At 41.1% G+C, this 205,864-nt stretch overlaps 15 protein-coding genes, 1 long non-coding RNA gene and 1 pseudogene across 38 annotated transcripts; 8 read left to right on the top strand and 9 right to left on the bottom strand.

Annotated features, from left to right (window-relative positions):
• Window positions 1-914: 914 nt before the first annotated feature.
• C901 (notch receptor 4 protein C901) lies at window positions 915-3,749 on the top strand. The gene is made up of 7 exons (XM_020949438.2): window positions 915-1,482; window positions 1,551-1,689; window positions 1,744-1,902; window positions 1,954-2,145; window positions 2,207-2,267; window positions 2,338-2,468; window positions 2,533-3,749. The coding sequence occupies exons 1-7, from the start codon at window positions 1,342-1,344 to the stop codon at window positions 3,378-3,380; spliced, it is 1,671 nt and encodes a 556-aa protein (XP_020805097.2). The 5' UTR covers window positions 915-1,341; the 3' UTR covers window positions 3,381-3,749.
• A 263-nt stretch (window positions 3,750-4,012) lies between these two features.
• Myo10A (unconventional myosin 10A) lies at window positions 4,013-34,979 on the bottom strand. 3 transcript variants are annotated; one of them, XM_086835845.1, is made up of 8 exons: window positions 34,196-34,979; window positions 25,638-25,969; window positions 22,449-22,739; window positions 15,223-22,332; window positions 6,332-6,870; window positions 6,026-6,260; window positions 4,381-5,523; window positions 4,013-4,315 (listed from the first exon to the last, which is right to left on the bottom strand). In XM_086835845.1, exons 2-8 carry the CDS (start codon window positions 25,761-25,763, stop codon window positions 4,148-4,150), a joined length of 9,612 nt encoding a protein of 3,203 aa, XP_086691971.1. In that variant the 5' UTR covers window positions 25,764-25,969; window positions 34,196-34,979; the 3' UTR covers window positions 4,013-4,147. The 3 variants fall into 3 exon arrangements, with proteins under 3 accessions (XP_086691971.1, XP_020804952.2, XP_020804953.2); XM_020949293.2 differs by lacking the exon at window positions 22,449-22,739; XM_020949294.2 differs by lacking the exons at window positions 15,223-22,332; window positions 22,449-22,739; window positions 25,638-25,969; window positions 34,196-34,979 and adding an exon at window positions 10,511-13,129.
• A 756-nt stretch (window positions 34,980-35,735) lies between these two features.
• On the bottom strand, window positions 35,736-39,144 carry LOC110181523 (endoribonuclease Arlr). Its single transcript, XM_020949301.2, has 4 exons — window positions 37,826-39,144; window positions 36,633-37,746; window positions 36,127-36,556; window positions 35,736-36,059 (listed from the first exon to the last, which is right to left on the bottom strand). Exons 1-4 carry the CDS (start codon window positions 37,884-37,886, stop codon window positions 35,826-35,828), a joined length of 1,839 nt encoding a protein of 612 aa, XP_020804960.2. The 5' UTR covers window positions 37,887-39,144; the 3' UTR covers window positions 35,736-35,825.
• Window positions 39,145-40,202: 1,058 nt separating this feature from the next.
• Window positions 40,203-41,933, bottom strand: v (Tryptophan 2,3-dioxygenase vermilion). Its single transcript, XM_020949323.2, has 6 exons — window positions 41,724-41,933; window positions 41,502-41,662; window positions 41,309-41,442; window positions 40,640-41,246; window positions 40,477-40,570; window positions 40,203-40,386 (listed from the first exon to the last, which is right to left on the bottom strand). Exons 1-6 carry the CDS (start codon window positions 41,747-41,749, stop codon window positions 40,269-40,271), a joined length of 1,140 nt encoding a protein of 379 aa, XP_020804982.2. The 5' UTR covers window positions 41,750-41,933; the 3' UTR covers window positions 40,203-40,268.
• Window positions 41,934-42,188: 255 nt separating this feature from the next.
• On the bottom strand, window positions 42,189-66,632 carry LOC110181632 (uncharacterized). Of its 3 annotated transcripts, XM_086835847.1 has the most exons (12): window positions 66,011-66,632; window positions 64,330-64,479; window positions 64,173-64,267; window positions 63,221-63,294; window positions 62,822-63,058; window positions 55,963-59,671; window positions 51,674-52,127; window positions 49,888-50,064; window positions 48,578-49,155; window positions 48,115-48,518; window positions 46,257-48,045; window positions 42,189-45,724 (listed from the first exon to the last, which is right to left on the bottom strand). In XM_086835847.1, the coding sequence occupies exons 6-12, from the start codon at window positions 58,969-58,971 to the stop codon at window positions 45,299-45,301; spliced, it is 6,837 nt and encodes a 2,278-aa protein (XP_086691973.1). In that variant the 5' UTR covers window positions 58,972-59,671; window positions 62,822-63,058; window positions 63,221-63,294; window positions 64,173-64,267; window positions 64,330-64,479; window positions 66,011-66,632; the 3' UTR covers window positions 42,189-45,298. The 3 variants fall into 3 exon arrangements, with proteins under 3 accessions (XP_086691973.1, XP_086691974.1, XP_086691972.1); XM_086835848.1 differs by lacking the exons at window positions 62,822-63,058; window positions 63,221-63,294; window positions 64,173-64,267; window positions 64,330-64,479; window positions 66,011-66,632 and adding an exon at window positions 62,146-62,217 and having other exon boundaries at window positions 48,578-48,924; XM_086835846.1 differs by lacking the exons at window positions 62,822-63,058; window positions 63,221-63,294; window positions 64,173-64,267; window positions 64,330-64,479; window positions 66,011-66,632 and adding an exon at window positions 62,146-62,217.
• Window positions 64,840-66,633, top strand: LOC110181554 (uncharacterized). Its single transcript, XM_086835849.1, has 4 exons — window positions 64,840-65,089; window positions 65,156-65,675; window positions 65,744-65,803; window positions 65,871-66,633. The coding sequence occupies exons 1-2, from the start codon at window positions 64,997-64,999 to the stop codon at window positions 65,522-65,524; spliced, it is 462 nt and encodes a 153-aa protein (XP_086691975.1). The 5' UTR covers window positions 64,840-64,996; the 3' UTR covers window positions 65,525-65,675; window positions 65,744-65,803; window positions 65,871-66,633.
• Window positions 66,634-67,659: 1,026 nt separating this feature from the next.
• LOC110181603 (putative ATP-dependent RNA helicase DHX57) lies at window positions 67,660-71,981 on the top strand. Its single transcript, XM_020949398.2, has 4 exons — window positions 67,660-67,840; window positions 67,910-69,972; window positions 70,045-71,006; window positions 71,062-71,981. The coding sequence occupies exons 1-4, from the start codon at window positions 67,773-67,775 to the stop codon at window positions 71,827-71,829; spliced, it is 3,861 nt and encodes a 1,286-aa protein (XP_020805057.2). The 5' UTR covers window positions 67,660-67,772; the 3' UTR covers window positions 71,830-71,981.
• A 281-nt stretch (window positions 71,982-72,262) lies between these two features.
• LOC110181606 (uncharacterized) lies at window positions 72,263-79,902 on the bottom strand. The gene is made up of 5 exons (XR_015272378.1): window positions 76,619-79,902; window positions 76,001-76,322; window positions 74,088-74,571; window positions 73,746-74,027; window positions 72,263-73,668 (listed from the first exon to the last, which is right to left on the bottom strand). It is a non-coding gene; the product is annotated as an uncharacterized LOC110181606 (long non-coding RNA).
• On the top strand, window positions 76,210-89,482 carry Ork1 (open rectifier K[+] channel 1). 12 transcript variants are annotated; one of them, XM_086835860.1, is made up of 8 exons: window positions 77,125-77,262; window positions 81,704-81,852; window positions 85,059-85,360; window positions 85,430-85,681; window positions 85,747-85,850; window positions 86,003-86,150; window positions 86,630-86,705; window positions 86,935-89,482. In XM_086835860.1, exon 8 carries the CDS (start codon window positions 87,001-87,003, stop codon window positions 89,041-89,043), a length of 2,043 nt encoding a protein of 680 aa, XP_086691986.1. In that variant the 5' UTR covers window positions 77,125-77,262; window positions 81,704-81,852; window positions 85,059-85,360; window positions 85,430-85,681; window positions 85,747-85,850; window positions 86,003-86,150; window positions 86,630-86,705; window positions 86,935-87,000; the 3' UTR covers window positions 89,044-89,482. The 12 variants fall into 12 exon arrangements, with proteins under 12 accessions (XP_086691984.1, XP_086691979.1, XP_086691980.1 ...); XM_086835858.1 differs by lacking the exons at window positions 77,125-77,262; window positions 86,003-86,150 and adding an exon at window positions 76,210-76,460; XM_086835853.1 differs by lacking the exons at window positions 77,125-77,262; window positions 86,630-86,705 and adding an exon at window positions 76,231-76,355.
• A 222-nt stretch (window positions 89,483-89,704) lies between these two features.
• On the top strand, window positions 89,705-96,670 carry LOC110181478 (acid phosphatase type 7). 3 transcript variants are annotated; one of them, XM_020949227.2, is made up of 6 exons: window positions 89,705-90,825; window positions 92,361-92,557; window positions 92,749-93,095; window positions 93,161-94,792; window positions 95,145-95,488; window positions 95,558-96,670. In XM_020949227.2, the coding sequence occupies exons 1-4, from the start codon at window positions 90,660-90,662 to the stop codon at window positions 93,852-93,854; spliced, it is 1,404 nt and encodes a 467-aa protein (XP_020804886.2). In that variant the 5' UTR covers window positions 89,705-90,659; the 3' UTR covers window positions 93,855-94,792; window positions 95,145-95,488; window positions 95,558-96,670. The 3 variants fall into 3 exon arrangements, with proteins under 3 accessions (XP_020804886.2, XP_020804889.2, XP_086691987.1); XM_086835861.1 differs by lacking the exon at window positions 89,705-90,825 and adding an exon at window positions 91,886-92,053; XM_020949230.2 differs by lacking the exons at window positions 92,361-92,557; window positions 92,749-93,095 and having other exon boundaries at window positions 94,629-94,792.
• A 220-nt stretch (window positions 96,671-96,890) lies between these two features.
• Window positions 96,891-98,417, top strand: LOC147643275 (acid phosphatase type 7-like). Its single transcript, XM_086835862.1, has 3 exons — window positions 96,891-97,401; window positions 97,467-98,028; window positions 98,102-98,417. The coding sequence occupies exons 1-3, from the start codon at window positions 96,908-96,910 to the stop codon at window positions 98,240-98,242; spliced, it is 1,197 nt and encodes a 398-aa protein (XP_086691988.1). The 5' UTR covers window positions 96,891-96,907; the 3' UTR covers window positions 98,243-98,417.
• Window positions 98,302-99,536, bottom strand: LOC110181479 (uncharacterized). 2 transcript variants are annotated; one of them, XM_086835863.1, is made up of 3 exons: window positions 99,418-99,536; window positions 98,933-99,284; window positions 98,302-98,844 (listed from the first exon to the last, which is right to left on the bottom strand). In XM_086835863.1, exons 1-3 carry the CDS (start codon window positions 99,427-99,429, stop codon window positions 98,450-98,452), a joined length of 759 nt encoding a protein of 252 aa, XP_086691989.1. In that variant the 5' UTR covers window positions 99,430-99,536; the 3' UTR covers window positions 98,302-98,449. The 2 variants fall into 2 exon arrangements, with proteins under 2 accessions (XP_086691989.1, XP_020804891.1); XM_020949232.2 differs by having other exon boundaries at window positions 98,939-99,284; window positions 99,418-99,526.
• Window positions 99,537-103,189: 3,653 nt separating this feature from the next.
• On the bottom strand, window positions 103,190-111,836 carry LOC110181513 (uncharacterized). Of its 3 annotated transcripts, XM_020949287.2 has the most exons (7): window positions 111,569-111,836; window positions 111,076-111,167; window positions 110,228-111,007; window positions 109,948-110,157; window positions 108,329-109,734; window positions 108,137-108,265; window positions 103,190-107,551 (listed from the first exon to the last, which is right to left on the bottom strand). In XM_020949287.2, the coding sequence occupies exons 1-7, from the start codon at window positions 111,580-111,582 to the stop codon at window positions 106,523-106,525; spliced, it is 3,660 nt and encodes a 1,219-aa protein (XP_020804946.2). In that variant the 5' UTR covers window positions 111,583-111,836; the 3' UTR covers window positions 103,190-106,522. The 3 variants fall into 3 exon arrangements, with proteins under 3 accessions (XP_020804946.2, XP_086691977.1, XP_086691976.1); XM_086835851.1 differs by having other exon boundaries at window positions 103,190-103,533; window positions 108,329-110,157; XM_086835850.1 differs by having other exon boundaries at window positions 108,329-110,157.
• A 1,563-nt stretch (window positions 111,837-113,399) lies between these two features.
• Window positions 113,400-114,262, top strand: LOC110181575 (protein SET pseudogene; annotated as a pseudogene). The gene has a single exon (XR_015272222.1). The product of XR_015272222.1 is annotated as a protein SET pseudogene (transcript).
• A 494-nt stretch (window positions 114,263-114,756) lies between these two features.
• Gga (ADP-ribosylation factor-binding protein Gga) lies at window positions 114,757-117,959 on the top strand. The gene is made up of 5 exons (XM_020949371.2): window positions 114,757-114,936; window positions 115,034-115,194; window positions 115,762-116,356; window positions 116,419-117,440; window positions 117,507-117,959. The coding sequence occupies exons 1-5, from the start codon at window positions 114,900-114,902 to the stop codon at window positions 117,717-117,719; spliced, it is 2,028 nt and encodes a 675-aa protein (XP_020805030.2). The 5' UTR covers window positions 114,757-114,899; the 3' UTR covers window positions 117,720-117,959.
• Window positions 117,801-119,370, bottom strand: Lst8 (MTOR associated protein, LST8). Its single transcript, XM_020949372.2, has 2 exons — window positions 119,168-119,370; window positions 117,801-119,078 (listed from the first exon to the last, which is right to left on the bottom strand). Exons 1-2 carry the CDS (start codon window positions 119,285-119,287, stop codon window positions 118,248-118,250), a joined length of 951 nt encoding a protein of 316 aa, XP_020805031.1. The 5' UTR covers window positions 119,288-119,370; the 3' UTR covers window positions 117,801-118,247.
• Window positions 119,371-151,487: 32,117 nt separating this feature from the next.
• oc (homeobox protein OTX2) lies at window positions 151,488-175,007 on the bottom strand. 2 transcript variants are annotated; one of them, XM_020949339.2, is made up of 4 exons: window positions 173,957-175,007; window positions 164,805-165,156; window positions 162,656-162,810; window positions 151,488-154,876 (listed from the first exon to the last, which is right to left on the bottom strand). In XM_020949339.2, the coding sequence occupies exons 2-4, from the start codon at window positions 164,974-164,976 to the stop codon at window positions 153,533-153,535; spliced, it is 1,671 nt and encodes a 556-aa protein (XP_020804998.1). In that variant the 5' UTR covers window positions 164,977-165,156; window positions 173,957-175,007; the 3' UTR covers window positions 151,488-153,532. The 2 variants fall into 2 exon arrangements, with proteins under 2 accessions (XP_020804998.1, XP_020804997.1); XM_020949338.2 differs by having other exon boundaries at window positions 164,796-165,156.
• Window positions 175,008-205,864: the final 30,857 nt, after the last annotated feature.

Below are 205,864 nucleotides of genomic sequence, written 5' to 3' on the forward strand. Positions count from 1 at the left end.
TTCACTATCACTAGTAATCACGATCACTATCGATGTTAACAGGTGGGGGGTCGCGCACATACTGAGGGCGCGCGCCTTTAGCGCCTCTATTTATAGTCCCAGAGGAAAGAGCACAGAAACTGTGAGAGCAAGAGGCACTGAGCTATGTGTAGAGCGAGGCAGAGCGGGAGCGAGAGGGAAAGAGCAGCCTCTACAAATAGGCAGAGGGAGGTAGCTACAGCGAGAAAGAGAGGGAGGCACACATTTAACGATCGTTTCAAAAGCATATATATGATATAGTCGGCCGATCCTAATAAAATTTATACTGAAATTATAAATTAATACAAAATGGCTTTATATTAAATAAGATGCAAATATCTATGTTGAAAACTGGAAAATGTATAATTTGTTTCCTATACAAATCGTTCCTATGGTAGCTATATGATATAGTCTTTTGATCCGGTCCGTTGTAACTTATATACTGGAGAGTATATAGAATACTAACTTCAAAGTTTTATTCACACATCTAGATATATTAAGTTATGAAAAATATATTAATAAATATTTATTTAAAGTCACATTCTTCTTTGTGGCCATCTTCCTAAAGTACTGCTAGCTTTGAGTTTAATATACCATAAATAAGAAATATGTTTTTAAGAATTAATGGTGAATATATTGCACCCACTGTTTCGTGGCTTAAGCCAAGTGAGTGCGACTTGGCCGAGCCGAGTGGAGCGCTCTCAGCTGGTTGACCCAATTTTCCAGTTGCCAAGCTTCTCTCCCTCTCTCTCTCTCTCTTTCTCTTCCACTCACTCTCCCAGAAGAAAGGTGTAGAAAGAGCAAGGCTCTGGCAGCAGAAGAAAGGCGTAGAAAGAGTGTGGCTCTGGCAGCAGAAGAAAGAGCCAGAGCTGGCGGCTGGCTAATTGATTAGTCCCAAAGCGAAGGCAGACAGAGGAGCACCTGTCCGAGGAGCCACCTGCAGCTAAGCCAGAAGAGTGATTCCCGTTCTCGATTTGCATTCCTACCATCGATCTGCAAGGCAACTTGTCTCTCAGCTCGTTGGTAGTGCAGGTGATTCATCAGAAGTCGCTGGTGTGGTTCCCATTCTTCAGGCCGCGAGGAAAGTTGTCTTTCTTCGAACATGTTAATTGTGACGGGCCGTCGTTGCGTCGATTTCTTTTAACGGTCTACGATCTACGGTCTACGGTTTCTAGTCTTGGTCGAAAGCATTTTCGTTTTCTAACCAATAATACAACTCTTAAAGAAGCTTCTGTGTCCCCTCAAAGTGAAGAGATTACCAGAGTGGAATTTGAATCTACAAAACATAAGGCATAGCTCCAATATCGGCTTACCCTTTTAGCCATGTTGTTTGGGCAGCAGGTGACCACTGTGCTGGTGGCCATCACCATTGCCGCCATTAACCTGGAGATTACCGCTGCCTTCCGTCGCAATTTCGAGGCCCGCCAAAGCACCAACTCAAATGTGCCCCTCTGGAAGCAAAGGGTGAGTTTTATAGCCCAAAAAAATCAAATAATATATAGAAAACAGATCAGACTTTGACTTAACTTTAGGCTTGTGAGAAATCCCAGAAGCAGAAGCAAAATGCGCACTACATTTGCGATGACAAAGGTGACTTCAAATGCCTGCCCGGCTGGCAAGGTGACCTCTGCCAGGTGCCCATGTGTCGCCGTGGCTGCGATCCCATGAATGGTAAGTTAGGGACTCCTTTTCCAGATCAGACTAAACCTTAAGCTCTACCCTTAGGCTACTGCCAGCGCCCGGGGGAGTGTCGTTGCCGCATTGGTTACAGTGGCGAAATGTGCGAGAAGTGCATCCCACTGCCGGGCTGTCAGCATGGTGGCTGCACCAAGCCCTTCGAGTGCATCTGCAAGCCTGGCTGGGCAGGACTCTTCTGCACGGAACGTAAGCTATATATTATATCTCTTTACTCCCCATAACTCCCCCTGATTTTAGCTAGCTGCCGTAGTGGCTGCCACAGCACCCGAGGCTATTGTGAGGCACCTGGAGAGTGCCGCTGCCGTATTGGTTATGCGGGACGCACTTGCTCCGAATGCGCCACCATGCCAGGCTGCCAGCATGGAACCTGCAACAAGCCGCTAGAGTGCCTCTGCCTGCCCGGTTACACGGGTCTGCTCTGCCAGACGCGTAAGTATCAAGGAGATAGCTCCAGATCCAAGCTATATCCGCTGATCTTCCTCTCCTGCAGCTCTCTGTGACCCGGACTGTAGCAAGCAGCATGGCTACTGCCGCAAGCCTGGCGAGTGCCGGTAAGTAAGAACAGTAACAAGTGTTCCAGCAATATCGGTTACCCATTTCCTCCTGCTACTCCTCCACCAGCTGCAAGGTGGGCTGGACAGGCAGTCAGTGCGACAAGTGTTTCCCCTATCCCGGCTGCGCAAATGGAGACTGCGAGGCACCGTGGGAATGCAACTGCCATCCCGGCTGGGGCGGAATGCTCTGCGATGAGAGTGAGTATAACCAGACTAAACAAACCTCATCCTAGGAGTGCTAGTAACCCAAGCAAACCCACAGAACTCACCTACTGCCTGGAGCATCCGGACACGTGCGAGAACGAGGGCAAATGCATATCGCTGAGCCGCGAGGATGGCAGCTACCGTTGCCACTGCCGGCAGGGATTTCTGGGCAAGAACTGTGAGATACGCGATGACTTTCTGCTGACCTCGGTGGCGCCGCCGCGCATCACGCCCCCCACGCCCACCGAACTGGAGCTGGACATCGACTTGGATGGGGATGTGGACGCAGGTGTGCCCGATGACAGCACGGCGGAAAAGTTGCCGACGGCTAACGAGCCGGAGCGCCGGACAAATGACACCGCAGCTGTGCCAACCGCAGGAGTAGGAGCAGGAGCAGGAGCAGGAGCGGGAGCAGGACCCATGGCCCTCGGCATGATGGCCACAACACCGACAGTGGCGGCAACTGGAGCTGGCAGCCACAATGCGACTAATGAAGCGTTAAGCGCCGTTACAACGAGGCGTGCTACCACGCCAGCACCAGCCTCAGCCTCGGCTCCACCTCCATCCTCCGCCACGGCAGCAACATCCGGAGAAAAAGCCGTAAAGGGTAATGCAACAAGTGTGGCAACGGGGACAGAGGCACTTCCACTTCCACTACCATCACCAGCCTTGCCACCACCCACACAGCTCACTGGCCATGAGCAGACAAAGGCAACTTTGGCGCCAGCTGCAACATCCGTGACCGGCCACAAGGACAAGCCCAGCGGTGGCGAGGAGGAGGACGATGAGGACGATGAGGATGATGAGGACGAGGAGGATGAGGGCGAGTATGATGAGGATGATGATGACGAGGACGAGGATGATGAGGAGGATGACAGCGATCAACTCATACCAAATATAATATAGTTAAGCATCTGACTAATGGGGAAGACCATTATCAGTCTGACAGGCTATTTGGAGCTTCGGGGGGATGGGAAATCTATATATAAGATATAGATTCAACTGGAGATTGATTGGAAATATCAAGAAATATTTGGCATTTATTAATAACCATACATTTTTCATTTGATTTATAATCCCCCGAAGCTCTTCTCCTTAACATACACTTCGTTTTTTTTTTTATATATATAGATATACATATATAAATTGTATTTATTTATGATAATTTTAGGGATTAAGCTAAGCAATTTTCAATTTAACAAATGTCAAAAAAAAAGATGATAATAATTATCATAATAATAATAATAATAATAATAAAGTTTGCGCTACTCTTAAGTGCTAAAAGAATCGTTGATCGAATGGGGTAAATGGAACAGAACAGACTCCAAAAAGAGGGGATTGCACTTGGTTTGCTTAAAATTAAGACAGAATCGAGGGACAAGTAGACAAAAGGGGGGTATCTATATATGGCCAACGTAGCGCCACCAGGAGGGAGTACGGGATACGGAAGCCAGCACTTGGTTATGGGCGTGAATCAAATATAAATATATACGTAGAGGGACAACTTACAAAACGACGAAATAAAAAAAACATGCATGTGTGTGGAGAATAACTCGAATACGAAATATCGATAAGAATAAACATAATAATAATTATGGGTATATGTTAAGCATAGAGCTAATGTTCGTTGCTCAAGGGCTGAGCTCATCCTGCTCCTGCTCCAAGTCCTGTTCCTAGTTGAGCTCCCGCTTGTCGCGCTGACTGATCTGGGCCATGGTGATGTACTGACGCACCAGGCGCGAAATCTCATGCGCCTGCTCCGTTTGGACGCGGATGACACGCTGCTGCATCAGGTTGCCCACCTTCATGTCCAGGAAGAGAGCACCATCCTCGGAGCGAACCTGCAGGAAGCATGCATTTATTTAGATTTATATAACATAATATAACTAATGCAGTCTCGTCTTACCTTGCGCGTGGATATCACCTCCATGAAGCTCCAGTGCTGCAGAGTCTCGTGCGTGTTGGGATCCAGGAAGAGTACTCCCCGCCGGTTGAGCGCCAGGATGAGGTCTCGCCACATCGGACTGTGATTATCCTCCACATGTGGCCCATCCTCGGCCCAGATGCGCTTCACCGCAAAGAAGCTACTGCCGAAGAGCGGCCAGGCGGCCAGCACGTTCAAAAACTGGGCCTTCACCTGGCCGGGACTCAGATTGGCCACCTGCGGCCAGGCGGACTGCACCAGGCCCACCCACTGGGCCGGTCGGATCTCGCGAATGCCCAGCGCCGGCTTGGGCAACAAGAATTTGATCTCCTTCATGGCGGGCACGTGACTCAGATCGGCGGCACGATGCAGCAAGGCTGCTATCCGGGCCATGTCGCGTACCATCTCTGGCACAGGGACACCATTGCCCGGCAGCTCCAGCAGCAATCCCTCCAGATAATCGGGAGCCACCTGATTGAAGAGCACCTCCACGTACAGCGGCATGGGGGCCGGTTCGCGCTTCAATGCAAAGTGCCACACCGAGCGGCAGAAGATCAGGTAGAAGGGTTGCCCGGACTTGAGCAGCTCCGTGGTCACGTCCAGGATATACTCATCGGCGGCCAGGGGCATGGTGAAGGCATCTCCCTGAACGATGCAGTACAGCGAGAACTCTTGCTGCTCCGCCTCCGATTCCACGCCAAGCAGGGCACACAGCTCGGCAATGACATCCGCCACCACGGTGGAGCACCTGGTATTAACCACTCTCTCGGCTCCACCAGGCAGCCGATAGATCTGTCTTCTGGCCGATCTTCCAGCGGATACAGCTGTCACCTCTTCCACGCTGGGCACATTCTTACGGCCACCGCAGCGGGCGGTCTTCCGGAGATTCGTCAGGCAAACGGCGGCAGTGCCATGGCAGGAGCGTCGCCTGTCCGAGGCCGCCGATGTCAGATGCTCCATCAGGTAGGGACGCAGTGCATCCGAGCAGCCAAAGTATGCCGCCAGGATGCTGAGCAGGCGCCAAGCCCGCTGTGAGCTGTCGGGACAAGGTGACCGGTTTGCCGTCGTCTGCTTCATCAGCTGGCAATAGACCTCGTCGCGTAGCGCAAGATACTTGTGACAGTGCTGGAAGAGATGGAGGATGGAAGATGAAGAAGGTAAGGTAATCTCTGGAGGATCTTGTTTACTTCATGAATATTTTTATATAATTTAATAGCTCTCAAAATAAACACATTGACAACACTTCCTCTGACCAAATTGCTTGTCACTTATCCACTTCCGGTTGGGTTAAGCGAGAGTCTGTCAACAAAAACTGGAATTGATTGATCGTCATGTTTTATCCGGAAGACCATTTACATAGTTTTGTCCAAAAACGTTTAATAAAATTGATATTGAACAAGATAAATCGAATGTAGAAACGGCAGAGATATCACTCTTTGGATGAAAATATTATATTATATCCCAAGCCCCAACCTTTTCTGTGTTAATCTAGTTCCAAGAATCTCTTTTAAACAAAGACCCCGCTTTGGGTTCCCACTATGTTAAACTAGAAAGTGGAGCATCTAGTTCAAGGTCTCCCATTGACTGACCCCATTTCCGGTTTCAAAAAACCCGATTCCCTACTCACCATTAGCACGGTGTAAACACACTTGACCTCGGTGAGGTCAGGATCCAGTGGTATGTCGCCACAATAGCGCAGGATGCAATCGAAGCACTCCAAGGCCAGCGGTGCCAGGTCATTGGGCAGACGGAGTAGCGGCAGGCGTATGGCATGGCCCTGCCACTTGACCAGCTCCGCATAGGAGCGATTGGCAGCGGAGGACTGGTGCCGCTCATGATGACGATCAGCGTCCCTCAGTTGGCTGTGGAAGACATCAGAGAGAGTCCTTAGGGACTTCTTCTTGGGAAGAAACTAAGCTCAGGAAATACTCACTCATTGCGGAAGTGCTGCATGGCAAACTGGAGCAACGAGTACTTGGTCACCGAGGGCGGTGTCCCACCATTGCTCTCCTCCTGCAGATAGTTGGCATCCAGATCGTGATGCGGCAGTGACTGAGACTGCTGCTGTTGCTGTTGGAGCTGCAGCTGGAGTTGCTCCTGCTGATGGGCCTGGCCATTGGTCAGGGAGGCAGGCTGCTGCTGTCCGGCATTTGATTTGCGGGCGGAGTGCAAATAGCTTTGCTGCTTCATGTAACGCTGTCCCGATGGCTGCTGCTGCTGCTGATGATGATCGGCGGACAGATGCTGCTGCTGCTGCTGCTCCTCCAGGGCATCCTCCAGCTGCTGCTGCTGCTGGTGCTGGTGCTGCAGATGATGATGCAGCTCCGACTGCTGCTGCTGCTGGGATTCGTTCTGAGTGTGCTCGGTACGCTGGGCGTGCGCCTGGCGCGATTCCAGGCGCTCCAGCGGCACATTCAGGGTCTGGGCGGCGGCCCGAGCGCCCGAGGAAAGCGTCGAGGCCTTTGATTGTGACTGCAAAGGTGAGAGAGAGAGAGGGCGACTTGAGTATAGAATATATATCAACTAATACCAGGTAAATGGAGATTTCCTTTCCTGAAACTCAAATATCAATGATTATGACTCGAAAGTCATCATCCTGGGTGGCAATTATTAACCATATTCATTTTCTGCAGTGCATTGTTGCAGCTGGGAGAGCCTGCAATTTGTTAATTGACTTGCAAAGGCGCAACTCGCAGCTCGATGGCCATGTCAATGGCATGTGAAAGTTGCTGGGCGCCTTTTTTGGCCAGAGCTTGGAGCGCAGCCAGCAACCAACCAGTTGCCAGCTTGGAACATGGATGGGTTCGGACCAGACCGGACCGGGCATTGATGATTTATGCTCACATATTGACCGGGTGACAGCTGGCGGGGATCGGATCGGGAGATTGGGGATCGGCTTGCCATGACATGGACTTGGCCGGCGTTTTCGGCAACGAAAGTGTTTCGTTTGCCATTGTCGATTTTTCACTTTTATTGCTTGCATTCAATTATTATTTGGCGCAATTTGTTGCATTGGCTTTCTATTTTTTTTTTTACTGTTTTTACTGTTTTTACTGTCGGTCTCTGCAACGCCCCCACAAAAACACGCAGCTCCACACACATGACTCCAGAGATACATCTGTATCTATGAGATATGCACTGCAATCGCATGCGAGAAAAGCCCAGTCTCAGTAAAAGTTGTTGTTTGTTGTTTATGAAAGCGGAAATCTTTCACCAATCAATCAACTGCTGCTGGCCATATTTGTGAAAAATTATGCGCATTGTTGAAATTTTGGTTAGCCGCTAGGAAAATGGGAAAATATCGAGGCAAAACCAATACTTAACATCACAGGAAACTGGTTTGTAAATGAAGATTATTTGCAAAGCAATAAATCCAAAAGATTTTTGCTTAATTTATGCGAGAGATCGTCAAGAATCTTTGGCATATTTATTTTCAAATTGATTCTCCTTTGTTTATCTGAGCTTTGTCCAAGTCTTGGGTTTATTTTTAGCATTACTATTTTACTAAAGACAAAACGGGAAATGATATAAAACAAAGATATCTTGGTTAAAAGATATGCATACATGATTTTTAGACATTTTCCTGTCGTTTTTTTGTATATTTCTTAGCTGCGGTTGCAAAAACCGCAAGTCAAAGTACACGAAAAGTGAAATAAATTGCACAAAGTAAGCCTCAAAATGATGTAATTAAAGATTTCCATATTGCTAAGAAGTTTTGAGGTTTAATTTGTAAATTGTTAAATCAAAATATCTATAAAATGGAAGATATCATTAGCAAATAATTAGAAATGAGTACCCAATTTTCCAAAAATTGCAGGGTATCTTGAATTCAGTCAGAAGCTTGAAACAAAGTGAAGGAGATATTTCCGACCCCACAAGTCATATATATTCTTGATCAGCATCAAGAGGCGAAACCATTTAGCTATCTCAGAGAGAAAAAAAAAATTTACAAATTTTCACAAAAATTTAAGGGTTGCCATCGTCAAATTTTTCGAAAATTGATAAAAATTTAAATTTTTAAATAAAGTATGCAGATTTATTAACCTAATGAAAACTAACATAGGACAGCTTTCCGAATTTAAATTAATGCGTTTTTGACTTAGTTATGAGTTTTCTAAAACTGTGATTTGTCGAAAATGTTGCCATGTAAAATATCAATAAATATTGATTTATAGAAACCCAATTTTTAAATATTTAGATAGTCGTTTTGATCCTATAACTGCAAGGGTATATATATTTCGTCATCATGGCAGTTGAGCATTTTAGGCATGTTAACAAATCATATTGGTCTTTTCCTTTTCTTGATATTTAAAACTATATATATTATTCTTATAGATAGAGCATTTTTTGCAGTCTAAAAATAAGCCCAATGTGGTGAGTAGACATGGAACTAAGATCTGTGTAATCTTCGATCTTCGATCTCCGATGCAAGCCTGGGGGACAAGGATCACCTAGTTTCCAAGGCCTAATCCCGGAGCCTGGCTGTCTGGATCAGATTGTGGCTGTCAAGAGAACAACGGCTTAACCTGACTTTTATGGGCATGGAACTAAAATAAACTGGACTGGAGTGGAACTGGACTGGAGCAGAGTGGAACTGGGCTGGCTGGCTGGCTGGCAAGTGGGTCAGATGGCCTGAATTGTACACCAGATGCTCCAGTTTGGGGCCCCGCTTGCAGCGAGAATTCACATCGAGGAAAAACAAGAGTTAAATTTGGAGTGTAATTTCCAAGTGACCGCTAAAAACAAAAAACTTTCTTTTCGGCTGGCTGAGTGCCTCCCATCCCGTACCCGCTATCCGTTACCCCTTTGGTATTATTTCATACATATGTGCGCTTTTCTTTGTTTGGCCAGCAAAACGTGCGCAAGTTAATTAAAAATTCGAATTAATGCCTGTCCGGCTTGTCCGCTTGTCCGTCTGTCCGGTTGGATTTACGGACTGACTCTACGCGGGACCAAAGACCAACAGAAAAAAATATAAGCTGCAGCCAGAGAGTATCTTCCAGTGATTTACCTCGGGCGAATCTCCAAAGCAAAAGCAGAGGCTGGCCATAAAAAACGCACAACGCAAAAAAAGTGTAATTAAATTATTGAAATCAAATTACAGTTAAATTATAATGTTTTTTCTTCTGTTTTGTTACTTTTTTGTGTGTTGTTTTTTAGCTCACGCGTATAATAAACCATAATGTACTATCGCCGACTTGCATCTTTGTGGGTCATTCCAACTCATATATGTATATAACCCATCCCCATCAGTTCTTATTGTCTTTCCCTCATCTTGGTCATCGAACTCTCTCGGAGAACGTGATGGCATCTTTGCTGATCCAGCACGATCTTTATTTATTTCTTTTATTCTAGAGGGAATCCGGATCAGGTTGAGACCTCAACTAAGCCTCATTTTCCGGTCAACTTCAAGTAACCTCAAGAATATTTGTTGAGGGTACTTCATACAGTTTGGAACATATAGTTTTATATGTGATATTCCAGGTTTTTTACTACAAAGGGTTTAAGGTTTCAAGTCTTGAAACTCATTTGTTTAATACAATTTCCCAAGACTTTAAAGTACTTTCAACTATAAAAAAATATCCCCAAAAACTATTTCAAAACTTGTGATTTAAAGTAAACATCATCTGCAATTGTGAGTCGGTTCAGGGTTTAATTTCATCTAACAATGTTTATTTGGGGGCTGGGTGTCCCGACTAATGTATCACTTGCAGTTGCATAATCGACACCCGAGAGATGGCCAGTTTTACCGCTAATTAGCCCACCAACCAGGCCAGGCCAGGTCCGAGCTCCAAACTCCAGCCAGGTGATGTAAGTTGGGGAGATGGAGAAAAGAGAGACGACATTGAGTAGGCCGAAGGGGTACTGGGTTGGCTGCTGGTTGCCTTTTGTGCCCGCCCCTCTGTCCACGCTAATAATGCGATTATGTGTCGACTTAATAATAACACCGTTAGGCCTCCCGGGGCATCTCGGCCCCTGTCCCTAACACACCGTCTCGTATTTGTTTACACTTCCCAAAAATTGGTTCAGAGAAAATTGAAAAGGGGGGAAGGAAGGAAGCTTAAGCGGGGAAATCATAGGAAAATATATCACAGCTCCCTCTTCGCTTTACCTCATTGGAGTTCATGGTCTCGAATCGTGCCAGTATCTCCTTCACGGATATCTTGGACTCTGTGGGCTCCTCGAGGATCGTTTCCATGCGACTAACCGAACCACTGCTGGCATTGCTCACCCGCCGGGTCTTATTGCCGCCCAACAGCAGGCCAGTCGTTGGGGGAGTCAGGAGGCCAGGAGCTGAGGCTATTGCAGTGGGTGCAGTGGGTGGCTCGTGCTCCACCTGCTCCTCCTCTTCCTCCTCGTGGTTATTATTATTATTGTCATCCCTTTGACCTAGCTGCATCTTAAAGCTGAGCTGCTCCTCCAGGCAACACTGTTCGCACAGACTTCCAGCGGATGAGTTGGACGTGAGAGTGGCTGTGGTGCAGCACTTGTACACCATGTCCTCCTCCACGCTCCAGGCATTATCAGCACCAAGTCCAGGTGGATCACCGCAGCCGGATCCAGAACCTGATACAAGGGCATCGCCCAGGGAGGCACAGCACTGTTCGTTCAGATCCCTGATGCTCTCGTTGGTCAGCTGGTCGAGATCACTGCGTCGGAGCTGCATCTGCTGCTGGTGATGGTGCTGGTGATGCTGCATCTGCATCTGGGCATGATGCACCTGGGCCGCTGTGGTGCCCGTAATGTGTGCTATTTCCGCATCATCCGAGTCCGTGTAGAGCATCTCGGGCTCCTCGTCCTCCTCTGTGAGGTTATTCAGCGAGTCTAGAGAGGCGCACTTGCACTCTTCCTGTTCCTGATCCTGTTCATGCTCCTGATCCTGCTCCTCATCTTCCGCCTGCTCCTGCTGGTGATTCCCAGCTCGATCCTGATCCTGCTGCTGCTGACCCTGCTGCTGCAGCAACTTAAAGTTGTTGACCTTGTCGTGATGCATCTTGCTGATCAGCGACTCCACCTTGTTGACAATACTGCTGAACTTGTGGGGGACGCTGCCCCCGCCGGTGGCCAACTGGCAGGTGGAGGAGGCAACGCCGGCGGAGGACTTGGTGGCCCGCACGCTCTGCGACATCCTCGGTTACCCCTCTCGGGTCGCGACCATGGGCCATAGGCAGTGAAAGTTACTGCATTGTGGTGATGGTCAGCCAGCACAGGGGCTCCTTTCCACCTGCTGCTGCTGCCTGGCTATAGCCACACGACGACCATAATGAATGTTTGCTCAGCGGAAAAACGTGAAAAACACACACGAAAAGCACACACAGAAACCGAGGAAAATCGGATGGCGAACGAACCGCAGCGGCAGAGTGTACGGAATGGAATGGTTCGGATGGGATTGAGTTTGGATTGGATTGGGTTTTTGGATTGGATTGAATTGGATTGGATTGGATCGGACGCTCAGCACTCTGCACACATCCAAGGCAGCGGCATTGTTTATATATATATTTCTTTGTTGTAATTTTTGCAACTTTTGTGTTGTTTGTCCGATGTGCAATGCAGTTGTTAAATGCGTGCCGTATTTATTTTTTCGCTTCTCGTCTATTATTTCTTTTTTTACGCCTTTCTGCCTCAATTTATTTTAATTTGCCATTTGCCATGCCATTGCAGTTTGTCTTTCCACTTGAGTTGATGGTTTTCCACGGCGGCAGATCTCTTTGTCTCTCCCCTCCTCTGTGTGTCATGGAGCAGTTTTTGAAAATATCAATTATAAAAACTCATAATTGGATGCGAATGTAGCGGGGATTCCCCTTTGAAGGAGTGAGGTAACTGACTAATAAGTTAGTGGACAGTATGTGAGTGGTTTCCTGATCAAATATCCATCTATATAATCCCTTATTATACTCTGTACTCTTGCATTGTATGCTGTAATAACTTAACCCTTTAAGGCCTAGTGGGAATATACCTTAAGATACATAACACTGTTGGTAAAATTTAGGAGAATTATAAGAGGCACTTTTGGGCCTTAAAGGGTTACCGTCCTTCCTTAATTATTATTTTATAATAAGTATTTTTCAAATTCAAGGCCTTTCTACTTAAAATTTTCAATAAAATTATCTGTCTACTTGTTTAAAGATTTATCATATAAAATAAAGCCATAAAAAACCCTCAACAAATTTGAAATCATAAAAGTTCAATAACTAATATATAGAAATATGTTCTTATATTTATTAAACCTTAATTAATAAGTAACTCTTTTCTAATCTTCACAGAAAATTTATAATGATCTCAGGTCAGCAAACTTATAAACAATATACAGTCAAATTAACAGGGAATTTCTTTTCCAATATTTACAGAAAATGAAACTAAAATAATCTCTATTAAGTAAACTCAAGTTATAGACAACAAATAGCTACTGTAAATCACAAACACCTTTTAAAGACTACACAATTTCACAGAGTTTCTTCTTAGCAATTCTTCGCTAATTAGCTGAGTAACCAAATAACCAAACACACACTGTCCCTGGAAAGTGATTTTCCCTGAATATTTTCACAGAGATGACGGAGGAGGAGAAGGAGTGGGAGATGCCCTATCTGGAGGGGAACACACCGCTAATCTGTTACTTTACATTCCGATTTGTCATACGATTTGTTTACGATTTACTGGGTCACACGGGTCCGGTCCAATGCTGGGGGACTTCAGATAAAAAACAGGCACAGAGCACACAAAAAAAACAAGAAAAAAGCCCACAGAATGGCCAACAGTGGCTTAAGTTGGTCTAAAAGAATTCGAATTCGAATTCCAAGACGGAGTTGGAGTCGCGCTGCGTGATGCCGTTACCGCACAATCGTAACAACTGAACTGACTGAGCCACTGAAGACTGGGAAACCGACAAAACTGAGAAATCGAGAAACCAAAAGCTGGCTAACAACAACAGCAACAAAAAACCTGGCCGAAACGGTGGCCAGACCGGACTGGGCCGCCAAAGAGCCACCAAAGACTGGCCATTTCACTCGCAGCGGAGCAGAACACTGAGAGAAAGAGCGAGGGAAATGTGGCAATGTGAGTGAAAACCTGCTGGCTCTCTCTCTCTCTTGGGGAGAGTCTTTCTCCAGTAGCCACTGACTGCTCCAAGTCCAAGTCCAAGTCCATTCCGATTCCCATTCCCTGCTGAGATAACTGTTTCGGCGCATCTCTCTTTCTCCACTCGGAGATCGGTCAGACAGTCGGAGTGGCTTTTGGTCGGGCGTTTAACGAGTTTTCACGCATAAAATGAATCAAATTAAAAAAAAGTAAGAAAAACAACTTGAACAACAAAAAATAGTTGGGGGAAATGGAAAACATTTTGTTAAACACTGACAGAAAAAATATAAAGCCCAATTATAAAACGAAGAGGAGATATCCTATAAAAGGGGTTTCCTCAAGCTCTAGAAACAGAATATGATATTAAAGCTGTCTTTTATTTATAAAGAAAGCTTCAATTAGAGATATATATATAGCATTTGAGTTAATGATCAGTATATTATTAATACATTGATATATTCTACCATTTCTTGTAGAAAGCAAACCATCTTTCGATTGCCTTGTTTAAGAAGTGGAATTATTGCAGCAGGTTCTTTGCATACTTTAAACTTCACTTAAAATTTTAATTATAACTAAATTTAAAGGGTAACCTGCCAGAGTGCATACCCCATTCGAAAAGTATCAACAAAAAAAAGAGAAAAGAAAAGTAAACACTAGAGTGGAGTGCGAGTGATGGACGTGCGCCAACTATGAATCGCATCCATGCACAGAGGATGCCTATATGGCGCTGGAAACTGGCTGGAGCCACTGAAGCCACCAGACCCACCAGAGCCACCGGAGCCACTGAAGCCACTGAAGCTCACTGAGCTTCAAGGCGTGCAAAAAAGAAAATCAAACCAGATTCAGACAGATTAACAAATTTACGCAGCCAAGCATTCGATACTTGGAGACAAATTAATTTCTGCAAAACTGCAAAACACTGATCGCAAAGATGTGATTAAAGCCTCTTCTGGTTAATAAAAAAAATTTACCTATGTATGAACAGAGGTAACACCTCACAAATTTACCTTAAAATCAGCTCGAAATCGCCTAATTAGCTGCCACAAATCATTAGCCATTATCTTGAGGCCGTGAAAACGATTTGTTTGTTTGGCTTAAAGGCCGCACTATTTATGGCCACATAATAAGTGCAATTATTCATGCAATTAATGCCAATTATTTTGGAGTTAAGAGGTGTTAAATTGATTTAAAAAAAATATATATATATAATATATATAATGATATATGAAATATATAAATATATCTAAAAGGAATGTAAACATAGGTATAAATTTCAAGTAATTAAAATCACTTTTACCAGAAGACTATTTTTATTTTTAAGATATTTAAGGCTTATTCTAATAAATTGAAGTCATGTTTAATATTAATTTAATTATTGTCAAATTTAAGTTTAATCTCTTTTTAATCTTGACTATTCACTTTTCAGAGCTTCATAGACCTTAAGCTATTTGGAAAAATCTTGCATACTTTTAGACTTCCATAGAGGCTTTTCAAAAGTTAAAAAAATATGTTAAGATATTTTTTAAGCTCAAAAAATATATAATTTATGATTTCCAATGCCTGAACCCTAAGTAAGGACAAAATCAGGCTAATAAAAATTATAAAAACTTTGTTGTTTACTTTCAAGTTCAAAACCCCAAACTCTTAGCGAGAAATCACGTAAACAATATTAATATTCGACTTAAATAAAATAAAATAAAATATGTAATATATAAAAGAATAAATTATAACCAAAAACAAAACACTTACCTTGCGGAACTCCTGAACAAAACTGGTGACCATCGACTGTATGGCGGCTGCCCGGGCGGCATGGAGCGCCAGATGCTTGCCATTCCGTAGATTCAGCTGCAGGGCAGCCGGACGTGGCAGGGTGACGGCACTCTGGATCTCCCCGAATGATATAGCCTGGACCACGATCAGGTAGTCCGCATCACGGCGGGCCAGGTACAGGCCACTGTGGGAGACGCCCATGATGCTCACATCGGGATACAGGGGTGCTCCCTGCACGGCGAACAGGCGGGCAAAGTACAGTGGCCAGTCGCGGGCCATGTCCACCAGATGACGCTTGACCAGGGCACGCACCTGCTGTCCAGCTCCAGCTCCTCCTCCTCCTGCTCCGGCGCCAGAGCTACTGCGAGCGGAGAGCGTGTCCACGCTTACTCCATGACCATGCAGCATATTTAAAGCGGAGCTCTTCTCCTGCGGCGTAATCCTCAGGCATGGTGTGACACCAAAAACATCCCCCAGGACCTGGGCAAAGAGCAGATCCAGAGCCACCGGTGGACCGATGGGTTCATGTGGCTGAAAGACCTCCTTGCGTACGCGCAGCTTCCACGGCACTCGGTTATAGGTGAGGCAGGCACTGCTCGCTCCTGCTCCTAGTCCCAGTGCCAGTCCCGTTCCCATGCCGGAGGAGGAGGTGGTCACTCCCGGTCCTGGGCTGGTGGAGACTGGAGGCGGTGGCACTGGCGCTGGCACCACTATGGGTGGCGGTGTGGTCATCGCATGCATCGAATCCAGCTCCTCACGCATCCCGGAGCTGGCCGAGCTCTTGCGCTTGCGCTCGTGCTCGTACTTCTGGGCCATGTGCGTCCGGAAGGTGGCCAGACCACTGCCTCCTCCTCCACCGCCACGCTCCTCTCTCCTTCCCGTGGTATCCAAACTGGCTTGGATCACTCGTGGCGGAGCCGGCTGGTACACTTTGTGGCTCTCCCGCTCGCGCTCCACTTGGCGCAGCTCGTAGAGACGCTCTCGTTCTCTTTCCCGCTTCTCGCGCTCCTTCTCGCTGCCACTGGCCGAGGCAGGGCCCTCCACTTCGGCCCGATCCCACACAGACTCGGAGTAATCCTCGCGGTCACGACTTCGGCTTCGGCTGCGTGATCTCTCCCGCTCCGATTGCTCCCAGGCGGCGGCCGCCGGTGAAGAGGAGGCCGAATGGTCACCATCCATATGCAGGTGCAAGTGGTGGCTGCTCATCATCATCATCTGCTGCTGCTGCTGGTGCTGATGCTGCTGCTGACGCACTGCACCGAAGGTGTCCCGCTCCTGACGCTGAATGAAAGCCGGCACATGCTCCTTGGCCGCCTGCTGCAGGCTGCTCGAGGTGCGGTAGTCAGGCTCTGGCTCGGGGCTCCTGGTCGTGGGGGGACTCTGTGGTGCCGGGGGCGGAGCTGGTGGTGCCATGCTTGGCGGCCGGATGGGCGGCGGCGGTGCTGGCACACTGGGCGCTGGTGGTAACATTCCTGGCCAGCCGCCCGAGGGAGGAGCCGGCGGTGGCGACAGCTTACCCTCCATTCGCTCGATCTGAGTGCGCACTGTGGCATGAGAGTCGGTCCCATTGCCACTGATACCTCCTCCTGGGCCTGAGGTTCCTCCGGGACCGGAGTTTCCACCGGAAGTGACGCTGGCAAAGAGCCCGCCCAGCTGTTGCTGCAGCATGAGCTTGCGGGTATCCTCCAGCTTGGCCGGCGCCCGCTGCTCCGACTTGGTGGACACCGTCGAGCGCACTGAGTGTCCAGCGGTGACCTGCTCCAAGCGCTGGCGCATCTCAGAGCTTAGCTTCAGCTTGCCCACGCTGCCCGGTGGCGGACGGTCGGCTCCAATCTCGAAGCTCTTCTTGGCCAGCTTGGTGGTGACCACGCTCTGCATGGGTGCATCCTGGGTGTCTCTGTTGTGGTCCCTATGATCCCTGCTGTCCCTGCTGCTATTGATGGCGGCCATGGATGTCGTGGTGGTGGTGGTCTCCAGACGCAGGCTACTCCGCATCATCTGGCCACTCATGGGCGGCGGCGTGGGACTGTCGATCTCGAACTCCTCCCACTCGATGGCCGTGGCAGTGGCTCCCGGACCGCCGGATCCATTGCTGCCACTTCCACTTCCGGTCAGGAGCAGCTGTTGCTGCTGGTGATGGTGGAGATGCTGCTGGGCCTGCGGCGTCGTCTTGCGCTGCTGCTGGCGCATCTTGAAGGCAAAGAAGTCCTCCTCCGTTTGGAACTGTGGCTCATCCTGCGGCGGCGGCCAGCGCCACTTGCCAATCCTCACGGTCTTGGCCCGCCCGTAGGGATCAAGGAAGTGACGCGTCTCCGATGGATCTTTACACTCCAGCGGTGGTGGCATGGGTGGTGGTGGTGGCGGTGCCGGTGGCTGCAGTGACTCCATTACCACCAGACTGCTCCGGGTGGTTTTCATGCGCAGCGGCGACAGCGGTGACTGTGGCGGTGGTGGTGATATGGACAGACTGCTTAATCCTCCAGGTGGAGCTGGTGGCGGTGATCCCGAGCTGTTGTTGTTGGTCGTGGCAGCTGCTGCTGCCGCCGCCTGCTGGCTGAGCAGCGTCTGGAGGGCCTGGTTCTGGGCCAGCAGCTGCTGTTGAATCTGCAGATTCTGGGCCATGGCCGATTGCAGGAAGGCACGCTGCACCTGCTGCTGGTATAATCCCGGAGCGGACTCTGTCTCGGATCCGGGCAGTTGCATCAGCTGATGGATGAGGGGATCGGCACCATTAGTCTCCGTGCTGCCGCCTCCGCGAATGCTCACTGCGAGGTGATCCTTGTTGACCAGTTTGTCCAGTCCCTGGGCCACGGGCAGGGGCTGCAATAGGTCGCTGATGTAGTCATCCAGATCCTCTATCTCCGACTCGGACTCTGTCTCGGATTGTGAGGAAAGGCCTCCTCCTTTAATGGCCACTGCCAGCTGCTCCTTGCTGGCCAGCTTTTCCAAACCCTCAATGGGCTGGAATATATCATTGATGTAGTCATCCAGGTCATCAATATCAGATTCGTAATGTTCTTCCAATTGATAGGTTCCTCCCCCTCCGCCGCGAATGCTGGCCGCCAGGGAGCGGGCATCTGAGAGCTCATCCAGGGAACCATCCAACACGGGACTGAAGAGGTCATCCAGGAACTGGTCCACATCCGAGGCCTGCGACGGTACCCTCACGCGGCGCACATGCGACGCCAGCGAAGGAGCCTCGCTCGTATCGGACATGGCCGAGGATCGGGTGGCATACTCCGCCTTGTCGGCATACTTGCTGGAGTGGGAGCCATGGGAGGCGGCATGGGAGCGACGACCGGCATGCTGGGACTTCTGATACCGCGGCGCCGTCTCTTTGCCCATGGGGGCCAGGCGCTCCGCCGAATGGTAACGATCGTTGAGCCGGCTCTCCGAGAGGCCGAGCGTGTGCAGCGGCTCCTGGGAGTCGCAATCTGGCGGCACCGGAGCAATGTCTCCGGCCAGCAGATCATCCAGAGACTTGGAGCGCGACTTGGCCTGGTTTTGACTCGATCCTGGGCCCGCTCCGGGGCTGGGCTCTCTCTCAAAGTAGCGCTCGTTCAGAGCCGAGCTCCGGGAGAGCAGCTCTCGGCTGCTTCGACGCTCTCGCGGCACATCCTCCTTGCCAGCTCCGGAAGTGGGCGGAGCTGGTGGTGGTACTGCCGGTCGCTTCACCGACTCCGGCAGCGTTGTCCTGGCAAACTTGGCCCCGGAACGTAGTAGGTCACTCCTCGGAGCCGGGAAGGCCGGACACAGCTCCTTCTCCGCTATCAGATCCATCACGTAATCCAATCCACAGCTGTCCGTCAGCTGCTGACCGTCGTCCAGTACCAGGGTCCAACCTCTGCTGGCCACACCCAGAGAGGAGACGGCCAGGGCGGCAGCCTCCTCGCAGCTGGTCCACGAATCCACGGCCACTGTTTGGCTGGCCTCGTCGGGCAAAGTCAAGGGCAGGGCCATGTCACACCCCCTGGTCCAGGCACGCCACTCCAGCCAGGCGGGCACAAAACTGCGACTAGCGCCGCCGGGCGAGGAGCCACCGCTGCCGCCGCCCTGCTGCCGGAGCAGCTGGCGCAGGAGCAGCGGACGCAGTGAAGCAGGAGCCTCGTCGTCGACGAAGCGCATCAGATACTTGCTGAAGGCGGCGCTGGGCTGGAAGCAGCACAGGCACTGGCCCATCAGCTGCCACAGCCGGGTGGCCTCCACGGAGGTGGGCGGCAGGCCATGGACCTGGTTACACAGCTGCACCAGGATCTCATCGCGCAATCCTCGCGAGCTCAGGGCCTTGTGGACAATGTAGTCGGCCAGCAGCTTCTCCTTGGCACCTTCCAGTGACTTGTCGTTGCTCCAGCGTAGGATGAGCTTGAAGACGGCCAAGGCATCCTGGAAGTCCTGATCCCGCGATGCGGCCCTTGACAGAAAGGGTGCCGTGATGGGCTCCCTCCGTGGCTGCAGCCTCAGACCGTTGCAATAGACGCTGCTGAACTTGCCGAAGGAGAACTGGCCCAGATCCTCCGGCAGCTGAACCGCCGAGGCCGGTGGCCCTGGCACTGTGCCCAGCACCTTGACCAGATGCCGGTCGCCATGCGGCGGTGACCAGCCCTGCAGCTTCGAGTAGATGAAGGCCAGCTCGGCGGGTATGTCCAGGTAGCTGAGCTGACTCCTCTCCAGCACCGCCTGTTTGGCCTCCCTTGCCTCGCGTGCTCGCTGTGCAGCCTCCCGTGCCTCCTGTCTCCTCCGATGATCCGATCGCAACTGTTGGACTCTCCTTCGCGCCTGTCGTCCTCGCCAGATTCGTTGCGCCGTTAGGGCACCTTTGCGCAGCCGCTCGAAACGCTGCTGCTCCCGCTGACCCCGCCAGCGGGCCTGGAGTCGGGTGGCCGCAGCCTGACGACGTGCCAGCTGCCGGCGAACCAGCATACCGCGCACATGCCGCTGGACACTGACCGCCGCTCGACGTAACCGCTCCGTACGACCGCTCTCCAGGGCTCGGTGAAGGGCTTCGCGCAGGAAGACTCGCGTTGCGCCCAGCTGATAGTCTGGACCCTCCACTCCTGTTCGTGGCATGGCCTCCAGGAGGGCGCGGCAGAGCTCACGATAGGGCGTTCCCCGGGCCAGAGGAGCCGCCAGGAGATGTCTGTAGCGCTCCACAAAGTGTTGGAAGCGCAGGCGAACCGGATAGCCACGCTGCCGGATCTGGATGGTGTCCAGCATTCCCAGGTAGCGTAACTGCTGGAGCACACACGGCATATCCATGCGTAGGGCATGCTTCTCCTGGTTGGGTTTGATGCAGCGAACGAACCACGGATGACAGCGTCCCATCGATTGCAGCAGCTGCTGCAGTGAGTCCGCAAATCTGGCGGCCACCGTTGGCGTTCGTGGTTTCATGGTGACAAATCGGCCGTTGCTTCCTTTGGGCAAAGTCTTGCCAGCATCTCGCTGTGCCCGCAGCTGTTTGGTCAGCTCACCCACCAGGGGCAGGCGACTGGAGGCGAGAAGTTCCAGAACATCGCCACGCAACGCATCACGGTTCTTGTCCAGGAAACCGTCCACACAGTACCACACCTGGCCGGCATAGTGGGTGACCCCGAACTCCTGGGCACCGATCCGTGGGCGGGCATAGAGCTCGCTCAGCGCATGATTGTAGTGGCACTTCTCAAGGAAACTCAGGTCGGTGGCACGCGGGAAGTTGGACTCATCATCGAGCAGGTGGCAAATGCCCACAGGTTTCTTGGCCAGCAGATGGATCACCGGCAGGTTATCGTCCCAGGCCAGTGGTGTCCACTCCAGCCGCTCGCGGGCATATTCCGCCTGCTCCAGCTTGAAGACATGCTTGTTGAAGTACAACTGCAGGTTCTCGTTGGCATAGTTGATGCACAGCTGCTCGAAGCTGTTCTCGGCCAGATCCTCGAAGCCAAAGATGTCTAGGATGCTGATGCGGTGGGCATCATGGGTGCCGCCCTTCTGCACAATCGAATTGATTCTGGACACCAGCCAGTTGAAGAGTCCGGCGTAGAGGGCCTTGGCGAAGGCATCACGGGCATCCAGGGCCTGGTCAATGCCCAGCGGTGTGTGCAGCCGCTCCGCTCGCGCCTCCGTGGTGCGACTGGTCAAAGCCCGATGCAGTCCCTCGGCATTGATGTGGAGTAGGTGGGCAGCCCACTTGATCTCTGCGTCGGAGCCCACCTCTACGCCCTCCTGGCCATGTCGCAGCTGCCGGCGATGGAAGTAGACATTGCCCAGATGCAGAACGGCAGCCAGTACACGGACGATGCCCTCGCGTTCTCCCTCGGAGACGCCCAGGACCTGCATGGCACCCTGCAGTGACTCCCAGTCAACGCGACCGCTGGCACAGTCCGTGGCTCCTTGGTTCAGGTAAAAATACTTGTCCGCCTCCAGCAGGCCGTACTTGGAGCGCTCCGCCTCCGAAAGGCCGCCGAGGAGCTCGTAGAACACATGATAGTTGCGCTCTCCCGGCGCCTGGGTCACGATGCGTGACTTCTCCAGCAGGTACTGCGTGATCTTGGCTCCCACGATGGCGCCGCTCTTGAAGTACACTTCCAGATATTTGCCAAACCGGGAGCTATTGTCATTCCGGGCGGTGCGTGCATTGCCAAAGGCCTCCAGCAACGGTGCGGCCTCCAAGATCTGTTCGGTAATGACCGCTGAGGCGGATCCGCCGCCGGGCACCACTGCTGCCAGATATTGCATCACCAGCTTCGTGGACTCTGTCTTGCCGGAGCCACTCTCGCCGGAGATGACCACCACCTGGGGCGAGGGCAGAGCCGCATGGGCGGCTGCTCCGATGGCAAACAGATGCGGTGGCAGGGATCCCAAGGGTCGGCCAGCGTACTGCTTGGCCACCTCCAGGCCGTAGGCATCGGGGAACATCTTGTAAGGATTGACAGCGATGAGGATGCTGCCGGCGAACGTGTAGATCAGACCCTTGTCGTAGCGCAGACGCAGATTCCATAGCAGTGACGCTTCGTGCAGGTCATCCAGGAGGGTCATGTCCTCGACGCCGCTGCTGCCCAGATCCTGACGAGCCCGCAGGCTACCCTCGCCCGGCTGCAGGGCGAACGTCTGTGGCTGTAATAGAAGCGAAATTTGGAATTTAGAAGAAGTTTAAATACTTTTTTGTGATAAATATAAATATATATTATTTAACTAATATGTTAAACCCTGAATAACTATTGGATTCTCACATGGCGCGCTATCACATCGCTGCAGAGAGTGGACAGCCGCTTGACCACCTGCGGGTAGCGGCACTTGAGGCGTCGCAGTCGACTCTTGGGCACAGCCGGATGCGGATGTGGATGCGGCCACAGATGCTGGGGCAGGTCCTCCGTCTCCTCGAGGCTGGCGGGACGCTGACGTCGCAGCACATGGGGCGAGAGCAGCGCCAGCGAAGGCGACTGGGCGGGACTGGGTGTCACCGAACCACCGCCACCGGCACCACGCTGCCAAGGCTCCAAATGGAAGCGAACGATGCGCATCTATAGGGCTATGGCACCGAGATCCGGATCTAAATCGAGATCGCGTAGAGGTCTCGCTCTTTGTTGGCTCGTTCGTGGCCAGTGGCTGGCGTGCAACTGAAAGGAATCGGAGGCTGCCACAGTTTTCCCATACGTTTCTAAAACGGTTTCCAAAGCGGCAGCAGCAGCAGCATCCCAAGCCAAACCGCCAAACACGTTCTATCAAAAACGGGGAGAAAAGCCAGGAGTGGGGGTCTTGATAGCGAACCGAACCGGACCAGAGATCTGGCCAGACCAGATGACACTCCGCCTCCTTCTCCTTCTCTGATGGCTACTACTTAGTGTGGGCCACCAGAACACGCACACTCTCTTGGCGGCCAAAGAAAAACAGAGAAAGAGAAGGAAACCCGATCACTCGATCGCCATTCAATTAGGCGCTCAAGTGTGGGACTTTCTCCACGACCAAGATCGATTCCAAATCCAAGCCCAACCAGTTCAAGTTCAGCCTGGGTTCTGGGTTCGGTTGCGGAGAGTGTCATCTGATACACAGAGCCAAACAAAGGTGTCAACAATCTGCACGCGGAGCGTCGAGAATGCATTCGACTTGGCGACTTGCCCATTGATATGGATACGGTATCTTCGCATCAAAGGCCAACGATTGGACAGGTGGGATGAGTCAAGGCCTAGGGATATACCATACACATATATATATCGAAAGGAAAAGTTATATAAAATATATAAGTATTATATTGATCACTTTGGAAAGTCAAAGTTCGTTAGCTATTGTATTAAGGAACGAAATTCTTCATAACTTAGCCAAAAATGCATTAATTTCAATTCGGAAAGCTTTCCTATATAAGTTTTTCTAATGGTAATAAGTCTGCATACTCACAAAAAAAATAAAATATTTTATCAATTTTTGAAAATTTTAACAATGTAACCCCTTATAAAATTTTGGAAATTTTGGTAAAATTTTGATTCCGTCCCAGAGATGGCTAGATCGATTCGCCAGTTGATGCTGATCAAGAATATATATACTATTTAGAGTCGAAAATGATTCCTTCACAACATTTCACAACTGAAATTATAATACCCTGTAATCTTAACAAAATAATTCTAAAGACATCTCAAATCTCCATTAAAATAAATCAAAGAACTTAATTAACAGATGCTTAACTTTGTTACTCGTTCCAATATTGCTGGGAATACAAAAATATATATAATTAAAATCGGAATTAAAAAAGACATGATACAGGCTTTAATTTATTTTGTATTAAACTCGTTTAGCGATCAATGAAGCCACAGAGAGAAGGAACCTCAGAGAGGTTCCCAGAGGAACATGGTCCGGGAGCTAAGGATGAAGTGCGCGGCATTAGCCGATAATTGATCGGTTTGAGCGATTACGCCTTTCAGCGCCACGAGAAGAGGTTACTCTCCAAGAACACATGTGCCTCCTAAAACAGGTTCTTGGACAGCAAACAGGATACGGGTCTGGGGATACCGCTACGACTAACGTTACTACTCGCCACTTAACACAGCGAAAAAATTATATACCAAAAACTAACCAGATTATTATTAAATATTAACAAAACAAATAAGACAAAAGTGATTTCTATTTCTAAGACTTAAACAAATCAAAGTTTTCACTTTGTCACCTAAAGGTTGTAAATGAAAACAGAAAACGCCAGGGTGAAATCGTTCGTGTAAAAATGTTAATTTGCAAATAAAGACCGTCTGCACCCTATAAACGTAGTTCATAATTTATTTTTTAAACTACGCCCGGTTTGTTTTCACTTTAGCAAATATTTGTTTCGCGTTTCCACAAAGTCTGCAAATAATTTCTTAGTGTATCAGATATTAAGATCCTCTATTCATGACATGACAAATCCTAAGATTACAAGATATCTGGCTCCCATTTCTTGTTGTGTGTGTTCAGTCTCATCTCCTCCAGCTTCTTCCATAATTGCAAAGAGGAAAAAGGAAACGCTGGCCAGGTGCAATTAGCTGAAGTTTGCAGTGGCACATTACAGTACAGGTAAAGAAATCTAGCTTGGATAATATTTCAGACATTCCATAAATTCCATTAGGGCTGCGTAGCTCCCAAATAAATATAAATATATAAACAAAGACAAACAAACACTGTCTCAGGTGGGGTGAAAATAGTGAAAAGCATTCAGGTGCCTCGACGAAACCGAAAACAAATTGAAAATTCAAACAGTAAGCTAAAAAAAAACGAAACCGAACGGAAAAAAAGGTGTGAACTCGCATTGTGTGCACTGGGAGAAAATGTTCTATGCCTTACGGAAAAAATAATTATACAACAACACAGGGAAGCTAAAGTTTATGTACCCTTATTAAATCAATTCAGAAATCTATCATAAATAAGCTTAAAAATATGCATTCTTTATCGATTTTTTATATGACAATTTTTGGGATAAATCAAAGTATAAAATGATCATAACTTAGCCAAAAGGGCATTAATTTTAGTTCGGAAAACTGTTCTATGTTAGTTTTTTGCAGGTTAATAAATCTGTATACTCGAATTAATATTTTTAAAGATTTCAATTTTTATCATTTTTTTACAATTTTAACGATGTAACCCCTTATAAAATTTTGAAATTTTTTTCGAAAAATTATTTTTCTTCTAAAAGTATCTAGATCGATTCGGCTGTTGATACTGATTAAAAATAAATATGATTTATGGGGTCGGAAATGAGTCCTTTACTGAGTTACAAGCTTTTGATTGAAATTATAATACCCTGGATGGATATAAATATATTAAACATAAATAAAGTAACCCATGGGACTTTTCCATGTTTTTTTTAAAGAGAGAACTACTCTAAATTGTTAAAATAATAATTTGCAAAATAAAAAGGAATATAAAATGTATACATATAATTTAACACATGTCGCACATACCTTGCCTTTGATGAGCGCCTGGACAACAATCACCTGGGCAGCGCGGTGCACCTCCTGGATCTCACCGGGTATGGGGTGTCCCATGCCCGGATCGAACCAGACCAGATCACCTTCGGCCCAGTCCATGGCTCCGCTTTTCCGTTGACTCTGTCCTCACCTCACCTCACCTCTCTCTTCACTCTCTCTCCGTTGGACCAAAGGGATGTGTGTGTATCGCCTGGAGGCGAACTCTGGCTGAGATTGAATCGATCAGAGGAACTGCTGGGTTATGGTTTGATTATGTTTGGCTGTGGGGCGTGGTGGTGGTGCTCTTCAAACCGGTTGATTCATTGCTGCAAAGACACAAAATTGGTATTTGTTAAGTACATTTCAATTTTCTCAAGGCGACGCTTAAATAAACAAAAAATCATAAAAGTATGCACGTAATTATTGCGCCTTTCTATAAAAATAATAATAGTAAAAAATACCTCACTCTTTTCGAGCATTAAAAAATTGTTGGCTTATCACCTGGATTGCAATTGTGATTGGCTTTGGGATCGTGGTGAGCTCGGATTCGAAGTCAATGACGCGAAGGCCGCTCCATGAATGAAAGTACAGATTTTTTCCGTTTCTTCGCCCATTTATTTTTGTTAGTTTTCTGTCTCTGTGGAAATGTTTGCCAACCGAGACCGAGGTGCAATGAAATGCAACGGCAGAGACACAAGACAAAAAGCACAACAAAAATTAAAAAACAAAAAAACTGAAACTAAAACTAAAACGTGAAGCGACAACAATGACAGCCATCGTTCGCAGCGTTTGCTGAAGAAGATTCGCGGGAACCAAACTGATTAAATAAGACAGCTCCGAGCTACACGATTGACTTTAAAATACCAAAAGGTGAGGGGATATACATATATCTAATATATTTATACTTTTGCAGTGTAATATATTTTAAGTCAGAAGTTTGCAACGCAGCGAAAGAGTCATCTCCGACCATAACTATGATCAGTAAGTAACTATGATCAATAATTAACTTTGAACATTAAGTATCTATGACCAGTAAGTATCTATGATCAGTAAATAACTATGACCAGTAAGTATCTATGATCAGTAAGTAACTCTGACCAGTAAGTAACTAAAACCAGTAAGTAATTATGATCACTAAATATCTATGACAAGTAAGTAACTATGATCAGTAAGTATCTAGTGACTAGTAAGTATATATGTATGATCAGTTACTAACTTTGAACACTAATAAACAATGACTTGCAACTTTTGTAACACAACACATGTCTGAGACTTGGCCGGTAGAAGTCACTTCGTTCCGGGGATGTTAGAACCAGTTGGGAATCATAGGCACAGATGTGTGAGATTTGTTTTGGAACGAATTTAAGCTATTTGAAAGATTTTATGAAGTTATTCTTCTATATAATTTTACTATTATAAAAGTCGGAGCATGACGAATCGGTGGACTATATATATAGATATATATAGCTATCATAGGAACAATCGGAAAATTTTACGAAACAAAATTATAACCTAACAAGGAGAAAGGAAAGCATTTTGTTATATTAAATTAGATTTATTTTATTTATTATAATTTTAGAAACCTTTGCATGCAAAGAACTTTGTGCTTTCTTACAGCACAGAAATCTACAAATTTATAAAACCAAAACCCAAGCCCATCCGGAATAATATTACAAAAATCTTCAATATATATGTTAAAATCCAATTAATATGCTCAGAATGATTGGCCCAAAAAGCACAAAAGGCGAAAAGGAGTCCAAAAATTCAAGTTCATTAAGAAATTTCCAAAAAAGCCACATATCATGCATATGAAATGCCACCAGCGAACGCCAAAAAAAATTAAAAAACCCCAAACTTTTATATAGGTTGGCCTAAAGAATATATTCATATCGAGATATATATACACACAGGTATATATATGTATATGTATTAAACAGATGCCGCAAAATAAAAAGACACAACCGAGACAAAGATATGCCGCTTTTGTTGTTGTTTTGTCTTGGCCTTTTCTCAGGCAGAAAAAAACTTTCACCTGTTTTGCGGCAAACATACATAAATATTTATGCCCAAAACAACAGAAATGTTCAAATCGAAATAAAGCCGCAGCGACAGAGAGTCTGAAGTTGTCGCGATTTGATTGGATTTGATTCATGCAGTTTTGGCTTAAAGTGAGTCAATCTCGTTGGATATGGAAGTTGGAGTTGGAGTTGGGCTTTTGCATTTCGATTTGGATTTGGATGTTTTGGGCCTGGCCCAGTAAGCAGGCGGCCAGTGCTCACGAATTAGCCAAGTCAATAGAGGAACTTGTTTGTTGGTCTGAGATCTCTGGTCCAAAGCGGGGGGCAAAGGCAGGTGGGCTGACACTTTGTCAGACAATTTCATTCAGTTACACAGGTACGCACCAGCCTTGTCTCTCGCTATCTCTCTCTCTCTCTCACTCTTGGCTGTCTCTGTCTCTGTCGCTCTTCTGGGGCAACGACTGTAGCGCACAAAAATCTTGGCTTAGCTACGGGTTCGACCGCATTCCGATGCTAAGACGTCGCTGCCTGCAGTCCATGTTTAATGCTAAGGCAGGCAGTCAGGCCAAAACGGCAAGCAGCGAAAACCACAATAACCCCACACCACACCACACCACACACCACACCGCACCGCACACCACACACCACTATTATGTGTGTTCGTAATCATCAATGAGCAAATATCCAACGATGTGGAATAACAATCATAAGAATTTCATTTGCGGCTGATCATCGATGAGGTTTGATCATTGCATTTTTTGTGAGTAAACGGAAATTACACAATTGTGTACATAGCTGAGCCTTAAAAATGTCTCAAAATGGCACAAATAACTATATAATTATGTATAATTATATGTTTATGACTCGCTGGCATAAATAAAATGTATTTTATTGAGTTCAAAGAGAATTAAAGCAGAACAAAGCTTGCCTACAATTGTATTTATATTTAAAATTTATATTTAAGACATATCATTAAATTTTTAATTTAATTATATATTCTAAATTCTAAACTGTCTTAAAAACCTGCACCCAAATACATTTTTACATCAATAAACCTTCAACTCAAACTCAAAAAGGGTATTTCCCTGAAAGCAAGTTCGTTGCCTAAGTCTTTCGTTTTTCGATGACAAATCCAAATGGAATTAATAGAATCGAAATGAATCTTTCAATGACAATACACACACACAGAATGAAGCTGTGGGAAATGGGAAATATTTGTATACACACAAGCAGCTTGTTTTTGTTTTTTTTCTTTTATTTCCAAAACTGATTTGTTATCATCTGTGAGAGAGCCACAGACCGCACCTGCCTAAAGACTTCAAATCAAAAAATGTATAAATGTATAAACGAATAAACGCTTAAATGTTAAGTTATGCAAAGTCAAAGTCAGGTGTTGGCGCGACTTGAAGAATGTGAGGTGTTGTGAGAGCCAAGCTAGTTTCTTTTGGAATGGATACATTCTTGGCATAGCTACATAGATAGAGCTCTCATTGGCCCTAGAGGGGAGTGCCAGCAGGGAGTGTAAGTGTGGTGTGTGTGTAGGGTGTGTGTTGTGTGTTGTGTGAGGCAAAGTGAAACTCAATAGGCACGCACGCACACACGCACGCATGCTATCTTTAATTATTATTTATTTCTCTCTGTAATTTAAGTTTTCATTTTCGATTTTATGTCGGTTTGACGAACTGCAATTTGCAATTCGAGCAGCAATTAATTTCGGTTTGCCTCGCTTTACTTTCATGTTGCGTTTTTATTTATTTTTGTATTTTTTTTAGTTACCCACTTAACACATTCGCTCTCTTGAATTATTTATTGTTTACCGCCAATAAGTAATTGCATTATTTTTGGCTTGGCCTTTCGTTTTTTTAAGATGATGCTGCTGCTGCTGCTGCGTGTGAGATTGAGGCAGATAATGATAACAAAATGCATTCAGCAATTAATATGTTAATTCAATATGTAATTCATTTATAAAATCATTTAATAAAGTAATAAAAATGGTAATAATGGGGTTTTTTTATAGGAGAATAAATCCTAAACCATCTCCGTTAATCTGCATAAATCTTTCTTCAACTCGGAGTGTGCCCTGTGGCTTCCCGGCTAATTCAATTTAAAATTGCAGCTCAGGTCCAGCTCTCCGCTTGCCTGGCATTTCAATTAAACCCAACGGCAACGTCAACAATGTCCGTCTGACTGACAGTTTGACTTATTGGCTAAAAGCTTTGGCCAAAGACACACACGCACAACGCACTCACCACTCTTGGCTCTAGCTCTGGCTCTGGCTCTTGGCTCAGACTCGACTTGTCTAGGGAGTGACTAGTCATATATATTATTTTAAGTGTTGTTGCAGTAAGCGGCTTAATTGCCCTCCAAGTTTTCGAATTTTTTCGCCTTTTTTTTGGGGTTGGACAAATAGAAAATTTCAAAGTGAAAAAAAAGAAATATTTAGCAAGAAGTCCAAGTCGAAGTCGGCGCACGATTTCACTAGCACCACGGCCAGCCTCAGAGTCAGAGTCAGAGCCAAATGGTATAAGCCAAGTTCGAGCTAAAATGGCGACACACACACACACACACACAGACACGCGTGCAGAGGAGAGTAAGCCAAAAGGCCAATAAACCTTTGGGGGGGGGACGAAATATAAAAAAGCGCGCCATGTTGCCAGCGCTTGCTTCTCTGCTCATCGATCACAAACACAGAGACGTGGCTCCATATCAGATATATATATACAATATATATATGTTATGTTGTGTTTTAACTTTATGCATGCAGAGGCGAAAAGGGAAATCTCTGAAAGAGCTCTCCATGCCGTCGGAGACAATTGAAAGTGGCAGCAGTGCATAAAGTATTCTAACAATCAAATCAACGTCGATGTCAACTTTGGCCGAGGAGTGCCGCTCGATTTGTTTTTTGCAATCGCTATGCGTTTTCCCTGCGTTTTCCACGGTGAGAAAATAATGGGTTACAAGGATTTAAGTTAAGTTTAAATATAGATTCAACTGAACCTAGCTTCGTAGGGATATGTTTTTTAATACAGAAAAGACTTTATTGACACAGCCATATTTGAAATTGAGTTCTTTAATTAGATTTCAATCTCTTTTTGATGGTAATATTTTCCTCTCTCTGTAATCAACGGCGCACCCGCAACATTTGGCGGCAAAGCAACAAGGGAGACACCAATACCAACATCCATAAGCAACTTGCAACTCGAACTGCGTTGGAAACGGACGCCCACCAGTTCTCGTTGGGATTGGGTTTGGAACTATGGATTGGAGCCACGAAACCAGGCATCATTGGGTGGGTTGTTGGACGGAAAACAGCTGCCTCTCGGGGGCGTAACAGAATGTGGGCCAAAAACAGTTGGCGGCCAAAAAGGCAAATTGCAAACCGGCAGAGAGGTGCCGCCACCGCCAAAGATGGGACTCCACCAAACGGCAAAATATAATGTGGGCGGCATATCAATTAAATATTCAATTAAAATAACTTCTTCCTCAGAAGACTTTAAGTTTAAAAATCCCTTGAGGGCTCATCACTTTCTCGGAATAATTTCAATGGTTAAACCATTAATTAAAGCTGGCTTTATCGTTTCGATTTAATCAAATACCGAAAGTTCGCAGACAAAATTGATTTTGGATGCCACCAATTATCGCATCATCCAAATCGATTAAAGACTTAATAACAATGCGTTGTTTAGGCTTTCGATCAGAAAACGAAATCGATGACGACAGTCAAAAGAACTTGGAAGATCAAATAAATAAATAAAAAAACAAACAAAAAAATTAATAAGAAAAAAACGTAAATGAAAAATTTCACTCAATGGAGGAGATCGTGGTGGCTCGGTCGTTCGCTGTGACTATTTTGTTTAAATAAAGTAAAAGTCAATTAACATCTTTGTCGCATTAGCATCGTGAGTGTGAGTATGAGTGTGAGTGTGAGTGTGAGTATGAGTATGAGTGTGAGTGCTCCCTGGTATTGGTGTTTGCTGTGGCCTTTGTTATGCATTTTTAGCATTTGTGGCTCGGCTTTTTCTTCGCCAGCATGAAAATAAGCACGAAAGCGAATAGCAAATAAGAAGAAATAATAGATATATATACATATATATTTATGCTATGGTTAGCAAGTTGGGGGGAAAATAGGTTTTCGAATGAGAAATACCCTTGAAGTTCAATTGATTGACATGAGAACAGGGTTAGGCTAGGTCCTAATAGGCTGCAGCATTCTGTAAGGTAGAGCTTCAGTGGCTTTTTTAAGCCTACGATCCAATTTTAATTTAAGTTTTAATATATTTTTAATATTTTTCCTACAATTTATAGATATAAGCAGATTAGTTTTAAAAGATATTTAATCTTTATATACTTGCAAATGATATTTACAAAGCCTTGCTTAAATGGAAAATCATTAAACTGGTTAAAGTTCATATATTTTCAAGCCCGGCAAAATCATTCTCCCATAAAATCAGCTAAATATACATATATATATATTTCATTCTCCTTTTTTTTATGACCATCTTGATAGCTTCGTCACGGTGACCTCTGTGCGCTGCAAGTGGAAACACCCTGGATGCCAGGGTATTGAGTTGTGGCAGCGATAAGAAAACACGGCAAAGAGCAAGGAAAACAAAAGACTCAGGCAACGAACGCGAACGCCAGCCCAAGAATGCCAGGGGAAAGAGAGATGCAGAGAGAGAGATGGAGAGAGGGAGAAACGGGAACGGGAGAGCATAGGGGATCTGGGAGGGGAATGGCAGCCAGGGCGTTGTTGTACGGAAGTGGCACGCACACACGGTTACACACACACACACACCAATACAGTGGCATTCGGACCTGGCCAAGTGGCCGCCGTGGCCGCCGTCGGCGACGAAACGGCGCTGCGGCATTCTTCGATGGCCGGAACCAGTTTTCTTTTGCGCCACCACCAATTTTTTGTTTTATAGCTTTTGCGCTGCTTTTTCGTCGATTTTGTTGTATTTTTTTCTGGCTTTTTGCACGCCTAACTGTTTGCCATCGTATACCGTTTGCTGGCAGCACAGAGCGCAGCGTTCTTGGCTTTATGCCTTGCCATGATTTGGCCAAAAACGTTGGCGATTTGATCGTAGGGATCTCTCTGTCTCGAAATCGAAATACAACAAAATAAAAACGAAATACCAAGAAGCCAGGCCAAGAAGCTGGCCGCCATTCCGAGCGAGCACCGTTAGGACGAGCTTATGCAACTGCATTTGATGGAAGATGGGGACCAAATGCTCGGATGCCGTTACACAAATTGAAATCGATCGCATTCGGTGAACGGAACAGGTCTCAAAGCCAACAACAACAACAACAGCATCGCTTCATCGCTGCATCGTTGCATCGCTGCATCTCTTGGCCAGCGTGGAACCCAAAGAATCCAAAAGGTTTCTTTCGATTCGAACACGTGCATATTGCATCGCTGATGAGCTCACTCTGGGAGGAGCATCCAATCAGCAATACCTAATCACAGTGAGCACTCTGAAGAGTGAACGCGGCATAGCAACATTTATATATGTATATTTATGTAAAAATAAAGATTTCTTCTCATTAAAAGAAAGTAGATACAATAACTCCAAGAGTTATAAACAAATTCCTTTGTATTTCAAAAAATGTATGGCCAAGTGGTAAGGCTTATGCCCAATCTTTAGATATAATTATACAAATAGAAGGCTGTACATAAATTAATGTGACATTTAACTTCAAAAGATTGGGAGTTATTTGCAATATTTATGCTATTATTCTATTTCTATTGTTTTATTACTTTTTTAATAATAAAAATAATAATTCCCCTTATCGATCATGCACTGTAATGTACTGTCTATAATTAGCCATGATGATCATGGGGGTGGCTCAGAAAACCAATTGCGGGAATTGGCAATGGCATTGGTCAATCTGATTGATTGTCTTCTGACTGATTGACGGATTGGTAAAGCTATTTTTATTTTTTTGGGTGGAAACAAATTCCAAAACCTGATGACTTCATGGAAGTAAGAGTTAAAAAACTCCACTAGTTATAAATAATTTATTTGAAGCTTGTAAAAGTAAACATTAATATCAAACATTAATGTCTAAAAGCATGGACAGCAGAAGAATGTGATCTAAGCCAGGCTTTAACTTGAATCAATTCAATAAAAAGAATCTAACAATATAAGTAAAATACTAAATGTCTTTCTATATATATTTTTTTAAAAAGTCAAATTATATTCAAGGAAAACCCATTCAAAATACGTTTTCTTATAAAATCTCTCCTGATAAACAATTTGAAGAAAATTAAGGAAATATTTTTAATAATTTTCCAGAACGTAACAGATCTATCTACCTCCTCTTCTTCCCCTCTTACCAAACTTGTTTAGAAGAAAAAAAACATATCTTTTAATGGCGCCTGCTTCATCCTATTTGAATCTATTGTCACTCGCTGCTGTTCTTATTGTTGTAGTTTGTCCAAGATTCAGATTGAGATACAAATTCTGATTTGAATTCCGAGAGAGCCAGCAAATTCTCTCCGCTCTTAACTCTCTTAACGTTCTCGCTACTTACTTGCTTTGTTGTTGCTTCGCGTTTCAGTTAACAGTTCTGGCCAACTCGTATGCGCGTGCGTGTGTGTGTGTGTGTAAGCTGGTGTTTTTTATGTGTTTTCTGTGCTCTTTCTTCTTTCCCTCGAACCGCGCTTTCGACCCCTCTTCTTATTGGCTCGCTTGCTTTCAACGTCACTTCGTCACCGCACACAAGAACATTAGAAGAGGATGATTTCTGCTACATTTCTTTCGTCGCTGCGTCTTCTCCACCGCTTCTCCGTCGCTCTCTCTCACTCTAACTCGGTGTTGGCTTGTTTGTGTCGCCAACTTGTTGCTGGTATTTTTGTATATTTCGTGTAGAACAGCGTTGATTTTTTGTCAACTTAACCGAAATTGAACAAAATTAGAACAAATATATGTAATAGCACGGCACTGGGCGAGTTCGGTAACGAAACAGCTGAACTTTGCTGATGGAGCGTTTGCAATTTGGTGGGTATTTTCCGATGTAATCTTCCTTTGTTTTTTTTTCCAAGGAATCGTCTAGGGATGGTTGTTGAATTCGTTTAAGTACTATCGTTTTTCCAGTTGAGCCGCATACTAATTGATCAGTTATGGCTAGTTAAAAACAACTTTCACACATACAGCTATTACCGCACCGAAAAAAAATGCACAACAACCTCCTCCGGCAGTCAAAACTGAAATGGCTAAAACCGATCTTCTGGCCCAGAGAGCGAAAGACACTCAAAACTGGTTTTACGTTGTTCTCTGCTAGCGATGGCCAGCTTACGGGCAACATCGATAACGATGACGATATCAGCGGGGGACGATGTAAATAAACAGAGAATATCATGTGAATTTGTTGTATTCTTCCTAATTATTATAAATATTCCTTATTATTTATTTTCCCCCTCTCCTAAAATGAATCACCATTTATTTTTAACTCGATCGATATCAATCTTAAGAGACATTTGTAAACATCGAATATTCGATTTTACTTCTGTACTCAAAAAGCTTTGACTCAAAGCGCTTGCGCAAGCGCGCGCATTTGAATTCAAATTGTGGAACTCTAAAAGCTAACAAAAAAGGAAACTAATTTCAAGAAGCCCAAGTTTATGTAATACTAATCGAATTATAGAAATCTATTAAACCTAATGTTAAAATATCCGCATTCTTTAAATATATTTTGTTTTGAAAAATATCAAACCTAAAAGTCCCATAACTAAGCCAAAAGAGCCTTGATTTTAATTCGGAAAGCTGTTCTATATTAGTTTTTGGTAGGTTAATAAATCTGCATACTAAATTTAAAAATATACTAGATTTAAATTTTATTCATAAATTTTGTAAATTTTTAATGATGTAACCCCTTAAATTTTTTGAAAAAAATTTCAAAAATTTGTTTTGCTCCAGGACTTGCCTAGATCGATTCGCCAGTTGATGCTGATCTAGAATATATATACTTTATAGGGTCGGAAATGACTTCTTCATGGTTTTACAAGCTTCTGACTAAAATTATAATACCCTGCAGGGGTATACAGGGGTATTGTAAAATGACAATAAATAAATTCTTTTTCATAAATTTTCTTTATTTATTATATCGACAGGAAAAAAAAAGATGCTACGTTGACTACACGAGGAGCTACCGCGCTCCAATCTCAAATCTCCGGATAGGCGCTGCCGATGAGGTTCTTACCTCGATAGCGCCACGAGTAGGTGATAATCCCGAACTTGCTGTTGCCCAAGGACACCGGGCAGGTGCGATCAGGCCGGAGCTGGAAGCAGACCGTATAGAGGGCCAGCTCCAGTTCCGGAGAAGTGCCCACAAAGAGCGTGTTGACAGGCTTATTGAGGCCCTGGTGCGAGAACCGAATCTTTAGGATCTTGCCCTTCTGCAGAGAGAAAGAAATAGCATTATATTATCAACAAAGTGGCACCTCTTAGGTGTCTCCTACTCACCGTGCCAATGTCCTGCTCCTTCATGTACCCCTTGTAGTCGAAGCGACCACCCTGCTCCTCATCTCCAATGTAGACCCAGTTGTGGAAGCCAATAATGGTTCCATCCTTCACCTCGTGAACAAAGACATGCTCAAAGCCGGAGCTACCGATCTTGCCCTGTCCGCGGGAATACTGTGTGAACCACAGCTCCTTGACCAGATCCCGATGCGTCTTGGGATCGGGGCTGACCAGACCCTTCTGCTGCAGGAACAGCATCGCTTGGCGCATTACTGGCGTGGCCATTACCGCATCCAGAAAGTCATTCTCCTCCTTGCGCTCATTTGGGGTCACATGCTCATTGACCAGCGTGTCGTGCTCATAGTTGTTGAACAGCAGACGCATCTTGGCAATCGTCGGTGACTCCAGGGCCTTCGAGTCCACATGGAGGAGTCTGCAACAGGTAGAGAGAACGGTTCACTTGATATATCACGGATCAACGGATTAACACTCTCACATGGATTACTTACGGATTTGGTGCCTCGTCGGCACTGTCAATAGATCGCGTGCGTCCCTGTATATTAACCTGGATGTTACCAATCTGACTGTTGGTCTCCTTGGCGTACAGTTGCTCGGTCAGCTGTCGGATCTCGTCATCAGTGGCCACCGAGTTGCCCGACGATTGGAAGCCAGGTCGCACTGTGCTAGTGGATCCTCCACCATGGGCGGGTGTGGGAGTGAACTTAGTGGGTACTGACGTCGGCGTTGGAGTGATCGAACTCTTGGTGGGCTGTGCCGGATGTACCGGATGCTGAGGCGTTGGCAGGGGAGAGTTCCAAGCGGATGGAGAACCCGGCGTGGGAGTGGGTGAACCAGGCGGCGTCTTTACTGGCGGCAGGGCCGGGAAATCCTCTTTCTGGGATGGCCTGCGAGGTCCTGGCAACGCCGGGAAGTCCTCCTTCTGCTGCTGTGGCTTTACCGTGGTGGTGCTGCTGGAGCTGGGGCCAGAGAAGCGCACATCGATATTGGGCTGCACACCCGGCGACTTGGGTCGCTGGGTGGTTGTCGTAGTCGTTGTAGTTGTGGTGCCAGCGAGTCCGAAACCAGGTCGTCCAGTTCCCGCCCCTGGTCCTCCGCCGTAGCTCAGGTCATAGCTATTCGGTTGCGGCTTCTGTGGACGATAGGGTGCAAAGCCTGGCGGCAGAATCGGAGCTCCGGCTGGTGGTACTCCATTCGTCTGCGGACGCCCTGGAGCGGGCAATTGTGGCTGCTGCGGCAAGGGGGGCTTTGTGCTGGAGGCAGCGGTGGGCCACTGGGGACCACTGGCCGGCGGCGGTGAGGCACCAAAGGGCGAGGATCCCGGCGTATCCGGTCGCGGTCCCAGCGGCATCAGCGGCGCATGCGAGATGACCAACGGCGGAGGCTTCTGTGCCGATGTGGGTGTCACTGACAACTTGGGATTGGGAGTCGGTGTGGTGGCCATGTTACGACCCCGCTCCGTGGTGGTTGTGGTTGTGGTGGTGGTGGTGCCATCGCTGCCAAAGAACTTCTTGAAGCCACCGAACCAACTCGACTTCTTGGTGGTTGTCTCCGTAAGCGAGTCCAACGGATCCGGTGTGATCTGCACCTCGCTCTTGTAGGCGGCTAAAGGAATGGATGGTTGAATGGATGCAGGGAGAGATTAGAGAGGAAGAGGAGGCTTCGGTAATCTGGGTTTCCATACCTGTCAGACCCAAGCACAGGCACAGACACAGCAAGAGCGAGCTCAATGCCAGGCAACGCATGTTGCTCGTTTTATTAGCACTTTGCCTTGGTTTATATCAGATTTTGTTATTTTATTTTGTCTCGGTTTTCGATTTCGATTTCGGGTTAGGTTTCTCCCGGAGACAGCTCGACCGACCGATCGGAGATTCAGCTAGCGACTGGCGAGCGGCTCCGGCTTGGCATCCGCCTGATCTTGGCAATCGGTGTTTGTTGCTGGTTTTATTAATGAGTTTACGTCGTCGTCGGCGTGGGTTTTGCCTCCTCTCAGGTGCGCTACAGACCCTAGAGCAGGGCATTTCGGTATTCAATGATTATATAGATTAAAGATATAGTAATTCGCTTAAAGAAGTTAATGAAATGTGATGAAAAAATAATTCGAAATTCACTCAGAAGTTCACTCAATGACTTAGTTAATCACATAGATTTTAAATAAGATGTTCAGATGATTTTGAAACTGTCAGTAAGATGGATAACTTCTGTTTAATCCTCCATATATTCTAATATTCTTAGATTTAATGATTTAATATGTATCCAAATAATAATACCTTTATCTATTTGATACATTTTATGTTCTATTCAATCAGCTTTCATATTCATTAAAATTACTCTACCTTATCAATTGCGTTTTAGTTATGAAAAATATGAGATCATATTGAAATCAGACTGAGCTGCTTTAAGAAAATTATTTATAATTTTGAAATATATAGTTTATTTTCCCATTTTATTTCTTGCTTACACCCTTTTGTAAAAATTTACAAGTTAGGCAATAATCAGCTCTTATATATAAATAAATAATAAATAACAAATATGACGCATTAACAAAATGGTGTAAGAAGAGAAATCGTTTAATGAAAACGCCTATATAGGTATATAAATACTTTTCCATTGGGTTGAAATATATAGGCATTATAAAGGAATGTCGTTGTGGCCGATGACTACCTACAACAGCTTTGATCTTGGATTCTGGAGGGACCTGCTCTTCAAGGGTTGCTGGTCGCATACGCCGAGGGTCGAGTTGAGTTCCACAATTACCTGGACAGAGAGCACTAATTGCCGAACAAAAACAAAAATTATAAAAATAGCCACAAAACAGGGGTAGTCCGAAACGAACCGCACCGAAATTCCATTTGCCTTGGATTCGGTTCACGTAAGCAAATTATTGGGCTTACATAATGCCCTGGAACATTGTTCTGATTCCCAAGACGACCCCAATTCCGTTCCCCCTCGCCCACCCCCGGCGGCACTAATTAATTGCACTCGCCAGAATCGGCCCCAGCATCGGTCCAGAGAACAATATCTATATATATACATATATATATGTCTATATGAAATTGAAAATTCAAAGCTAAAATCGGAGGCTTATCAGCCTTTCGGGCGAAAAGGCCACTGGCAAAGGTTATGTTTTGTGTGTGCTCCGATTTCGAATGGATCCACCAAAGCTATAGCTATAGATTAGAGTAAGTGTTTTTTCTTAAGACAGTGATTACTCGAAAAAAGGTAAGACCTTATTTTGAAATCTAGATAGAAAGGAGTTTTTGTAAAGTAAAAGATAGGAAAAGATTCTATGACTTCATTTGGAATATCTTATAATGGTTTTTAATTAATAATAACTATAAAAATTGTAACAAAAGCATTTTTATTTTGGAAAACCAGCCTTGATTTATACGAATTTATAAGTTTCACATATGATTTTTAGTTAGAAAAAACTCTGAAAATGTTTAAGCTTTATTTTAAACATATATTATACCTTATTTATAAATTTTTATTGAGTGTTGTATTTACTCTATAAAATATTTATATATAAAATTTTTATGTAGAATAAATGAATTAGCAAATTAGTATTTAGCAATTACTATTTTTTAAGCAAACAAATAGCTATGCTCCACAGTTCGCAATGCCTTTGTTTGCTTTTTGCTTTTGCAGACGGATCATAACTGCTCGGTCATTGCTTAATTAATTAATTTATAGCTTTATAGCTGACTTTCTAGGTAAAGCAATTAAGTAAACATAAAAGTAAACACTAATTCAGATGACCTTCAATTATTAGAGCATTGTTTTTATGGCAATAACAAATATCAAACAAAAGATATAATACTTTAGTTATCTTTTTATTCACAAAATAATTTTCTCGATTTAATTATTCTTAAATTCTTAAAAATATATTAAATAAAAGGAACCACTGAAAATGAGGGAGAAAACTAGAGTGAAAGTGGAAGATTAGAGCCATTACTTATTGCCTACTTTTAGGCTAAACAGAATGCGAATATAATTCCATTGAAATGTATCTCTGCCACTGCAGTTTGTAACTTAAGTTGCTTGAATAATTCAAATATAAATAAGTAAACAAATAAACTTTATTGCCATACAAAAAAAAACAAATTAACAAAAATCTCTCGATATCTTCACACACTCTTATTGATGAGCTTCTTGCGAATGGACTCGTCCAGCGGTGGAATGGCCTCGCGGGGAATCAGGAAGGTGGAAAGGTTAAACAGATCCAGGAACACCTTGTACCGATCACTGGAAAAAATAATATAATAATATAATTATAACCAGGTGCAGATCTCTAAATTTCACAGATCAAAGATTGCAGATCGATTCCATGCTCACCTGAGTGTGGATCGAAGATATTGATAACCGGAGGAGCCGCCGGTGCCGAGCTGCTGTGATCCAATCATGCGTTGCACCATGATCACGTGATTGTCTGCCAAAGAAAAGAGAAACCATAATATATATAGAAAAAAATTCCCCCCCCCCCCCCCCAGAGACTTACATCGCCACTTGGTGATCAGCGAATCAATATCCATGAGCAGGGTGAGCAGCTGATGGGGCTGACTGAAGCGCGGTTCGTCCCGGTAAAAGGTGATCATAATGGCACCCTGGAGGGCACGATGGCTAAACCGCCGGTCGCCGCGTCGCACCAGGGCATCGTGGACAGCCGGATCGAAGATGGAACGATAGACCTCACGTCGTTTCTCTATATCCATCAGGCGGTAGTTCTTGGCCAATTCCACTGGCTCCTGCATGGCGCTCTGAACCTGAGCCTCCAGGAAACGATCGACGCTCTCCTGGAATTTCTCCCAGAAATTAAAGCCACTCTCCTCCAAGCCCGGCGTTCGCTCCAACCAACGCTGGACCAGCTCCAGCAGTGAAGGATCATGCTCAGAACTCCGGATGGCATTTCTGGCCTCCTCATCGCTAAAGACATCGGAGTACTTTTGATTATACCGCACCCGCTGATCGGTGAGCACGCCCAGCTTGTTCTCGATCAGACGGAACTGCAATGACTGAAAGCCGGAGGCAGGAGCCAGGTACTTGCGGAAATCCATAAAGTCCAACGGTGTCATGGTCTCCAGTATGGGTACTTGATCCACCAGGAGCTATGGTTATAAAAAAGAGTCTGAAAGGAGGCGTAATTATACTCTCTCTTAGGGGAACTCACCTTCAGGATGAGAACCACTCGATTGAGTCGCTTGACAATCTCCAGGGTTTTGGTCTCATCAATGACCTCGGCATCCAACATGTCCCTTATGGAATCAAACTCGAAGATGATTTGCTTGAACCACAACTCGTAGGCTGGAGATACAGATACAATTACAAGTTACAGATACATGTTATAGATACAAATACTCTACCCTGGTGCGTAATAATAAAGAGATGCTCATCATGCACGGGTCTCTTGTCCTCCTGGGAGAGCATACATTGGGCATCCAGCAGCTTGTCCAGCATCAGATATTCCCCATAGATCTTGCCCACCTCTGTGGTCAGTGGCACTGCAGAGTCATCGTGCTCGTTTCTATGAAAGGTTTCCCCCAATTTGAGTTATTGGGAAGTTCTTAGCCCGTGCCGTTGCTCACCCATTTCCAGCATAGGGACAGCTCATCGTGGATCGGGCTTGTTCGGTTCAGATCGTACCGGATTGGATCGGAGGTTCGAGGTTTGTCGAGCGACAGACGCTGACAGACTGAAGCGGACGCGGATTGAAGCCAGACCCCAGTGAAGTGATAACGCTGCCAGAGAGAGAGAGGAGAGTAAGCTCCCAGTTCCAACTGATTGCACACACACTCGATGATCCGCGAGATGTGAGATGTTTGATCCGAGATAGACCGGAGGGGATTATCAGGCCCTGGAGGTGAAAGTGCCACCATTGGCGCCAATGGGTTTCGTTCTCAAGAAATTAATTACAATGCAAAAGCAGAAACTACGTTCCCCTTTTCCAAAGACTCAATATTGATAATATTTTATATTACTAATATATATATATTAACTTTTGTTTCATCTCCTTAGACCCGCTCAAAGCTACTAGAAAAGGATTAGAACTCTTTTGTTTATATATTGTTTTTTGTATTTCTCATATATTTCTGGCTTTCATTTTTGTTAAAATGTATTTTTGAGTCATTGGCTCAGTCATATATTTGTTGAAATTTGATATACATATATGTATATATATATATATATATATTCGTGTGCCGATCGCATCAATTCTTGTTGTCATCGTGCCCCCTACATGCATACATACATAACATATAGTGTAATGCAGGGGGCTTGAATATTCGGTCTTAATAATTATATATACTATTACATACACTTTTCTGTTGTTGTTGTTCTGCATGCCCGAAAAAACGCAACTGAAAATCTCAACCAAGTCAATTGAATATAGGATATACCATCGTCTAAATGTGTGTCTAAATATATATATATATTTATTTATTTATATGTATTTTTCGTTTATATAATTTCCTTTTCATATATATATTTTTTTGTTTTTTTGTTTCAACTACATTTTGCATAGAAAAAATTGTTTTACTCGTATTTCCGTCGATATCCATGCATTGAACAAAAATAACTGGGTATTTCATGCGATTTTATTTGGTTTTTTTTTTTGTTTTCTTTGGGGGCAGGGGATTAATTTTGCAATGTGCTCGGAATTCGTTCAATGCCATTTATGTATTACATAAACATCTAGTATATATATCCATGTATATATATGTATATATATATATACACTATATATATATATATATATAATATATATATATATATATATATATATATATATGCATATGGCATGCCTGTGTATGGTATATACATATATATTTGTATTCATCATTTATCATTTATCATTTATCGCTTTACTCTCGCTCTCTATCTGGCTCTAAATGTATTTATGTATATAATATGCAAATCGCGCTGCGTTTTCTAGTCAATTCTAGTTTATCGTAATTCTCTCAGTGTAAAATTGCGACACACATACACACAAAAAAAATAAGAGAAACAAAGAAGAGACTAAAGAGAACAAAAAATAGGAAAGTAAACCAAAGAAATTGCATATCGAACGCTTAAGATTGCGCTATAGTTAATCTTTAATTATTAATCGTTTATAGTTAATCGTTAATCGCTTTGTATATGTGTGAGTTGTTAATTCTATGTCTAAGTTGTTTCGTTATGCGCGCTCAATCGCTATCCTTCTCTATATCTATCCATCCCTTTCTTTGTGGCTAACAATCTAACTATCTCGCTTGCGCGCTTGTCACCTTACACTGCGTTGTCTTTTGTCTCGCTTCCGTTTCCGGTTAGCTGTCACATCTCCTTAACCCTATTGCACTGTTAATTCGTGTGTTTGCTCATCAAATATTTGTTCGTTATAGACATTAAACACAATATCTGATCCGACTTGAAATACAATATTTATATTTTGTTGTATATGTAATGTATGTTGTGTGTGTCAATATATTCCTATGGAAAATACCAGATTTGATTGCGTTTTTATCCTCTCTAACATTTTGCTCATTACACTGTCTGTGTGATTTAAGTGACACTATACTTATGTTAGGTACCTTATCGACTAGATGGAATGAGAACAGGAGGTATATGTAGGTGATGATGGGATGCGATGCAATGCAAGCTTTCGTTTTTATTCTTATTTATTTATTTATTTTTTTTTTTTGGCACTGATGCTGAGAGAGGCTGCGATTGGGGGGAGTTCTCGAAATGCATAGAGGAGATTTGGAAATCTCCTCCAGCCTCGTAGAGTCATTCAGGAAGATATGGTGGAATGCGATGCAGGATGAGTTCGATCATCTACAAATGAAACCCAAACAAACTGTAGCATACAAAATATACATATGTACGTGTACACATAGATCGTATTTTTTTGTTGTATAAACATTAAGCTTAGCGTAGAAAACCAAAAGACTGTTGAAAATTTTAAATTTATTGTACAAAATAAGAAAAAAATATCATTTAAATTAAATTTAAAATAATATATCTCTACAATATGGATAAATAAGCCTAGGCCTATACATATATATAATTTAATTAATTTTTAATATACATATACTATATACTCTTTGATAAGAGAGTGTTTTTGGAGTTAGCAACAAATTGCACTACATTGAAATATATATATATATATACTTTGTAATATCAATCAATTCAATAAAATTCAATTATGTTTAATTTAGTTTAGCATACAATTATAATTCATAATTCATAAATAATAAGTATGCTTCTGTATGCTTATAGATACACGCTTAAAATCAAATGCACTTTCCCTTGAGCAAAACTCGGTCTTCTTGGCTAACAGCAATAATATTCATAAATTAAATTAAAAAATACGGTTACAAAAAAAAAAATAGTTTCTCTTTAAGGTTTAACATTGCTAAATTTCATTTGCATAACTTAATTAATTCCTAAGCTTCTTCTAACCTCCTATCTCTGGCTCATTCTGTTGCTCTTCTGTGTATTTTCTTTGTGATTTTGTTGTGTTGCAATACTAGCACCCAGCATGTAAGTAAATTCATGTGATTTGGTTTTATTTTGGTTTCGATTCAACATCGTTCTCTCTCTGTCTCTCTCTTGTTAATTAATTAATTCATTTCATTTATAACTATTAAATAAAATCATCGACGGCAAGGCTCAACTTAAAGTGTACTTTTTGGGGATCTCCTCACAAGGACTTCCGCCTTGCTGCATTGGTATTATTAATAACACTACGGACAAAGATACGGATAACACGGATACGGTTACAGATACGGTTACGGATAAGGTTAAAGATACGCATACGGATACGGATACAGATACAGATACGAATACTCGTGCTTAACGGAAGATCTTAATGAACCGATTCGAATAACGCTCGCTAGGGCCAACTGAGGGGCAACTCAACATATCAGCGGATGGGATGGGATCTCGAGGACACTCTCTATCTATCTCTCTCTCTCTCTTTCTATTTATCTCTCTCTCTCCCGGTCTAAGGCATGGACATGGATGTGGTAGGAGCTGCACCTGCTGGCGCTCATCTACCCAAACCACCCAATCCACCGCCCATACCACCTCCACCCAAATGAACTGAAGTCGCTGACAACTCGACACGTTGACACTGGCGGCGCTCGACAATGACCGCCGCTGGCAGCGACTATTCAAGCGCGGGTCATACATTCATTGCATAATACACGGATCCCTGTGCCTGGGCGGAGCCCACTCCTGCCGCCTGCTGCTGCTGCTGTTGCATCTGTTGTTGCATCTGTTGTTGTTGCTGTTGCTGCTGTTGCTGCTGCTGCACCTGTTGCTGCTGCTGTTGTGCCGCTGACGTTGGCGATACCATGGCATTGCAATCACTATGCGATACCGCCGCCGCTCCCTCTGGAACTCCACGCTCACTGAACCCGGGCATTCCGCCCTCTGGTCCGAATTGGTAGTGTCCCTGCATCAGACGCTGCTGCTGCTGTTGCATCTGTTGTTGCTGCTGCTGTTGATGCTGGGCATAGTGGGCAGCATGGCCACGCCCACTGACCACATGCAACTGCATGCCGGGCAGGGCATAGCCAATGGGCACCCGGATCGTCTGTTGAGTGACCTAAACCGGAAGGAGACAGAAACATTAGTAGCTTATCCAATTTAATAATCACTGAATAGTTTAGAAATTAATATAAAACATTAATTACCCGCAACTGGTGGTTAAATATTAGTTTGTTATATATACATAAACATAAACATGCTTTGTTATAGTTAGTAAGTTTCAGTAGCACTTCCTTTCACTTTCGTTTAGCTGTTTTTATGCGTAGCATAATAGTAAATGTATTCCTTACAGAACTCACTATATAACTGCCTCTCTAGGTTATCTAATGTTATTATTCTTTTGCCTAGATAAAAGTTAACCTTAGCAACGGTTAACTTTAAACTAAAACGAATTATTATTTTTAAAAACAATTATATACAATACTGTAAAGTTGCAATTATCTCGATTAGTTAACCTCAACCGGTGATTAGAGTGAGGCTTAAAAAGATTTAGCATGGGGTTAGTTTCGCTTTTACAATATCTATACGTTTGACCACACCCACATTTGGATTCTCACCTCGTCAACCGACTGATCCCCTTGGACTCTCACCTGCTGGTACTCGAGAATATTCTGACGCTGGATATGCGCCAGCTTGGGATCGACGCTGCTGCTGGTGGCGAACTGGGAATAGGTCTCCGCATTGTACGGTATGAGCACCATGGTCTGATGGTAGTTCCTCAACGGCGGCGGTGACTCTGGCCGCCGGGTTGGACTCCTGGCAAAGTGGCTGCTGTAGCTGCTATGCTTGCTCTGCTCGATGGCGGTGGCGGTGGCCACATTCGTGGCCGTCATACTCTGACAATTCTGTGCAGCAGCAGCGGCGGCATACAGGAGCGAGGCATCGTCCGCTCCGCCGGCTGCTGTGGCTCCCTGCTGGATCATCGTCTGGCGGAACATGGTGCCGGCGGGCAGGGTCTGGTAGTAGGTCTGCTGTATGGCAGCCGCGTCCATGGGGAAGCGCTGTTGCTCTCCGGTCTCACTGTAGAAGCTCCACGTTCGCTGCTCCGTCTTTTGCATAGCAGCTGCCATCTGTTGCTGCAACTGTTGCTGCTGCTGTTGCTGCTGCTGATGTTGCTGCTGTGCCTGATGCTGTGCCTGTTGCTGCTGCTGCTGCTGCTGCTGCTGCTGCTGCTGCTGGACAGTCTGTGGCACATTCTGGGGCGAGGGATTCTGCTTGAGCGTGTTGGGCATGGCATAGCTCTTTACGGCCTGCTGCACCGGCTGGCTATTCACCACGGTGGGTATCGCCGCACTGAGCTGCTCCTGCATCTGGGCCAGGATCTCGTTGGTGGAGCTAAACTTGGGCTTGATGCCGCGCACCGATGGCCGCTTATTGAACCCATAGTCATTCTGCTCGTCATCGTCGCTGCTGGCCTGCGACTGTGAGGGATCTGCGCCCGTGTATCGCTTTTTGAGCTGCTCGGTCCGCTTGGCCTCCGCCTGCGCAAAGGCGGCCAGCTCGTCCTGCTCCTGCCGTCCGGCTGCCTCCTGTCCCGGCGTACCGGCAATCACATCGGGCGCCACTTTCCGGGCATCATCTGCTCCTCCAACTCCTACTCCTCCTCCGCCGGCCACAGCCATTCCCTGGGCCAAGCCCTGGGCAGCCATGGCAGCTGCATGCTGGGCCGCTGGATCCCCAGAGGCTGCCGCTGCTGCAGCTGCTCCCAGGAGGTGACCCATATTGAAGTCAGCGGCCGCAGCGGCGGCTGCATAGTGGGCGGCGTGCGCATGGGCATGGGCGTGGCCATGGGCGTGCGGATGGGCGGCGGCAGCAGCGGCCAGGGTGTAGTAGGAGGAGAGGTCGTCCTTATTGCCGGCCACACAGGCGGTGAGCGGGGCCAGAGTGGAGGACAGGAACTGGCGCTTTGGCTCCGTCTGTCGGGGTGGGGTGCGATGGATCTGGGTGTGCACCACCGGCACCTGAATGCCCATGCCCAAATCAGGAGCAGCCGGGCAACGGCACTCTTGTGGTATAATGACTATGGGATTCTCCTCCATCTCCATGATCTTCTCCTGCTTCTTGTCACGATTGAAGATATCGGCAATCTTCTTATAGGCTGACGAGCCACTTGAGGAGCTGGAAACGGAGCTGCTGGGCGAGAAGCTCTTCTCGCCATTCACAAACTTTTGGCCTGGACCGGAGCCGGGCACGGGATTGGGATTCTCCTCACCGGCGGGACTATCCCGCTGGGCTAGCTCATCGGCAGCTCTATCGGCGGCAGCCTCGGCATCTTCGTTCACCGCCCGCTGCAGCTCCTCGGCCAGGTCTTCGTCGATGTCGCAGGTAAGCTGCTTGATGCGCTCCTCCAGCGAAATATCTGACTTGACAGCCTTTTTCCTGTAAGAAATAAACATAGTGTTAATGAGGAAGAGGTTTCTTTGCTAGAAGGCTATCCGGGACATTTACTTGATCAGGGAACGACGCAGTATATTGCGCTCCATGCTGCGACGCAGGGTATCGGAGTCGCCACAACTACCCGGCAGATGGGTGACCAGGCAACCGGCCCGCTTGGACTCATCGAAGGCGCGCAAGGCCTCCGAGGTGAGCACCGGTGCCTGATGGGCCGAGACGCTTGGGAAGAGCTGACGCACCGCGGAATTGGGACGCAGGGCATTGTTGAACAGCGTCGAGTGCTTCTTGATTGGGATCAGCTCGTTGATCTGGTTCTCACTGTCGTCCAGCTCATCGGCCAGGGACTGGGCATCGCTGTCTGTGCCAGCATTGGCCTGATCCTCGGTCACAAATCTCACCGAGCGCTTGGTGGTGCCGCTCTCGTCCTCGGAAGTGGTGTTGTTCTGGTCATCCGATTGCTGGAAGACACACAGGTCAATTTAAGGATCTCGTTGATCTCCTAAAGACTTAAACTCACCTGGGAGATGGAGTCCTGCTTCCAGAGCTTGCCGCCCTTGAGAATGCCACTGATCTGCGTGGGCGATGTCTCCTTGGGCGGTATGGGTGGCGGCTTCTGGGCGTCAAACTGTGGCTGTTGCTGCTGTTGCTGTTGCTGCTGTTGCTGTTGCTGCTGGACTTGCTCCGAGGCATTGGGCGCCGCTGCAGCGGCTGTGGCTGCGGCGGCAGCAGCGGCTGCTGTGGCACTCGCCTTAGCCGGCAGGGCAGGTGGCATCTCCGCTCCGCTTGAGACTACAGAAGGTGGAGCAGTTCCTGGTGCGGCAGCCACATCCTCGTGCGCCTCCCGGATGATCCGACGCTCGGTCACTGTGGTCATAGTGGTAATGGTTTCAACAACAAATCGTTTATTCTTGGAGGAGCTACTGATGGCTGGGTGTGGAACCGTAACCGGAAGCGGCACTGGAACCGTTACCGGTACCGGAGCTAGGCCTAACCCATAGCCCGTGTTGGAGGTGGAGCCTGAGACGGCGCTTGAGCCGGAGGCTGATCCCGAAATGGCTTTGCTACTACTGCCGGACTCCCTTCTAGACTTGGCCACTAAGCACGGACAAAAGAGAGCATTTTTATTGGGCATTCAGATGGATATAGAGATCGAGATCGAATCGGATATATGTCGATATGAAGACGAGATCGTATGCTGAAGGATGCTGAATATAAGTTATAATATAATGTTCACATGCGGATGCATACGAGATCCAATTGTGGAAGCGATTAAATGGCTTTGATATTACATTTTATCTCGAAGAGCGAAAGCGGTTTATAAATACAAGTAAATAATAAGTCCATTTATTTATTTACATTTTTAATTTAATTATTTTTTAGTTATATTCAATTCTCTTGTCCTCAGATCTTTAATTTGGTATCGAAAACAACATTGAACAGGTAAAGCTTTGCCTAATCAGGACATCATTTTAAATTGTAGCCTCTTTTCACAGCCAGATTTCTATTCTTTTGATTTAACCCTTTGTTACCTTTGTAATTGCATTATAAAAGCACAAACAAATCAATTTGCTGACAATGCTCAAATGGAAAATTTTCAATGGGACCTTGGATCAAGTGTGAATAACTTAAGGGGGCCCAGCGTCATCGAAGGTGGCTCATATGAGTTGTGCAATATGGCCATGGTAGCTAATGCCGTGCATAAATGCATAATGATAAAGCTAATAATGACCAAAAGGTTGGCTTTGATACGGATTTGGATTTGATATGTATATATGTATGTAGGTTCAAAGGGGTATATATATATACATATGTATGTGAGGAACCTACCTCCTGTGGGCGATGGCTTATACTGCGACTGCAGCACATATTTGGGCCTCTCCTCGCCGGCAATGATCTCCTTCTGGGTGATGCGACGCTCTGGGGAGCTGGTGTGCAATGGCAGAATGGCCACAGCTGGCACACCCAGCGGTGTCATCTCCTCCGGACACTGTGGGGAACTGCATTCTGTGGGTGGAAGGTAATACATATGTAAATAACTAAATAACAGAGAGGGGGAGAGTAATTAGTTATGGATTCAAAGGCAAATCACACCCCAGAGACCTTTACTTCACTTTCTTTGTTCTTACTTATTAAATATTCATAATTTCTTTAAATAAATAAGCTTATATAAACGAATTTGATATATGAAAACTGACTTGAAAGGGTGTGGAGCAAAAACATTTATATTTTTTAAGGCAAAGGGGAAGGAAAGACCCCTCTCACAAAACAAAAAAAACCAAAAGCGATGATTAATCGGCAGTAAAAGTTCGGGGCACTTCCGCCTGTTGCTGGCCAAGCGGAAGCGCGCTTGAAGGATCGGAATATGTTGTGCGTGCTTTCGGGGCCACGCACAGTGTTTTATATATTTTGTATTTTTATTTTTTTATTTTTTGGGCATAGGTAGAGCTCTGGCACTCAACTTGGGCTTGTCGCCGAGGGGCTTGTCGCATTCGCGGTTCGTTAGGCGCAACAATTAATGAAGAGCACCAACTGGGCACCCTGGGCTCAGCTCAGCTCAAAATCCGGGTGCCGGGTGCCAGTTCCCTGTTCCAGGTTCGTTCCGTTTGCTTGCCGCTTTGGCAGTCAATAAACCGTGACGACCATCATCATCGGAATTAATGCAAATGCAGCAAGTAGAAGTAGAAGCAGATGCAGCAGCAGGGCTTCCATTTCGAATATCCTTTACTTGGGCAGGGATTGGGTGATTGGGGGTGTGGAGAAAGTCATGTTGCCGTAAATCAATCAATAGATTCGATAGACTCGCTGGCAAAACTTGTGTGGGAATGCGGGTCCCCCTCCTCAGACATTATTTGGATTGGGTTGGGGGTTTGAATTGTCGTCACCATGGAATTATTTTTCTGCCCACTGATAATGGCAGTTGTTAACTATTGATTTGCAATAGTTTAGGGCAAGGCCACAAAAGGTTGCACAAGAAGCCTTGGTAACAGTTAAATTTATATAGTTTATATATAGAGTAAATCCTAGACCGTAATGAAATGTATGTATATATCCCCGGCCAGGAGCAGGTTCTCTGAACGTCTGTGAACCCTGCTGGGCCCTCGGCAACAGTTTTTCGAATTAAATTAACTAGAGAGTTGCCACCGCAGGAGAGCAAGTGCAGCCCTCTCCTTCCCGGAAGGCAAAACAGGAAGCATTAAAAATGGCGTCCAATTTAAAGGACACCCAGGCTGAGGCAGAGCGAAACGAAGCAGATTGTCAACGGCCTGGGCGAATGTTTGCTTAAATAATTCATAATTAGATTACACAAAGGCAAACGAAAGCGTTTGTGAATGAAAAGAACGGTCGAGGCTGCGTTGGGGGAGAGTCCGTTAATTGCATTGCGGCAGGGATATGGATGTGGACAAGGATGCGGATGGAAATTGTACTGGCAGGACTGTCAAGCAGGACAGACAAGCCTGACATCATGAATCATGTTCCCGGATTGTATTTCCCTTTAAAATTGTATACTTCTATGCAAATCAAGCACAATCTTTAAACTTCTGAAACCAATTTTGATCTGTTAATGTTAATTTGCCTTAAGTTACAGCTTTTACTATGTATCTTTCTTGCTCACCTGCTTCCTGGAGCTGCTTGGCCGCACACTCGGCGCACTCGGCACACTCGGTGCACACACCCTGCAGATCCTCCTCCGATTGCTGCTGTTGCATGGCCGCTCCATGATGCGGCTGTTGATGTGACTGTTGTGGATGCTGTTGCTGCTGCTGTTGCTGCTGTTGTTGCTGCTGTTGCTGTTGCTGCTGCTGCTGCTGGTTTGAGCCGACGGGCGGTGGTGGTGGCGGTATCTGGCCAGCATTGGTTGCATTGCCACCATTGCGAGCGGCCAGCATGGCAGCACGCTGCTGCTGGAGGCGCTGGATAACCTGCAATTGCTGCAGATGCTGGGCCCCAAAGATGTGACCGCTGAGGGCGCCGCCGAGCGTGTTCTTCAGGCTACTATCCTTGTAGCCATCGGGCGGACTGAGTGCAGCATCGTCCACGAACTCAATGGGTGGCTGATATTTGGGGCTCTGCAAAGAGGAAGCCAGGTTAAAGAGATGAAGGTAAGGTTGGATGAATAACTGCAGCACTGCAACACCGCAAATTAAGCTAATCGAGTTACATGGTTGTGTTTGTTTCTGTGTTTATTTCGATGTGGGTTATGCAGCCAGGAGTGAGTGTTTTCTCTGGCAAATATAGATGGATTTCTGAAGCCAAAAGCCACAAGTTTTAACCACAAGGGTAATGTAAGATGACAGCTTAATACAAACCCAATGCTACTATTACTTAAAGTTCTAAGGCCAAGACAATTTAATTTAATATGTGTTTTATATACTTTCTTATTGTAGAACTAAGTATATTTCACATGTAAGGCAAAAGTACAATCATTTTTAGTTAGTTTATCAACTAACTATGTTTACTAACATTCTTTCAAGAATGAAGAGAAACAAATGAATGCTTTCTTCTTTTATGATTTGTGAGAAACTCTTCTGTTTGAATAGAAGAATCCCTTTTGTTGGCTTAGTTTTAAAACGAAAAGCTCTGCCTTTTTTTTTGGTTATAAAATATCATGTCACATAAAATCATGTACATATTTTTTGTCAGCAAGTCCTACCACTTTTCCGGCTGAAAAAACCCAGCTGAAGTTGTAAAAAGCCAAAGCGAAATCCTGCCACACAGCGACAGCGACAGCAAAGGAAGTGCACAAGAGTTATGTTACACACATGTGTATCTGTGTGTGAGTGGCACTCAAAAGGATGGGATGGGATATGGGCTTCGAATTCCATACCCAATTCCCCGGGGGAACTGCCCAAAAAAATAAAATCCTGTTTATTTGCAAGTGTTGCAGCTAGCCTGCTGCTGCATCGTCTAGACAAGGATCTTCCCGGCCGAGACTTCTTCCTTTAAGGAACTAGGAACACACATCCTTACCTATTTTAGTTTTATTTTGGGGGGGGGTGTAGAGTCCTGCCATAACTCTCTCGGGAAAACTTTTGCATAAATGCGGTGTCTGCTTTTTCCGAGAGGAAGTAGATGCGGCGGATGCGGATGTGGCTAGCTGGTTGTGTGTGTGAGAGAGAGTGTGTTATGCAATGCACTGGGTAAACTTGTTACACACACTAAATGCATATTAAACTCTTCAGAGAGCACACACATATCCTGATTCAAGACACAGCCTAGAAGGGGACGCACTTGAGCAGCGCCAAGTCAAGTGCATTGGGCATTGCACTGAGCAAAAACCCGCCTCTATTAGGTCACACAAATTTATGAAATTATATATACACATATATCCCTATACTATACTGGAAGTTGAAACTTTTGCACCATGCACCAGGCACTCTTGTTGCCCAGACAGGACGAGGGAGAGACAGAGTGGGAGCAGATAAGCAAAAAAGCGGCGCACTCAAGTGTCGCTTATGTGGCAGCAAATTGAAATTTAAACGCAGCTCGAGGGCCGCTCAGGATCGATACGAGTGTCGAGGTGAGAGCGGCAATGATGATAATGATGACGCTGACGAGGACGAAGACGGAGACGAAGAGACTAGAGAGTGTTGAGGAGGTTAGGAATCAGGGAAGGCAGTCAGAGTGGAAGGAAGAAAGGTCCGAATCGAGGCAGGCAACTTTCCTGAATGTCCTTAACACATACAACGCGCTCGCTCAGCTCATCACACACCCAAGCGACAACGATGACGATGACGCCCGCAATTCATAAAACAATCCATCACTGGCAAACACTGGCGATGTCGAAGGATGGCCAGGACAGAGAGACAAACAGACAGACAGAACAACAACACACAGAGACAACAATGTTGTGCTGCAGTTTCAAGTTACTGGCACAAGAAAAGCATTTTGTATAAAAGTTCTTAAGTGATTTATACACACTTGCCAATAGAGAATGCGAGGACAAACTCGCAGCTATTATGTGTGTTATGTGCCATCCGCACAATGGCCCAGCGATGCCATGTATCTGCGTATCTCCGCATCTGTGTATCTGTGTATCTGTGCCTGCGTCTGTATCTGTATCTGTATCTGTATCTGTGTGTGCGGCTTGACTCCTACTTGACTGCCACTTGGGTGGTAAGAGAGAAGGGGCGACAAATCGAGGACACTGGGGCCGCTGTGCTTTTGTCCTGAGTCCTACACCCTACCCCCTCTCTAGACCGATAACAAAAGTTGGACAGCCCTGCGTTTTGGCCGTAATTAACATGGAAAGGCTGGCATGTCACACCCTCCCCAGTCATGGCAAGGAGATAACGTTGAATTGAAAAGGAAAACAACTCCAGGCTCCTCCTAATTTGCAAGTGTTTCAAGACAAGGCGACATCGACAGCCTCAAGTCATCACTCTGGTTGAGTAAATGATAAACCAACATTCAAAGCCAGACAGACAGACAGACAGACGGTAATCTGACTGAAATTCCCAAGAAAAATAGTCTCTACTTCTAGTTTTGGGAATCAAATATTGAAAGCCAGCTGAGAAATCCATTTCATTTGCGAATAATATATATGTACATATGTATGATAATCAAGAGATTACTTAAGCTGGATTAAATATTAAGTACATGAAAACTCCATATATAAATCTATATTTTGTGTGAATATATGATACTATTATCGAAACCCAATGTTATAATTACTGATTGATATTTGGGAAATGGGAAAAAATCTTAGAGAAATTCTATTGATAATATCAATATTATATTTTAATTTACGATCAATTTATATATCAGATTACTGCAAACAAGGTCGATATAACGATCGATTAAGAAAATAGGAAGAAAGCATTTTACTCCATAAAAATCATCATAACTAAGCCAAAAATGCATTAAATTCACTTCGGAAAACTGTTCTGCGTTAGTTTTTATAATGTTAATAAATCTGCATACTCAAATTAAAATTTTAAAAAAGTTAAATTTTTGTCAAATTTTTGTGGAAATTTTTACGATGCAACCCCTTAAAAAATGTTGAAAAATTTTATAATTTTTTTCTCCTGCCTGAGATAGCTAGATCGATTCTCCTGTTGATGCTGATCAAGAATATATATGATTTATAGGGTCGGAAATGATTCCTTCACTGCGTTTTGACCTTCTGAATGAAATTTGAGTACCTGTCAAGGGTATCAAAATTTAGTTTATAAACACATGATGTGATATGATATTAACATCGTAATAATAATATTTTATGGTAAATCTATATTTTCTATACAATTTTAAGCTTGATATATGAAATTCGACTTATTTTTGGTGATGATTGCTTCAATTATGCTTTCATTCTTCACCTGCCTTTGCTTTATATGTATTCTTGGCTGTAATTCTCTTATTTTGCCTAACGATCCACGTTGCAAGGGGAATATATAGCAATATATAGCAACTAAGTATGAAAAATCAGCAAGTCTTCCAACTTAAACTTGACACAGGCATCATCATCGAAGAGAACGGAGTAGAAGTGCACAAAGTGAGTAATAAACCAATTTAAGTAGTCACCTAGCCGGAATGAAATGGGATAGTAAGGAAGGACCAAGGTGTGGCTCGGGTTGCCCCCTCATTAGCCGGAGTCCAGACCCAGACCCGGACCCGGACCGGAGTCCGAGACGCTGACTAATCAGCTTATGCAGTCCCGGAACCGGACAGAAAGAGAAACGCAATCCGATTGAGTTGGAACACAAATACAGTGGAATAAGAGACCTAACTGATTAACAATACCAGCAGTTCAATAAGTACTAGCAAAGAACTATAGCTTCAAAGGTTACTGAATATTTAAAATGGAAATAAAAGAGACTCTCAACTATCTCTACTTCAAACGCCTAGCCAATGATGTATCTTAAAATATCCTATCTAGGAATCTTATAGATATCATCTCCCACTCACCTGTGGCGTCCGACCATCCGCAGCCTCGGCTGGATTCACCGCATAGTTGCATTGGCAACCCTCCTCGCAGCACAGACGCACCAGCTCATGTTCGCCGCAGGTGCAGGGCTCCTCGTCCTCCTCATCGTAGGCGCAATCCTCACGTATCAGTATAATGTAATCCGCCTCAAAGAACTCGTTGCGTGTCTCATCGAAGACGACACGGTTCTTTCTCGCCGGCGGCGGGCGATTTGGTTTCTTGAGCAAACCGCGCAGCTGGCCGTTGACCTCGCGCATCGTGTGGCCGTCGCTGGTAGGGATTGGAGCTAAGGGTTTAGGCGGTGGCGGTGGTGGTGGTGGTGGTGGGGTAGCTCGCCCTGTAACTATTAGATCTGTGCGGCTGCTGTTGCTAATCACCTCCTGCTCCTGGCTGGCTAGGCACTCATGGCACTGGCAGGCTCTGTGGCTATCGTTGTTGCTATCGTCGCTATCGGTGTTGGACTCCTCCTCCTCCTCCTCGTACTCCTCGCACTCCTCCTGTTGCTCGCTGACAAACTCGGCCAGCAGCTCGTCGTAGCACTGAAAGGTGCTGCTGATGGTGGTCTCTCCACGATTCACAGGCTTAAGATCCGTGTGGTGGCAGCTCCTCCTGGTGGCTGACTGGCTGGTGCTCCACTGCAGCTGTCGAGCGGCCTTCAAGTACTCGCTAAAACGCTGAACATCGAACTCACTGAGCGGTGGCCCAAAGAGGTCCTCCTCACCGGCATCCGCTGCCTGGAGCTGGTGGAGCTGATGGAGCTGCTGCTGCTGCTGCTGATGATGATGATGATGGTTGTAATCGTCGCGATGCTGCTGTCTGATTGCTGGGACAAAGGCGCTCCTAATCCTGATGCTGCTTCTCCCTGCAGCCACCTCCTCCTCGTCCGTTTCGATTTCAATCACCACTTGGTCGCTGGTCTGGTTTGCCGAATCCAAGCACGAGTCCTCGCTCGGCAGCTCGTCCTCGTCCTCGTCCTTGCTCTCCTCGCACCGGCGCAGTGGCAACTGAAGCTGCTCACCAGCAGTTGGCGTTCTCAGCAAAGTTGCCTGGCAATTTTCAGCTGTGACTGGTTTTTCGCTTTCATTTGGCAATTGCTGCAATGGAATACAATCGGCGTCTAATTGGATTGCACTTGAGTCTGCTGTTGCAACCGTCTTATTGTCCTTCTTCTCAGTCGAATCCTTTCCAGCTTTCAGAGTTTGGGTTTCACTTTGGGGTTGAGCCTGGGGTTGGGGCTGGTGTTGGGGTTGGGACTGGCTCTGGCTCTGACTCTGGCTAGTGGCCTCTTCTGCTGGGGGTGGTTTCTTTGTTATGCTTATGGTTTGTTGCTGCTCCTGCTCCTGCTCCTGCTCCTGCTCCTCCTCCTTCTGCTTCTCCTGCTCCTTCTCCTTCTCCTTCTCCTGTTCCTGTTGTTGTTGTGGTCTCAAGGATGCCTTTACACAATCAATGTTACTACTCCCGCTGGCCACGCGTCCCTGAAAATTATACTGCAATCGCTTCAAACGCTGGCTGGCCACAAAGTCCTCGCCCAACTCCAAATCGCATTCGAAATCGATGAGATCCTGGTCACTGCTGCAGCTTGTTGCTATTACAGCTGCTGCTCCAACCACAGTATGTCCCTCAATGGACTCGAAATCGATGAGCTTCTCAGTGGAAGCTGGCGGAGATTGCTGCGGGTCTGACGCTGCTCTCACGTAATCCACGTAACCGCCAGGCACACTTTGTGGTGGGCGGACAACAGCAGCAATGCCACCGACAGCGACATTATCACCCAAAAAATATGGGTGGCTGGTGGGAGCTTCTGCTCCTCGCTCTCCTCCTCGCTGCTCCTGCGAATATGGCAATGACAATGGCGCCTGCCCCGACTCCTTCGACTCGTGCTCCTTGCTTAAACTTAACCCTGTCGCTGCTGCAGGTGCTTGAGTGGCTACCTTTGGTGCTGCTGCTGCTGGTGTTGCTGCGTTTGCTTTTGCTGTTGCTGTTGCTGTTGCTGTTTTAGCTGCTCTTTCTGCCTTGGCACTTTGCACATTTTCACTGGTATTAAAAAAAAAACTATGATTATCGAGCCCGCGCCTGCCTTTTTGCACAAATTTTTCTGTACGTCGCGCGACGTCGCCTAACGACTTCTCCGCCGGAGTGGCCCTGGTACTGCCCTGCTCTGTTCGCTCTGGCTCTGATTCTGGTTGGCTTTCCACCGATTTTTCACTGAATTTCAATAAAACTATGCCAGCATGTCCAGATTTTGGGCCAGAAACGCTAGACGGATGGCTAATGGGCTCGGACTGAGGCTTTGACACGGACTCGGACTCTGTCTGTGGCTGTGGCTGTAGCTGTAGCCTCTGCTGCTCAGCTGCGACGACTACTGCTGCTGCTGCTGGCACAAGGTTGGCTTTGGAAAGCTCACTGCCAATTGTAGGTATTGAGCAGGCGCTGCTCCCGTTACCATTGCCACTCTGGGCTGTCACATTGGGTGGTTGCTGCCGTTGCTGCACTGCGTCGGCGCTCATGCTCTGGCTCACGCTCTGGCTCTCACGCTCGAGTTGCGCGTACTCACATATCGTTTTCGTGGCCACTTCCGTTGCTTTTGTGTCGCCAAAGTTGTAGCCATTGTTGTTGCTGTTGCTGCCACAGTTGCTGCTGCTGCTGTTGATGTTGCTGTTGCTGCTGTTGCTGTTGCTGCTGCTGTTGCAGTTGTTGTTGCCAGTGTATTCAGCACGCGCACGCGCCTCTCCATTGACATGGTCGCGTGAGCTGCGTGCCTCGCCTACCAAGTGGTGATGGCCTAGTCCACCGCCATTACTGTTGGCCATCAACAAAGCCTGGTCAGGCATTGCTGCTACTCCTGTTCCTGCTGCTCCTGTTCCTGCTGCTGCTGCTGCTGCTGTTGCTACTTTGCCTTGACCATGGGACACCATGTTCGTCATCATCTTGCCACCGCATATGGGTGGCTCGTTTGCCAAGGCCAGGGTCAGCATGTCCACAATCAGCATGATCCCACGCCTCTCCCTGGATTAGATCCTTGGATCAATTAAGGGACATTTCCCATTCGGGATCAGATAGCTATCTCTCTCTCTCTATCTCCCTCCCTTTGGTGTGGGAGTCTCTTTTGTGGGGCTTTCCCACCAACAGGTTGAGTTTTTCCGCTTTTGCATAAATTAAACGCGAGTTAGATTCCGAATTTCACACACACAAGACAACGAACAGCACACACGGAGGGGAACAGGTGCGCCGGATGGTGCGGTGGTGCACTCGAGCGCATCCTGTGCGAGTGTCCCAGGACCAGATAATACCCGGCTTGGTGTACGTCGTTAGGGGGTTGACTTGCTTCGAGTGTTACGCGCCAGCGAGCATTGCTGGCATTCTTGTTTTTATTTTTTTATTTCGTATTTTTTCACCACCAAAAAAACACACAAGAGAAAAACAGGGCACGAAACATAAACAAAATACGAGAAAATTATCGCTGCTATTTTCGGGTTAATTTTCTTGGATAGCTTGCTAGTTTAACCACGCGTCGCACGTCCGAACGCGTTTCGTGACGGAAGTCGAATGAGCAAAGGCAAACCGAGCCCAGTCTTTAGCCGGCCTCAGTCTCAGTCTTTGCCGCGATCTCGGCCTTTTTTTCTCTGCCAACGTCGTCGCACAGTGGTCTCAGATCAATGCCCTAAACGGGGATCAGTTTCAAGGGAGTATCTGTGGGATGTGGGAAAAGGTTGAACTTTAGTCAAACCTAAAATAAAGCTGATCTCTTTGGTTTCCGGTCTAGCTAACAGAATATGTTTTAAATGCAACATTAGGAAATCAGAACTTCTTGAGAACTATAACTAATAAATCATTAATATCTTGAAAACCTTGTTGAATTCTCTACTATTTCATTTTTATAATGTTAAGCTTACTTTTTGTATTAAAAGTCATAACAATTGATGCTTGAATATCCTAAAAATATTAAAAAATATATGGAAGTAAATGGATTGTTAACAGTTAATCCTATATATCATATTACTATTATATATATTTTTTTAATGAGAAATTATTATTGATGACCTTTATATTTCCACTTTCTTTACAAAACTGACAGCTTCTTGAAGTTCTCCACCTGCACTGATCCACTGTGCACCGTCGCTTTCTCTGCCAGCGTCACCGTCTCGGGGGCGCATGCGCAAAAAACCGAGCAAAGCGGCGAAGAAAGGCCGTAAAAAAAAACAGAAGCGGAGACAGGCAGCAAAGGTGGTTGTTCGGTTGCATGCAAACCGACCAAAGAAAGCAGGGGTCGGAGATGCCTCAGTAGCTACTAACTAGCATTTAGTCATGGAGGTTAAGATAGGCTTTAACTGATATTTAATCTAAATATGTAAAGCTGCAGGCTCTCCCTTAAACACCAGCTTACAAGACTCAAAAAACACTCAGGACACAAATACGCATCGTATTTACTTTCGTAACACTACAGCAACAAAAGATAATATTACTATATTAAAATATTTAATATATATAGTATATTCAATCGGAAATCGATCATAAATAAGCCAAAAATGCATTAATTTCAAATCAGAAAACTGTTCTGTGTTGGATTTTATTAGATAAACAAATCTGCATCACTAATTTAAAGTTTAAAGAAACTAAAATTTTTATGATATTTTTTTGGAAATTTTAACCCCTTATAAAATTTTGAAAATTTTGGTCAAATTTTTTTTTCACCAGACATGGCTAGATCGATTCGTCTTTTCATACTGATCAAGAATATATATACTTTATAGGGCCGGAAATGAGTCCTTCACTAAGTTTTAGACTTCTGACTAAAATTAGAATACCCTGAAGGGTTTAAATTAAATAAGCGTTATAGATAGTTGTACGATGCCCATTTCATATGTATTTTTATTTTACCTATTATAATTTATATTTTTTATATAATATTTATTATATATTGTTTTTATATAATATTTTATAAGACATTGAAGCAAGAATGTTATGGTATTCGCTTAAAATCTTGCCAGAAATTGACTTGTTAAAATAAATAAAAAGTCTGATACGGAGGTATATTTAATATATATTATATAGCTTTAATATATATATATTTTCATAGCTGTCAGCACTAACGGTCGTCTTTGTGGGGGGCTGGGGGTCACAGTGTGAGAGCGAGTGGCAAAGGGGTCTCCCCGACGTTTTAATGACGGTTCGTCGGGGACAGATCGCCTGCTCACTCCCTCAGAATGGGCGACAGTTTGGAATTACGCACCGGCGGAGTACTTCATGACCACGTCTCGGACAAGACCAGTGGACGCCGCCCATTCGGGTCGCGGGTCCAAAGCCATAACCGACGTGCCCAAGTCATAAAGACGGCTAGAAGCGGCGGTAGCAAAGATTTGGATGATCGTGATCATAATGAAAGTGATTAGACTTATAATAATGATGCGGGCACAGGCACACAAATATGTCACACTTGGTGGCTCCCCTGCAAATGCCGTGAGATATGTGTGTTGACAACGGAACCCATTCACATTGTCTCTTTCACATATACTATATAGTTATGATCTAGGCTAATACGGAGTTACCTGTTCAGAGCAACTAAAAGAGAACATGACAAGTTAATTAGCATTTAATTCAACAATTTCTCATTAAATTATTAAGATGATGCATTTAAATTAACGATCTGCCTTTTAATTATGAAGAATGTGTGGAAGAAACTGTGAAAGCTATAAAATAGGCTTTAATTTAATGTGAATTTTATGATACTATTATATTTAATTTAATGGAAATACAGATTGGAATGTATAGAACAGAGGGCAAAAATCATATAGAGACCTCCTTTTTAAGCAGGCAAGAAACTCCCAAGCTTTTCTTATATTTATGTTTCTAAATTAGTATTTAAGAATAAAGATTATTTATCCCTTAAAGCTAAATAATGTCACATATAAATAGAGAATATTCTTCCCCATCTTGGAACCGTTTGGGTCTGGCTCTAAAAACATGGGTATTCGTCTCAGGTTCTTAATAAAATTTCCCTTGGCTTGGTGGTTTTATATAAGGTGTCGGGCACACACAATCGACCATCAAGTGATCCGATTTGGATCTCCTCACACTCTCCAGAGCTTCAGATCTCTGGTTTCAAGTGAGTACTTGCTTTACATTGAGACGTGAGTATATAGGAAAGATTCCACGTACTTACTAACCCCATATAAAACAGACTCATTACCCCGACAAAGACGAAGACGACGACGACGATGATAATCATGACGATGATGACAGGCCCCGGGGTTCCGTGGTGTGCACGGAGTGTGTAGTATAGTGTGTGCTTTTATATTCCGGGGCAAAACTTATTACTAAGTAGGAACAGATCGCAGAGCAAACTGAATGAATGGAAAATTGTGGGAACAATGGAGCCCCGAGCGTTTGCCGAGAGCGTGAGAATTTGCCACCGCCAACGCGGGCTTCTTTTGGCCAGAGATCTTTGGAAGTACCAACTCCGAGCACCATGCACCGAGCTCCGTGCTCCCAACTTCGAGGCTGTTTAGCACACAATGCCGCCATTAAAGGTCGCACTGTCCCCGAGAGTCTCCCAGGCCATGTTATATACTACAGCCAGCGCCATCGTCGTCGCCATCGCCTTCAGTTTGAAATCCCAGCTCCCATGGATACATACATATGCATACCCATGCCCATGCCATACCCTCTTCTTCTGGGCAAGAGTTGCGCTGATCCAAAGCCAAATTGCCGTCTTTAAGTTGACTAATTTTCATTTTGGCCGCTGCATTTTTCCACTTTGCCATCGTGTATGGGCCCTCAAATATGCGCATAATTCGAATTCTGTCTTAAGTGTATGTGCGAAAAGATAACTCAGTCCCTCACCAAGGGTTTTCCATTTTCCGGGCGAGTTCAAGGCGAGGTTCGACAAGACACACTCGTCGCCGGTTCAATGTCTCTGCGCCGGGTCTCCGCCGGGTGTGCGTGACTCCGCATTGTAAGTGGAACCATTGCACCAAGTCGATGGGAAAACCATGGCTGACTTGGCAATTATAGGTTGCCATTTCGGTTAACATATTTTTTCCAAGCTGAAGATTCCATGGAGTTTGAAAATCCAGAGATCTAGAAGAAAATATAAATCTAACTAGAACGATAACATGAACCACTTCCCTTTGTTAATTATTACATTTTTTGGCTTACAAAATCATTAAGCGAGTTCCTCTTAAACGGCGGCCATAAAAACAATTTAGATGTAAGAATTGTCATTAGAAGGAAATCGCTTACATCGCCACCGGGGTCCAAGCTTAGCCCACATCCGATTCTACTGAGATCCCTCAATGAACATGTTTGCTTAGGCACTGGGAGAAAAGAGAGAAACATATAGTTATTTATGATATAAAGCAGATCTATGTAGAGTAAAACCCTTAAGTTGAAAAGTATTTATAAAGCTTAAGTCTCTAATTATAATTACAAACTAGTTATAACATTGTTAAAGATTGTTTTCCATTTATATTTTATATTTTGAAATGAGGCAATATTGATGTACATATGGTATATAGTACATGGTATAAACCAGATATTTGTTAGGTAAAAGCTAAAGTTTAATATTTTTCAAAAAACTCAAGGCAGCATTTCTTATAGAAAAGATTTAAAATATTATTTAAAGACTGATTTCAATTTTATATTTAATACTATCCAATTAATGTTTACTGAGGCACAGGAACATCGAAGTTTAGATGATATAAACCTGATCTTTGTTTGGCAAAATCTAAAGTTTAATATATTTTATAAAGTTTAAAGCCGCATTTCTTTTTACAAAATATTCAATAATATATTTTAAAAGTGTCTTATATTTTATATAATATTTTTCAAGTGCACTTTTGTTTGCTTTCGATGCCTCACTTTGCCAACATCATTGTCGTCTTGGGGTTCGGTCTCCCCCCTGTCCCGCATCAAATTCACCTAACTGACTTTTAATTGTTTAAGACGTCCAAATGAGGGGGGAAGAGGGGAGAAAACGGCGAGTGGGGCTATGGGTGAGTCGGTTTACCCCATCTTCAGTCGGTGTCGGTGTCAGTGTCGGTGACAAAAGACAAACAAACGAATCTCGGACTCATGCAGAGTAAAGTTGCCATTCCTTGTGTGTTGTTGTGGCATGTAACTCAATTTACAGCCGAAGCCGCCGCCGTCGCCATCGCCTTTTTGTTGTAAGCAGGAAAACTCGCTATGTTTTTACCTGTTGGTCATATCTCTATCATGATCTCGGCCAGAGATTTCCTGGTACTTGCATAACACACAGTCCAACTGGCCATATAGACACGAGCCTATCATCTGGAGGGGATGATTAACGAGACAAATGGGAGACTAATTCGAAGGATTTGCTAATGACTTACGATTTTGAGGCGTCACTATCTTTTGGGTTCGTGTGTCTGGTCATTTTTTAATGGCTTTTCCATTTATGCATTGTATTGTTATTGCATTGTTTACCTTTCCCGCTCACATGCCGGGGAGTTCCCTTAATTAAACTTAACCAAAGAATTTAGCTATTTAAATAATACAGTAATTAAAAGAACAATATTTTTAAGGGATTTGGAAGTGCAAATGAAATAAAAAGAGGATTACAATTCTTATTATAATTATTTATTAATTAATGTTAACTGAAGTTGCACGTGGTTTCCGGTGAAAGTTAAGATAACACCACTATAGAAGTAGTACCCAGAACTTTAGGGTTAGGTTTAGAATTTAAGTTGTCAGAAGTTTCTTTTGACTTATCCCACAACTTTTCCTGTTTCATATTTAAAATTATAATAATAATAAGCCTAACCTAAACAATATAAAAATTATAAATTATAAAGTTTATAAAGTTTAACCGATATCGGACTTATAGACATTATGCAGCACTGCTTCGACACGCGGGCCAATGCTAAATATATCGATAAGTGACGCTTGTTCGATCTTTCTTACCGCGACATCGTTGAGCTTAAGACGTGCAACCGGCGTGCATTGCTAAAAAAATAATTTAAAAAGTGCATTCAGTAAAGTTTAAAACGAACAATAACCATGTCTCAGGAATTTGACAAACCAGAGTATCAGGACTTCTACGTTGACGATGACGCAATCGTCGAATTCCTGGAAAGGAGCCTGGCCCAAGTGGTAAGTTGCATGCAAAGTTCTCGCGAAAAAGCACGTGTTACCTGCCCCACCGTCTCGCTGCTGCAGCTCGTCGAAACTGCACAGATAAAAGTGGATCTGGAAGAGCTTCAGGAGGAGCAGAAGAAACTGCAGGCGGAGCATGAGAAGAGCTGCCTGTCGAACGTCCCGCTGGATATATTTCCCGACGAGATGAATCTGATGCCTCGCCTACAGCAGGTGACCGAACAGGCTGAAGAACTCTTGGCTCATGTCACAAAACTGATCGATGCCAAGGCCAACGTGAAGAAGTCCTACTACCAGGACAACGATGAGGGCAAGGATGCCACGAAGAAAAACTTGAAGACTCTCCACAACCTGGTGGTGTGTATGGAGCACCCTCTTCATCATCCTCTGTCTAAAGTCTGCATATTTATTTTTAGGCTTACAAAAGTGTAAAGGAAACCATCTATGACAGTGAACACACTGTTACTGACGACATGTCGTCCGACGAAGAACTGTCCAACTTGGACGAGGAATGCGATGTCAACAACGTCGCCATGATGATGGAAGAGATGGATATGTTGAATCAGATCCACAAGCAAGCCACGTAAGTTTTAAATGTATCTTAACATTTCTTTAGTTTCTGAAAATTGTGTTCTCTTTAATTCAACACAGTGAATCCATGCAAAACAGAAGGCTTGAGGCCGGCGGTCCTACCGATGGCTTTTCTAATAGGTAAGTCTTAGCTTTACCTTAATATTTCTTTAGTTTCCTGAACTTTGGTTATCTTATTTCAAAACAGTAAAATCCTAGAGAGATACATGCTGGCAGAAGCTCCAAGCAAGGAAGAGCCTTCCAATTGAGAGTTTCTTTATAAAAATAACCAAAATAACTTTGCCACTGAAGGTATTCCATCCGGGTACAAGTACGCAAAGTTCCTACCAATTTTTATGTTTAAGTTTTCACGATGTGATTTTTTTTTTCAACATTAACATTTAAACTGAAAAGGAAACAGTGGCCATACACAAACATTTTTTTTGTTTTTTTTTTTTTAGAAATTATAAATCGAAGTTGAAAGTTTCGTAAATTCTAACCTGAGAGCGGAAAATCTTGGGTTACTTGAACTTTGGTTATTTTATTTCAAAACAGTAAACTCCTAGAGAGATATTGGCTGGAAGAAGCTGCAAGAAAGGAAAAGCCTTCCAATTGAGAGTTTCTTGGAAGTTATTGAAGCATTTATTTATAAAATTAACCAATTTTTACCACTGAAGATTCCATCCGGGTACACGAACCCCGAAGTACGCAAAGTTCCTACCAATTTTTATGTTTAAGTTTTCACGATGACGACGATATTTGAACTGAAAAGAAAACAGTTGCCATATAAAACATTTTTTTTAGAAACTATAAAATAAAGTTGAAAGTTTCGTAAAATCTAAATAATTACTGAAAACTAAAAACCTAAGTTATGAAAAACAATGTTTATTTTAATACTTGAACAAATGTGAAAATGTATCAAGCACTTAATCATTCTAAATAAAAAATAAATAAAATTTATTTTCAAAAAAGTAAAGTTGAATGATTTCTTTGGGCATAAAAATAACTAATGTTAGTATGTTTACTTAACACAAAATATCACTAGAAATATGATTTCTTTATGGATTTCTATACCATTGCTGGGTAAATAATTATAATCAGAAGTTAAAACAACATCAAATCGGACGATAGTAATAGCTGCCATAGGATTGGTAGAAGTAAAGGAAAATGCAAACCTGCAACTATAAAACTGTCAATATATGTTTAAATAATTGTAATAAATGTAATGACATTACTTTGTTGTTTTTAAAAATATTTGTTTATATTTTGTGTTATATTAGACATTTCAGGTATGATATAATTACCGTATACTATTTCATAGTTATGTGTTGATATCAAAATGTATAGTCATATTTAGATATCTCTTGTTAGTTATTTTTCCTTGATCAAAATGTATTGATTCTTACTGCTCCAATTGCAATCTGCAAAGATATTTATGTACATATGTAGCCTCCAATATTTTTAAATATCAAAAGCTTTCGGTGTGGCGCCAAGTTTCACTTCCACCCACAACCATTGCTGGCATTTCTGGCCAAAACCAACACGGTCTAGAGGTGGAGAACTATCGATAGTCGTCGCCATCGATAGTGAGCGATTATTTTTCTCAAACCGTCGATAGTACTATCGGTAGTGTTATGCTTTTGAATTTTTAGATGTAAAAAAAGCTATAAAATGAAATTTGAACAAAACTTTATTATATTTTTAACTCTTTAAAAATAAAAAATTAATTAATTTATTTATTTTTTTGATTAGGGATTGTATAAAAAGTACATCGTCGAACTGTGTATTCGAGCGGAAAAGAAGTACAAAACTAATTCTTTTTTAAAAAGAGCATTAGGAGATTTTTACTTTCAGCTATACTTTAGCTTTTCACTATATTTTGGCGTTCCACTTTCAACTTTATTTTTTCTGTGATGTGATAAGCCGCGTGCAAAACTATCGATAGTGCAGGGCTGCCATCGATGGCGGTGCGATAGCGCCAAACCATCGATAGTGTCGATAGTGCCATCGATAGCTCTCCACCTGTAACACGGTCACACTAACGTTCGGCGTTTTGTTGTGAAATTTACCTGACTTACCTTACCTCGCCTTACCCCCCCAAACCGTGGACATGGATGAATCCTCGCGCCAGCACATGGACGACTGCTTCCTGCGCAGCCCCAGCGACGTGCGGACCACGTGAGTGGAGTACTTTTAACCTCTTATAAGCCGATCCACTTAACGTCACCCACGAATCTCTTGTCACAGCAACGTGCCCGCAGCACCCAAGTCCCAGGCGGACAACAAGTCGCGCAAGACGGAGCTGCATGTCCTCCGGCTAAACGACGAAAGCCGCCAGATGACCATGGATACGCTGCGCACCATCCACGGGCCGGACTTCAAGCTGGACGATATCAGCAAGTACAAGGATCGTGGCAGAGGCGGTCACGGGGTAAAGCATTCGTACTGGCAGGATCGCGGCACATTAGTGGTGCAGAGCGTCCAGGGTGTGAGCACTAGCCGCGGTGACAATAGCGATGGAGACCGCCTTCGCCGCTACGCTCTGGCCAAGCTGGAGAACTACGGCTTTCAGGCCGTCCACTGCCTGGAGGCGTACGAGCATTGCTCCGGCGACACAGAGGCCGCTTTGCTGCTGCTCTACCGCCGCTATATGCGTGTGCCGGAAACGGAGCCTACGCATTTGGAGGCGCCTAGCGAAACAGAGCTACTGGACATGCGGGCGGATGAGAAGGAGGCCCTGGAATCTATTTACGACAAGGCGTATGAGGAGCGCGAACGGAACTGCGTGTGGAACCTCAAGTTCCGCATTGATCATCTGCTGGCCCACAGTCCCTCGGAGGTGCGAAAGGCCCGAGAGGCAGTTCTGGCTGCCGCTGCCCAGGCGGAGCTGGACAAGAAGAAGAAGGCGCCGCAACGTTGTCGGAACTTTGATCGCGATGGCACCTGCCGGTTCGGTCCCAAGTGCCGCTTTGCCCACCTGCCACCGCAGCCTACAGAAAAGGAGGCAGCGCCGAAGAAGGGTGACGGCGTCGACGAGAACGACAACGAGCTGTGGTTCCATGTGGAGGTACGCTTCCCGCCCGGCAGTCGATATCCGTACGAGGCACCCTACATCTACCTGAAAACCACCTGCCACGACATACCGCATGAGCTTCGCCTGCGCTATTCCCGTCACCTGTACCGGGAGGCCAGGGAGATCTGCCGCGACGGAATACCCTGTGTGTTTAGCATTTGTGACTTGTTGCAGTCCAACGAGCAGCTAGCCGGACATCTGGACACCGCACCCTTTCCCTCACCAAAGCGCTCGATCTTCCACGACGAACCGGAGGGCGGTGGGCAAGATCTGGATGGCGCCGGTCAACAGGCTCCAAAACCCTCGCACTACGCCCGTGGACAGACATCGCGGAATGATGGTGGCAACCAGCGCAACGCTGAGGCACAAGCGCGTGAGAATCGACGCCTGCTGCAACAGTTTGTGGAGAGGCGAAAGGAGGAGCGGTACCAGAAAGTCATTGATGGCCGGAAACAGCTGCCCGCCTTCGCCGAGATCGAACGTATTCTGGCGCTGATCGAGAGCTCACCGGTGGTGGTAATATCCGGAGAAACGGGCTGCGGCAAAAGTACTCAGGTACCGCAGTTCATCCTGGACAATTGGTTCTTCCGCGCCCTCCAGCTGCCCGCCAAAGAGAATCTTCCCCACGTAGAGATTATATGCACGCAGCCGCGTCGCCTTTCGGCCATTGGAGTGGCGGAGCGAGTGGCTGCCGAGCGTCTGGATCGTATTGGCCAGCTGGTGGGCTACCAGATCCGGCTGGAGAACAAGGTGTCTGCAAGTACGCGACTCAGCTTCTGTACCACTGGCATTTTATTGAGACGCCTAGCCTCGGATCCATTACTGGGCAGCGTCACGCATGTAATTGTGGACGAGGTGCACGAGCGATCTGAGGAATCGGACTTTCTGCTGCTTATCCTCAAGAATCTGCTGCAGGAGAGGAAGGATCTCAAGGTGATCCTCATGTCGGCTACTCTAAATGCCGCTCTCTTCTCCGATTACTTTGGTGGAGCGCCCGTGCTGGATATTCCGGGTCGCACCTTTCCCGTGCAGCAGCTCTTCCTGGAGGACATTCTGGATATGAGCGGCTTTGTTATGGAGTATGACACTAAGTACTGTCGTAAGCTGAAGAAGCAGGAGCAGGACGTGCTGGAAAGAGAGCTGGAGTACGCCGATGTCCAGGCGTCGGGTCAGGCGCCGGGCAAGAAGATCAAAGACGAGAAACTAACTCTGGCCGAAACCTATCAGCGATATGCGGGTAAGTGATGGTCAGAGAGCATCCTGTCCCAAAAAAAATTCGCTATATCCTCTATCCTTTATCCTTTCTTAGAATACAGCAAGCCGACGTGCAAGAGCATCTACCTGATGGAGCCGATGACCATTAATCCAGAGCTTATCGAGTCCGTGCTCAAGTACATTGTCGAAGGCTCCCACGACTGGCCCCGCGAGGGCACCATCCTCATCTTTTTGCCCGGTTTTGGAGAGATCCAAACCGTGCATGATTCCCTTCTGGATCACGCACTCTTTTCGCCCCGCGCCGGCAAGTTCATCCTGGTGCCGTTGCACTCATCGCTGTCGGGCGAGGATCAGTCGCTGGTCTTCAAGAAGGCACCGCCTGGCAAGCGAAAGATTGTCCTCAGCACGAATATAGCGGAAACCTCGGTGACCATCGACGACTGTGTGTTCGTGGTGGACTGCGGCCTGATGAAGGAGAAGTGTTTCGATTCAAATCGCAACATGGAGTCGCTGGATCTGGTCTGGGTCTCCCGGGCGAATGCCAAGCAGCGCAAGGGTCGAGCCGGTCGTGTGATGCCCGGTGTGTGCATCCATTTGTACACCAGTTACCGCTACAGTCACCACATCCTGGGCCAACCGGTGCCAGAGATCCAGCGAGTGCCGCTCGAGCAGATTGTGCTTCGCATCAAGACTCTGCAGACGTTCGCCTCCCGAAATACGTTGTCCGTTCTGCTCGAGACTTTGGAGGCGCCCACGGAGGACAGTGTGCTGGGTGCCCTAACCCGATTAAGAGATGTGGGCGCCCTGGATGCCGATGATCAGCTGACGCCGCTGGGTCATCATCTGGCCGCCCTGCCCGTTGACGTGCGTATAGGAAAGCTTATGCTGTACGGAGCTATCTTCCAATGTCTGGACAGTGTGCTGACCATTGCCGCCTGCCTGAGCAACAAGTCACCGTTTGTGAGTCCAATGAACAAGCGAATGGAGGCGGATAGGTGCAAACGAATGTTTGCCATCGGAAACAGCGATCACCTCACCGTGCTGAATGCGTACAGGGTGAGTTTCTACTATCTTTCAATCCCTCCACCTTCTAATCTCTTATCCCAAACAGAAATGGCTTGATGTGGCACGGAGGGGAAACTTTGCGGCCAGCAGAAACTATGCCAGCGAACACTTCCTGTCGCTGAACACGCTAGAAACCATAGCCGACCTCAAGTATCAGTACCTGGAACTGCTCGTCTCCATTGGGTTTGTGCCCATCGACGTGCCTCGGAGGCGTAAGAATGCCAGTGATAATATACTACAACTTACTGGCGTAGAGCAGAATCACAACGGTGACAATAACCGCCTGTTGACCTCTCTCCTCTGCGCCGCCCTCTATCCCAATATTGTGAAGATTATGACGCCGGAACGTGTCTATGTCCAGACTGCAGGCGGTGCCGTGCCGCGTGAGCCGAGTCATCAGGATCTGCGCTTTAAGACGCGCGGCGACGGTTATGTGAAGATCCATCCTTCCTCAGTCAACTCGCAGGTGTCTGTCTTCCAGGCACCCTTCCTCGTCTACCAGGAGAAAGTGCGCACCAGTGCCATCTACATACGGGACTGTTCGATGCTGCCGCTCATTGCAATGGTTCTCTTTGCCGGCAGTGATTTTAAGGTGGAGCTGCACGACGGCGATTTCCTCTTTCTGTTAGAGAGCGGTTGGATCATACTAAAGGCTCACGACCTCGAGACTGCCGAGATGGTGCAATGCCTGCGGGCGGAGCTGATCAAGCTGTTGGAGGAGAAGATACGGGATCCGTGCCTCAATCTGTTGCACCACAAGAACGGTTGTCGAATGATTGGCAACATAGTTCATTTGATAAGCAAAAATAGCTGAAAGTCCTTGTCTGTTCTATAAATCGTTTGTATATTTTGTATTATAGCTGTTATAGCCGATATTTAAAATGATTTATCTGATATATATACGAAGATATACGCCAAAACGAGAGCAATAATACACACCGAAAATGAAGGCTTTAAAAATGTAAATCAAAGGAGTATTTTTTAAAGGCGGGTTTAAATTAGATTTTTGGTTAAGATTTTCAAAGCTTTTATAATGAACTCCCCTTTTCGTTTGCTATTTATTTCAACTGATTAATCTCATTATGTTATTAATTTCAATTGAATTCCGTTCTATGATGATGGATTACTATGCTATCTATCAAGTGATGAAAGCTATTTACTTTGATTCAATTACAGACAAGCGGAATGCAGTAAATTTTGAAGTGATTGATGGGTAATCCATGTGGAATGTACACAATGACTAATAATTATATCAAGAAAGGAAGGTTTTATATTATATCTTGAACAAAATATCGAACTCAATATCGTATTTAAAGTATAGTAAGCTTTGATATATTACAAAATATGGCACTTAAAAATATAAAATCAAACTTATTGATTACATTTTTAATATTTTGTGTTATTCCTACCAGGAAAAATCATCTAAATGGTTTTGTTTCACTTCCTGTAACACATTTTATAAGCAAATGGAGTTTTTTTTACATTTCTAAAATGTATATTTAAGTAATGACTATAAAGTTTACACATCAATCCATCCATCACCACTATAATTGATTGAGGCGCCCGAAATCATCACCAGCAGATGTCATGCGTACATTCCAACTCAACTAACCTATTCACGATCCAATCGGCGACTTGCAAGACAGAGACCCATGAATCGTCGGGAAATACCTTCCGTGGGCCCCGGTGGCCAGGTATCCCATCAATTACAATTCATTTAAATTTATTTAAATACACTTGGATTTGTGGCGGCCACTTTGCGGTGACAGGAGGCGAACCACAAGGAGGAGCTGTTCGGTTCCGTCGATACATCAAAGCTGGCTGGCTAGCGGCGTAATTAATTATGCTTATCAACTTGGGCTAATGCGACTAATGAATCAGTTGCCAATTTAAATAGGAGTCTCTGTGGGCCTTGACTGTGCTGCTCACTCTCCGGATCTCTCTCTGTATAAAGAAAAAATCTCGCACTTTTCGCGATATACATATGAATATATGTACAATCATATACATATAGCTTATCTTTCCAATTAAAGGCTCCACTGATCGAACACAAATGGGATATTTTAGCACCTCGTTGAGTTGTATTTGCCCGCTCTGATTTGAGGAGCAAACTCAGTTGTTTGAGGTACTACGATCTATGACGTGAAAGATATTATAATACGCAGAGTTCAGGGAGATCTAGGAACACTGGGAAAAATAAATTTAAATCGATCGAATAGGGAATAAATTAAAATAAAGAAAATATAAATACTAAACTTGAATCTCTGATAAGTACAACTTAATTATAGTTCCCAGTTTACTCTTCATTTTAGTTACTTTTTTAAATATTCCATCATATACATATGTATATTTTCAGAGTATACTTGGGGCACTTAGGTAAGTCATCGTCCGCATCATCAAATTCCAGGTGTCATGGCCAAACCACTGCTCCAAATTCTCACTCTCCTCAATTCTCCCCATTGAGATCGTGAGTTTTACTTTTTTTGCGCTAATGCTAAAGCTTCGCTTACTCTTATCCAAAGGCGAAGCACTCGAGGCGGGCTTGTTATCAACACTATCATTGTCACTGGCGATGCCCCCGGGTGGCTATCTCCGTGTGCTCTCCGGGGAGCTTTCTCCTCTCGCAAAATCAAAATCGATCAGTGGGTAGACTCTATATAGAATGTGGAGCAGAGGAAAATAAACGGAGGCGATAACTCAACTCTGATGTTGATGATCATGAGTACTTGCCCTGCTCTCGTTCGCGTTCTTCCCATTTGGAATCACTTCGGTTCGGCGTCGCCCGTTTGCAGTGATTGCACCTGCACGGTGGGCCATAAGGTTCTTTAGACTTTTGTCTATATACTGATCTATATAAATCTTCTGGTTAAATTAGTTACATCTTCTTAGGTTGTTTTTCTTTAAAGCTCCTGATCCTGATAGTAGTTTTAGCAGGATAAGAGAGGCTCATCTTGCTAGGAAGACTTGTACAAATTATATTTCGAGGATTTGATTTTCGGATATAACCCATACCTGCAATATAAAATATAATTTTAGATACCATTTATCAGTGAGGAAAATTTACAAAGTTACCTCCCAAGTGTCGTAATATATTTCCTATGGGAACAATGTGGTGTACCTAAAGCCCCTCCACAAGAACTCCAGACCTCCAAGACCTCACTTGGTAATCAAAAATTTACATTTTTTTCACTGTTGACATTGGCATTGACAGTGAAGACTTTTCACGGTGCCCCAGGATTAGGCCCTGTAAGCTCCCAAGATCAAGGTAAGTCAATTGGAGGGGTGGTTCGGTGGCTTCAGTGGGTGTGACGGTGGGTGGCTCGACGGCTGCCGTTGACTACGTTTAAAGTTTGCGCTATGGTATAGTGCCCGGTGCCTAGTGCCCGTCATAAAGCACTAAAATCCGTAGACAAATCATTTGCGTTCACCGCGATTGTGTGGTGTTATTGTCACAACGCAACGCATAGGTACTAGGTGTGTTCTCTTCTGGGATAGGCCGGGCTCCCACTTAGGTCTGGGTGGGGGTCTCCGGACAAAGTCGTCGGCGGTGGCCAGGCTAACGTCGATCAAATGGAAAAAACAGAGCACACAGTGGTTTGAAATAAGTAACGATTGCCATCTAATATAGGTATAATATTACAAAGATAATGGTTTCTAGTGGTAAGAAATCTATCAATAAGGTATTTATAAGTGAGAATCTAATATGATCAGGAACTAGTTAAAATAAAATTTGATTATCATATATCCATATGTTCCAAAACAAAAGAAATTATTACCTAAAACTTATCCATGACTCGATACTTGATCGCTTTCAGCCCTTTACCTTTTTTGACGTAAAGAAAAATGGGTATGTCAAGACAATATTTTAGGGTTCTATGGAAATATTTATAACAATTTATTTACTTCACTTTCAATCAAGGTTATTAGGGTGTTTGGGAAAGTCACTGTATAACTATGAATCATTGTCTAGCCTGATCAGTTCCTAGGAAAAGAGTCTGTATAATAAATAAATGTATCATACATATAAGTTCAAGGTCAGGTTTGATAAAGCTTTTTAAAAGAACTATCTTATTAAATGTGCAATTAATTCTGGAAATTGGGGGCAATCCGGTTTTATGTCAAGCTAAATAATTGGGGAATATTGCTGATAGAGAAACATTTTAGTTATATATAAATAATTATATATAGATTATAACGCGAAAAAAAAAAATTCTAAGATACTTTGATATACTTATTCGATTAAAAATAAATAATATATGTTTATTAATTTTTATCTAAGAAATAAAATATAAAAAAATGATAAAAAGTAAATTATGATGTTTAGATTATTAAAATTAAATAAAAATTATTAAATAGTATTGTATAGCAAAAAAGGCAACAAAGATAACAATGATTTTTCCTTCAGATTTAACCGTGATCTCATTGAAATCACTTCATCCTTCCAGAGTAATGTACCTTTAAACTATATACAAAGTATAGAAACTACCTTAATATCATAACTAAGCAATAATGAAAAATATATATTTACTTAAGACACTGGTAAATTATTTCAGAAATAAAATATAAGAAGAAATGTATATACCCTTGCAGTGAAAATCATTTATAACTAAGTCAAAAATGCATAAATTTTAAATCTGAAAACTGTTCTGTGTTAGTTTTTATTTAGCTAACAAATCTCCAAACTAAATTTAATATTTTAAGAAATCAAAATTTTTGCCAATATTTTTGGTAAATTTTAACGATTGACCCCTTATAAAATTTGGAAAAAAATTTTAAATATTTTTTTTCGGTCATAGGTTGCTAGATCGACTCGGCAGTTGATGCTGATCAAAAATATATATGGTTTATAGGGTCGGAAATGATTCATTCAATGCGTTTTAAGCTTCTGACTACACTGCAAGGGTATATAATACAATATTAAGGAAATAAAAAGGTTTTATAAACAAAGACCTAAAACAGTGATCTTGTTATTACACTCCACTTACTTGTACTTATTCCTTCCTTCTTTGATTTGTCCCACTGTGCTGGTCCGTATTCCAGTGGTAGCAGTGATTACATGTAGAACACAAAATATATCACTGCTTTTCGCGACGATGGGCTTGTGGGAGTTCCAAGGGGTGGTAGGGGCGTACTTTGTAGTTGCCGTTTGCCAATCGCCGTTTCGACTTGATTTAGTTTTTTGTAGTTATAGTTTAGTTTAGTCAGTGCAGGGATGCGTGATGGTGCGGCGAGGGCGGGGGCTCTCCTTCCAACCACGCACACACACGAGCAGTCAGCGAATGCCGAGTGATTTCGACCTGTCTTATTCTGGAGCTGGCGAAGAGCGAGAACAGCTCAAAAGTGAGTGAGCGCCGGATTAGAGATCTCCCACACACACACACACTTAGAGACGCCGACTGAAGAGTACACGCACACAGACACACGCACGATCAGCAGTTAAAGGAGGTGGGACATTTCGCTTAATACCGCGTTCGCTGTCGCCTCGTTCGCTCCGGTTTAATTTTTTTAGCCGTTTCATACCGTCTACCGTGCGATTCCGAGCTTTTCCCGCTCTGCATTCTCCGCCGTTGCTGCTCTGATTTGTTTTCAAGTGCTATACTCACGGATTTTCGATTCAGTTTCTGTGCCGTGCCGTGTTTTTGCCATGTTTTTGTTGCCAGTCATATGATGGAGGCGTCGCGGTACGTGTCGTAGTGCTCCTTTGCCGCTCCTTCTCCCTTTCCTTCTTCCTTCTCCCCTGCCCTCCTCCTGTGTTGTGCCGCGCAAAAGTGCAGGAATAGAAGGCGACGGCAGAGCCAAGCTGGGCTGAAAAGTCGTCGAAAAAGGCGCGGAGGAAAAGAAACGGAAAGAAGAGCAACTGGAATAGCGGTTCGCGGACAGGGCAGGGCAGCGACGCCGACGGCGACGCCAGCGCCGGCAGAGACTGGGAACAGACGTGAGCTTGGAGCGTTCCATTTAAATCAGAACGGTTACGGGAACCGAGAAGCGACGGAGCGACGTCACCGCCGCCGTCACCGTTAACAAAAAGTGTCAACCGAGTGCCTGCAGTGCTTCAATTCAGCGTGCGCCGCTTAACGGTAACGGTCCTGCAACGCGATCGCTCAGTTCTCTTTTGAATATTTCGCAATTTTATTCCCTACTTGCCACACACGCTCGCTCGTCCGACTCAAACACCCGAAGGAGTCCGAAGAAACATAACGGTGCGTTTGGAGTGTTTTTTTTTTTCAACCAACATTATTGAGTGCGGGTATGTTCTGAGAGTGCAACTGGAAGGAATAAGTGAAGGAACGCAGAAATCGGAGCGGATATCAAAGTGAATTTTTAATATATTAATTAATTTAATTATTTAAGAACAAAGTACTGAGTGATCGCAGTTCACTGAAGTGCAGACATTATCGCCATCCGTGCTGTTGTTGTTTTTGTTATTCTTGTTGTTGTGGTCACCTTGTTTTTTTGGTCCGCGTCTTATCTGAGTGGGACACGAAGAGTGTCCGAAACGGACAGTTAATTGCACGTCGCGAATTTTAAATCGAAAACGGACAGCGATTACGTAGCCCACAGATTAAAGTTCATAGTTCTCCTGTAGGAAAAATCTAGGAAATATTTGTGTGTTTTATTGCGATAATATTGGAAGAAGTATTATCCTTTTAAATGTCAGATAGTCATCAAAATTAGGCAAAGTGAATATTAAATTAAATTTTTTTCTCTTTCTCCTTCTCTTTATATTTCGAATGTATTTCAAAGTCCCTCCTTAAACTTTAGACTTTGCTGATGAAAATCTTAATAATATGAGTTCATATTAAAAGTAGTTTTTTCTTAATGGCCTTTTTCACTATTTAATTAATTAAAATATTTACAAAATTAGCGGCACTTTAAAAACATGAACATTATTTTCAAATTAAGGACATTTCAGTTTTTGTTTTGTATTAAGCCCTAAGCTTTCCAGCTTTTTTTCCCAGTGCTTGCTCTTAATCCGATCAATCAATCTGTGCCATACACCACCGCCCAGTATCTGTATCTGTGTATCTGTAGCATGAATGAAACGATCTGCTGAATGCATTTAATTAACGAAATTGTTTTGCTAGGCAAAAGTGTTTGCTTAACTGTTGTTGCCATATGCAAAATTCAATACAAACACGCTCGCACCCAAGTGGAATTAACCGTTAGCCGGAGCTATAACGGTTTGTTATCGATCAGTCGATTGGCAAGCAGTCAGGCAGGGCTCAAGGCGTCTTGCGGTTGTTTTAGGCTTATTACCGCTTATTGCCCCACCGCCTTCATCCATCATATAGCGAGCGTTTTTTCGGCATTTGTTTATAAACAAACATGGTAACAGAGCCGGGAAGTGATCCTCCTTAGTCCGTCAATCAGTCAGGCAGGCAGTAAGTCAGTCAGTTAGTCGGTTAGTCAGTTAGTCAGTCAGTCAATCAGTTACCCAGTTGGTGGGGTAAGGTGTTGGATATCGCAATCATCGATTCATGTGACCGAATGACTAACAATTAAGCTTCTTTAATACGCACCAGCTACTAGGGAATACGCATTACCAAGAACTCTTCCCTATCATATATCATGAAATTGGTAGTGACTTCCTTGCAAAGTTTAAGCTTGTCACTCTCCTAACGACGGCTTGGGTTAAAATTTGTTAAAGCAAGCACTCCTTGGGGATTAAAGAAAGACCATCTCCATTATTCATATCGTGTTGAACTTGATTTCCCATCTTATTTATTTGTCTAGCAAAAGAATTTCAAACTGTTAGTTATTAATTGCCGTGTTTAGCTCTGGGCTCTGACGCGTAGTCTTATCAACTAAGAAGTAGGAGTACCAAAAGTACTAAGACTATGAATCGTCATAGACAGCCACAGAGGGAGACGCGACAAGAGACATTGATAGATCACAATTCAATTAATCATCGCTTCGACTGGCTTGTAAAACAATGTCATCATTAGCAACCAATAGCCTCATCAGCCAGAGACGTATGTAGGCCTGTCTGGTATTTCCACCCAGATTTTCAGACTCCACATGGAGAGACAATGCCTGCGATTCTTGTTCCTTTTCACTGAGATTTTCCTCCTCGCCTTGGTTTTTATTATTTATTTTTATTTTTTGCTCGTTCCGGAGCAAGTGAGAAATAAAGCACGGCTCTTGACGCTCGACAACTTTTGCGATTATTTACTAAACGTGTTCATTTTGCAGTCGCCGCTATTTATTATCGATTATACGACTATTTAGCGTCGGTATATGTAAATATTTTTGTATTTAATAATTTTGTTTCACATAATATACGACGATATTGTACAAACATATCTATGGTGACTGCATAAGAGGGTCAGAGTTAATGAGTGAGGCTCTGATCTCCTTCAATCAGTTTCACAACGAGATCGATCAACTGATCAGCCGGATCAATCCATCGATCCTTTGCCCCTCGATCTTAATTTCGATGCACGGTCGCCATTAAATGGAGTCTGTTGGTTATCAATTAGTAAACGATTTTATTGTCATATTAAATGTTCTGTTGTCTACACTCCACTTGACGTCAAACATTGACTTGATTCATTTACATGATCATCGAATGTTTATCATTGTCATTATTGTTTTCTTTTGTGATTTGGGTTCGACTCAGGGTTCGGCTTGATAAAGATTGGGTCCATTTTATGGATTTACGACATGGGGCGTGGGTGAGCGCGAAATTTTAATGTTTATGCCCCGAAGGTCTTTTAAGGTGAAAAATAGAGGTATAAGTGGGTTTTCAATAGGGAAAATAGGTTCACTATTTCTAAAAGAAACTCAAAAATGTAATTTATTAAATCAACATGAAAGATTTTCCTAATCAAAGATGTTATCCCTTTAATTTCCAAATTTCCGCAAAGCTTTTTCGTCAGAAATTTCCACTAGCAAAGAATTCCATCGGGGGCAAGCCCACAAAAAACCAAAACCCCAAAAAAAGCGTTAAAAAGATCGTTTGGCAATACAAAGCGTCATCGAAATGTTTGTTCGGAATAAATAAAAACATAAAGAAAAAAAGGAAACACAATAAATGAAAAGACTTCCATTGAACGGCGTCATCATCGCCAGTTAGTGCTCGAGGAACGCGCCCAATAGACGCCAATTTTTTAGTTTTTATTTGTTAACAAAATTATTGTAGAAGCAACGAGGCAATGCAAGAAAAACAACACTTACTTCATAGATAATTTAATAAAAAATAATTATACAATAAAGAACCCTGATAATAATAATTAAAACAGCTAAGAATCGTTATCAGCGGCGAACACTTGACTAGCGAACATCGGGAATAAACAATTCCAAATTGTTTCAATGTAATCAAGCGTGTAATGAGAAGAGTCTTTATCGATATAGATACGTCGGAGGTACAAAATAAATACAATCTATTAGAGATTAGTTGTCGATGCACGTGAGAATCTTGTGAGCGGGGGATTCCACCTGGTAGGACTTGTAGGAGGAGGTTCCACACACGAACTACCCCAACATGAACTCATTAGGGGCGAACACAGCAACGTCTTTATCTTTATGATACTGTAAGAACCTCCAGTGCCGATGACTTAAGCGTTTATCTTTACGATATGGTAAGAACTTTCACCATCATCAATTGCCCATTAGCAACCAATCAGTTGCCTGACTAATGCTCTTTATGATTTGGTAATAACTTTAACCAATAGTCTTTGAGGTACTTTCATTATAAAATGAAATATTTCAGAAGTCTTACGACTGCGCCTCAATGGTATAACATCTTTATTATGTTTTTCCTACTTAAGAACTCTAATCATTAGCTAATGACTAAAGCTAAACACTCCAAACATTTGACACCTGCTTTAAGTTTTAGTTTTCTTTTTGGATTTTGGTTTTGTCAACTTTTTATTAGCTTTTCTCTTTTTTTTTTGCATTCGCGATCGCTAATTGGCATTGCGGCACATCGGTTGACACCCACAGCAGTCCCGGGACTCCTCTGACCCCCTCTGATCCCCAGACACCAGTGCTTGTGTGTCCGGAGATAAGACACCCGGGAACGCTGCTGGGAAGAGGGCGACGTCTGCGGCGGTCGCTAATCGTTAGCGGACTGCAAAGTCGTGGAAAATTAGCAGCAATGGCCCCGCGGCGGTCCAACCCATAGGGAGATATGATTAAAAGTGTCAATAGGTGTAAGGGGTAGCTATGACGTTGCCAGCAGCAACTGTGGAGCGATCTAGCCAGGAGAAGATCGTTCCTGACAAGGCGAGCCATATGCTTTTCTCAAAGGAAAACACCAAAGAAAGCTAGACCACCTACATAAGCTCACAAAAAAAGATTAAGTGGCTTAGGATGTTCCTTACTAAAGTCTAATTTCTAGTTCATCTTCAGTTAAAACCCTTAGACATACACATAAGACCCATAAGTTTAGCTGTAGAGCAGCCGAATAGTATTGTACGATATCTGCTCTCACCTATCTAACACCTATGTATATAGAGACAACAACGTTAAGGCAACTGACCAGCCAACACTTGAGCAATCGCAATCAAGCTCCGATTAGCAGCGATACAACCATAAATAACGACAGACAACAAGAAACCACCGGGCCTTCGATTCTGATTCCGATTTCAATTCCGATTTCAATTTTTCCTTAACCTAACCCACCTTTTTTTTGTTTGCCGGCATCCTGGCATCCTTTGTAGCTGTTAGTGTTGTTATCCTTGCAGGTAGATTATGTCGCCAAACCGATGGATCCTGCTGCTCATCTTCTACATATCCTACCTGATGTTTGGTGCGGCCATCTACTATCACATCGAGCACGGCGAGGAGAAGGAGGCACGCGCCGAGGAGCTAAAGGAGCGCATCGAGATCAATGGTGGGTGAGAGCTTTCAAAAACAAAAATTTGAGTCATAAGAAATCCACGTGATATATGGATAAGAGCATGTGATATTCCATCGCGAACCAAACTAAATGATTGCCCACGACTTGCCAAGAAAGTGTAGAGTCTGGTCCCATGTCCGATCCGTTAAACCTTTTCCACCCACTTGATGTTGATGAAATCTGAGGTGTTATAAGATGACCTACTCTCTAATTGGAGTCTTTACCTTTGAATCCTAGGGATAAATTAATGTAGTCATCATAAATGGTAAAGGATTACTTTAGTCTGGTCTAGTCGGGGGAATATACAAGCCGTATATAGATTGCTCTTTAAAAAAATTTGTTAAATGGTAAACATAGACAGACAAGTGAAGCATTTAGCAGCCAATAAAGACTAAATGAAAATAAAGCTCAAAATTCCCTCTTTTTAGAGGGAGTATTGCTAAAATCTTTATGGCAAAACGTGCGTGAATGCTGGAGAAAAGTGTGAGTTTTATAACTGCCACAAGTCTGGGTTAATCAGGGAGATATACTATATCTATATATTATATATAAAATATCTCCTAAGTAGTTGAGACAATTGTCTCCTTTCATCTCAAATAATTTAGGATATCTTATCCATTCTAAGACACCCTAAAATCCACTTTAATCCCACTCAAAACCCACATAGAAACCCTCTCAAAACATCTATATTTCAACCCATACACTCACACACTTAGTTCACGATTATATAGACGCCTAGTCTCGGGATATATTTATTTTTATGCCTCTTCAATTGCAATAAATCCAAATTTAAACAGCACCTAAAATGTGCTAACTATGCGAATAAATAACCCATAAACGCTCTAATTAGTAACCATCGACCCAAGACGTGCGGAAATCGTAACGGCTTTGGATCAAGCAAAGGCTTTCTCGATCTCAACTTGATCAGAGATTAGCAATCACAGTTTGACTGCCCCTAAAAGTAACGTCAGAGATACTATCGATATCGCTGGCTTGTTATATAGGCCTCTTGAGCCCCCAACTAATGCCCTGGATATCCGCAATTGGAACCCGGCACTTGTCATGTCCCTATTTGTATGCATATATAAGCAGGCAGTTAAGTCACCTTAATCACTACCAACCGACTATGGTCAGAACATACCGAAAGTAACAATTGAATTGTTTAAAAGTCGGACAATTGGCTATGACTATATGCCTATGACAAGCCGATGACTTTCAAGTGTCCACAAACATGTGATAATGATGGTATTTAAGCTAGTTGACACCTGATAAGGTAACTCGAACTGGCCAAGCAATGACAATGACACCGCCCAGGGAGGGATCTCCCACCTCAAAGCTAAACATTTTATGGTTTAGGAAAGAGTCTATGATTCAGTATATCGCCTTTGTTTTTTAATAATTTAGTAAGGATTTAATTTTAAGGCTTAACATGCTCGTGATTACTTATTCTATATAAGAATTGAACAAGGTCACCTTGCATTAAGCTCCACGATTTGGAAACTGAATGACAACGTAATTTAGGTGTATTAATTAACACAGAAACTAATCAGACTTATATATTAATTCTTGATCTATTCATACTTGGTAAACATTAAAAACAGGATGTTGAAGAAAGGATTTATGGGAAAAGCCATTATCTAGAAAGTTATCACCTTCAAAACGTATTTATAAGGCCTTTAAAGCTTAAGGAATAGATGGATTGCCAGCGATAAGTATACGACAAGTACTCATAAACCGATTAATACTCTCTTACGATGTTTATTTGATTATTAATCCTACAGCCATCATCATTTATACGTTTCTTCAAGATGCACCTCGACCTCGACCTCGGTGCTGTATGATTTATGCAGTTCTCGCAGATGTCGACTTTAATTCAATTAATTTATCAATTTGTTTGCAACAAACACAAAACTTTTCCGGGGCACCCGGCCACCCCACGCCCCTCAAGTCAATCATCAAGATAATCAGAGTAAATGCCCATCGTGGAATTCATGGAATCCACCCACTGCACAGAGTCGAGAGGACTTACAAGAACTCGAGATAATGATCGACTTCTATGAACAAATTGCCGGCAATCAAGATTCCGGTACCCGGACCACAAAGGCGATTAAACTGTGACTGTGACAGCTGGTGCCCGTTCCGTTCTGTTGTCACTCACTCCGGCGGATTTATGGTGACTATTTGACGTTGCTGGCGAGGCAGTTAATGCCGCCTGAATTGCCCCCAATTGTGTCCCGTTGTGAGTGATGATGAGAGAGTGCAGATCTGAGTGGAATCTCTGCCACCGCATTTATTGAATTATGCAATTCGTTAAAAGATTACCCCAGAGACCTGACGATCCGGGGTTTATTGAATGATTGCAGCCACGGGAACCGTGGTTTCTCGTCTGATGAACTTGGCCATAAAGGTTAGAATAGCCTCGATCTTGACGAGTGTTTGATAACACGCAGGCACGAAGCTGAAGGAGGATCGGAACGGGATCTGTCAGAGATTGAATGAATGGAAAATCAATTCACGTTTTGCTGATAGCCTACAAAGCAATCTTTTTGCTGTTTCCTAATCCGATCCTTGATTTGGTTATATCACAAGCTGATTGAGTAGCTTGTAGATAACCCATTCTATAGATCACTTCGATGTACTTGAAGCTTGAATTTCATGTCTTCCGAGAAGTCAAAACCGGATCAAAGCTCTGAATTTCTGACCTACAGCAAGATGAGGCAGTCTCACGATCTCACAATTTATTTGCCGGATAAACATCTCGCACTGAGCGCATTTCAATCAACCGGAGCAACGTAGTCCGGGTCAGGTCATGATCGTGATTGTGATCGCGATGTGCGATCCAAGCTCATTACGATTAGTGTGTGGACGCGGTGACTACAATTGTTTTAGTGTAAAATATATGGCACTCTGGGGGGTTACCAGTCGGTCGCAGGGAGGGTCACTGTCACTACCTTGTGGCGATCAGTGATCTCGGAAAAACGTAACGGGAGGAAGCGTCGCTACGGAATCAATTTGGACATTTTTTTTGGCCATTGTTGTGCGGCGGAAAGCGGAAAGTGGAAGGTTAGCTTCCGGATCGGTTAGACACGTGAACTATAATGGATTGATCAATTAGATTTAATTTGATTTCACGCCCCATCGGGCATTACATTTATGTGTATTTTTATTTACGTTCCGTTTCGTTTCATCACTTTTTCCAGCCTATCTCCTAGAGGAGCTGTCGGACAAGAATGTGAGCACACAGAATGAGATTCTTGATCGGATCACGGCATATTGCGGCAAGCCGGTCACAGACTATACAAAGGATGAGCATGATATACCATATACCTGGACCTTTTACCATGCCTTCTTCTTTGCCTTCACCGTGTGCTCCACGGTGGGCTATGGTAATATATCGCCGACCACCTTTGCCGGTAGGATGATCATGATTGCATATTCGGTGATTGGGATACCCGTCAATGGAATACTCTTTGCCGGCCTGGGCGAGTACTTTGGACGAACGGTGAGTCGAGATAGATCTTTACCCTGCGAAATGGGAGACTTCATGATTCGTTTTCCCTTCTATTTCCAGTTTGAGGCAATTTACAGACGCTATAAGAAGTACAAGATGTCAACTGATATGCACTATGTGCCGCCACAACTGGGCCTAATTACCACGGTGGTAATTGCCCTGATACCGGGCATAGCTCTCTTTCTGCTCCTGCCATCGTGGGTCTTCACTTACTTTGAAAACTGGCCGTATTCCATTTCGTTGTACTACAGCTATGTGACCACCACAACGATTGGTTTTGGTGACTATGTGCCCACTTTTGGACCCAATCAGGTGAGTTGTTACACCATCAAAATTGTCCTAAGATGACTCTAAACCATAGTTTCTCCCCTTCGTAGCCGCGTGAATTTGGCGGCTGGTTTGTGGTCTATCAAATCTTTGTGATAGTGTGGTTTATCTTCTCCTTGGGCTACCTGGTCATGATTATGACGTTTATAACCCGGTAAGTAGTTGTCCATCGCATGTCCCTTGGGTTTGACTTTCGTTACGTTGCGTGTCCTGCATGCCCTTAACCGAATCTGTATCCCTTCTCTCAATCCAACAAAAACAAAAAACCACATTCCTCCACATTCGGGATACATACGGCATGAACAGGGGATTGCAGAGCAAGAAGCTGGCATATTTGGAGCAGCAGCTGTCCTCCAATCTGAAGGCCACACAGAATCGCATTTGGACGGGCGTCACCAAGGATGTGGGCTATCTACGGCGTATGCTCAATGAGCTGTATATCCTCAAAGTAAAGGTAAACGACGACGATGAACATTGTTTATAGGCCAGCACCAGAATATATGTATATATTAATCAAGGGCTTAATCTTATTCTTATAAAGATAATATAAACTTCATCTAAAACCCAGATCATTCATAGAGTTCTTAGCGGCATAACTATTATATATCATTAATCTAGAAAGAAATATTGATTATCTATTAGAATAACCCTTTAAAATTAATGATAATAATGGGAAATAACTAATGAATCCTTTTTTTAAGATAAACCTAACCCTATATAAATATCCTTCAAGGGATTAACTAACCATGATTAGATATCCAAAATCGCAAAGAGTTATCCCTTTTGTATGTCCTAACAACCCCTTTTAAGTAAATGTCTTACTAAGCGGTATCCACAACTCCGTCACCACGTCCCTGTTGGTCATGTCTTGTTAACCAAGTCAGAGTCCTTGCTTGTCTGATGCTCATGAAGACCCGCTATTCTCCGTTCTAGTTTTGTCGAAAGGGAAATAGAAAGAGGCCGAAGAATAAGGCTCCGGTTGAGCAGAAAAAGAAGAGCCGCCCCAGATGTAAGTAGAACTACAAGGGAAGCTACCCCAACTCCAGTCCCAGTCCCAGATCCAGTGATATATATACATATATAGACAGTGCTAGCCCAGATCAGTCCCACATAAACAGAGAACCCGCTATAACAAAACACTAATACAAAACCCTTCTCTTTACATGTCCAACACCGAACACATCATCACACGCTGATCTGAATACAATGTCCACGAATATGCCATTAATCCCTCTCAGCCCGTGTACACCGACCTAGATATCGCCTATACGCTGCCCCGCTCTGCATCCTGTCCGGAACTCAGTATGTATCGCGTGGAACCGGCTCCCATCCCCAGTCGAAAGCGGGCCTTCTCCGTTTGCGCCGATCTGGCTGCTGCCCAGTTGCAGGAGGCCGGCATTATGGTACACGCCAGCTCCGATACGGAACTAAGCAAGTTGGATCGCGAGAAGACATTCGAAACGGCGGAGGCATACCGTCAGACCACCGATCTGTTGGCCAAGGTGGTCAGTGCCTTGGCAACCGTAAAGCCACCGCCACCGGAACAGGAGGATGCAGCTTTATATGGCGGCTATCACGGCTTCTCCGACTCACAGATTTTGGCCAGCGAATGGTCCTTCTCCACGGTCAATGAGTTCTCCACGTCGCGAAGACCACGGGCCCGTGCCTGCTCCGATTTCAATTTGGAGGCACCGCGCTGGCAGAGCGAGCGACCGCTGCGCTCCAACCAGCACAACGAATGGACGTGGAGTGGGGACAATCAGCAGATCCAGGAGGCCTTCAATCAGCGCTACAAGGGTCAGCAACGACCCAACGGTGCCACGATGGTTCATTTGGAACCGGATGCTTTGGAAGAACAGCTCAAGAAGCCATCTCCAACAGCGGGACGCGTCAAGAAGTTCTCAATGCCAGACGGCCTGCGTCGTTTGTTCCCTTTCCAGAAGAAGCGACCCTCGCAGGATTTGGAGCGCAAATTGTCGGTGGTATCGGTGCCCGAGGGCATTGCTTCACAGCAACAGCCCCGATCACCGCTGGACTACTACAGCAATACGGTCACGGCGGCCTCCAGTCAGTCCTATCTGCGCAACGGTCGTGGGCTGCCGCCTCCCTTCGAGTCGAATGGCAGCTTGGCCAGCACCGGCGGCGGCTTGACCAATTTGGGCTTCCAGCTGGAAGATGGCAGCACCGGTCCAGCGCCAGGAGCAAGCAGCGGAGCCTATCAACGCCGCGCGGCGGCTGGCAAGCGTCGTCGCGAGAGCATCTACACCCAGAATCCGGCTCCGTCGGCACGCCGTGGCAGCATGTATCCACCCACTGCGCATGCCCTGGCCCAGATGCAGATGCGACGCGGCAGTCTGGCCAACAGTGGCTCCGGATCAGCAGCTATGGCAGCAGTGGCCGCTCGTCGCGGCAGCCTCTTCCCAGCCACAGCTGCTGGGTCCGCCTCCTCGGTGGCCTCGGCACCGCGTCGCAGCAGCATTTTCTCGGTGACCTCCGAGAAGGATATGAATGTGCTGGAGCAAACAACCATAGCGGATCTGATTCGTGCCCTGGAGGTGGTCCATACCCATGCTGTGCTGGACGAACAGCAGCAACAACAGGCGGCGGCTACGGCGACCGGCTCCAAGGGTTCTCGCAAGCAGCGCAAGATGGGCAATGCAGGACTGGATCCCCCGCAATTACCGCCCATCCTGTCCCTCTTTGCCGGCGATCAGACCAGATCCTTGCAGGCGGCGGCTGCCAATCGACTTTATGCTCGTCGCTCCACAATTGTAGGCACCATGTCACCCGTTGGAGGAGGAGTAGGAGCAGGTTCCACGGCTAGATCCCTGCTAGAGCCCCCGCCCAGCTATACCGAGAGAGCTGGCATCAACCAGGGCCAGTCTCCGGCCATTTCCGGTCCATCGAACGCCACTTCGGGCCAGAGCAAGTTCCGGCGCCGCTTCAGCGTACGTCCAACGGCTCTGCAGATCCCACCAGGCCAGGCTCCACCACCTGGTGCTAGTTTGGCAGAGCAATCCTTGGCTTCCGCCTCCTCCTCGTCACAATCGGCGCTTCAGCGACGCCTTTCGTTGCGACCGTCTCCGCTGGCACGCGAACTCTCGCCCACCTCACCCACTGGCGGAAGCTCAGTGGTTGGAGGAGCTGTGGGTGGTGTCACCGAAGAGTCTGGGCCAGCTTCGGCACAGCGGCTATTACCGCTGCCAGCAGGCACGAGACCCAGCACCAGTAGCACCCACTCACCGCTCTCGAGGATCGTGCAAATCTCGCAGGCGCAGCGCAAGAGCAGCATGCCCACCACAGGTCCAGGATCACCTCCAGGCAATGGGAGTGGCACCGAGAAGTAGTTAGTTCCCTAATCCATAAGATGTATTGCCAACTCGTATATATTTCCATGTCGAGCGTGATTGCTTAGCTAGCTGTTGATTTTTTTTTGTTTTTTTGCATTCCAAATAGTCGATAAGGCTGCCAAAAGTCCTTAGTTGTTATGATAATGTTACAGTTATACCTTATACGATATATTACCAGTTATCCTAGTGTTACGTACATGTATCTCTCTCTATTGTTATCCTGTATTTATCTGCATATGTATCTGCATACTATTTCATATATATTCCTCTATTTATAGTGCTAAGAAGGGGCTTATGTGAACAAAACAATCCATATCTTTTCCAGAGATCGGACAGGGGTCTCCATTTCGGTTGCAATTCCATTAAGCTCTCTGAGAGTTACTTCCATTCGCCGAACATTTTGTTAAATAATAAAGATAATATGTTAAAACAATAACAATTGACGTATTAATGGGGATTTGGGGTTTGATTTAAATAATTGATTACAAATTCACTCAGAACCTTAAAACGCAGTGAAGGAGTCATTTCCGACCCTATTAATCATATATATTCTTGATCAGCATCAAAAGCCGAGTCGATCTAGCTATCTTAGACAGAAACAAAAATTTTTATATTTTTTTTCAAAATTTTATAAGAGGTAACATCGTCAAAATTTTCATAAAATTTCAATTTTTTTATTTGTTGAACTAAGAATGCAGATTAATTAACCTAATAAAAACTAACATAGAACAGCTTTCCGAATTAAAATTAATGTTTTTTTGGCTTAGTTATGAGTTTTTTTAACGTTCATCAGTCCATAAAATTATTATATTATATTAAGATTTCTAGGAATATTTTTCTAAAGAGTGGCAGTGTTTTCCAAAAATCATATTTAATCCGATTCGTTTTAAAATCCTTATTTTATAATAAGAATATAATAAGAAAACATTTTTTTATTTAATTTTATTCAATTTTTGAAAAATTTTAAAAAGCTTACATTATTAAAATTTTCAAAAATTTACAATATTTTCTTTTTGAATTTTAAATTTAGTATTTATAATATTTAATATTATTATTAATTCATTTAAATATTATTAAATAATAAAATCTTAAACCCAAAACTTTCTGACTTAAAATGTATGCTTTTTTGGTGAAGTATAATTGCCAACAACCAAAAAATTTATTTTTCCGTTCTTTCTTTAAGTAATCGCTAGTTTTTGTATTATTATTATTATTTTGATTAATAAAGTTTCAATTTCATATCCTAAGTTATGTTTCTTATTTATAAATAAAGCAAAATAGCTTAATTTCTTTCCTAGTGATAAGAGAAATACAAAAATCCCGCCCCACTTATCGATATTTCTATCAGTGTGGCTGCCTTCCATCGATAATTTGCGGCTTTTTCTTTGCGCCCCAACCAAAGTCACACTAATCTCCCATGTTTGTTTTGTTGTTGTGGCTCTATATAAATTGCTGGATAATTCCATTTTTGTGCTCATTTTGTACTGTTGTTCCCGCTCCCGGATCAAATTTATATTGTCCACGACGCAGTTGTGTGATTTGGCAATGTTTTAAACAGTGTGATTCCAAACTCCAATCAAGAAATATAACAAAACAAAGAAGCGAAGCCCAAAATGCAGCGCCAGCAGAAGTTTTTCCTGCTGTCAACGCTGACGCTGCTCCTTGCTGGTGCAGCAGCGGGACTGGCACAGGCCACGGAGGCGAAGGAGGAGCAAGCAGACGAGGTGGCGGGCAACATTGTTCACTATCAGCCGGAGCAAGTGCATCTGGCCTTTGGAGGTGAGTGAGAAACGCATTATATAAAGCGACCAGAGCGGCGCGAAAGGTGCAGTTAGTTTTAGTGTGTAGTTGTTGTTTTTGCTTGTTTTTCTTTTTTTGCATTTGGCAACCCCCTCGGTGATCGTTTGCTGAGAGTGCGCAATTCCCGTGGGTTTATTATTATTATTATCGGGTGATATCTTCTTGTTTATAAAACGAGATCCCTGCCAGAAACCGGGTCTGTTAAGTACAATATTTATTATTATTATTAAATATCTAACTGTCGTGGCTGTTATCTGGAAATTACTTAAAATATACAATTTCTTAACACTAGAAGGCACTTTCTCGATAAGATATATACTTTCTTAATACTAGAAAGCCTTTTTTCGATAAGAAATCTGAATTAGTAGGTTCTTATCTTTTAGAAAAATCTAAGAGGCACCCTGTAGTTGGATTTTCTTTGTTTTTTCGATTAGGAATCGTTAAATTTTGAAGCCTTAACGTAATTTATAACGTTAAACAAGTTTCATACATACCTGCAGAAAGCTGGAAAAGTACAATTCTAAGAGTATAGTTGGGGTGATAAACTAAGTTAACATATAATAATAATAGTTTCCTAAGTATTGAAATCTCTTAAGCTATTAAACAGTAAAGTAAATAACTAAATACTGCTTATTTACCCCTGAACTTGCTTAATTTGTCGATTGATAAGTAAAGTTAGCTCGCCAGCATAAATATTTGGCTCTTGAAGTGCAGTGCCCTCTCCTCTAATCAGGGGACTCCCCCTAAAATCGCGTTCATAACGTTAAACAGCAAATACCGATGCATAAGAAAGACAGAACTCGTGCCCGTATCAAAACCCGAACCCAATCCCAGACTTTGCCAACCCCATGCGGGGGGCCTAAGTCGTTATCGCGAAGGGCACAAGGAACAACAATCCAAACGTCATCCGAGCGCAGTCATCGGGCTTTGTTGTGCTCCAGTTTGTCAGGGGGAATGCGATAAGAAAACAATAACAAAAGAGCCCCTTTTTCTAAGTTAGCTAAAAACAATAGAAACTAATCAGCAAATTATAGCATCCAGTAGCAGTTGGTCTTGATTCCAATAACTTCACGGCCCCTGCTCTCGTTTCTGATGACAAAGAATCGATATTATTGACAATTTACCAATCGCTAAATTATTTAAATTTATTTAACTTGTGGCAGTTAATGGAAATGTGTTTTTCCTTTAAAATTAAATTAAATTTGAAGTAATTATTAAATTTGTATATTAAATTATTAAATAAATCGAACTTTTTTAAAGCTTTCTACTTATTTGCCAAGCAAAACTATTACTGTTTGCCTATTAAAACTAGATTAAAGGTGAAAATGTTATCAAATTGTTGTATTTTCTGAATTTAAAACGAAAACAGAGCCGCCTGTTGTTTGTTTAAACTTTTCATTCAATCTTTTTGGCCCAACAAAATTGCTCAAGTTTGTTTTTCTTTTTTTTTTCGCTTTCCCCCCGCTTTCGTCCTGTTCCGATCTCTCCGCTCCGCTTAATGCTCCGGACTTCAGAGCGCACCGCTAGCGAGATAGTCGTCACCTGGTCGACGCGCAGTCTACCGCCGGACCCGGAGGTGGGGGCATCCAGTGTTGTGGAGTATGGCCGTATGGTTGCCGGACAGGCTCCTCGGTTCACCCAGCATGCCCGTGGCACGGCCACCAAGTTCGTGGACGGCGGTCGCAAGCAGGCCACGCAGTACATTCACCGGGTATGCGAGAGCAGAGGATCAAGTGTGTGAGGATAGGGAGTGCCATCTATGGAGACTGAATGGGAATTCCATAAGCCCATAAGCTCCATGGATTGCAAAGATCCTTCTCTCATTAACCACTGCACACTTGACCCTTCACTCCTATTGAGTATGGACAAACAGACACTCATGGTAGGTTTCCCTCCGCTTAGGTGACGCTTAGCGGCCTGGAGGCGAACGCCACGTACATGTATCACTGCGGCAGTGCCGTCGGTTGGTCGGCAATCTTCCAGTTTCGTACCGTGCCCACCGGCTCGGCTGACTGGTCACCGTCGGTAGCCATCTTCGGGGATATGGGTAACGAGAATGCCCAGTCTCTGGCTCGATTGCAACAGGAGACGCAACGTGGCATGTACGATGCCATCATACATGTGGGTGACTTTGCCTATGACATGAACACAGAGAATGCACGCGTGGGAGATGAGTTTATGCGACAGATCGAGACGGTAGCCGCCTATCTGCCCTACATGGTGGTGCCGGGCAACCACGAGGAGAAGTTGTGAGTAGAGGAGATGAGGAGAAGTAGGCAGGAGTGAGAGAGACTAACCTAGAGGTGTGTTACAGCAACTTTTCAAACTATCGCGCTCGGTTTAGCATGCCAGGTGGCACAGAGAACATGTTCTACAGCTTCGACCTGGGACCTGTACACTTTGTGGGCATCAGCACAGAGGTCTACTACTTCCTCAACTATGGCGTCAAGTCGCTGGTATTTCAGTTCGAGTGGCTGCGCCAGGATCTGGCCAAGGCAAATTTACCCGAGAATCGGGCGGAACGTCCGTGGATTATAATCTATGGCCACCGTCCCATGTACTGCAGCAATGAGAATGACAACGACTGCACCCATTCGGAGACACTAACCCGCGTGGGCTGGCCCTTTGTCCACATGTTTGGACTGGAGCCGTTGCTCTACGAATTCGGCGTGGATGTGGCCATTTGGGCGCACGAGCACTCGTATGAGCGGCTGTGGCCCATCTACGACTATGAGGTGCGCAATGGAACATTGAAAGATTCGCCGTACGAGGATCCCCGTGCTCCGGTGCACATTGTCACCGGCTCCGCTGGCTGCAAAGAGGGACGGGAGCCATTCAAGGGCAAGATACCCGAGTGGAGTGCCTTCCACAGCCAGGATTATGGTTATACACGGTTCAAGGCGCACAATCGCACCCATTTGCACTTTGAACAGGTGTCCGATGATCAGGATGGTGCCGTCATCGATGATTTTTGGCTGGTCAAGTCCAAGCACGGAAGCTACGAATAGAACTGAGGAACCTGAAACGAAACCAAACCAAACCAAGCTAAAGGAGTCTCCAGGCAGCACACAACAACACACAAGCACCAATAGAAACTGTGGCAGTATTAGAAGCGCGCACATTCGATTCTAGACCTGATTTAATCACAAACTACATATTTAGGATTCTAGGGATGTCAGACAATTGGGATTGGGTCGAACTTTTAAAGAATATTCGTATATATCTAGTAATGCTACCCCTACGCGTGATCCATAAGTACACATTCCTTAAGCGAATATCACAAACAAAGATCAGCCAGAATGAAATCAACTTTAACTTAGCGAAGCATTTAAGAGAGCATTTAGTGTATGGTCTCCAAACCTGCACTTGGCCCAATTTAAATAATAATTAATAAGTATTGGGAAAACCATGTGTACATTTAAAATACTTAAAACACAAACATACCTTTATTTTACTTAAGTTTTTAACATTTGAAATGTAACTTCAGTGCTTTTTCTTGCCTGAAATTCCTTAATGGTTTTAATTTTTGGAGTTTTTGGGTACTTTTACATATATTTATAGTCCTGGGAAACCGCCTATATGCTGATTACCTGTTGTCCCAAATAAACTGCTTAAACACAGCTACAAAATGTGTATGCTATGGGTTAAGTTATTAAATTCATAATTAATAATATTTCTATGTTATATATATCTAGTTATAAATAGCTTAAATGTATACCATCGCTTAATTGTGAGTACCATACGTGGTCAGGTTCGTAGTTAATCAGTGTGTGCTCCTGCAGAGACCGTGCTCGACATTGTCGTCACCTGGAATACTCGTGATAATACCAATGAATCGATCTGTGAGTTCGGCATCAATGGACTGAATCAAAGGGCCAAGGCAGCACAGATGCCCACGAAATTCGTGGACGGAGGACCCAAGAAGGCCACCCAGTACATTCATCGTGTGAGTAGCTTTGTCTTCCATGAACAAAACAACACATTTGAATCACAGCTATGGTTGCAAATGATTTAAAATTATTCAAAATGAATGATTTTAAATTATTAAAAAATGTTTTTTAACGGTTTAAAGGATTTACAACATTTCAAAATGATTCAAAGCAATATAGAGTGAATCAGAAACACTTTAAATTACTCAAAACCATTCAAAATGATTCACAATGATTCAATTTGTAACAAAGGCTGTGATTTTACGCCAGGTTATGGTTCGGATTACTTCACTTTACATCCCACACACTCCCAATCCCAGTCCCTGGTGCCCAAGTCCAACATAATCCCAACTCTTTATACGATCCCAGGTGACGTTGTCCCGGCTGCAGCCCAACAGCACTTACTTCTACCATTGCGGCAGCGATCTAGGATGGTCGGCCACGTACTGGTTCCGTACCCACTTCGATCACAGCGACTGGTCACCCTCGCTGGCCATCTACGGTGACATGGGCGTAGTGAATGCCGTCTCGCTGCCTGCACTGCAACGCGAGACGCAACGTGGCCAGTATGATGCCATCATCCATGTGGGTGACTTTGCGTACGACATGGAGAAGGAGAACGGCGAGGTGGGTGACGAGTTCATGCGCCAGGTGGAGACCATTGCTGCCTATGTGCCGTACATGGTGTGCGTGGGCAACCACGAGGAGAAGTAGTAAGTGTGTGTGGCCCAGGCACCAGGCCCAGGAGAATTAGAAATTCCCTAATCCTGCCGTTTCCACAGCAACTTCTCGCACTACATCAATCGGTTCAGCATGCCGGGTGGCAGGGACAACATGTTCTACAGCTTCGACATGGGACCAGTGCACTTCATCGGCTTCAGCACTGAGTTCTACTACTTCACTCAGTTCGGAATCAAGCAGATTGTGGCGCAATACGACTGGCTGGAGCAGGACCTGATCGAGGCCAACAGACCTGAGAATCGGCGGAAGCGTCCCTGGATCATCACGTTCGGACACCGGCCAATGTACTGTAGCAATGATAATGGCGATGATTGCGCTAACCATGAGACCATTGTGCGCAAGGGCCTGCCCATGCTGGACATGTTCGGACTGGAGCCGCTGTTCTATCAGTATGGCGTGGACGTGGAGCTGTGGGCACACGAGCACTGCTACGAACGGATGTGGCCCATGTATAACTACACTGTGTATAATGGCTCACTTGCAGAACCGTATGTGAATCCTGGTGCCCCAATTCATATCATTTCGGGTGCTGCCGGAAATCATGAAGGACGAGAGCCGTTCTTTAAGCACATGCCACCATGGAGTGCTTTTCATAGCCAGGACTTTGGTTACCTTCGCTTGAAGGCCCATAATGTCAGTCACCTGTACTTTGAGCAGGTGTCCGATGACAAGAAGGGCGCAGTGATTGATAGCTTCTGGGTGATCAAGGACAAGCACGGTCCATACAACGCCTGATCTCAGAGGACAAAGAGGACACATTGTGATATTTACCACAACACTGACACTATGATGTAGTATTTCCATTCCTATCAACTGTATTAGGAAGTACTTATAGCTAAAACTATATATATCTTTATGTTTACAGGAAATGTCAAGGAAATTACTGTTTGATATATATTTTTGACAACATTTTTATACATTAACAATCCCTAGCAATTTCTGCGGCATTCCTGTGCATATTTTTGATCGAAATACGTTTATATTATTATGGAAATATTTATCGAAATACCTTTTCCTTTATTGAAAATTTATTTTTGATGAAAACAAGTTTTTGTTATCAATATACGTACATATATCATATAATTTTATTTTATCGAAATGTATCCCCAAAACACACAGAAATCACAATAAACCTCTGTTAAGCTAAAAAAAAATATATGTATTTTCTTCAGTTTATTTGATGGTGATGTCTAAATCTAAGGAAAACTTCTAATATTATATTATATAGAACTCTGTATCACATCTAAAATATCCTATATATAAAAAGTTTTTCAATATTATCGTTAAATGTTCAAAAATAATATTAGAAAATTAAATAACTCACAAAAAACTCAATCAAACTAAACTCTAAACCCTTCTACAAATCCTTTACAGATAACCTTCAGGACATAATGGTCACCTGGTCCACTCGCGGCTCCCCCAATGCCTCGGTGGTGAACTTTGCCCGGAACTATGCCACCGACAAGCTGACCACAGTGAATGGTACCTGGCAACGCTTCGTGGACGGTGGCAAAAAGAAGCGCACCCAATACATTCACAACGTGGAGCTGAAGGGTCTCCAGCCGGACACCCGATATGAATATACCTGCGGCAGTCCACTCGGCTGGTCGCCGGTCTTCCACTTCAAGACACCTCCAGCCGGTGAGCAATGGTCACCTTCATTGGCCATCTACGGAGACATGGGTAACGAGAATGCCCAGTCAATGGGTCGACTACAGCAGGACACGGAGCGGGGCATGTACGATGCCATCATCCATGTGGGTGACTTTGCCTACGACATGGACACGAAAAACGCAGCTGTGGGTGATGCCTTTATGCGCCAGATCGAATCGGTGGCCGCCTATGTCCCCTACATGGTCTGTCCGGGCAATCACGAGGAGAAGTAGTAAGTAGAAATGAGTTAAAGTTGTGGCCATTGGACACTTTTCTCTAACTGTGTACTTTCCTTAGCAACTTCTCCAATTATCGCGCCCGCTTCAACATGCCTGGTGATACGGATAGCCTGTGGTACAGCTTCAACCTGGGACCCGTGCACTTCGTCTCCTTCTCCACGGAAGTCTACTACTTCCTCAGCTACGGTGTTAAGCTCCTAACCAAGCAGTTCGAGTGGCTGGAACGGGACTTGGCCGAGGCTAATTTGCCTGAGAATCGAGCCAAGCGCCCATGGATCATCACGTTTGGCCATCGACCGATGTACTGCAGCGACGACAAGGAGTACGATTGTAATGCCCAACTGGAGACGTACATACGACAGGGTCTGCCCATGCTAAAGTGGTTCGGCTTGGAGGATTTGTTCTATAAGCATGGCGTGGACGTGGAATTCTTTGCCCATGAGCACTTTTACACTCGCCTGTGGCCTATTTACAACTTTAAGGTGTATAATGGCAGCGCGGAGGCACCCTATACCAATCCCAAGGCACCGATACAGATCATCACAGGCTCCGCTGGCTGCAACGAAGAGCGTGAACCCTTCTCCCATGATTTGCCCGTTTGGAATGCCTTTCACAGCAATGTAGGTTTAACTTTTAAGGAGGATTATTACCTTGAGACATTGAAACTATATCTGACTGTCTTATCTTTTGCAGGACTATGGTTACACTCGCCTAAAGGCCCACAATGGCACCCATCTGCACTTTGAGCAGGTTTCCGATGACCAAGACGGTGCCATCGTCGACTCCTTCTGGGTGATCAAGGATAAGCACGGTGCGTACCCGCCACAACAGTGATATTACACATTCTCCATCCGTCCCTTAATCTGACTTTACTTAAATACGACACTTGTGCCTTACTCTCTTAATTTGAATTTGATTCTTTTTTTTTGTGTTTTATAGCATCTTTAAATAAAAAATTAAGTTAGAAAAAATATCGAAGAAAAAAAAAAATAAATTCCACTAGCTTAAATGTTGAACGTTTGGGGTGATTTGGATCCTTGCCTAGTAGACGGTGCCGGAGATGCCGGATCCATAGTTATAACCGGATCCAATGGGTGGCACACCACCGAGGGCTCCCAATCCGCCACCGACCACACTGTTGCCGTAGTTGCTCGTGTAATAGCTGGAGGGATAGCCACCAGCTCCAAACCGGGTGTTATAGTATGGGTACCCAGTTCCACCGGCTCCAACACCCAACCGACTGTTGTAGTAGGACAAAGCATAGGGGTTCGAGTTGTAAGAGCCTCCATAGCCTCCGCCAAGAGCGGACCCATAGCCTCCAAGAGCGGAACCATAACCGCCGAGAGCGGAGCCATAGCCTCCACCAAGAGCCGATCCATAGCCTCCGAGAGTGGAGCCATAACCACCATAGCCGCCATAACCAGCCACCGCACCATCTGTCAGGAGAAGAGAATAGGGATAGCCATGAGTCTCAGTGTTCGGATTAATCTCTTTCTCTGTCACTCAATCCTCGCCAGCGCTCACCCTCACCTAATCCAGCCAGAGATCGAGAGCCATAGGGGTTGTAGTAGCTATCCACTCCAACGCCACTGCCATAGGCTCCTCCATAGCCAGCGCCTAGAGCGGAACCGTAGCCGCCATAGCCTCCAGCTCCTCCATAGCCACCTGCTCCTGCATAGCCACCGTATCCACCAACATAGCGCTTCTCCTGCTTCTTCTCCTGCAGCGGTGCATAGCTGCTGGCGGCGCCCACCTGATCCTGTTCGACAGCAGCCACCGCCACGGATGACTGATCGGAGGCTAGGGCCACCTGCTCCTGATCGGGCACATCCTCAGCCAGGACACTCAGCACTAAGCTGGTCGCCAACAGGATGAACTATGCGCCGGATGAAAATAGTTAAATATTTTAACTAACACTTTTTTATATTAAAAAAAATAGATATATCACATCCATGGTTTAATCCAGGCCTCTGGTTTATCTTTTTTTATAATATCCATAAGATCCTTACAAAGCACTTCATGTTGTGGTCGCCTGTTTGTGGTTTCAACTTTACGCTGCTGGGCTTGCTCCTCCTCTGAGACTCTGTTGCGCACGCGCGGCTCGACACTTGTCTAATGATTCCATTGCCAGCCACTCCACTTGCTTTTATACCCACCGATGCCGGCAAGAGAGTGAAAGAGAGAGAGAGAGACAGCGAGAGTCAGAGAAGAGAGATAGAGGGAGTCAGAGTCAGCGTCAGAGAAGAGAGAGACAGACAGAGCAAATAGAAAGAGAGCTTGGAAGTTAGAGACCATCAGGCAGCAGCTTCATCCACGGATGACACATGCCACGAGCCATGAGCTCTTGCAGTAATTGCCAGAAAAGCTTCTAAGTAGGAGGGATACTGGTTAACTTTTACTTAAAATTAATTAAATTATATATTATTGTTATTACTATTAAATAATGTATATTGTATTTAATTTACCTTATTATATTATAATTACAGTGATGTTAAATAGAAAACGAATGTTACTCTAATGCAAAATTATATACTATTAAATATATTAATAATTTTTGTATGCATCCCCTAAACTATTGTAAAATAAATATTTAAATACCTCTGATTAAAAATCTATTAAAATTTTATATATTAAGGATATAAATAATTATGTAAAATTCATTTGACATGCTTTTTTCGACAAAGATTTATAAAAAGCTCTAAAATATTTCACAGATCTGAACCCCAATTAATATAAATTTATTATGTATATTTAATATATATATTATTTATATTTAAAATATTTACATAAACATAACTAAATCCTTAATATTTATATCAAGTCCTGAAACCCATATAAATCCTATAGATGCAAAATCCCTTTAATCTATATTCAATTATATGCAATATGGTATACCGGAGGAGGTGTGACTCCCCTGGTCTGTCCGTCACACATCATTATCAATATTCCCACGATCTGGGGATCAATTATAGACCGCAGCCCGGTACAGTAAAAACAATAACAATGATGACAAATGCTAATTGAATCATTAACTTGACCCTGAGGCAACTAATTGGTCAACATAAAACATCAAATGGCCAAGTGCAGTGCTTTAAATGTTAGTTCACCGATTTCAGTTAGATAAATATATATTGAGGCTAAGTAGCAGTACGTGAGTCACAAGGTTTCAGTGCTGGGTTTTCACTTTCCTAGCCTTATTTTTTCGCTACCCAAAGAGAAATCCAAGCGGATCTATGTAGATGTAGAAATCTGTTTGATTTTTTCGGGTTCCAAAACAAAGGCGCCAACTGTCCGCCAGTTTGGCCTGCTTAGGGGGTAGGTGGGTGGTGGTGGTGCCTCCACTTAGAGAGTGGATTCTGCAATCCAAGCAACCACTCACCCACTCACCATGGTTGACATATTTCCAGAGACACATAACGGACCCACAAAAAAGATATAGCATACACTTGCCAAAAGGTTCTCGGTGAGGAAAGTCTTTTAAGCTTAAGTTTTTATTATTATCAAGAGTAAGAAAAAGAGGGCTTAAATTAAGGTGCAAATTTGGGAACCTTTTTTTCGAAATTAAAATATATAATATGCTTATATTAAGGGGCACATATTTTCTTAATAAAATTCAAAGGTTATTCAAAAAATTCAAAATAAAACCCTAGAATATTGAATTAACTAATACAATTTAAATTAATTGATTATAATTATGAAGTTATGGCACAAATTACAAAGTCCTGAAGTGTTTAAAGGTAGAAATTCCATTTAGCAGTTGCAGATATTGTATCTTAAAGTACGTTTGGCAATAGACATCCCATAGGTTGATGTCTATAGTTGTTGCCATCGATCTCTGGTGCTTCCCCCCTTCCTTATACATATATGAGTACACTATACACTATATATATATATGAGTGGGGCCACATTGTGTTCGGGCAGGGCATGTGAAAAGTGTTAACTGAGTGGGATCTACGGCTGAGGCAACGGTAGCGATGACATGACTTGGCCATGGCTGTGCTTTGGCGATGGCCTGGGAGATTTTTTTTTTTTGGCCCACTGAGACAATGATTCTTTAATGCCGAGGCCTAAAAGCCCATTACACACGAGCCACAGCGAGTGAATCTCTGCGTAACCTCCAAGGCGAAAGTAAAGGCAACCTACATGGCGTATACGTGATATTCAAATGTGTCAAATATTACGTATACGCACTGTATGTTGTTTAATCTAATGATTTCGAAATTTCGTTGTTTTACGTATTTCCTATTAAAAAAATATATATATATTATAAGCTTGTCTGTGGAGATAACACCTATATTTTTTCCACGGTGCTCTTTTGGAAGGGAAGAGGCCTGACTTGTAGACTCTGTTTTCATCTTGGGGCGTTGTTCTAATTTGCAAAAACCAAATCACGCTCTGACATTACAAACAACAACAACAATCTTGCATCATTCATGTCAGTCGCACGCCCACCAATTATATTTACAAACAGATTTAATTATAATTGAACAACAGGGCGGGCTTCGCTTAGAGACTTAAAAGTGAACTCAAATGAAACACATAAACCGCAGGCCAGGTTACACACAGCAAATGAAGCAGCAAAATGATGATTACCCCGTTGAGGACAGATCCCAGGGAGACAATGCAAAACAAAACAAAACGAAATGAAACCATGGCCTTTTCCGTTGAACTTGCACTTTGCATAATTGCATATTACCATCGGCATATCAGCCCAGCCATAACCAAGCGGAGACCAAGAATACTTCACACGATTATCCATGTGCATTGTGTGAACGCCCCAAAGCCAAATCTCATCCCCCGGCTTAGATGGGGAGACCGGAGACCACATACCACATACACAGCTTGGGCTCCGACCCTGGCATTAGGCCTTTTGATTAAGGCCTAGAGCGGGGTTTGTCTTGAGGGACAAGCGGGAAGGATTTAGACTATAAATTAATAATTTTTTTAAATTAAAATTTATGCTATTTATGGATAAGTTAAAATTATTTTAAGCTATGATTATATCGATTTAAAGTGGCATATTTGAGGTCTTCTTAGGGTCTTATCTTGGCCAAAACGCAAAGGATTCCCAAAAGTCATATATATTCCGATTTGTCATCAAAATCCTTATAAATTAATAACAAAATATTGCAAAATAGCTTAAAAATTTTTTTTCCGAATTTTTCAGATTTTTTTAAGGGCTTTTATCATTAAGTGCAGCCTAAAAAAATTATAAAAATTTAAATTTCTTAATACTCAAAATCTAGTATGCAGATTTGTTATACTATTAAAAACTAACACAAAACAGTTTTCCGAATTAAAATGAATGCATTTTTAGCTTAGTTATGCGTTTTTTTAAAACTGTGATTTGTACAGAAAGAATCCGAGGCTAGCTTTCTTTTTTGTTAATAATATATCTACCACATCTGCAATATAATAAAAAATAAGAGAGGATAAATATTAATTAAATATTTATATAAATATTATTAAATATTGGAGCTCACTCATACCATGTGAAAAGGATTTATTATGATGAGTATATAGATCTCTATCCGATCGAATGACTCAACTACTGTATTGATTGAACTCGATCTCGATGTGTCTAATGATGAGGTTCCAGTTTCAGTTCCCATTCAAAATCCAAACAATGAGTAATTGGAAAAAGGTTTAGATGCATAATGACATATCCATAAATTTCAGGTTGCAGCGTGGGGCATGGGGCATGGGGGCATAAATTTGTCAGAGACAATGCCAAGATCATCGGGTGGTCCCTCCCCACATTAAAAAATAAGACACTTTAGATTTGAATGCTGTAAAAAATATACATATACACGTATATACAGGACTGTGTCGCCATATATATCGTGCATTCGTGTATATATATATCAGTTTATTTAGTCTTCTTCAAAAGTTCTTTAGCGAGCTGCCCGCGGCGGAGCTTCCCTCGTGTGAAATGGCACCTCACCTCATCACCTCGCCCCTAATCTAACTATATTTTTGTAATTTTTATCTCATTTCTTTTTTTTTTCTCATTCTTTTCGTTTCATTTTGATTATTTTGTACGTTTTCTTCGGTTTTCTTTTTTTTCTTCTTAATTTTTTCTTGATTTGTAAGTTTTTTCTTTCGATTTGTACAAAGAATTTTAGCTGAAAGAAAATTAGGTTTAAGGGCTTTAAGTTTATATAAATATATATATTATATTCGATAACAATTAAAAATGTAAGTTAGATGATGCTCGGCCCTGCTCTGACGCACGTGCAAGACGGAGACGGAGCTAGTGCATCAGTAGGGCGCGAATAAAAGGGAGAAGGAATGATAATAGGTGAGTGTGGGGGTGTGTGTGTGAGAGAGAGAAGGACAAAGGAAATGGTCTTTGGGATACAGTGTTGTGTTAGTTATCGAAAAGGAACTTCCTGTTGACATTTTTAGTAATGGAATCAGATCAATATTGATAATAATGATAATGATAGAGTTAGGTAACAATAGTCTCAGGATAGTCAGAGGGTTGAAAATTAAGTAAGTTTACAAACTATAACAAAATCAAACAATTGGTCTAGGGCTAGGAAACAAAACCAAACGAAACTCTGGGCTTGTGTTCGGTTCAAAATGCTTAAAATTATAATAAACATAAATTTATATATGGCTATATACGAGTAGTAGGTAGGTTCGTGCACACATAGAGTATCTTTCAAGGTATACAATACATACGTACATATAACTAACATCGAATAGTGTGTGAGTGTGTATGTGTTTTTCAGCTAGTTTGTTGCTCTTAACTATACATATATGTATATATAGATATAGAAACGAAAAATGAAGCCTGGGGATAGTAAGAGGAATGTGTGCGATAAAATAATAATAGTAGGGGCAACTTAAACATTTATATATCCGAACCACAAACACACACACTCCTTATTCCACAACTAAGTCCGTCCAAAACTTTACAGTACTTCTTGCTATATGAATATCACACGCGCCCCTCCCTCCCCCTTTGGAATAGAGTGTGTGGAGTGTCGAATTTATATAGCACTTAATTCTAGGACTCAATCTTTGAGGTGTACAAATAATAAAAGATTTTCTGTATGTGAAGAGGCGATAGGTATGCATGTATGATGTGTAAACAAAGTATAGTTTGTTATGGGAAATTGAGCATAATGGGTAATTGTTGTTATACATATATATATATATCTATATATATGTATGTATGTATATATAGTTTATGCATAATAATAAGAATAATATAAAAATAATCACAGACTCGGATTTGCTGATTGGAATCGTTATTTGTTTTCGCTATCTCCACTAAGTTCGTTCGTTCAGTTATCAGCTCGAACGACAGATACTATGTATGTATGTCTTAGGTAGTTCTTAAAGGGCTATAATCACTTGGAATAACTACAGAATGGTTGTTGTACAGTTATGCCGTTCCATGCTGCTAGCTATGCATGTAATAGAATTGTATTTTATTAGTCCATATATTATTATTATTATTATTATTATTATTATTATTAGTATATATTATCATATATTGTGTATTGTAGCATTACGATTACTAAAGATATACGAAATACGACTGTTGCTGTTTTTCTTTTATGCGCTTCCATTTGATTCTCCTTAGGCTTATCTTGAATCTTGTTCTAGCTTTAGTTTGCGACCCACTACAAGTTACACAGCTTATTAATAGGCGTTGCAGGACCTCTTCTTCACAATATAATATAGTATATATATATCATGTTTTATGTTGTCAGATAAATATATATTAATGTGTGTTACAATGTCAGAATTGTTCACGGACAAGCTCTCGTGTATGGACTTGCTTGGGCTGCTTGCTTGTCACCCCCTCTTAGTTATTTGTCTACATTGCTTATTGCAAACTAATATTTCTGTATAATTGTAATTTTGACTCATTAATATATTACTGAGCTTATCACTAAATTGTTACTACTCCTCTCAGAGTACATAGTATAAATAATCTTTCGAGGAATCGGGTAAAAATGGTTATAATGAACAATCTTCTTAGCCTAGGTATCTTTCGGTGTGAGTGAGAGTGAGTTATGGCTTTTGTGGGTATACATTTATGGGCTTTACAATTTACTTAATGTGTGTTCCTAGGCAAATATTTTTGTTTTGTATATACAATTACTTAATTCACTAGATTTTATCTCTCATTATTTGTGTCTGATGTGGCCCTGATTTTGTGTGATCTCTCTGCCTTCCATTGGGTATATCCCTAAAATATTGGTACCGTCGTCATTTCCGTTTCCGTTTTACGTCTATGCTTTTGTTCAGGCCTTTATGGTATTGCGTTCTGTGTGTGTGCACATATGTATGTATATATATTTATGCCACAATATTTCAAGATTATTATTTTTCGTGTTAAAGCAAACAGTTTTTTGTGGTTAAACGTAATTATAATTTGTAAAAAGAGAACAATAAAACGGGTCACAGTTTAAAAAATACATAATATTTGGGTCAGTTTTAATATAATTGTTATCAAAAATTCCACAAATAGAACCTTTAATTGCTATTGCCTTCCTTCTACCTCAGGATCAGTAGAAGAGACTTGCTTAACAATAATAAGTTGAAGGATTTATACAATCGATGCAAGTCTATAAAATATTTATTCCTACTATTAGTTGTATTATTACCATTATTTTTTTATACTTATATATATTTTAAACATGCAGATATTTGCACTTTTGTTTGCTGCTATGGTTGGTTGTATCTGTGTCCAGGTCAAGCTTTAAGCATCCCACTTAAATCTACGTTTAAATACAATCTGTGGCTAAGAAAACGAAGCACGTTTTAGTCAAAGTCATTGATAGGATATATCTTTGTACAATTACTAGCCCGAATGGTTATTATATAATGTGTGTCACCATAGAGTACTCACCAATCAATAGTTTATATATATGTGTGTGTATATAGACGTTATGTTCACAATGCTACAACTTTATACCTTAAAGCTAAGGTTCCTTCAACTTTGGGCTTAACATCTCCTATCCATAATATTGATGGAGGAGATACAGCTATCCGATTTCTAATCTGTTACAAAAAAAAAAAAACATTACACTATATAGTTCATGATTCACATTTTAAACTATCCTCCTTATCGCGCTTCTACTTATTATCCCATCAATCGTGCTTGAGTACGATGCGGGCGGGCGCCTTGGAGCGCTGCTTGTGGCTACTCCCGCCGCCTCCGCCTCCTCCTCCTCCTCCTCCTCCAGACGATGCCTGACGTTTCTCTAGCCGATCAAAGATGCCTCCTCCTCCTCCACCCGAACTGCTGCCTCCACCGCTGCTCTTCCTCTGCTGTCCATGATCCTGCTCCCGCTGTCTCCTATCACGCTGCCTGCCGCCGTGCGACGACTGCTGCTGATCCCCGCTGCCATTACTAGTGGGCTTTAGCACCACCCTTCTCTGGCCAGAGCCAAAGCTGGCCGCTGACGCCGCCGAGGTTCCACCGCGCACCATCTTGTGGTTGCGCTTCACCACCAACAGCTCCGGCGTTGCCGATCGCTTGCTGCTTGTCTTTTGCGGTGGCGGTGATGGCGTGGCCAACAGACGGTCCTCCTCGTCCAGCAGCAGGTCATCGTCATCGTAATCCAGTTCCACCTCGTCGTCACTGGGCGTGCCCAGGCGCAGCATATCCCGTGACTTTGGCGGAGTTCCACCAGAAGCAGAAGCGGTCACAGTTACAGCCACACCTCCAGCTCCTCCGCTTCCTCCTCCTCCGACTCCAGCAGTAGCCGTAATTGCTCTTGCCGGCTGCTGCTGCGGTTGCTGCTGCTGCTGCTGCTGCTGATGATGGTGATGATGTTGATGATGATGCTGTTGCTGCTTAGAGGAGGGAGCCAGGTGCTCCGTTATACTCCGTTTCGCCTCTGGCGCAATTTTCGCCGCAGTTACTTGCTTACGTGTCGGCTGCAGCTGCTGCTGCTGCGCCTGCGATGGCGCTTGTCTGTTGCGACCACCGCTACCCGTCTCCTGGTCATCGCGACGCTTTAGGGAGATGACTTTGCGCTCATGCCGCATAGCTGCTGCTACTGCTGCTCCTGCTGGCACTGCTGCTGATCCTTGACCGGCAACGGAAGTGGCAGCTGCTGCTATCGATTCTTGGTCACCCTCAGCTGGTGAATTGTGCTGTTCGGCGCGTTTTTCCTATAAATTTATATTTCGTTTGTGTTTTGGTGCTCACATTTCACGTCTCCCCATACTTAATTTATAAAGTAACCAATAACTAATAAATATAAATAAACTTAAGCTTCGGTTGCCGAAGGAATGAATACCCTGGCAGGGAAACTGGACACCATGAAGAAGCCTGAACTACTCCATGGGTAATTTTAAAGACTTTCTAGTTATTATGACAAGTATCAAGTTATGCGAAAAGCCGATATACATAAATAGAGATTTTAGCGATTAAACGATACCTTGAAATAATATAATAATAAAATACGATAATAGATAATAAAGTATAACAGACATAATCCGAAAATAATGAAATTTAAACGTAAAATGTAATACTTCTCAATATTTAAAATACTTAAGCTTATCTCAATAACATACTATGCTTTTGATAATATATTAAACGCGATATCGGACTTTTCTTTGGATATATATATGTATATAGGAGAACAATCCTTCAAAGAGGAAGCTCGACCACTGCCAGAGTATTAACTCTTAACAAATACCTGGAGGCAGCTGCAGAAGCTGCAGGAGATCAGGAAATCAGACAAACAAACTCACCTCATGGAGTTTCTCCTCAGCTGCACGCCTACGCTTTAGCTCCTTGTCCCGCATGATCTTTTCTCGCAATTGCTTCTGCTTTTCAATCTCCAGGCGGTAGTTGCGCGTCTCCTCATCCTCATCGCTTGGCTGCAAGTCGGGCATTTCGTTAGTCTAGAAGTCTAGAAGGTTTGTGCTGCTGATCTCACTTACCGCATTACGGCTGCCCGTGTCAGAGGTGCGGCCGCGTGGCTCACCGGAGAATGGATTCCGATTGCCGGTAGCAGAGCCCGGGGAACCACTGCGTCGTCGCTTGGCTGCGACAGCACCGGCGGAAGCTGCACCACCGCCTGCTCCCTGACCTGTGGTGGTGCCGCCACCACGATTCTCGTCCCTGTCGCGGCTAGATGCTCGTCGGAAGCCTCGCCCTCCTGCAGTCCTTCCGGCTACGCCGCCATATCGCTCACGGTCACGTTCCCGATCACGCTCCCGTTCCCTCTCTCTCTCACGCTCCCGCTCTCGTTCGCGTTCCCTTTCCCTTTCCGTGCGCTTCACCGGCGAGTAGCTGCGTCCACGGGAACGGCTACGGCTGCGTGTGCCCCGTCGACGTTCGCCCGAAAGGCCGGAAGCGGCGCCCGATCCCGACCCTGAGCCAGCCGGCGGAGGTGAGCGCTCCATTCGCCTCTTTTCGAAGTATTGCAGATTTTTATTGATAAACTCCTCCTGCTGGCGGAGCAGCTCCGCCTCACTGTTGATGGCCGGCATGAAGTGTGTCTCCTTGATGAACTTGTTGGTGGCCGCCTCTACGCCGCCCTTGAAATTCGGATTGATGAGCACCTTGCTGACGCGCGGCACAGACGAGGAGCTCTGCTGCTGCTGCTGCTGCAGAGGCGGCGGCGGTGGTCCATTAGGCGGTGGCTGCTGCTGCGGTCCTGGATTGCCACCAACTTGTGGCTGCTGCGATGGATGCCCCGGCGGCTGCTGTTGCTGCAGCGGTGGCAGTGGCTGTTGCTGCGACGGTGGCTGCTGTTGCTGCTGCGGTGGCGGCGGACCTCGCATTCCCATGCCATTGGCGTAGTTGGGCGGGGCACCGGGCATCATGTGCGGCGGCAGGGTCTGCAAAGGAGGTCGTGGCATGCGGGCTGTGTCGCCCTGCGGACGCCAGCCGTTGTGGGGACGCATAAACTGCGGCGGATGCTGGGGCGGATGGCCCTGGTCGTAGCCATAGGGCGGTGCGTTGCGGTACAGTGGCGGTCGCATCCCCGCCTGCGATTGTTGAAGTTGATGCGGCCCAGGCCCAGGCCCAGGTCCAGGTCCAGGTCCTGGACCCAATAGCGCTCCATTGCGGTAGCCTCCGCCACCGCCACCACCTCCAGGATTTGGGGCATAGCCCATCGGCGGTGGCTGCAGCAGGCCCACACGCACCTGCTCGTGCGGATGCGGCAACAGATGTGGCGGTCCGGCTCCGTTTGGATTATGACCGTGACTGTGACTGTGGTGCATCATGTGCGAATGCGAGGGATTGTGGAGGGGATTGGCGGGAGCGCTGTGTGGCTGTTGTGTGTTGGTCGGTGCCTGTTGTGGTGACTGGTTGGGTGGCTGAGTTGGCGGGTACTGGCCTGGAATGGGAATGAATGTTGGCTTGTTCAGTGTCTGCTGTTGATTGGATGGATGTGCGGGATGGGCCTGAGGCAGCAGGGTCGACAGGGTCAGCTGGGAGCCGGGAAGGGATAGGGGAAGCAGACAGGCGGTAGGAGCAGTGCCACCCACTGGCGTGCTCATCAGAGCCAGGCGCTGCTGCTGCTGCTGTTGCTGTTGCTGTGGAGCATTACCCGGCATGCCGTAACGCTGAGGTGGCGGCTGCATTCCGGCCATGCCCATACGTTGCTGCTGTTGCTGCTGCTGCTGGACACTGAACATGGGCGAGGGATTGCGCAGCAGATGGTGCCGTGTCCCGATCCCGCGTGGCGGTTTACCCATCTGATTCTGATTCTGCATGTAGCGCCCGCCTCCACCTCCGCCGCCGCTACCGCGTTGTTTGTCTGCAATTTAAAGGTGTGAAATTTGAGTGTAAGAATCTGATCTGATGATCTTTCTAGCTAATTTCCTCACCTGAATGACCGTGGTGTCGCCTCTGTTGCTGGTGCTGCTGGTAGGGCGACATGTGGTTGTGGTCCTGATGGTGTCGCATATTGCTTTCGGCACGCTCGCTGGCCGTCTTGTAGTTAGTGCGCTCCTCGCGCTCCTCCTCGTCCTCGCGCGGATCGGGCAGCTCTGAGACCACCGAGGCGGAGCTGACGCTGGGTAGGCTCTCCTGCGAGGAGGCCAGCAACGAAGACAGGCCTGTCTCCTCCTGGGCAGCTGCCTCTTCGCCCCCATTGTTTGCATTCGGCACAGCCGCCTCTTGTTCCTCTTGTTTATGCGCCGGCGGGGCTTCCTCAGCTTGCGGCGGCTGGATCTCTGAGTCTGTTTTGGCGCCGCTAGTGCTGGGATTAACAGTGACTGGCTTCTCCGCTACCTTCTCCTCCTCCGAGGTGACTGTGGGCGCCGCCACAACACTATCGGGAGATTTCTCGAAACTGGGCGGAATGCTGCTGGCCGCAACGGGAGCGGGAGTGTAGGCGGGAGCAGGAGCAGCAGCAGCACCGGTAGCCGGCGCAGGAGCCGGGGCTGGAGTATAGGGTTCTGGGTCCGCGGGAGCGGCTTCCGTTGATGGTGCTGCCGTTGATGGAGCTGAAGCGGAAACTGAACCTGATGTTCCTACTGTTTCGCGACCAGCCTGCAGCTGTTCCTTGTGCTTGCGTTCATGCTGGCGTATCTGCTCTTGGGCCCACTCCTCGGCCTCAGCGCGCATCTGCTGCTTGACCTCGTTGGTGACATCCTTTTCGAGCTCTGATAGAGAGATAGAGAGAGAGAAACGGGTAGAGATCGGGCTTCTGATCAGAGAGTTCGCAACTCACCTTCGTCCGAGAGTAGCAACTCATCCTCGTCGGCGCCGAGCAGGGTCTGGTCGTCGATGTCGTCTCCCAGCTCGTAATTGAGCAGGTCATCGCTGCGGGAGAGGAGAGGGAAGGGAGAGAGTGAGCAAAAGGAAGCCAAGGTGAGATTCTTTTCCCTGCGTATTTGAAATTCGAAATTCCATTGAAAAACGAACGAGCGCACGCACACAGGCGCAATTGCACCGCGCTCGCACGCACACACTCGCCGCGGGGGCATTCACTCACACCCACACACACACTAGGGCAAACACCTCGAAAATGTTATACACATGAACGCACTCGTACTCCACCACGGAGGGGGCACACACACACACACACACACATCACCACCCACCACACTCGGCGTGGGCATCGTTCACCGATCGCGGCATGGAGAAGGCTTAAGAAACATCTTGGTCCTGCCATCCGCACCTTGTACACATATATTTCACACTTTTCCTCCATGGACACTTACTTAATGTCCGACATTTTGACTGCGGCCAGCCAGCGCAGCTGTTGACACTCGACGACGGCGGCGACGGCGTGGGGGCTCGAGTGTCTGTTATTTAGGGTAGTAGAACAGCGGCCCTCTACTTGCACGGCCCTTTTAAATGCATTTTGAGCTTTTTTCCAGATGCTAGGCAGCGGAAATGAATGCTAAAACTTCGTTTCTTTTTTTCACACAGTGTCACTTTTCAGGGGGATGCAATGGTGTGGCCGTTTCGCAGAAAATTCAATTTCTCATGTCCGTCAAGTTAGAGTCGATGAGTTAGCGTCGAAATGGAACGGTGGGAAAATGGAACATGGAGGGGATCTTTAATTTTTAATTTATTTCGTAATTAAGGCACTAATTCGAATAAAATAAAGTTTCTATATGCTAAAAAATGAAAATACTATTGTGTTTTACTGGGTTTGAAAGTATTTGACATTTGGATATATTAAAAAAAAGCATGTGAAAAATCGTGTTTTCACGGATTTCTTAATATCTCGGCTAATCAAACGCGTGAGGCAATATCCGATACGTCAAAATAAAGGAGATTTATTGTAGTTTTACCCTACCAAGTTTCAATTTCTTTAAACAGTCAGTTTTTGAGCAAATCGCATAACAGTAATCTAACCTCGGGATCGGGTCTATACAAAATAAGCCATCCAAAATTTTAAGGCTTATAACTTCGCTTTACGATTATAGATGGCTAAATAGACTCGGCTGTTGATGCTGATCAAGAATATATATACTTTTTAGGGTCGGAACTGATTTATTCATTGCGTTGCAAAATATTTGACCTGAAATCATATGACAAAGCAAGGGCATTGAAGCACTAGATTTAAAAAGCAAATTTTCGAAATAACATTTAATAGTCTGCCCAATAAATGATATCGTTATTCTAAGCAATTTGGTAGGTGTTTCATCGAAATCCGTTCAGTCGTTTTGGAGAAATTAACATTTGAATTACTAATTTCTATACTAAGGAGGCATGACTATGCACCCCTGGTACCCAACTGCAATAAATGAAAAAGTCGGAATTTCTCATTACCTACTGAACGGATTTTGATGAAACATAGATCAAAATGTCCAGAATTGCGATGCCGTCTATGGGACAGTCTTCCTTTTGCATAGGTTTAACCATAAAGTTGAAATCAAGTTTTCTTGGTTTTTAGGCAGGCAGGGCTGCGGGATATATTTATCTTCGCTGGCACATAAATGGAAATAAATGAAAAAGTCGAGATTTCTTATGAACGACTGAACGGATTTTGACGAAACGTGGATCAAAATGTTCAGAATTGCGATCCCGTTAATGGTACGATCTTCAGCTCGCATTAGTTTTATTATAAAGTTTAAATCAAATTGACTTAATTGTAGGCAGCCAGTGCTGCCAGATATTTTTATTCTTCGTAAGAACATTTATGAAAATAAATGCAAAAGTGGGGTTTTCTCATGAACGACTGAACGGATTTTGATAAAACAACTACCAAAACGCTTGGAATGTCAATTCCATTCATTATTATTGAAACATTGCCTTCAAGACGACGCTACCGCTAGAAATAATGTCGGTCAAAATGCAATTTTGGTATATTTAGTATAAAAGTATTTTTTCAAACTTAGCCGGTTTCATTTATCGTTATCGGCGGCCTCATCTCTAATATGAACAAACTACAGGTATTCTACAATAAATTCAAAAAAAAAACTAAAATACACCCTAAAATACACCATATCTTATAAATTTTAAGTAATATGCACATATTCCGATCTTCGATGCTGAAAAAAGTGTATCGATGTATCATTGCTTGAATTATATCGATACTATCCGTAGCGACATCGAGGTACTTCCATCACTATTCGGCTACCACTCTTTTCTGCAACTGCCGGGACGCCGACTTTTGATTTTCGCTTGAGTTTTGTTATTTGCCTTACTTTATTTCGTAAAGTACTACCGCAAACTCACGGAACAGCGAACAATATGTCGGACGTGCGCAAGACCAAGAGGTTGACCTTCCCCGCCGATGAGGAGTTCGACGAAGAATTGCTGTTGGAGATTGCTGCTGTCCAGACCGAGGTAGATCAAATCAACAAGAAAACCACCGAAGAGATCCTCGAGGTGGAATCGCGTTACAACAAGCTGCGTCAGCCATTATATGATAAACGCTACCAGATGATAAAGAAGATCCCCCACTACTGGTTGAAATGCATCAAGAACCACCCGAAGATATCCTTGGTCATTCACGAGGAAGAGGAGGATTGCCTCCTCTATCTAACTGATCTGGATGTCCTGGAGGCCGACGACATAAAAACCGGCTACCGTATTACGCTGCGCTTCGCAGAGAATCCGTACTTTGAGAACAAGGAACTCGTCAAGGAGTACTATTTGCGCTCCATGTCATCAAACACGCTCATTGAGTGGAAGGAGGGCAAGAACCTGCTCAAGCAGGTACTGGAGAAGCCCGACCACGGCAACAAGAAGCGCCACCCGGACTTCAAGTCCTTCTTCGACTGGTTCACAGAGCCCACTGATATCGTCAGAGACCGTGTCGGCATGTCTCTAAGAGATGAACTCTGGCAGAAGCCCGCGTATTATTATTATTACTGCAAAGATATTGGGGCTGTGCCTCATTGACTTCCTGAATCAATAAATAACCTCGTACCAATGTATGTACATATATGTAAGCTTAATTATATCAATTTGTTTCATTTCTTTTGGGGTAAATGAGGGGACCTTCTTGGAAATCTAATATATGCCACTTATGGTTGTTCTAGGAAGCTTGGGCGTTCCTGGAATTTCATGTGCGTCGCAAAATGAACATCCAATTCATTGTAAACTCGACATTGCGGCGTTTTCATATTGGCGCCAAATTTACATGGCATTGTTTTTGTTATGTTGCAAGAATCTCTGGAGCCGAGCTGCCATCTAAGGTGCGCGGTTGGCTTCTCAAAAGAAAAGCCGGAAAAGCTGAAAAAGCCTAACTCCTAACTGTTGAATTTATTTGCTTGAATGTCAATATATACACATTTAGGTTATATATCAAACATTATAAACATAGTAAACAGTATAAAATGCATTCATTGATCAATTTTCCAGTTGTATTTCTGAAATTTAAAACAAGTGGGCATCCCAAAGCGTTTTGCCATCACTAGGGTTCTTATAGTATTTTTTGTTTTTCGACTAGCAAAAATACAAAATATCGATATATGGAATATATATGTTGCCCATCCCCAGCAGCTGTCAAAGGCAACAACAACATGACTGTTGTTCAAAATCACCGCAAATATTGTATTTCCCCCAGTTAGTAATTCAGCCGCACATAAAAACATGACCACAGACGAGAGCATAATGGAGGAGATGCTGGGTAATGTACAAATCCAGATAAGCTGCAGCGTAAAATCGCTAACACGGCGCCGCTTGTGTCGCCTCTTCTTCGCCCTCTTCTTCTTATCCTTCTACAGATAGAGCAACGAATCCGGCAAAGGAAAGAGTTGACGAATTGGGCGTGCAAATGTTCTGCATTGTGGTACGCAGCAATGGCCAGCTGGTGCACAAGGCCCAGGAGATGATAGTGGCCAAGGTGCGATCGGTCAACATAACCGAAGCCACCCGGGCCATTTCGGTGAGTTTTGTGGGTGGGTTTTTCTGACCCCTTTTTGCCCCTCCATTTCCACACTACAACCGTTAAACACTTGGGTAAAAGCACACACACCAACACACACATGTGTGTATAGCACACACGCACTTGTGTGGCTGCGTTGGATTCGCAAACGTTATCAGTGCCTTTGTGGTCGTAATATGGGCCTGTATTGTGGCTAAGTCTGAGACGACAGCAACAACAAGACACCTAAAATAATATTTAATATGCTGGCTAATGTTATTTTTAGATACTCTTCACTTATGTGTAGATTAATAATTAAGGAAGGCTAAAGCCAGTGAATTTGTTTATTAGAAATCAAGAACAAACTATAGAAAAATGTATAGTTTTATATAATATCCTACCAATTTTTGTACCTCTAGCTCTTATGGGCTTTAAGCTGGAGCTGGCTGTGGCTCGTCTGATGCTGTAAATCAAGAAAATATAGACTTGTTGGCATTGGAAATGCCTTTCTCTGTCTAAGAAGCTATAATAAGCTAGGGTTAAACCTTCGAAACACAAAACCCGTCACAAATCATTTTATACTCACAGCTCCTGGAGGAATGCATGACGCAGTGCGGCGACGAGTTTCAGGACGAGGCCTCCAAGTTTCGCTTCCTCAACGAACTGATCCGCCTGGTGTCGAAGAAGTACAAGGGCGCCGAGACACCGCACGAGGTTAAGCAACGTATCATGGAATGCCTGCTGCTCTGGACCACCGAGTTTCCGCAGCGACAGAAGATCCGTGATGCCTACGATATGCTGCGCAAAGAGGGCGACATTGAACACGGCACCACAGAGGCGGCGGTGGCCAAACGCGAGAGTGTATTGGGCACCATTGACGAGGCCATGTTCGCCAAGCTGATTAAAAGCAATAATCCGGAGAACTTCAAGCGGGCCAATCTGTTGCTACAGTACCGCATGGCGCAGGAGGCGCGCCGCAATGATCTGCTTGCCCAGCATCGCCTGGTGCTTTGCGAGGTCCAGGAGACAATTCAGCTGCTCAACCAAATGCTGGACACCTACGATCCATCCAATCAGGATGTCAGCGAGACACTGCACGAGCTGTACAAGAGCTGCAAGAAGCATAAACCCATCTTTCAGCATCTGCCGCAGCTGTTGGACAATTCCGATGCCCAGCTAGTAGGTGGGTGTCGAGCTTTTACAGTATTTAATGCCCGCTTGCCATATTCTTCTTCCTCTCTCTAGCCGACACCCTGGACGCCAACGAAGCCCTACTGTCCACCATGCAACGCTACAAGCAACTGGTGCCCTCGCCCACGAAGAGCTTAGCTCCCAGTTTACCTATAACCAAATCTACTGGCACTGCTACATCGACGGCAGCCTCAGGCTCCAGCAATGCCCTCCTCCTAAACGAACTCCTTGGCGATTTGCTAATCAATAGTGAAAGTAACAGCGGGGGAGGATCTGCCTTAGCCTCTGCTCCCAAGGAGTCGACTTCAATTACATCCCATGTGGGTGCCAGCAATAATTCAACATCCACCACAGTGGGAAACCCACTGGCCGACCTCAACGACATCTTCAGCAGCGCCTTGGCCGAAAGTGAGGCCAAGCTGAATCAGAATCAGACTCAGAATCAATTGCCGTTTCAGAATGCTAGCACATTGCTGGAGCCTCAGGTCCTCAGTCCCAGCTCTACCGTCGAGGGTCTGGCCAATGGCAGTGCCAGCGAGTTGGGTCAAAAGTCAGGAACTACTGCCAGAAAGATGCCCCAGATCGATATGCTCAGCGAGGAGCTCTTCCAGCAGATATTGCCCACTCAGGAGCGGATGACTAGCTTCAAGCGTGATCCCGAAAAGATTACCCTCAATGATCTGGCTCGGGACAAGATGCATGTGAAGGTGCAGCCATCAGAGTTGGAAGAAAAGAATGCGAAGGAGCCTGCTTCCTTAGTCTTGGCTACGACTAGCGACTGCTCGGTTGATGATGTTCCATTACTTGAAAGCGAGATTGTAAGCAAAGTGGAGGAAAAACCAGCCAAAAGTGAGGATCTGGTGACCGCCAAGCCGCTAAGCGAGATTCATGTGGAACTGGATAATATCCAGGCCACCGGTGAGCAACGTATCGTGCTGGATGATGATGACATGCAGCTCAGTTTGAACTTCACCAGCGATCGGCCCGGCCATCGTGTTTCGGTGATTGTGATATCGGCCCAGAACAAGAGCGGCCAGCCTGTGCGTGATTTTCAGTTTGAGGCAAGCGTGAAAAAGGTGAGTGTTGAAGAGCGAGTCAGGAGTCTACGGTAGGTTTTATTAACTACAATTGCTTCTTAACAGCCCTGCAAGGTGCGCCTGTTGCCGCCATCCAGCAGCGAAATGCCTCCCCACAAACCATTCCGACCGGCCACACCCATCAATCAAGTGATGCTGCTACTAAATCCCACTGGCAAGGCCGTCGACGTTACCTGCATCGTGGGCTACAAGCTGGGAGATGATCCGGATCCCATCAAGGAGTCTGTGGTGGCCCTGGGCATTGCTTACGTCGATTAAATCCCGTCCGCAATAACCACAACACGAAGAACAAGTCAATTGCGTTCCATCCCATCCTTTTTAATTATTTTAACGGCGATCTTAAAGATTCCTTGGTTTTATTTTCGTTTGAATGCCGGTGTATTATTCAAACTGTAAACTTTTGCACACATGATTTAGTCTTAATATATAATAAAATAATGTAATAATTATGTATCAAAGGTTTATATATATATAAATTATTAAAAAGTCGCTACAAAAGCCAAGCGCTAATTTCCAGAGGTAGTAGTTACACGTTTACTAACTGATCGCGTCGTATGTTGAGCTGATGCGCTTCAGTTCTGGATTGCTATGGAGTCCACATGGTCATCACCATCGCTAAATGCAACACAACTGCCCCCAAAAATGGCCAAATTATGCCTTTGTATCCATCCATTGACGGACAGAATCGGGATTAGGACTCGCTCCCGGATGTGACACGGTCACAAAGCTTACAAAATCTATAGCCAATATATGCTACTGCTACTGCAAACTAACAACTACAAGCTATTATTTACCAACAATCTCATCCTTGAAGGACAGGGCAGTGATGGCCTTTGTGTGGCCAGTATAGTCCCTTATTGGGCTCTTTGCTTCCAAGTTCCAGAGGCGTGCCACACCGTCCGAGGAGGCGGTAAAGAGCCATTTGGAATCGGCACTAAAGGCCGCATCCCACACCCAATAGTTTTCGATGCACAATTCCCCCCACTTGCTAAAGTCATCCGTCATCCAAATGCAAACAGTGCCATCACCAGAGGTGGTGAGTAATAGTCGCGAGTCGGGACTGAATTTGCAGCGCAGGATGTAGCGCTTGTGCGCCTTCTTCTTCTTCATCGGCCTGAGGGTGCTCATCTTCTGGTCGGGACTGCTGGTCAGTGACCAGATGTAAAAATTGCCCTTGTTGTTGCCAGCGGCCAGGAAGCGACCGTCTGGTGAGATGGCCACATCTTGGATGGAGGCATCCACCTCGGGCACAATCCGTTCATGCTTCTCGGACTTGACGTCCCACAGAAAAACGCTGCCATTTTGCGAGCCCATTCCAATTTCCACTTGATTTGGATGCAAGCAAGCGGCATTTACCGGCGCCTCGCAATCGAACACTCGGGAGCAGTGCGGTGGTGCCGAGATCATGTCCCAGATCCGAACGTGATGATCCTCGCCGGCGGTGAACATCCAGTTGCCGTCCTCCTGGAAGCCCAGGCGCGTCACATTCTTCTGCACGCCATCAAAGTTGATGACCGGAGCCGTGCAATTGGATTCCAGGTCATATAAACGTATGCACTGGTAGCCACAAGCCGCTAGCCGGGTCTTATCCGGTGTCCTGTCCAAGGCGTTCACTTGCTGTAATCACAATGCACATTTGTACTTAATATATATATATATATACATATATAGATATATTTAATATGTTGAGATTGAGGTCCACCCACAGAGGTTTCCACGAAGCGCATTGTTTTAATGCAGTTGCCGGTGTGCGCCTGCCACACCTTGATTGTGTGATCATATCCACCGGTGGCCAGAATCAGTTGTTGCTGCTGTTGGTCCCCCATTTTCCATCAAATCGCCGCAAATTCTTCCTATGTTTTCATTGGGTTTCCGCTAGTGGTGGACGAAATTGAGCAAAATACCGATATATCGACATATCGATATATCGGCAGCTAGCATCGATGAATACATGTGATTGGAGTCTGCGCTAACTTCCATGCCAAGATCCAAGGTTTGAAACTGCGATAAGTTAATTTTCTTTCTGCTGCCCTCTGTGCGCCTGGTACATGTAATCAAGAAATTGATGAATTCTGGCTTAATTTATTATTTAAATTAAATTAAATAAATAAATGAACCCTTTTAGTAAGATAAATAAATAATTATCAATTGAATTTTGATTTTACCGCCTCCCGTTTTTTATCGATCTTTACGCCACTAGAAAGTCCTTTGACACTCACTCCGCCGCGATCTTGACAGGTACCGTTTTCCAGTGAGCGAAAAAAAAGTGAAAAGAAAAAACGTACATGACGCGTGCTGCTGCTGAAAAAAACGTTTTTACCCAGAAAAAAACGTTTGATAATATCTAAAAACTGAATAAATCAGTTAAACTAAGTGCAGTTCATATCGTGACACTTAAATTAAACGCTAAACAAGTGAATTTTCAAAGAAATTTGCATTTTTCATGTCGAGTGAGTGCTGCGCTGCTCTTTCCAATAGGAGTTAAAAAAGCGGGAAAAGAAATGTGATAAAAAACCATACATTGTGCACGTACCGAAGTGAACTTCATATATAACTACATACTTACGTTATAAAGGAAGCTATTAGTAACACAGTTAGCAAGTGGTTAACTAATTATAGCCATTAAACTGATGTTAAAAAGTTGAGACACCCGCGGCGGCAGCGGCCGCAAGTATGTATGTATGTGTGCGTTGGAAGAGTCCCTCCAAATTTGTGCGTCTGCAATAAATGAGTGCAGTGCGGTGATTATTAGTGTGTTTCTGTATATTTTTTTAAAGTGTTAAATATAAAAATTGATCGCTATTGATCATTAGTGCTTTTTTTGTTGTTTTTTTTTATGTGTTAATATAAAGTTAATTGAAAAGGCAATATGCCAAAAATCATATGAGTGGTGTTAGTGTGTGTAATTTTTCAGTTATATTGCCAACGCTGAAGTGAATATATTTTTATTTTTATTTTTTTATGTGCAAATGAGTTGATGATTAGTTCAACTAATTATGAGTGTTTTTTGTTTTTTTTTTTTAAGTGAACAAAAAATGAAATATGCCAAAGAGAAGAAAAGCGCCTAAATGTATGCTGCATTTAATTTATTCCTTTTTAATTCCGATAAAAAATATGCTACGAATAAGAAAACACGGAAAATAAGAAAATGAGTGAGTGGAAAATTTATTTAATTTTTATTTTGGAATGCATTTCAATTTATCTTTTACCAATAAGGCAAAAATTCTGTTCTTTAGCCATATTTGTATATTATTTATAATTTTTTATATTATTACCCCGTTATGATATGATAATTTTTAGGGTTCTCTTTGCGGATTTTTGCCGATTGATTTGATAATTGCCGATCTTTGAATTTATTTCTTATTTATCAGCTAAAGGAAACATATTCTTTTGTTTGTATATATTTTAAATTTATATTTTAAACACAGCTAGATCCGCCCTCCGCCCTCTCGCTCTCAAACTTGACATGGTGACCCGGGAAATAAACCGAGAACCTGCCTCACAGAAGCTTCCACGAAGCGCATTGTCTTAACGCAGTTGCCGGTGTGCGCCTGCCACACCTTGATTGTGTGATCATATCCACCGGTGGCCAGAATCAGTTGTTGCTGCTGTTGGTCCCCCATTTTCCATTAAATCGCCGCAAATTTTTCCTATGTTTTCATTGGGTTTCCGCTAGTGGTGGACGAAATTGAGCAAAATACCGAAAAGAAAAATACTAACATTTTTATTGTTATCGATATATCGGCAGCCAGCATCGATGAATACATGTGATTGGAATCTGCGCTAACTTCCAGGCCAAGATCAAAGGTTTGAAACTGCGATAAATTAATTTTCCTTCTGCTGCCTTCTGTGCGCCTGGTACATGAAATCAAGAAATTTATTAATTCTGGCTTAATTTATTATTTAAATTAAAAAAAAAAAATCTGAAATTTATCCTGCTAAATGGACAATACAAAAAAAGAAAAAAAAAACAGCTACTATAAAAATAGTTCACCATCCTAGGGGGATCGTTCTAGAAGAAAAATAGCTATTTACATAAAATTATTTACGAATAGCATCATAGATTATATTGAGCTCTTTTATTGAGATAAATAAATAATTCTCAATGGGAATCATTTGATTTTACCGCCTTCGGTTTTTTGTTGATCTTTTCGCCACTAGAAAGTCCTTTGACACCCGCGGCGGCAGCGGCCGCAAGTATGTATGTATGTGTGCGTTGGAGGAGTCCCTGTAAATTTGTGCGTTTGCATGGCAAGTCAACTCACCTCGTTTTCGCTCTCACCACTCACCCACCAATCTCTCGCGGCTTGAGTGTTGAGATTAACGAAAATCCCTGTAAATATGTTGGAGTTGAATATGAAGGAGTTGAGTGCATGTAAAAACCAAGGGAATAAATAAGTGGTGTGGTGATTATTAACAGGTTTTTGTTTATTTTTTTTAAGTGTTAAATATAAAAATTGATCGCAATTGATCATTAGTGTTTTTTTGTTGTTTTTTTTTATGTGTTAATATAAAGTTCATTGAAAAGGCAATATGCCAAAGATCATTTGAGTGGCGTTAGTGTGTGTAATTTTTCAGTTATATTGCCAACGCTGAAGTAAATATATTTTTGTTTATTTTTTTTATGTGCTATGAGTTAATAATTAGGTCAACTAATTATGAGTGTTTTTTGTTTTTTTTTTTTTTAAGTGTAAACAAAAAATGAAATATGCCAAAGAGAAAAAAAGCGCCTAAATGTATGCTGCATTTAATGTATTGCTTTTTAATTCCGATAAAAAATATGCTACGGATAAGAAAAGACCGAAAATAAGAAAATGAGTGAGTGGAAAGTTTATTTAATTTTTATTTTGGAATGCGTTTCAATTTCTCCTTTACCAATAAGGCAAAAATTGTATTCTTTAGCCAACGAAATTTGCCAAATTTGTATATTATTTTTATCATTTATATTTTTATTATTATTACCCCGTTATGATATGATATTTTTTCGGGTTCTCTCTGCGGATTTCGAGGGGTGCACTAGTTGACATGTATTTAAGATTGATATTTTTTGCCGATTGATTTGATATTTGCCGATCTTTTAATTTATTTCCTATTTATCAGCTAAAGGAAACATATTCTTTTGTTGGTATATATTTTAAATTGATATTTTTAAGGTTTTCTGTAACCCAATTTGACCCGTCCTAATGATAGGATATAGCTTTTAAAGTATGCAAGCTTTTAGCCTGATTGAATTTGTCATTATGGTTACCCTTTTGATCCAGCTGGCGCTGATATTTATGAACCTATGATGATTTGTTTACTTAGTTTAATGTGTCATTTTTACTAATCACGGATTAGTGAGAAAAACGCTTGCGGCCACAACAACGAGAGTGCCACACCCCTTTTACACACACACACACACACACACACACACACACACACACACAAACACAGTTAGATCCGCCCTCTCGCCCTCAATCGGTTGACATGGTGACCCGGGAAATAAACCGAGAACCTGCCTCCGGCTTTCGGTTTGCTGCGGAATGGAATACATTCATTTAATTACAATTTGATTCAATAGACAGACCACGGACACACTTCAAAGGGGTCGGAAATTGGTGGATGAGATGTAGTTAGTAGTTATAACTACTAAATTTGAACTAGCAGGTGTGCAATTGGTAGAAAGTAACTAAAGAGAGTCTTTTTAACTTTCATTTTAAGCCTTTGTTTTTTTTATGACCTCAACAAGCAGCATAATTGTGCTGCAGAGAATTATAGTTTAGTTTTGAGAGCAAAATAATATTTTTAAAAGAGATAAGGTATATTTTTACTTATTGTAAAATATGTTAAATCAATTATTCTTTTATGCTGATGTGTTTGCTTATATTTCTTATATATATAACTATCTGAAGTACATGATATCTTCTAATTAGGTCATACTTTTTGCCCAGTGCAAAAATGTTTTGAGGGAATGTAGAAGGATCGACTTTGAGTATAGGAAACATACAAAAATATTTCAAATAGTTGTTTTTTAAGCATAAATAAATATAGTACATAGTTGGTACTTTTAACCCATTTAACTTTCGGTAGAAATCTTAAACCTAATACTGACATGTGTGTGAAAGCAGATACGGATGCAAAGAGCGCACTGACAGATACAAATTCCCGCTGCGGTCGCCGCTTGTGGCCTTTGTGCTCGATGGGCGGCAGAATAGATACAACATAACAGGGGGCCGGCAGGGGGGGAGTGATGAATTGGGCCGGACATGTGGCATATTATTCGGATTCAGGAGTCGGTAGCTGGGATTTGGCAGCGACTCCTTTAATAATGATGATAATAATAATGATAATAATGCCGCATCGATTCCGCTGGGACCTGTGGGCCCGTAACCCCGAACTTCTCAGATGAGACGGGGCGTAAAATGGAAAGCCCGGTCATGCGTGTGAACGGGTGCGGTCTGCCCTCCCCCTAACCTTTCAACCCAGTCCATTCATCGCCCGCTAATAGAAAATCTATTAGCGCTTACAGGATGAGGGAAAATCAGGCAGGGAAAAAAGGATGAGGGCCGCCGGTTACTTGTGCACTAGCAACACTTTCTATGGGACTTTATTTAAATGGAGATATTTATTATTACATTTTTTAAGCGAAAATGTATTTATGAAGTATTTAAAGTTGTTAGATTTCTGGTATTATTTATTTTTAAGGTGTAGCGACGAAAAAGAAAGCGCAGACAGGCGAAAATGTTGAAATTAGAGAACTGTTGTTGGACCGTGGAGCATGTAAGACAGCACGGATTGCCAGACTGACTGACGCCTCGGTGGACAGATTGATCGACAAACTGACAAAATGACAGTCTGACAGACTGATGAATGTGTGGAACCAACCGTTGGCCATATAAGTGGGAGTAGAAGAGTTAACCTTAATGTGGGAAACCTTGTTAAAAACATTGACAATCAGTAGCTTGAAAATAACTTATTGAAAAAGTATATATATATATTTATAAATATTATACCTATGTTTATATATATTATACACATATTTATGTATATTATACATATATTTATCTGAATCATCATGAAAACCACTACAAGCCACCTCTATGATAGCTATATATTATATATTTTTATTCCTTTTACAGGGTATTCAAATTGTAGTCAGAAGCTTGTAATGCCGTGAAAGGGTCATTTCCGACCCTATAAATCATATATATTCTTGATCAGCATCAACCGCCGAATCGATCTAGCTATCTTAGAAAGAAAAGAAAAATTTTTAATTTTTGTTCAAATTTTATATCGTTAAAATTGATCAAAAATTAAAAAAAGAAAATTAATTTATTTTACATTTTAAATTGAGTATGCAGTTTTATTAACCTAATCAAAATAAACATATGGTATAGATCTTAAAACTTTGATTTTCGAAAAAATTGTCATATAAATATTTTCAAAGTTTTTTTAATATTTACATATTTCTAGGGTATATATATATAAATTGTCACCATCTAATAACTACCTATCATTGGCTGCTTTTTTTTTTAATGATTTAAACAAATATTATATTACTTGTGTGTATCTCGGCTAATGGAAAAACCTGACCCATTTTCAACTCTTAAACACGGACACGGAAACTGACAATAAAATCTCCGCTTACTCTTACCCCACTCCCCTGGCTCTGCTTTCTACAGAATTGTTTACATTTTCCTGACGAGAACGCGACGAGCACCATCAATCGCAGTTTGTATTGTATTTAAGTAATTGGAGGGTAAAATGTGTTTCCAATTTGTAGTACCTATTCGAGTAACAGTTTCCCCCTATTTTTGTTGTCTTCCTTCCTCTGCTGCTTACTTGCTTTTGCCTGCACTGTGAGAATATATTGATTGCATGCGGATTTTGGATTTAATTGATTTTTTAGGGTATTATTTTGGGATAAGATAGAGGTAATATATGGGAGTTACATTTATTTGCCCATAATTTTCTTAAATTTAAATTTAAATTTTAGGGGTTGCTAATTTTTTTTAAGTGCAGTGTAACAGTGAGCGGAAAAAGTAACTGGCAACAAGATTGAAAAAGTATTGAATTACATTTATACAACATTTGGTTGAATGGCTTTCGCCAAAAGGAGGGTGGCGCTCAGTGTCGGTGGGCGGTGGGCGGTGGGTGGTGTGTGACGGGTGATGGGTGGGTGGTATTGGCTGGTCGAGTGTTGCGGTTTGAGTTTCCTTTTGTTGGTCTTCTGGATGTCGTGTGGGTGGGGGGGTGCCGCCTGCCGCTCTTGTTCTTGTTCTGGGGGTTCGGGTTTTGACGATTAACGTGAATACCTCTGTTTTGCTGTCCCCACACCCCCTGCTTTCTTTTGCTTAGTGTGTGTTTTGTGGCTTCACCGAGTGTCTGGGCTAGATGCACCAGGAAAAAAAAGGTGAACTGCCAAGCTGATAATTTTACGAAAATATTCTTTATTTTTTTAAGTTGAAAGCTTGAAACATAGTGAAGGAGTCATTTCCGACCCTATAAAGCATATATATTCTTGATCAGCATCATCAGCCGAGTCGATCTAGACATGTCTGGAATAAAATTTTGTTTTTTAATTTTTTTTCGAAATTTTTCTTATAAATATTTGATCATAAAAAATTTTTAAAATTGATAAAAATTTTAATTTCTGAAAATTATAAACTGAGTATGTGGATTTATTAACCTAATGAAAAATATCATAGAAATGCTTTCCGAATTAAAATTAATGCATTTTTGGCTTAGGTATGAGTTTTTGAAAAACAAAAATTATATCAAAAAGCATTGATTTATAGTGACACAAATTGCATTTCCAAAATCAATTAAAAAAATGATTCTAAAAGTACATGTATATATAATTGCTTCTAAATCTTTTGAAACTCTCTCCATATTTTTTTTCTTTCTATTTTTATTTACTCATAATATTTTTTAAAGTGTAGCCACAAAAAAGAACGCATAGGATGTGAGGAACGTCGAAACGGAACAGAAGTAAAGTGGACCGAAGGTCGATTCCCGCAGGAATCGCTGAGAAAATTCATTAGTTGCCCATTTTTATGCTATTTTATTTCAATATAAAAGACGCACGCATGCATGCATTTAGTTTCGACTATTCTATGGCTCTACCCATGTCATCATTCTACTCCTTCTCCACCTACTCCTCCGACTCCTTTTCCTCATCCTTCTCGATTGTCTCTGTCTTTGCTTTATTATGCTGTTTGACACAGCAGACACGCATTAAAATTGTAACATCCCAGGAAAAGGAAAACGTAAATGAAAAGCCAAAGAAGATGGAGGAGGAAGTTAAGAAGTTGCGACAACCTGGAGGATAAAAAAGTGTCAATTTGTTCGGTAAACAGGATATAATACATATATTAATCATTGTAAGCTATATACTTACTTGCTCCTCATTTGATTTTATATATTTAAACATCACATTACGAGGAAACCAAAGAATATCAAGGGATTAGTCATTGGGTTTCCTATAATATTAATATTATTATTTTTTTGCTGCACCAGACGAGACAATCAATCATTAGACATTTGAGAATCAGTTTTAGATTTTACCATAATATTATTCTTTTGAATTTAAATTCATTACAACACCAGGCAAAACGATCTAGCCATGTCTTTCGAAACACTTGCTTTAAAGCTATCCCTTTTACAGGTATCTGTATATATATGTATATATCAATGAGACCAAAATCGAATCACTATTTCCTATAGCTGTCAGGGAAAATGTGAAAAAATAAGGAAAACTAAAGCAAGATCACTTTGGGTTGACACACACAGACACACACACACGGGGTAACTTCCTTCGCTACAATGGGACTTTTGTTCGGTTCGGGACTCAGATCTTTTCCGGACTTTGATTTCCACGAACACGTAATTCCCACACTTTTCACTTTTCCTCTTGCCTTACCTTTCCTCCCGCACGCTGCTGCCCACGCTGCACTGTGCTGCCTGCGATTTGCTTTGGTTTTTCCTCTCCTTTCATTTGAATCCATTTCCCGGTGTCTTTTGTGGGGGTGGAGCGGGGGATCGGGATCGCCGGATCATAAATAGCTGTCGGATTCAATTCCGCTTCCCGTGCACAGGAAAAAAAGGCTAAGAAGATTTTTAAGGCATTTTATTAATAGATTTAGGCACTTTGGGCCTTGAAAAATACCTTTCTAAGAATAAACAGTATCTAAAAATATACAAAATAATAAAATGCAAAGTAAATATTTTCACAAATTTTTACAAGTGTAATTTATTATCAATGAATATCATCTATTTCTTACAGACTCTGTATTTTTCCTCTTCCTTTTTTTTTCTTGGATAGAAATCCAGTAAGCTTCATTGCAACAAATTAGCTCGATTCAGTTTTGGACACTTCGATGGTGATCTGGCATATATATTGATTGTCATTCTTCTGGGCTTCCGATCTGTATTTTTTCTCAGTTTTTTCGATTGTCATTCCATATTCCAATATGTCATCCGCACAAATTGAAGAAAGCCGTCCAGTCATTCTGCTCGGTGTCAGCTTTTTATCGTAGGGAATTTTCTTTTATTGTATCTGTAGCTTTGGAAATTTGATATTATTAAATTATTAATTGCACATTGTTTAAAGTTAAGGTTTGATAAATTGCATTAGATTGATATTGACTTTACAATTATAGTTGCAAACTATTTATTATGATAAAATATATCGTTCAAGGTACGGGAATCAATATATTTTCCAAGCCCAGGAACCACCAATTTGCATGGTTCATTGAAGAAAATTCCGACAAAGATGCCGCCCACTGTGGCTACTTCATTAAAGATCAATTTTCACGATTCACAGGCTCGGCAATTGAACAATTCGCAAAAAAGGTAACAAGTAGAGTGAAGAAAATTGGCAAGTCGCAGAGATCCTTTTTCTTTTGTCGGCTTCTTTCAAAACAAACTGCTTCTGATCCTTGATGAGACGTAGCCCATCGTAGGCAGAGCGAAATATTTGTTTTGATTTCGATTTGCAATTTGTTTTGAGAGTTTTTGAGCGGGAGGCCAATGCATATAATATGCCCATGGCAATTGCCTATGCACAGGATAATGCACTCACAATAGGGCCAAAACTGAGGAAAACTGAGGGATGGGAAAGAAAATTGGGAAAAAAAGGCCACAGGAAGTCAAAGTGTCAGGCACAGAGATTTTTCTATTTATTTGTTGCTACTGCCGCCTATTATTTGTCATCATTGTTGTAGGATCGATGGATCGAGGCGGAAACGCGGCTAATTTGCACCCCTGCCCTCGTCCATTTTCATTTCCATTTTCATTTTCTGTTTCCATTGCCCCGGATTTTCCTGCTGCTCAGTTCTTTGCCGTTCTTCCCTTTCTCTCCCCCTCTCTATTTATTCTTCGCCGTGCAAAATTATTAATTTACGAGCTGTCAACAGTTATTGTTCGGGCGGCTCCGTGTTTACATCCACACAAAAAGACATAACCCAACCCATTTTAAGGGAGAGAAGGATAAAAATATAGAGGGAGTTAGGGATATCAGTAGCAGTGTGACCAGGTGCATGTTTTAAGCATTCCATGCTGTAAAAGAAAACTGATTATGGTTGGAAATGTATTAAAGTTTAAATGAAATACAACTAAATGTACCCTATCTAACTGAATTAGTTAGTAAACTAGATATTAAGACATCAAACTGATAACAAATTGTATATATATTCTTTATATTAATGATTTGTTTTAGCTTTAAAAAGAATGACTGCCTTAGCTTTGTTTTCATTACTGTTTTATTTGTTCTTCTCTTTCCTTTTTTTTTTTTTTGTTAATACCTATGACAAATGATTTTCGGAACTCAAGCCGCTGATATTTGTAAAAACATGAAGCAATTATTCTCGATTAGTCAGTGTGCGATGATATTGATATTTGAGGCCCATTCCCATTCCATTTTCCCACCTGATTCTATGCAATTACGACCATGACTTGCTTCTTTTGCTTCACCTGTGTGCTTTTTTTGTGTGTTTCATCAAATTAGCGGCTGAATCGGCGACTGATCGCTTTTGGTTGGTGGTAAAAATCAATCATTAGGCCGCTAATTAAATCGAGTGCCGCCTGATGGCTGCCTTTTCCTCTATAATTCGCCTGCGTCATTGTTTGGACAATGTGTCGAAGCAATTAGCCGGATGGATGGACTCTCCTGAGATACACTAGTATTTCATCTAAGAAAGTAACCCCGAGGCCAATGCACTGTCCAGAGGCAGAGAGAAGTCTGAAGATCTCCATTTTGGCTTTTATGAAAAGTTAAAGTAGCTATAGTAACTATAGTAGTAGAAAATATTTAGTTATTCACAAACACAATCATAGAAATTAATTAAAACTCGATGATTTTCGTTAGTACATTAATTTTCAAAGGAAAGTGTTATAGATAAACACTTTCCCCAGACTAGAGTTCCCTTATAGAAGTCTGCTCCTGTTTACAGGATCACTTTCCTATACCATTTTTATCAAGTGCCTCTCGATGATCACACACCTTTTAATGCCCCGAGTGATGCTGGTGTTGATATACTCGACTATCGCGAATCCTTTCGGTAATCTTCTGCTGTGGTAAGCTCCTTTCTCATCCAGCTGATCGGCCAGCTAATCGCTTTTCCGCCTCAGTTCACCACCATAATCCGCCAGAGATCCGGCTATCCCAGAGTCGACGCTATCTATACGTATCTAACCGATAAAAATGCTATGAGATATAATGGGAGGAATGGGCTGGCACTGGGACCTAAGCTCTTGGGCAAACTGCATCAGGAAAAACCAAACGAGAAGCGGCACAAAGAAAATAACAGAGAAAGAGACAGACAGAGAGAGAGAGAGGGAGGGAAAGGGAAAGGGAAAGTCGCTGGCAAATGCTAAAGACAAATATATGGGAGTGCTCGTGAAGAGAGAGGAGAGCAAGACAGCTTTTACCCTGGGCACAGGTGCCTGGCACTTGCTCCTATTATGCCACTGGTTGTTGTCTCTCTGTACTAGGACTAGTACCTATAGTAGGGTCTGTACTAGTGCCTCTCCTAGTACCTCTACTAGTACTAGTACCTGCACTTGTGCCCATACTCGTAGTATATAGCACTACATACATATATCTGTGAGGCGGTCATAGTCTTTGTCAATTGTTTCGCATTGTTTTTCAACTCGGGAGACTCGGCAGACTTGGCGACCACTCGACATGGCGTGCAATTGTCCTTGTTTTCGATACCCTGTTCCGTTTCCGGTTAAGAATTTTGTAGAGAGCATATAGGTGATGGGTACAAGAGGAGTCTCGAAGTAGAAAGAAGCTTTTAACTATTTTTGGGGATTTTTAAAGTAAACTTTTATGAAAATGTAAATAAAAGGTTATAAAAATCCTTTATAAAAGATATATAATAAAAACAGTTGTTTACATTAAGAGGTTTATTTAAAAACAAAAAGCATTACATAAATATTTGGAATCTGGGATAACATTATCATTTATCACTTTCCGAAAGATCTCTAAAGATTTGTAATAAATATCATATGATATAGTTACAGTTTCCCTCATAGAGCTTTTACTGGGTATTTCCTAGGATATTTTCAGGCTATTTAATAAGACTATTTCTTGTCTATTTCTAAACTCATTTCCAGGGTATTTCAATGGTTTAAAATCTCCCTTTTAGACCTGTATTCCTTTCTTCAGACAGCGAACAAAGCCAGTCGCTTGGCACTCGAGCGCCTTCGAGTGGCAGCTCTGGAATCTAAATGAGCAATTCATGAGTTTGTTGGCAACCCTTGAGGAGCACCTCAACCCCTCGAAACCCATCCCTATACAGAAAAAAACCCCTCAACTGCTGCTCAACTGCTTGACTGCTTGACTCTCCACTTGCACTCGTTTCCCGTCTCATATCCTTTTTTCCAGGCAGCGTTTTGTGCATTATTTTGTCGCCGCCTTTTGTGCCACTCGTTGGACTATTGAGCTCGTCATTATGCCGCTGTGCTTATTATTATTATTATATTTTTATTGTACTTGTGTTTTTCAATAATCAACTGAGTGGGTTGCCCAGCTCAATTCACCTGCTGCTGCCACTCCCCCACTCCCCCACTCGCACACATGCGTGCAAAAAGTCATTCATTTTATTTACACCAAAAACACGCAGAGAAGCACATCCCCTTTCTTTTTTTTTAGTGTTTGAGCCAACCCTTGATACTACTAGCAGTAGATGGAAAAGTAACTATTTATTTCTAAAATTGTGTCTATTTTTTTTGTTGTATTATAACATAGTTTAAGGGAAAAACCTATACCCCTAAGCATAATGCAATTAAAATCTATAAAACCAATTTGGTGTCTGTTAAAATTTCAAATCGCTTATTATTCGATATATATGGATATAGTAATATCTATAATTTATAATTTATATTTATTAATATAAGCTCTCCTCTTTAGCTAAATATTTCTAGTAAATTGTCAACTTTTTAAACTATTTGATTTCTTTTTATATTTTATTCATGTTTATGAATATATTGCAGCAATTTTATTCAGAATATCTGAGCTCCTAAGAATCGATATACAAAATATAAGGAGTTATAAGGCTTTTGGCTCATTTTTTTTTAAATATATGATTCTTGTTATTAATGACTTTATTAGAGTCTGTGATTAATTCCCTATATATGTACATTATGGTCTTGCCTTTGGGCATTGCTCCATAAAACCCGGGTGCGGTTTTTACACTCCAAATATTCAATTACGCCGCGGGCGGTCTTCGCCGGGTATGATTATTGCCCGGAACCCGTTCCCCGGATTGAAATACATAAATCAGGGACTGGGAATCCGAGCTCACCGAACAGAACAGAACAGAACAGAACAGAAACAGGATAGAGTCAGAGCAAAGCTCAGGAATCGAAAGTCTCAGACGGAATCGGAGTCGGAGTCGGAGTTGAGAGATGGGGAGCTGGAAGCTGGGAGTTGTGGCACTGCTCTGTTGACACTTGAGCTCAGGCGGTGGTATTTAATATGCGGCTCAACATTCTTTTCAACCCGCTACGTATTTTTTAGCGACTGCTGTGAAAATGATGAAAAAATCGCCCGCCGACAAACGACAAACGTCAAGTGTCGGAAGGCAAAAATTAAGAAAGGGGATGATGGGTCAGAAAGTACCCTAGAAGCAGGGATGACCAGTCCAAGAACTCAAATATTTATAACTATTAAAGGTAAAGGCTTAAAGATATGATGATGAAAGTATAAAATATAATGTATTAGGTTATTTTTCCCAATTAACTCTTATTTTGTGATGGAGAAAAATCCCTGTTTTTATATCACAATTCCAGGGTATTTGTTGACAAAGGCTTGTGCAACTCTTTGCTTGAGCTTTGGGTGATGTGATTTTCTGATGCAATGAAGCGAGCTCCCGGTAGAAGGCGACTCCATCACATCCCGCCCAGGGAGAGATGAAGCGGGCTTCCAGGGATGACAGGGCAAAGTGCGCAGCAAACTTCCTGCTGATTGCTTAATTGACAAAGAGCATATGCGATGCATGAATGAATATATGAATATATATATATATATATATACAGACCCAGACCCAAGCCCAACCCCATCACATATATGTCATTGTTGGTGGCCATAAGCTGGTCCCATCGTCATCGCATGGGCGTCCAAAAACGCTGAAAATGCATTAGCGAGAGGAGTCCGATTCACTCCTCACTTCTTGAGGTCCCCCACCTTATGGCCGAAGATTAAAATCTAAAAACTGTCAATTAGAGCACACATTTTTCCTCATCAAAATGCGAGTAACAACAAGATATATATATATATATATTCTGGGGGCAGATAGTTGACTTTGAATACCCTTTTTTTTGTGAAAGGAAAAAGAATCTTAGGGGAAAAGTAACCTGAAGCGAAGGGAAAAGGATCTTGATCTTGAGGGGAAGATTTATAGAAAAGGTTTGATAGTTATTTGTAAAATCTAAAAGATATCTCTCTCTTTTAATAAGATATATTTACTTTACCTTTAGGATCTTTGCCTGAAGTGAGTTAAATATTTTATATTATATAATTTTAAAGTTATATACTTTAACTAAAATATAACTAGTATAGTTTTTACGATAAACTATTCAAAATAAGATATAATAATTAGATATATCAAGTTATTCTTTAAGGGCTTTTCCTAAAGCATTTGAAATATGTAATATTTTTAAATGCAATTAATTTTATAGGTATATATTATAGCTTTACCATATCTAATTCTCGTTCTTAATAGAAATGTAATAATTTATTACAAAGAGATCATCATAATGTAAGGGTATTTAAAAAACTCATGAACCCATACCCTTAACATCCGCGAGAGTCTTGGAGGCCCAGCTTAAGCCGCTGCTGTCGCTGCTGCTGCTCGGCCCGAGCTCCACCTCTTCCCCCCGAAAATCTCCGTAAAAGCCGCCCCCTCCGCTACCCCCTGGAGACCCCGCTTCTGTGCTCATTTTCAGTCCATCAATGTGACGGCGTCCCACGTTCAACAATCCAACATTCAGAGCGCTCCCTGTGGCCAGTGGCCGCCAGGTTTGGACTTGGGAACGGAGACTTGGTACTGGGGACTGGACCACACTAAGTCCATGGCCACCTCTCTCGCTCTATCTCGCTCCCTCTCTTTCTCTATCTCTCTTTTTCTCTGTGACTTTGTAGCTTTGTCTCGCCCTGTCCCGGGGCCTGGCTTTCCCTTTGGTTTGGGTTTCCATCGCTCGGTTGTCAGGGCACTCGGAATTCATTGACATATTTCTTGGCATTTCATTTGTGCCTCGCCAACTTCGATTGTGGGCTATCGGTACAGTTGAGATTCGATAGCAGAAACTATCGATAACAGAAGCCAAGTGCTTGACATCCTTATAAGGATTTAAAGGAAAAGGATTGAATTAATAGAAACCAGGCAGTAACCTAAATAAATAGTTAACTAAATTGTGTTTATAGGTTTTTGTCTTTTTTTTAAATTTTTAATATTTATTTTTTCATAATATAAAATAAAATAAAAAAATAATTCGTTCAATAATTGTTAATTAAGAAAACAACAGATATTAGAAAAGGAAATTAATAATATAAGAAAGATTCCACAATTACCTTTTTGATTTCTCTTAAAACCTTTAATTAGACCTTAAATACAATTTTAAAACCTTAATATATATATTATATATTTTAAGGATGCTCCCCTGTAACCCCCTGTCCTCCCTTTCTGTATTGTATATATATTGTATCTTGCCATCCCTTTTCGTTGCCTATGTCTTAAGAGCCTGGCATTTTGTGTTCTTTTTAATTTACTTCTTTTAGTTTCTGCTTGGTCCGAGAGAGGGTTTTGAATTACAGCACAAGATGATGGCCCACGATGGATGGCCACACCCTCTGGGCTTCAGCTCCCTTATCTTCCTTGGACCCCCTCCCTGCCCTCACTTTCCTTGTTCTTATATTGTGAGCCACAAAGTACAAGTAAATACATTTATTTAGTTCGATCCAAACGTCAACGTCAACATCTTCTTCTTATTATTTCTCTTGGTCTTCTTCCCTGCCAGCCCGCCTCCCCACTTTTCCCACTTTTCCTATTCTTATTATTATTATTATTATGTGGCCCCCATGTTGTTGGTCATCGTCTGGGCGGGCAGACAATGAAGGAAGAGCTTAAAAATAATACCTTGCCTGCTTATGCTGACGTTTTCATCCCCACCTACCCCCGGCACCGGGCAGCCGGCAGCCCCCTGTCGTCCGGTCACCTGTTAGCCACCTGAAGCATAGTTACAACGACATTATAAGATCCCCAGACCTTCCCCTGTTCTCGCTGCACCGAAGTCAAAATGTATAATTATAATATTACAATTATTATACAAAAATATAGCGCTTACTCAAACTTTAACTTAATTTTTAGCATGGATTTTGACCAATAACTTTTGATTTTCTTAAATCTTTCTTTCTTCTTGTTTGGAGTAGCTTATAATGTAAATATATTCAAACATGGTTTCAAAGCTTTTAAAAAATATATATTACTGATATATATATATATATATATTTCTTATAGCTCTAATTAACATTTAACAATATTTTCTCGCTGTATGGTAAGACACTCACTCTCCTGGCCAGATGCCAAGTGTTAAGGCCCACAGCAAGTGCTTCACTTTATTTCTCAAGCCCCTCCCGAACCTCTCTACCCCCCCAGAAACCCCTGAAGAAGGGGGAACCAGGTGCTCCTCCTTTTACTCCTCCTCCATAGTCCCATTCCCGACGTAATGAGGAATGGTGAGCCCGAGTTGAAGAGCCAGGCTAATTGGAGTCTTAGTTTCCGCTGCCGCCTCCGCTGGCATTTAGTGGGAGGGATCGACGGTTAAGGATCCTAAGGAGGCACACAATAAAAATGGCGGAAAATGTTGATAAAATGAATGAAGTTGGGATTTAGTTTATATTTTTGAAATATTTATGGATTACTTTTAAGATATCATAGGGAAAAATTTAGATAAAGGGTTTGATAAACTGGCAAGGACAACTCTTACTTTAATTGTTATATTAATATATATAAAAGCAACTAAATTAACATAGTTAGGGATGCTTAATTTAAATACATTACAATAGTGACCATCTTTATAGTAAATATTCCTTAACAAAGACTTGCCCTCTTTGAATTATTTTGTGTATCGCCTGGCCTTCGACATTTACAAAGCCCTTCAAAAAAATGGTAGTAAAATGAACAAACATATTAAATTACACCAGATATTGCCTAATTGAAATGTTTGCTCTATTTTGGCCTCAAATGGTTTTTGACACTCGCGCGACTTCCATTTCGGTGACACTATAGATTCCCGATTCCCGATCCCAGATCGCTTATCGCACCCAAGTGAGAAGTGTCAATGCAAGGACCGTTCCCTGCCCCAAAAGATTGCTATTTAAAAAATCTCTATATATATATATGAGCCAAAACAATGGACACAAAAATGATCCCTATTATATATACATATATATATGTATATATCGATCATGTCGCCATCGGCAGCACACAAAACATCAACACAATGGATGCCACAATATCGGGAAAAGGGAGGGACAGATGAGTCCCGACTGCGGATAGCAGAGTCCTCCGGCTTGAGTGCATTTTACTGAAAGCCGATCCCCTGATTGACAGTTTGGAAACCTCAGGCTGCAACGGAGCAGCAGCATCAAAATAAGCATCAGAATCAGCAGCAGCAGCAGGCAATCAGATCAGGGAATCACTCTGAAATTGGAACTATCACCTATTGCCAAACAAAGGGGCAAACTTTTGTCTCGGGTGTTGATTGGCTTTGATAAAAAATAGGAAGAAAATAATAAAGAATGGAATGCGAGGCGGGCATTTAAAACCTAATACTTCACTTGATGTTATATGGGTTATATCAAAGTTATTATATATATATACATTTTATAAGGTATTATTATATTACTTATATTATTATATTAGTTTTTTTACTGATCTTAATAGGTGCTAATTTAGGTAACTATGGTTAATAAGTATCATTTTTCATCATTAAGTAACTATGACCAGTAAGTATCTATGATCAGTAAGTAACTATGAGCAGTAAGTAACTCTGAACATTAAGTATCTATGACAAGTAAGTAACTATGATGAGTAAGTATCAATAAACATTAAGTAACTATGATCAGTAATTATCTATGAGCAGTAAGTAACTATAATCAGTAAGTATCTATGCCCTGTAAGTATGTATGTATGATCAGTTACTAACTTTGAACACTAATAAACAATGACTTGCAACTTTTGTAACACAACACTTTCCTGAGACATGGCCGGCAGCAGTCACTTCGTTCCGGGGATGTTAAAACAAGTTGGGAATCATAATCACAGATGTGCGAGATTTGTTTTGGAACAAATTTAAGCTATTTGAATGAAACTATGGAGTTATTTTTCTATATAATTTTACTAGTATATAAGTCGGAGCATGGCGAATCGGTGGACTATATATATATATATATATATATATATATATATATATATATATATATATATATATATACATATTGGAACGATCGGAAAATTTTAAGAAAAATAAATATAACTTTTACAGTTTTCAACAGATTTCCATCAAAATTTATATATAGTCATAAAATATTTATCTAGAGTTTTGTGTCAAATTTTCTAAAAATTGGACTACTATATCATATAGCTGCCATACAAACGAGGGTAGCTTCCTTTCTTGTTTAAATCAATATTTTATATGATAATTTTTTTTGGGTAAATTACAATTCTTCAATTATCATAACTAAGCCAAAAATTCATGAATTTTAGTTCCGAAAACTTTTTTATGCTAGTTTTTATTAGGTTAAAAAATCTACATACTCAGATTAAAATTAAAAGAAATTAAAATTTTTGTACATTTTTTTTATAATTTTAACCATGTTACCCCTTAAAAAATTGGAAAAAATTGGTAAACACAAATTTTCTGCCGGACATGTCCAGATCGATTCGCCTATTGATGCTGATCAATAATATATATGATTTATGGGATCGGAAATGACTCCTTCATGATGTGAGGAACTTTTGACTAAAATTAAGGGTAAATAAAGGTTATAACATTAAATTGAAGCAGTTCTTTTAGTTGACCTATACTGGATTTAATATATTATTTATCTAAGGACAGCAGGCTTATAAAATGCCATTGTTTTAGTTTCTAGCAAAGGATCCTGATTTCGAACTATATTTTCCTTATTTCTAGAGGTCTGTAAGCAGTTTCTGTCCGTTACTTCCCTCTTAGAAAGATATATATCAATTAACAAAGATAGTGATAATTGCTTGATTAACAACAGGTGCCACACAAAGTGATTGTAATGACTAATAAATAGTAATTGCTCAAATAAATCACATTCAAAAGGTATAATTAATGCAAACGCGATGCTTAAGAAACAAATCAATTAGCAAACAGTAAATGCCTTTGCTAACCTAGTGAATAAATTCGTTTAATTAGCTTCCATTATTATTATTCCTATTATTATTACTACTGTTCCAGCCTCTGAGGCATGAGGCATTATCCCTTCCCTGCGTTCATATTTGCTTAAATATAAAATCCCTGAAAAAAAAGAAAAATGTTGACATATGCATCTAACTTGATAGCTAAATGCTGGCGGAACATTAACAACATTAACATTTTGACTTGGCTTGGCAGATAAGTACCCCCCTCCCTGAGTCCGACCCCCTTCTCCAGCTCCGCCCCTGGTTGCCGGTGATTGCTTTGATTATGGCTAAATGATGACTGAGGCTGAGGCTGAGGCAGAGGCTGATGCCGTGCCCGGGATGTTGCGAGTTAATGCCAACACCTAGCAACGCAATCTTGAAGCTCATGCCCCGAGGGGCATTGCTACTGCTACTGCGTAGCAAATGGAAATGGAAAATAGGCAGTGGAAAATGGTATATGGGAAACATGCTCTCGAGTTAGTTACCCCGATCTAATCAGCCGGCAAAACTCCATCCTGGCAATTGTTACGACTTTGAGATGTATGGCAGCTGCAATATCTTTGCGATTTGCTTATCTAATTTTAATTTTGTATATTAATTATGTAGTTATAAGTACTGGTAATTATATGCACATAAATCAATTAAGCTTGAATATTTTTATTTATTATTGCCTGCTTAAGCAATTATTTTATGTTTTGATTATATATTTGGTTTAAAATTAATCGAACCCTATTTGCTCGTGATATAGCAAAAGTTTTTTGATTGATTTATGCATTAATTATTTGAACATTACTGAAAGATGTTTTAAAAATTTTACATTTTTCCTACAACATTATTATTGTTTAAGGTGAAATTTTGTTTAGATTAGAACCTAGAAAAGTTACTTTTGTATTGTAAATATTTTTCTATTGCATTTTTCATATAAATTTCATGAATATCCACTGTTTGTAGAGGACATACAGCATATTTTATAATATTTCTTTTTGTCCTTTTAAATTAAATCTTGCTTCTGTGGCCAACGTTGCAGTTGCCAGTTTCCCGCAAGTATTTTCCTTTGTTGTTCTCCTCCTTTTTGGTATTAAAACACGCGACGCCGCTTTATTACAATTGTGAAAATCTCACTCTTGTTGATTTTTCCAGCATTTTCCGGCTGCAGTATCGCCCTGTCTCCGTTATAATAGTTGCAGTTGTCACGGCAACTTATTCCTCGTCCTTTCCGCTGATGTTACGCTGGCTTCCTCTTCGCTCATCCCATTGACAATGGTCCTCGATGTCACTTCTTTAAAAAAAGAGTAAAAACACCTCTTAGTAGAGGGGATAATGTTTTTTCAGAACCAGCATATCTTTACGATTTGTACTATATTTAACTTGAATACATGGTCAGTAATTAACTATGATCAGTAAGTAACTATGATCAGTAATCAACTATGATCAATGAGTATTAATGAACATTAAATAGCTATGATCAGTAAGTAATTATGAACAATAAGTAACTCTGAACATTAATTATCTATAACCATGAAGTAACTATGACCACTAAGTATATATGACCAGTAAGTAATTATAATCAATAATTAACTGTGAACATTAAGTATGAGCAGTAAGTAACAATGATAAGTAAGTATCTATGACCAGTAAGTAACTATGATCAATAAACATTAAGAAACTATGATCAATAAATAACTATGAGCAGTAAGTAACTATGATCAATAATTAACTCAGAACATTAAGTATCTTTGACCAGTAAGTAGCTTTGATCAGTAAGTATCAATAAACATTAAGTACCTATGATCAGTAAGTATGTATGACTAGTAAGTATGTATGTATGATCAGTTACTAACTTTGAACACTAATAAACAATGACTTGCAACTTTTGAAACACAACACATGCCTGAGAGGTGGCCGGCAGCAGTCACTTCGTTCCGGGGATGTTAGAACAAGTTGGGAATCATAAGCACAGATGTGCGAGATTTGTTTTGGAACAAATTTAAGCTCTTTGGATGAAACTATGGAGTTATTCTTCTACATAATTTTACTAGTATATAAGTCGGAGCATGGCGAATCGGTGGACTATATATATACATATATATATCGGCCATAGGAACAATCGGAAAATTTTAAGAAAATTAATTATAACTTTTTCAGTTTTCAACAGATTTGCATCAAATTTGATATATAGCCATTATATATTAATCTAAAATTTTTGTGTAAAATTTTCTGAACATCGGACTACTATATCATATAACTGTCATGCAAACGATCGTAAAAAATAGACTGAAATGAAATGAAAACAGGCAGTACTCTATTGTTTTTTAACATAAATATACTTATATAATTTATATTGCATTAATTTCACGTGATAAAATTTGAAACTGCAAGGGTATATAAACTTCGGCGTGCCGCAGTTAGCTTCCTTTCTTGTTAATTATGCTTCTGGCATTAATCACCTTTGAGCCTTTTCACATTAAAAGTGGAATCCTGTATTTTTCTGAATGCATTTTAATACTTTATTAGGGCTTTATACTGGCTAAAGAAAATGGCTTCCTTGGAATCAACTATTGCTGCTGTACTTTCCGTATAAGTGGCACTGCAATTTCTACTCTTTTTTTTTATTTTGCTGCAATTCTTGCTTTTCCCCCCCGCAATTGTTTGTAGTTTTTACTGGTAATATGTTGCCGCCTTCCGCTTGCCGCTTGCCGGTTGCTGGTTGCTTTGGTTGCCACAGTGCTTAATTGAGCATATGCCAATTAGCATAAGGACGAATCGAGTGAGAGGTGGAGAGGGGCGAGAGATCATGGCTGCTTTCAGGGGGGTTGCTTGCAAAAGGGTTCAAGGGGGTACCCATGGCTCATGGCTCATGTCCGACAAAGGCCTATTTATCGACGTCATTATCGTCATTTATTTACACAGCAATAAAGCGTTTTTTATTTTTACTTTTAAATCTAACTAGATTTTAGGTATTATAAAAGCAACATATTATTTGTGTTTGAAAGGGTAGCTCTTTAAAGTTCCTTGTTTTTAATATTAGGATTAACTTAACAAAATAAAATATAGTGTCCTTTTTTTAATCAATATCGATTTATGCCCAGATATTAGATTAGATACCTTTTCCCTTAAAATCTATATCCATTTCTTTCTCTGCATTTAAAAATTTTCCATTTTGACTTTGCGCCCTTATTAAAAAGGGGGTTGGGCCGTGGGATATATATATATGTGTAGCTAGATATATTTATATATATGTATATTTATATATTTATGATGTTGCTGCTTGACTACCGCCGAGAACTTGACAGCAGGATTGGGCGTCTGTTGTGCAGAGTTTTTATGGCCACCCTCCTTCATCGGACCCTCTGGCGACCCGATGTTGCTGCATTTAATTAATTTAAAAGCGTGTGGATAATACCCTGGCATTTGCAATGAAAAGTCAAATGAATTGAAAACTGAAAATGCTTAATGCTCGAAAGTAGCAGCAGACACACACACACACACACACACACACACACACAGGTACATCAACAGCAAGTTGTGTCTCACCTTGTGTTGTTTTAATCAGCAAATTACCCGAGAGCAGAAAGCGACGACTACAAAAGCCAGCACGAAATTAAAACAATAAACAAAGGAAAATAATCAGAATAATAATAATAAGACCAAATAATAATAATAATAACAGCGAAAATCTGCTCATTTTTCATTCGATTTTATTTTCTTTAGGTTCTTGTTTACTTTTATGCTGGCTTCTCCCGACTTTTGTTAGTAATTCTTTTGCTGTATTTAAGTTGACACTTTTTGAATTTTAATTAAGAGTGTGTGTGTGGAGCTTAGTTGGTTTTTTTGGGGAATACTTTTAAAGAGTAAAATATATATTTAATGAAATTTACAGTTTTCTACTGTTTCCCTTCTGTATATTCCTATAATCATCTTCTGTCAGTATCTCTTATTTCAACCTAAATATTTCTCGAATCAATGCAATAATCATTGGCATCTCATGGATAAAAACTGACCAGTTTTGGAACAAATACCCCAAAAAAACCCATCAATTTTTACTCTAATTGCCTTAGTCCCTCAATTAATCCAAAACAAACAAAGTGAAATCTGATGGCAGGCAGGAACAGAAACAGGACACACAAAATAAAAGCGACAAGAAAATGTTTGAAGTCAACTGAAAATTTTGTTGCCAAATGAAATCAGTGTGTGTGTTTGGGGGGAGCTGTATATGTGTATACATAGTCCAACATTGATGCGAGTTCTGATGAACACCTCCCAATCTACAAACATGCATATCTGCGACCCCTTAACCCTCAACACCAACCCATATCTACACTTTTAAATTTAATACTGTCTTTCCCATATCTCTTGTATTCTCATGCAGAGAAGGTAAAGATTTTTTTTATTCTAAAATGTTTAAAATTATTAAAATAAAGATTAAGAAATATTATTCGAGAAGAAGGGTTATAGAATATTATATAGATTTGTGAAGAATTTAAACAGAAGATTTTAAAATAGGGATTAACAAAGAATACAAAAAAAAAAGGATTTAAGAATGAAAATTCTGTAAGAAGAATTTAATCAGAAGAATTCAAATGTTGATGAATTATTTTTGATTAGTAATTTTCTCTCCGTGCAACTATATATGTGCCCCTATTTCCACCACCCCTTTCTGCCAAACGGCGTTGCGTCTTCGTCTCTGTCTCCTTTTCCAGAATTTCAGGCTGCTTGATTTTGATTTCAACGTTAGTTAGTTAGTTAGTTCGTTATCTCTGGTGCCGTTATACTCGGTCTAGCACCAACAACCCCTACTCGCTGTGAACTCAACACAACCCTACTTCACCCTTACCTTACCCTACCCTGCCAGGCACAACCACTCACCCCTCCCCCCATCATTCTTCCCGATTGGGAAAAAGCACCGAGTTTTATGTACAATATTTGGGCTACCTACACGGGGGGAAATTGGGGAGCTTATGTACCGAAAAAAGGGGGTTGAACGCCAGTCGTCGAAAAGGGGGGCCTTTGGGGGGTGGCTTGATTGGCGTTGCCTGTTTCGCCAAATGAAAAGAAAAATTTTTGCCAGCAAATGAAGAAGGAAAAAATAGGAAAAAACATGCAACCATATCACGAAGCGTAAGAAAAATGCTTGGAAAAAGAGGGAAAAACAGCCGAGCATAAAATCAAACCCCCTTCCGTCCCCCACCTGCTCCCAAAACGACAAAAAGAGAGAGAAAAAAAGAAAGAAAAGAAAAATGCTTCCCCATGCAACCCCAAAAACAACGGTAAAGCTCGGATGGGGGACAAAGAAATGAGGAGGGGGAAGAGCAGCAGAAGGATAGAGCTGAGGGAAGTAAACGGAAAGGAGGAATTGTGACTTTGAAGTGCGAGGGGCGAAAAATGTTGTTGACGGTGGCTTTTCGGATCCACAAAAAAGGCGGATGGAGCATGGATCCAGGGGGGAGAAAGGAGCCAGAAAAGGGAGTGCGCGAGTGGGTGGCGGGGGCGGAGAGGATTCAACGAAACATTAATGTAAGCAACGCAAACGCAAAGGCAAACAAACACATGCAACAAAAAGAGACACACGCACACACGCGCATATTCTGGTATGTGATACCATGTTCGACCATACGCTCGTCTCGCTCGCACATTCAACCACTGCAATGGCGACAATTTAACAGTAAAGCAGCATTGCTGCGTCGACGTCGCCGCTGGCGTTGGCGACATTGTGAACGCCTTTTACGCCCGAGCGAGATGGCAATACGCAGTGGCAGAGAGGAACGTAAGTGGATGGCCTTTCGCCTTTGCCCGGTTGCGGGTGTGGAAGCCATTCCAATGGGAACAGTTTTGCTAAGGGAACAGTTTTGGTTCTTAGCTTTAAATGTTTACTTAAAAGTTAAATACAAATGCCTTGATTAATAATTTAAATGCAATTAAAAAAGAATATATTTCGTTTCTTTTTTTATTTTAATTACTTCTTTTTTTATTACAAATAATTTGAGTTATTTTATAAGCTAACGCTCTACTTGGGGAGAAGAGTTGGGTTTTTTTTAAGTTTAAATAAACATTTGCTGTGTTTTATAAAAATAATTATAATAATAATAAAGAATTGAATAAGCTAAGCCGCTATTTAACCTTCAATTTGTGAATATATTTGTGATATTTTTCATTATTATAAAAGATTATAAGTGTAGGAAATTATGCAAGTAAAGTTGTTTTTTTTTATACCATTAGAAGGCATTATAATTTTACTTAAAAGCTTAGAACGCAGTGACGGAGTCATTTCCGACCCTATAAATCATATATATTCTTGATCAGCGTCAAAAAGCGAATCGATCTAGGCATGTCCTGCAGAAATTTTTTTTTTTCAAATTTTTTAAGGGGTTAATCCTTAAAACTAAAAAAAAAAAATTCAATAAAAATTTGAATTTCTAAATTTTTTTAATTGAGTATGCAGTTTTATTAATATAGAAAAAACTAACATAGGAAAGGTTTCCGAATTAAAATTAATGTATTTTTGACAAAATTATGATCGATTTTCATGATCCAATTGCATTATTTTGTTACTATTTTGATTTAGGAGGAGAAGGAGAATTACTATAGTGATTAGAGGAAATCGAATTACCGAAGATAAACATTTATAATTATAGTTCAAAAATATATATAATAATACCATATTATAGTTATAAACAGCTGAAGAGCTTTTTAATATCAGCGAATATATATGTGTAAAATGGTAAAATGATGCATCTCTTTCAGGAAACCATTATTTAGACTTTAAATGGATATAGTTACCGATGAATACCTCTATATTTTTGAAATTTGAGGATTTTTCTTAGCAAAACCTATCTCTGTATTTCTTTTATGCCTTTTTAAGGAATATCTTTGACCATATCCATGTCCGAGTTCATATACATATATTTATATATATATATACATATATATATATATATATATACATATATATATATATATTTATTTGGATGCCTCTTCCCTTAACGAACTCTTCTTGTCAGCTGGCAGGGACTCGCCTCGCCTTTGCTCAGCCTTTGTTGTCGGCTGTAAGTAAGTGTATTTATATGGTGGAAATGTAAAAAACCGAAATTTATGCAATGACAGTGTCAGATCAGTTCAGATGAGCTCCTCCCTGGGGCAGGGACAGGGGCAGAGGACAGGGGACAGGGGTTGGGGAGAACTGCATTATTTATCGCCTGGCAACGGCGAGTCATTTAAATATTGTATTTTAAAAACAATAATAAATTCGTTGTGCTGTTGCTGTTGCTTTTGCTGTAAAAATAACATAAAATCGCATAAATAATTCAACTTAAATCGCAGACTGTGCGTGTGTATATTATGCATATCTGGTGTGTGTAATATTGTCGATTTTCGAGTTCCATCTTTTGTTGTGGGGCCATTTTTCAACACAAGTAGCACATTCCAAGCCAAACAAATCCCCAATCGATCGGTTTATACATATATATATATATATATATGTATATATAGTATGCATAGATGTGTGTATATATTGGGGAATAATGTCTGAATGCAGCCACCGAATTTCCGAGTCTCTTGAAGACACATTTCTTATATTAATTAATCAAATTAGGCTTAACCCATTGTTGGGGGCACCGATAAAGGCTTCCATCAGTGAAGAGCAAAACGAAGAGTCGTAGAAATACGTTGGAATTATTATTCAGATTCACAGGTTTCAGATTTATGATTAGAGGAGCTTCAAAGAAAACTACATTTATTTTTTGTATAATATTGAAGGTCTTATTTTGGGTGGGAATTTATTTAGAATTATTTCGGGAAATAGAAATATTTCGGGAAGCGTTATATTATTTTTTAAAAATTTTCTTCTTTATCTCGGTATAAATCTATAATAGTAGTATAACTATTATATTCTATATTTGATATTTAAGACCCTCTTTCTTGCAGCTTGTGTTGAGACAAAAAATAAATTCAGTAGAAATCTAACAAAGTAAAATGATTAATATTATTAGTCTTTACTTTATTATAAATATACATTTATATATATATTATTTAAATATAAAAAGAAGCTTCTTAAAGCCCGCAAAAAAACCTTTGTCTTAGTCGTCTTAAGATTGATAAGTGAAAACCCTCGAAATCGTATTCTTGTGCAAAAATGCTGGGCCAGTATTTAATCATTGCCTTGAAATATTCGAAATGTTAGAAATAACATTTCTCCTCCTCCCCTTAATTCTCACTCGGTTTTTGGCCAATTTGTCAGGCTTCGATCAGGCCACGATCCGTTAACAACAAAACGTTAAAAAGCTAACCACTGGGCGCATATTAATTAGCAGCTTAATTGTGCTTTTTGTCCATCGATTTCATATAGTATTGGCGAAATTTTCCATCTCCCGTTGTTTGTTTCCCACTCAATTAATCAGTGTTGTGTCAGAGATGGAAGAAAAGTGCCAAGTGGAGGATTTCCCCACGAAATTTTAACTAATTAGCATTCGTTTTTGCCCGCCGATCTAGCCACTTCAAAGACGGAAGCCATGTGTGTGTTTATGTTCAACCTGCTGAGGGACAGGACTTTTTTTCAGCGGCGTTTTCCCTGCTCTCTCTAGTCCGGGGTTTCAACGGAGTTTCATCAGTGTTTCCCCGGAGGGGGAGTCACGGGATAAGAATCAAAATAAACACACACGCCGCACATTATCGGGCAAGTGCAGGCCGTCAGGAGCGAGCGAAACGGGGTGGTTGCACTGTCAGAAAAGTCTATTTAATAGCTTATAGAAATGAGAATAATAAGAATATATAATACATTTTTATTTTGTCTGTTTTCCTTTCCTTTAACGTATTAAATGGGAACAGGTATACAGTTGATAGTGAGTTTGAAATTAGATTTCATATAGATTCTGTAATTTGCTAGGATTTTTCTCTCACTGCAAGGACGGTGGCCGCTGGTTCTCAGGACTGGGCTTTCCTTCTCTCCATTAGCCGAGAAGCCAAGCCGAAAAATGAAGTTGATAAATAAAATGAAATGGCAAAAAGGCAGCCAAGCCGCCGCCCAGCGTGAAAGATGAAAACATTGACGGGCGGTCAGGACAACGCCTCAACGTCGTCCTTTGCTTCGATTGGCATCGGGATCGGGTCTGTCAAGGCTCTCCCAGTCTCGGCAGTCTCCTGTATTCATGGGTTTTTGTATATGGGATCAGGACAACAGGGCAACAGGACATCAGGACAGGTCACGTGTCCTGCAGTCAAATCAACCGCCGACATGCGGCCAAACAAAACAACAAAAATTCTGCGGTTTGGAGGTCCTTTATATAGCATAGAAGTAATTCATTTAAGATTAAATTAAAGTTGTATTATTATATTTTATATTATATTAGTTTTACCTTCAAACTAGATGTGAGTTTTATATCAAGGGGGATTTATAACTATATTTTAGGCATTTCAAATTATTATAGTTCTATTTGCAGTTAGAAATTTATGTTTTAAGTGAGTATTTAGGCTGTTATTTTATTATTATTATAATAATAATAAAGCTCTAAGGTTTATATTGACATATTTCCTCCAATTAAGAACCTTAAATTTGTCTGTTTAATGATATAACCATAACAATCATCCCTTTGTTCCACATCTAGATCTTATCTAGGAAACTGCCTTGCCAACTCACGGCAGTGTCAGGATACACAGATACTTATCTTAAAAATAATTGGCAGTTTTTCGAACCGAGGGATTTAAGTATCTCAGTACCTTAGTATCTCAGTATCTCAGTTTTTCAGTGTCTCTTTATCTAAGTATATCAGTGGACTAAGTTTGTCAGTATATAAGTATCTCAGTATCAGAATATTTTGGTCTTTCAGTACCTCAGAGCTTCAGTACCTAAATATTTCAGTATCTTAGTATCTGACTATCTAAGTTTCTCAGTATTTAAGTATCTCTGTACCTAAGTATTCCAGTCTTTCAGTATCTAGGTATCTTAGTTACTTAGTATCTTAGTATCTCAGTATCTTAGAAACTCAGGATCGTAGTATCTTAGTATCTCAATGTCTTAGTATTTCAGCATCTTAGTATCCCAGTATCGTAGTATCTTAGTATCTTAGTATATTAGTCTCTCATTATTTCAGTAGCTCATTATCTCAGTATCCATGTATCTAAAAAAAATCCTTTTGGAGAAAATAATAAGAGACATGTGTGCCTTTGTGCAAAATTGGGTAAAACTCTCTCTCTCTCTCTTTCTCTTTCTCTTTCTCTCCCTCTTTCTCTATTTCTCACTCTCTCTCTCTTTCTCTCTCTCTTTTCTCTCTCTCTCTCTCTCTCTCTCTCTCTCTCTCTCTTTCTCTCCCTCTTTCTCTTTCTCTCTCTCTTTCTTTGTCTCTTATTTTCATTTTTATTTTGATTTTTATTTAATTTCATTCGTTTTCATTTTCCTTTTCATTGGCGCTTTTCAGTGCCCACATTTTTCCCCATTTGTATTTTCATTCCATCAGCGGATGCTCTGCGTTTTTTCCGGGCACTCCCTGCGAGATTGGGGGTTGGGGGTTGGGGGTTACGCGCCGGTAAAAGGCGCAACGGAAGATTAAAAACAATTTGCCGTCGCCGGGGGTAGTAGCATCTCAATTTGCTGGCTTCTGCCCCCCCAGGAGCCCACCAACAGTCCAACCTGCAGAGGCGAAAGCCCAAGCGATTCCTAGACCCGCAAAATGCACTCGACGAAGCCTCATAAATACCGAATTAGTTGGTAATTCTATAAGCAACACGCGCCCATTGATGACGACGATGACGACGTCGTCGAGGACTGCCGATAAAGATGGATAGCTAGCATGGGGTTCTCTCTGGTCCCCGGGTTCTGTGCTGAAAATTGTAGGGGAAATGGTAATGGAAATGGAAATGGAAATGGGTCGCGTGTTTCACCAGATAACAAGCGAGGCAAGCAACAAAAAAATAGAAAAATCGTACTGGGGCCATTTGAGAAGTTTGGGAATCGATTGTATCTGAGAGATAGCCTGACTCCCGGATTCGAAATCTGATTGAGCCGCTGCACGTGCCGCTGGCTGGTGCGACAATTAGCCGCAAATGGCAAATGAATTTCCCAAGCATTTTCATTAGCATAATTAATAGAAAATAATAAGCAGTGCCTTTCAATTAAGCTATTTATAAAGCTATGCCACTTGAGCATCTACAAAATATATACAATCTATGGTGAAATACTTTTATAAATTAAGCTCTGGTTAATGATTGACAAGTTTATATTAATAAGATACATTGAGGCAGAGGTTAAGAGGTATTTCTTAAATATGTAACTTGAATATGTATTGTTACGTTATGGTTAATTACTATAAATAGAAATAATATACAAATTAGGTATTATTATTGATTAGTCTTTTAGTTAAGCTTTGTTTCTTTTATATATTCTAAATAGCTTTACTTGAAAGATCAAAGAGTTATTACCTCAAGATCTATATACAGATATATACATTTTAATAATTTAATAATTTTTATTATTTTAATTTTTATTACAATAAATATGTCTGAATAGAGTTTAACTCCAAAGAACCAGAGCTATGTCTGTGTATCTTTAGTGTTGAGTGCCGGTAGTCCAGGTCCGGGGCGTGGCAAGTTTTATGAGCTGAATTAATGGTTTATGATGATGATGGCTGCCTCGCCCTGCTCCGAAATAGAAACTAAAATGGGAATTGGCTCTTGCCAGAGCAGGAGCAGGAACAGGAGCAGGAGCAGAAACAGGAGAAGGAGCTTTTGGAATGCCCTGCTGCCCCGACCCATTGTTATCGAGGCGCTGACGGGGCCAGAGCAGAGCTCTCCCCGTTGGGATCACAGCAAGTTTCCTCAGAAGCCGCTGCAAAAAAATAAATAAATAATAATGAAAAGAGGAAAAAAACCTCCACAGAAGGCAAAAAAAGGCGGACGCGTGCCCCACGGATGCCAATGAATGCGCAAACAAACACCGGGACGACGACGCACAGCGAAAATCCGCAAAATCTGAAATCAGAGAGCGATTATAGGCCGCCGCAGGAATGTTCTGGTAGCCGTCGACCGACCGAAAGACCATCTCCTCGTTTTGTTTGCCAATCCGAAATTCCTCAAACAAAAAAAAAAAGAGGGAAAGAAATCCAGGGAGTTATTCATCCTTTTGCAAGTCAGGTGTGCGAGCCAGGTGAGAGGAGTGAGGAAACAAGTATTATTAGCTTCCATTTCCTCAGAACTCACAGCCAAAATTTGGGTTTTAAATTGTTTCAAGAAGAAGCTTTTTAAGAAGATTTTTAATATGAAGTAATATAATATCAGGGGAAAGATATATACTTGTATATCTCCTTAGACTTAAGATTCCGTTTTCAACATTTTAAAATAATCTATTGAAGTTAATTCAGAGAAGAGTAGTTATCGTAGGAAATCACAGTTTTATATGGATTTTAAATTGATATAATTCCAGATCTGGTGAATGAAACTAGAGGTCAACTTTAATTTAAATTCGATATATTTCCTGAACAAATATCGATTATTAAACAATAAAAGCTTCATCTGTGTTTAAGTTTTCTCCATATATATATTTTAAATCTAGTTAATAAATGGAAATTATTATATTTTCCACAATTTATACAACCCGTAATAGAGAAATTTAATTAAAATTAAATCAAGATTGTTTCTTATTTAAAAAAAGTATTAAAGTATTTAAAAAACAATTTACCAAATAAAAATACTTACAACCAAGTGAAAGCCTTCAGATTTTCAAAACCAAATTCAAAACTTCCCATCAAAATCTTTAATAAAAACAACAATGTTTTTTTTTTTTGTTTTTTATATATATTATTCATCTGATCATATTTTTGTGAACTTTTTACAATTATTTTAGTTTTTCTTTCGGTTTTATAATTAAAAAAAAAAAAAAGAATTAACCAGTTTGCTTAAACGTTAGCATATAATATATATAATTATATATAATATATATATATAAATGTATATATATAGGGAGCATACATACACATATATAGTCATATATGCTGCATGTGTGTGTGTGGGTGTGTGTGTGAACGAGTATGTGTCTCTATACACTATATAGATCCGTTCTTAAATATTAATAACTAATTTTGTTTATCTCCTCCCATATTTATCCATCCCTCTTTATGCCCACGTTTCATTCCTTTTTCTTTTCGTTTGCTTTAATATTTAACCCGCGGGAAAAAAAATGTTCTTAATTTTAGTGAATTAAATGCTAAATATTCTTAAATTTCTTCTTACATGCGTTGAGAGTGTGTGTGTGTCTGTGTTGTGAGAGAGAGTGTGTGTGTTGCGATGTGTTTTTTAAACAAATTGTTAAGCTTAAATTACAATTAAATTGAAATTAAAACTAAACAAAAAATGCCAGAAGAATTCGCTATTGAACTAACTTTTTTATGTTGTAGGCTGTCTATCTGTGATTTTGTTTGCTTTGTTTTTTCTTATAGCTTTTTGTGATTTTAAATATTACAAAAGTTGTTCATTATTTCATATATATTTTTTAGCATACTTTTTATGAAAGACATTTACACTCACACATATGGGATATATGTTTTATGTAGTTTATATATATATATATATTTACCAAGAATTATTTCATGTGTTTTTTTTTCTCGCTTTTCGATTTTTGTACATTTTTTAAAAATTACGTTTAAACTATTTTATATATATATATAATATATATATATAAATATGATCTTGCTGTATTTTGTTTTGCTTTTGGATTGTGGCTTGTGTGGTTTTATTTGCAATAAAATTTCCTATATATATATATATATATATGTATATATATATATGTATATATATATATATCATTGATCAAGTGTGAAGTTTATAATTTCGAGTTTTCCCTTAAATGCTAAATCCTTCCACTTTTCCCTCGCTCCTCCTTCCCCGTCTTCATTATATGCTTTTTAAGTCTGAAATGTTAATTCGTTTTAGCTGATTTGGGTTGATTTTTGTTTATGTTATGTATAAATATTCTTGTTTTTTTTTTTTCATGTTTTTGTTTTTAAGACGACAAAATGATGATTTGAACTTGAAACTTTTTTTCTTGATTTTTCTTTAGCTTTTTTTATCGTAATGTTATGTTTTTAGCTTTTAGTTTTTAGTTTGGTTTAAAGAACTTGAAAATTGGAATTAAGTTTTAGCTTTTATGATATGCTGAGAGCTGGCCCTAACCCCGGTGCAGCTCTATCTTAACCCTCTTCTGATTTCTTGTGGGAATAAACATATATATATGTATATATACCCCTTCCCCCCCTGTACCATGGCATGGTCTACATATTGCATTTAAAAATTTCTCCCTCTTCAAAACTCATTCGCTTACTTAATTTAATGCCATTTAAGCATTTACCCTCTTTCATCTTTCTTATTTTTTTAAACAAAACAAACTTGTATTTCTTTGTTTTGTTTTTGTTTTGTTTATATCGTTTTATCACTCATTTACTTCGTTGATCCTGGCGGCTTAAGCTAGATCTCTATAATACCTATAGTTATAGATTTATCTTCAAGTTTTTTCTCAACTTAACTTGCTTTTTAGTTCGATTTTTGCTCCTTGTTTTTTTTATACATGCTTTACTAAGTTTATTTATATATATATTTATGTGTATGAAAAAAAAAATATTGTTGTTAACTACACAATACAAAAAAAAAGGGGAAATAAAACTAACAGCCCTGGTGCTTTCTGGGAATCCTATATCGGTGGCCTTTTCATATTTTTTACACAATTTTGATTCTCTTTTGTCTAAGAAAATAAAGAAATTGGTAAAGAACAAACAAGAAAAACCAAGGGAAAACTAGAAAGTATATAGGTTACTGAAAGATATATAGTAGAGGTTCTTGTGCCACCGCATAAAATTGCAAAGAGGAACCCAAGGCTGTGTCTGTATATATATATTGATCTGATCCGGGGGGTGTCCTTGCTAGGATCTGGATATGTAATGCAGTAGAATCCAGGCCCATCATCTAACCAAAGTTGTGATCCAGCTGCTGATGATGATCCTGTAGCTGCTGCTGCTGTTGCTGCAGTGAATGATGTTGCTGCTGCAGATGTTGCTGCTGCTGCAGTTGCTGCTGCAGTTGCTGCTGTTGCTCCAGCAGCACTGGCGAGCTATCACCACCGCTGCCCCCCGAATTCGTATTGGTATTATTGGTGCTGCCGCCGCAGTACTGCAAGAGTAGATTCTACACCATATTCGCGTACTTATCCTGCGGCGACATGTAATCCAGGCTGTTCTGGGAGAAGGCCTGCGCGGATACGGTGCCGGTGAAGGACGGCGATGGCGATAGGCCAAAATTGGAGGCCGTGTAGCCCGAGTGTCCCATATTATAGTTGACCTGATTCTGGTTGCTAAAGTACTCCATCTGTGAGTAATAGCTGGGCGCCTGGGCATAGTTATTGGGATACTGCTGATACTGATTATGCCAGAAGTTGTACGAGTCATGGTTGGACATATAGGCCGCCGAATGGGCAGCGGAATGATGGGCGGACTGGGCCGACTGTGCGGCATGCGCCGCTGCGGCCGCCGATTGTGGCGACATGGGTGTAATCGGTGGCGATGGAGTCGTAATGCTGCTGCTGCTATCCATGGGCGTTATGTTGCCACCCGGCTGGAGCAGTCGCGGATTGCTGCCGCCCGCCGCCGAGCCGTAGATGCTGTGATGATGATGCACACCACCGGCACCAATATCGCCACCGGCATCCTTCAACTGATCGTACGGGGACCGCAATAGATCCTGTGACACACCCACACCGCCCACACCGACGCCAACGCCAACGCCGCCCAAATTGAGGCCACCGACAACGCCCACGCCCACGCCCGAGGAGCCAGAGCTGCCGCCAACACCTGAACCGCCGCCATAGCCGCCGGAGAGATGCTCCTTCTTGCACACAATGCTCACCGGACTCACTGACGTGGCCGGTGTGGGCAGCAGTGGCGAGGAGTTCTGATGCGCTGCCGTTACATTCAGGGCTGCCGCCGCTGCTGCTGCCGAGAGGTGACTTCCGGCTCCACCGCCGCCACCGCCGCCCCCGCCGCTGCTGCTGCTGCTGCTGTTGGGCGTGGATCCACCGTTACCGCCACCACCGCCTCCTCCTCCTCCACCGCCACCGTTCCCGCTGCTATTTGCCGCCGCCGCTGCCGCAGCGCTCAGGAATGAGTTGTGATGCGATTTGAGCGATTGAGTCGCTGCCGCTGCCGCTGCATTGGCCGCCGCTGCTGCCGCCGCCGAGTTGCTGCTGCCGCTGGAAGAACCGCCTGCCCCTACGCCTCCGCCGCTGCCGCTCTGGCCCTGGCTGGACTGTGACTGGGCGTGGGCGTGGCTCTGCTTCTGGCCCGATTTGCTATTGCCGGATCCACCGCTCTGTGAGCCGTTGTTGTTGTTGCTGCCATTGCGGCTATTGGATGAACTACTGCAGCTTCCGCCGCCGCTGGAGCCGCTGGCATTCTTGGAGCTGCTCAGGCTATTGGATTGCTGCTGCTGCTGGAGCTGCTGTCGGCACTTGGCGCGTCGGTTTTTGAACCACACCTGGAAAGGGGGAAGAGAGTCGGTTAGTTGGAGGTACTTTCAGATCATGGCTTAAATTGAGCTTAAACTTTCAATTTTATTCTATATATTTCGAGGTTAAAGGGCCTAAGGAAGTAAAAAGACAAAAGATGAGTAGGTTAAGAAGTCAATTAAAGAAACTTTCTCCTTCTTTGGGCACCGAATATAATAGCTTGATTTTATTAAATTAAATTTAAATTTGATTTAATTAAATTTTTATACCCTATATATATTAATATATATTCTAATTTTAGTCAAAAGCTTGAAACAAAGTGAAGGAGTCATTTCCGACCCTAGAAATTATATATATTCTTGATCAGCATCAACAGGCGAATCGATCTAGCCATCTTAGAAAGAAAATTTTTGTTTTTAAATTTTTCAAATTTTTTTAAGGGGCTTAAATTGAAAAAAAAAAATGTGAGAAATTTAAATTTTTTTACATTTTAAATTGAGTATGCAACTTTTTTAATCTAAGAAAAATTAGCAAAGAGCAGCTTTCCGAATTGAAATTAATGATTTTTTGGCGGAGTTATGAGTTTTTCAAATTTTGATTTATCGAAATAAATGTCATATAAAAATATTGATGAATTTCGATTCAAAGAATGCGAATACCTTAACTTATATTTTGATTTAATACAAATAATGTTAAAAAAGCCTCCTTCCTTTCCCTAAAGTCTACCTAAAGAGACCTCAAAGTTGTTATATTAAAAAACCAGCTACAAGACCTACTTTAAGCCCACCCAAAAAAACAAATGAAATCAATCAGAACCCCGTCGTCTTCGTTGTCCAATCAATCGAGCGTTTAAAACCTTCATTTCGATGCCACAAATTATTGTGTGGCTATCCAAGCAGATCATGTCTCTACAACATTCTAAAGCTGCCATTGGGAAAATCGGAAAAGAAGGTAAATAAAATAGCAGACGGTGACAAAAAAAAAAGAAATAAGAAAGGAACAATTTGAAATGCTTTGAAGTTTTTCCCTCACACCCGAAATTCGGTTCTGAAAACCCCTGCATTTCCTTTGAAGTTCATTAGAAGCACAAGAAAGAACACAAAATCAAATCGCTTAAATATTTGTCTAAATTTTTGCTAAAATTTGCAAAAAAATGTACAAATATTGCGTTATCAATATTATTATGCAATTTGGGAGCAGTTCATTAAACGGAATCAAAGTAAAGCGAAAATCAGGGCAGGACAGGACAGAGGGGGACCTCAAAGTCAAATCACAAAAGGAGATTTACGAATGCAAAATTGAATTGAAAATTGAAATTGAATTTTCAAAAGGGGGCGGCACGGTGGTTGCCTTGTGCTGACAAATAATGAAATTTGATACGCCTTGTTTAATGCTCTTTTTTTCGAGGGTATGCCCTCCTCCCCCGCATTGAGAAACATTTTCCGAAAAGGTTTTTCTCCCTTTCCCCAGAAAACGGCAATGAAATGCTCGAGTGGCCGCAGCCGCAGCCGCGTGGCAAGTGTTAACTTCGAAAAAGGGGCACGAAACCTGGGGGCAGAGTGGGTGGATTGGGTGGGGGAGCTCGGTAATAAATTCAGCTGTTTACCAAAGCACAAGCCATTAGCAAGCAACACCAACAGCAACCCCAAAAAGCAACAAATCACTGAAATAACATTTGCCATGCAATCGGTTTGCGTTTCGGGTTCGGGTTCGGGTTCGGGTTCGGGTTTTTTTATTCGGGTTTTTCGGGATTCGTGCTCGACTTCGGCTTTGGATTTGATTTTTCTTGGCCAGCGTTGCCAGAAGTTCACAGTATTGCAATGAAAGTACTTGATATACTTGGTTTTGGGTGACAAAATGAATACTATTAACTCTATTTCATATGTATAGAGGTATTTAGAATTTTCAAATGTAAAACTGTATAAATTCTGGGATTTAACTATATTAAATATGTTTTTCAATAACCTTGGCAATGTAGGACCTTAAAAATATTAAAAAAATTAGATTTTTTGAAGGATTTATGGAAATTAAAGTGTCTAGGAAAAGGATCCCATAACTTTTGATTAAATTCTCAAAAATATTAAACGTAAGCCTAAAAATCTTCAATATAATTTCTCAATATTATAGCCAACTAATGAATAAAACCCAAAACGACTGAACTGGCACTTAGCGGATTGTTTGCAGCCCCTTAAGCATAACAAACAAGGCTAAGTGAATTCCTTGCGCTCGAGTGTGCCGCTTTATGGGCTGTTTATTGTTGTCTTCTCGTCTTCGATTCGGCAAGGGATGCGTTTTCCCAAAAATAAAAAAAGAGGGAGGCAGGGATGGAGGGCAGAAGGACGAGTGGGTGGTTTTGGCGGGGGGGAGAAGAGGGCGTGATTCTGTGTGACAATATAATCGAGTCAATTTTTTGGCCGCCGCCGGCTGTTGATGTAACTTTTCCTCTCTCGTCCTTTGCAGGCGCGTGACTTTTTGCACTTGTCGTCGTATATATGTATATATATGTATCCTGTACATACCAACCCTCTTTCCTGGGTACCCCCAGCATAATTTATTCATTGCTCGGCCCGGCAAACTAATTGATGTGGGAAAATTGCAGCCGCCGGCTATCGGCACACGCCCACTTTCACGCCCACTCCTCCATGAAGGAAAAGTAAACAAACAGGACGAAGATGGGCACGGGGACGAGAAGGACGAGCAGGAAAAACATTAAGCAAGTGAGAGCGATAGACACTTGACTAGAGAGCAAACACACTTGAGGGAAATTGCCCAGGCAATTTTAAGTGCGGAAATGCGAAGCTTTTACGGTGGTTCCCACACTTTTATTGCCCAAGAGTTGTAAAATCAAAATTTGAGATTTATCTAAGATCCATTAAAGGTTCAAAAATTGTCACAATTTCATTTGAAATATTTTTAAAGACTATAAAATATTTTAAAACATTTTTTCATGATGTAAAAATTGGAAACTTTATTTTTGTGAGTTCCCATAAAAAGAATTTAAAAGATTTATAAGACCACGAAAATTAAAGAAATATTTTTGTACTCCCAGAAATTATGCTGAAATATTTGTAAATTTCAAGTTAACATTTTGTTTCTATAAAAACAAGTTACTAATTGACTTTTAACTCTTTGCCTGAGGCTGAGGCTCAAAGATATAAGTCCATATGTACACGGATATATATCGACTCTTAAATGCAACATCAGCGGTTGCATTAACAAATTGAAAATTATGCATAAATCCTGCACATTTCTCCATCTCTTTCTAAGCCTATACATATATATACATATATATGTATATATTTATATGTATATATGCATCACAGGGGGGAAAAGAGAAGGAAAGAATGAATGAAAGGTGGCAGGGAAAAGAGTGGAAATTGTTAATCCGCAATGGGAAAATTAATTTTATAAAACAGCTGTGCGTGAGCAAAGTTTTCCCTTCTGCGCACCCAATATTTCTCACTCTCCCTTTCGCCTCCTTTTCTTCTCTTCTATTTTTTTCCCATTCATTTTTTTTTTTTTTTTTTGTTGGTGCAGACAAATCCTTTTGCAACAAAAAAGGAATTTCAGAACATCAGGCTGGAAAGGGGGGGAAATGGAAAACGTATAGAAAAAGAGTTGGCTAAGTTTAGGTGCCTTCTCTCACTCCCTCTCTCTGTCTGGCCGGTCTCTCTTTCTTTCTCTCTCTCTCTGTCTCTCTTACTCTGCCTGCTCTTGGTCCCTGCAACCCCCGACGAAGAACAGCTGAAAGAGAGACGCAAATATCCTGAATCCTGTCCTGAATCCACGAGGTGACAATGGGAGGGAAGGCAAACTGGTAGGGTAATGGAAATAAATGGGTGGAAAGCCAAAGCTACACCATGAAAAAACTATAGGTTTAAGGCAACTCTCTATGATCCTGTGATATTTCATATTTTAAATAAATTTAATGTATTTTTTTAAAGGTTATTGAAATAATTGAACCTTTATTTTTAAATAATTTCTCTAAAAAGAAAGAACTTCTTTCATTGTCTTTATTTTTGAGATATTTTCACGTTGTAAGAATATTAAATTTGAAATATTAATAACTTATATGATATCACCTAGTTTGTTGTATTTATATTTATTATATTCCTAGATCTCTTAAGAAGTTACTTGTCTTGAAATCGCTTCTGCTTCTGCTTTTAGGTCCCTAAACTTGCTTTTATAAAAATCCACTATTGAAAATCCGCTTATTAATGTTTTAAACTCACCATTCACACCACCTAAACTTGCCTTTTGGCTTTAAATAATGAACTAAATATATATTAATTGGTATATTTCCTTAATTTTCCTGCAGTGCATAGTCCTGGCGATTAGTTATTAAGGATGCTAAAGGATGCTAGAAGGGATGCTGCTTTCGATGGTGCTAACCGATGGTTGTACCGCTTCTATTGCCTCTACTGGTTTTCCCCTCAATGATTTATGATTGTGCCCAGCGATGGCAGCCGTCCCCTGGTGCCAAACCCACCCTCCCTTCCTCTGGGCTACGAATTCGGGATACGGGATTTGGACATCGAATGAAAACATTTCTGGGCGTAAATGTTTGCTCTGTTCTGGTGCAGATAAGCTGCGTAAAATTATTACGTTATTTGTATTGGTTGCAATCAACGCCCTCTCACTTAGCTGTGAATATGATGGGATTGGAGGAGAGGGGGATGCAGGAGCAGGAGGAGTTGGGGAAGGAGACTGAGACTGAGACTGAGACTGAGACCGAGACCCACCCCGGGATCTGATCTCAACTGCTACTGGGCCATAAAGATGCCTATCATTCAATTAATATTTACCAGGCCCAAAAGCCCCGGGACTCTTTGGGTGTAGTGATTATGACTCTGATTTCGTTGCGGGGATTCTGAGATACCAATTGTGATTCCAGATACTGATGCTGCTTCTGCTGCTGCTTCTGCTTCTGCTTCTGATTTCCTCACACTCCTCATCTCATTCCTCTCTCTCTCTCCTCTTTGGAGGTTAATCATTATTTATGTGGTGACCTTTCAATGGGGATCCTGCTGCGAGGAGGTAGCGATCCTTTGAAGGTGGTCTATGCTGGATAGTGTCCTCTCTTAATATATTTAGCACTTACAAAGGGTTTTTCATAAATGAATTAACTAAATATATTAACATTTACTTTAAATAATATATATAATTTTCCCAATTTAAATAGTGTTTTTCCGCAACACTCTCTACACTCTAGTCACAGGTCTAGTTTTCCTTTCCTCTCCTCTGCTTCTCTCTGGCTAATTGAGTTGCTTGGCTTCTTTTGGAATCCCAAAAAACACGGAACGTAACACGGAACATGGAATACCCAGTTATAGCCCCCCCCCCCGGATCCTCTCCACGCCCCCCTTACAAACCAAAAGCCAGACGCCTTTGGTAACATGCAAACGATTCGTGTTTTTCCCTCTTTTATGTTTTGTATTTTTTTTAGCTTGGGGTTTTGTACGGTTTTCCTCCTAGTTTTCATTGCTGTGTAATCTGATGCGTTGTGGGTGTGTGTGTGTGTGTGTGTATGACTGTGTTGTGTGTGCTTTTAATAGGAGGTGTAGCCTGGAGGTGTGCATTGACATGTTGCGTCACTCAAGAGACAGGCACAGTGGGTTTAATACTTGTTAAGATATTATTTGAATTAAGTTTAGATTGGGGCTAAGTTTAATTAAGGTTTAGACATATTTAAAGAATAATTTCAAGTATGATTCAAGTATTTTTTAACTGTATGTTATTCATTTAATTAATTTAAAAAAGATCTATTGATTGATTTATTCATTATTTGCTTAATTTCTCTAAAAGAGGTGTAATAACTCGTCATTTCTATTAACACTCTTAACCACTGTGCCTAAAAAAACACACACATTTCTATAAAGGAGACTGTCCAGGACTCTCCTCGTTAGGAACCACTGAGAATACACAAAGAGCAAGAGAGAATTGAGACATGTGGAAAATCTATACAAATGTCCATTCCCTGTCCTGGCCCCCGCTTCCTGTCCTGTCCTGTCTCGTCCAGTCTCTGTTCTGTCCTGTTTTGTCCTGTCCTGTCCGCTTTTCCTCTCGGTGTGCATTACTCGAATCGATTGTGTTAAAAACGTAACTTTTGAATAGGGAAACAATCTTTGTGGCGGTGGGGGAGGGAGAAAGAAGTCAATTCATGGGACATGTGCAAGATGTCCTTGCTGCAGCACTGCTTCTGCCTTTGCTACTGCTTCTGCTTCGTTTCTGCTTTTGCTTTTGCTTTAGTTCTGCTTCTGCTTTTGCTTCTGTTCAGAAACCCCCAACCCCCAATGGAACTGGCAATAGGAACGTGTCGTTTTTCACCGACCACTGCAGGGGCTTCCTTGTTCGCTTTTCCTCAGCTTTCCCTGTTTCTTTAATGTTTGTAACTGCAGTTGGTTTCTCGGTTCACTGCCTGCCCTGGCCTGTTTTTTTTTTAAAGGCTTTTGTAGGCTGAATTTTCCTGCTTTTAATGCATTTTGTGTTTCATTTAAAGCAAGTTTCTTTCGAAATATTTGTGGGTCTTGCGCTGTTCCACTTTATTATCAGCTGTATGTCCTTTAAAGTGTCTTGAGCCCTAAATCTTACTCTCCTCAACACATTTACACATATCCTGTCAAATATTTACAGTTCCCCTGATTGAATAAGACCTTAAATGGTTGTCAGTTTTAGCTGCTTTTTTGCAACTGCTTTTGGGCCAATGCAATGTCACGTCCTTAAATTACAGTGACAATTACAGAGGCCGAAAGCAAAAAGCAAAGCTAAACAAATCGATAGATCAATGACAAATGCAGTTGCCAATAATGTTTGTTGTTTTTTTTCCTTGCTGTGTGTGTTTACATTGCAGTTTCCAAAATTCAAACGATCAATTGTTGGCTGCGGCTGTGTTTTCCCAAGAAATTACCAAAGAGATGACAGTTTTTCCAGCAGGAAAATGCAGCAAACAAAAACCGGAAGCAAGCCTCGATCGGTTATTGGGCCATTTGGCAGTTATTCAGGCCCTAGCGGCGCTAGGCAAACTTGTTTGTTTAGGCCCAAAGGGAGAGGAAAGACACCTAAACAAACACCTGGAGAGTTACGATCCCGATCGGGATCTATATACAAGGATATCCCTTGATTGAGTTGCACAATTTGCTGTCATCGTGAGGCTCATCTGGTGAACGCTAAAAATTAGCGCAAATTACGCTCGACTAATGCCTTGAGTAAACTTCAGTTACGCAGCCATTCCATTATTTCCCAACTCTTCGTCCTTGTGCCTGTCCATGTCCATGTCCTGGAGGGGTGACTTGTCATACCCCGCAAATACTTTGTGCAAATACAAAAAGGGATTTGGTTTTTTTTTGGGGGGAAATGGGAAAACCGGGGAAAAACCGGGAAACTCTGGCATCTATTTGCATTAAAAGTCATCAAATCTGTACGCTCCATATGTGCCATGCGAGAGTGAGTTGTATATTATGTTATTATCCATCACCAGTATCCATCACACCCACCCGTAACAATCTGTTCCCCTTCGAGCTGTTGTAATTTGTTTGTTTTATGGATTTCTATTACCAAGGGCATTTCATCTAATTAAACCAACTATATGTACAAGTGTGTGTGTGTGTGTGTGTGTGTGTTTGTTTTCTGGGTCTTTGAGTTAACAAAAAGAAAAAAGCCCACATGTGCGGGTAATGACTGGAAGTGAGACTTTTAGGAGTCAAAAAATGAGATTTCAGGCAGAGTTAGAGAGTATTTAGCTTTGGGTTTAATGTTAAGTGAGGTTAACTCTATAGTTATGGGTATATATATTAAATTTTAAAGCTTACCTGTACTCTGGATTCGGGCAGATTGATTTTGAGAGCCACTTCTTCGCGCATAAAGATGTCCGGATAACGTGTCTTGCCAAAAAGAGCCTCCAAAACATCCAATTGGGCGCGTGTGAAAGTGGTGCGTTCGCGACGCTGTTTTCTTGTGTTCACTCCTAAATATTTAGAACATATAAGATAAATAGAAAAGAAAAGAAATACATATTAGTTAAAATAAAGCCTAAGAGTGAGGCAAGTGCCTGACCGAATGTGCTGAAGGTTACAGAGAAGAAACCAAATCAAGTATACGCCATGTGTAACAACTGACTTTTCCCAGTAATATTTCTTGCCCGTTAACCGTTATTTTTGGAGCATATCTCTCTCTCTCTATATATATATATATATATGTGTGTGTGTGTGTGTGTGTGAGAGTATACTCTGTATGTGGTGGTAGCAACCCCCGAAAAATTCGCTAGAGGCCAACCCCTAAGTGGGAAAAAAGGAAAACGACAACCAACCCCCGTTCAGCAGCAGCAGCAGCAACAGCAGCCGCCCCAAAAACTCGACGACTCCCTTTCAGTTCAAGTATATAAGCTGTGTGCTATATACTACATATTTATATATATATATCTTTATATGTATATATATCTTTTGTTACTCTCTGTGTGTGTGTGCTAAGCCGCCGCATTGTTTGCTTTGCCATCATCCCTCTCTTGGTCGCAGGAAAATAAAATAAAATAAAATACAAAAAAAGAAAAACGTATACGTCCCACTCCTTGGCTGTCCCAAATACTACATACAACTCACCCTCCCCGTTTTTCCTGGCCCTATCAAAAATTAATGAGTTAGTCATTTTGGTCATGAATTTATAAATTGAATAAAAAACTTTACCTCACTTCACATCATTTCAACTTGCAGCTGCCACTTTTTGCGTTTTCTGTTTCAGTTTCAGTTTCGTTTTCGCTTTCAAAATGGTTGCCAAAAACTCTTGGCTGATTTCTATATAAATCTATAGATTATATAGCCAAATCAAGTAATTGGCATTTGTTGTGTGCGTGTGTGTGTTTGAGAGAGCTTGTTGTTTAATTAACCAAAAAAAAAAAGAAAGAAAAAAAAAAAAACTGCACCTCAACAAATCTTTATTTTTTTATGGGTTTAAGCAAATTGTTTTGACTTTTTATGGCTTATTTTGGGGGGTTTCCAGGAAGGTTTTTGCTGTCTTTAAATGAAATATAGTTCAAGGAGAATTAAAACTTAATAAATTGATTATTGAGTTTGCATTTTTGTCAATTATTTAGTTAAGAAATATAGAAATAATATTAATCAAAGCCTGAGTTGTTCTTCTCCAATTTTTATAGTTTCAAAATTATATGGAAACAATATTTTTTAAAATTGATTGCAAGTCTGAAATCGGTTGTTTTTCTTTTTCCTTATTTTAATTTTTATGTTTTTTTTTCGCTGCTTAATTATTTTTGTGCTTCGCTTTGGGCCAAGTCTTTTGTTGGCATTTTGTAGCCAATATATATTTTTGTTGTGATTTTGTAGTTGCCTTTTTTTTATGGCTGTTTTTGGTTTTTTAGCGATATTTTTTGTGTGTGAGGGTTTTGTTTGTCATTTGCAGCGTCACCGAGCGAAGCGCAAAACTGGAACCGAAGCCAAGCGAAGCTCAAGCTTCAGATTGAAGCTTGAAAAAGTAAAAAATAAAAATAAATAAAGAAAAACAAACTGGAAGATAAAGTCGAACCGAAGCTCATTATTCATTTTGACAATTTAACTGATAATGATGCAATATCGATGCGAACTGACATTGAAAGCCCAAGCAAAACGAAGAGGAAGCCACTGTGTACAGTAGGAAAAAATGGAATGATCACTTAATTAAACCATAAAAAAGTCTTTAGTAAACAATTTATGAAATTTCGAAGAGAAACTATAGAAAACTATATTAAATCCTACAAGAAACTTTGCTTTCAAGACTCTAAATTAATATTCTTTGTGTTTATATCCCTGAAAACCGAATCAAATCACTTCTAAGACAGCATTTATACCACAATTTAAATGTTAATCAGTTGTAAAATATAATAACCTTCAGCACATTTGATCTAGATCTATTTTGCTTACGTATTTTCTGTTTTTATACCAAAATTGTCGATGCGATATTTACCCCACATACCTTGGGAGAACCCAACGGCCTCCAGTCCATGTGGGAGACCGAAGGGACCCAGCGATGGCATCGGCATGCCAGGCGGCAATGGTCCATGGGGCACCGAATGGTGCGGATGTGGACCGCCATAGCTGTGCGGATGTGGGCCCAGGTCGCCCGACTTGAGGAAGCCCGCCGCCATCAGGGCCTCGGTGGAATGTAGCGCCACGGTGAAGCTGTGTCTTTGCGCCGCCGGTATTCCGAATAAAATATATATTTAGTATCCCCAAGGATAATCGCTAGGTCCTAGCTTTAGCCCTAGGATCTGCTGCGTTGGTTTTACTTGTCTTCCTTGCAAAGTTATCGCTTTTGATGGTTGTATCTGTAAAAAGATTGAGATATTGTATAAATTATAGTTAATATAAAAAGGTATTTATAAGAAACTTGATTCATTTTGCAGGTATTTTGAGATTTTTAGGGGAAGTAAAAGTTGGAGTTATTTATTTGTTTGGGATAAGACCTTCTTTTCTAACTGAAACCTTTTTTTTTATATCCTGGGTTATCTTTATATTAAATATATTAAATATCTATAAAGGACTTTTTAGTTTATTACTTATTTTTAAAGTTGTCTTGAAAAGGTTTTAAATTAATAAATTTTTGTTTAAAGGTTTTAAATGAATTATTTTGTTCTTTTTAAATTTCAAAATATTCTAATTTATTATTTTAAAACTTTAAAATTATTGGATTTATTCCTTTTAAAATGTTAATTTATTAAATTTATTATTTTAAACCTTTAAAATTACTTATTTTATTTCTGTAAAGATTTAAAAATGAATTGATTTATTGCTGCTTGTTTTGTATAGTTTCTAAGTTTCTATTTCAATATTTAAATAGTTTTTGGTCCTATAAAAATTCCATTTAAAGTCAAAATGATAACAAAGATTGATCGCATTAAAAACTACTGGTATATGTTTCGGAAATTCAAACACTGTGATAATTACATTTACAAATTCGTTAATTATCTGTGAAATTCACGTTCTGAAAATAGATAACTTGCTATATTATTTGTGTTGTGTGGGCTAAGCTCTTGCCACGAGTTCCAATTACACTCTAAGATCGGGAATGACAAGAACATGGACTTATAAGGCCCGAGATCTCGCCCACACACGCTCTCTCTTTCTATCTCTCTGTCTCTTTCTGGTGCTAAGTCTACTCCTGCGGCTTAATCCCGAGGCTGGTGGTGATGTAAAAACTTCTAATCTGGGCCCGAATGCCGACGCTCGGGGAAGATTACCCAACCAGCCCAGGACAAAAAAGGGCCCGAAGAGCCTCCAAAGAGGCGAACCGAAGACCCGAAGGGACATCCACGAACCGAAACGAAGACTGAGAGAGAGATTCGGACCGAGACTTGGGCTTATCTTGCGGTTTAAAGATCTTTGATCTGCGCTTAGCCGCAGGATTATTTCAGACACTCACTAAAAACGGTCACACACATCCATATACATATATACATATATATATGGATATATAGGGACCTGATCCAGGACAATGGGAATTAAGATTAAGCCCAGACAGGGACAGGGACAGAGACTACACACAGGCTGGATTAAATTTTCTTTTTGGTACAAACTCCGTTTCTATGGGCATTTCGTGCGAAAAATAAATTAGCCAAAATATCGCCAGAGAAGAGAGACAGAGAGAGACAGAGAATTGGAGAAATTTTAAGGACCTTTGAACACTGAGGTTAAGAGGCCAATGGCAATTGCGGTATTAGCACGAACACCGACACCTCGCATTGTTTTGAAATTGAAAACGGACCCGAACTACTTATTTGTCATCATCATCAGAGGAGAGACCCTCGAACCGGGGTCCTCTCCGTGGTCCTTTCGGGGTATGTAAAATTTGTTTTGTTTTGTCATGTCGTTTTCATGGCTCAATGCACTACCCACAAAAAGAAAAGAAAAAAAAATAGGAAGGAAAACACACTCCCAAAGAGACTCTGAGCGAGTGACCGTAACCCAATCCGAGACTCCTCCTTTGCCATCCTTGTCGCATCCCAAATTACATGCTCACGCGCACACGCAAATTAATAACACATCTGGCTTCGATTCCGTAGGGGATAAAGCAAGGATTCTCGATTCTGGATTCTGATTCCAATTTTCGGGGAGGTTTCAATTGCGGGTTGAACATAAACACACACACACACACACAGCAGACGTGGAAAATCTGCGTTTTCTCTTTTCTTCCACATAAACAGAAGCTGATCAGAAACTAAAGCTGTAATTGATAGTTGGCCTTGAAAGTTAAGCTTAAGTTGAGTTAAGTTGATTAATCACAATCAAAGGGTTAAGGTGTATGATATTTTAAGCATTAAAAGAAAGCTATGGAAAAGACTTGGAAAAGTTATTATGAGAGTAGGAAAAGTAATGAAAAGTATAGCTACATCTATTTAAAAACTGATTTTAGTTAGTTTATAGAAACCAGTCAAATTAAAATGAAGAAAATATTTGTATATTGAAGTATTTCAATGAAGGTCTTTCGACTTTTATAATTTCCAACTCTTTCCGGCTATTAAAAAAATAGTTTGTTCACGTAAAATCAATGATATTTGAAAGATAGATAGGAGATTAATAAATGAATAAATATATTCAAAGGAATTCTTTAAAAAAAACAACATCTTCCGACTATAATTCTAAACTTTTGTTTTCAAAACTATCAAAAATTCGATAACTTTATATAGGAAAACTGAAATTTAAATAACTTTGTAAAGTGAATTTGATTTATTTATTATACCTACTAATTACTTCCCTCTCCTCTCCCCCTTTAACCCATAAAAAGAATTGACAAAACCCCCTAGAAAACTCTCAACATCTGTCAAAAACCAAAGAGTGTGTGTGCGTGTGTGACACATTTTTGAACCGATCCCAGAGAGAGCTCTACGTGATTTTCTAGACATTTGCCCTCCCTCGCTGATTATGAAAAATCATGGTATATGGCAAAAAAAAAGGCAACATAAAAAATAAAAATATATATAAAAGAGAATCCAAAAAAAAAAAAGAGAAGGCCCCGCTGGTTTTTGATCTTCAAAACAAAAAAGAGATCCATTGTGAGCCAAAAGTCGAAACGAGGCGAAACAAAATCATTTACACCGAACACATATCACGTACGATTTTCTGGAGTACATCATCCAGATGCTATAGGATATACCGTATATATTTTCTGATTCGATCAATTCTCATTTGATTTTCACTCTCAGTTTCGTTAACAATTTCCGCCTTACTCGAAAAGGCACAAGGCACAAATCAATACGTTTGCACTCGCGTAATTACGGTCAAAATAATATTTGTTGGGTAAACAGCCGGAGGAAAACAAAATAAAGGCCACAAACAGATATAACATATATTCCAGCAACGAATTGAAGAAGCTACCACAAGAAGAGCTACCGTCGAACCCGCACATAACATATATGTATGTGAAAACACATATATCCAAGTGTTTTTGGTTCGCTGATGATGTCGATGTCGATGGCCAAGTCCCTGGGAAAGTCGAGAAAAGAAATCGAACTGAACTGCCACTTGGCTACTGTTCATTTGGGCCATGGGAAGCTATTCCAAACCAAAACCGAACTGAGATGCTGCGATGCTGCCTCCTCCGGTGTCTCCGTGTCTTTATTTCCCATGATTAATGGTCCAACTTTGCATAATATTTTTCTGGCTTTTTGGCTCTGACTAATAATCGTATCTATATTTAAGTTAGTCAGTCAGTCAGCCGATGTGCAGCTGTCAGGAGGAGACCTGGCTAACCCGTCAGTCTCTCTCTCCCCCTCCCCCCCCCTGGTTAGCTAGTGCTAGCTACTAGTGGCTAGTCGGAGCTATTAGCTGCCTTAACCAGCTCGCCATAACAACCTAATTTACTCGGGCACATTGCACATTTTTAACACTGTACAGCAAAGAGTGGGAATTAAAGTAAAATGGAATAGTTTAGAATAAGGAGATGATATGATATATCTTTGTAGCATATGATATAATATTTCCTTCAAGTTGATATGAAATATATCTTAGCCAAGTTGTTGGAACTAAAATATATATATCTTTTCTTAGTGCTTTAGCTTTCATTTCATTTATTTAAAGTTAAAAGCCGTATATATCTCTTTTCATTGGTAAACACTTAAATAAATCATAAATTAGATAGTATAATACAATTAAAACAAGACAAGTTATTTTAATGCATTATATAAACCTCATTAGGTATTAAGGCAACAGGATTAAGCCCTAATTCTGCTTTAAATAAATATTTCCAAAGTTGTTTTTATAATCAATTACCCGTCGGTATGTAAAATACATAAAAAATGAGTATTAACATGATATAACAAATATATTTTTAAAAGATTCAAACTATTTGTATTAATTATGTTGGAAAAATCTAAAAACCTAAAGGAAATGTACAATTTTCAAAGTGTAAAGCCTTCAAAAACTCTTGGTTATCTTTCAAAATAAATATATTTAATATATAAATATATATTCAAAATTTAACTTAAAATAACTCGGAGAACATGAATTGAACTAACACCAAAGCTATCCAATCTCCAGCTGAAAAAGAAACCCAAGAATGTAGGTCCTTTTTCTCTTAAACTCCAACTATATATATAAGTTCTCTCTATATAGCCAGCCTTTGCTGGCCAGTGTACACTTCACACTTGAGCATGGTTAACATGCCGTGGCAGCCATGGAGAGCAGGAAAGAAACAGAAACAGAAACCGAAATGCATTTCTCAGGCTCATTTACATTGAGCCGCGGCTACTGGAATATGTGGTCGGTCTATGGTCTACGGTCTATGGTCTATGGTCTATGGACTACAGCTTGGCACAAGTCCCTCCCGGGCATAATAAGCTCCCGCCGTCTGTCTACGTCTACGTCGGTGCTCCTCGCAGGGGCGGGATGGGGAGAAAAAATATATATAAGTAATGCAACTTAATAAACGCAACAAAGAACGAGAAGAGCAGCACGTCACGTTCCAACCAACCAAAAAGGAAAAAAATAGGAAACAGAAACTGGTATCTCGTATCTTTGGGCCAGGTTTTGTGGCTAGGCCTCGGTTACCAGTTAAAGAGAAAGAGAGACTTTTTGACTGGCTAACTCCGGCAGAGCCATTTCTACGCAAATGCATTTTGACATTTAAATTTGCAGTTTTCGCATAAAATTATATTTATTTATTTTAGCCGTGGCCATCTCGGGTTTAGCTTTGGTGAAAATGCAGCCTTGCCGCGATTATGATTATGATTACGAATTGTGATGAGGCTGTTGATGTGGATACCAGCTACTGACTACTACTGACTACTGACTACTGACTACTGTCTACTGACTACTGACTACTGACTTTGACGTTGACGTTGGCTGAAGTTTAATTAAGCAACGTGCCAAATAATTGAAAAAGTGTGAAGATTTGACAAGTTTAAGACGCATTAAAAAGTGATTCCAGCACATATATGTACATATGTATATCTCTATATAGTATGGCCTAGAAATCAGGCAAGTCTAACTGTTTGTGGACGCTGTGACAAGTTTTTTTTAATTAGTTTTTGCTTATCGCCGGCCGCACATTATTTATTATTTACCTAATCAAATTGACACTTGAGCAGCAGTTGGAGTAATTAGCAGATACAAGGCAGATTGCCTAATCAAACTAATCCATGGCCTATAGATTAAGCCTAATCCCAAGTAAATACATATATATATGTATATAAATTCTCAACTCGCAAAAGAACAGAAGTGAAGAAAACTCTCCTCCTGTGTCTTAATTATATCGTTTTCTGGTTTCTTTTTGCTGACAAAAAAAGAAAATCTTTAAACGTAAATGTAAAGCAAATGAATTGCATAACAAATTGCTTATGCGGTTTTATAATTGGTTTCCCATTAAGTCAACAATTAGCGTTTGGCTAAAGCCATAACCCTAGCCAAGTAAATCGAGTTAAACGAGAAATATGCATCATAATACATCATATTCAGACAGAATAAACATTACAAATGGCAAATAGTTTAAACTGGGGTATTTAATATTATTATTAGTAGAGATCAGATAACATTTAATGAATAAAATTAAACAGAACTAAGTTACAGATGTTGTTTCTTCTGTAAGTTTTTCCTAAGAAATTTTCTTTGTAGTTTTAACAACTTTCCTTCGGTCTCCCTATTTTTTTCATTCACAAAAAAACAAAAAAAAATAAAATTTTCCATAAAAACTGTTGCCAATTCAACAAAAGTCTGATGCTTTACGTAATTTTCTGCCTCTTCTCACAATTCCAACTTCAACTCCAACAATTCAACAATGAAACCTACAACAACCAACAACAGCCACATGTAGCCAGATATGTATTGGTTAAAAATATTGAATGAATTGCTTGTTGCGGTTGTTGTTTTGATTGTACAAATGATTGCATCATGGACAGAGTGGACCAAAAAATAAATCAATAATAGACTAATAGAGTAAAGAGCTACACCAACAACAACAACAACTACAACACCACAACATTAACAACAACGACAGCTAGAAAAACTTATTATATTTGACGCATTGTCAATGTGATCTTGATAACTCGAAACTGGAAATGGAACCAGCAAGAAATAGACAAAAAAAAATAGATTTATATATAAAAAATACCTCCGTCTGAGTGATTTCTATTTAAATGGCTTTGTCAACGAAATTTGAGAAGCAACAACATCGCGTAATGAGCAAAGAGTGAAGAGAGATAAAAATTAATAATACAAATAATTGGAAGGAAAGAAAAAAAAAAATACACACTCGCACACACAAAATAAATCTAAGAAATAAAATCGAACGAAATGGAATGAAATGAAACCTCACTTAGGGCGAGGCGACACCGCCGCCGCCAGAGATTGACAAAAGATGACGACAAAAAAAAGAGAGAGAGAAAGAGAGAAAAAAAGGCAAGACACGATCTCCCAGGTACGGTTTTATCTATATATCGACTGTGTGGGAGTCAGAGTTAAAGACGCAGTCGAGGTACAACAAATCCAAAAAGATTGGGGCGTGCTAGGGAAGCGGAACAATGGTTACCGTTTCACAGAGAGAGAAAATTCCAGGGTCTTTTTCTATGATTTTTGCACATTAACAAGGCTTATAAATAGTAAATGTTAAAAGAAGACTAATAGTTATAATATTAAGTTTAGTTTATAGCTCGAAAATGGGTTCCTTTGTGTTGAACAACGTAATATTATGACATTTACTAAACATATTTTGCATGAAAAACATTCAAAAAGTAAAGAACCAAATTCTATAAGATTCTTTAAATAATTTTAAATAAATTTTCAAGTTTATTAGGGAACTAAGTTAACATATTTTGTATAAGGTTTATATAGCATATATTTCTTTATATCAAATATTAAATGAAGCTTAGGTCTTTTTAAACCTACTTTTCTCTTCCCCTTAAATAATTTATATATTCCTTTAGTTTCCCAATTTCTCACAGTGTGGCCTAGAGCAAAAATTCACTTATTCTCTGGGGGGGATATGGGACGCGATAAGGTATCAAATGTGTCGCGACGCAATCTTGGCGACTTTCAATTCACAAACACTAAACCCCAAAACCCAAACCCGAGCTTTGAGTGCTGGGCGGATGTTGTGAATGAATGAATTGGCATTGAGACGTTGGGCCATTGAGGTATTGCTGGATCTAGGCTCTGCGTGGGCGCGTTCCAGCTTCAGTTTAAAAGAGATCCCTCCTCAAAAAAAAGCACTCTCGAAATCGAAATCGAAATCAAATTCAAACACCAAGCTAACCCGAGAATTGGTAGAGAAAAATCGACTTGCATATTAATAACCATATGCAAATTAATAATAATAATAATAATACAGAACAACGAAGTAGCAGCGGCAAGAAGTCAACGTTTTATTCAGATATTATAATTTATAGCCGCCGCTTTGAAATTAGACGATGATTCCGGTCCGAAGAGATGTGGGGAATATATATATGTGTGAATAATGCGACCTGAACGGTTCGTTGTCCGTCGATGGGTCCGTCGGCTGGCCCTGTGCTCTATTGTATCTACGAAAAAATGTCTAATATTAGATTTTAGGGTTTCTTCGTCAACGCCTTGTCTTTTGGTAGCAGCCTTTTTCCCAATCACATTTCTCGCATTCGAACGAATGTTTTGCCTAATTAAGGAGGGCGGCCTTAATATGCCCATTAAAATTATGAAAATCATAACGAATATCGATCTGCGGTTCGGTATTTTCTCACATTTTGTTTGAAACATTAGTCAGCGGAAGAATATTAGAGATTTCCTGCACTAAAACCCAGCTGGGGTATATATAATATTGGTTTAGATATGGGTAACAATATAGTAAATACTTGTTCTCTATAAAGTATTATTTAGACAAAAATAAAACGCAATTCTAAGATAAATGTAAATAAATTTATAGACAATATACTGAATATTTCAAGTACTTAATTTGATAATGATATTTTATAATGATCTACAATTGTTCAAAGACTAGTTAAGAGTGTGATATGGGTCATCCCAAGGGTAACGTATTTATACGGATAAATTAACGTATAGTTCAGATATATAGTTTTTCAAGACCAAGTACTCCTTATTCTTCAGATGTAACATTTTTTCAAGACGAAGTACTCTTTATAACAGAATAATTTGAAACCATTTTATATTTTTAGTGTCTATCAAACTGAAGATTGTATATCTTATAGATATACCTTACTTAAAAGGAATTATATGTTAATATAACCCCGATTTAAACTTTATGTTGGAATAAAGTGAAGTTGATAAGCCAATATATCACTTTTCAAGGATATTTAAAGGATAAACTAAAGAAGAACCTTAAAATATTGAAAATATAACAATGGATACTTTTCAAAAGATCTGAAGCATATTGAAGATATAACTAAAAGTCAAAAACGACTGTAGAGTTTAGTTTCTTAACCAACATATATCATATATAAAGAAGATATATAGACTCAAAGTCAAGGAAAACTCTCAAACCCAGTTATCCCCTTAAAAAAATCAACCTGCTTAAGTCTACCGATTACCGCCCGCCCCTCGTGACAAATCCAAGTATCATAATCCGCAAATCCATTAGAGATCGGATAGATGATATGATTTTACCGATATGGGGGTTATAACCGATCGATATAGATATATCGCACTCACCGAAAAAAAAACACAAACAAAACTAGAAGCAAAAGCGGCGTCCGTCGTAGTCGTCGTCGGTTAGTTATATTCCAATGGCAACTTGTTTTTGGATCAAGATGCACAGATCGAGATCGGGATCCAGACTCTATATATTTCTTTAAACGGTATTCCAAAGGGAGGGGGTTTTCGTTTCGAATTTTTGTTTTTTTTTAATGCGATGTTTATTGTTTGGTTTGGACTTTGTTTTGTTTTGGCACTGGCAACACCGTAAAAAAACAGATTCTCGGGCACTGGCACTTGAATATATCCGAAGATATATGCATAGGGGATATATCTTTTAGTATTTCTCGATACTCTGCGGTTTGTATCCTCTCAACTCTTTTGTTTTTCCCGTTATGTTATGTTTTTCTCTGTGTGTATGTGTATGTTATGCTTTTTGTTTGTTTGTTTGTTGTTTTTATACTGGTGGCGACGGCGAGTGTGACTGTGTGTTGGTGCTGCTGCTGTTGCTGCTGCGGCGAACGCGGCGAAAACTGACTTGTGGGAGAGAGCGATCGAACGAACGAACGGAGCGGACGAACTATCGACGACAACACGTTGAAATTCGAAATCGAACTGGCAGAAGGCAACTGAACGAGGCAGCAGCGCAGCGAGCAGCAGAGCAGCCGAGCAGCCGGGAGCGGCAGAGCAAAAGTCGCTCGACCAGTACCAGCAAAAAAAAACAACAACTACTGCTACCGGTTCGCTTGGCCAGACTGGGAGAGCGTGAGTGAGTGAGAGAGAGAGAGAGCGCACGTTGCTCTTTAGCAATGGCTGACGCTGTGCGACTCGATTCAAGCTATTAAGAGGGAGCGTGACAACCATATACACACACACAGGTTTCCGCTGTGCTGCTGCCTGGTTGTGTGCTGCAAGAGTCTGGGCACAAGACATCTCGCTCTGGCTTCTAGGCCTTCGTGTTCGGAGGGAGCGAGACAACCCATTGCTTGGGCAGCTGTATTTACCTCTATGTTGTTGGTGCTTGCTGTGTGCGTGTTCGTTTGAGTGTGGAACCACACCCCAAAAAAGAAAAAAACAACAACAAAAATACAGTTTAACATCGTACTCACAAAAAAAAGAAGGAAGATAAATAACATAAAAAATAATAATAATAAGAAATAAAAAAGTACCTTCGCAGCAATGAAATTTTAATGAAAACGACAAGGCAGGGAAAACAACGCAGAAATTTGTTAGCTAACAGCGAAAGATAAGAGCGAAACGCTGGACCCTACGTGTATTTCTTCTGCTTCTGCTTCACCGTCAACGTAAAATTGTCATGCACACTCACACTAGCACACAAACACACACACACAACACAGCAAGCATTGGCAGTGGTGTAAGGGAGAGGCAGGAGCCACTCACTCACACAGAACGCCCCCTCTCTGTCGGCGCAATGGGCGGCCCCATTGTTCGATAATCATTTACGCAAAATAAGAGCCAAAGTACTTGCCACACTAGGTGGCTTTGATTTCAGGAAACTAATGGTAAAGGTGTGCATTGAATTCGGGATAATCGAGTTATTCAAATTGTAATTAAATTGAGAAAGTCTGGAAGTCTTACAGGGATACAATATATACAACCTAAAATAATACAAGGTTGTACCAACAATTAGTTTGGATTAAACCCTTGACTTTAACATTGAAGGAATTCTGGACAAAGTCATACTTGAAATTCTTGAATTTCTACAATTTTAGAGTTTCATCAGCTTAAGCTTAGAATTCCCCACAGGTTCGGGTATTAAAATCCTTTCCAAATATCAATAATCAAAGTGAATTACAACTTACAGCTTTACTGTAAATGATATTCGCATGTACATACATATGTAACTGTGCTTGTAGCCAAAAGCAACCAACAACCAATTCAGTTAATTTTTTCCCCAAACTTTTTTGCATCATTTTTGTTATATTTTTTTGTGCTGCTTTATAGCTGACGCAGAAAAAAAAACGCCGGGGGTGGGGAGGTCGGAAAAACCCTTATCAAATTTTTATGACAATTTGAAATAGCTGACGACAGTTGTTTTGCTCGCTTTTTCGCTCGCACTCACCGCTCTAACGGGCAAGCGAAAATGTTGCACAAATATTTTATGGATTTTTCTTGTAAAAATTGTTTTTCTGTTATTTTTTTCTGTCTCTCTTAATATTCTTTTTTTTATTTATTTTTTTTTTTGCTCTCGCACTTTTCCCCATTTGGAGGCGGCCAAATTAAATTGTTGCGGCTAATTGATGTGTAGATGAAACATAAAGCAATTACCCTTGGAGGGGTACAGTTATCGCAGCTTAGCATACAATTTGGGGTCCCGACAAGAACGTTCTTGTTGTTGTTGTTGGGAAAACTGTAGTAAACTGAAGTTAAAGAAGGCGAAACGAAAACGAAATTAAATTTCGCTACCAAATGTTGCTTAAGTAACTTTAAAATGTTGTTTTGAAGTTAATTTGGGATTAGAAGAAGTTGGGGTAATGAAAAATATATTGAAAAAGATCGTATATTAATAATATTTAAATAATTTAATAGTACAAGGAACATTATAAATTCGAAAGATTCTAGAAATCTCATGCTTATTTTAATTTTGTATGGATGTAGTTATAATGATCTATAAAACTAACTCATTTACACACATTATATCATCAAGTATATTATATATCTTAGATACAACTACAGAATACTCAAATCTCCGAGTACATTCAACTTTTGAGAACAAAAAGCCTAGAGAAAACCGATTTGAAAATGAAAAAACTCAAAAGTTGAGCACAAGCATATGTATGTAGGTATAGTGTGTATCCGTGGGTGCTATTTTTTGTTGTCCATAATTCTACACTTTTTGCTCCTTTTTTTGCCAGCCACGAAAAGTTCGCCGCCATTTGCCCCAAAACATTTTTCATAGGCGACAGTTTTGATTGCTCGGCGGAAGGGGATTGCGTGTGGGCGTTCGTTCAGGTTTTCAGCTTGTTTTTCTTTTCTTTTTTTTCGACTTCGCAACTTCGAAACCATATAGTTTTCTTTTACGTCTTTTTTTTAACCATTTTTGCGTATACGTTTTTGGCCAGCTGATTAACGACAATTCGTTTGGCTGATTTTTTATTGCCCTGCACATTCATTAGCCTCTGTCGTAGGCGCGTGGCATGCCTCATGCACTGGCAAAAATGTGGTCAATTTGGGGGAAACATACTTAGAAATTGATTAGGAGGTTTTAATGGTGAGATTATGGTCTAAAAACAGTTGAAAATTCAAAGTTAGGAGGAAAGAAGCGTTATAACTATTGGGAACTGAAAATGTAGAGTTGGGAATAGAATAAAACATACATAAAATAATTAAAATATAAACCTTAGTATGTATAGAATTTTGTTAAAAATTATAATTATAATATAATTTACAGAAATCAAGTGATATAAGATCTTTGGATGCTTTAAATACCTGATTTAATATTACTTTAGGACTTAATATTAGGAACTTTCGTTTCACAGTTTAGGGGAAATATAAACATTATGTACTATATATATATTTATATATATATATGTTTGTATATATATAAATTTATTTAGTCTTTAGCCGTTGCCTTTTATTGTCTTCAAATGGGGTTCTATTTTTATGGGAAGGGCGTTAAAAGATTTTCTGGAGCCAAATGGGGCGTGGCGTGTAATAAAATAAGTAATGTAGGCATGTGGGCGTGGCATAAATAGCCTGATTAAACTTCCTGTAGTCCATAAAAGTTGAGGAAAAATAACTCTGATATATATATATTATTTAATGTACAAAAAGAGAAAATAATTTATTAATATATGTATATATACGGGTTATAATAATGCATTCATTAAATATATACATTTACAGATTTTTAGTCAAGCTTGATATTACATATATTAAAATTTATGTAATTATAAGTCAAGTATTGGATTTAATCCACATAAATTATTTCCTTCTGAAATATAACGTTTTTACTGACTAAATAATATATCAATTATATATATAGGTACATAATAGCATAGAATATTTATTTACCAAAGCTTTTTTCATTGCTTTAAATATGTTAATTAATTAATCAGCAAAGAAAGGAACATCAGGTAGCCCTTACATTATTCGCCAACTTAAAACCAGGTTAAATCAATAAAATTGACCAGAAAAAAACCAGAAGCCGCAAAGAAAAAGTGGCAAGTGCAAAGGATCTCAGATCCTTCGCCGGGTTTGACCTCGTTCTCGTTCTTGTTCTCGTCCTCCTCATCCCATTGCATTTTTCCCAGTTTCATTAAGGCAAGCCGCAGGATCAATGCAATGCAGCTGGGAAGGTAGGCGGCGGCAGCGGCAGGACGCAGCGGGAAAGGGACGACGACGACGACTCAAGACCCACAGCTCAAGATCCTAGATCCCAGATCCCAGATCCTAGATCCTCGAGGCCCTCGAGGTTTATTCGCTGTGCGTGGCCCGATGATTATAATGGCTTGCCTTTATGCTGCCTGATGGTTTTATGATGCGGTTAAGCGCTTCCAACCGCAAAGTGGCCGCGCACACGACGCACAGGACCAAAATGGCAAAGGATCTAAATGCACTGCAAGGAAAATTGTGTAAAGAAAATAAATGGGTATTTGAAAAGGCTTATAATTTTAGTCAGAAGCTTGAAATCCTGTGAAGGAGGCATTTCCGACCCTATAAATCATATATATTCTTGATCAGCATAAACAGGCGAATCGATCTAGGCATGTCTGGAAGAAAACAAAATGTTGACATATTTTTTCAAAATTTTATCGTTAAAATTAATACAAAAAAATGATGAAATTTATAAATTTTTAAAATTTCAATTTCAGCATGCATATTTATAATCCTATGAAAAACTAACATGGGAAAGCTTTCCGAAATAAAATTTAAGCATTTTTGGCTTAGTTATGAGTTTTTTAAACTTTGATTTATAGGGAAAATTGTATTTGAATAATATCAATCAATTGTGACTCAAATAATGCGAATATTTTAAGCTTAGTTATGATAGATTTCCAATTTCACTTTAAAATTAAATTCTTTTTTATTAAGTATTAAGTATATTTTAATGATTTGAATTTTTCAGTAGGAAATGATATTAATTAGCTTAAATAACCGTAAGAAATATATAAATATATATATATATATATATATATTTAGGCATTAGGAAAATATTTCCCTTGCCCTATATCCCTTTTCTCTCAGTGCACTGTGCACTGGGCTCGACGAACGTTGCCCGTAGGATTCAAGCAAAGGACTTTTCGCGTAAGCTGCACAAGTTTTGGGTAATGCCTTGAGTACCTGTGCCGAGAAGGTGGCCCAGCGCCCTGTGACCTGCGAACCGGCAAACCGGCAAACCGGCAAACCTGACGACCTTACGACCTGCCGGACCAGTGGCCGCGTCCTTTTCGTATTTTTCCGCCCTCGCCTCGCGCGCGACATAGCCAAAGGATTAACCGCATGACAAAAGGATGGACCGCCAAGGAGCGCACTGCGGTTAGCAGGATAAAACGCCTTTAATCGCCTTCATTGTTGTCCCAGAGCGTGGAAACAATACAAATGCGAACGATGGACGGACTGTCGGACGTACTGCGGCCGTAAGTAAGTATACGGAATTTAATCTCGGCCAGGGCTCAAACCATCTCAAGCCGCATCCTGCCGGCGAAGACCCACTCCGGCTGACCTGCCAGCAAAAGGTTAACACGACTTCCAAATTGTGAAAAACTGACAAGATGGTGTTAACATTAAATAACTATAAAATAGTTCAAGATTTCAGTTAATTTTAAAGGGTTTTATCTCTACTAAAATGTGTTGTATTCATTACTTTAAAGTTAATTTATAGAAATATATTAGTTTTAGCTGAAATTGCACAACTTAGAAGTTACACGCCCAGACATCCATCCTTCATGTGTATTAAGGATGAGCTGCTACCTTATATCGGCAGATATATAGATCAAAGATGCACAGTAACCTGACTGCCCCTCTTAGAGGAAGCAGGTCACCCTTGGGTTCGAAGAACCTACTGACCTAATCTCCTATATAAAGCCAGTGGATTATGCTGGAACCCTTTCGGAGTAATTATGAGTTTATGACAGGGCTGCCTAGTAGCCAAGTTTGTGAAAGATGACTATATCATAGGATATTCCTTATAATATTCTCACAATATCATGTCATACCCCTCATAATATCCTGTCAAAGCATATTATAACATATCTTACTATAATAACATTATTTGATATTAAAAGTTGGATTACTGTGAAGGATACCAATTATTTAGTATAATATTATATCATATTACTCCATTACTTATCATCCTTCATAACAACTTATCATATCAGATCAAATCTTTACGGTATGGGATCATAATATATTGCATCCTCTATAATATTCCATCGTATCATATAAACTTTTAAAGTTTATATTGAAAACATATTCTATTAACTTATAAAATTAGGAAAATGAATAAGGTAGCTACTGGCTTCTCTGGTTTATGTATTTCCCTGGAAAAACCCCTTTTGTTACAGGCCAAAAGACACTGAAATGATGACAAAGGGTCCGGGGACTAGGCAGAAGATGCCGCACTGCCGCCTCGTGATGATGATGATGATGATGATGATGATGATGATAACATGGCCGATTATCAGGCGATTATCGCGTTATCGATAATGGGATTTACGTTCTTACCCCCTTGAGTTTGGTAGTTGGAGGCGGCGGTTGCCAACAATAACACTAAGGGGGAGTCAGCATCATCATCCCTTTTGCAGCAATTAAGTTATCTCGAAACCCACTTGGCAGGAAACTCCTCAAACTGAGAAAGTTCTTCTAGTCGGAGAATAGAAGGGTGGTTATTTTTTCGGATTTGTGATTTGTGATTTCAGATTTTAGAGATGATGTTGTAAGAAGTTAAGCTTCCATATATAGCCTAGGCAACACACTAACCCCCTCCGGAATACGTACACCTGCTATTTTGATCATTTGCTGGCATTTAAGCGATAATTCATTTGATTTCCGATCAGCAAGCGATCGACCAACCAACCAAACGATTGGTCAGACAAATTGACAACCCAGGAAATGAAGCATGACATTGCAATGTCCGAAGAAGAACCAGAAACTGAATGGAGTTTAGAGGGTTTTTAGACACACAGATACCTCTTTTTATATTAGGAAAAAGAAAAGGCAGGAAAAAATATATAGTTATCAATATTTTAATTAAGAGAAAAGTGATTTTACACAAGTTTATTACACGAATTAATCTACAAACTTATTGCTATAGAGGTTTACTTTAATAATTCCTTATAAATGCATGAATATATTAAAATTTATAGTTTGTTTTGCTAAAAAATTAGCTCTTAAACAATGTTAATTAGTTGAAGAATTGAGCATTTAATTTTATTAGTTTTAATAACCATAAATGGAGCATGCCCCAAACTATTAATGGTAACTAAAACCGAACCGGACTTGAAGTCGCTTTAACCACGCTTCGGCTTTTTGAGTTCGACTTTGAGTTTGGGTCCACAAACATTTCAGTGATTGACAGCGCAACGGAGGATGGTATGGGGTTAAAAAAAAAAAAAACATAAAAAATCAGAAAAAAATACTTTGAAAAAAAGAAGCAAATCAGGAAAACAAGAACTGTGTGATAAATATCAAAGGAGGAAAGCCAGAAGAGTGGAGGAGGAGGATCACCGTTCTCGGTGCCACATTTAGAGCAGAGACCAGGAGTAGGAGCAGGAGCAGGAGCAGGAGCAGAAGCAGGAGGAGGACCCGCAACGGCAGCTAACCAAACTAATTTGTGGCAAGATCATGCCAGAGATATAGCCATCGTGTGTCTCCGCCTCTGCCTCCAAATGCCTCCGATACCGTCTCCACGTCACCGTCTTTATCTTCCTTCTCAGTCAAGTTCACTTCACTTCAGTTGTGGAAAAAATAAATATGAGATGCGATGAGCCCGAGCAGAAGCTGCGGCAATGAAAACACGTCGACTGTCAGTTGTCAGTTGGTCAGTCTGTCAGTCAGCATATGCACTGTGAGAAATTTTGGGGTAACGTTAAATAAGAAGAGATTTTCGTATTATATTTATTATTATATTATAAAGCCAATGAAAATATATATGACTTCTGGCAATCATTGCCATTGTGGTCTTGTATACTTTAAATAAAACCTCAAATATTTGCTTTCTAGATATATTTAATCGATCTTTTTTATATGCCAATTTTGTAGGCAAATCAAAGTTTTTGAAATATCATAACTAAGCCAAAAATGAATCAATTTCATATCAGAAAACGGTTCTATGCTAGTTTTTTAAGGGTTAACAAATCTGCATACTAAACTTAAAATTTAAAGAAATTAAAATTTTTTGGTTATTTTTATGACAATTTTAAGGATTTTAAGGAGGAAAAAAATTTGAAAAAATTAAAAAATTTATTTTTCTACCGAACATGGCTAGAACAACTCGGATTTTGATAGTGATCAAGAATATATATGATTTATGGGGTCGGAAATGACTTATTCAAGCGTTACAAGCTTCTGACTGAAATTCTATTACCCTGCGAAGGGTATAAAAATAGTTATAATATATTATATACATATATATATATTATAAATTATTGTTTATATTTGAAAGGGAATTTTTGGGGGCTTTAGTAGGAATTATTGAAGGGGTTTTCAGGGTTTCTTGAAATAAGAAATAAGTACTAAAACTCTAAAGAGTTTTCCCAAAGTTCCTGTACTCCCGCTTCCTCCCCTCCTTGGATGCTGGCTTTTTCCCTATTTTTCTCGGACTTATCTCTAACTTTTTCTCCAATCCATTTTCCGCAGTGCCTTTTTGCCCGGTTTAGTATATAGTTTATATAGCCATATACTTTGTCTAAGCATCGGAGATCACCAGCAGCGCACGCTGAAATAAATCAACTGGCTCCGAGGGGTTCCCGAGCTTCTCTTGAGGTTCTCCCGGGGGCTGCTTGGAAAATACGAGGGAATAAGCAACACCAACAACAACAAATACAAAAAAAACATAAATAAATACAAAAAAAACGAGCAACGAGAGAAAAAAATTAGTTTCATCAAGGCGGGATTAGTGTCAGAAACGTGTTAAATGGACTGAAGGGTATATGATGAACGGTCGTCGTCGTCGTCGTCCGCGAAAGAGCTTGGAGCCCCACTATGATGTATATATGTATATATAGCTATACAGGGAGGGGAAGGGGAGAGGCGGGACCAGATCGAGCCAGAGATTTGGAGTTGAATCTACCAGGGGAGATGGAGTGGAGATTGTCGATCAAACAGCGAGAAGTCAGTGAGACAAGCGACAATCTGCGGTCTCCTCCGGTTTTCTTTTTTTTACGGTCTCATTTATATATGTTTTCCCCCCGCCTGTGTTTTCTCCCTTTTCCCCAACATTTATTAATGAAAATTAATATGGAAAATCTTAATTGTTTCAAGCTTTGTTGGAGGAAATTCTCAGCATTTGTTTTGCTGGCTTTTTTGTTTGTCTTTTGACGTTCCCACCTTGCAAATTTGATTTTACGATTATCATCGGTAGGAGGTTATAGAGATCTATAAATCTGCCGCTGATTTCGGTTGATGTTGTGGCCAGCAATTTGCAAGTAATCAAGCGAGGTGTCTTTAACAGGCCATAATGTTTACAGTTGCAATTTTACAGCGAGACTGATTGCTATACATATGTACATATTTCGTTGTGATAAAAGCTCCTGGATTTTCCACTCACTTTCACACTTTGTTTATAGCTATTTTTCCGTTTTTTAATGGAATTTTTTCATAGAAAATATGTGAGGAATGTCTCATACGCTGGGAATATCCTAAATACTTTAGTGAAGTGATAGTTTTCGATATATTTGTATGGTAAATCATTTAGTATGGGTTGTTTTCTTTTAATTTGGATAGAAATAGATAGAGATTCCTTATATTAATACATTTATTTAAATATGATATGCATGAAAACAAAGTGTTATTACCTAAGCATTTTTCTTTATTTTTATTAACATTTTCGTCAGCTGTATATTATTTTTTACTAATTTCTAATATTTACTCCCTTAACAATTACTATATATATAATTTACAGACATGTCTTAATGGATTTCTCGATTTTAAAGTGCTTTTCGATATTAATAAAAGCAACTCATAATTAATTACATATCTGAGCTACTTACAGGCTTAAGTTTAGTTATGCAATTAGGAAAATTCTTCGTTTTTTTTTTGTTGTTTTGTTCGTGTTAAATTTTATACTTGTTTTCCATGGTTTTTCCGAGGCACTCAGCACATAAAAGCACCGAGAGGAGGCGCAGGCAAAGGATGAAGGACCCGCGCTGTCTCGGGACCAAGGGAACCATTAACAGTTGGTTAAAGTTACTTAAAGAACTTTTGTTAACACACGGGGAGCGATGAAAAATGCATAAGGGAATGGAAAATGAGGAGGGGTGGCAGTGAGGTGGCTGAGGTGGGTTATGTGGAAAGCGGCTATGTGTGTATGTTGGTGTGAGCTTAAAACCGGAAAAATGGAAATTGGCAAGGAAGCGAAGCAAACAGGGTACAAGCTTTGGCTATACTCAATGATGAGTGATGGGGAGGGAGGGGTTTGTGGTGTCTTGTGGAAAAAGGTTGGAAGGTTGGAAGGTTGGAAGGTTGGAAGGTTGGAGGGCTGGAAGACTGGTCGCTAGAGGTCGGTTAAAGGTTGGGGCCTAGAGCCCCCATGCTTACCTAGGGTTTCCCCTTGTCCAGCATTAACTTTGCCAGCAAAAGCTATTTTAAATTCTAAAAAGAACTGCATTGAGTTTTAATTTAAAGCAGAAAATTGTTCCTAAGAGGGATTTCTATTCATTTTAATTAAGGGAAAGTTATAAAAAATAAATTCTATGGAGTTAAAAGATAGCTTAGTGGCCGCCAAATCAATATCTATTTTCAATACAAAAAGCTTTTCTATCTTAGTTTTTTTGAGGTTTTTAAATCTCAAAATTGAGTGTGTATAAATTTAAAAATACTGTAAAACATGTTTCTACTTATTTTAGTTTATTGTTATTTTTAATTGTGACGGAGGTGAGGCAAGTATTTTCACCTTTTCCGCTCAGATGCATTCAATTAAAAACTCGGTCAACCCCCGCCCTCTTTCTCCCTTCTTTTCTCTCCTTTAATCCACTTCTCTGTCTCCGTCCTTCCCCTCCACTTAACACCTTTTTGCATCTCAACTCCTCAAACTGGCGTTAATTACGCTTGCTTGCACACGTGTGCACTGCGAGAAATTTTTATTTAAAAAAATATCTTAAAAATATATACACTTTTTACAAGGATATTTTATTTCAAATAAATCAAGTAAAGAATCTCGCTTCGAAAAGACGATGTTTATATACCATTGCAGTTTGCCATCTAATTAAAGGATCGAGTTCGAAATCGGATATTACTTATGTTTAAATATTGGCGTTCTCTGAATCGATATTTCTATGACAATTTTTTCAACAAATTAAAGTTTAAGAAACGCATAACTATGCCAAAAACATTAATTTCGATTCGGGAAACTGTTCTGTATTAGTTTTTATTAGGTTAATAAATGTGCAGACTCAATTTAAAACATAATTTTTTTTGAAAATTTTTGAAAATTTTAACATTTTAACCCCTTATAAAATTTTGAAAAAATCCGTAAATTTGTTTTTCTTTCCAAAGATGGCTAGATCGACTCGGCTGTTGATGCTGATCAAGAATATATATGATTTATAGGGTCGGAAATGATTCCTTTATTGTGTAGCAGCTTCTAACTGAAATTAGAATACACTTCTGTGGGTATAAACGTTTGTCTTCTAACTAATTAATGAGTTTTTACAATTATAATTATTTACAAGCTCATTAATAAAGAAATTTTATTTGTCTCTGTGTATTAAAAAATAACATTAAATGCAAGAAGGGTAAGGAAAAAAATGCTCTGCAAACACCCAAGGCAACAAAAAAAGGAGCAACTTTGCTTCGGGCTACGATCAGTGTTGAGATCGAAAGGAGATCGGTAGTCGGATATCGGTATATGTGCAATTATATGGCCATTACTTTGAGGTCTTCTCTAACATATCCATTGTCTCAATACTTTTATATCCATCGATCAGTGCGGTTCAATTGTCAATTTATTTATTTTCATTCACCTTTTTGCCTTCTCTAGTTTTAATGATCGTTTGTTTGGCAGCTATATGATATAGTAGTCCGATTTTCAGAAAATTTTACACAAAATTCTAGACTAATATATAATGGCAATATATTAAATTTGATGAAAATCTGTTGAAAACTGGAAAAGTTATAATTTTTTTCTTAAAATTTTTCGATCGTTCCGATATATATATATATATATATATATATATATATAGTCCACCGATTCGCCATGCTCCGACTTATATACTAGTAAAATTATATAGAAGAATAACTCCATAGTTTCATTCAAATAGCTTAAATTCGTTTCAAAACAAATCTCGCACATCTGTACTTATGATTCCCAACTTGTTCTAACATCCCCGGAACGAAGTGACTTCTGCCGGCCATGTCTCAGGAAAGTGTTGTGTTACAAAAGTTGCAAGTCATTGTTTATTAGTGTTCAAAGTTAGTAACTGATCATAAATATATACTTACTGGTCATAGATACTTACTGATCATAGTTACTTAATGATTATAGATACTCGATGTTCAGAGTTACTTACTGTTCATAGTTAATTACTGATCATAGTTATTTACTGGTCATAGATACTTACTGTTGAAAGATACTTACTGATCCTCTACATTTAACAACCGTTTCTGTGACAGTATAACATATAAAAATATGTTATTATTAATTAATATTCAAGGATTTTACTTATCCAGTTATGACCACTGTGCGGACTAGCTCTGTATTTCTTTTTCGGTTCTCTGCAATGCAGTGAAAGTTGCTTGGCCATCAAAGCAACAATGTTGCAACTGAGTACCATAAAAAATTTTAAGAACTTCGCCGAAGAAACACTGAAGAAGCGTCTTAATTTTGAAGGCTCTTTACGGCTCCCTTGCTCCTTTGGTGGGTTTAACTGATTTTCTGCTGTATTTAATTAATGCAATTAGCCGAACAGCAAACGAAACACAGCAAAGAAATAAAATCAAGTGGGTGAAATATACAAGGAATTTTGTTTACTACCACAAATATTATATCTGGTAAAGAAAACTTCTTAGGAATTGATTTTCCAGCTAGAAAAGGATTTTTGCATGATATATACACCCAGGGAAATGTGTTTAGGAATAGAAGAAATCAGAATTGTAATTAAATAAACTTGAAATTACATTTTCCATTACATTTCGATTAGTATTTGTATTTATTTAGTTAATGTATTTGTTTTATAATCAAGAAAATTATAATCCTTGATCTCTTAATAACTTACTATCCCTTTCCTTAAGTATTTGCCAAACTAACTGGCATCATTTATGATCCTTGAGGCCTTAAATGAAATTAGCAACAATAAAGTGTGTGCCACTCAATAATTTATGGGCTTTTATAGGGTACTCTGGGCACCGTGACTTGCAATTATCGCACAATGACAATCATGACCCATCTGGCGTTGGTGGAATAACAAACAGAGACCGAAACCGAAACCAAACCCGAGGCCGAGGACAGAGACAGAGACAGAGATAGAGACAGAGACGGTGACGGAGACGGGGACCCACCCCACCGACACGGCACCCCCTGGAAGGCCACTCCCACAAGCCCATACCGCATCATTCCCTGTGCAACATGATTTAATCACCGTCATAAGATTGTCCATAAAACTCGCCCCCCCCCTCAAAAAAAAAAAAATAGGACGGGGGGGGTGTGTGTGTATTGCGGGTGAGGAGAAAAGCCAGTAAGGACGATTGTTTCATTGTTCATGTGTTGCAACCTGGGGAATATCCAGTACTTAGAAAATGGATAATGGAAAGTGTTTCTTCACCTATTTTGACAATGCAATAATTTCACTTTTATAATTGCAACTTATTAAAAGATAACTATTTTAAGCCCCAAAAAAGAATTCTAATTCTAAGCTCCAATGTCCAGCATCCCCCACTTGGGATCTATTACTAAAGGGTATTTCGTGCAAAAAGAACGCGTAAAAAACAGCAGTTGAAAATCAGAAGCCAGCGAAGGAGTGTATTGGAGCAGGAGTAGGAGAAGGAGGAGCACGGAAGAAGAAGCTGTAAGAATAAGCAGAAGAAGAGGAAGAAACAGGAGAATGGCAGCTGCAGGTTACGGTTACCCGCCCCAAAAACCAACAACAACAACAATAAAGCACAGCATCAAGAGCGCGAAAGAGAGGCAGCTAGCGGGCGTGAGTGCGATATAGCGGCACAAAGAGCGAATGAGAGAGAAGAAGAGAGAGATGGAAAGAGAAAGAGGAGCAGCAGCAGAACGGGAGCGGGAGAGACGAAGTTCTCTTCTGGGGTGCCCATCTCCTTGGATGCACGAATCGGTAGCCTAATCCCCTGTTGTACGACTAATAACATTGTTACGATTAATGCTTCTTCTTTTTTCTCCTTCGCTTTTCTCCCCCTCACCCTCCCCCTCCACCTCCCCTACTCGCAAGCTCACCTCTCTTGTTGTTATTGTCGATTTTTCTGACTCTCTGTGGCTGTTTTATTTATTTATGTATGTCCCTTGCCTTCTGCGTCTTTTAAGGCTTTTCTTATAAGAATTGGTCAGCGTCAGCATCAGCATCAGCATCAGCATCGGTGTGCCCCTCCCAAAAGGGCCCCTACCTCGCTCCCTCCCCTTCTCCAGCCCCACCACCCCTTCCATTTTCATCTGTCGCTACTGTCGCTCCACAAAAACAAAAATCAAGGTTCCAACTGGAAGACAGTGCTATCAGAGTAGCTGGTTTCACGCTGAATTCAAGTATATTTTTTAGCTAGCATATAATATATTTTGTAATTAACAGTATAATTCATTTTAAATTAGTAGAAAAAATATTTAAAATTTATTTAGGATGAAAATAAAGGTTTACATATAACAAAATATACTTTTAACACCTTTTTGGCTTCTCAAACTTGTATTTTCTTTAAATGTTAAATTAAATGTTAACTAAAAACAATTGTTTGAAAGGAGATAATAATTTTCCGATCGTTCCTATGGCAGCTATATATGTGTATATATATAGTCCACCGATTCGCCAATCTCCGACTTATATACTAGTGAAATTATATAGAAGAATAACTCCATAGTTTCATTCAAATAGCTTAAATTTGGTGCAAAACAAATCTCACACATCTGTGCTTATGATTCCCAACTTGTTCTAACATCCCCGGAACGAAGTGACTTCTGCCGGCCAAGTCTCAGGAAAGTGTTGTGTTACAAAAGTTGCAAGTCATTGTTTATTAGTGTTCAAAGTTAGTAACTGATCATACATACATATGTACTTACTGGTCATGGATACTTACTGATCATAATTACTAGCTGCTCATAGTTTCAAACTTTTTGGCTATAGTTAGATACTGATCATAGTTACTTAAAGTTCATCGATACTTACTGATCATAGTTAATTACTGATCATAGTTACTTAGTGTTCATAGTAACTTTCGATTGAAAGATACTTTAAATTCTAGGTTTACTCTGATAATTTCTTTAAAATGTTAAAATAAATTTAAATATCAAGAAAATCAGACCCATACTGGACAATCAATGGGCATCACTGCTCTTTGGAGACCCTCCTCTTGGATTCTTCGGTCACTTGGGTTTCTTCGACTGCTGCTGTTTCTTTATCTCGAAAAGAATTCGTTTGATATTAGCGCTCTGGTATCGCCCTGTGCTGCTTCATATATCAAAAATTATTATGACGATTTTATGCGTTCGAAATGTCGTCTCATTATTAAACAAAAAAGCCAAGCGAAAAAGGTTCGGAGAAGAAAGGAAAGACAGAGATGGACTGTGAGTCGCAGGGATTGTGTTCTTCTTTTGTGTTATTAATTTTTTGTTGTTGTTGTTGTTGCTGCTGCTGCTGCTCGGAAGCTTGCATAGAAAAATAAAGAAAAAAAAAAACAACAAACAACAGTAACAACAACAACAACAAAAAGTAATAATAAATGATGAAGAAGCCGCGAAGGGGATTGTCAAAGAAAAATAAAACGAAATTAATTATGCATATGTGGCCCAAGACAAGCAAGCCAATTTGTAGGCTCATTGCCAAAATACCGAAAATACAAAACGAAATATAACTTCAAATCGGGCAACAACAACAACAATATAGTATAAGAAAACATAAACCGTGGTACCTTGTGCAGTCATAAATGCTGGAAACACAATATTTGTTGAATTATTAAAAATAGTAATAATAGTAGCAAAATTCAAGGTAATAAATAATAATAAAAATTCCTATAACTAAGCCAAAAAAGCATTAATTTTAATTCGGAAAGCTTTCCCATGTTAGTTTTTACTTTAATAATTCTGCATACTCAATTTTAAATTTAAAACATTTAATTTTTTTTACCATTTTTGTTATTTCAATTTTAACGATAAAATTTTGAAAAAATTTTAAAAATTTATTTTTTTTGCCGAACATAGCTAGATTGATTTGCCTGTTGATGCTCATCAAGAATATATATGATTTATAGGGTCGAAAATGACTCCTTCACAGCATAATAATTATAATACTCCTTTAAAGGGTATAAAAAAGTAGCAATTTTCGTACCACTGTAGCACCTGAAAAGGTTTACGAAAAACCAGAAGAAGACCACAACATTGTTTGGGCTTTTTTATATTTTTTTATTATTTCATTCTATATTTCTCTGTTAAAAAAAAAACTTTTTTTTATTGGTTTCCATTCGTTCGAAAAAAATAAAAAGAAGAAAACTTTAAAGTTTCAACTGAGATACTTTTTTTATTATTATTACTATTTTCATTCCTTTTTTTGTATATATTTTTTAATGGTGGGGGATAGCTTTTGTGAGCTCGTTGACGTCATAAAAATTTCCTTCATAGCCGCATACCGGAAATGCCTACACAATACGGCCACAAAAAAAAAAAAGAAAGAACAACAAAATAAAAAAAAGGCAGACACAAAATCAGAATATAACAGATACAAAGATACGTAGATACGTAGCTACAGATTTCGTTAGCTCGGCTTGGACTCTCTTTGGTGTTATTGTTGGAAATTGAAAATTCGAATTGAAAATTTCCCCGCCGTTATTTACAGTTGAACGTTTTTCGACAGTCAGAGAGAGAGAGAGAGAGGGATAGAGAGAGATAGGGGACCAGCGAAAGAGATGTGAGCCCACGGGGCGTATGCGCAATTTTCATCAAAGTTTAACGAAAGCGTTTTTTTTTTATTTCAAGTCCTGGCAAAACAAAATGGTTTATTTTTGCGTTATTACATGGCATGAAATAGTTTTTTACTGCAGCTGAAAATTAAATATTCAATCGTTTTTACATGGCAGGGGCTTTGAAATATATTTAAAACCTCATTAAAAACTTAGAGTACTTTAAAGTGAAATATATAATCAAGTGATTTAAAAGACTATAACAAATTAAGCATAACATCGGTTTCAGTGTCTTATATATATAAATAAAATTGTTTATAAATTTTATCCAAAAACCATTCAGCAAATGTAAGCCTAAAAAATGTAATATTATATTTCAACAACACTAAACAAGTAAAATCTCTTTCGAATTTAATATTTTCGATTTATTGCGTTGGAACATGAAAAGTTTTCCTAGCCATAATGACGACACTTCCAGTTGTTAACCCACAAAAGTTTTAGTGGCAGGTGTGACCACCGTCAAGGCCCAGTTTTCCCTTCCCCCATCCCCCACTTTACCACGGAAAATCCAGAGTCTTTGAGGCAACTTCCAGTCACTGCAACAACAATGAGGAGAGCTCGACGCGTTGTCAATCAACCATTTTTCTTCTCTTCTCGTTTTTCTTTTTTTTGTTGGGCTTAAAAACCGATGCTGACAAAACACCAACAACAACAATTGGCCTATAACAAGGCAAGTATAATAACAACGAACAATGGCCAGTGGACAGATTGCCTTATGGGGCGAAATTCAGTTAATTCCCCCTTTTGCCCCTGCCCCCATCTGTACATCTCAAGCTAAATCAAATCGAATCAAATCGAAATGTTGTCAATGCGCGCAGAGAATTTCCCAAACTCAAATAACATTTTCTTTCTTTCATTTTTTTATTAGTGGGGATAAAGATATATATATATATATAAGAGAATATTTTGTTGTGGGATTCCAGGAATGCCTGAGAATCGTGTGCAACGGGTTCGAGTTGGTTTTGAGTTGTGCAAGCATCTTTGATTGACATTATACACACACAAATGTGTGTTGTGTGTGTGCGTGTGTGTGCAGATTGAAGTTTGAAGACAGCCGAACCAAATTTTGTTACTATCCTGCCTACACACAAAAGCACTGAACAAAAAATAATAGTTTATAAAAGGTTGAATAGGAAAAATAATAATAACTACTCAGTTATGAGCAGAAAAAGACTAAAAAGCTTGACAAATAATACAATTCCTTATTACTTCATTTCCTTTTATTAGGGAAATATTTTAGAAAAATCCCTTAACCCGAAAAAAAACTTCAAAAATTATTAAATTGCTTAGAATTCACTGCTTTCTCTCAGTGCCATGTGGGAGCGCTACATGAGAAAGTAATTGTTTTGCTCGACTTGAAATTGATTTTTACTTTCTTTCATCATCGGTGGCAACCGACGTTACCTGTCCAACTTATGTTTGGTTTTAACCTTTCAATTTTCCGCCACAAGTTGTTCCAACGGAGGCCCAAAAGAAAACTAGATCAATTACACGGAGAGAAAAATAACGAGAGCCAACATATGGCAAACATATTAGGGGAATGAGGTTTATAAGAAAATATAATATAGAATATATACATTTTAAATATCGTTTATATGGCAGCTATATGATATAGTATTCCGATTTTCATAAAATTTTACACATGGCAATATATCAAATTTGATAAAAATCTTTTGAAAACTTTTTATAATATTTTTTCTTAAAATTTTCCGATCGTTCCTATGGCAGCTATATATATGTATATATATAGTCCACCGATTCGCCATGCTCCGACTTATATACTAGTAAAATTATGTAGAAGAATAACTCCATAGTTTCATTCAAAGAGCTTAAATTTGTTCCAAAACAAATCTCGCACATCTGTGCTTATGATTCCCAACTTGTTCTAACATCCCCGGAACGAAGTGACTTCTGCCGGCCATGTCTCAGGAAAGTGTTGTGTTACAAAAGTTGCAAGTCATTGTTTATTTGTGTTCAAAGTTAGTAACTGATCATACATACTTACTGATCATAGATACTTACTGATCATAGTTACTTACTGGTCATAGATACTTAGTGTTTAGAGTTACTTACTGTTTATAGTTAATTACGAATCATAGTTACCTACTGGTAATAGATACTTAGTGTTCAGAGTTATTTTCTGCTCAGAGTTACTTACTGGTCATAGATACTTAATGTTCAGGGTTACTTACTGGTCATAGTTAATTACTGATCATAGTTTTATAAATCGTCCGATTGTTCCTATATCATCTATAATATACTTATATATATAGTCCACCCATTCGCCATGCTCCGACTTATATACTAGTAAAATTATATTGAAGAATAACTCTATAGTTTCATTCAAATAGATTAAATTTCTCCCAAAACAAATCTCGCACATCTGTGCTTATGATTCCCAACTTGTTCTAACATCCCCGGAACGAAGTGACTTCTGCCGGCCATGTCTCAGGAAAGTGTTGTGTTACAAAGTTGCAAGTCATTGTTTATTAGTGTTCAAAGTTAGTAACTGATAATAAATATATACTTACTGGTCATAGATACTTACTGCTCATAGTTAATTACTGCTCATAGTTAATTACTGATCATAGTTATTTACTGGTCATAGATACTTACGTATCATAGATACTTACGTATCATCGATACTTACTTTTCAAATATAATTACTGATCCTCTACATTTAACAACCTTTTCTCTGTTCCGATTTTCATAAAACTAAAAACGAAATTCTATAATAACAAGAGATAGTTTTGATTTAAATTAAATAAAAATATGTTAAAAACTGTAAAAATTATAATTTGTTTTTCTAAAAATTGTCCGATTGTTGCTATGATATAGTCGTCCGATATTTTTTTCCGTGTGTTTAAGAAGGGAAACCCGGCTTTCTCCTTCCTCCTCCTCCACCTTCTAGATCTGTGTGTCTTCTTTCGGTGTGAGAATTGGCCTACTGTTTTGGGTGGATGATGTCTTCATTCTCCGGCCGATGATCATTGCCGGGATAATCCTTCCCCTATTGTTCATTTTCATTTTCCTTGGCTCTTGTTGTTCTGATCTCGTTCCCATTGGCCTTTCTCCATTCGATCTGTCCTGTTCTGTGTTCCCTTTCCTCTATCTCCATTCCCGATTCTCTGTCGGGGCCTAAGCCTCCTCAAGCTGAAAATTGGGTCTACGGCAGCCTCCTACCGGTGAGGCGACCCTTTTCTTTCCAATGTCCAAACAATGGGTGCGTTGAAAGCGACTTTGGCATATTGAGATGAATTGTTGTCGCTGCACTGATCCCCGCCTGCACTTCTATTTTCCGGAAAAACTGAATACTCAAATTGTATATATCTTCTTCTATTTTTGCTCGAGGAAAATCACCTTTTGAAGATCGAATTTCTGGAGCTATATCTCGGGATTCTTGATCTTCGCCCAATTAGCCTGGCCAACGCCCTTGGCCAATTAAATGGGTATCTTGACTGATGACTAAGGCGAGAGAATACGAATTGCAAATTGTATTTTGGGTGTTGTGAAGGTCAAAGATCAGCTTCAAGATTGCCCCGAGCCGAGCTGACTTTTGGCACATTCCATCAATCAATGGTGTGTCTTGGAAAGTGCTCTAGAGAAGAGATTGAGAGGGGGTTCTGGTAATTCTCGAACAGCCTAAAAATTAAATAATATAATATAATAATATAATATATGAAAAATATACATATGTATGGACATATATTTATATGTTATTATGCCTTTAGTTCAAGATATTTATGTATTTTTTATTTTTATTTATTTTCAGTGTTATGTTTTATTAAAAAACTTATAAAATAATGCAAGAAGAAATGGATTGAATGGTGAGTGATAGAAAATACTTATATCAACATATATTTTGTATTCTTTTATTTGGTGATGGTTTTTTTCAGCATTTCTTTTTATATAATTCCCTTTTTTATATTATTTATGCATAAAATTTATCTCTTTATTGATTTATTCCTGATTTATTTCTTAATTGTTGAAGCGTGCTATGGTTTCCTTAAAAAAAAAGGAAATTAACTTAAGAATCTGAATAGATTTCCACTTTCTTTTCGTCTAGATCATTTCGCTTGGTGATACTTATCTTGTTTTTTGTCGAGAGTGTAAATTAATGGACATACTTGGGGTCAATTGGAGGTGCCGCACCTATACAAGTGTCTTGGCTACCGAAAAACCTTACAATCTTCCAAATTCCCTAATTTGACCCAGCTTTATCCAAGGCGTTGTCATTGCTGTTATACATATAAATATATAAATATATATATATATATATACATATATTTATGTACTTATTTGATTCTTCTTCTTGTGTTGTTTTCCCTTGTTTGTTTCGTCTTCGTTTTGCGGCCTTTTAGATCTTCTTCTTCTGGTTCTGCTGCCCATTGGTCTCGCTTATTCTTCTCCTTCATCATATTCTGATGCTGCTGCTTCTTCCTCTTCCTTTTCCACATGTCACCGCAGCGCAGAAGTGAAAAGAAAAACCAAAAACCAAAAAACCAGAAGCGTAACGAAATAGATCGAACCCAACACTGAAAAATCATAAATTAACAAGTATGAAAGCTCGAGCATACTCGACTCTTTGATACCTGGTACTGAAAGCTTTGAGGGTTCTACAAAAATTGGAAATAGTTTAATAAATTAATAAAACTAAAAATAATAAGCAGAACTTTAGAAAAAGTTAATAAATATAATAGAACTTGCTTTTATGGTGTCTGAGGCGAACGGACAGACGGACATAGACGGACAGATCAAAGTAAATAGTATTTTCAAAAGATACTGATCATGAAATACATTGTATTTATTATATATTCTCATAATTTTTTGTTGTATTATTATTATTATTATATATAAAATATTCTATATAGTATATAATAATATTTATACATAGTAGATATATTATTTATAATATACAATATAGTATAATAGTATTTCCCGTTCGACACCTATTTATAATACCCTTTCAAGTTATGCTTTTGGGGTATAAAAACACATATGCACAGATACAAAATATTTGTATGTTTTTTAAGAGAAAACCGAAACGCAGCTCAGCACACGAGTTCGTAATTAGAAATGTTGATGGCTACGGGGGTGGTGAGGAGGGGGAGGATGGGAGGGGAGGTGTGCGCGAGCATATTGGATCTCCCGTGCGATTGAGCTTTCTGTTGTTGTTGCCATTTTTTTTTTTTTTGGGCGTGTTGCCCTGAACAAATTTGTTAAGAGCTCCAACTGAGCGAGCGGCTCCTTTTTAGTGCCGGGGGATCCAAGATCCCATCCAACTCCAACTCCAACTCGGATCCCGATTCCAATCCGTCCTTGCACCTGGTTCTTCTTTGGGTTGAGCAAAACGGTGGAATACCCTGTAAAAGATTTGGGGTACAAGCCCTATACATATTTGTTGATAAATTTTTAAATATTTTTTAGATATTCGATGTATTAAAATATACCATGTAGATATACATACATAAATTTATAATAATAAATAATATAATAAATATTAAGCAATTAGGGAAAATCGGTACAAGTTTTGAATTAATAGATATTTCTTTGAAATAGTTTTTTTTTTGGGGGGGTTTATGAAATTCTGATATTAAAATGATTGATTTTCAGATTATTTTCAGAATTTGTAGAACTTAATTTATCTCATTTTATGTCTGAATATAAATATATATATATTATAAAATAAAAATATAATATATATATATAATTTAAGACAAAAGAAAGGGTATTCGTAAGCCAAGGCATACCTTTCCTGTCTTTGGTATGCAAATTTTCGGTCTGCAAGTGAGAATCGAGGGGGGGGCATGGTGGAATCGTCATGGAAATGGGAATGGGTAGCGGGGGGTCAACTGGAATGTGCATAAATTTAGCGAGTGTATTTGCCAAGGCAGCCAGCAGCAGCAGCTCCCATAAAATTATGAGCAACTGCAGCGAAAGGGGAGCGACACAGAGGGACAACAGGCAGCTCCATCACAGGTCCACACGCAGATCCACAGCTCCTCCATACGGATCCTCTCGCAGTCGCATTTCAATGGGGGTCAGGAGATGGGGGACACAAGGCTGTGCATTCTCTCAAATTATATATGCGATCATTAAATGTCTTCGACAAAAATGAGCATAAAAATCGCACGCGGCCCCAAATGAAAATAAATTAAACCAAAGCGTAAAAAGGTAAAGCGCGAAAAAAAAGATATTACGAAATTATGAGGGTGGTGTGATTGCAAAGGGTAACGAATTTTTTGATACCCTCTCTTGAAGTAAAACCTGAATAATCACACACATCAAATAAACTCTTGCTAATTAAATATGTTGCCTAGTAAACGTTCCTTTTGGTAGGTTTTAATTTCGAAACAAATTCACATTATGGTTTAGGTACTTTTAAACAGTTTAAAACTATTTTCGCAATATTAATATTGTAATGGAAATAAAATATAATTCATATTGCTAGAAGATTTATACAATAATTAAATAGGGATAATATAAATCATAGTAAATAGTCTTTACAAATTATACACATATATCCATTGATATCTTATTAATATTACTTCACAAAATACCTCAAAAGCAATCCTATAAATACCCGAAATCTCTCAAGGTTTAACTATCCAATTTATTGATCTCAGCCCACTGTCGTCACAAGGTTCTATTCGTGTTTTTATTTTATTTTGTATTATTTTTTATTTTAGTTGATTTCTTTTTTTTTTTTACCAGCTGGACAACTCTGTGTCCTCCAATGGGATTCGCTTGATCGTTTCGCTGGGTGTGTTTGGGGATCGAAATTGTTATTGGAATCAAAGGGGGACCCACATCAAGGCGACCCGCCATTATCTATCTCTCCCTCCCTCCGCCACCGATGGTGACTCATCGATCGGTGGTCAACTGGTCAAGTTGTCCGCGATTTCTGTCTGGGATTCGGGATTCGAGATTCGGGATTCATATGCATATTCATATTCATATTCACATATTCGTTTGCACTGCTGATTTCGATTCTTTGGGCGGCATTCAGAAGCAAATAAGTCACGTGAATAAGATTTCCCGCATAATAAATTATGGCCGGGCAGGGAGCTTAAAGAATGCGCTTCTGTGAAGTGCAGAGCAGGCCCCAAAAAAAAGACAAAAAAATACAAATCTGGGGGAATGGGTACGGAGAACTGGGATTTGAAAACAGAGAATCGGGCACTGAGAACTGGCCACTGGTCACTTTGGGGAATTGGAAACTGGGAAGCTGGGAAGCTGGTAACGAAAAGCAGGCCACATTATTGTGACCCGTAAATGATACAAAAATTGTGTATCATTAATAAGCTGCACAGCATGTCATCCACATCGAAGGGACTGGGGAAATACACCGAAAGGAATACCTTTAATAACTCAATATATTGTTACTATACAGGGTTTATTATTATTTTTGAAGTGAAATAACTATATTAAATTAGAAGAATCCCAAATTTCAGAACATTCTATAAAATATTATAAGTTTTAGTGGGTTTCATTGATGTTATCTGTATGCAACAGGCACGAATTAAAGCATATTTCTTCTAAAGAAAGTATATATATTCCTCATATGTACGAATATACCAAATTTTAGAACATTCTATTAAATATTACGATCTCTAGATCACATTTACTTGCTCTCTAAAATATAATTTGTACGCAGCAGGCACACAATTTCTCTCAGTGCAAGGGCAGCGCGAGACACTTGCCACCACACCAGCCGCTCGCATGGCGTTGGCTAAAGTTGGAGAAAATCCCCAAAGTTCGGGTCGCGACTAAAAGTTCCAACTGCAGACAGGCCGGGACCGGCGACCGGTTGCTGCAGCTTGCCTCCAACTTCTTGGATAAGATGATAGCTTCTCCCCCCAACCCGCTGCTGCTGCTGCTGCTGCTGCTGCTGCCTTTTTCTTATGGCCTCGCCCAGGGTGGTCGCCCTCAAGTTGGCCAGAAATCGGTAGTCAGTTGGCCAAAACGATGGGGGAGAATCTTTCCCGCTCTCACACTCCCAAAGCAGCATCTGTTTTACTTCTGTCCAACTTGATTGATTTCCCGGAGAGGAGGAGCTATTCGGTTTAATGATTTGTTTAATGTTAACCAGAGAGTGGGGGTCATGGGGTGTAAGGGCATAGAACAAGGTTTGGTTCAGGGTTTTCGGTTAGGATTTTCCTGGTTAAGCTGGGAAAATGTTGGAAATCCATCAATTAAAGGTTGTTCAAGCTGAGATTAATACACTAAGTGAACATTATCTGACACACAGATAGTATATAGATTTTTATCTGAATATGAATGAACACCTATATTTATTCAAATAGATCTGGACTTGCAACAATACTCTATATAAGTTGGTATTTTATTAGTTTAGCTTTAATTTGTATAGTTTTTCTTTATCTTCCATGATCTGCGGGGAATTCAAAGCTATATGTATTATTCCCTTAGATCTCTCTCGGAATTAGATTCGCGGACCACCCACCTGTAAGTGCTCACCTTCGGGGCATCCCTCCCATCCTTCATCCTCATCCTCTTCCTTATCGCATCAAAGATTGTCTAATATCCGGTCAACTTCCGCAAGGAGTTCTGCCCTCGTCCTGTCATCGAGTGTTTTGGCCGCATTTTGCACAAAGAGTCGAAACATTTCCCAGCCACCGACCGCACAGTAGCCACACTGAAAGAAATGTGCAGTAGAAAGCAAGCTATAATAATTTTGGCATACCATTTTCTTAAAAGAAAAGAAGCATTAGCATTATTGGTTGTTAAAGGGATAATAATATCTAAATTTGATTGTATTTACTTATATTCTTCAATAGAAAATGTTTAAAGATGTTGTAATAGTTATTTTTTGCTGTGCAGAATTTGGAAACTGCTACCGGAATCCGGACTTTGACTTGGATTCGGATTGGGATTGAGTATGGGTATGGGTATGGGTGTGGGTGTGGGTGTGGGTATGGTCTCCTTTAATGGACAATCGAGTGCGGACAAAGAGCGGTGACATTTAGAGGCGAGAACTTCCTGTTTTCCCGCGGCGTTTCCTTCTTGGGTTTTCCTTGGGTTTCCCCTCAACATTTTCCCGGCTTCTATCGCTTCGCCTCTGGGCCTTTGTCCCCGCTGCTGCCTTGATAATTGGTTGGTAATGGCTAATTTATGGGGCCCCGGGATGCACCTGATTCGATGTGAGTGACCTTTGACACAAGTAAGAGGAGTAGGAGTAGGAGTGGGGGTGGGGAAAGCCAGGGGCGATCGAAGACCAGTTGCAGCCGCGCAATTGTTCACAGTTGACAGCGGCACATAAATTACTCGACATAATGAATCGACCGCCACACTCTCGGCTCGGACCCTCGGAAAAATATATACACAGCAGCCGCAGCCCCTCCCCGATTTTCCCCCCACCTACTGCGACCCACCTTTTTTATTTTTTAAAATTTTTTTTCTTCGTCTTGGGCATTTGGAAAATTAGAAAAATGAATTAGTGATCAGTTCGAATGGTGGGTCATAAAAATGTGATCGGGAGCAGGAAATGAGAGGTGATATCGAATTGAGAGATGCCCTGCGATTTGGTTGTTGGAAAAATGTGAATAAAAATATTTATTTATGGGTGAGAAGTTAACTTTTTTTCAGGGAACTTTTAGTATTTAGCATTGTGATGAAGTAATTAAATATAATACATAATTAAATCACAACTTTATGCCAAAGAAAAATTTATAACTATAAAAAACTGATCAGTCTTGTAAGGGAACTGTTTTTTATGGAAGTAATTTTAATAATTCAATTTTCATAAACAAGATCTGGCAAAATAATCAAGTATTAACCTTACACCTTTCCAAGATCGCATAGGACTGCCCTCTGAGTTCGTTTTATAGGGTATCTCCCCGACTTCTGGCCACATTTTTCCGTTTCGTTCATAAAAAAGTTTTCAATAAAAAATAAAAGAAGGAAAAACAGTTGTATAAAGCTGAAAGAAGCAGTCGCAACCGTTGGACGCATTTTTCCATAGTCAACGATTTTTCCCGTCGAATTCCCCAATTTTTAATTCATTAATGCAAACGATGCGCAGCAAAAGAATATAGTACACAGGGAGAAAAGTTGAAGTAGAAAATAATATATATATATATAAGTATAGAATATGAATTTAATTAAGTACAAAATAAATACACATTAGAAATCATTATTTTTTTTTAATATAGTTAATCATTAATAGTATTTTGTTGAGTGTAAAGGGAGACAGAGATGGACACTAAAAGAACGCAAGAGAGTGAGAAAGAGAGAGAGAGAGTGGTGAGAGTGAAAGGTGGGGAGAGCGGGAAGGATGATCACTCCCCCCACCTCTTCTTCGCCGCCACCTTCTCTCCACCCTACTCTCTTTTCTTGCCTTCTTTTTGGCCTGACTTTCGTCGGTAGCCGGAGTTCGATGTGTGTTTAATATCCGTTTTATTGCCATTGAATTAGTGGCCTTTGTCAGCATTTAGGGATCTTAATTTATATGGAAGTCGGGGGATGCAGAGGAAGGGAGCGTGACTCCATAACGAGGCACGGCTTCCCCCACCGCTAGACCCCTTTTGCGACCTCTGGCAGATGCAAAAGGTCAGACACACACGCGCACCTCCCAGCACACACACACACACACACACACACACACACACGCACACTAATCCGAAATGATGGCCGCTCTGCCCAGACTAACTGTCGTCGTTGTCGTCCTCCGCGGCAATTATAGTTGTTTTTGTTGTCCGCTCTCTTTGCGTTTCGCTCTTCGCGCTCTCCGCGCTCATAAAAAAAAGGCAAAGGGGCAACAATGATGATGAGAAGCAGCGGCAAAAGGGCCAAAAAGCAGAAGCAACCGACAAATAACAGTAGCTGTTGGGGGTTACAGTGAAGCTTCCACAAGCAGAACATCACAGATCAAAAGTTTGCATAAAAATATCACAAAATTATTAATTACCAATTGTTAAATTTATTGTAATCAATCGATCATCTTGATAGAAATAATGTTATCAGTAGATTTTGCTAAACTTAGCTATTTAGAATTATATGATCGAATTGGATATCGATCATAACCAAGCTTAAAATATTCGAAGTCCTTGAATCTATATTTTTAGATATTTTTATATGCCAATTTTTGCGTCAAATCAAAGTTAAAAAAACTCATAAAAGCCAAAAATTTGTTAATTTCAATTCGGAAAGCTGATCTGTGCTAGTTTTTAGTAGTTTAATAAATCTGCAAACTTAAATAAAAATTTTAATAATATAAAAAAAATTTAAATTTTTGACAATTTTAACGATGTAACCCCTTATAAAATTTTGAAAAAATTGGTAACAAATTTTTTTCTCCCGGATATAACTAGATAAATTTGCCTGTTGATGCTGATCAAGAATATATATGCTTTATAGGGTCGGAAATGGCTCCTTCACATAGTTATATGCCTCTGAATAAAATTGTAATACTCAGCAAGGGTATAATTACAATAAGCATACAATATAATTTACAAAAGGTATAACAAATCGCTATAGTTTAAAATATTTTTACTATTCAGACTTGCACCTGTGTACAATTTTCTTAAATTAACTTTGGAGCATTAATATTAATTTTCCTTTTCAACAAAATCTTTAAGAATTTTATGACTCATAAGAAAATTTACTGATTGATATTTCTCTACCGTGTTGCACAACTTTTAATTTTTTTCGCTGCAATTTAGCTTTTATGAATTGATTTTCATTGGTTTAACAACAATAGAATCGAAACAACAATAACAAAACAGAAGTTGTTACTCAAGTGAAAGGAAAAGCGTTCAAAAAGAAATAGTATTAAGTGATATAAGTAGAAAAAATACAGGTACAATACTTACAGGCAAACAGCAATGGGAAAATGTACGGCATTAATTAAATAACTTTTATTACATAAAGAAATCATTTGATTTATAATCATAGAACTAACAAAAGTTGCCAATCCAAAGTAAGAGAATGCTATTAGTTAAACTAAAAGCGCTGTAATATTATTATTTAAAGTTACAAAAATTAAAAATTCATTTAACAGTGAAGCAATAGATACTTCTTCCTTTGGAAAAAAGTACGAAGGAGTCAAGGCAGCTGGGCGAGAGCGCTCTTCGTGCAAAAAACAAAACACAAAAAACGGAAACACAGATTTAAAAAAAAGGACGAGAGGCCTAGGGGAAGGGGAACGGGAGCGGGGGTGCAGGACCCATGAGGTAATAGGACGAAGGACGCAGGACGCAGGACACAGGATACATGCGTGCCCAAAGTGATTTTTTCCAAATGCAATTTTTTTTTATTGTTAGCCAAGAAGCGGAAGCTATAAAAAATGAGAGGCACAAACTGCAGCGAGAGGATAGTGGGGGTTAAGGACTCGCAGATGTCCAGCGATTTGTATTAGTGACGCCTGATAGAATTCCCATAAATATCATTCGAAAAGGATACAATTTTTTCTTCAACAATTATATTTCTCTCTTTGAAAATTTATTTATTACATGTATAATATTATTTAAATCCTCTAAATTGTAGATAATCTACTAGCAGTATAAATATAAATATATATCGTATCACAGTATCTGGAAGATTTCTTTCCTTCCATTCATGATTTTTGCATTCGCGTTCACCGTCAATGAATCCTGATAATCGTGGAAAGCAAACCCCTCTCCCCCGTTGGATCCATTCATCCGATTCGATTCCGATTTCCATTCGCTTGGCCAAATCAAATCAACTCAGACCAGGGGGCATCTGCTGGGAGTGAGTGAGTGCATCCCTTAGTGACGGTTCCAAAGATCAACTACCGCAATCGATCTGGCGAATTAAATTGCCTCAACTTTTTGGATGGCATCATCGAAGGAGGAGGAGGTACCTACATACATACCTACATAGCATAGCATATATTTCGGGACTCAAACTCGACGTTTCCAGATCATCGCTTTCAATTTGTATCAAATATCTTCAAAGGACTTCGACTTTGACGGGGCCTCGATGCTGAGAGAGATGCCTCGTCTTTTCCTCCTGTTTTTCCCTTTTGTTCGGCAAGCGAACCAAATAAAGGACTCTGGACGAGAGGCACTCACACGTATATTTATTTGATGATTGCCTCTCTCACATCCCAATTTCCTTTATCTTTTTATTTTTTGTATTTTTTGTATTGTAAATACATATATTTCTTGTTGTGTATTCTTTTTTTTCTGCCGCGCTTCCTCGGCGGGATTTGTGAGCTCCGCTAAATTGCATTCTGAACGCCCGAGCTGCATTAAGTCAGAAGTCGATCAAGTGTGGACGATGCGCTCCGCAGATGTATCCTGTATCTGCAACTAGTATCTGTAGGTGGCCGCCAGGACAGTGCGTTTCGCAACAATAAGAGCTGTATTTTTATACCCTTTACAGGGTATTCTAAGTTTAGTCAGAGGCTTGAAACGATGTGAAGGAGTCATTTCCGACCCTATAAATCATATATATTCTTGATCAGCATCAAAAGCCAAGTCGATTTAGCCGTCTCCGGAAGTAAATAAAATTTTTCAAATTTTTTCAAAATTTTATAAGGGGTACATCGTTAAAATGTTGACAAAATTGATCAAAATTTTAATTTTTTTAAAATTTTTAATTAAGTATGCAGAATTGTTGACATTACAAAAACTAGCACAGAGCAGTTTTCCGAAATAAAATTATTGGTCTTTTGGCAAAGTTATGATATTTTTAAATTTTTGATTTGCCCAAAAAAACTGTCATAAAAATATAGATTAATATAGATTCAAATAATGCGAATATCTTACGCTTAGTTATGATATATTTTTTATACGATCCTCAAAATTTAATTACAAACGGCAAATGTATATAAACTTTGGCTAGTTCTTTTCTTGTTCTACTTATATTTCATATATATTTCGGATTTTAAGGAGTCATACCTTGATCTTTAATATTTATTGAAATTTTTTACATATTCCAAGTGTTTTTAATTTTGTGAAACGCATATTATGTGAAGCTTGCGGCTTATGGAACCCAAAAAAAAAAAATACAAATAAAAAAAGAGATAGAAATAGAAGTGATAGAAAGTATTCATTGTCATTTGTTTGGTATTTTCCCATCTCCCGTTTTTGTTGTTGTTGTTGTACCTATTTTTACCCATTTTCGGCATTGTGTATTTTCCCGAAAAAACATTCGAGTGGAAATCCTTTATTGAGTGCCATATTTATTCCTATTCCCATATTCTCCAACCATCGGCGCCATCTCTTTCGCACTGCAAAATTTGGAAAATACTATTTTTGTTTGTTGCATTTAGCGTGCAAAATTTATTTTCAGAGTTGGCCCATTGTTTCGCTTCCAAAGTCCAGCGTCCATGGGTCCATTGTCCTGGCTGGGTACCGAATGTCCTGGCAAATATAGCTCAGCTTCTGTTTCTATTACTACTTGTGTTGTGTGTGCCTTTGTTTCGGACGTCTTTTCAATTGCATTTTGCCACAGCAATTTGCATGCCCCCGTATCCGAAAACCTACATACATATAGATATGTTCATACATATATCCTGCACTTGAAATAAAAATTGAGTGTGTCCTTAGAGGATTTTTTTGAATCATTTCTTATAATTTCTCTTGGGAATTTAAACAACAAAATGGTTTGTTTTGAACTTAATATTCTCCAAGGTGGGATATTTAT

This window comes from Drosophila serrata, unplaced genomic scaffold (assembly GCF_035046125.1).
Source record: "Drosophila serrata isolate PLE 108 unplaced genomic scaffold, ASM3504612v1 contig_276, whole genome shotgun sequence".
Taxonomy (NCBI): domain Eukaryota; kingdom Metazoa; phylum Arthropoda; class Insecta; order Diptera; family Drosophilidae; genus Drosophila; species Drosophila serrata.

Coding starts and splice junctions, on each gene's coding strand:
- C901 (XM_020949438.2), top strand. CDS start 1,342: ATGTTGTTTGGGCAGCAGGTGACCACTGTGCTGGTGGCCATCACCATT. Junction 1,690..1,743: donor TGGCTGCGATCCCATGAATG/GTAAGTTAGGGA, acceptor CTCTACCCTTAG/GCTACTGCCAGCGCCCGGGG. Junction 1,903..1,953: donor AGGACTCTTCTGCACGGAAC/GTAAGCTATATA, acceptor CCCTGATTTTAG/CTAGCTGCCGTAGTGGCTGC.
- Ork1 (XM_086835853.1), top strand. CDS start 81,711: ATGTCGCCAAACCGATGGATCCTGCTGCTCATCTTCTACATATCCTAC. Junction 85,361..85,429: donor GCGAGTACTTTGGACGAACG/GTGAGTCGAGAT, acceptor TTCTATTTCCAG/TTTGAGGCAATTTACAGACG. Junction 85,682..85,746: donor CCACTTTTGGACCCAATCAG/GTGAGTTGTTAC, acceptor TCCCCTTCGTAG/CCGCGTGAATTTGGCGGCTG.
- LOC110181603 (XM_020949398.2), top strand. CDS start 67,773: ATGGATGAATCCTCGCGCCAGCACATGGACGACTGCTTCCTGCGCAGC. Junction 69,973..70,044: donor AACCTATCAGCGATATGCGG/GTAAGTGATGGT, acceptor ATCCTTTCTTAG/AATACAGCAAGCCGACGTGC. Junction 71,007..71,061: donor CCGTGCTGAATGCGTACAGG/GTGAGTTTCTAC, acceptor TATCCCAAACAG/AAATGGCTTGATGTGGCACG.
- oc (XM_020949338.2), bottom strand. CDS start 164,976: ATGGCGGCGGGCTTCCTCAAGTCGGGCGACCTGGGCCCACATCCGCAC. Junction 162,811..164,795: donor GTTCTCCCAAGGTATGTGGG/GTAAATATCGCA, acceptor CTAAATATTTAG/GAGTGAACACAAGAAAACAG. Junction 154,877..162,655: donor TGCCCGAATCCAGAGTACAG/GTAAGCTTTAAA, acceptor CCCCCTTTCCAG/GTGTGGTTCAAAAACCGACG.
- Lst8 (XM_020949372.2), bottom strand. CDS start 119,287: ATGGGGGACCAACAGCAGCAACAACTGATTCTGGCCACCGGTGGATAT. Junction 119,079..119,167: donor TGCGCTTCGTGGAAACCTCT/GTGGGTGGACCT, acceptor TTGTGATTACAG/CAAGTGAACGCCTTGGACAG.
- LOC110181513 (XM_086835850.1), bottom strand. Junction 108,266..108,328: donor ACACGGGCAGCCGTAATGCG/GTAAGTGAGATC, acceptor CCCGACTTGCAG/CCAAGCGATGAGGATGAGGA. Junction 107,552..108,136: donor CTGAGGAGAAACTCCATGAG/GTGAGTTTGTTT, acceptor ATAAATTTATAG/GAAAAACGCGCCGAACAGCA.
- LOC110181554 (XM_086835849.1), top strand. CDS start 64,997: ATGTCTCAGGAATTTGACAAACCAGAGTATCAGGACTTCTACGTTGAC. Junction 65,090..65,155: donor AAAGGAGCCTGGCCCAAGTG/GTAAGTTGCATG, acceptor TCGCTGCTGCAG/CTCGTCGAAACTGCACAGAT.
- Gga (XM_020949371.2), top strand. CDS start 114,900: ATGACCACAGACGAGAGCATAATGGAGGAGATGCTGG. Junction 114,937..115,033: donor CATAATGGAGGAGATGCTGG/GTAATGTACAAA, acceptor ATCCTTCTACAG/ATAGAGCAACGAATCCGGCA. Junction 117,441..117,506: donor TTGAGGCAAGCGTGAAAAAG/GTGAGTGTTGAA, acceptor GCTTCTTAACAG/CCCTGCAAGGTGCGCCTGTT.
- v (XM_020949323.2), bottom strand. CDS start 41,749: ATGAGCTGTCCCTATGCTGGAAATGG. Junction 41,247..41,308: donor GAGTGGTTCTCATCCTGAAG/GTGAGTTCCCCT, acceptor TTATAACCATAG/CTCCTGGTGGATCAAGTACC. Junction 40,387..40,476: donor TATCTTCGATCCACACTCAG/GTGAGCATGGAA, acceptor TATTTTTTCCAG/TGATCGGTACAAGGTGTTCC.
- Myo10A (XM_086835845.1), bottom strand. CDS start 25,763: ATGGACTGGGCCGAAGGTGATCTGGTCTGGTTCGATCCGGGCATGGGA. Junction 6,871..15,222: donor TTGTTCAGGAGTTCCGCAAG/GTAAGTGTTTTG, acceptor TCACCTTTGCAG/TCACAATCAAAGGCCTCGAC. Junction 6,261..6,331: donor ATGCAGCACTTCCGCAATGA/GTGAGTATTTCC, acceptor TGTCTTCCACAG/CCAACTGAGGGACGCTGATC.
- LOC110181479 (XM_086835863.1), bottom strand. Junction 98,845..98,932: donor TCTGGCTGGATTAGGTGAGG/GTGAGCGCTGGC, acceptor TTCTCCTGACAG/ATGGTGCGGTGGCTGGTTAT.
- LOC110181523 (XM_020949301.2), bottom strand. CDS start 37,886: ATGCGTTGCCTGGCATTGAGCTCGCTCTTGCTGTGTCTGTGCCTGTGC. Junction 37,747..37,825: donor CCTGTGCTTGGGTCTGACAG/GTATGGAAACCC, acceptor CCATTCCTTTAG/CCGCCTACAAGAGCGAGGTG. Junction 36,060..36,126: donor AGGAGCAGGACATTGGCACG/GTGAGTAGGAGA, acceptor TTCTCTCTGCAG/AAGGGCAAGATCCTAAAGAT.
- LOC110181478 (XM_020949227.2), top strand. CDS start 90,660: ATGCAGCGCCAGCAGAAGTTTTTCCTGCTGTCAACGCTGACGCTGCTC. Junction 92,558..92,748: donor CCACGCAGTACATTCACCGG/GTATGCGAGAGC, acceptor CCCTCCGCTTAG/GTGACGCTTAGCGGCCTGGA. Junction 93,096..93,160: donor GGCAACCACGAGGAGAAGTT/GTGAGTAGAGGA, acceptor GGTGTGTTACAG/CAACTTTTCAAACTATCGCG.
- LOC110181632 (XM_086835847.1), bottom strand. CDS start 58,971: ATGCTGATTGTGGACATGCTGACCCTGGCCTTGGCAAACGAGCCACCC. Junction 48,519..48,577: donor AGCAGGACTCCATCTCCCAG/GTGAGTTTAAGT, acceptor TGTGTCTTCCAG/CAATCGGATGACCAGAACAA. Junction 48,046..48,114: donor CTGCGTCGTTCCCTGATCAA/GTAAATGTCCCG, acceptor TATTTCTTACAG/GAAAAAGGCTGTCAAGTCAG.
- LOC147643275 (XM_086835862.1), top strand. CDS start 96,908: ATGGTCACCTGGTCCACTCGCGGCTCCCCCAATGCCTCGGTGGTGAAC. Junction 97,402..97,466: donor GGCAATCACGAGGAGAAGTA/GTAAGTAGAAAT, acceptor TACTTTCCTTAG/CAACTTCTCCAATTATCGCG. Junction 98,029..98,101: donor GGAATGCCTTTCACAGCAAT/GTAGGTTTAACT, acceptor TATCTTTTGCAG/GACTATGGTTACACTCGCCT.